This window comes from Coloeus monedula, assembly GCF_965178545.1.
Source record: "Coloeus monedula genome assembly, chromosome: Z".
Lineage (NCBI taxonomy): Eukaryota > Metazoa > Chordata > Aves > Passeriformes > Corvidae > Coloeus > Coloeus monedula.
In genome coordinates this window covers 41230829-41519186 of record NC_138822.1, presented here as the reverse complement: position 1 = coordinate 41519186, position 288358 = coordinate 41230829, and the positions used below count along the sequence as shown (strand labels likewise).

The following is a 288358-nucleotide window of genomic DNA, read 5'->3' as shown; positions in this document are numbered from 1 at the left end:
GATGAGTCATTTGTACCATCATTTCCCACTTCTACTGACATCGTGATATCCTTAGGAAGGTGCAAGTGCTTTTTTAGTGCTGAGAGTTCCCAGAGGAGCAAACATCTGACAGGGAATGTGAGGACAATCTTCCTTCTCAACCTTCACCCATCCCAGTGCCACAGCCCAGCCTGCAATCTAGAGGGAAGCTGCAGTGCTACTGTGGGGCCGCCCCCCTGCAGCCACACACTGCCAACCCCACCATGCTTCCAAACACCATTCAGACTCTTCATTAGCTGTGTCCTGAATTAATTCCTCTTCTCTCTGTATGACTTCAAAATTGAAAATCCCATCTCATGTGAACTGGTAGCTCTCTGGTTTAATTTCAGTGGAGCTGAGGAAGAAGCAATGGCAAATGATGAGCAGATGAGCACAGGGAAATTCATGTCCTGCCTCAGTTCTCTACACAAGAGGCTGCAAGGTTAGTTCACCTCCTAAGACCAATCTTGTTGAGCCCAAGTGCTCACAGTTACAATCCTAAAACCATGTTACCTTCAGCAATGAGGAATTCAATGTTCTAAGCAAATAATTTTGTCTGCTTTTGAATGTGTAAAAGCAAACACAGTTAACACTCCCTTCTGAAAAATAACTGTTAAAGCATTGAAGAGCATTTGCAAAGTCAAAATCCACAATAAGGAGATTAACTACTGAGATTTTAAATAGCATATCTGGCCCCTGCACACCAGCTACCACCACATCTACTCACTGTAACTCTCACTGTCAACTATTTCCCAAGTTTCTTATCTTGGTAGACCAGAACCTGCACAACTTCCTCTGGACTTAGCTGGAGTACTGTGTGTTACAATTCCCAAAAAGGAAATATCTTGGCAGACATATTTACATAAAACAGAAAGCTTTTCTTTGACAAAATAATAAAGCCTATTTGACTTCAACTATTTTTCAAAATGTTGCTCACTCTTTAAGCAATTAATATACTTTCTTTTCGAGTCTTTTTGGATTGAGCTATACTCTGTTCTGGTCTCCACTTTTTGGGAAAAGCTCATATTGGCCATAACAGACTTTTTCTTGTGATTATAACATTTTAATAATTAAAAATAAGTTCCTGCTGCCTGCAGTAGAACTCACAGTGTTGTCCTTGTTACAAACATTAAATCCTGTCAGAGCTACTCATATTTAAAAAGGATTTATGTTGGACATGATTACTGGTCATTAGAAGTATTTCAAGGAACTAAGCACTTAGTTTGCTTTCTCTTTTTTCTTCTTTTTTTTTCTTCCCAGCTCCCCACAGATCACTATTTCTACAAACCATTAAATTCCTATAAAATGTCATAACCTATTATCACAACTTCCGTTATGAGTGACTTGGTGAGGACTAACACTTCAAATAAAGGGAAATATCCCAGCCCATCTAGTAGTAATTCCTCTTTATTATTGTAGCAACATATTTGATGGTTTCTGGGTCTCATCCAGCAATGAAACTGAGAGCAGTGAATTGGGAGGCACAGATACTGTAGAAACATGATTAATTTCAAGACTGGGTATGTCTTTGATATTTAGTTAATCTTTTCACAGCCTCCCAAGCAAAACCTGTGAATTTCCCACTCTGCTGGAAAGAGGCTGGTTGGGAATGAGAAGGAAGGACGTGATAAAGGATAAAGGCTAGGGTTTTTTTAATGGAAATCAGAGATGCTATTTACACTGCTCCCTGAAAGAAAAATCAATTGTAAAAAATTGTTACCCTGAAAAAATAATTATATTGTCCCTGAATATGCAGATTCAAATTCCTTAAGAACAGTAAAATCAGGTTATAATAATCAGCCTAAAAAGTCATCCTTTACATCATAAAAATAAGTTGCTTCCATGTAGAAAGATTTTAATGAAAAACAGCATTAAGGTGTGCTACAGAAACACAATGGTTTGCATTTTTATCCTATGCAGAGAAGAGAAACAGTAGCTTTTTATTTTTTACCTCAGCCTGGGCATTAGGGTAATATGAAATAATATAATGAAATAATGAATAATGAAAACAATGAATCCCCCAAATCAACATATTCCCATAGAGCTGTGGGGCTGTTTGCAAGTACACAGGTCAATCTAGAGGCCATAGGACCTGCTCCCTCAGATGCTCACAGGAACTGACAAGTAAGGAGGGCAAGGCTGTTGTATCTTCTCCAAGTGACATTTTGGGAGGTCTGGACAGGAAAGGTGGCAAATACAAAAGGATACACGAAGTCTACCAGACTGGCCAGGATCCTCTTTTTTCTCCAAAAGCATTTCCAAACGTCTTTTTTCACCTGATGAAATTGTAAAGCTAACACCCCTGCCAGCTGTGTATCTATTAGGTGGACCCTTGTGGCATAATGCTTGCTCCCCTAGTACAGATCTTCTCACCCTAAAGCAGCCAGGAACTTTGGTGCGACTGTCTCTGTTAGATGATACCAGCAAGTCAGCTCTGTTGGGCAGGACCTGTTTGCAAGCCAAGGTCTCTGCTGAATTTATAAAATCTCCTGGGTGTAAGAGGTGTGAAGCTGGCACAGCTGCTGCTTCCTCTTTTTGCCAGCTTGAGAGTACAGGCAAAAGCACTGACACTTTTCCCCATTACTTGCTTGCAGTGAAGATGACTTTGCTTCCCCTGCTGCCTCCACACAGCCTTACTTTCCTCACTAGCAGTCTTGGTCACACAACATAGACATCATCCAGCACTGTGCAAATAACTCCACCTGCTAGTGAGAAGTAAGAGTGGCCAGTGCAGCACTGTATCAGCCCCATGGCCCCCAGGCAGCCCAGGATTTATGCTTTTACTTTAGCTGAGGTGAATAGCATGGGAGTGTGTGCTTACAGCTAAGCACACGTTTCAGAGCTGTGACTTACCAGTGCTTAAAATAGTATAATCTAGCCAACTCTGGCCAACACAGTAGAATTCAGACTCAACAGGCTTGAATTCCCATAGCCAAAAAATCTAATATTGGAAGAAGGGAGACATAAAGTTACCAGGAACACTGAAAATTAATTTTAAGACACATGGTTTCTTTTCTTAAAAACACACCTGCATATTGCTTTTATAGCAAGGATTTAGAAACAAAAGCTCTGCATAAAAGGAACAGATGTTTTAGCCTGGTGATGCTTCCTGTTTGAAGAGAAAGAAATTCTTTCTGTATCACATGAAACATTTCAGGATTGCCATTAACTTTCTACATAAAGCATCCCTTTGCAAAGATTCCTGACAGAAGCACCATGCCCAGATAGAATGTATATTCCCCACCTCATGATGCAGGGAAATCAAATGCAGCTAAAATGTGTTTAGATTTTGAAAAACACAGGAGACTTGATCTTAACATTATAAGCTGAACAGTCATAAAGCTTGTTTTAAGAGAGGCCAGCAGCAATATACAGTGAATTTTTTGATGCTGGATAAGTAGTTTCTAGACAGAAGTTAGTCTGCAAGAGAATAGCTAGAGTGGAGAAGAAAGTTTATTTTCCACAAATAAAAATGTAGATTTTTTCCAGGACTTACTCTCTTGTTCCCATATCCAGCTAACATGTGTTTCAACAGTACCATTTAATATTTCCTTTCCTCTGAATGTCCTTGCAGCATACAAAAGTGTTAAATATTTTAAGCATGAAAGCCTTTCTTGAACTCTGTGTGCCTAGAAGCATCCCCACCTCTTTCTAGTCTAATAAAAGCTGTTACCTGTTACTTTCTCCTGCTCATCACAGTATAAAAACACCACTGCAAATCACACAGCTAAAGGGACCTCACATGTGTTTTCAAATAAAAGTTGTATGCAGAAAAAACTCAAGAATTTAGAGAAGGATTTCTTGTACTAAGGAATAGCATCAGGTCTGATTGGCCAGATCAACTTCAATCCACTGGCTGAATTGTATTCTACATCTCCCAAAGGAGAACTTGAATATATATGCAGCGATTGATTTATGAGCCCTGTACCTTGGCTGCATTGCTACAGTGCATTGCCACTCAAATATGTACATTAATAGGAGCATTATAGTTCAGGTGAGAAGTACACCTTTGAAGTGAATTTTCTAGTCATTGCCCCTTTCCATGCCACATTCCTCATCACAGAGTAGGCATCAACATCCTTCCTTTTGGAGGACAACATCACTCCTTCCACATGCCATCACCCCAGGAGACTTTTTTTTCACCAGGGAATGAGCATCAGCTCCACAGGGCCACACTGCTGCCAAAGGAAAGCCCTCAAAATGCTTCAGTGGTGGGCAGCACCTCCCTAGCACTAGTCAGGTGCAGCTGCCTCAGCTGCCCCTGCCTCCTGCCAGGCTGTGTCAGGAGTGGCCACCATCATGGACAGGAACTGGAATCCAGCCTGGAAGCCCTTGCAGGTGCCCTTGTGTATTGGGTTTGCATGGCCTGGGTTTTTGATAGCAGTAGGGGCTATAGGGGTGGGTTCTGTGAGAAGCTGCCAGAAGCTTCCCCCACATCTGGCAGAGCCAATCTCTGGTGGCTCCAAAGATGGACCCACCGCTGACCACAGCTGGGCCAATTAGAAGTGGTGGTAATGCCTCTGTGATAACTGGTTTAAGAAGAAATAAAAAAATAAGTTGTTGTGCAGTTGTAACTGCAGCCAGAATAGAGCAGAGTGAGAACATGTGAGAGGAACAACTCTGCAGACACCAAGGTCAGAGCAGAAGGAGGGACAGGAGGTGCTCCAGCAGTTGGAGCTGAGATTCCCCTGCAGCCAATGGTGCAGACCATGGTGAAGCAGCTGTGCCCCTGCAGCCCATGGGTCCTTGGGGGATGCAGAGATCCACCCATAGCCCATGGAGGAGCCCCACGCTGGAGCAGGTGGATACCTCAGATGAGGCTGTGATCCAGTGGAAGACCCGGTGGAGAGAGGGGTGCTGCTCCCAGGCTGGAGCAGCTTGTCCTCGGAGGACTGCACCCTGTGGAAGAGTGACCCGTGCCGCAGCACTTTGGGGAGCACTGTTGCTGGTGGAATGGACTCACATTGCAGCAGGTCACACAGAGCTGTTGCTCATGAGATGGAGCCACACTGGAGAAGTTTTCAGTGATCTGTCTCCCGTGGGAGGGACCCCAGGGTGCAGCAGGGGAATGAGCCCTCTCCCTGAGCAGCGGGAGAAGCCACGAGTGATGAACTGACCAAAACCCCCATTTGCTGTCTCCTTACACCACTGGGGTAGGAGGTAGAGCTGGAAGGAGGAGGGGTTGGGGGAAGGTGGCTTTTTAAGGGCTTATTTTACTTCTCATTATCCTGCCCTGATTTTGTTAGTAGTAAGTTCACTTCATATCCCTAAGTCGAGCCTGTTTTGCCCATGATGGGATTTGCTGAGGGATCTCTCCTGGTCCTTACCACAACCCATGAACCCTTCGTTAAATGTTCTCTTCTCTGTCCAGCTGCAGAGAGGAGTGAGTGAGCAGCTTTCATGGCATTGGGACAGTGTCAACCCCCAACACTTTATCACCTATGTGAGCCAACAAGGTTTTGCACGTCACAAAGCTATGTGAGCTTTGTTTCTTTTAGGTATTTGAAAAGAGCTGTTCTTTCTGCTCCTGGATCTTGTTACAGCGGTTACAGTGGTGAGCTGCACTCCTGACAGCATTAGTCACTTCAGTTGTCCTCCCACAGGCAGGCAGTATGGAGGCTGTTTGCAAGAGCTCAGCTAAGCCTTTCAATAATGATACGTTTAATTGCCTAACTCTCTATTTAACACTGATATATTATTTCCTCCTGAGAAAGACAGAAACTCTTTAGCCTAGAAAAAGATGATTCTGAAGTAGTGAAAGTAAGCTGCCACATGGCAGGAAAGCCAGTTGTAACTGTGTGACCCTTGTGCTCAGGTCTCAGGTGGGAGATACAACCGTGGAAAACACAGTGTCCCTCTGTCCCTGTCAGGAAATCATCCACTAGCCAGGGAGGCATTTCACACCTCTCCAGGACACCACAGGGAGTAGAGATGGTCCTGGCAGGAGCTCACTACCACTTGCAATAGGGAGGAGACCCAGAAAGGGATATTTTATCCTCCAGCATTTGGTACCTACACAGGACATCCTATGCATATTATGTTCTCAGTGCATTCTTCATTTACAGTATCAAATTTCAAATCTCACTGCAGGATGGGGTGTGATTTCAACACGAATGCCTGTGGCAAAACTTACTTATTGGCAGAAGGGTGTTTATAAACAAGTCAGAGTATTCTTCATCTGATTTATGCTTAGATATCCCAGACACTTAGGGCAGAAGTAAACTAGGATGCATATTTTCACTCTGCCAGTAGTGTCCATATTTCACAGGGGCATGAAAAACCACACATTTCTATGTAAGTGGAAAATTCTTTCCTCTATCTGAAGTAATTTAAAGTTCTCCTTTTATGCTGTGGTCCCATCTTTCCTGATCATTTGATAGGGTTTATAGCATTGCTGTAGTGCTGATGATTTAAGGACAAAAGAAGCATTACAATTTTGCATTTCTTCTCTCTAGCAATCCTTTAAAACATTGCTCTGGGTTAAGGAATAAAGTTAGTGGGATTTACAGACTAGCTTACTGGTACAACAGTAAGATACCAATTTAGGTTAGGTTAGGGTAGGGTAGGTTAGATCGGGCTAGGCTGGGCTGGGCTGGATGGTTGAGGATCAGGGCAAACGCAGTGGAGATATTTGGGTTTAGAAACTTCTTTCTCGGGAAGTGCAGTGTTGTTCCTGCTTAGTGCTACATACGGTGACGTCGTGGGGTGGGGGAAGAGGAAAGAGGAGGGGTAATCTCCTAACAAACAGCTGTTGCAGCTGCAGAGAGGAAAAAGGAGAAAGCTCAGGAGCAGCAGCAGCAATCCGACCCCTGCAACAGGTAATATTTCTTGAGCGCAGGTGACATAGACTGCTCAAATGCAAAAAACCAGTGGGTGGGATGTGCCTGTGGGAGAAAAGTACAACAGCTCTACTCAGCAGCTCTCTTCTTCCTGAACTGCAGAGCTTGCAGCTTGTCATGGGTGGGAGGGGGAAGACACAGAAGTTCAGACCAACATGACTTAATGTGACTTAGAAGGAAACCATGTCAGCAGAGGGAATTTTCTAGCAGATCTTGCCTGGTGGGGAAAAAAAAAAAAAAAGGAACATTGCTCTCTGGTTTCAGCACGAGGGCTGGTTCCTCATGTGTGGTCAGCCAGCACAGGCACACGCAAAGGCGGCCGAGCACAGGAGCCCTGAGGGGCAGGGAAGTGCCCTGTGCACGCAGGCCTGGGTGGGACCCTCTGCGTGGGACACGCCCTGAGAGCAACCTGAGTGTGGCCTTCATGCTGGCACCCTGTAAGGGACACATAGATGGGTCAAGGGCTGGCCTGAGCTGGGTGCTTCGGCTGTGCTGTCACCTTAGCTCATGGAGAGCATGCTGCTGACCACCCTTCAGACACTGAGGGCACCTACCTCCACGCTTGCCTTGGATGATAGTTACCACAGAGACACACCAAAGACCTTTGTGGTAAAAATAATAGCATGCAACAGCTACACTTTGTGAAATTTCTGCCCGAGGAAATACACCAGGCTTTGCAACTAAAATGATAAAATCTTTGCTGTGGGTGCTAGTTCTGACATTGCTTACATTTTGTCTAGTTTTCTGTGTTTTGAGCCCACAGAGAAAGCAGATAAGTTTTCTGCTAAGCAAGGTTGATATTACATGAGATAAGTCCATCCCTGGCATTTCAATCTATTTGGCATAAAATCATCCACAGTAAACAAGGTGAAACTGACAATTAAAACAGCGGACAGCAAGTGCAGCCTTCTGGGTCTATCTCCTGCAAGACCCATGTTTGTTTCTTTCTCCTGACATCAATGCAGGCAAGAGTACTGAAATGTGCTGTGACATGCCAATGCCTTCAAATGAAAGAAACTTGAACACCTTAAAGCAAATCACACTCCAAGGGAGGAATGTGGCAGCAGGTGAGGCACCAGGGTGGCAAAGTGAGGTTTGGAAGACTAGCCAGCAAGTCTGGGGCAGGCTCAGGGACTGAAGCACTACCTGATGGATAGTCTGCATTTTGTCTGCAACAGTGCTGCAGAAGCAGGTTCTGTGAGTGAAATGTGGAATCATCCCTTCTGTGAACTGATGGGAGCTGGGAATCTAAATAAAGACCATCTCTTCTGCCAGTGACCTTTCACATAGAAGCAGATGACTGAATTTTGTGTTGTGACACAGTGCTGTTGAGACAGGCAAATAGGTTATTTTCAGCCTGCTTCTGTTTCTCCAGGCAAAGAGGTCAGCCTTCGGATGAGAAGGACCTTAGTGAAGAGTTACATTTCAGTTTCCTTTTATCACACTGAAATCACCTTTCAGTCTCTTCAGATTTCTTCACTTCTGTGAAAGGCTTTTGTTTGGTTTTAGGTACCTTTTGTGTAGGGATTAACAAAGTAGGGTGAAAAAAGTGTGATGCATTCTCAGATCAGGGGTGTTTCTTCACAGTGGAGAGCATCAGCAAGGGAGGGAGCTGTGCTGCTTGCAGCTCTGGGGCCGGGATCTGTCTGCCGTGTAACACCAGCACACTGCCTGCCACCACATCTCTACACTCCTTGGGGAATATGGGACTGTCCATAAATGTCAACAATCTGTACACATTTCAGCAGTCACTGGTACATTTTAAAGATGATGTGTTGTAACGTGCAACAGCTGCCACATTGCCAAAACACTAATGTGAGGCTGCATTTACAAATGTTACTCAGTGTTTAGTGAGATTAAGTACCTTAAGAACTGCAGAAACAACAGCTTTCTAGCCAGCCGGTGCAGGAAGATTTTGGAAAATACACCCAAATCACTGAAAGACAGGCTCTGAGGATGACAGACAGATGTAGCAAACTAAACTTCAGAAGAGAGAAACCATATGCTCATCTTGCATCCAGTGCAAAGCCCACACAGCAGTATCAGACCAAAGAGAGTGGTGGAGCTGCTGACTGGAAAGACTCAAGATTTTCATATCTGTTCCTGTAACTTCCATGCAGTAATTCCTATCCATCCAGCAATAAGGCTGTTTCTTAACACAGAACAATGTTCCTAATTTTTTGTCTTTTTATAGTATATAGTTTCCCATCTTTCTCTTACCACAAGATGGAACAAAGTGTCATTCAGTAATAAAACAGATGGAATTTGGATCAATATTAATTGATCTCACTGGACTTTAGTTCAATTCAGTTGTATCTTACTTTTCCTAAAAGGAGGTTATTTATGGAACAGATTCCTTTGTTTGGGTCCTTCTGTCTTATTTTCACAGTATCAAAGACAATGATGTCTCTTGGGAGATATTTTATTCCCACAAATCTTTTTGTGCTTATAGGAGTGAATGTGCTTATAGATATGAATAGCTGTCATCCTACATAACTGGAAAAGAGGAAGACAAGCACTTTTTATTTTCCCTGGGATTTACTTAGAATAAAAATTTAGAAGATCCGTTTATCTGGATCAATTTAAATAACTCTATATTGTAGCTTATGGTCCAATGCTACGAATAAAGTACAGGCATTTATCAAATTTAGATATTTTTGAACAGAGATATTTAGTCCATTTATTAATGTACAGATATAAATGAAATGAAGTTTGTTGGCAGAGACATACCACACAAACACACAGGATCAAGGCACAACTTAAAGAGAATACTGTTTACTAGGGCAAGAAATTAATAGGTCCAACACATAAATTCCAGTACAAAATTAACAAGTTGATTTCCCAAAAATTAGTCTTGCAGCTGGAGGACAGGCAAGCCTCTCATTTCAGAATAGGCCAGAAGCAAATACATTTATGGGAAATTAAGTATATCCAGAGCCTACGAAGTTTTGCAACAAGTCAGATTGTCCACGAAAATTAGGTTAGAATAGCTACAAAATGTAGTCTTCTCCAACAGGAGAAGATTTTGTTTATTAAATACAACTTGAATCCAGAAGTTAGTGGAAAATCTTTGTTTAGACATGTCTTCATCTGGAGGCACAAATTTCTCTTCAATGCATTAGACAGAGTTCTGTTCTGGGGCCTCTGAGAGACACACACAGTTTTCACTGATCTGTTTATATTTTATAGAATCAGAGACTCAAGGAATGGTTTGGTTTGGAAGGGACATTAAGAATTGTTAAGTTCCATTCAGCTTCATCTGGTTCCAACACCCCTGCCATGGGTCCACATTGCTCAGAGCCTCACCCTTCTCGTGGCCTTGAACACTGACAGGGATGGGGCATCCACAACTTCTCTGGGTAACCTGTGCCAATGCCTCACCATCCTCACAGTAGACTGTCTTCTTAATATCTAATCTAACCCTGCCCTCTTTCAGTCTAAAGCCATTCTCCCTTGTCCTGTCACTACATGCTCTTGTAAATAGTCCCCATCTTGTTGAGTTCATTTCATATATTGGAAGGCCACCATCAGGTCATCCTGAAGCCTTCTCTTCTCCAGGCTGAACAATCCCAGTTCTCCCAGCCTTTCCTCGCAGGAGAGGTGCTCCATCCCTCTGATCAACTTGGTGGCCTCCTCTGGACTCTCTCCAACAGGTCCATGTCCTTCCTGTTCTGGGGACCCCAGAGCTGGATGCAGCACTGCAGGTGGGGTCTCACCAGAGCAGAGCAGAGGGGCAGAATCCCCTCCCTGGCCCTGCTGCCCACCCTGCTTTGGATGCAGCCCAGGACACATTTGGCTTTCTGAGCTGCAAGAGCACATTGCTGGGTCATGTCCTACCTCTCCTCCACCAGCACCCCCAAGTCTTTCTGGGCAGGGTTGCTCTCAATTTCAGCTCTTTTCCTTTGATTTACTAACATGTCCAAAGAGGGTGCAAAATGTTATTGTTGGTCATATAGTTTATTATTTTGACTTTCCACAGCTTTACCATGAACATCTACCTGTTTGTGTATGACTTAATGCAATTCTGTGGACACTCATGGATATTTACAAATATGATCATCAGGTTCATGACATTTGGAAAAGGTAAGGTTCCTTCTCTATTTTCCTTAAACATTTTAAGCGGCAGTGACAGACACACAGAAATATCAAGTTAAAGTTAAGATTCTGAATATGTGTATGTCCAATACCAGGGACTGTGTAATTCAATCAGAAAGATAATTATGAACAAATTACTTGTGCCTGTCTTTTACCGTTGTCACACTGGGAACGAAGCTCTTGTTTTGCTAATGAGCCTTAAATTCAGCAGCATGCTAGTAATATTTGAATTAGACATAGACCTAAATGTGACTAGGTCCAGTCATCATGGCAAATATTAATCTTACTGAAGCCACCAGGAGAGAATATCTTTGTGGTTATTGCACATGACTCTCTATCTCCAAAAACATTACAATATATTTCTCTTGCCTGGGGTTAAGACAAAAATAGAAAGCAAGTGACTGGAAATTTAAAATAACTTAAAATGGACAGTTTTAGGCATATAAAATGCCTACCTTCTGGACTAGTTGTTTTAGGCAGTGCATATAGAGGCAGGAACTCGACATGTCCTAGTGTTTAGAAATTCCTCATGCATTTCCTCAACATTTTCTCCTATTTAGAAATACCCTAGAGCGGTATCTCTAAACCAACACATCCTGCACAGTGTTTGCCCACGCATTAAGTATAGGGAATTTAATTCTTTTTTCAGCTTCCTGCCTCTGTCAGAGACACACTCAGAGTGGATTGCCTCCTCCACTCCCTGAAGCTTTGCTTCTGCTACTCAGAAGTTTGGTACTGTGTAAACTTTATTTCTTGTCATCTCCAGTGACGGTAGGGTAAAAGCAAACCCAGTAGTTGCTCCAGACTTCTACTGTATAACCATCCTCTAATCTTCCTCTCCATTTTGTCTGTAGATTCACTGGCTGACACGTTTTACTCCATAGGACTTGTAATGCGCCTTTGCCAGCTGTTATCTGTATTGGAGATCCTGCACATCCTCATCGGCATTGACAAAAGCCGTTTCCTCCCCAGGTTTTTGCAGGTAAGTTTGTTCCTCAAGACTCTCCTTTCATGACCAACACACATCAGCTATGGCTGTCCCTAGGGACAAGCCCAGGCCGAACTATCCTGAATGTTGCACCTGCAGCCATCCTCAGGGAGCCTGGTTTGCTGATAGTTTGCCAACTTCAGGAATTGCTTCCTCAGAACTGGGCTGGTTGGGAAAGAACTGTTCTGTCAACATGTTTCTTTTTGAGTGAAAGTGAATAGTGAGTATGCTTGCTCTACAGCACAGACCCAGAAAATGTCCAGATGAGTGGCCACTAGCAGAAGTGGGTCAGTGGCCGATTGCAGTCATCAAATTAAATTCCAGGGGGGCTTGGCCCTTCTAATTTTCTCCCTACATAACCTCCTGGCATCCCAGTAGTACCCAAGTTATCTTCCCTTCCTTCCAGAGGTGATCAACTCTCTTTTTTTTCCCTGACTTCCAGTAAGTTCCCTGTTTAAATAGACTGGTCTTTTTCCCTCCTAGTGTGTCATATGTTCAACTGTAGGCAGAAAACCAGCCAAAAGATCACATGCTATAGCAGAAAATAAGATGATACTCTGATATTTTCCTTGCCACACTGTTTTTTTCCTTTTGGGTGTTAATCTCAGGTTTTGGTATTTTTTCTTAATGCATTGGAAAAAGCAAAATGATGACTTGAATTTACCTTCCAACCTTTCCAGTCCTTAGTATTTGAATAATGGTGAAACTTATATTGCTCTCAGCAGTCAGAAGGTAGAAGACCTAGAGTAGTTAGTTATGTTTTTAATTTTCTGGATAGCCCATTTTTGTCAAATGATATATTCATGGGTGAAGATGTTCTTCTTTTCAAATCTCCATTAACTAATTGTCTAAATAACTAATTAACTAATTGACTAATACAGATCTCTGTTCTTTACACTGCTCACTAAGCATGGTAGCAAATTCAGCAAAATGCAAATAACTGCTTTTCCCTGCTTAAATCCATAAGCTTTGACACTAATCTAGGGGAGAAGAAAGTCTCCTATCTACTGTGACCTGTAACAAATCTCACATGTCTTGGAAAGAAGAGCAGCCTGCTCTTAGTCATTAAAACAAGCCTTGTCCTGGCAGAGTTTACACATTCCCCAGCCCTGACATAGTGTGTTTCTTTCCTTGCCAGACTTACAGAAGGCAGAGATCAGGAAAGCCTGCACAAGCACTGTTCTCTGTCACCACAAATGACATTAGCATGAAATGGGTATTCTGAACAAGAAAACTGTGACCTTTCTTGGGCAGTGCAGTTTGTGCAGTGCTCTCCAGGGCAGCATGGAGAGGCAGCTCATGGAATGATACAGCAGTGTGACTCCCAGTGTTCATGTCACACCAAATATGGTTTTGGATCCTTACTTGGTTCTTTCCCCAGCTGCACTCTCACCACAAACAACTCTCTTGCCTTGATGTTAGCAGCAGTCTCATGCTCCAAACAAGATGTATAAGCTCTTTGGTGGAGACTCTGCTGTCACGTGGTTTACCCACTTTTGCTGAGAGAGCGTGGGTTAAGCAGTTGTGTGCCAGCACTGCTCCCACATGCCTTGTCACACTTTCTTCACTGCCTCTTAGGAAGAAAGAAACAGTGTATTTTCCACAATGAGCGAGGGAAGGACAGTTAGTTAAGAGATGTTTACCTTGCTGCAGCCTACTAGATTACTGCACAGTCAGGGCACTGATAAAGGTGCAAGAATTAGATAGTGGCTGCCTGGTTCTGTGCTCCCACCACCTATTCTGATTTTGAGCTTAAAACATATCCCTGTATGCATCCCTCATAAAAGACATATACATGCACATCCACAGTGAATCTCACCTTCAGTGATCGCTAGGATAAGAGAACAGCTGGCTCAGGCAATGTCACATGGGTGGAGGTATAAATTAACATTGAATAAAACAAGCTATGAAAGGGCCCTGTGGTGGCAGGTTTTCTGTAGGCATTATAGCAAATGAAAGATTTAAATGCATCCTTCAGTGAAAGGTTTATGCCTATCATTGCATTTGTCATGGTTTAGTAGCATTTAAGGAAAACACTTTGAGATACACAATACAGATAGTGGAAAAACAAACTCGGAGGAGTCTTCTGGAAAAACTCCTTGAGGGACAAAGTCTCAGGCCACCAAGGACCTGAGAAGAGCAAGGTAGGCCAAGGCCTTCACACCATGAAAGAAAAAATTAGTCTTGTGTGATGGATGCGCTGGAGGAAAGTGAGGCAGGGGATGGTCACAAAGCTGGTGCAAAGGGATGTTCCTCAGGGCATTTATAACTTAATAAATAACTGGAGGAGGGCAGGAGAACATGTCACATGTCACTGTTCTCACCAAAACAGAAGATAATGAAATATGATAGTCTGGCTAGGGAGTAAAGGCTGACAGGGCTGGTACCATAGCAAGGAGAGAGGAAAGGTCTAAGAAAAGACTGGTGTTTTTGTGAAACAAACAGCAGTTCTTCACCCTGTGCAAACAGGATTTGATTTACCAAAACAAAAGCAATGTACTATGACTTTGTGATAAAAACATTAATTTTTAACTTTAAATATTTAGTGTCACTTTTCTCACTTTCGTTTTTTTGGTTTTTTTTAAATATACACTACATTGAAGAGCTACGTAAGTGTTTCAGGTACCGACTACGAAACTGCATAGTCATGGTTATTAAAAAACAGAAGTGAATACGCTATTTTTTCTAGCCAAATTTGCTCTGTTTCACTTACTTGATTAAAAACTCAGACTGTCTTGCAGAAAATGATGTCACTCTACAGAACTTGCTGTATCCTGTGAGAGATCAGTGTCAGAAAAGGAAGGTAATTCCAATTTGATTTCAAAGAAGAAATGAAAACTGAAAACATTATATTTATGCTTTGTGATATATTAGCACATACTTCCTTTTTATGAATGTGAAAACATAGGACTTAGAGTTTTGTGCTTTTTTTTTTATTTTAAAGCAAGAGAGTAGCAACAGAAAATATTTTCATTCATGCAAGGACAGACGATCCACACAGGAAATTATCCACAGCTGAGCAGCAGCACGTGCATTTTATCTATGTGTCTATATGTGTATTTATATATGTACATGACTCCATGTATAAATGCATAGAGATATGTGTGTCCAGAAGCACAATATCAACATGTACTACTCTTCTCCAAGTAGCACCCTGCCTCTTCACTTGCAGAAAATGTCCCCAGCCTTTGACTAACCCCTGCATTTACCTTTGATTTTTGTGGGTTACCTAAAGCTAGGAGTGCTATGAAAGGAAGGAGAATAAAGGCAAGCAGGCAGGCAACCTCCTGATTTATGCAGAAAAAGAGGTAGGATGCCACTGTCTGTCCTCACGGGGACATCACAATTGTCCTGAGCAGCCAGCTCTGTGTCCTGCCCCACAGATGTGCTCCAGAGCAAGGCCACGTCTTTCCAGTTTCAGTGTCTGGTGGCTGCTTTGTGCAGCCCATTGCTTGCCAGATGAGACTGCAGTCTAACAGGAACAAAATACCTCACAGGGAGCAGTGCTATCTCCAGTTTCCTGCTCTTGCAGGTGCTTAACATACTTTACAGTCTGATTACTGAGTTCCATCATGTGTAACTAGTAAAGCTGAGTGCCTCCATTGCTCCCCTTTCCCAGTCTGAATCTCTGATGGAGGAAATCTGCTGAGCTCCACCTAGGTGGTTCTCACTGCCTCATGTTTCTGCTTGTACCCTGGGGAGAGAAGAAAATCCATAGCTTCTTACACTTCCAAATTATAAGGCTGAATTGTGGGTCTCTATAGTCACTCTGTCTCATTGGCCAGCATACATCTGTTTGAAACTGAAGTTTCAAACTGGAGTTTGAAATGGTAACTACCTTCCTTTCTCTCACTAAAATGGGATCAGATCCTGATCATTTATCCCATGCTGTTTTCTAGCACATTTCCACCCAGCTGCTTCTTGAAAAAGGAGCGCCATTTGGAAAATCTTCCAAATCTTCCAATCTTCTGACATCTCAAAATATGTCCATCTTTTCATTATCGTGATAAAACCCTTGGTCTCTAGGACAACTACCTGTGGCAATTCTCTGAAACAGCTCTTGTATTAACAATATTGCAGAACTCTCTCTACACCTCTCAGTCTGATTTTAGGGTCAGTAAGAAAATGCCCACACCACCAGTGCTGCATTCTTTACCACTCTTTATCTAACAATTTTAACTCAGATTCTATTTTATCTGTTCTCTCCAGCACACAATCCCACCCAGTGCTCACCGAGCTTTTACCTTTGTTTTGATTTCCTTATGATGATGGTTGCCCTGCCATGTTTCTTGTATCTCTCTTCTATCTGGTTTCAGATCTGCATCAATAATTCCAGTTCCCCCATATTTCTGCCATGTTCCTCAGCATCAGTGCACAAACACAGGACATGTTAGTTCTCACTTTCTGTTTCCTGACCCATCTGTACAAAAGTCTGCCAAAATCTGACCTTTTTAAAAATCAGTTCCTCAGTTTGGAACCTATGGGATCAGCAGCACAGATGACAGAGGAGGGTGAGAAGCAGGAAAATCATTTTTAGCTGTTGTGGCCCCTCAGTGCTTTCCAAGATGAGGAACCAGATCCCTGGGGGATACACATGCCCTATTTCTGTACAAAAAATTGCTCCCATGTATTTTGCTGAATAGTGAAGTGAGGCTGCTTTATCTGACAGGTGTGGTTTGTGAAAAAAGAGAGTCTGTGGTTAGAATTGTCCATGCAGGAACCCTTAAATATTATATTGCAAAACTACCACACAAACTTGCTGAGAGGCAAAATTCTTACTTCGTTTAAGGCAGGAATAAGGGGAAACCAATGAAGAATAACAGCACTTATAAAAACAACCTTGGTAATCCACTTTCATTTTGTAACTTTTAACTGACTTGACATCTCAACTTGTGAAATCATTACAACTAACGTACCTTACGGAAGACATGGCATTGGGTAAAAAACCCAACCCAGTGAAGCTATATCGATTCATACCAACTGCTTAGGTGCATGTTTTCTACTTCAACAGTTTCAAATAGAGTGTAAATCAGAGTGAATTGTTACTGTTCTGGGACAGCTTGACAAACAACTCTTGGCAGTACCGACACATTTACTTTATAGGACAGGGCATGGATACTGTTAGAAAAGTTGTCAGGAAAGCTGCAAAAAGACACACTTGTTTTTAATTTCTTGAGCTTTAATGTTACCAATGTATTTATTTTAAGCTGGAGACACTGCCTGTTTAATCCACTTTTATCTTTTTATTTGTGGGTTGGATAAAGTTCAACCACTAGAAAAATATTAGGACATAAATACTGTGGCAATCATTCACGTAAGTGACAAGCTTAAACCCACTTCCCCTAACCAAGAATAAGATGGAAAGAAAGATAAGGAATTCTACTTTTCCTCCTTCTTTCTGCAAATCTTACATGAAAGAGATTCCTTGCAACACAGATCTCCAAGATATGAAAAACAGATCTGGGAGTGTAAGATTAGTACTTTCTGGCATACAACTCTCCCAAGAAGGGCCTTCTCTATACCGCTGCCTCCCACACAGTGTACAAGCAAAGAAGCTTATCCCTGCCAGCCCTCCAAGTACCTAGGTGCAGCAGGAATAGTCCTTGCTTCCAGGACCTCCGTGGTTTCCTTGGGTACAAACCCAAGTCATCCCAGCTGGCAAGCAAACTTCCACACTTACCATAACGGGTCTTTGATGCTGCAGCCAGCAGTGTCCACTTCCCTTTGCTGAAGGACCTTGAACAAAAGCTATGAAGCAAAACATTCACTGCTGATTTTGTGTAAAGAAAACTGGATCCATTTGTGGCCTCCTATTTCGCCAAAATGCCACAGAAATAACTGCTACAGAAGGTGCTACCTGAATTCAAAGTTTTCTTTTCTTTTCAGATCACTGAGAGAATAATTGTTTTATTTGTCGTGATCAACAGTCAGGAAGAAGTTCAAGGGAAATATGTCGTGTGTGTTTTATTTTTCCTTTGGAATTTATTAGATGTGGTCAGGTAAGGAGTCAACATCAAAACCATGAGGGGAAAATGGGTTATTCTTGCCAGAAGAACTCCACCCCCATTGTGCAGCAAGGCTCATTTAATTGTTTCAAAATTGGCAAAGCATAATATCAATTTTTAAGTAAAAGTTTGAGCCTTATAAGTTACTTAATGACTTTTACAAAAATCCACATGGTTAAGAGGCAAAGGAACTTACAGACGTAAGATAGAGGAATGCATTAGCAGACAGTATTAATATTTGTAGTTCAAAGGCTTTGATGTTTTAAACAAAAATTTAGAGGGAAATCACAACTACCTTCTGGAGAGCAGGAATTCTTGAAACCATCCTGGTTGCCATTACCATCCTGTTGCTTTATTATTTTATTTTTTTATCCACTTTAATCCAAGATTGACAGCACAGTAAGGCAGCACCAGCAGAACTTCTTGTGAAGGCAGAAAGACTATTCTGGGTTAACTGCACCATGCTTTCCAAAAAGCCAAGAACTCCTGCTGCAGGACACTAAGAGTTTTGGTAGCAGGGCATATATCACACCACAAGAAGAACAAACATTTCTCATATGTAATGTAAGTCTCTATGCACCTCAGTTTGTAGACTTAGAGCAGGTACATATAGAATTAAGAAGCATTTTAAGAAGACACAGCTCTCACAGCAACCTATGTAATGAAGCAAAATCTTTTTTTTTCTGATAATTTAAATATATTGCTTAGCAGACTGACTGAAGAATATGGATTTTGGGATTTTGGCAGCAAAGGAAACGTTATAAAAGAGATCTGAAACAGGAAGGTGTCAGACAGAAAAGATAAAGATTTTAAGTCAGCTTCAGAGTATTTTGAACTGCATATGTTAATAGGCTACTACTTGTATTAATTATTTTGTTTATAGTTCCATCCCATTTCTTTTTGAAGTTTGTAAAGCTAAAACAGTGGAACCTAATCTGAAATGAAAGGGTTCAGTGCAGCTGGAGAAATGCCAAAAGTATAAACAATATTGGCTGTGAAGTTCTGTCAGTGCATAATAGTCCTATTGATGCATCATTATTTCCTACCCTTGCTAAAGAACAGAGTTAAGCACCACGGCAGTAACAGCAGTTGTTTAACAGGAAAGCTACTGTGGTCTACAGCAGCAAATGACCAATTCAAATAAACCATAGTACAACTCATACAATTTTAGAATTCTTACCTGATTTACTTTACAGCACCTGTGCCACGTCCTAATATCTCAAGGAAGTGTTCATGTCTAGAAGTGCATAAGGATCTATCCCATCCCTTAGCCAACTACTCTTGAAATATTACAAGTTTTTCCACATAAACTTTCAGGGATATAAATTTCCCTGAAGGACTATTTGTTATGCATCATGGCTAGTGATATACTGAGAGCAAATTCTGCAAGGTTTTCTATAACTAGTCTTTCCTTCTTATACCATCAACAGCCCATGGAATTGTATAGAGAAGGAGCAGCTGTTTCCTTTTTGTATTGGGTTGAGATTCAGCCTTAAAAGCAACAATAATAAAAAATGGAGATAATCCTGAGGTTGCAGAGGGCAACCTTGAGAGACAATGGTACATTTTCAGCCTCTCACACTCTTCTACAGTCCAGGTGTGACGCAAAACTAATCAAATTAATCAATAAGAAGGGAATACAGGAAGTTTGTTTAACACTAGTTTCATCTGTCAGAAAGTCTTGGGTAATAGCTCTAGGAAGGCCACAGTGCAAAAAGTCTTTCAGCTGACCAAAAATGCAACCAGACCTGTTTCTCCAGTGTTTGGAAAGCTGCTGTACCGCTTTTAAGATCACACCAAGATTAGGTCACCTTTGGAGAGTGAAGTCCTAGGCATTCTGGTCTCCCAGTGAGCAACAGTAAAAACCACATAAGAACAAAATGCTGCAATGCACTGGTGAGCAAACGCTTTTTTTGGACCTACTACCCCTTCTGAGGTCCAGGAGAGGGGGACATGTACTACAGAAGGTTAAGTACCTGAAATTGCCTTCTTGTTTAACCTTCTCCAGCAGTGATTCAGCTCAGTCATAAACAGCAGTGACTCAGCAGTCATAAATCAGAATTTTCTTGGTCCCAAGCAACAGTCATATTCTCCCTGCCCCTCTCAGTTGCAACACCCCCATCTGAAATCCATTTTCTGTTGGACCAGTATGAAGTCATGCTGGTCTCTGACTGAGCTGTCTGTCTGGAGGGCTTTATTGCAGTCTTCCTGCTCTAGGGTAGCACCACAGACAACCCTGCTGAAAAAAACGAACCACCTACTTTCAGGCATTGGAACCTGAATGAAAACGGTTGCTCGCACTGAAATTTACTCAGATAGCTCCAAGTTCTTCTGCAATTCCTTTGAATTTTCCAGTAGTGTAACTTTATTCTAAAGACATCATAATTTCCTCTGAGCTCATCTGCTTTCCTCTTATTGCAGGTACACTTACAACATGTTGGCAAGGATGGGCATATACTACCTACCACTAACATGGCTCAACTTCTCACTGTGCATCCCACTCTATCCCCTTTCAGTTCTGGCTAAAGGTAAGGAGGTGGGAAGGGGTATCAACCACTTGCTTCCTTAATATTCTTCAAAAAAATGTGATCACTTCAATTGCCATTTGTGTTTAACATAGTTCCTCATGCGCTGCCAAAGTTGTCAGAAATGTTCATGTACCTTCATACTAACCTGTATGCCACCTGTGTCTCTTTTCTGTTACTTTTTCTTTAATATGGACTCTCTTGGTTTTGGGGGTTGTGTGTCTGGTAGGTTTTGGTGGTTTTTTGTTGGCTTGGTTTTGTTTCAGTTTTTAAAAATATAGGAAAATGTTCTTTTTTTCTGAGTAAAGCAGAAAATATTCTCATAAATGACATAGGGATTCCTCCCTTCCAGACTCACCATATTAGACAGCAACTTACAAAGCTTCTTCCCCGCTGAGGCTGACCTTATACTGGCTCAGGGCAGTATCATAGTTACACCAAGAACTCTACCCACTGAGAACACACTGAAAACACTTGTTTCTGACAGAACTCGTTAATGAATAAGATATATTTATTAATTCTAGTATTAACAGCAATCAGCACCCCAAACTTACAAAACTGAACTCAAGGAGAAAATGTGCATATGCATACGAATGAATATGTATATGTATCAGTATATAAAATATAAAAGGTAACTGACTTGTACATTAAGCTTTTTGATGATCTTCTGCTTCTTTTAGACTAAGGATTTACCATGTTTTTACAGGATTTGCAATTTGTGTATCACTGCCTTATTTTGAATCCTTTGGCACATACTCCATCAAGCTACCATTTCCATTCACCTTCTCAATCTACTTCCCTTATGTTCTGAAAATGTACCTGCTAGTGCTCTTTACAGGTAGGTATCTCATCTTCCAGAAAACTGGATCTCAACACAACTGGGATGCCTATGGCAAGAAAAAATCAAATCAGTACCAGGCCTTTCACAAATTCTAACTCTCTCTGCCACATCTCCTGCAGACCACTGCAGGGAAGTGCATCACTACCTGTTTTGATTTCCAGTATCTTTCAAATACAAACAGTTAAATCTGCAAGATACCATGTATCGTGCATAAAAATACAAACCAATAAAAATTGTTTCAGTGATCCCAGCCTTACAGCTATTTAGTGAAACTTGCTTTTTTGTTTGCTTTTTTAAAAAAAAATCAATTCCCATTTGATCATACTCTGGTTCTGTGCAACTCTTCCTCACTCATAACTCCTAGCTGGGATGAGAAGTTTTATCGAAATTAAAACTTTTACAGCTTGATTATTCAAAGGGATGAAAAAACAAGGCCACTCCAAAACCTGCATGTAAATAGATCCCTTCTCCTTTTCACCAAAATACTTTGGAAGAATTTCTGCTGGATTTAGCTGCATCATACAGAAGTCTTTGTTCTGTCATTGGCTTTAACATGAATTTGAAGGATCTCATCCTTATGATGTAGTGTTCTGATCCTAAGTACATGGAAGGAACTGCAAGGTTGCCAGATAAATGCTCTTACTGTTCCTCCTAAACTAATTGAAGACAGTTTGAATTCTACTCCCTTGTTCTTACACCATTTTGTGTTTTGATTCAGGCATGTGCTTTGTCATCCAGAACCTCTTCCATGAGAGAATGGCACACCTAGGGACAGGCAACATCAAAAATAAAAGAAGCTAAGTTGATATTTTGTTTGGAAGGAAAAAATACATTCCTAGTGTATTGCTGCATGTCATAATTAAAAACAAAGTGGACAAAGATATCTCAATGAAAAACTCTTCTTCACATGAACATTTTCTGGCTGTGTAGAATTTTCAGAAAAGGCAGATCTCTTGAATGCACCTCAAAAATGGAGCAACTTCTGAAAGTTTTGACTTCAAGTGTCCAGAGATTTTAAAATTAATATATTTTTTCTAATATATGTTATAGAATTCTTAAAAAATTGAGCAGTGCCACAAATCACAGTCACACCCTCATTGTGGTGTTAATTCTTATCTCATTCTATATAGATATTCTGAAATGACAATATCATTTAATCTATAAGATTACTTTATACTAGGCCAACATGTATGTGCCTCACATATAAATACTAAATTGGCTAGAACTGGAATCTCTCAAGGGGTAGAAGTCAGAACCTTTGCAACCTATGAGACTGACATGCTGATTAGCCCAGGCATTCACTAAGGATCCCCCACATTCTGGCCTCATCCTTCAGTTATCAAAAGAAGAGTCCAGAAAATGCAGCTAAGTCAGAAAAGGAACTGTTAAGGGACTCATCTCCTATATATTCAAGGGGATGTTTAAAGGTCAGAAAGAAACACTTATAATCATGTGTTTGGCATGTCTCTCTCTTCCCCCACAATGATTGTCTTCCATGCTGAACAGCAGACAGATGCGTGCAAAAGAAGTGTGATGTAGTCAGGTCAAATATATGTTGTTCTCCAAAGGGAACTGAATGACTATCAAAAGCCATGTGCAAAATTCTAGCCATTTTACACAATTGTATTTGCTCCTCATACTTCTGTAGGATAATGTGTGAGAATGCAACTAGAGCACAGGCTTTTCAAAGGCTGGGAATGAGGAATATAAACAGCTATACCCAGTGGATTGTACAGGCAAAAATAGCCAAATAATTCCTTAGAGGCTGGCAGGAGCTTTTCTGATGTTTCATCCGTATTGATTTTCACCTACATTTCAATTCAAGCCTGTGGGGGAGAAAAGTGAGGGTATTTTTTTTTTTTTTTTTAGCTGACTGAAAACTGTGGGAAGGGAGGCAAGGTAATAGGAGTAGGAGAGATGATAATATTTAAAGGGAAAGTAAACACTATTACACTATGAAGAGGTTTTTGCCTGTATGACTTTTTAAACCATGTGGCCTAAGACGTTATGTAAGGAAACAGTGAAGCTAAATTAATTTGTTACGAAAGGTCACCTACTAGAATTTTTATTTATTTAATACATTTGGCAGACAATGCCTGCAGACTGTTGTGACCACCGAGCATTTGCAGACCATAAGCAACAATATCACACAATAGAATAGTTTAGCATCAGCCGGGGATTATTTCTTTTCAAAGCACTGCAAACAGAAATTTGGAACTTAGTAGGTAAATGGGAGTACTTTGGGCTTCTGTCTGACCCAAACTGATTCGAGTAGGAACATTGTGAAGAAACATATAGAGCAGCTGAATAAGATGACTGTTTTGAAGACAGCCAGAGTAAGTCCACATCAAACCTATGTAACTTGCTGAAGTTGAAACATGAACATTTTTCCTCTGGAAATTCAATCTAACATGTTTGTCACCAAGCTGCCTGGAGTTAACCCTATAGGAGAAAACATGACATATGATATTGTACTGGGTTTACATGTCAAGGCTTTGGCAATGGAGAAGGTGCAGGAACAGCTTCCACAAAAAGCCATAGGCTTCCCCTGTGTCAGAAACAGGTGGTTCCAACCAGTTCCAAAACTGAGGTGCCGCAGGACACTGCTGAGCCAAACAGCAAAGATGATGGCATGGCATCTCTCTGAAAACTTAAGAGAAGCTAAGAAATGTCACGCAGCAGCTGTGAGAAAGAAGAGTAAGAAAAATGTAAGAGAAACAGCTCTGTAGACACCAAGGTCAATGGCGAAGAAGAGCTACTTGAGGCACTACAGCAGATTCCCCTGTGGGCCGTGGTGGATCAGCTTGTCCCTCTCCAACTCATGGAGAAAAACACACCAGACAAGATATCCACATGGCAGCCTGTGGAGGATCCCAGGCTGGAGCAGGTGGCTGTGCCCTGAGGCAAGCTGCAGCCCATGGAGAGCCCACACAAGCAAAGTAGGAACTGTGGCCCATTAGGGACCCACACTGAAGCAGCTTTTTCCTAATGGACTGTACCCCATGGAAAGGATCTATGCTAGACCAGTGCTTGAAAAGCTGCAGCTTGTGAGAAGAAACCATGAAGGACTGTATCCCATGGGAGGGACCCCAGGCTGGACCAGCAACAGTATGAAGGAAAACAAGCAGCAGAGATTAAGGTTTATCAACTAAGTGCAACCCTCATGCCCTACCCACCTTGTACTACCTGGGGAAGAAGGAGGCAGAAGATGGCAGGAATGAAGGAGTAAAGTGAGCCTATGAAGAAGGGAGTGAGGGGAGGTGATTTTAGTTTTGCCTTTTTTCTTTCCATCCTATACTATTTTTAATTGGCAATAAATTTTTCTTCCACAAGTTGAATCTGTTTTTGTGACAGAGAATGGTAAATGATCACTGTGTCTTTATCTTGACCCATGAACTTTCTCATCCTATTTTCTCCCTGTCCTGTTGAGGAGGAGGGAGAATGAATGTCCTGTTGAGAAGATGGGGCTGAACAGACATCTGGAAGCCAGCTGAGGTCAAACCTATATCAGATTAAGCCATGTTTATTGTTTTATCTTAAAAAAAAAGTTACGTCTTGAGTCTTATAGCTGGCTAAAAGGCTGGAATAGGAAAAGGATTCTTTAAAATTCACTATGGAGAGGACCCCCAAACCTAAACTGCATGAAAAAGGCAGGAAGTTCATGACAGACTTACCTCCTTCTGGTAGACTGGTAACTTGGGGCAGGCAGTTGGGAGATTGAGGCAGTCAGCCTTCCATGTGTGACCATAACAGGCCACTGTAACTTCAGCTCCAATACCTCACCTAAGTTCCTGGAAAAGCTCAGAACTGGGCAGGCAAAAAAGTGTTTAAGACAATGGCTTTTATGACAATGAGTTGTACTTCAATGATTGTAGCCTGTTAGGAAGGGATGGGATCCACTTGTTTAAGAACACCAAGAGAAGCTCTGGCAGCAGACTGGCCAATTTGGTGAGATGGGCTTTAAACTGAAGGACTCAGTGGGTGGGTTCCAAAGTGGCAATGCTCATGCCATTGCTTCCTCCTGGGGAGTGGGCCATGCCAACCAGGGCAGTGTTGGCTGCCTCAAGATGAGAGTCCTAGGCCTAACCACATCAAGGGTGTGTGTGGCTATGGGGAACCCTCTTACACCCCTCCTAGGGAGCCTGGATGCTCCACTGCCTCCCTGAAGTGCCTGTACACAAATGCACAGAGCATGGGGAATAAACAGGAACTGGAAATCTCTGTGTGGTCACAGAGCCATAATCCCACTGCAATTATAGAGACATGGTGGGATAGCTCACCACTGGAATGTTGTCATGGATTCCTTTGTACTTTCAGAAAGGCCAGGTCAGCAAGGTGAGGTGGTGGAGTTGATCTTTACATGAAAGAGCATCAAGCTCTGCCCAGGGAGAGACAATGAGTTGAGAGCTAAAATGAGTGACACTGTAGTGGGTGTTTACTACAGACCACCTGATCAGGACAAGGAAGTTGATGAGGCTTTCTATGGGCAGCTGGAAGTAGCCTTGAGATCCCCTGGTTCTCCTCTGGATATTCAACAACCCTGTATTTGCTGGAGGTCCAACGTGGCTTGGCAGACACAGTCCAGGAAGTTCCTGCAGATACTGGAAGATAATTTCTTAGTGCAAGTGGTGGGGGAGCCACTGAGGAAAGGTGTGTTGCCCTCCAGAGGTCCCTTCCCACTCCAACAATTCAGTGATTCTGTGAATTTAAATCTTGGTATCTTGAGATACCAGCACCCCCAGATCTCTCTATGCAGGGCTGCTCTCCAGCCACTCATCGACCCATTTAGACTTGTATCAGGCACTACTCTGTACCAGATGCAGAATCCATGATTTTAACTTGTTAAATTTCAAGCCATTAATCATAGCCAAATACTCCAGCCTATCCACATCTTTCTGCAAGGCCTTTTGTCCCTCAACAGTCAACAGCAAGTTTCAAATTTGGTATTATCAGCAAATGTACTAATGGTGCATTCAACTCATGCCTCCTGATCATGGATAAATACACTGAATCCTGAGGAACACTGCTGGTGACTGTCAGCCCCACACACTACAACTCTGAGCTCTGTCCTTTCACCAGTTCTTTCGTTCTTTAACCAGTGCACCATGAACCCATTCATCTCACCGTTGAACAGTCTGTTCAGACAGATGTTGTAAGGGACAGTATCAAAAGCCCCACACGGTGGGTGACTGTATCACAGAAGAGTATCAGATGAGTTATGCAGGGCTTTCCCTCTGTGAGCTCGTGTTGACTGTACTTGATGGTTGTACTGTTCTTTAAATGCCTTTCAATAGTACCAGTATGATCTCTGTAAATTTTCCCCAGTAATGAGGTTAGACTAACAGGCCTGTAGTTCCATGTGTCTCACTCAGAGGCTTTCAACCACATTATCCCTAACTGCAAACAATGTACAGTGAAACCTCTGTCTTAAAATGAAGCTCCTTTGGCATGTCTGCCTTGCCTATCCCTCTCGAACAGCCTGCAGCCCTGCATGCCAGCACTCCGGTCATGGGACTCATTCTACAAAGTCTCACCAATCCAAATGATATCATAGCTCTGGGAGCTGACGAAGGCTTCCAGTTCATCCCGTTTATTTCTTGTATCGTGTGTGTTGGTGTAGAAGCATTTCAGATATTCTCCTAAATTCTCAGTGCTGTCTGCAGCTCTGTTAGCATTGCCACCCTCAAGCCATGATATGCCATCCCTTGGCTTACATTTTCTACTATACATCAGTAGGAATTCAGTTAATTCAGATGTTTATATATTGCTCTGCTATGCAAACTGAAACACAGCAAGGAGGCATCACACAGCAAGTCCCTTTAAAAAAGACAAAATTTCATCTGAATTAAAATGCTAATACACATGCAAACTGAGATGATTAAAGATGTAAGTTAGTTTGAAACAGTACATTAGAGATGGCACCATTAAAATTTGACATATTTGGCTTTGTTAGAAGTTACTTAGAAGTGCACATAAATGAAAACGTCATGAACTGAGATACTGAGTCGGTGACAAGGACTTTCAGTGAATCCTTCTGCACATTCACCTTTAGATGTTTTAGATAGTTTTCTCAGTACAGAGTTGCATATGCAACAAAAAATTACCACTAATTACCCACTATTTTGGAAAGGCAAACAAGTACTGCATTAATCGTCCACACACCCCATCAGGGAAGAAATGCCAAATTGCTGTGTGAAGCTCACTGCCTTCACAAAGTACCCTTATGGGATGAGAAAATCCTAGAAAGAGTCATGGAATCATAGACTATTCTGAGTTGCAAGGAAGCCACAAGGATCATCGAAGTCCAGCTCCTGGACCTGCACAGGACAATCCTGAGTAACACCATGTGCCCTGAGAGCAGTGTTCAAATGCTTCTTGAACTCTGTCAAGTTTTTTGCTGTGACCATTGCCCTGGGGAGCCTGTTCACCTGTCCAACCACCCTCTGGGGGAAGAACCTTTTTCTAATATCCAACCTAAACGTCCCCTGACACAGCTTCAGGCCATTCCCTCGGGTCCTGTTGCTGGTCACCACAGAGAAGAGATCAGTGCCTGCCCTTCCTCTTCCCCTCACAAGGAAATTGTAGACTGCAATGAGGTCTGTTCTCTGTCTCCTCCAGGGAAAAGTGACCGACAGGTCTGACAAGAATTTCTTTTACAGAGGAAATGTTATCAGTCCTGAAAACAAGACGATTCCTCCAATAGGGTGTGTCTTCTAGATGTATGGCAATATCATTTCCTTCAACCTGATAAAAAATCAACAATGCTCTTACCAGTACTGTTTTGAAAGACACTAGGGAACAGTGCCCAAACAATTATATTCAGTTAATTTTTGTCTACTTCAGCAAGGAGGATTGCTAAATATAAAAGCTCTTTTAAGATCTGTCTTGGCAAGATTGCAAAGTGGAAAAATTCTCTATTCTTTTAGAAAGATAAAAGTATTAAATAAGGAAAATAGCAGGGGCTAATCTAGTTAAGATGATAAATGTGGAAAAGAGTTGCTGTATTGTCCCTTTTCCCTAGAGGCAGAGAAAAACTCCCGTTATGTGCAAAGAAGTGTAAAGGAGACAAAAACAGTTAGAAGTGGAAAGAAAATTGCAGCTGTCCTGGAGCTGCAGATACAAGTCATCAGGATCATTGACTCATTTCAGCGATCTTTATAAACCCATTGCAAAATTGACATGCATGCCACCCCTTTCAGAAACCCTGCTCACACTACATAGTGATAATGTGTTGTCACTACTGCACAGGAACATTGTGTTATTGCTAAAATAATGCTCATTCTAAGTCTGTTACACTAAAACATACTTTAGTAAATATACTATATCCAAACAAATTTTACTAGTTTACTTTATTTTCAGCCATTCCTTCAAAGTTTCCACGAATTAAAGAAATATCTCACTGCAGCTTTTGAGGTTCCTAGATGTCACTGAAACAACTCAATTGAAATTGAATGTATATTTCTCATTTAGATTCAGCACATTTGCAAAACAATAACACATCAGTTAAAGATAAAATACTGTTTTACATCTTAGGAATATCTGTGATAAGGCAAAAGGGTAAAAAAAAACCCAAACCCAATTACAAACTTTGTGATAGGAAACCTCTTTGAAATACAGCTTCTTGATGCCTGAGTAATAATATTATGTTTTCAAGTATGGACAGTTTTCTTCATTGGATAAGGTACGGTGTGCGGCTACCACCCATAAGCTTTAGTCCACACAGCTTTCTTCTTGAACTCTGCAAGAGATCTCAAGGCCAGAAGTGTAACTGTGAAGACAGGGACAAATTACATTAAGTTGCGCAGTCCAAAGGAAAGGATGTGAGAGTACTCTTCCCAGTAATTTTACTAACACATATAGGTTTAGTTCTCCTTTTACTGACTCTTTTCATAACTCTTTCACTTGTGGTGATGTACCCAGCCCTTCCTCTGCTTTGTGGCATGTCTCCTACTGAAATCATATCACATCATCTTCTAATTAGTCTATCACTTAGGCATACAGATCAACCATTATTGCAGAAAGTTCAAATTCAATGAGCAATGATGCAAGCCCAGACACAGAAGGCAGTGGGAACAACAGAAGCACAAAGTCTTAATTCCTCTGCATAATTCACTGATAGGAAATGCAACTCACTGATTCCTTAACTCAGTTTGAAAGGATCATGCTTTTAGACAAAATCCCGTAACCAAACTAGTCACAGTCTAGTTATTCAGATGGAACTTTAACGTTCTAGTATGTAAAAAGAAAAAAAAATGGAAAAGCTCAAGGGGAACAGTGATTTACCTCCATCAGGGCATACTCAGAATATCCTGTGAATATCAGAACTCTCTGTTACACAGAGGAGGTTCTACAACAGCCCTTAGCATTGCTTCTGGTGGAGATTAGCAGACACTACAGGGAAATTTATCAGAGTGTGACTAAAGACTGCAGACCTCAAAACAAGGCTAATTATCCTAATAATGCAAATAACTTATAAATGGATTTCAAGAAGCGTTGTTTAGGTCCAAGAAATCAGGTGGTCCAAAGGAAGTGCACAAGTGCACTTACTTCACTTGAGAATATTTGTGGTGTCCTCTTAAAACGACTTGCACAGATCCTGCATATGTAAATAAGCAATGGGATATATGCTGGGACTACAACTCCTACCATAATTCAACATGCTGTCTACTTTCCAACTTTCTTTTCATATATATTTTCAGCAACCCTCATTTCTCTTTCCTTTTTTATCAGACCACTTTACTAGGCTGTCCTAGTCCACCTCCTATCCCTTCCACACAGTGCAGTCTTCAGTTGCACCTAAGTTATGCAATTTGTATTTTGGTACTGGAGGATTTCCCAATACTATGTTGCATTTTATTTTTAAGGCTAACTTCAAAAACAACAGAGAGATCTATCAATGAAATAAGCTTGTAGACTAGATGTATCTCTATGTCCTTTGGGCCCTAAGTGCTATATCATAAGCATCTGCAGATGAGACAACAAATAAAGGTGTTACAGACAAGAATGTCAACTTACCTGTGAAAGTGTCCTCAAAGACAAAATCTCACTCCTTACAACAACTGTATTTTACTCTGTACTGACAGTTATGGAAAAATGAGGACCCAATTAAAAATATATTACCTTTCAGTAGGTCCATGGAAGATTTTGATAATGCTTCCTTAGGACATTCCATCATATTGATCAGCCAGTCAATAAACTGAAGATTGAAATATGAAGAAAAATCTGAATTAAAAGAGCCCCTGTATCAGAACACGACAAACTCTTTTCAGTTTGACAGACAACATTTGATTTCTGCTAAATTCAGTTATCTAATCAGAGGCAATGGCCAGAGAAGCTTCTGCCCAAAGTAAACAAAACACCCTAGAGTACATGTCCCTGTCAGCACAATTCTTCCCACAGCTGGATCTGAAACTCCCTTTGTTCCTTCTCATTATCTCAGCAATAATTCTTTGCAAGAAGGCGGCACACTAAATAGCTTCCCTCCATCTTGCCTGTTCATACCTTTAACCTATTAATATAATTCTTTCTTATCAGTCTCTTGTCCAAATGTTTTACTGCAAATCCTTCAGAACTCTTATTGCCTTTGTTCCTCTTTTGACCTCCCTCATTTTTTGTTATTTTTTTCTGGCAGTGCAGGGTGCCTGGATGACAATATGGTATTTCAAACTCATAAGGATGATTTTCAGGCCAAGGCCTCACATTCTTCCTTAAAACCTAATTAGGCACTTGCGTACCAACAGCTCACCCCTACATTCCTTCCACATTCTGAATTCTGATTTCAGTGGTAACTCTGAGCACACGAGCATGCTCAGAGAAACTAGCTCTCAACAGATTCCAGTTTGCACAAAACAGCCAACTATTAATCTACAGATTAATAGCAGTACTTCCACATATAACAATTACATGCAATGCACAGTAGGTTAGTCAAATTAGGCAATTTTCCACATTTATTTTCAACTCATACTTCAAAATAAATGACACACATTACAAGCTGTACGGAAGATCTTTGATTGCTCTGAATTTACAGTGTGGTGTGTCCAACTGCAGAGGATCTTTCTTTCAGTTTTTAGAACACTGACTTGCTACTAGCAGCTCCCAACTCTTCTCCCAGTTGTACTTTCTTAAGACTTTGACTCCCAGTTTCGGAATTTGTGGTTTTTTTGCAACTTTCCAATTTTACTTGAGAAACTACTTTCATATCTGATTAAAAATAAAGTGACATCACAACTGAGATGCAGTAAAATATAGAGGAAATAACTGCTTTACCAAAGTATAGCCCCAAGTAGTCAGCTTGGGTCTTGTAGACCCAAGCTGACTACTAAAAATGGGGCACTTTCTGACTCCTGTAAAGTGCTTACCACTACATGCAAATTACCTTCTGTGTTTGTTCTTTCCATGGTTCTTTAGCCAGCAAAAGGGAAAGGCTGCTTGGAAGGAGAGTGAGAGTCTCTTGCACAGCAAATTTGTCAGTCAGGTGCTCGCCAATGTGTTCCTCAGGTAAGTCTGGTAATGCCACGTGGTGTTTCCACAGTGACCAGTCAGCACTGAGGCCAAGAAGTAATGGTGCGCCATGGTCAGCCCAGACCACCACAGAAGCTGCAAACAGCCACAGGAGGAAATCTGTGCACTAAACGAGAAAAAGGCAAAAATGCACATTAAATGAATAATGCAGAAGGAGAAAAACTCCACCAAAAAACCAAACAAAAAACTCATCCAAAAAAGAAACCTATCAAAAACCCAAGACCAAAATCCAGATGGCGACTTGCTCTTAAAAACAAACATCTAAAAATTCAGCTGAAACTCGAAATGCAAGAACTAAAAATTCTTAATATCCTTCTGTGCTTTGAAGCAGCATAAGCCTCTTTCTAAATTCAAACTGAAATGTCTACTAAGGAAAGTAAAATCACACTCTTCTAAAATAATCTTTTGGATTAAAGCTGATCCACAATTCATTTAAAATGGGAAAATAACTTTTTCACAGCAACCTGACTGTTGAGGGAAGTCAGAGATGGTCACCCTTATGGTGCTATAAATGGTTGGGAAACATTGCAGCAGTGTAATTGATGCCTTTCTGATCTAAGCAGCAGCTTATTTTATGTCCTCAAACAGAAGACCTAAACAGCTGAACAACATTATTTCTCTAAAACTGTCCAAGCCCTCTCAGAGCCAGCAGCTACACAGTTCTGACCTGCCCAGACAGTTCCATGAGTGAATTCAAAATTTCCTTCAATTGTTCTAAATACAGTAAATTTGAAGAAATTATTTCCTTTAGTTGCTTTAAGGTTCTATCATAACTTAAATATAAAGGTTATTTTAAGGTAAAGAGTTTTAAATACACATTCATTCACAAAAATTGTTAAGATTTTCTCTGTGGAGGTAAGATCACAATCTTCTAAAATATAAAAAATATTTATTACTAAGGAAAAAAGTGAAATATATCAGAACCTCCTTCTTTTCTTGCTGCAAATTATTTTCACAGCATTACCTCTTTCAGATCAACATTTTGTATGGGTGTTGACTTGTATGCTACATTTCTGATGTAGCCCATCAGATCTAACAGCCAGTCCATTCTTTTCAGAACCCCTAGAAAAAAATAAGAACAATGACTCATGTAAAACACTAGAATGTACTTCTTTTTATTAAAAAGCAAGCACAGAAGATCACTATGGCAAGAAAGTAAAAACTGCAGAAGAACAAAGATCACCAACACCACTATCACATTTGATTAATTCTGCCACTGACTGAGAACATACAGGCTCTTAAACAGAACAGAAATTTTGCTTATAATGCAGGCAACACATTGAACACACAGAAGAAATAAAAGCTGAGTGAGAATTATTTCACCTAATGGCAGCCTGCAGGACGCACTAACCAAGTCTGCACATAAGACTGCTACAGAATACTAAAGCCTCCCTCTGTGTACCGTGTGGAGTACTGTGAAAATGGTCCTACAGTATTGAGAGGGTCAAGGCATGCAAATAAACTCAGCCCTCAATTCATCTCAAGGATGGAAGACATTTCATTGATTCAGGTTCTGCTGTCCATAATCTGTTCTATCTCCTACAAACTAGTAACGATGTTCACCACCGAGACCACGTTACTTCACACATTACTGTTTTTATGTAATCTTTACAAGTGTCCTTTTTCGCGCTGTCTCCTCTTTTACCCAAAGAACTCTTACTTCACTCAATTAAAACTCACTACTCTTTGAAGTTCTTCAAGCACAGCTGGCAGCTAAGGCATCTGGCAATATAATGCTTTGAAGTTGTTCAGTGAACACAGGCAGACAAAGACCCTTCTGCCATGAAAATGAGACCTCATTCTTGCCTTTTTCTGTTCTTGTTTCTTCCTTCCTTATCTTCCCGTGTGATTCTCCTACTTCTCTTGCATCAGGCCTTATGCTCTATCAGACCCATAGCTGAGCCAGCCCAAATCATTAACCTACCAGATGACTATCTGGTCTAGTTATGAAGAGGAAAAAAGGGAAATTTATTTCCTATGTTAAATCAGTGCAAGGAGTTCAGGAAAGGAAGTTATCTTCCTAGTTCAGCCAATCTCATGGGAACATCCCCCCACCTTCTGTGTCACATACCAGTAAGTCAGATTTTAGGTCAGAAGGTTAGCAGAGTTGCACTATTAGAAGTCTCTGATGTACTATGTACATTTGTAACACTACCCTAAAAAAAGGGGGAGACAGATCTAGTTAAAACTCTGGTCTGTAAACCACCTTGATGAGACAAATAACTTATAGCTGGACCACAGAAAAATAAGTAACTGGAGAAAAACATAAAAGCAATGTGTGATACAAGTATTTGAATAATATGAGAATTCTGGAGACAGTAGTTTCTAATGTGGAAAAATTAGGAAACACTTAGATTAAACCATCTTAAAATTATTTTAAAAGAATCAGTGTAGATTCATAAATATCTGTTGATTGCATTGTTGATTTTTCTTTAAACCTTATCATACCTGTATTTTCATGTCTCACAATACGAGCATGATAGAAACTATGCAAGAGCATCCATAAAATATTTTCTTTCTGGTGATATCCAGCCACAGTATCAATCATGGCACTCAAGTTCATCAGAGACAATCTGCCTTGAGAAACTAAATACACTTTCACGAACATGGCCTTCTCTATATTGTTCTGCAAATGCAACAAAAAACATGTTAAATTGAAATGTACGTTTCTTGTGGGAACAGTAAATTTTGCATTTTTCTTTTCAAAAAAAGTAAAAAACTCTTTGAATAACTATTAGGCTCAGTTTTCCTCAAGACATACTAAACAGAAGACTGTTCACATTACTTGAACTTTACACGGTTCAAAATAGTTCAGCGAAGTGTAACTCAGTACAGCTTGTTTTCATACTGCTTTAAATTTTACATTCCCCTTTGAAATGGAATGAACCAGCTTGACAGTTCTGGAGACTGAAGTCTTCTTGCAAGACAGATACAGTGTAGTGACAAAAATAGGTTTTCTTAAATAATGTTTTCCAGTGTGAAATTAGAACTAAAAAATATAAGGAAATGACAGTTCAGCTTCCACAACCTATTTGAATGCTTAATTCTCTACTGAGTCTGATAGCAAACAGAACAGGGAGCTTTACGTCACAGATGTTTGTTTTTAAAAGCTTGATCTGAAAACATCAAGCTCTTCTACACAAGTCATTTCCTTAGCATTTCAGCTGCTAAGAATTCCACTGCTAATTGATTCCACTGGTGAGCTACAAGATGAAAGTTTTTTTATTCCATTATCATCCTCAGTCATCTTGTCCACCAGGAAACATTCTGAGTGTGAATGTAAATATAGAACACAAAGTCAAGAAAGAAAGGTTTTTCAGTCAATTATTTTACGTTTTTAACACAGCACAGATCCACCAGTTCAAGGATAGCTAGTCACCAGGATGCATTTACAGTCCAATTTCAAGCAGGTGTTTATATGAACCAGGTCTGCTGTTTGCACCATTGGTCTGGGCTTTAGAAGACATAATGCCACTCTGCTTCATGCCATTCCTGTTCTGCTAACGGAAGGAACTTCACAGAATCAGTTAGGTTGGAAAAAACCTCTGAGATCATCAAGTCCAACCTGTGATTGAACACTACTATGTCAACTAGACCATGGCACTGAGTGCCACATCCAGTCTTTACTTAAACACCTGATGGACAGTGTCTCCACCACCTCCCTGGGCACCCCCATTCCAATGTCTAATCACCCTTTCTGTGAAGAACTTCTTCCTAATGTCCAGCCTAAACCTCTCAAGGCGCAACTTAAGACTCTGCCCTCTCATCCTGTCTGGGACTGGTTGCCTGGGAGAAGAGGCCAACCACCTGACCAAGTTACTTAAGACTCTCCAGTTTAAAGCTCCCAGGTGAAACCACGAGAAATTCAGTTGCTTTGAGAAAGTTTGGGATATGGATTCTTACCACTTCTGCTTCTCTCTGCTGCCTGCAGATTAAATCCAGAACATTCTTACCTACATGTCAGATAAAACGATTAAATGCTCCCTGCTCCCAATGAGCTAAAACAGTCTGGTGACAATAAAAATGAAAAGGTTGCTTGTTTCACATGATTTGGTGATAAAAGACCAGAGCTAAAATGTAATTACCTTGGAGATCTGGACAATGCGATCGATCTCTGAATCAGCCATTTCTGAGATACATCTTGCTACATCGATATACATCTCCAGTTCAACTCTCTGGAAACAGAAAAGTAAATGCATGTCTAAATGTCTATTTCCAGCTTTCATCATCAAAATTGGTGAGTTTAGGAACTTGTTAATGATAATGATGAATAATGAATCTATCCTCTGGCCTCACTTTACTTAATCTATTTTAGAAATTCTGTATTTGCTGGGGAATTTAATGTACTTCAATCTATAAGAATAATGTTATTTGAACACTTTCAAAGAGTTTGTTTTATTTTTATCAGAAAAGTGCCCTTCCTTGGAGGTATTTTCTGTAGCTAAATAGTTTCTTTAAATCACTGTGAGAAGCTGAATCCTCTGTGGGAAAAAAAGGTGCCTTCTCACTGTTCACCTCTTCTCTTTCAATTACATTTATTTCAGTACTAATACTGTACTTTCCCACTACCAAATCATTTATGAGGGAGGAGTGTACATTAGATAGGTTTCACAATGTCATATTCTAAAATAACCAAAAGTAACTTAAATTGAAATTATGCCGCTATTTTAACCATTATCTTAAAAACTGTATATCTAATTCATGTTTTGAATCTGACGCATCAGTGCAAAAAGATGGGACTTACCATCATTAAAAATATCTAGCTACAGTGTACATACACCTCATACTTACTTCTTACCTGAACCTCATTTGGAAGAAGCTCATATATTTTCTCCACAGCCCGACACAAAAAGCTCCAGCAAAACTGGGCAGTGTTGGGAAGTTTCATTGCCTGGATGAGCCCCTGTAGAACACACTGGCAAATTTCTGGGCTTTTTGTGCGCTTCTTCACTTCAAATTGTTGTATCAGAAACACTTCTGTAAAAGACTGCAGTTTGTCTTCTGCAACATGTTGCATCCACAGGGACAGGGACATGAAGAGGTATTTCTGAGTTTTCATCTGAAAAGGAAAAATTTTTGCTGTTTCAAATTCTAGTTCTTCACTGACCTTGAACTACTGTTGGATAAAACTATAAAAGAAGTGGCTCAAACACCACTTATAAAAGCACTGAAAGTCATAAATATTTCTCAGTTCCTTTCTTTTTCCCTTTTTTGATGAATTGCTTGAATTAAAAAGAGTTAATTCAAACACGTCAATATTATGTTTTCATTAAAAATTGAAGAACTTACTTTCAGTGAACCCTAAACATCACATCTCTGTACGGACAGAGCAATTTTATTACAAGGTGCCCACTGCATTCCTACATAAAGCATACAGACTGTCTAGACAGTCAAGGACAGATGTACGGTAGCCATAGCACCTTTAATGTTGCTAGCTGTGAAGAAGAATTAATAACCTGTACGAAATGCAGAGTTACGTACTCTGTGGCTCACCTCATTTTTGTGACCTCAAATTCCCACTGCAGCTGGAAAAGTGGTAGTCAGAAATAAAATCTTTTTTTTGGTACCTTACAAATTATGTATCTTAAAATTGCCAGCAAATGTTTGCATATCTAAGACTAATGAATTAAAAACAAAACCACTCCATTCAGAGATCACAGAAACAATTAATTTTCTGAGAATTGTCAACAAATCTGCTCCTGAACTTGTACAAAATGACAGAAATGTGCAGTCGAGTGTTCTGTGGGATTCAGGGAGTTCTACATACTGTACAATGGAATCCACATTTTAATTCCAGAAGAACAGAACAGCAATGAAGGATAAGCCCAAATTTGATTATGCTGTAGGCTAGTCTGCTGGCTATCTACAAAATTAAGGCAAGATTTTCAAGACATAACTTTTTTTACTAGTTAGCTAGATCAAGAGACCTTGCTAGAAAAAGTAGGTAAGCTTTTGGACAGATTAGAGTGGACCTTTTTTTTGAGACTATCAGCTGGTATAATAAAAGATAATTTTTCTCCCTACATGTGATGCCTTATGTCTGCAGGTTATCAGAGCTATAGCATGAAATGAGAGAGAGGAAAAAGGTCTTAATCAGTAAAGTAAAATAAGTGTAGCAGGTCTTAAGTCTGCTTTGAATTTCAAGACCCCAGAATAACCTTTCTCTCACTATAAATGCTCCCTAAATGGTATTTCTGATGAATTCTGAACCCAGTAATCCTTTTCTGGTGAGACAGCCTAAACATTGTCACTGAGGAATATTATATGAAAGAGGCACTGAGCTCCCACAAGTTTTCTGACATACGTACACTGAGACTGTAGATAAGGGGAGGTGCCACCCACATCCCCAAAAGCATTGCTGCATTTTGAGATGACTGGGCCTGCGTCACAGCCAGCTGAAGGCAGAGATTTTTTACCTCATCACCTAAAACAGAAAAAAACAAACTAAATTATAAAGAAATTATTTTCCCTTTAAATTTGTCCTCAACTCATAAAATAAAGGAGAGTTAATGTTCTACTAGAGCACTACATTACAACTTATTTTTCTAAAAACACTACTTAAAGCTTTTAACATGTACATGTTAGAAGACTCCTCTTCCCATTCAGGCATTTTCAGCAAGAAATCTCAGCATTTGTTCAAGTTATTTCAATTCACTCAGGAACAAAATTGTGGGAATGCTAAGAAAAGTAAAAATTTTAAAAAAACCCTCCTTGCCAAATAAAGATAAGATTTAATCCACAGAAGGAAAAATGAGTCAATATTCCTGGACTAAGATGCTAAAACCAGCCACAAAACAAACATACTGTTTCCTCTGCAAATTCCCTGATTTACAAAAGTAAGACACCTAAGTGAAAAGCAGGAATAAAAAAATCCTCCAGACATTTAACAAGTTTCAGGTTTCACAAGAACTGCAGACCTCAGTACAGGAAATTTTTCCCATTATTTTGAAAATTATCACCCAGTGTAATTTAGTAGAAAGTGTATTTCAAACTAGTGATAGCTAGATGAACAGTCAAATAGTTCAAATATGTGAAAAAGCTGCACACAGCCTCTGATATGGGCACTGGACCAAGCATTTAGCAGGTACTGAAAACAGGATACAATTAGTTGAGTTTCATGATGGGCTCTTATGTAAATAGTTCAAATGAAATATTCAGGCCACTTTCACCAACATTTTAGGGAACTTCTCAGCTTTGATCTTTAGCTTTTCTTCAGTTAAAACAATGTCCACATGGTGATCACAACTATATACTTGCAAACACTAAAAAGTCAGTCTTGAAAGCATAATAAAACTTTAACCACTGCACTAACTTCAAGTCCTGAAGAGGGCTCCAAAGTTTGTGAAAGCTGCATTAGTAAAGAACTCTTGTGACGAATACAAAAGTCCTAATAGGAAACTATTACTCTTACCGAAGTCCAGCCTCATCAAAGGAGAAAGAATGGATGCCCAGTTTACAGGTGGATACTGATGGCTTTCTCCAACTAACGCAATGGGTGCCAGTGCTACTTTCACCAGCTCAGCAGGGACAGATTCAGGGCCTACAACAGAAGATTTAGTCAGACACACATATTTGGCTGAACAGCTCAGCAAAAAATAGCTAACACTGTACTGTAGTTCAAGCTGTCGTAAAGAACTGGGAAGTGTTATAAAATCACTGTTACTTCCTTCTGCATCTGAAAATTAGCCATCTCATTTATAATCAACAGTTACATTTTTAATCTCCTATCAAAAATGGCTTTTTGTTACTAATAAATAGAAACTTTCTGGTCCTTTGTTCTTGAGTCAATTTACAAGTTAATTACAGATATTCCGCACTTAGTAAGGTAGTATTTTTGCATTTCTTGGGAAAACAGCACAGTTTTCTGACACTGCTTTCCTTCCTCATCTTGTAGGTGCAGGCCAAAAGAACAGTCAGGCAAGTGCTAATGCTAACCTTTGCTACATACTGTGTTACGTTAACATAAGTTAACTCAGTCCTCCTGGGATCAAAACATGGCCATTTTTACCTCCATGTAAAGCAAAAATTGCTTTATAGACAGCTGTGAGCTCACTTAGCTCCACATAGGAGTAATCCTCTCTATCTTCCTTAAGACTTTACTCCAAGACACCTATCGTTTATCAGGCTTCCTCATGTAAGACCATACTTTCTTCAGGCTTCTTTGTATCTATCACAGCAGTAATCTGTTAGAATACCACTCTGTTACAGAGAATCTTAACGTAGCATCACTAAAATAAGGGGCAGCATAAAGTCAGTCTGATGATGAATATGAACTGACCATACAAGCTAACACTTAAAGTGATTTGACTTTCATTCTTACAGGGAAGAAACATTATCTCACCAAGAGAGAGGGAAGGGGAAAGGGTTTTAAAAGTCAAAAATTAGGTGGAGAAAACTGAAGTACTAACTACACAATACTACCTTATCTTTTTGAGAGTAATTAAATTTTTATTTTAAATACCTCACATTACTGAAGGCCAAATTAGTACTTAGAAAAGTCCTCCTAGCAAATAAAAGCAAGTCTTTAGGGACACCTTTTACAGCCATAACAAATTTCCCAGAGGAATACTGTAGTTTGATCTTTTCTTACCTTTCTTTCCGCTTTCAATGACAAAGTCAATGGCTGCTCTGATAAAGCTGTTTACAGGTAAGTAGCTAAAATCTGGAGGAACTGTGAAGATAAAAAGACTGCTCATATTCTAAAACATCAGCAAAAATTATAACCTTCTGCTCCAGTGTAAATTTAAAGGCCAAAGTGAGCTGTGTTTGAGCTAACTGATTCTGTAGGTGACTCAGAGTATTTAGACCACAAGATTGATAGATATATTGGCCTTTTCACCTTTAAGGCAAGCTAAACATTTCTGGTGGTGAGAAGTGCCAGACCTGAAAAAACAAATTCAGAGATCAACTGAAAAGCCAGGGATAAGAACTTCTTTAAAAATATACTGGGCACTGCAAGCTGGGCTTTGAAAGGGAGAGCTTCAAAATTTTACGAAGTTTAATACAGAAGAGACATTCCATATCTATCTAACCTTAGGCATGCATGCATGCATGCAGGCATACATAAAATCAGAAACTTTTGAGAATTTTGTTCTCAGTAACGTTCATCTACATTTTGTATTTTTGGTTCCCAGTTTTGTTCACACAAAAGTGAACAGCTTCAACTTCATTAGTTTGTGCGTATTATTGGTATTTTACTAATGATGTAATCCTGCCTTTATTTTACCAATGAAAATTGAAACAACAGTTGAAGTTAGTGGTGTATCAGCTGCCCCGAAAGGGCACAGAACACTAGTTTCTTTATTTCAGCTAAACAGAGATCTCTTCTAGAAAAATACTTCTAGAAAGCCATCTTTTTCTTGTTATGGACTAATTTTTAAGTACTTATTTTTTTATACAGTGGGAAGTGCTAAAACAAATAGTAGATCAATCAGTTCTAAAAGGCACAGAGTAGATGTCAAATACACGTGCCATATGAACTGTAAAACCTCTTTACAGTTTATCCTATAAAAAAATAAAGAAACAATATACAAGTTTGACCAGAACAATTTAGAACCTTACTTTGATACTGGAAGTAAAGGCAGATGTGGGGGATCCTATTCAGTACACTGATTCCTACTTCATGTTCCAAACTTTAGGCACACGGGACCATGAGATCTCCAATTCAAAGGCTGTCATGTCACTTCATAGGTCTTCAATGTCTAACCTGTATTATCTAATGTGTCCCTTGCTGCCTTTTTAGTGATGTGCTATTTCTACATGTTCTTTAAGCAGCAATAATAAAGCATCTTACCAGATGCCCTGTTCTGGGTAGAAGACAAACAGGACATGTGAAGACGTCCCAGAAGTCTTGTTGCATTTGTCTGAAGACCAATTTGCTCTGAGAAACTAATAATCTGTTGAGACAATAAACCACTAGTTAGACAAATTTCCCTACACTGCCTCATTCAAGCTGGATACAAACGCTACGTAGTTTCCTTCAAACAGATCTGGCTTGCTTGTGCAAGGTGTGAAGGTATGCTAGTCCATTATCCAAAGGAGGAAACAGAGGCTACCTTCTTACCTGTGTAAGGGCTCTGATCACTTCATTCAGCTTACTTTGAAAGTTTGAGGACTGAATGCTCTCAGATTTCAGCTGCCAGAGAAGAAGAAAGAAAGGTGACTTTTCTAAGAGGGAAAAAAAGAAGCAACAAACAGAGAACAAATTCTGAAAAGACAGATTACATTTTCACTGATGCCTTTCTCTGGGGAGTGGGAGAGAGAAAAGAAGAAAGCTTAAATGGCTGTTAACTTTTCCCCAGTGGCATTGCACATGGGCCATACTATGGCAAAACAGAAGAGACGCCATTTTATGGATAGCAATTCAATATTACTTGGTATGTACCCAACATGAATTATTACAAAAATGTGATGCCCTGGTTTACAGTCATTGCTGTAGCAATGGGGAGGATGCTTGCCTTCTAGCCAAATTTCTCCATGAGATTAAGGTACCATTTGCTTGCATATTCTCACCTGTATCATGCCTCCTTCAGAGCCCACCAGTGCAACCAGGCCACTGACAGCAGCCAGACGCTCCATTGTTGGAGAACCCTGGAAGCATAATTCAGGACCAGGGAGTCAATGTGATGACACAACACTACTGTAGGACAAAATGCTTGTTTCTTCCAACTTAAAAACCATGACTACTATCACCAGTACACCTCTAATCCCAACAGCCTTTTCAGGTCAGGCTCCAGCATGGTAGATAATATTAATCCCTCTCTTGGTGAATGAAAGCTTTATATGGAGCTTCCTCCTCACTCCTCTAAATATGAAAACATCATGGATTGACAAATCACTTTTTTCCCTAGCACAATCTGTATTTCACAAAATATACCAGTGCGATTCAACTCAAAACCTGACAATTACCTTCAGCTGCAATCTTTATGTCTAAGTTTAGAATTTGATTTGAAACACCTACCTTTTCTAGATAAATTGAAATGATTTTAACTAAGGCACTATAATAACTCTTCTTTTACTCTAGTTTTGACAAGCAGCACCTAATTTCACAAGACATTTTCACTTAATAATCTAGACTTTATCCTTGGACAATGTTCCAAATTAGTAAAAATGTCCAAATTAAGACCTCTTTGAGATAAGCATTTCTCATAAATTACTCAGGTAGAAGAGAAACAAGGATTCTTTTCTCTTTAGCAAACAGCCCAAAGTTATACTCTTGCTTCCAAATATCAATTAAACAGCACATTCAGATAGTCGTAACTTTTTCTAGCATCACTCCTGCAGAAGCGAGGAAAATTATGTCCCTACTGTTAATTTTAAACTGCACACCACCCCTTCCCCACCCTCCTCTACCCCCACCCATGCAAAAAAATAAAACAACAGAACAAGTAAAAAACCCAGGATATGAATTCAAACTCCTTTACCTCTGCAAGCACAATTTTTATCCAGGCTGGCATTAGTCTGTTACTCAGGTCTTCAGCTTTCCCATGACCATAAGCTGACAATCCATGTACCATTGCACCTAAAGCTAAAGCAAAACTGTAGGTCTGTAAGGCAAAAAGAATTTATTAAAAAACAGATCTTAAAAAGGATTCTATATTCTTTTACGTATTTATTATTGAAACATTACTTAGATATTTATTATTTCCCAACAATTAGAAGTTATGTCTTTGTCTAGAATACCAGCTACTTTCTTATTTAAAGTGTTTTCTCATGTCAAGTGACATGGGACTTTCTGAGAGTAAATCTTTGGAACATAGAGCCTTAGTTTCAGATTTTCGTAGATATGAAGATAAAAAGCTCTAGCACAGGTAATTAGCTCTGACTTCCTATTTTTGAGATAAACATTCTGAACAGTTGATTAGTGTAATAGCAGGCTTTGATTCAAAATGGTTGCCTTGCCGGCTCCTTCATTTCCTGGCAAACATTAACCAGAAAAGAACTTGCACTAAAATACTGAGATTATTTTTGGCAATTTGAGGGGTACCCTAGGACAACAGGGATGAAACATACACCTGGAGGAAGCTGTGGCTATGGTTTTGATGCATTGTCTGGAGGCTAAGGGGAAAGCAAAAATTCAGAAGAGAACAGTTGATGTATTTTCCCACCAAGAAAAAGAATTTATAGAAATATGCTGTAAAACAAACAAAAAATGGCAGGACACAGGGACTAAAGGCACCGAATATAACAATTTCTCTTCTAAATGCAATCAAACACATACAACTTGCTTTTATTTTGCTGTCTGGTAATCACTACACACATTAATGAATAAAGTGGGAGTCTTAGTAATTGCACAGTATGCACAATACATTCAATATTAGTTAATGATGAAAGTAGATCAATATAATTGTCTTGAATTACAGTCTGGGTAAAGCACTATCCAATATTAAATAGATAAAGAGAAAAAGAGAACTGAAGCAAAGCCCAAATACAGAATTATTACCTGCTGATTATTTTCTGCTAAGGTCCGTAGCTTGCTCATGGCCTTTTCAGCCTCAGCTGCTTCTATGATTCCAACACTGAAAGCGGAGACACAGGAACAGGCCACAGAATAGGCAAGTACCTGAAAAAAAATTTAGTTAGTGTCTAATCAAGCTCACTGTAGCAATGGTCACACTGAATAATGCACCAGCATGACAAAAAAGGCATAACATTTTCAATTAATACTTTCAGATGTTTATTCCCTCTCTGAAAGATTCTTCATTGATGCTAATAATGTTAAACAAACACAACTAAAGCTTGGAAGTACTTCTGATTTTGCAGAGGTCCAACTCCTGACCTTCTACACAAATGTAGCTATTCTCTCAAAACAGTATCTGATCATTATTTATGTAAGCATACTGAGCATGCTGTGCTCCCATCAGGACTACAAGCAGGTCCACCAGGCCAGAAAATAAGTACGTAGAACAGTGTCTCACTGTTGTGGCATAGGCCACAACACGAGCCTCCTGTCCTTCCAGAAGGATTCACCAGCAACACCGCTGTTCTGTTCTTCTGCCTTAGTCACAGAGAATAAGGAAGTGAAGTCTGAACTAGCAACAAGCCAAGTGTGCCAACTCTTTAACCTCCTTTGTACCAAAGTTAAGCAGCAGAACAATACATGACTATAAGGCAAGCAGAGAGCACCCACCTACTGTGCAGGATTGACAACAATTTGACCTGTAGCAAGTAATGTGCACATTGTACCTCTTGCTGCATCAGGCCAAAATTACTTCTCAAGTAAAGGGTTATATCCAAGTTATTTACAGCTCTGAAAGAGCCTCTTGTGCATCTCATATAGTAGCATTCATCCTAGAGTGCTGGCCAAGTTTTACTCAACTGTACAAATCCTTACAGAGATTTTAATTGAAATGGGTAGGTTTTGCTTCTCATCCCAAACTATCTCATGATGTTAAACAGCTGCTGCCTTTTATCTCAGAAGTTGCTGTACTGAACTCAGTTTAATTTTAACAATGCACTTGAAGATCTCTGGGGACAGATAAATTATTTCATAGCTGTAAGTAATTTTGATGCATGAACCATAAACTGCAAAAGGCTAATCCCCAACACATATGTACTGCCAAAAAATTAAACTCCATCGAAGAAGACATTTAATAAAGAGCTTTCAGAACACTACCAACAGGGGGAAAAGAATAATACTATCAATCTATACTAACTTCCTGAGGAAAAACAGGATTATGCAACTAACTGCTCAGCTGCTGCAGGCTTACATACATCATGTACAAACAGGGTTGCTTTTCTCGTGCAAAACATCTGCTTGTTCTGATTTTTGTTTTCTGTTGAAAACTATTCCAATTTCATCAGTTTTCATTCTCAGGTTTTACCTCAACCAAGTTACAGGCAAGTACATGGTCTAAGACAAGTGCATGGACCATGTCAAAACTTACAGGAAAAAAAGCCTGGAAAAAAACCCCACTGAAATGCATGCTCAAACTTAGCAGAGCTCAGTTTAAGTGTTCAAAACATAAAGAGAACAGTAAATGGGGCTGCAGCAGCATGCACAAATACAAAATTCACATTAGCTAGTGACACCAACTTCCAAAGAAGTATACAGGAGGCATATTGAAGGAGGAAGTATTAGCATTTAAGTTCTCTCTCAGAGTAACTTGTTGTCTGCTTTCTAGTAGATCAGACGAGCAGTAAATAATTGTATGTAAAAGACCCATACCCACAGTTACTCAAGATCCAACTTTCAACAATTTAATCTGGGGTTAAGGAATTAAAGAAGACCTTTAAAGGATCAGGTCTGTTATCTTTTCAGGCAGTTTCTTAACGTCTGTGCAGCATTACACATTATTCTATTCTTATTATTGTTGTTACTGTCACTTTTTTTTTCCAGCAGACACCAACCTATATATTGTGAAAAAAAAAAAAGAAATCAAGCCTTCCAGTACTACAGATAGAAAGCTTCAGTAAAGAGACGATAGATATTAAAGGGAGGCAACAAAGTAAAAGGAAGATTTAAAATTTGTGATAAAATAGGTCGTACCTCCTGGACTCCTCTGCTTTGGTCCTCACTGCTGTCCAGGTATTTGCAGAGTTTTCGCAATGAAGCGGAAACATGCACTCGTGATTCTGTTTGGCTACTGTGACTCATAAATGAAAGAACAAGTCCTACTCCTAAAATACATCCAGTGCTTTAAGAGAAAACAAAAGAGAAAGGATTAAGGATTAAGCAGCTTTGGCTGCTCTGAACTCCCTTTAAACCCCAACAAGGTTTGTGGGCAAGAAGACCTCTTGGCCTTGCCTGATAACTAGCCCTGTAGATAATTTATTACCACAGTCAATTTTACAAATGCTTTTTATTTCACACATCCTCTTCAGGAAACACTGGATGAAAGAAGAGCATAAGAATAAAATGTGTATTTAAATAATGAGTCCTACACATACAGCCTCATTATTCCTTCTGCCTCTGAAGAACCAATAGTCCCAATAACAAGCACCATCAACTAGTATGAAGGAAGTATGATCCAAACTTCTACGTGTGATTTGTCCTGATAGTACAAACTTGGAAATCCCAGTTAAACATACTAACTGCAGGTTCACCGGGTGTATTAGGATCTGGTGCTGTCAGGCTCCTAAAACAGTTGTTCCATTTGCAAAAGTAATGAAACTAGCGATTAAGCCAGAGAGCACCTAAGATGGCTGTAGAGAGATGAAGCTATGCACCTGCATTTCATAAGAGGAATGGTCAGGTGTGCATTCTAACCCATATGTACTAAAATTTGCACATGCAACAGTGGAGCAGTTTCATCAGGGCAGACATATCCAGCGTAACCAACTGATGCTGAGGATACTTAAAATTGCAACCAGAACATAGGTTCAAAGGACATAATTTAATGGGGCAGCTGGCACAAATATCTCCACAGTCTCCACCTCTTTTTCAGATTTTATCAGAAATTCCATTCTGGACTAAAGATCTCTTCCTAAATTCTGCATGTGTGCTCCCATAACATGTTCCAAGTAATCACTTTTGTCAGAAAACTTCCAAACAGTTCTGGCTTCCATCATGAGATACTAAAGCACAGGAGACGCTTACTGCTCTGAAGGTGATCTTTCACTGGCACACATCCACAATAGCTCGAAGAAACAGCTCTTATCTAGAGATGATTTTTTTCCCCCTTGCACATCTCCCTGACACTGCATGTAGCAAGCAGTGAGCAGTCAAATGAACATGGCTAGATTCTTAGGCATTCTCCTAAGCTTCTCCAATCCAACTTAAAAATGGGAAGAGCTGCTGTTTTTACTCAGCTAGGTAAAAAAGAAACATCTGAGAATAACTTCAGTCATATTTATAAGCAAATGTTTTACAGTAACTGGGGATTAAAGATGACTGAGCATGGCTAGAAGACTTGGAGCGGTGTCTTGGGAGGGGTATTTTTTTCCAACAAAGATCAAACAAACCATTTTAAGTAACTGGTATATCTGAATTCATGAACAGTCAATAAAACAAGGACATGGCTTATATACAAGAGTTCTAAATTCAAGTTTACACTACTGCTTTTTGAAAAAAGGACATAGAAAGAAAATGCAATTTCTCATTAGAGCTATAGTATTTTATGTTATTCGCTGTTAACAGAGACTTAAAACATAACTGGGGACTAAAGCAGGAATAAAACTTCACCTTCTCTGCTCCCCTTTTTGCAACTAACAATTGATTTCACTTGGCTACCTTATTTGTGAACTACATAAAATGAGTATTTAAGTATACGTCATCTACATGATACCTGAGATTTCCCAGCACATTTTAAGTGTTTTACTGCCAGAGCATCAGGTTGCAGAGAGCCCTGCCTTCCACCGGGGGCAGCCTGAGCCCGGATAGCACCAACTCCCACACTTACACGGCTCAGCAGACCTATACTGAAAACACTGACAGCCGCCTACTTTTAGTGAAAATCACCAGTTTGGCAGAGGTGAAACACTGGTGAAAATGCTCACTTCTCACAGCTAATCACACCTATGTCACACTGGATGAAAAGGCTGGAAAGGATCTTCCCTTGGAATAGCAGTTCACAAGTGTAGAAATACAAAATTTGCACAACTCTGCAGCATTTACAGCTGGACATTACTTCTTTTCACACAGAGAGAACTCATGTTAGACACCAACTTCCTCTTAACCTTAAAAACCATAGCCAGCACAAAAAACTACCCCCTCTTCAATCTTCCCTCTCTTGCTTGCCATTGTTTCATGTTCTTCTGGCAACCTCTTGCCGCCAGAGAAGTCTGGCTTGGCTCTTCTGTGAGGCTTTGATCTCCAGCTAACAGGCTGCACAAACCAGCAGCAACAGGCACAACAAAGGGGTGCAGCTGGTACAGCCCCTGTGTACGGTGTGTCTCACCCAGTGCCACTCACAGGGCAACAGAAATCCTCACTAAGCTGTACAAGTTCACAGCCCAATGATGCACAGCTGTGACTCCTCAGAGCTTTTCAGAAAGTGCACTGGACAAAGGAGGGCAAAGGCAAATGGTAATTACTGCTGTTGCTTTTGAACAAGGAAGAGCTGGGCAGAGTCATGCTCAAAATCAAAAAAACCTTACGCATGCACACTGAGCCACTCAAGATACTGTGGTTCCTTCCCTGATTTGAAAGAGAAACAACTTCTTCTACTGTGGGAGAAACATGCTGCCATGTTATGTTAGCTCTCATGGCAATTGACACGTGTTTTATTGTCTCCAGTCTTAGGGGTTTCAAACCTTGGCTGTAAAAACTGAAGCAATGTAGACCAGGTCCATGACTGCCTCTGTTTTAGGGAGGATGCGAGCCTCCAAAGGGCCTTTCCAGCCTGCACAAGTTGTTGATTCTATGGAAGTACTCAGAACAGGTTGTCTTCTTACCCTATTTTTATATTGTTCTGTGCAGAATTAAAGAAGAAAGTGTGAATTAGGAAGGTAGAGTTCAAAATAAAGTATCATCAGTAATACAGGAAACTCACTTGTACTCCAGACTGGTGTCAAAGCAGCAGTCCTCCAACACATCCACGGACTTCATGAGAACGAAGTTCATCTGTTGACCAGGTATATCACTACAAAACCAAACCAAAACAGAAACAAAAAAAAAAATCCAATGCTGGACAATGGGAGGAGGTGCCTGATAAAACATGATCTCAGCTAGACCTGTAAGTATTTATATGCTGAAAATTCATTACATTTTACACTATTAGCTCTGTAGATCTCTCTCCACCTCATTCCCTAATTTATGGATAAAAAAAGAAGCATTTACATCTCACTCCAAATATATCATAGGGACTCCCCTCTTATAAAACATGTACACCATTTTCATAATGTACAGGACATCTTTAATGGAAACTAACTCTATGATCTGATATTAGCTATAGCTACATCCCTATGAGTTTTGATTTGTTGCAAGACAATACTTTGAAGAATGTGTAAGATTACGCTTTCAAATTATGCAGGGCAGTGAAAGAGTAAAACTAGTCTGCAAGAAATGGTTACATTAATGTATTCACTTAACACCCTCCACCACACAAAAAACCCCCCCACAACCCCCCAAAATACAGATTCACATACTCCAAAACATTGGGTTGATGTAACTTCACTCTCTTTAAGAGACTTTTAATACTTGTGTGTAGCTCAGTTGTCCCACTGACTGAACATCCAGAAGTAGACCATTCCTAAATTACGTGGCTGAGTCAGTGGCAGCAAGGCATCAAGACACCAAAGCACGAAGATTAGAACTCAGCAGTGCTTCAGTTTTAACAAAACCAGGTGCCTTGGAAACATTAGCTTCACCAAACAACTGCCAATCAAATCTCTTTGGTACCTGTGCTTGTGTACTAATTAAACATTTATTATGGGCATATAGGAAGACAAAATCCCTAGCAGTCAAGAAACTGGAGGAGTATAAAGCCAAACCTACTTCTTAATTTCTCTGGAATCACCAGAAATTTGCAACTGTGGCCAACCTTTCTGAAAAGGAGGCATTTTCTAACAACTTCAGAACACCTCTGTGCTGCAAACATAGCTGTAACAGCATGCTTTAAAGACAGCCCATTACTCTACTTCCATTGTAGCTCCATCCTCACATGTGTAACTCACATGATGTGAGTGAACACTATCCAGTGTCCAGAGCACCACTTACAAAGCAACCAATGACGACTGTGAATTATTTTACGATTATGTCTTCTAGTGTAACTAGTCCCTTTTAGAAGAGCCACGTGTCGCTCTTCTAGCTGACTGCTTTGCTCTTTGTACCTGAGGATATTATGAAAATTAGTCATCCTGAAAGAATGACAGAATACCTAGGATAGCTCTGGAGGGGGCTAAAGTGTGGGGGAAGACTGATAATAAGAGACACCTTTTAAGAAACATTACAAAGCCTCTCAAGAATCATTTGCCTGCAATTTGTAAATACTTTAATTCCCCAGAGCTTAAGGCCACATGCAGAAAAAGGAAGTTACTTGCACAGCAACATTAAATATGGTACTTCTTACCTGACTTTTTCTTCATACAAACGTGAGATGAACATCCCCAAACCAAGACCCATGTGGATTTGAACAGCTTGAGACTCATCAGCATTTGGTTTCCCAGGTAACCTGTCAGTAAGCATACTCAGGACCTCCTCAATCTTCTCCTTACATGATACAATGAAAATTGGCACCAGGAGAGACAAAGCTGTGGCTGCACAGGATCGAGCTATAATACTAGCAGTATTTTCACCTGAATAGGATTTCTAGAAAAACAGAAAAGAGAGTATTTCATATTTCTTTTTCTCCTACTCCTTTCCAGGCAGTAACACTCAGCACTTCAGGAGTTAAAAATGAACACCTATAAGGCAAAGAGGAACACAGATGTATTGCAATCTTACATTCCTTGCATGTTGCTTTTACCATTTTGGTAATAAAGACAAAAATTTAAAGCAAACACAAATATAAAAAGAACAATAGCAAGAAAAGTTTTGATTTTCCCCTATTCCAACTACCACAGCTCAAACAGAACTAGGAAACTTCATTATTAGAACTCCAGGTATGAAATACAGGTATGAAATATGTTGCCTTGCCTGTAACACCACAGCACATACCTGATAGAACCAAGGGAAGACCTGACCTTTAGGTTGGTAACGGCTATTCACAATACTCAAGAGGGTCTCTGTGACCATGGAAATCCAGTGTTTCATAGGAATAAAATCAGGTTCAGTCTGCAAAAATCAAATCCAAATAGTCATTATTTTTTCTTAAATCAAGTTTTATCTTAACAGAAGCTCAGCTGCTGATGTTCCAGCTGTGATCCATCATGAATGAGATTATTTTGTCATTCCTATGTACTGTAAGTAGCATCATTTACTTGCCAATGCTGACTCTCCAGACACTACTTTTGATCAAGCACTGTTCAGTGGAGCCAAAAATTATGAAATTACGAAAAAACAGTTTGGCTGGCTTTCAGTGTCTATAAAGTGACCTCCATCTCATCTGTCAAAACCATCAAATAAATGAGTTAGTCATTATGCTTCTTGTGACAATGCCCATACACACACTCCCTGTTTCTGTATAGATCACAGCATCTGACAGATGGCATTCACTGAGTGTGGTGAAATTTGAACTTGAAAATGAAAGGTACTTCACATCCACTTACCAGCCCCCCAAACACCTGGTCATATTACTTCTCTGTATTCCACAAGAGAAGGGACTCTCCTAGATTCACTCACCTCAGGCACTCCTTCAGTGTCTGAGGAAAGGCTGCTTTCGTATTTGGCTACAGCAACAGCAAGGCCAGTTAAAGCAAAAATAGAGTTTCCTTTCACCACTGGGCTGTCTCTGAACACAAAAAGGCAAACAGTTAAGAAGCATAATAGAGATGCCGGAAACAAAACATGTATCTCAAAGCAGAAAAGTTATGCTACAGGTGATCCAGGAGGGAAGGCCTTTGCACCTAGCAACTTCACTGGGCTCTCTTCTAGCTCAGCAGAAACCTGTTACATTTCGTCTTCAGGAATTAAAGAACAGAGAAGAGAAGTGTTTTGGTCTTTTTTTCCTTGTCTGTCTTTTATATAAAGGCCAGCACACACAAAATTGTATAAAAGCAGAAGCTTCCTTCTACTGTAATTAGGACTGCTACCCTGTGAGCAAGGAGCACTTATAGAAATGCAGCAGTTGGTCTTAGCTAGTACCATCTCCATAGAGGACAAAACAAAAATATCTTCAAATGGAGAATGCTAGAGAGGCAGATGCCACTTCATTGCAACAGCATCACATGATTTAGCAGAGCAGCCATTATTGAAGTATCATCTTAAAAAAAGTTTTAAATTATTTCCTTGCACTAGGAAACCACTAATATCATGGAAAATGATAGGTTTCAAAGAGTGCTAACTTCTATGACAGCACAAACCTCTAAGGAAATCCAGAAAGAAGACCTGCCACTGACAAAAAAGAAGGAGAATATAGCTTTGTTCAGCTGCATATAAGGAAGTATGTTGATATTCTAGCATTCCTAGAAAAACATACTGGAATATAATCCTGATGGAACCCTCTTAAGTTGTTTTACAAAAGCAGCTGAACAATAAAACTGTATTAGACCACTTACAGACCAACAGACTGTTTGCATCAGTCTTCCATTTCTAAAAATTTCCTTGACTGCTGCTGTAAAAATATACCTACACTGCCAATCTGGCATTTATTCCAGATCCAAAGATGTCATTATCACAGTAAAAATATCTTCTGGATTTCTATTTTGCTTTTTAAAACAAGATACATGAGTCTTAGTGGAATGTCATCATTTAGAACAGTGAAACTATCTCCTTTCAGATAATTACAACAAGGTATTTAATTAAGTTCTTTGAAGTCTCTCACTATCTCTTGCCTTCAATAATTTCCTAATTTACACATGGAACCTTTGCTGATTTGATCATCAACTTCTAAAAGGCTACATTTCATGATGTACCTCAGAGAGAAACTTCTAAATCTACACACTCATGAAACCTGGATGCTTTAAATTTAATGAAGGTAAAAATCATCATCTTGACAAGACCTAGGAGGAAAAAGAGCAGTGTCCCTCTCTTTATTGAAAATACGGGAAAAAACCATCATCTGTAGTAATTTAGCAGTTCTTACTTGGAAGCACCTTTGATAACATCGGTCAACATATCTCTGACCCTGCAAGAGAATAGAAAGAATTTACCCCATGTTCATTATAGAACAGCATGAGCTCAGCTAAATTCCTCTTAAGCCTTACATGTGTCCATTCTAGGTTAACAACTGTATCAGCCTATCAGAAGACTTAGTGCAAAATAATTACAAGCATTTAATATGTAAAAATATATATGTACCACCCTAAGTTCCTTCATGCTTATGTGCACTCCCAGTGTTTTATAAAGGGCTTTTATTTGACTTAATATCACTTTTTGTAAAATGCTGGTTTTCATGCAAGAGCCATAAATTTGATTTTTGAGCATATCAAACACGTAAGCTTCATTATACTGTGGTATGTTCTAGCATAATGAAGTCTGAATGTTTTGTAATGCACAAGCATTACAATTTATTCAACACTTACTATATTTCTGGAAACCATTATGGGCAGTTATGCTATTAAGTGGTATAGTAACCTGAATCAATAAAGCCATAGGAGTGGTTACAATTTCTTCCACATTATTGTAGTTTATTTATAATAGGCTACTTGTTTTCAATTGTTTCGGTTTGCATTCATATCAGGACTGAAGCAGAGATGCAATCGATCTCCTCCATTGACAAGTGTGGATGAGGAGAGAGATCCTTTATTCTAGAACATACAATTCTATCATGGCCATCAATGTCATTCTACAGAAAAAGACAACTTTAGACTGTCTCCTAAAACAGGGCTGTATGTTATAAGACTGAGTTACACTCAAGCTTTCAAACAAAGCTCCCCAGATTTTCCTTCATAATCACACTGCTTTTTCACACAGTTTCAAACCCACCACACTAGAATCATTTACAACTTGGTAAATACCAATGCAAAATTACACAGTACTTAGACAACAATAGATTAACACAAAATTTTGTACCATGTTGTCCACAATTAGGTTGAACCCAGTGAGCAACAAAAATGCTTAATGCCTACTGAAGTTAGAGCCCTGAGGAACCAAGCAAATAATTGGGAACTGGAAAAGAAAGCTACTACTGGGCTCCAGTTCACTTACTGCTTTGATTTCTTTCCTGATAAACGGAATTCTGTTCATTTTTGACATAGCTTACATTATCACAATTTAGGAAATATAGACCAGAAATTTTTTTAGGAGAAACCTACAAAAGCAGCATTGTTATAGGCCGTTTTACACCCTATCAAGAAAGGGATTAGTCATTAATAAAGGATCTTTTCTACAACACTGTATCGTTCTGGATCTTACAATGAAAGCCTCTATTCCCGAATTAGCTGGAATAAAACAGACACAAATTTTGAGTTCCTCTACAGTGGGACTTAGTAACACACCTTTTTGACTGAAACAAACAAAAGGCACTTTGGCTTTGTACATACGTTACTTCCAATGCACTTATGAACAGGCACAGAAAGAGATATTTATACTCTCCATGGATAGGTAGGTTTTTTTCTTGTGAATCCTCCCACTTCCCACCTTCTTCTCCTGGCCATGCACATACACAACTAAATCCTGACAGATTGAGAGACACTTCTCCCCTGAATGAACAGAATTAGTGGAGGATATGGATCAGGGTGTGCATCATGTGTTTGCTTTTAAACAACATCCTCACTCTCAATAATGCAAACTTACGGTATGAAGTGGGGTGTGTCAGTCCACCGTGACATCAGATTGTGACCTGCATTTCTTTCATCTAGGCATTTTCAGTGAGACAGCTCAATAAACTCTCAAGAAGTAAATTTTTATCTTTGCATAACCCTTCTCCTTTAACATGTTACAAAACCCGCAAATACTTCTTCACTCTTCCTAGCTGCTCACCCTACACAGTTTTCAGGTTCCACAGAGGAGAACGTACCTGTGCATCCGTGCATATGGAAATCCTTACAGTTACCCAACAGTCTTTCTCTTCACTCCCCACTCCTGCCATGGTCACTATACCTGGTGGTTTCTTGTTGGTTTTTTTGGTTTTTTTTCATTAGTGCTCATACAGTCTTTAAACTTGCAAAATTAAAGGCTTTAAAACCTTGCCCTCCTCTGTCCCATCACTTGCCATTTCAAGTGATCAGGAGCACACAGGCACTTCCTTACCATAGCCAGGCTGTAAATTGTTTGTACTGCACCTCTTCAGGATCCTCTTTACCATGTTTTAACTGCATCTCCAGCTCTGCCTGCCTCCCCTGCGGAAATGCAGAATAAGTCAGGAGTCGATCTTACATCATAAGATTTCTTAAATCATAGGATTTCTTCAGAGAATACTCAGGTAACACATGTAGCCCTCAACCTAAGGCCAAGTTCATAAGTGACCTTGACTACTTCGCATATGGGATCCCACTGTAATTTATAATATATTAAGTAGAAGAATCCATAATTTTTTTATTCTGAGTAAGAAAAACAAACTGCAGATGGCATAAACAACCACAAATACTGAGGCATCTATCTAGTACATGTAGAGCCAAGTTCCCTTGGGAAGGGCTACAACTAGCAGGGAGTGAGCTTTAGAAGCCTGCTAGCCAAAATGGATTCTAACAGCAAAACATCACTGTCTTGATGCTCTACTTAAAGCAGAACTCCTCCTCCTTTTCCTTTACGTAACTCTGACCTCCCTGTGATTTCCTACACCATTCTTTCTGTACATTTAAAGAGGTGACACAGATTGTGCCCTCTATCATGTTAAAACATACGTCACACATATGTTATCTAAACATATCTAAAGCACCTTTGTTTTAACATTCCGTCTCCAATAGAACTATAACTTAACTTGTTTAGGTTGTCCATTACTGCTCCTTAGCAGATTATTATGCCTTAAGGGAAAAAAATACAGGCACATATGCTGTGTTCTTCTGGTATTGAATGCTTGTAGTTTGGATGTACATACCAATCAGAAAATACAACACAGTGCATCTTGAAAGTCCAGGTCTCACTCAAAAAGTAACCCCCCCCCAGAGATTAGAGGAGTATATACAACACACTGACTAAAAAGAAAGCAGTATAGCAGTTCAGAAATACTGAACTATGTACTACTGAACTATGAGACTACTCATCTTATACTGTAGTCTCTTTTGGCCACCTCAGATGAAATGTACTACAAAAGCATAAGGAGTAAGTAACAAGCAACAAACATAGGCTCTACTGTCCTGTAAAATGGCAAGAAATCCTACAGATCTTTCAGAAAAAGTCTGGTAAATGCTAAGCTTCTTGTGAAATCTTGGAAGGGAAGGAAAAAAGAAAAGGAATTAAATGCAAGCAACAATGTCCCCCAAGACCTAAAGCTGCAATGTGAATAGCTGATGCTTGTTTTAGAATGGGGCTAGCTCGGTTTCGGATCTTGCATTTTGTTGACAGTCAAGATAAAAGTAGTTCTGAAAATATGAGAGAAGCATGCTATTTTGCTGCACAGCAAAACAAGGCACAGTCAAAGGTTCTAGAATTTGTTCAGCAACCTGAGCTGCTTGTGCTGAAAACAGCTGAGATGGACTGGAAATACAAACAAATAAGCCGTTCTAGTAATACAAAGAGAGCATTCTGGAAGGCAGCTATTTGCGAAACCTTTTTTAGATAATTTTCCTGTTGAAAACCAGATGATACTACATCGGTCTAGATATCATGTCAGCTAACCTAGTGAAAGAGAGAACTTAAGATATTTCCTAATCATTAGACAGGGTTGAAAAAATTGTGAGGAGCCTCTTACAGTGTGGCAGGATTACATGCTGATTAAGGGCAATTCTTTTTAATGAATCATCCCTCAATAGCTTCTGTCTCCTTTGTGGTACTACTATTACGAAGTTCCTACCCAAGCAGTACATTAGAGCTCTAGCTAAAATTTAATCTTCTAAAAATTCCCAAAATTGACACATTCTGCAAGCTGATACATGAACAAACCTGCATGAATCTGAACTGCAAATAGAAGCTGCACTTCTACAAAGTACCCCAGATTGTGCTGTCACTAACTGAAGACACATTTTTATTTCTATTTCCTTTTTACAAATGTTATAATTAAGGACCTTAAGCTTTACTTCTGTTTTATTTTTTGTAACTTGCATGAGTGTTCTTGCTGGTAAAATTAAAACCCATACCTCTTGAATAGGCATTAATGTCCACGATATTATACACCTCAAAATTACCTGCAGGATTGCACTGTAGGTCCGACTCATAAATCCTAACCAGGACTGTGGCAGCAGTATGGAGTGGTGCCATTCAGAAGGCTGAATATTAACCTGTGCAACACACCAGAAAGGTTAGAAGCAATTACATTAAGTCTAACATATGCAGAATCTACGTTCCCCAGTCTATGATTTGCAGACAAACATTCACTCACTTCCACAGGCCATTACACGTTGCTGTAGGAAACTAAAATGTTAACATACTTTATTCTCCTTTCTGATTTTAGCCACACCAAGTTACTGTCAACTTCGTTACCCAGGCCAGTCAAAAGTGGTTGCTTCAGGTAGTGCAACAAATAATTGATCCCAGAGAGACAGTGGAACCATGTGTAGCAATAAGCACAACACTTAGCAGCACTGGCAAATGTTTCTTCATAGTTGGTGAAGATCTTACATGTTTCTAAAAGCAGAATTGTTAACCAAGATAAATAACTGACCTCCCCTTGTATCATTACTTTCCTGAGTCTTCCTGCTTATTCACCTCTATTTTATGCCCCTAATGATGTACACAAAGCAGTCAGTATTCTTTCTTTACTTGGATTTTATAACAAAAAAGAAAGGACTGTGCTAAAGCTTCATGCTCACTGCTTTCAGTGAACCTGAAAGACTTGTGAATAAGTACTAATACATCTATACAAACAAAAACATTCTAAAAGTCGATCAAAAAAGATGACATACTCCATCCCACAAACAATACAAATATGCCCAGTAAAAAAAGGAAATACTATCTTAACAATGACTCATTAACACTACTCCTTCCTTTTTAGTCAAAATTATATTCACACCCCCCTTTCATCTGCTCATCAATTCCTCCAGAAGTTGATGAGCAGTCAAGTTTCCAGTTAGAATTGCTTTCCTTTGGCTCCCAAGGAGCCTGCAGCAATTCCAGTCTTCCCCATAGCCTCTACTCTGAAACTGTTTCAGACATGTGCATTACACTATTTAGATTTCTGCTGGTCAACAGACAGCTAAACAAGAGCCAGTGTGTGCCCAGGTGGCCAAGAAGGCCAACAGCATCCTGGCCTGGATCAGCAATAGAGTGGCCAGCATGAACAGGGCAGTGACTGTCTTTGTGTCCTTGGCACTGCGGAGACCACACCTAGAATCCTGTCTTAATTTCTGGGCTCCTCACTTCAGGAAGGACACTGAGCTGCTGGAGTGTGTCCAGAGGACCACACTGCTGGTAAAGCATCTGGAGCACAAGTCCTATAAGAATTGGCTGATGGAGCTGAGCCTGTTTAGCCTGGAGAAAAGGAGGATCATTGCTCTCCACCTGAATGGAGGGGGCAGCTAGGTGGGGGTCAGCCTCTTCTCCCAGACAATTAGTGACAGGACAAGACTACATAGTTCAAACTGTGCCAGGGAAGGTTCAGGCTGGACGTCGGGATGAATTTCTTCGTATAAAGACCTGTTAAGCATTGGAATGGACTGTCCAGAGAGGTGGTGTATTCAGCATCCCTGGAGGTGTTCAAGAAACAACTGGACGTGGCACTTAGTGCCATGGTCTATCTGAGAAGGTAGTGACTGGTCAAAGATTGGACCCAATGTGGTCTTCTACAACCTAAATGATTCGGTATATCAGGTTTAACTAGTCTCCTAGTGAGTTGTGAAGTTCATCACATAATCCACATTTGTGCAAAACAACAAAAGCAGGCCTGCAAAATACTGCAGGTGTTCATGCAGGAATTAATTACAAAGCTTTAGGTGTCTTGTGACATTTAAAGCATCCAGACAATACGGTCTATCAGGAACACCTAAAACGTGCAGATGTGTTTGATGACAACAAAACTGCTCAGGTTCTTTTCATTAATTAACTTCCTTCATGGCAGTAAACGTTTTGCATGTATGTGGAATGTGAGAAAAGTGAGAGGGAACTGAACATCTTCACATAAAAAGAACACTCAGAATTCATCTACAACTGAAAATGATGGGACATAGTGCTGAGGATTTTCATATAAGCAGTACTGCGACCTGCTATTCCAGTACAGGAAACCAGTAGCCTTTACTTGTCATCTATCACTGGATACAAAGGGTAAAAACAACTACATGAAGTGTTTGCTAATTAATACCAGCAACCACAGGCAAAGGTGGTAAGTGAAGTTCAGATTTTCTTTTGAGTGCACAGTTTATGTGCAAGAAAATATTGGCTGGGTGGGGAGGGGCAGGGAATGAGGCTTAAGGGAACTGTGAACCAAGGGCAAGTGCTTGTGTAACATTGCCACACTGATACAGGGAGTTTCTTAGGAACATCACTTGGGCAGACCAAGCTACCAAGCAGTTTTTAAGGAAAATCTGCAACCTGGTATCTGAGGCAGTAAGAAAAGGCATAAACTTGGAGCTAGTAACCTGAGCCTGTTGACTGATGCTTAAGAAGGATATGTCTGCCTGAAAAGACACAAAATCATAGACCATGTTGGTCAAAATGCAAGACAGGTAATGCTGGCAAACCACAGGAAGTACTACTCCTGTATGTGTTTGGGACAATACCCTTATGTCAGTGAAGTGTTAGGCATATTTTTAAATACCCTGCTCACATATGGGACATATAAAGTGCCACCTCAGTGATTTCATAAATAAGGCTAGCATTACATATCTGTATCAATGAAATAGTGAAACAGAATCTCTTTTAATTTTAAATTTTGCTTAGAGGATCCTTTTAACATACTTGCATGCATATACTTCCAAATCCACCACCTAACATTCCTTTGTGAAAAAAAAATTATCTTCCTCTAAGGCACAGTAGACTGAGGAAAAGAAAAACAAAAATCTGTCAGAAACTTATTTCTGAATACTGTTTCATCACTGAAGGAAATACACTCAGTAAATTCAGTAGCAGAAACCAGTTACTAGTTCATAGTTTGTGCTGGTTTTCTGAACTACACCCATCTAGGCACAGAAGAATACACTACAATGAATTCTGCTCCAGAAAATCCAATTATCATCTTAAGATGCTTCACATACAAGGTTTGAATAAGCTCTTGAGTATCTTGGTTACATCATAAACAAACCAGGAAAGAAAAGCACAGAAGGAGCTTTTCACTTTACTTTTCAAAGATGCACATCATCACAGCACATCTAATTGAACACACTTAAAAAATACGCAGGGAATGCTTCTCCCGTGAGTATACAGAGTGTCTAACATGATTATTACTTGTAGGGAAGTATTTAATACTGTATAACTCACCTCTGCAACTCAACTTTGCAATTGTGCCTGTAAATATGACTCATGAATAGGAAAAAGTAACTTGTGCTATTTCTAACACATAGAAAGTGCTTGAATATTGAGAAACATGCAAAGGCAAGACCATTCTCCATTTAAAAAAAACCCTACAAATTGCACCAGTTCAGAGTGACAAAGCCACCATCTACCACACTGGTCTGCCAGTAGCAGTCTGCCTCTGTGCTTTTTGCATGCAGGATGAAAGGTCCTCTTCACCTCCACTAAAGAACAAAAAGACGGATAGCTAGCTGAAAGCCTAATAACTTTAACCCAAAACATACACAAACAGAACCATCAAAACATATGGTACATGATGTGAACACATGTGACTATTCATCCTCAGTCATTTTCAAAACAGATTAAGTGAATCTGGTAAGAAATTATTCCTATGAATTTCTATGAAGTATTACTTGCAAAACCTGAAAGAGTCACAGGTAATATCTGGGGACTTCTTGTAAAGTGTGATCCAGGCAGCCATAGGAAAAAACAAAACCCACGGTCTATACTAACTTCTGACCACTGTGACATCAGTAACTTACATGTCCCCTCAGAGAGAGGTTGACAAGCTCTGTTTAATAATCAAACAGCACATCCCCATTTCTGGGGGAATGATGGTCTTCCTCTTTCAACTCACCAGTGACCACTGAAGAGCAATACAGCCAGCATTTGAAACATACCACAGTTTATTGAACCTATTTTCTTTTTCCCGTGAAATAACTGTTCAAACATCAAAAAACCCCTTCGGCATCTTAGTCTGATCCTGATTACAGGTATCACATATGCATCCAATTCCTCAGCTAGAATAGCACCTAGGTGATAGAATAACTCTGGCCCATTAGGGTTGAATAGTAAATTTTCTTTTTGCTGCTGTTAGATTTGAATGGCAGCTAAACCCAGATACTTGTTATTTGTATGTTTTTAAGACTTTTCAACATACAAGAAGAAAATCTTTCCTCTGCATACAAACCTCATATAACTCTTTTTTTTTAGTAGTAGAATATCAGGCATCACCGTTTCACACATAAAGAATCTCATAAAAATGAAACAGGTATTTTCAAGCCCCTCACCTTGCCCCAGCTGCCAAAATCTAAGTGCAAGAATGGCAACTATGCATGCACAGATACAGACGGATATACAACCTGTAGGTTCGTATTTTATAGCTGTGAGCATAGGTCAAACTACTGAAGGCATAAAGATGTTATTATCCCAGTATGGTAGTGACTGCTTAGTCCTAACTAAGAATATGCCAACTGCTGGAGATTTTTCGAGGTAAAATAAATAGATGCCTGCTACCTCCAATTAATTGTATTTTCTTGATGTTTACATCAACCTCAGACTTTATTCAGAGCTGGATGCAGACCTCAATGCTCCAAAGGCAACTCTAAGACTTTTTAACAGAACACTCCTTACTTAAAAAGTCACTATAAGGATTAACCCCTACAACATCTTCCCTCTCCCAAAATAAAAAGAAGTCAAAGCAGTAGCAAGGAAGTGTCATTCTGGTAATTTAAACCCCTAAAACACCTGTTTAGTGTGCTGTGTTGAATTGTGATGCAATGACTTTACAAAAACACATTAATTCCTACAGCCACTGCAAGAATAAGATGGATCTAGGTCCTACTAACCCAATTTTCTTCAACCAATTTGGCAGTTTTATAGCTTAGGCTCCCTGTCTTTACCGTTAAACTCTGTTGCCTAGAAGAACATTGAGGACCAAACGAACATTAAGGCATGAAATTTAGTTTGATGAGCCCAGGGACTCGCTTCTCATCTAGCCAAAGGCCCAAACACCTTTTTTCTGACCACCCTAACTCCAACTGTCTCTATGAACAAAGGGAAAAAGGCAAGACAAAACTTTTGACTCTTGAAGCAGTGTGAACTGAAAACAGAAATACTGATTTTTTTATCAAAAATTCATAGTTACTGTAGATTTTCACTAAAAGGGTGCAGTTAGCATTGTCTGAAGGTATTTTGTGTTTAGGTTTAAAATATAAACATATTTGGATTTATTTTTAGTTTTACTACACCTTGAATCAATCGACTTGGTAAAGTCCTGAGATACTTGGTAAAATATTTCTGTCTCCAGTCATTCCTTTTATTCACTAACTTGATCCAGTTCACCACATTCCCCACAATAAACCCCCCCATGTTTTGTCTAGCAAACCATTTTAAGGTTGTATTTCTAGGAAGGTAGCTTGTTCACACAAGAAGAGTCCATTTTGAATGTGCTTCTGGATTTTATAATCATTGCTAGTAGATACAAGTATTTATTTTACCAGAGATTTTATTCGATGCTTTAGGGCAGCAGGCAAGTGTTTAAAACATAGTTCAGAACTGATCTTCAGCCCACTACAATTTGACTCATATAAAACTTTCACACATGCCTTTTATGAAAATGTAATTAAACATGTTTTTCTTCAGAACCTCTACCACTGAACCCAAGTCTCTCTGCTGAAGCAATTACATACAGTGCAGAGCCTTCCTTTCTGGATACTATGGAAACTTATGCCTCATTCATAACTCATTACTCTACATCTGTTCCTCTGACATATGAAATATCCCTGTGGACTTTCCCTGGTGCTCCCCACTGGAGCTTCCAAAGAGTTAGAAAACATTCATTAATTTACACTCCTGTGATAATGAGGGGTATTATCTCCCAGTTTCTGCTTTCATTCTTTAGCAGCAAAGATGTCAAGATGGAAAACATCTATTAAATTTGCATACATGGTCAGGTATTTTGAGATCAGTGTATAAGGGTGGGTTTTTAAAATTTTTCTAGTTTGAGAGAAGAATTTGACATCTGAAGTATTTCATAATTCCATAGACACTGACTTCATGATACAGAGCCAGGGATGGATTTCTATACCCCAGTCCAATTGGTGCAGACTGGCTTTCATCCTTGTACATCTGCCCTAACTTCTGCTGGCATCCATGTGGTGTGTCTGCGGCCACAAGACATGATTTTTATTTTTTCCGTCCTTTCAGTCCTGAAGAACCAAAGTGATTAAGATGTTATATGGAAAGCAGAAGTTGTATGTGTATGCTAGCACATGGAAGTGTTTGAGAGATGATATAGAGCCAGAAGACTCTACTAGCCAGAAGAAGCCAACTTCAGCATGGCACACACTTACATCATTTGACTGGAAACTTCAGGCAAACTACGCTGCAGACAGGTTTGCTAGAGAGAGAACTGGTGTGCTTGCCCCAGAAAGACTGAGGGAGTTAACCAGTACAAACACAGTGTGAACATGCTGAAGCAGGACCTGAGAGCAAAGCCCAGAGGGAGCCATGCAGATGCATCACAGGATCAGAATGTAGTCCCCATCCATGACGCACGCCTCTGTTCTAGTGTCAGACTTTCAGTTTGTACACAGAAAACGCTCCAAACCCTGCACACGCAACCTGCCCACTCAAACCTTGTGCTATAGTTATTTCATAACTGAAAGTGTTTGATATCAGTGATTTTAGTAGCATTACAGAAGAACTTCACAGCAGATATGCCTCACATCTGTTGGGTGAGGGTCACAAAACAAAATCAGGACCCAGATCACGCCCTCAGATGCATGTAAGTAGCCTCTACAGAAACACAAAATGACTGTATTAATAGAATTATTTTATGAACTTTTGAAGAGTTTAATGCACTTTCACATGTATTAAAAGCTGCTCCCACTGGCATAAAATTGGGAAAGGAACACTTATTTCCCTGGATCCAGTTGAACTACTTTTTTTTTTTTTACTGTTGTCCAAAATTTTCAAAGATGAACTTTGATACTAATCATAAAAGTACCATAATTCAAAATTCTCTGACAGACCTCATAGCAAGCACCTTATTTTCCATAATAATTACATGAGGGCTTATTTCATGTCACTTTTCCAAAACCACACCCAAGGTAATGGCATGGTTTTGGTGGTACAAGCCCAAGAGGTCAGGGAGCTGAAACATTTAAGAGACAGAATAAAATGTCAAGTCTTAGCAAGGTGTAGATATTGTTTTCCCTCATCACTGTTCAGGCCTGCTATTCACCTACAACTGGTTACACATGAGAGGTATCAGGCACATATATATAGCAGTCAACAAGGCACAAAAAGGCAGAGGTCACCTTCTGTTTGTTCTTCTGATTTTCAGAAGAGGGATTTCAGCAGTGAACTCTTAAAAAAAAAGTATTTACATGTTCAGTTTAAGTTAGTGAGGCTGGGTGACCATGGTGGTAGGCTGATGATTAGACTTGATGATTCTATGATTCCAGCTGTCCCTCACAACAACTTCAGTTAATTATGATACATTCATACATGCTATCGCTAGCTGCTACCAACACCCAATGAGCATAAACAAATGAGACAGTAAAGTAGGGAAGGAGGTGTAATACTCCTGAAAAGTGAAGAACTTACCTCATGAAGGAGGGCAACCAACATTTGCTGGAAATTGCGGCCCCTGCTGGCCAGAAATCGATTAATAGGCTTGCCATCCCTGCCCATGTGGACTGGGAGGTCGAAACACAGCAACATGCCAGCTTGAAAGAGAGAGGGAAGGGGAACAGAAAGGTCAATGCCAACACTCACTCACAGTCAAGGGAGAACCCAAAGCAAAGCAAGGCTAACTTAATAAAGCCAACAATTCAAAAGAATATGCAAGCACATTTAAGTGGCATAAAACATCATTTCTTAAGTTGATTCAACTTCAGATTCACAGATATCTTTGGGTCAAAACATATATACTTGTGTACTTGAAGAAAGTGACAGCCTACCTGCAAGGCCTGGTGTCATGCCTGGTTGCTTGTTCCTCTCATACATTTTCAGCAAGAAATTTGGAACACCTGCCACTGTCTTCCCCTGGTCCAAGCGTGTGGTCCCTCCTCTCAAGGCAGAATGATACACAGCACGGGGCATGTTGGTCATCTCCTGTTTCACAAGTGATGTTGCAAACTCTTGAAAAGCTTGACAAAGTGCAGTGCAGTGAAGGGAAAAGAAAGGGAATGTGAGAGTCTGATGACTGAGAGACAAAACTAACCCTGAAAAACCCAGAATGATACCAGTACTTCTTTCCCACTTCATAGAGGAGCAGCAGTCTAAATCTGATGTTGTAGCATGGGAAGGAAGGAAGGACATCTCTATCTGGAGATTCCCACCTGAAGTGGGAATCAGCATTACTGAAAATCATGGGAACTTGCTAAAAAAGAGAAACGTGAGGAAGTTCCAGTATAAAGCTACTTTATTCAAAACTGACATGAGTATACTTAAAGTTGGAAAGACATATAGCCTTCCTTAAGTATTCCATGAGCTGTTGATTGCCTTCTTTGACCGCTACAAAAGTAACAGTAACAGCAGCACATGCTGACAGAAGGACACATACTAGAGTACCAGTCTAAATCACATTTTTGTAGCATGTCAGGAAGGGCACCTGCATCCTGGGACTTTTTTCCTCCACCTGTAATGCCAATATCCTTCAAATTCCTTCAAATGAAACCCACAGAATGCAGTCAGCAATTTTCACTGCAGTGATATAGGCAGAAACTCTAAGTCTTTGTCTTCAACCCTCAACACTTCTGTTTTGTTGGAAGAGTAGGTATTGATGTGAAAACACTCTCCACCTACCTGCTCTACACTTTTTATAAAAGCTTTTTTGTTTAGGGTGGGTACAACAATAGGGAAGAAATTTGCTGAAGGAGGGAGCTATTTCTCTGCTGGAAACCATTCACAATGACAGAGACCCCTTATCCCTGCTGTCATATTTCTGCATTTGCTGGTTATGCCAAAAGACAGAAATATAAGCCATTCGGAAGCAATTCTTCAGGCAGGGGACAAGCCAAGGCTCTAGACTGACAAGTATAATTCAAACTACAAAATCTGGATAAATTTAGCAAAACAACTAGATGTGCAGCAAACACTACAAATACGGTATTTCAGTGCTTGAAATCAACTTGAGGGTAAACAAAGAACTAGCATCACATGAACAATATTTTTATTATTATTATCATTGTTGTTACTATTGTTATTATCATTATCATCATCTCCTTTGCAGTAAGGATACTACCACTATTACTAACAGCAGCAACAACAACAATATCAAGCTTATAGTTCTTTTTATGAATTATTTTTCACTCTCTGAATTACCAGGTCTGAGAAAAGTCTCAGGCATCCAGAATGAAACACCATTAAAATAAAAAAATAAGGCTGGCATTCCCTTTCTGATTAATACTTACAAACAATATGAAAACTGATGTGACAAATCAATTTTAAAGGAGTTTGAACAAAATACTACCTAAAGTTCCACCTTCCAACGCTTCATGTAAGTAGTTACATGTTATTAATCTCAGTAACATGTACCACCAGAATTCCAGCAAATGAGATGACACAGATTCAGCTCCTATAGAACAGAGACTCTGTGGCTTTTGGCCTGTCTTGAACATTGCCTCATTAATACAGTTTCATACTCTTTTGGTGAAGCAATTAACTCTGAACAACCACTCCAGCCAGTCACTAAAGCTTTTGCTCAAGTGTTCTGGACTCTGCGTTAACTAATAATGTCAGAAGACACCTCTGAGGGAGAAACTTCTGTGAATGCTTGGATTCAAGTATGTTTTCATACCAGTCTGTGGTTGCTGCATCTCTGAATTCAGTCTGTTCACTTTTAATTCCATTTTGGTTTCCCATCTTCCTAGAAGGTTGGCTATCTCAGCATTCATTACACAGATTGGCTTTTCTGTCAAAATACATCACTCTCTTTCATTGAACTAAGTTATGTCATTCTCCTTTACAAAGCTTCCAGGATTTAGTAGTTAAGACTCTCCAGGTTAGGCTGCACTTACTCCAGATGCCAATGCATGCAGACTTTGACAAATGGATTTTTTTAGAAGCCCCCACCGGGGGAAGATACTACAAAACACTACCTACTATCTCATGGCAATGTTTACAGGCTGCAATCACACATCAAGAACCCATGTATTCTACAAAGAATGAAATAACAATGTCTATGTCCTGGCACAATATCTCAAATCTTGTAACTGTAAGTTAAAGAGCATTTCTGCAAGTAATCAAGTGAAAGGCAAAAATCTCAAATACTGAAGGTAAATCAACTGCAGAGGTCTTAGAACAAGTGTATCAACCAGAGATTATCTGTTGAAGCATACTTCAGTATCAATATGCATCACTACAATTACACATTAAGCATAGCACTGATACCTTAATAAAGCAGACTTTGTGTACAGCATTGTTTTCATACCATTAATACTCTGTTTACGAAACAATAAATACTGAATTTATTTTACTTCAATCTGTCCTGGGCTAAAATACAGAGTTGCCTTTAGAAACATCTGTTCAGTCCTCCCTACTGAAGTCACACTGTGATGAAACAGTGAGTACTTGAAATAAATAATAACAAACTGGCTTTCCCTTTAGGACAGGCAGAGAATTTTTAATTATCAACATTTTTTCCCACCATCATGACCTATGTCCCACCATCTTCCTAGAAATGGGCTGCGGGCTTTATTTTCCTCTGAACTTTTACTTTACATTTTTTCCCATAATTTGTTAAGGAAAAAATCACAGGCTGCACTTTAACGTGACACTCCATTATAAAACAGCCACATATCTGTACAGTCTCTGTGATTACATATTTGCAAAGTAACCTCAAATACTGGATATATTATACCTCCTAAAACAGCAGCTGGTGTTAGAGACAACAGCTTGATATATGAAGAACCTGGAACAAATAGATTTGCTTCCTGATCTTCTTCATCTTCATTCATGTCTATCTCTTCCAGTGAGTCAACTTCTGGTCGTGCCTGGAAGATTTTAAAAAAATTAAATGTCAGCATAAAAATTCCAAATCCTCATTACCAGTCATGATTCCAAGTGTCAAAAATACCAACAAAATATGAAAAGTTCTCCATTTCATTATTTTCACTCCGTTTCATAAATTTGAAGCTGAATGAATAAAAGCTTTTCTTCTACCTGACTGAAAGGCAACACTGGTTGATAAAAATCACAGGGTGTGTAAATACATATCTGTAATAGTAAAATTAATCTTGACATTTACAGCTGAACTAATATTCATAAAACTTTACTTTCATCCTGATTCTTCTTCAGTTTAACAATGTCTTATACTGGCAGTTTAATATAAACAGAACATTTTTCCTACACATTACTTTTACATATTAGTTCTTGGAATTTGAAAAACTGCAACATATTTACATTGCTTTCAATTAAAACGTATTTACTCATTTTCTGTAAAGTACTGCACCAGTTACAATATGACTGTAAAGTAACTGCACCACTAATACACAACTATGTACTACTGTGAAAGATTTAGTCTTGCAGCAGAATTTATACATTTCCCTTATTCTATCTTATGGTCTTCTATGTAAAACACATTTTTCATTTGTCAGGTTTACGCTGAACTCTTTTCACTGATTCATATAAAGTATGCTTTTTAATTTTAAAGTTGCATATTCCAGCCTTTTCATAACAGCCAGTTACAACACACAAATGAAGCCTATCTTACAATAAAGAGGTAAATAAAACCTTTACTATAAAGCCATAAGATTCATTATGCCATAAAGTACCAATGGACTACTGAGTACTGCCTAGTGTCTCATACAATTTAAAAAGAAAGTCACGTAGAGGACCTTATGTTCATCTCCTTGTACTCTTCCATTTTGTTAGAGTCAACTAATCAGAAGCTTCAGCTTTTAACAGCCCTCTGCATGCTTAAAAAGCTTTTTAGTAAGTACCTCAACTCCTTTTAACTGCCTTTATTGATAAAAAAGTAAAATGTTATGCTGTAAAATTCACAACAAAAACACAGGAAAACCTTTCAGCTTAACTCCAAAAGTTGCCCCTACTTTTCAACCTGACTTGGCTGTCTTTTGGGAGCAAAAGCACTATCCATGAGTGTGACTGAAATGGAAGAAACAGCCATCACAAGAGCTGCTTAGTGTCAAGACTCAATTGCAAGCACTAACAGAAGAGCATAAAATGCAAATCAGCTGCCCAAAAAACCACTGCTAATTTAATAACAACATAAGAAAAACTACCTTTTGACTGCTTAGCCCTAAGTTTCATTTGTGCCTTTCCCTGCTCATAAGACTTAGCTATGCCAATCACACATGACATCATCTCAGGTCACCAGCAGGACCTTGTATTCCTTCAGGAGGCTCCTGGTCTTCTGGCAGACAAGGCACAAGATGGTTATATCCTTTCAAGAGGATATAACCCATGTCAGATGGAAATGTCAGATGTGCTTACTATCAAACATATAACATGGCTACCTGTCCAGGAAGATGAAGAATTGTATGTTCTTCAGAGCCAAACGATGAGAGTGATTTATAGGCTGAAATGGCTACAAGGGCATCCTACAAAATTAACAGGAAAAAAAAGAAAATCACAAACACAGCATATAGTATTGCTACCTACTGGAAACTCCACATACAAAGAGCTTACCAAGTAACTACTGAATGCTGAAAAACAGTTTAACAATATTTTCCTAAGGCACACTCTCAATTGCTTACTTTTTATACACACAATGCAAAGGAGCAAGACCAATTATCTAGGCTTGATACCAAGCACTCTGAGGGTACTTTAGGTAGAAATATCCAAGCTATGAGAATAATGTTGATAACATATTGATGTTTTAGCTGTTGCTAAGAAGTGCTTACTCTAAATCAAAGACTTTTCAGCTTCCTGTGCCAGTAAGCAGGTGCACAACATGCTCAGAGGGAGCACAGCCAAGACAGATAACCTGAACTGACCGAAGGGATATTCCACATCACAGAACTTTATGCCTAGTATATAAACTCAGGGAAGTTGGCCAGACGGTCCCCATTACTGCTCAGGGATGGACTGGGCATCCCTCAGTGGGTGGTGAGCAATTGTATTGTGCATCACTTGTTTATAATTAAGTTTTATTCCTCTTTGTCGTTTTGTTATATCCCTTTTCATTACAATTATTATTGTTATTTTTGTCTTGTTGTTATTATTACACAGTCACTTTATTTCATTTATTACCCTGTTCTTGTCTCAACCCATGGCGTTTACCTTTTTCCAGTTCTCCTCCCCATCCCACCACAAGGATGGCTGCATGGTACTTAGTTGTCACCTGGGGTTAACCATGGGGCTAAAATAGACTGACAGAAGTCTTAGTCTTAAACTAAAACACACTACTTCCACCAGCCCCATGGTGATGATAGTCCAACATTCCCACTGCATTACAATGCCCCACAAATGAATTGAGTTAGCTGTGATAGCAGCATCTTTGTCAAGAATGCTTCACCATGTCAAGGCTGAAATCTTCCAGAGGAAGTTAAACTAGTTTCACAGAATCACAGAATATGCTCAGTTGGAATACGTTGAGATCCACAAAGATCATCAAGTCCAATTCCTGGCCCTGCACAGGACAATCCCAAGAGTCACACCATGTGCCTGAGAGCATTGTCCAAATGCTTCTTGAACTCTGTCAGCTTGGTGCTGTGACCACTGCCCTGGGGAGCCTGTTCCAGTGCCCAGTCACCCTCTGGGGGAAGAACCATTTCCTAATATCCATCCTAAACCTCCCCTGACACAGCTTCAGGCCATTCCCTCAGTGGTCACCACAGAGAAGAGATCAGTGCCTGCCCCTCCTCTTTCCCTTGTGATGACGCTGCAGACTGAGATGAGGTCTGTCCTCAGTCTCCTCTTCTCCAGGCTGAACAGAACAAGTGACCTCAGCTGCCCCTCAAGGCCCTTCACCATCTTTGTGACCGTTCTTTGGATGTTCTCAAGCAGTTTAAAATCCTTCTCATATTGTGGTGCCCAAAACTGCCCCCAGGACTTGAGGTGAGGTCATACCAGTGCAGAGTTTGTTTCGTAATTCTCCTTGGAAATGGCAGAAGTTAGAACCTTCAGTTACCACCTTTCATGTGTAGTACATTGCCTCAGAAACAGTGTTAAGCAACAAGAACAAAACCCTATTAGAAAATGAGATTACTGACACTGTCTTGACAGAAAGGTACAAAACTTAATATCCCTTACTGACATCAGAAATCAACATTTTCAATTGTATCACTTACCTTGTTCTGTGTATTGCTCCAAAGAAAGCTGATAACTTGAGCTTTGAATTTCTACAAAAGCAAAGGAAATACGCATTTATGTTTTCTTTGACCAAATAAGCAGCTGAAATAGAGGCAGTTACTTGAAACAACTTATTGCCATATCAACATACATTGAGTTAGGAAAGTGGAATGGGTGCAGCTTTGAACTCCATCCACATGTCCTCGCATTCTGTGAGAGGGATACCATGGATTAGCCTCGCACTAGAATTTCCCACCTATCTCCCAGGATTCACTAATGCAAGTGAAAATTGTGAAACTGTATAAACGTGCATTTGACTAATCTGAACTAGGTAGTGGGTGCAATTTTATCAAAATCAAGCAGGCACTTGTAGAAGTTATATACAAATGTATACTAAAGAAAGACTCACCTTACTCCGTAAGTACCTACCTCAAATTCATTTGTATTCACTGTTAATGAGGGAACCAGGGAAAACAATTCATTCAGCGCTTTTAAAATGAGGGGTCTTGTATCACAACTCAGCTTTGGTGACAGAGCATTCCATGTCGAACGGATGCAAACAACCTGGAAGCAAAGTGGGAAGCATCCTTACTAACAGCTATCCCAACTTCACTTAAACAACGTTTCTTTCCAGTGCTTGTCCTTGCTCTTCCTTCTTGAGAACAGGAATTAACATATGGTTCATAAACAGTAAAAAAGAAAGCATGTTGAAAATTCACTAGTATATCAACTGACATAACACAGTAATACTGCACAGTACTTCACCAGGGAAAGCAACTACCAGTAGGAATAAATAGCACACTGTTAGCAATACACAAAGCTGTACATCTCTTCATACCACATCAGTGCTCTACTTAACTTGGTCAAATTAGCTAAAAAGCAAGCTGTCTCAGGGAATTCAACAGGATGAAAGCAGAGGAAGTCACCAAGGAATCTATTTTTGCTGGTAACCCTCCAAAACAAAATGCCTTTAATACTTAAAATCAATCAAAGCCAAAAAAATTTGCAGAACAAATGCAAAACACAAAAGTTCAGGAATCCAGAAACCGTTGGAAACTGTCAAACTACAATAAATACTGAACACTAATACCTAATACTGTACACATTTACACTGTAACTAGAGCACAACAGGATGCATAACTGGTCTTCCAGGATACATAATTTGCTTCCTGGAAACAACAGTTTCCAGGTAACCAGAGAAACAGTTCTCTTGGTAACCAGCCATGTATTTTCCTGAAAACTTAAGTAATTCCAATGCAGTATTTCATTAAACCTTAATGTTGCTACCTGTGGAGAACTTAATATTTCAGAATTTTGCCACCATATCTAAAATAATTCTGTCTATAATAATCTGTTGTTACCATTTGTCTTTCAGATTTCAGGCTCCACTTCAAAAAAAAAAAAGAGTACAAACCAGGAAAAAATACAAACCAAATAAACAACAAAAAACCCCAACAAACAAAACCAAAAACCCCAAGAAACTACAACTCTATTCACCCTACTCCACCCTCCCCACAGAACCACAACACAAAGAAAAACCCCAAACCCCAAACCATGTATGCTTAGAACCAAAGTCTAGACGAAAATTTAAAAATAGCAATGGCAAAGGAAAGTATAATTTTCAGCCTTCTAAAGGGAAAAACTGCAAATCAGGACTTTGAATAATCTGAGAAAATTCCAGGAAAAGGTCTTTCAGGCATAAAAAATTACAACAAAGAAACAGAAAATGAAGACACTGAGAAACACAAATTCATCTACGTAATGAAATCAAATAAAGGCATACTTATGAAGATATTCCCCAAAGGCATTAAGAAAGGTAGTTTTAGTATTATTCTGCACTGAAAAAACAGAATATTTGGTATCACTGAATGCAGGTAATTGCCAAATTAAGCAGTCACTTCAGTGAGTGTAAAACACATATCAGGGTGCAGTTTAAAAATCCAAAGATGTATTTCGAGTTGAATCCATTTCAGGAATAGCAAACCCATGAGTGTGTTTCTATGGTAACAACCACTGATGGCTAGAAAGACCTCATCTGATAACATTCCAAGGGAAAATGATACCTCTCTTTCCATTCTTTCAAAACAGACCGTTTGCAAGAATAAGAAAAAAGGTCTTCCAGCATTCAGAAAGGCAGACATATCTATTAGCACTGGAAGTTCCTCCTCAGCTATCTAGAAATATTAAATTTGTAATGCGCTAGTTGTCTGGAAAACACAACATGTATTAATATGTAGAGAAAAGAAGTCGTGCATTTGTGGAATTGGATACTGTAATTTACGAAGATTAACAAATCATTAGCTAGCCAAGCATGTTTAATTTCATTCTTTCCTATAGTAACACACATATTCTCCAACTTCAGCTAAGAGGTGAAAAAAGGCCTTAAAAATGGCAAGCATTCTAACAGAAGTTTCAGATTTAGCTTAGGACTATAGAATTCCTTTTCAAAAGGTATTTCCTCAACTTGCAACATAACAGCTGTCCTACAAAAAACTCCTACCAAATGACATACTGTAAACTGGAACAGGGGGATGGGAACAGTGGGAAACTGGTACTTTACACACCATAAAAACCCACAGTAAACAAAAAAAGGTTATAAAAGCAGTAATAACCTTGACATGATGTCTTCCTGGAGGAATGGGCAACTGTGATAAATATCTTATGATGAAGTTTATCTGTTAGTTATGAATCCCCAAGGAAAAGCTCTGTGATTCCATAGACACTGTTAAGCTTGACAAAGCTGTCCTCTGAAAATGCAAAATATTCTAGAAAACTAGCAAGATAAGAGAACTTTACAAAACTGGTATGCCAATTACTGTCTGAAAAAAAAGGATCGGTGCTATTCAGAAAACGTGTTTACAGATCTAGACATGCTAGTGTCATACTTTGGTAAAAGTTCTTAAGTCTGTTTTCATTTTTTGTTGTGTGGGTTTTTTTCATTCTGGTTTGTTCCAATTAATATATCATTGTCATCTGGAGACATTAACAACCACACAGCACTTTTGGTACAATGCTTTTTAGTTTACATTTATGTTTTCTTGTTATTTTTAAAATTTATTTTAAAATAGCAAGCTTGCCACCGCACAAAACACTGACTTCCAGATGGGAAAAATTAAAAGCTAAATTTTACAGATGATGAGGAGAGACAAAGCACTTCTGCTTCAGGTGACCTACTGCCCTAAAAGGGTGAGAAATCTTAGGAGGAAAACAGAGAACAACAACATTTAAATGGAGAGGGGATCTAAAAACTATACTTAGCAATTTTATTCTTGACTGTTTCTTGGCTTGCATACTCTACTTGATACATGAAATCAATTAGACGCCAGAAGAGCCTCATATGAAATACACTAGCTTCTGTTGAAATCACTGGAGAAAAAACAAATTACATGCCGAGAAACAGGAAATGTGATCTGGCAAGAACTGCGTGGGTTTTTTCCATTTTTGATGTGCAAGTCACTGTGCATTATTCATTAAAGATGTTTTGTTATACCTACCAAACAAAAAGTTGGGGCGGGGGGGAGGAGGAGGGAGCTAGCCCTTCTTGCAAGTCCTGCAAAAGCTAAGCTTATACTATTAACACCATTCACGTAGGATGCACTTTGAGCAAAGTCACTACCTTTATACAAAATAATTACTGCAGCCAGCAGAATGGATAACTATTCTTACACAAGATTGAACCAAAAAAAAGAAATCAATGTTACAGCACATTTTGTTACCACATTACTTTTACAAAGGAGCCTTTCTGAGACTCTCAGAACTGAACCCTGACAAAGCCATAGCTGTATAGGGTTCCATCATCAACTGAGTGAACACTATACGTATGAAAACATAATTTATTATTCTGGTTCAGAAGTTGACTGAAAGTTATGTGCTCTCTAAAATCTTACATCTAAGCAGCTGCACACAGAAAAGCTCGGAGACTATATCCCTTTCCCTTAAGTCACTGACAGAGACAGAAAACACCAAAACAAAACCAATCTCTATGATTATGTCCTTCCTGCACTGCAAACTAAAGTCTAAATAATAAATAAGAGACAGACTAAATAACTTAACCCAAATGGTCACCCAGCTTGCCAAACCACAAGAAAACTAGGCGGTAGATTTGGTCTCCCACAACATTACACTGTAGCTGGGGAAATAAGGCAAGTTGAATTTGGACAGGAAAAATTGGTAATGTCCACGAAGTCTGTCTGTCCATTTTCCCTTCCTCCTTCCTTATATCCTTCCTTCCTTCCATCCTGAGTAGTCTTAGCTTTCCAGTCCTCAACAGTGGTACAGTATACATCTGTTTTCAAATGAGGCTATTAGAGTAGGATGTGACATTTATCATATACCTAACGCCTGCTTCTTTGCAAGACAAAGTCTAAATATAATCCAGCCTGGGAAAAAACTGATTCAATACCAAGGCCAGCATTCAAGAATCTATATGACCTTAAGAAGAGCCAAATTCCACATCAAAGGCAAACAAAAAATTACCCTGAATAAATTGTTTCTTAGCAGCCATTGTCTGAAGATTTTTAATTATACTGAATACTGGTATCTATGAATGATTCACTGTACTGTTCGTGAACTGCTAAGTGATTTCAAATACCGTGGCAATGGGTGGCCCTACTGCAGTAAACACTGCAGTGAAAGTGTATTAGTGGAAAACATTCTCAGCAGAGAATGGGTAATCAAATATTCCTGCAGGATATAATCAGTCCAATACTCTGATGGCCTGTACAGTACAGCTTGTCAGTAGTAGATTCACAGCATGACTGTGCCTGTATCACAACTCCTGTGATGTCACTGGCTGGGATGTGGATACAAAGAGCCTTGTCTCCTAACTCAGAGATACCATAGCATTGCAGTACTATTTGGGTTCAACGCGACCTCAGGGTATTTCCAGCCCAGACTCCTGCTCAGAGCACGGTTACAATGAGATCAGATCCAGTTGCTCAGGGTTGTATCCAAAAGGAAGGAGAAAATCTCCAGGGGACGACACAGCACAGTCTCTACGGGCAGCTTGTCCCAAAGCTTACTTGTCCTCTTCATCAGTAAGCAATACATGCATTATGGTAAAAGAGAATCCTCCCAGCTGCTAGTGATTTCACTCCCTATCTGGTACACTCTATGAATGAGACCCAGCAGGGCAGGCCAGCAAGAAGACACAAAAATTAGATTAAGTGCTTTTCAGCCAATCAGAATTATGCACCAAACAGTCTTTCTTTTCAAATCTCAAGGAAAGATGCATGGAAGGACGTCTTTGCAGCAAATTGCAAAGCTGATTTAAAATTTCAGCCCACGCATTGAAGGGCTGATCTCCTGTAGCAGAAGGTCACAGTACAACTTCCCAGGAACTATTAACTTATGTTGGAAGAGAGGAATTAAATTTGTCAGAAGAAAAAGAAATTCTGCAGCAATTCAGTGTACTCTTACAAAAATCCAACTGGGAAAAAAGTTCATGAACCACAAGCAAAACTCAAAACACAAGGACGAGCCAATTTAATCTTACCTCAGCCTCACAAAGTGCCCGGAGACCCTGTAATACTATGGCAGCGGGTGAAGCTTGATCAGGTTTTGTGCATTCATTTAGTACCTGGGAAATTGCAGCCAACATGTCTGCTCCATGCTGGTATGGTCTAAAGGAAAAAACCATGAAGACAGAAGGCAATATTCACACATACACACAAGCTATAATTTATACACAAAAATTTATTAAGTACTGCTTCTGTTTAAGTGACAACTAAAACTGCCTAGAACTGGGAGTTCACACAAAAAAATACAAGGTTGATATGACAGAGAGCTCTAAGGGCTGAGTGACACAGGGAATTGAATCAGCAGGCATCAAGTTCCAAATAAGAGATCATGGAGTGGGTTAAGTTATAGATGGTTTTATCTAAGCATGTTGTGTACACCAAAAGATGATATAATTCAAGAATGGACTGAGAATGGAAGTCCAAATGTGCTATTAGAGACACTATTTTACGCTTCTTTGTTGCAGTCTCCTGCAAGTAATCACTACTGTGTATTGGTGGAGATTCTGGCACCAAAGGTTTTCTGTCCCTCTTATATCAGATAGCTACATTTTTCCATTTTTTTTTTTCTGCTGCAGTGCCCTTTGTCTTTCCCTCAGTGACTGCATGGGCTGCTTTAGCTTTCCAGTCTTTAACTACCCATTCAGTTTTATTGTGTTGTGGTGGGCAAGGTGTTCAACAGTTCCTCATACTATCTCTGTAAGACATTCTGGTAAAAGGTATCTGGTAGGTGACTTACATGCATGGTAAATTGTGACTTATCTATTTGCTCACACTTTCTTCCAAATAATTTCTAAATGCATGAAGAGTGTGCATACACCTGAACTCCAACTATACCATTTACCTGGCAAAAAGAGTATTACAGGTGCATTATGATTTCACTCTTGCTTTTCACTTTTAAAAAATTTCTCAGAAATTACTGTTTGGCATAATGGAAAAAGGTTGAAGAGGTAAAGGAAAAGGTCTTTTCTTTAGGACCTTGGTTTTTCAGTTGATGCTTAAAAGATATATGAATCTTCTCAGCAGTTAGTAACTGACCTTCAAGAAGAAAAGTGAAAACTGGACCCCAAGGTAAGTGACAAATAGAAAAGGTTATATTGTGCACATAAAACCAGGAAGTAAATACCAATGCATTTAAAATTACTCTTTACAGGAACTGTAAATTATTATCAAGTACTGATATTCATGGATTGTTAGAGCTGAAAAGATTCAATGTGTCATCCAGTTAGACTTGCACAACCACTGTATTACATCTGAATAAAGACCAAAAATGTGCATGTGACAAAACACAGTTTTCAGAAAAAACATTATATCGCTCTTTGAATAGATCAAAAGAGAGACCATTAGCTGTTTCTTCCATTCTTTCATCTCTCACTTTTTCTAATTCGGAAGTGTTATGCCTGAAGTTTCTATCCTGGATCAGTATAGAATGCATCTTTTGTTCCAGGATGAAGGCCATTTAATTTTAACAGCATTTATATGTATATTCTATTAGTCATAATAGAAAACCCCAAACTTAGTAGCTGCTCAGGTTGGCAACAGCTGAGTCAGTGTCTCAACTAGAAAAATACTACTCAGAATTAACGTATCAGAATAAGTAAAAATAATGATGCAGCTTTTCTGAAAACAACTGTTTTCCCTTACAAAGATATAAGATGGCTAACACTTAAACTTACCTCAGCCTACATATATCTCTTATACAAGCAGCTTTAGCAATCAGCTTTTCCCATTGAGCATCTTTGTCAACAGACACAGAGGGCATATCAGACATCGCCAGGAACTTCTGCAGTTCTGGGTAAATTCGATCCTAGAAGAGATTTCATTTAAAAATGAACATCACACCTTCAAAAGTGTGACAGGATTTTCAATTGCTAACACTTCTACAGGACTTCTAAATACCACTTTGATTTTTATTATTGCATACTATATTTTGCTTTTTTTCATCATTGGACTCTAATGCTACATTGAAATCTAAGCAGCTTTTGCAGACCACGTCTCTATTGCACCTTTAAAAAATGAGAAGCAAAGGATTGTCACATAACCTGCGCTGGTTTTGGCTGGGGTAGAGTTAATTCTCTTCACAGCGGCTGGTGTGGGGCTGTGTTTTGGATTTGTGCTGGACACAGGGTGGATAATACAGAGATGTTTTTGTAACTGTTGAGCAGGGCTTACACACAGCCAAGGCCTTTTCTGCTTTTCATACTTCATGCTGGGGAGGAGTTTGGGGGTGCTTGTGAAAATGGGAGGAGACACAGCCAGGACAGGTGAGCCAAACTGACCAAAGGGGCATTCTAGACCATATGACATCATGCACAGGATATAAAGTGGAGGAAAGAAGGAGGAAGGGGGAGATGTTTGGACTCATGATGTTTGTCTTCCCAAGCCACCATTACACGTGATCTTTCTCCTGGAGATGGCTGAACACCTGTCTGCGCATGGAAAGCAGTTGAATAATTCCTTGTTTTGTTTTGTTTATGTGCACAGCTTTTACTTTCCCTATTAAACAATCTATCTCAACCCACCAGTTTTCTCCCTTTTACCCTTCCAATTTTCTCCCCAGTCTCACTGGTGGTGGGGGTGTGAGTGAATGGCTGTGTGGTACTTGGTTGCTGGCTGGGGTTAAACCACAACACTAAGGTCTTGTTCTTACTGCACGTAAGGAAAAGCAGAAAGCTGTCCTTCAAACAAATGTATTTTCTAATCCCAGTTTGAGATCTCACGAAATGAAAAGTAAGTTTCATGAAAGACATACTACTGAAATTATTTCACTAGAACAAGATCAGAATAGGCACCATTAACACCATTTATGTTACAGTGCTGATAATGACATGCTAGTAGCAGCAATGCTCCAAAATTATTTTCTTCCTTCATTAGAGATAATGAAGTTTTCCAACTGGACTTATTACAGTGACACTACAAGGATATTCTAACCTGTCTTTCCCATAATGATGTCATCAGCCGTGAGGCAATTGCTCTGAGCTTTGGCGTGCTCCCCAGCATGTGTATGGCACGTAGAATCTGAGCTACACAAACCTGAAAGAAATTTTTAACCAAGTGTTGTTGTTATTTTGTATGTCCAAGGACAGAGACTAATCTACAAATCATTGTTTTACAACCAAGTACAACCAGGAAATAACTGTCCGACTGGAATATCAGAAATAAACTGAAAGTCATTTTCCAAAAAACTTTAGCAAATAGCAAGTCCAAGAGCATCCTCTCATGACATATATAATGATCATACAGTGTAGACAGTAAAGCATAATGTACATCACACTTTAAAACAAATATCATATGCCATCCAAAATACTACAAAGTAATGGAGTGTGGGAGACAGAGGAGTAGAAACTCCTGCAATTAAAGGAGGCTTTGATTTACAACCCTGGAAGAGACTAGGTCTGGCTTAATTGACAGAGATTTGTGAACTTTAAGCAAAAGGATTACAAACTTGTATTCCTATCATTATAAGTAAAATTGTACACTGGGTGTTTTGGTGAAGGGTTTTAAAATATAATAGTGTGGTTTTATATAGTTTAAGTTAAGAATGTAGATGGTATAATAGAGACATCTGTGTGTACGTGACATGAGAAGTTATTGGTCAAGACATAGCTGCATTGCAGTGAGAAGTGCCACAGGTGATAGGTCATTAATCTAAAACAAAGTGTCGTTTTAAGTATCTATTGGATTAGAAAATTATAAATTACGACGTAACCCTAAATCTTGGGACTAGTCGCCATTACTTGGAGGTGTTGTAAAATCTCACGCCTCGACTGATGCGTTTGTTATTTTAAACAATAAATTTGTGTAGTTGCATAGTCCCATCCCTTAAAGTTGTTTTCCTCTGACACATGAAAGCGCGGGAAACGGACTATGGAGAAGCTTAAAAATCAGTTAAGCATGTTATACATTGCTTAGTCTAAATAATTTTTATAAATACATGACCTTTTATTGATACAGATTTCGTTTTACTAAAAATTTTTCATTCTGACCTTATGTACACCGAGTGTAGGCAACGTATACAATATATCCCTGTAAAGTGCAGGCTCCAAAGGTCTTCCCAATTTAAATATCAGAACCGGGATCAGATTTGGGACCTGAAATAGACCAAATGTATGAAATAAATTGGAATTTGCAAAATTTCCCAACATGACACCTTACAAAACACAGTGAACTTGTCCCAACATATTAAAACTCATATCTTTTATGTATTTTTTTTGCCTGTATATATGACTAACCTGTCATATAATACAATATAATTTATTGCATTCTTTACCATATGGTACATAATTTCCAGAGGGCTGCTGCTGAAGTGACAATAAAGGAAAGGAGACTTATTTATCTCCATTCCCTTTTTAATCAGATTTTCAGTATTTTCACACCTGCAGGTGCTAGAGCTTTTTCTTGTACACCTTCTTATCACTGTGTGATTAATCCTAAATTAAATCTACTCATGACGTCCTCATTTTTCTCCCAGCTTGGTATTATGACTACTTAAAACTCAAACACACAGAGACACACAAATATATATGCTATTTATACATGATACATATATATACACACATATATACATATGTATATATATGTGTGTGCGTGAGTGGTTTATAGATAGTGGTTTAAAAAAAATGGAAAATTCTGCTATAGCATTTGTTTCAACATGCATTTTTACATGAGCAGATGATGACATTTTTCACTGTAAAATGATCTGTCTCAGTCCACAGGAAGAGTAATAATTAATAATTCAAGTACTCTTGGATTTTGTATACTTGGCCCTGTTCTGGTTCCAAATCACAGACTGAAAGAAAATACTGTTTGTTCTACAAGACATTACTGTCTTTACAGTTCAGTAATCTAAATTTGTGCTTCCACAAACTTAAACTAAGTTCTGAAATCTGCACTTACCACCTAATTAATTAACCATAAAGCATTATTTTTTTAAATTTTCCAAATAGCACTCAACATTCTCAAATAGAATAAATCCTTTATAAACCAAAAAATTTCCAAATTTTTGGAGAATTGACTAGTCTTCCTCTTTCTCTATTTCTCAAGGCTGTTGTCTACCTTCTACAGAACCAATCATCACCTTATGACCTGCCTAGAAAGAGGACAGGCTATATGTAAATATTTCAAAGCACAGTCAATAAATAGGGTAGTATCCATTTGATTAGCTTTTCACACCCAAACTGAAAGCAACTTCCCACCGGCAACCTCCCTCCCCTTTCTTTCAAACTTTTGGATTTAAGAAAAGCTGGACAGTTTTACAGCTTCTGTTGTGTCCTGATTTTGGCTAGGCTAGAACTAAGTTTCTTCACAGTACCTTGTTGGCAATGATTTGTCAACAAAACAGTGTTGAAAACACTGATGTTCCCAGCTGTCATGATATTCTTTAAAGTAGAAAAGGGCATGGGGGAAGTAAGTCATACCACTTCTCTAGCACATGGCAGAATTGATTAATGTAAATTCTGGTCCCAGTTAAAATTCAGCAACAAGATGTCTGCATTAATATTGAAACACAGAAAAGTGAAACCTGCACTTAAAACATGAGATTTAATTTGCTGCCCAACCTTTTCTTCCCACTCCCTAACTGTAATGATTTGTTTAAGCTAATCTCTGCACAAGGCAGTTGTATTTCCCCATTTTACCCATGCCAAAGGCACAACAGCATTGCCTGAGAGAAAATTACGTACATTAGTATACAGGAAGAAAACAAAAACTAATTTCCTGATTAAAGAGAACCCAAAAGAAGACTTGAGTGCCAAAGGCTCAACATGGTCAAAGCAAGACCCTGCTTTGGTTAAATCAAGCCCTAGGTAATGGGGAGATTGCGCAGAAACCAAATAATACAGGTAGACAAGAAGTCCCCTTGAATATAGGAGACTTGATAGAGGAAAGCAGTTTTATTTCTGGGTACATGTTTTACCTTGAGTGTCAAGAAAAAAAATTCATCACCTGATTACTGTCACCTAAATCTTTGAATGATACAAGGTAAACTGCAGGGTGATGAGTAAGCAGTGGGCATTCGGTATCTTTGGGGTAGCAGTAATCATTAACACTAACACAGCGACCTGCATCACCATGTTAAGTTCCAGAATTCTCGAGGAGGTCCTCCAGTGGATCCTCCAGTGATCCACTGATACGTAAGTTTTTCACACAACTGGTAACACATACGAGTAGGGAAGAAATGTCTTCTAAAAAAATTATCCAAAATGTTTTGTATGCAGCAGAATAACTGGAAGGCTCTCAGCTCAGAGGATAAGAGGACAAGAGGATTTTGTCAATTCTTTAAACCCATATCCATCCCTGATAAATGCTGTGCTGGGCAAATAAGCTACAAAGGACAGCAGTAGAGATGACAGATATATCATTATAACGATCAGCATCCTTATCTAAGTTGCTTACTTCCTATCTCTTCCCATAGTACCCATTCTGCTTCCCAGAGGCAGGTTCTTGGGCAACTCTGTTGCATCTTAAGCTAGTTCTCTAGTCAGTAGACTACTTCCTTCATTTTTCTCAGTTGTAGCTACACTGGACTACACATGAGCAGCGAGACCAATTGATATTCAAAACAAATGATATTCATAATCCTTAGTTATAAATAGCATTCAAACTCTTTAAAGTCAGTCTGCTTAAGCCCAGCCTTCATCAGCTGTGATGGGAAGCTCATTTCAAGTCCTCTGTCTACATTAATTATCTTGTTACGAAGTTTATTCTACAGTAAACATATATTAAATCAAAGTTCTACAACAACTTTTACACTAACATCTAGTAAACACATACTAAGTTTGATTTTTGAAATTCTGAGGAAACATTTAAGCACGTGCTACTGTAAAGACAGTTATAAACTTCTTTAAAAGTATTATCCTTTACAGTCTGTTTGTTTTGAACTGTATATTTCAATTGTAAGATTAGGAAAAACTCCAAAATGTTCTGGTACAGCAAAGTTGCTCCTCTCTTCATCGCCCTCATATAATGAACAAACAGTGCTGGGATTAATTTCAATACTAAATTTATGCTACATCTTCATCAAGGGTGTAACAGCTCCACAAAGCTGATACGACAATTCACTAGTTCTCAGTAGGCAGGAAACAGCTTCAGAGTGGGACGCATGCTGCCTGTCAACACCGCCTTCTGCATTCCCCATGGTACCAGAGGATGCAGAAGTTAGGTCAAGTCTGTCATTAGGAATCTGAAGGAGGGTTTCAAGATCATGTTTTTTGATTTTAAAAATAATTTGCATCACAAAAATGATGCTAAGGTTCCCCAACAATTCGCACTTTCAAAATAAAACTAAACATGTGACACGAAATGGTATTATTTAATAAATACACCTAAGAAGCATTCTCTGCCATTTGGTGGCCTGATTTCTTTTTTCTGAGCTACGGGACAGATGTTCTTCTTCAAAACCACAAGCTAAGGGAGGACAGCAAGTTCCATTTCTGGGCTGAATTTTGGCAGATCAACCACCAACCTAGTTGTCCAGTAGGCAAGACAGTGAAATGAGAAGGCTTCTGAAAGCACATAATACTCTGGCATTTCTTGTTTCAGTGAGCCATGACAAAACTACTGGACAATTCAGACAAATGAAGGAACAAATTTTTCAGATAAGTGCATAAATGTAGCTAAGTTTCTATTTATAAAACTATACAATACATTTCTCTCAAAAATCAGAAGCACTTTGTAGAAAACACAAGCTAGGTCTTCAAAAGTTTCATGTACTCTAGCGGGATCTTAATCAGTAAGTTACAACCATGAAGAGTCTGTTCACAAGCTCGGACTATGACATGATTGTTTCCCTACAGCTACTCACTAAGTTCACATAATCAATCAAACAATAAAAGCATCAGGCACCATCTGAATGAGCCAAATTCAATTCAACATATCCTTAACTTAAACACGTTTTCTACATGAATAAAAATGTATTTTACGTTTCTGGGTATTAATGCACTCCTAAACCCCAAAGAATAGAAAATAATGCATCTTCAGATGAATTTCCCAGGAGGTGTCATTTACCACTAAAATAGTTCATTTCAGCAGTTGAAAGACCATAAAAGAATACATGTCCTCTATAGACTCATAATCCTCAAATAACAGAAATAGATCTTGTGTTACATTCACCAGTGACTTCAATCAGATGATTTAATTTCTTCTCCTTGCAGCACAGCAAGGGTTTCACAGAGTGTAATAACAATTTCTGCACAAGACAATTCATCCAATTAGAAAGACTGTATTGTCTTTCTTAAGTGTCTCTGCAGCCTGTGCAGCAATTTGACTTCAGAAAACCTAACAGCCCATGTACTACTCTTCATTCCTCAGCCTTTAAAAAATTCTCCAAGACCTTCTTCCACAGTGAAAGTCCAGAACCACTACTCCAAAGTGCTTCAGCTAAAACCAGATATAATATAACCATTAATCTTGCAATATAAAAAGGCTTTTACTCAGCAGGGAAAGAGGAGATACATATAGAGAAATAGTCTGTAGCCTCTCTTCATGGAAGAAAATGGTAAGGAAAAAAAACCCAAAACAAAAATAAAGCATAACCAGAACAATGTCTGCAAGATCAACTGTGGTAATTATTTTTAAACTTAGCAATGCTTTTATGTGCTCCATCAGTTTACTTCAGAGACAACTGACTCCTTATAAAAACAACATTCAGTGTGAAAACAGGAGCTACTGTTAGTGAACTCTGTGAAGAGCTGGAATAAACATGAAAGCAATGAGGATGGCATTCTTGATGCACGTTCTCTCTTTCTGACTGTCTTGCTTTGAAACACAATTCTTCGACTCAGATTTTGCACAGCAATCACCTGTGGCTTTTCAATCCAATATCCACAGCTACAACCACTGTGTCCCTTTGTGAATGACAAAGAAACAGAATGTCACTAGCCACAGAAATCATGACCATCTGGATCACTTTAAAAAACCCCACCACACAATTATTTTTATGCTATAACCTTCACCATGACATCTCAGCATTTCTATATATTCTGCTGGAGTACAGGTAGTTCAGAGTTTGGCTCCAAAGTGGACAGTTCTTAATTTTGCCCTTTAGATATTTAACTAAACTTCTGCAACATTAAGTGCTGAAGTAGTAGCTAGTAGACTTCTAGCCCAAGTTTGATTTGGACATGGTTCACAGATTCAAAGAATTCAGAATATACCTGTTATGCCTGCCACAAATATCTGGCTTTAAACCGAGTGTTTAAGTGCTGCTAACACCAAAGGAACAGATTCAAGTTAATACAGATGTGAGTGCTAAAAAATAAGATTGGGCTCAATAGCCACTTTTTGCTTCCTTCTTTCCATACCTGTCCTCTGACTTCCTTCTTCTTCAGAACAGCCTTCTAACTACTATGCTGCACACCACCTTCCACTGCATCCTTCAGAAAGTGCCCTAAGGAACTGAAGACTCAAAAGGTCTAACACGTTTGTTGTGATGAGTTTTTCACTTTCTTAACCTACATTCCAACCACTTACTTTCACCATCTTTTATAAAGCACCATTTATTTATGTGGAACTGAATAAAACAGAGAACCAAATATAGCAATTCCCAAAGTATAACTCTACCATCAATATGTTAGCGATAGTTGCCGTTTCACTGCTGACTGAGTTTATTAAAGTAATCAGTTATTTCCTCTATCCAGGAGCTTCAATGCTTTCTCCCTCCATACTGTTACTGCAAGAGAAAGATGAGACAAGTCTAAGGTAATTCTTCCTGCCTTAGAGAGAGCATTGAACCTACAAGAAACAATGTGATAATCTTTCAGTGTAATAATCTCTGTGGAGCCATTAAGCAGACTCAGAATTAAAATAACTTGTCAGAGACAAGACAGATGCCGGCTGATGCCGAGTTCAAATGAGCCAGACAGTAAGTTCAAGTTTCAAAGCATTAAAATATTTTGGAGTAAAATACGTCATTTAAAAGATAGAAATGCATTAGATATTGCTAACTGGAGAATATGGTGTCCTTGGTTGCACTTAACTGAGGACTAGGAACAGAAACATCATCCCAACGAAGCACACTATTTTTCCCACACCAAATTTTCAAATACTGGCAGATTAGCAGAACATTTGCTATATTACCAATTACATTGATTGCTTTATGTGATGCTACTAAAAAGATGCCTGATTATGCTACATATTTTGCAGAAAAGTATTTTAAAGCCCACAGCAATTTTAGAAACTAAAAGCTCTCCATCTACAAGCCTTATTAGCTGACAAAATGTGATCCAGTAATAAAGTATCATCAAATCAGGGTTTGAGTTCTGCATTTTTGCAATGGTTTCTAATTCATGTGGGCCTCTGCTGATCGCTAGGGAAACAAAAAATACGATGAAGTCTGAACTTCATCTTCTCATTCCCTCTGGACACAAGCCATGCTTCCCAGAGTCAGGGAGGACTTTTTCATGAGCCTGCAAGGTTTCTTAATTCCAAGGTAGTCTGACCACCATAGTCAGCTCAACAGGATACGTCCATTAATCTTACTTACTGTATTGATGAACAAAAGCTTTGGCTTAAAATGAGAACAAACAAAGTAGAAAAAACCCCTCACATAATGTTAAACATGAGCAGCTTCAGGTTAAATTACTCCCCCTGTATCTGTCTAAAGCTTCTGTAATTCTGCTGACTTACTCTTTGATTTGTCTCTAAATGTGTTCATTTAAAGTCAGTGGAGCTATTTTAAGATTACTCCAGTGAAATTCACAACAGTGATTCCCTACAGTCAGGCTTCAGACCATTCTGCTCAGATACTGTATTAGTTCAGTAGTATTTTTTCAGCAAGTTACTGCTTTCCTTGTATGGCTGGCAAACTGCATTTTGAACAACTATATCAAATAGTTAATAAACAAAGCATTATTCCTTTCCCCTTCCTGTAATATGCCACTGATTCATCATCCAAATGAAAGACCCAATGCAACAAAACAAGTTAGAGAGTTCACAAAACCAGAAGCCCACTCTAAAAGACCTGGAGTTATCTTAGTCATTTTTACACAGCTAGCTAGGCACAAGAAGACAACTGCCTTACTTGCAGCAGTTTGGATCAGAAGTCAAAGAAAGGTTCCCACAACAGGGCAGATGTATGTCTTACCTACCCTTTTCCTAGAGAATAATTAATTTACAAGAACTGGGACCTGGATCCCTGGTTACAAACTATTTAATGGACGTGTCAAACTACTCATAGTTGAGGTGTACCACTCATAGTTTTGAAAGCTGACTTACAGAAACATTTTCAAGAAAAAACTAAATTAAAGAAGAGGTATCCAGGTGGCTGTGTATCAGCTCAGCTCTGCTTTTACACAGAAGTGCAATTCATTTTGCTTACTCCTGACCTTTGAACACAGGTACTTCCTACTTAAGTGAGAAAATGAAGTTTTAATAACTACTTTGCAAAAAAAAAAAAAAAAAAGTTGAAAAAGTTGGTTAACAAAACATCAATATGTTTCCTTATGCTTTGTGTCTTCCCTCAAAAACCTGTCTCAGTTACAACAGGCAATATATCTGAAAAACTTATTTCTGACTCCTGGCTTAGGATCACATTGTCACGGTCAGATCACAGTTTTCATTACCTCTAAGTTTTACATTCTGTCCCTTTTCATTCATTAGCTCTGCAACAAGAGGTCTAAATGGCTTGTAGGAGTTAAAAAGTGTTATATTCCAGCAAAACCATTCTGCTTCTAACCTGTCTGCTTATTGAAGGATTTTTTTTTTTTTGCTGGAGATAAGATTTTTATGCTATCAGCTTTCCAACACATACTTAAATAATACAGTCAAAATCGCAACTTTTTTTTAACTCTTGTGCTGTAGAGCATGCAAACTCTTAGAGAAGAAAGCAATTTTAAAAATTAATTTAAAAAATAAGGCCTGTTCTTTGGCATAAATTAAAGCTGAAACAACACTTCTCTTCTTATTATTTTATAAAGAAGTTATGGTTGTTTCTGTACAATGCCTTCTGCATTACGTTGCTTTTCCAGATAACATCCTTTATCTTTCCAGATTATGTAGGTAAGTTTAAGCATCCTCTATAATTCTAGCTTGATTCAGTACTGAAGCAGACAAAGACTATGCATGTATTTCTAAGAAGCACGAATAAAGATGTCCCAAGGGACTTGGCAGTCTTCCAGTAACCACAAAAAAACACAGAGAATAATTCCTAAGGTCACCAGAAGCTAGAAATTATTTGGTAGCCTGTCTTCAGCTTCCTCATATTGTATTTTCATACTTCTTGGATAATATCAACAAATAAGCCAGTCTCCATCTTAAGTCTAAACAACCAAAAAATACCCCAAAATGGAGACATAATACATCTTTTGCTCTAAGTGACACACAAAAAGTGAATTCCAGAGAACCAAAGGTGTATGTGTGCGCATGTCTCTGCAGGATGAAGGGCAGCCTGCATCAGCAACTGCAGCGTCCAGATGGCAGCAGCTGGTGAGACTGGGACCCAGAGGGCACGTTGTCAACACACTGATCATCTATGCACTGCTGCTGGAGGAATCCATATTGTACCTACTGGGAATGCAGATATAGCCTTGCCACTTGTTGGACCTACGGTCATGAAACTGTGGCAGCCTTGCTCCTTTCAGGCTGCAAAATCCAACTCAACTCCTGAAAAAAATCCCAAACCACTAAAAATAAGCCTTTACCTGAGAACAATCAGCCTTGGCTATTTCTGCTGTAGCTTGGAGTACATCACGAAGACTGTCTCCATTTTCTTGGATCAGTAGATAAGCCAATAAAAGAAAAACATGGGCAGGGACTTGAGTGCTAACAGGTAGCAGTGACTTGACTGAAGATAACCATTTAGTAACTGCAAGCTTCTCTTTCATGAGCTCCATGATCTTCCAGGTTGTATACAACGAACTGTAAGAGCTGGTTATGGGGAAAAGGAGTTTGCAGGACACCTGAGAACAAGTGAAACAAATAAAAGTCTCAATCAAACAAGTAAGATACCATGAAAGAACAATTGTGACACCCAAAACATTTTTTTATGGTTACAATGCAATAAATAACAAACTGAGATACATTTTTTCAAAATCCTTTATATGGATTCTTGCACTATGGATGTTTCAATGGGTTTATAATTCCCTGCTCAGGAGCTCCAATTTTATCTGACATCCATCACTCCTGTTCTTGGTGGTAACTGTAGTGCTACTTTGCCATTAAAAGGGACATAGTAATTCTGAACTATGTTAAAAACTTACGTTTCTGACAATGACAGGATAATCACCGAATTTGAACTATCATCTACATTATTTTTAAAAACTGTCTTAACTCTTAATAGTACTTAATACCACAGTTTAAGTTAATCTGACTTCACGTTTTTTGTTTAACTGCTTTGCTTCTCAGAACAAATGTTCTACAGTTGTGTCACTGAAAACAGGGAAGTAAACTCTATCCAATTTGTTAGGTTAGAAAGCTGACATTAGTTTATTAGCATCCCTGGATGCATGCAGAATTCTCCTCAAAGCATTCATGCTCAACAACCTAAAAAACTGGGTTATATTCCTGAAACTAATACATATTCATCACATTTTTGACTACAGCTATATATGTGTCCTGGGATGATATTATAGGGGTTATTTTATTCCTTAACCACCTGCTCGATGCCCAAGGACACCGTGTCTTTAAGATGGACCCGGGGGGCAGGGCCGGGGCCGCGGGACCCGGTGCGGGTCGGTTCAAGGCTGGGCCCAACGCTTGGCCTCGAAGGGTCTCAGCGGGGCTCCGGAGGGAGTGCGCGGGGAGCGCTCTGCTGCTCTTGGGGGCTTTTTGTTGCAGCTAGCTGGAAAAAGGCTGTGTTGGGTTTTTTGTTTTGTTGTTTTTTCTCTTCCCTCCCCCCTGCCTCACTGCATCCCTTCCCTCCTCTCCGGCTCGGGGAGCCTGCGGGGTGGCCCCAGCTGGTCCAAGCCCATGTGTCTGCTCCCTCTCCAGGCATTTGTTGTATTTTGAGTTTTATTTTTTCCTAGTCTATCCTGTTTTGTTTTGTGTTAATAAACAGTTTGGTTTTTTCCCACTTTCACTTGCTGTTACCAGTTTGTCTCATTGGCAGAGGAAAAGGGGAGGCCCTTTTCCCTTTGGAGGAGGTGCTCATTCCAGAGCACTTCCTCCTAAAATTTTGTCTCCAAAACCTGAGACATAAATTTCCACAGGAAAGTGGAAAAAAAAAAAACATTTTGGTTTGAATCACTTTGTATTGAGGTACAGCAGTAAGACATCACCATGCTGTTTGATTTAATAATTTTTCTGTGGAACCTAGTCTTAAGTACGTGTCCACAGCTATGGGCAGTTGGCTCCCTGGCTTACACCTTCTATAATTCAGGAATAAGAATCAGGGCTGCCATTTTAATATGCCTGGAAGTAGTGATTCATCGAAGTTTGACTGAAGTAACGGATACCATTGAGAAGGTGTATGTTATGTTTTTTCCATTCTGGCCTTGGGAGTTTCCTTTTGGAATGTATTAGCAATTACACCCAGTTTGTTAGGGGAAAAGCAGGGGATGACAATTTCCAGCCCTTCATCTCCTTCTTCCCCTTCAGATCTGGCACGCCACCTTTTGAAAGTGTTGAAAGTGTCCAGTTTCCCCTGGATGCCAAAGATACCACTTTCTTACTATGCTATCTAGCAGGACTCCTCTATGTGGTCTCCAGCTTGTCTAAAATAAGGCTGAAATTTCCAGAGGGGTTGCCCAGACACCTGCCCCAGTTGTGGAAAATCCTAAGTGGTGTGGGGTATGGGAGGACATAGGCCAGACCCTGAAGCAGTTTTCTGACCCAGCAGCCTGGAACTTCCCCCTGAATGAATTCAGAATCCAGCTGAGGTGGGGAAGTATCTGAAGGAAAACTGCAATACCAACACTGATGAAAAGGAAAAGCTCATTGCCATGTGCTGGGTCCTGGCTAACGCTTACCACACGCTGTTAAATACTGTAGGGCAGACGATACAGCCAGAGGGGCAGGAGAATAAGCCAGCATACACTCCAATCACTCCAGGTGCAGCTAAAGCAGATGGGGAGCCTAAACCAGTAACAATTGCCCCTGTCCAGACAAAGAGACACAAAGCCAAATCCATTTGCCCAATGGATGGTGATGGGCAGCCAGGACCTTCACAGCCAGCAGAGGAAGTGGAACCTGAAATCACCACTGAGTCCCTGTCCAGAGAAAGCCTTCGTACCCTGAGGAAGGATTACACCTGACGGTCTGATGAAACTGTATTAAGTTGGATGGTCTGAATCTGGGATGCTGCAGGCAATGGTACAGTTCTGGATTGCACCGAAGCGAGGCATTTGGGGTCCCTGTCACGTGATCTAAGTATCGACCAAGGGATGACAAGAGGCCCTGAAGCTCTCAGTCCCTGAACACGGCTCTTAAGAAGTGAGAAGGAAAGATATCTGTGCTGAGAAGATCTCTAGCTGCAGCTAAACCCCTGGAAAAGCATGGAACAAGGGATTCAATGCCTGAGAGAACTGGCAGTGATAGAGATCATATTCTCAGATGACCAAGCAATTAGGAGCCCTGACATGGTAAAATGCACACCAGTGATGTGGCTGAAACTTGCCCGACACACACCACCAGAATACACCTCTGCTTTAGCAATGACGACGTGGAATGACGGGGATGAGACAGTGAGTTCTATGGGGAGGAGGCAGACACTGTGCACGGCCCAACACAAGCAAGAATTGCAGCTGTGGAAAAGAGTCTGTCAGACACCATACAGAAGATAGAAGATAGGATGGAGAAGACTCATCAGAAACTCGGGAAGGAGGTGAAAGAGGGCCTTCTCCAAATTACATCAATGCAGACCAGAGGCCCTGTTACCAGAAGTAGATGGTAGCCAATGCTCTGTGGGGGTGGCTGGAAAGGTGGAAAAAGGCCAACTAGCAGCATAAGGGAAAACCAATCTGGGCTGCTGATGAGCAGAAAGGCATTGCCACTCGGGTAGAGAAGCTACCTGTGAGAGTCCACCATATAGATGCTCATGCCCCCAAGAGTTGGGCTGATGAGGAACACCGAAACAACAAGCAGGTAGATCAGGCTGCAAAGATGGAAGTGTCACAATTAGACTTGGATTGGAAACACAAGGGAGAGTTCTTTCTAGCTCAATGGGTCCATGATGCCTCAGGTCATCAAGGCAGAGATGCCACCTATAGGTGGGCACGAGATCAAGGGGTGGATCTAACCATGGACAGTATCTCCCAGGCTATCCATGATTGTGAGACATGCGCTGCAGTCAAACAGGCCAAGGGAGTGAAGCCTCTGTGGTGGGCAGTGGTCCAAATACAAGTATGGGGAGGCCTGGCAACTATTTCCATGGACTTGTTTGGATATGGTTCTGGATCTTCTGATGAATCTTTTCTCCTTGAGAGTACCTCAAATATGTCATTGAGTCATTATGTACTTCTCTTATCATTCTTTGCTCTGACACACAACCCTAGTTCTCAAAACTAAGATATCAGCTACTACACATTAATCACTAACACAAATAAATAAGGAAGTATTAGCTGGAACACAACTTACTAGTCACAGACACAGGGAGTTAACACAAGGCCACACTAACTTCTGGCATTTGTACTAAGCACTGTAGGGTACAAAACTAGGCATTAACCAGGAATAAAGGGGTCATATACTATTGTGCTAAAGTTCAAACAATTTTCCAACACCTTCCCCCACTCTTCCATAGACTTTCTTCTTACAGAAATATAACCATTTTGCTAACAGTTGCAGTCATGGAAGATAGTATTTAGCAGCAGGAAAGTTGTAAAATGCAAATGAGGAATTCTCTTAAGTTGGATTTTTATATACATACAGGTATATATTTTTTAAAGCTCCTGTAAATGAAGTTCAAAGTTTTTCATTAAAACAGGAAAGTTTTGTATTAATAGAAGACATGAAATCTCTTTCCCACTAATTCTTTGCTTCCTTAGAAAATATCTTTCCATTATCAAGACAGTAGTTAGCAGGCAGTCATCAGGTGAAGAACATTTATATAAAGATCAGGTCAAGAAAGTATTTGAGAAGAGATCTCCAAATGAACGTTAAAAATGGAATTCAGAATCCAAAAGGCTAGGGCCCACTCAGCTTTAAATAACCAAGGAAAAAGAGACTTTGAGTGGCAAAAAAGAGCTGTTCTAATTAGAACTGCAGAACTTCATTTTAATCACATTGTTTGGCTCAATGTAAATTTATTTTGGCTAACAGAAGGTAGAATGCCCCTGTATTTTAGACTACTTTTTAAAAATTACATTAAAATTAGCTTATTACATTACTTACACATTACAACTACAGTATGTGAAAAATATAGCAATCTAAAGAGCTATCTATTCTGGCTGGCAAGATCACTTGGAGCCAAAAATCTTTTCTGGATACAGCTGTGATACTGCCATTTATTGAAAAAGGTATCCAAACTTTATCCAAGAACATACAGTGAGCTAATAAGAGTTTCAGGATCCATAAGATGTACTGTTTAGTTGCCTGCCTGTGGACGATAACAGGTCTTTAAATCAAGATTAGGCTATGAAAGGATTTTTGTTGTTTGGGGTTTTCTTTGGGGAGGTGTTGTTTGTAGCAGGCTTTTTTGTGTTTGTGGTGGTGATGTTGTTGACATTTGTTTTGACTTTTATATTTTTTTAAGTGCCTGGGAAAAACTGCAAAAATTGGTAGAGCCTGAAATATTATATTGGTATTTCCCATTCCACACTACATCCCCAAAAGGTTTTACTACATAATTGCACTCATTTCTTTCTCCCTTTATTTCATTTACATGAAAACAGGCTATGATCACAATTTTATTTTATTGCTGCACTCTAATCAAGCAAGTTATGTACAAAATTTCAATTTATCAACACAAATATATATGTGTGTGCGTATACATTCACACATATATACACATATATATACATATGTAAAATCCCTCAATGGCAAAGCCTATGTGAAGGCCTAGCCTCATCCTAACTTTCAAAATCATGGCACTGAAGGTAGAACAATTCCCTACTACTATCAACGCGCAAAAAAAAAAAACCAAAAAAAAAGCCATTTAAAGACATATAAATTTTGAGTGCTGTAAAAAGCAAAATAAGAAGCATACCCTCAATGGAAAGGTGGTCAAATATCTACTGGGGACTACAAGATTATTGCAAGGGCATGTAAGGTCGTACACATGAAGGTCAAGGCTCAGCTAGCTCTGGAACTGGGCAGAGATAGCAAGAAGAAATGGCTGATCAGATACATACACAGTTAAGCAGAAGCCCAGGGAAGACACAGACCCATTACTAGACAGGGCAGGGAAAAAGTTACTGATAATGTTGGCAAGACACAGGTTCTTAATACCTCCTTCCTCCTGATCAGTGTTTTACTGAGGCTGGCAGCCTGTCACAAGTGGGGCCCCCTGGGCCCCATGTTGTAACATCTCCATGAATGATCTGGATGATGGGATCAAAAGCACCCTCCCCACGTTTGCTGTGTCACTGAACTGGGTGTTGAGGTGGACACATCGGCAGGGAGAGCCACCTTTCAGAGACACGAACAGGCTGGAAGACTGGGTCACAAGAACTGTGTAAAGTTCAACCAGGAGAAGTGCAGAGCCCTGCACCTGGAATGACATCACCGAAGAGCCCAGCCAGGCTACGATGTGAGCTGTGGAACAGCCTTGCCAAGAGGAGCCCGGGGTCCCAGTGGACAGCACACAGACACCAGGCCAGCAGTGCACTGCCGCAGCTACCGAGGCAAAGTGGATCCTGAGCTGCAGCCATGGGGGCACTGCTAACAGAGAGAGATGTGATCTTCCCACTTCACCAGCGCTTGTCAGACTGCACATGGAGTGGTGTGTCCAGCTCTGGCCCCCACAATTCCAAAACAGATATGGACAGACTGAAGAGGGGTCAAAGGAGTGCCATGAGTCAGGTTTTCTCCCCTGTAGAAGTGAAGGCTCAAGGAGGGTGTCATCATTTTCTAGTACTTGAAAGGCAGTTACTAAGAGGACAGAAGCTCTCTCTTCACAAAGAGCCACATGGAGAATACAAAGGGCAATGGATACAAGATACCTGGGAGAGGGTAAGGGATAACAAGTTTACAAGAAAGACATTTTTGATAGTGAAAACAATCATTCAGTGTAGTCCCCATCACAGGAGGTTTTCAACATGTGATTGGAGAGGACACTAGATAATCTCATCTAGGTCCCCTTTCCTATGAAAGGCTAGACCAGATGATCTTGCAGCCAGGGCTGTTCTGTGATTCTGTGAAAATACACCATAACTTAACCACGTTTGCTCTTATATACTCTTGCTCAAAGCTTGTTCACTGTGGACATAGCATCTGCTTTCTTTTTCCTACCTCTTTTCTTGCCCATTTCCAATGTGAAGGAAGTCTAAGGATAATTCAATGAAGACTTTACTCTCTTAGCATTGATCTGATCCTACAACACAAACTGACTGTAATCATGGGGCCATTAAGAAGAGTCTACATTTTTTAATCTTTTAGTTGAGAACCAGAGGTTATCAGCATACTTATTACAAACAATGATCAGGCAAAATTATTGTCTCCCCATTTGCATTGAGAACCATGAATTACCAAAGATCCACCATGCTACTTACTATGAACTCTGCAGGATCAGTGAGACACAAGTGAAGAGACTGTTAGAGAATTCTCAGCAAAGACAACTGTTTCCAGTGTTAACATGGCCAACACAAAAACTTAGTCATCAAAAATTATTTAAGCCCTCAACATAAAAGTTTTCACATGCTTTTCTGAAGCAAAGAGAATACCAGAATTAGTACAATCAAGTTCCATTAGAGGAAGCCAGTGTAACACAATGCACTGTAATCTTGTACAGTAACACAGTAGTGTTGTAAGACATACAAATAGCTTCCAAAACTCAACAGAAAACAAAACATGTGGGCGAGTGACACAGAGCATTGAGGACTGACATGCTTCAAAGATGTTTCACTGAAACAAACCTCCAGTGGCATCTGTACAGGCTGACCCAGAAAGTCCCATTAGAAGGAAGTTAGCTGTAACCACTGTCATCCCACTGTCTATTCTTTCAGAGCAGACTAAGAAGTGTAAGCCTTAGTGAACTTAAAGGAAGTTATTTTTTATTAGGAGCACAAACGGGCTTGACTTTTCAGATGCGGAGAAATAGAAGATGGAGTAGGTGGGGGATTCCAGGTCAAGGAGACATGGCAGAACTCAGAACTGGCACTGTATCTGTCTCCAGCTTGTCACATCACACCCTCTCTACACAAAACAGGGGTGCAAAGCAGAAAGGGACTTTAGCTACCCCAGTGCTAGACACATCTTGATCAAAGAGATTTGTTGTCACTTATTCTTGGAACAGTGGGGATAAATGGATAGATGGCAGAGAAGTGGGACATAAGGAAATAACTAAAACCCAAAAAACCCTAACAGAACATACAAAAAGATTCAGGTTACTGAGCCAAAATTTGCTAACTAACATTAACTTAGGTGCTCTGTAACTCTTTTCAGTCAAGGGAGAAAGAATGGTAGTTAACAGTCACATACAGCAGTAAAGAAAAAGACATGAGGAGAATAAGCAAGTCTGAAAGAAACAGAGTAAATATATATAACCTTGATTTCTACTAAGTCTTGCTAGTTACTTAACAATGGAAGTGAATTCTTCAATCTATACAGTCTCTTAAAGTAAAAAAATCTCATTTGCTAAATAAAACAATATCCAGCCAACAAACTTTCACTTTACCAGTAGTCTAGTTTTATGGACTATATTTTCAAGTGTTCCCATGGAGGTTATGGCACAAAGAAGTTCACACATGCAGAGTCCTTCCCAAGCAGATAGGCTTAATGCAGAAAAATTTTTAAATGCCTCCCCTACCTGCACCTGATAAAAGGAAAGAAACTTTATCACTTTACCAATTCCTGTTTATCCTTCACACCTTCCTCCTTTAATATTCCCAAAAGATTTACAGCCAGTTGCTGCCTGGTAGTTCCAGAAACATCCCCTGACAGGCAGTCTCCAACTGTTGTAGAAGATAAGATCTGTAGCACAGGCATCACCAAAATAAGGGCTGTGGTTGAGATGTCCTGGGTTTCTGAACATGAGAGGAGCTTGTAGGCTATTTAAGACAAATTGAGGAAAAAATAAGGTCAAGAAGGAAAGAAAGAAATGAACATTGGTACCTTTAGGCATGACACAGATATTTCTAGGAAACACTTCAACTCAGCAAAGTAAAGGTTCCCAGATTTACTGTATGTGTATATAAAAGCCAAAAGATTTTTGTGATTTTTTGTTTAGAGAGTCACACATTTCTGTGTTCATAGCAAAGTACCCGATGGCAGCAAAAAATACAAAAATGGAATGTAGCGCAGACCTTTGTTTTTACTGGAATAACTACACTAATCACAACTGCTAAGTCAAAAGCATGGCTAAACATTGCCATGATTGTCATGCCTGCTCTCAGTGCCTGTAATAGCAAGCCATTCAGGATGCATGCACATCAGCTAAGAATATTCTGTTGGCTCAAAAATGAAACCAATAAGCTCCAAGATAGCAGGGAGCTTAAAATACAGAAACATCAATGGGAAAAGTCAGAGTAGCAGGAAAATTTGTATTTAGTACCATTTTATTTTCATTCAGGAAAAATTCTGCATGTAAAGAAACCCCATTTCACTACCCAATCCAATTCCAGGGGAATGCAGTGCTTATTTCCTAAATATGAAGAAACAAACACACAGTTTTAGGAGTGGGGATTCCTCTTTCACAAGAAGAGCTTTACCGAGACTCAAGACAGACTTTTGCTGACTTTCTGGAGTTTGCAGCAGTAGAAGAGCTAGCCCAATTATATACTGGTCCACTGGAAGTACCTACAAGGAAAAAAGAAAAAGGTTCCAAGTCTCCTTTGTTTCTCAGTGACATTAAACAGAACAAATAGGAAACTACCAAAACTTTGAAAGACTATCTTTATGAACTATAGTGACTGCACATGCAGTGACAGAGCAATGAAGAATATAACCGTGTGAAAATAGTATTTTGACTAAGTAACTAGAACATTTTAATTTGTTACTTTGTTCAAACTGCTGCAACTCACTTTAAACAAATTTCCATACTAAGAGATTTATAGATATATACAGACCCAGTTAAGTTTTTACCTTTTGAAGGTATTCAACAAAGAAAAAAAATTAGAAACTTTTGACACCAACACTGGTGACCTGCAGATGAATGTCATGTAAAAGTGTCTCTACTGTCTTAAACATTACGTTCTTTAAATTTAATAAACTATTTTGTGTTTTTACCATATACTCTTACCTCTTTTAAGAGCTCAAAGTTGTCCTCTATTAGGGAGATCAAAGATGAGCATTCTCCTGTTACATTTAAACATACTTCACAGAAGCATAACAGTTGCAGACTAAGCTGGGATAACTGATCTTTCCAAAACAAAGGATAGCGTAGTAGGCTGAGGAACAGCTCTTGCAGGAAAAACAACGCTTCTGTAACTTGCACTAAGTCCTTAAGCTGCAGAGAAGTAGTTAAAAAAAAAAAACAAGCCAAAACATATGATGATTTAGTTGCCCTTCCCTATCTACATAGAATTTAGTATTAGCTCTGCTATATTTCTATTGCAAATAGTACTAAATCTTTGAAGAAACATATTTATAAACTAACACCAGGAATCCCTTATCCAACTTCTCTGAAAAAAAACAACTTATGAACTGCTTTTTGATATTTTGAAGTAAAATGAGAAACACGTGAAAGAATTAAAATGTTTCTTGGTAGCTGATGAAAAAATCCTTTTTTACTCAAAAGCAATAGCAATTAATTCAGCTCTTGGGGTTCCTTATAACAACACAAAAAAGTGTGTGGGGATTTCATCAAGCAGGTAAATATTCTTATGACAGATGCATCTGGCTCTACAATATTTCCTTTGTAATGTAACTAAGATTTTAACATACGTCTCAAAAGAGAAAGGCAGTGGTGTTACTCAATTCTAGAACACCATGGAATCTAACTACCAAAAAAACTAGATGCTGAAGTGTGACACCCAAAAGCAGTATCTCCATACCTGAAAGCCAGCTAAAAAGGTTTCAAGAAGCAGGTCACCTCAAAGTCCCCATGTGCTGGATGACAGTGTTTCTGTTCTTGAAAACTATACTTCCAGACAAATGCACTGTTCCAATCCAAACTCTGGAGCCAGCATTAAGCACAACAGCCTGATTTTTATTCCCTTTTTGTTCTATAAATAATCTGCTCTAATCAGAAATCTCCTGTCACTGAATTATTAGCAGGAAAGTCTACAGGTGAGGAGCTGTACTTTTGACAGCTTGGTTGACACTATCAGACAAAATGACTGGGAAACATTTCAGCATTTATATTACACAGTGGATTAAATTAAGCTATGCTAAAATGAGGTTCAGAGAAAGAAGACGAGGGAATTGACAGACTATACAACAGTCCATCAAACAGGCTTCTTGAAGGAAGTACCTTCCATTGTGAAAGCTGTATCTCAGGTGAGACAAAAATGTTCAAGTATTAATATGAGTTTGAAAATATGCAACTGATTTCTTGCTTAAAAAAAAGAAGTGCCAACGTGTATGAAGGAAAAAAAGGTTCATAACTAATTTCATACGTCTTATTCAGCACCTTTCTTATGGCTAAATGTTATCAGGTCTGAAGCTTGGTCATACATTCAAGACACAATGTTATACTGAAATTCAGATAAAATGGAGAAAATATCAGACAACTCTCTGTAACTAGAAAAGGTCAGCATGTACCCATCATTACAAAGAATAGACCTGAACCAAGATAAACGTGTATAACACAAGTTATATTTTTTCCAGAAGATTGTGCGAAGTAGCTATGAGTAAAAAGAATACTTTTCTAGTAAAATGTCATAGGATAAAGATGCTACCAAATATCCTTATAACAAGCCTACTTAGTTTTTCTTTATTCATATTAATGAACCCTCTCTCCATAGCAATAAGGGCAAAGCACCTCATGTTTGGCTGAATACGTCTGAAACTGAAGATGTTGTCCTAATATCAAAAGAAGAAAGAAACGGAAGATAGGTACAAAAAAAGCTTAACTGGTATCACAGTGATGGACAAGAAAAAGCAGAGCTTTCAATTTTAACCAACATCACAGGCCCCTAACCAAAAGGGGACAGAAAGATTAAGCCCCTAGCTCCTATTATGTATCACTGTGCAACTTAAAAAAAATTCAAAACCTTCAGCATATTCCAGAAGGACTAAATTTCATCTTCAGATCCATTAATCTCTCTGTTACAAAGAGTGAGAAAGGAATACCTAGAAATACTTAAATAATTCTTCTCATATAGTTTGTTTCATTTTAATATTATCCATTTTAAGTTAAAATTGTATGGTTTTGACAAATATCTTGCCATTTAACAGAATTTTCTCATTAATGTCTTTCTAAGTTTACCGTATGTTTACCGAAGCAACTAGATGCAAGTAATGACAGTAAATGTGTTTCAATTTCCATCTTAACAGGTATATCATATTTGAACAACTAAAGTTTTATCTTCTACCAGAAAGAGACAGTTTATTAGATTTATGTACTATCAACAAAACTGATCTACAGAAAATGGAAGAGAATGCTATATTTGCACACTTGAAAGACAATAATAATAATACTATCACTATTTTGATAAACATCTATTTGTAAAAGATAGGATCAGGCAACAACTGTACCTGCAGGTGTGGAACCAAATCACATAGAAGTCGAAGAATCTCACATTCCAACATGGAGAGTTCTTTGCACTTTGGCCCATGAGGCTGAAGTAAGATCTTAAGTAAACCCATTCGCAGTTCAGCATATTCCCGTAACTGGTATGGCTCACAATACAGGTATCTTAGAAATGAAGCCATTATGGCAACACATGAACTCTCTGACCTGCAGTTCAAGAAATAAGTTTGCCGTGAGTGCTTTCTACTCAAAGTGTAACAAGGAAATCCAGGTAATGTGACATTACCTGCAAAAGTTCACAAGACCCAATTAACAGAAAGGTGTTGAGAAGGGCATTACTAAATACTCGAACAAAGTACTGTCATGAGGCCCAATACAGTAACCATACTTCAAAGTGCAATTTTGAAAAGATTCAATATGGACCTGCAGGTTATAACACTCCTAATTTTACTCTTTTCCCCTCATCAATTCAAGAAAGTGACTTTCCTTGCTGAATGTCATGATAGACTGATGTCCCATTCTGAAGAATATTTGGACAAGACTACTCAGAAGTATCTTTTTAAAACACATAAAACATATTTCAATAAAAAGGAGTCATCCTTTACTTAGCAGTTTTTGCAGAATGGTCTTAAAACAATTACTCAATACAGGAACTGTTTTAACCAACGTGGCTTCCCAGTAAAATATTATCACTAAACAAATCTTTTGGCTTGATCATGTCAGGAGTACAAGCTGTCCTTTACATTATTAAAACAACCAAATAAAGCTGATGGTCAATATAGTAACAAATACAGAATCATAGAACTGTTCAGGCTCAAGTCCAAGCACCACTGCCATGCCCACTGCTAAACCATGTCCCCGAGTGCCACATCTACAGGTCTTTTGAATACTTCCAGGAATGGTGACTCCACCACTTCCCTGAGCGGACTGTTGCAATGCTTGACAAGCCCATTACAAAATTTTTCCTAACAGCCAATCTAAACCTCCCTTGATGCAACTTGAGCCTACTTACTCTCATCCTGTCACTTGTTATTTGGGAGAACAGAACCCCCCACCTGGTACAACCTCCTTTCATGAAGAAGAGCATAAAGTCACTCCTCAGTCTCCTTTTCTCTGGGCTAAACACTCCCAGCTCCTCAGCTGTTCCTCATCAGACTTGTTCTCCAGACCCTTCACCAGGTCCACTGCCCTTCCCTGGACTTGCTCCAGCACCTCGATGTCCTTCTTGTCATAAGCGGCCCAGAACTGGACACAGGGCTTGAGGTGCAGCCTCACCAGTGCCAAGCACATGGGCACTTCCCTAGTCCTGTTCCTGCAGGCCACACTATTTCTGACCCAAGCCAGGATGCCACTGGCCTTCTCGGCCACAAGGGCACATGCTGGCTCATGTTCAGCTGTCAATCAGCACCCTCAGGTCTTTTTTCTCTGTGCAGTTTTCCAGCCACTCTTCTCTCAGTCTGTAGCACTCCATGGAATTGTTGCGACCGAAGTGCAGCACCCAGCATTAGGGGTTGAACCTTGTTGAACCTCATACCACTGGCCTCAGACCACAGATCCAGCCTGCCCATATCCCTCTGCAGAGCCTTCCTACCGTCCAGCACATCAACAGGGAATCAAAACTCAATTTTAAACAAGACTCAGTCTTGATACAAAACTGTAGAAAGAATTTAGTAATAGGTCTATATCAACATACGTGGAGCTTTTCTACATCACACTTAGGGACACCGTTTAGTGGTGGACTTGATAGCATTAGGTTAATGGCTGGACTCAGTGCTCTGAAGGGCATTTCCAAACCTAAATTACTCGATGATTCTTTATTGTCAGTCTAGCGCTTTACCCACAGAAACCTTGAACAAAGAGCACCAAGAAGAGTGTCGCATATTTTCCTTTTCAGCAAGAAAAACTCCTGTTTTAATTCAAAAGAAGCCACCCGCAGAAAATCCACCATTCACTCCATTTATACATCTGAGGGGACTCCATGTGAGTCCCAGATTTGACAGCAGAGTGAAAGAGCAAACAGCGTTTGAAAAATACTCTGATCAATTAAACTGAGCAAAACACACTTTAGCTTGAAAGTCTTACTCTTGATCATGTAGTCTAAGCCCACCAGATATTTAAGAGATGAATAAACTTATTTCTTTACCAACAGCAAACAGAGAAGCCAATTTCTCTGCACTATTTCTCTGTTATTAGTCTTTCCGAAAACAGGAGAAAAGGCATACTTTTATCTGAAAAGCATACATATAGGTGTAAAATCATTGAAAGCAGTTCTCTTTGAGAATGCCAGATTTCTTATCTTACACTGAAGCGTTCTTTGACAAGTTCCTTAGTGGTTAGCATGAAGAAAGGCTGAGATTGTTGGCAGTTGGGTATTTGTTATTATCTGATTTTAATGATTCTTTATAATAAGGCTGTACCACTGATTTTTTTTCTATTTTTTTAAATCAGAAAGCATACATCGTTTTTCAAGACCTCATCTTTTCCATGAGATTTAATCATCCCTCCTTTTCCTTCATCATCCCATCATTTTGTATACATGAGTTATAGCTGCATTGTATTCATTTTTTTGACTAAACAGTCAGAATTTTGACAAAGCTAATAAGCCAAATAGCTTATTTAAAAAAAAATTCAAATGTGCCACCAGTCTTGCACCAGTTATTCTATATCCATACAAAATTTATCTACATAGTGAATTAAAAGCTATAAAATTGATTTTTGATGGATTATACCAGTATTTAATGAAGAATTTTTTATATTATTATTTTAAAACTTGAAATAGTGTAATTAAGTTTTATCTTTCACAATATCTTTCACAAAAGACAGAATTCTTACTGCTTGTTGCAGCTTCCTTCAACAAAATGGTTACAATGATACAATTCAGTTGTCAACATTTGCTAGGCTATTTTTAATTTTTCATTCATGTACCTCTCTGGACACTGATGGAAAAATACTGTTATCTGCTGTAGTAGAACTGGCCAGCAGTCAGGTCTGTTCTCAAGGACAGTGATTAATGGATGAGGAGTGTTCCTGAAAGACAAAGAAATTACACTTATATCCATAACACAGAAAGGAAGTATGCAAAAAAACTATCTGCAAAATAAACACAGCTGTAGAAGTAGGCAATTTAACCTCCTCTTTTTACCAACTCCTTTTACCAGCTTTGCTAAGATGGATCACTATCTAAAGAGGGTATTTTCTCAGAACTTCTGAAACAAGATTAAACCAAAATCTCTCTATTTGAAAAGGCTTGGTCTCACTCTTTTTTGTTTAACTTACCTGAATTTCTACGGTTCACTCCTCAAAAGTGTCATTTGAGTCACTGGCTATATCAGTGAGCTCCAAATAATACCCACTAAAAAATCTGAACTGTTTGTCACACAGTATCAGTCCAGTTTTCGAAGACCAGATCCAAGTCTTCAGCACCTGAGACTGATTGAGGTGACCATCATCCTACTACTTAATACTTTAAACCTGCTCCCAACAATTTTTTTCTCCTTTTTTTTTTTTTTTTATTTTGTCATGTGGTAAAAGAAACAGAAAAGGAAAAAGTTTGGTCATACCACCAGGCTGGAGACTTCCACTTTACTCTTTGTCAGCCCCCTGACATTATAAAGGTCACTGAGGCCTAGCAGTCACCTGTTTTCAGATTAATCTATCACCAACACCTTCTGCATCTCCAAAGTCAGTGACTGAAGGCCATCTACACCACCTAGAAGTGTGATGCTTGCATTAAACAATGACTACCCTGTCAGAGACTGAAAATAGTTCATGCCTCAAACACTGATATAAAGTTTTGCTCATTATAAAGAAGCTACAACCAAAGAAGCTTCCCTGAAGAGTGGGACTTTGAACTGACAGTCAAACTGCTGATTAGATAAAGGGAAACCAACTGTTCAATCATCCCGGGCTGAGTTTGGGGTGGGGGGGGAGAGCACAGCTCACAGAAGCCAGATTTACACAGACTCCCCCAGCCGAGGGGGGAGGAGGAGGTTTTGGGTGCATGGTGCAGCCTCTGGTGAGAGGCAGTGAGCACCCATCCTCCAGCTACACAAACCGGCCCAGCTGTGGAACCCCCAACCCCACAGGGCACATCCACGGGACATTCCCGTGAGAGGCTCGGCCCCACAGGGCTGCACATGGTGCAACAGACCCAGAGTCTGCTGTGAGAGACTGACCCCACCCCAGGGGGACATGGCCGGACACTGCTACCTGGCTCGAGGGTATAGAAACCCATTGGATTCTAAGCTTTTTGGGGGCACCTTCACCACCAAGAAGGCCAGCTGGAGAGGATCCAATGGAGCATCGCTGGGATCCACAGAATGGTGATATTTTACTTATTCTGTCCCTGTCACTCTCTTTCTGCCCCCCCCCCCCCCACCTATTTTCTACTTCTTCCTTTCTTCCTTCCTTTCTCTCTCTCTCTCTCTCTCTCGTATTTACCATCAAATAAAACCCTTACTATTGACTGGCATATGGTCTCATTTGCACCTTAATTCTGGCAGAGGCACTTCTAAGAACCTTAATAATTGGATTGTAACATACCCTTGTACAGTAGCAGATGGAAGAAAACCTGGGAAGGAGGGAAACCTTAAGTACATAACTTTTTCTGTCAGAAACAAAACCAAAGTCATTTAACTAGCGTAAATTACTGCCCAGAGCTCTGGATGCCCCATCCCTGAAAGTCAAGGACAGGATGGATGGCCTTTGAGCAACATGGTCTAGTGGAAGGTGTCTCTGTCTGGTGACTGGGGGGCTGCAACTAGGTGATCTTTAGGGACCCTTCCAACCCAAACCATTCTATGCTATAAGTGGAATAGCACACAGAGAAAGGCAGCATAAATCTGCTGCAAACCACCACCTTCAGTTTGGTTAACTATCTTTCCAGTTCACAGGTCCAACAAATCTGTTCTACACACCAGAGAGACCTTCAGGGAGTTTTACCCATTCAGCAGTAGATGATTTGAGAGCCACCCATTGAAGTGGTTTATCTCAAGACACACTGCCTCAGTTTCAGAGACTGCATGAGTGACACAGTCAGATACAACTTTTAGGAAGGACTTACAATGGTACTTCATTTACTATTGCTGTTTTAAAAACTTCTGAGGAGGAAAAAGCCAGAATTTCCAACAGTCTTTTTATTAGAGAAGACAACATTCACTGAGACACACTCACATCCAATAACACTATAATACAACATGGGCTTCATCTTAAGCAATGCTGAACCAATCCAGCTCCAGATGAAGTGAATGAGATCTGCAAGAACCCACAGAAGAATAAAAATCTAATTTTTCCCATTACATGGCAAATTTGAAATGCGTTATGTGATGGTACAGTAAGGCTTCCCTTGACTGAGCTAAAGAGGTAATAATTACCTGCTATAAGCAGGAATGTTTAGAGTTATGTTATGCCTAGCAAGACACTATTTATGAAAAATCATAATCTAGCAGACATATCCTTACACTAAAAGAGGTGCTCCTCATTATGTTTTTTTTACATTCTCAAGGTCAATATTTTTTAAATCCTGGGCAACTCACTAGTTTTGAGGATAATCAAAGAGTTACATAGCCATCAGCTAAATGAAAGGCCCACCAAACTATGAAAGCTGGTTGCAGAGTATTTACATACCTAATGACTCTCATTTCTTTGCTATGTGGTTACAACAGAGCTAAAACCACAGGATTTAATTTTTTTTTTAGACTGGTTCCTCCTCTGCTCATCAAATAATTTTTCTTCTGAAGACATGTTTTTCTTTTCAGGCAAATAAATAATTTGAAGACAAAAGTTCTTTCAGAAAGCTGACTGATGCAATGGACTAAGTGAAACATGCTCAGAAAACTGATGCCATCTACTAAGAACACAAACTATGCATACTACAGGTCTGGCCCTCATATTTGGGGCTAGAAGCCTGTCACATCTCACATTCATTTCTCAAATATTTGTCAACTTACATACATGTTCTTCATATGTCCATCTACCTAGATTTTATAAATATTTTACTAAAGTTAGAGTCTTTTACAATCTGTAAAGACCAGAAAAGTTACGTTTATTGCTTCACTGCAGCTTTCCAAAGATGATAGCATGCAAGAGGCAAAAAAACTTCTTGCTTGTCTCTGAATCTAGTCTCTGAATCCAGCAAGATTATAGACCAGATCCTTATCCGGCAGAAAGCTAGAAATACTGTCCAAATGCAATGCCAGAACATTGAAAGTACATAGTCCTTGTAAAGACATACAGGGTAATAGCAGCTTCTTATTTCAATAACTTTGTCATATTTTAAAAATTAATTACCTTTCCTAATCAAGAGAATATGCCTCCAGTCATCACTTAAATGCTTACAATGACACTGAAGCCAGGGGAACCTTCCTAAAGTCAGCATCCAATACATCAAGTCTAAAATTAAAATGGCTTATTACCTAGAAAAAAAAGCAAACCTTTTATGACAGACCTTGTGTGTTCTGAAACTAGTAAAACTGCACTGAACTGGATAGTGAAAGAAGTCACCTAAGCTCCACAGTGAACAGTGATTAATAATGAAACATCAAAAAGTGCAAACCAAAAAAGTTCCATTTGATAATGCTATTAGCAGTAAGTAAGGTGTATAGATGCAATTTATTGCCAACACCATCTTAAGAACTTAAGAACTGCCAGAACAGCAATGTAAAACACACATCTTTAAATGACATTACAGTGCCACAATCCTAAATTATTGCTAGTGGGTACAGGATAAAGCAAAACACCCATGCAAACATAGTTTTTACCCACTCATAATATGGAAATGTCCAGAGAAACAAAGATAAATCTTTGTGAGGGGTAACAATAAAACATACATTATTTTTAACTTTTAGGTCATCTGAACCTTTTTGTTACATCTCTGAACAGAACTGAGCTCCAATCTGATTTAAGGACAAATTTAGTGACAGACTTTTTTTCTGTATGAGGAAACAATGTCTGCAGTCAACAGACTTTTCTGCATATGCAGATGTGACCCTGGTCCTTTCAGAAAGCTAGTCCTTTCAGGAACAGCACTTTACTCCATCAAATATGCATTTATTAAGCATTTTTCTACCTGCTCTGAATCTTGAATTCAGAAAACTGGCAGCTCTCCAGACCTTTAAAACAGTAAAACCATGCATCATTAAGAATATCATAAAATACTAGTTCACGAAAGAAAGGCTAATAGCTTTCAGAAAAAAATTACATCAAATTTTCTGTACACTCATATCATAAACCACCTGCACTGTGAATGCTGACAGGAGCCCTTCCTGGGTCAAGATAAAGGCACTTTACTAAAGAAAAGAAAAACCTAGAAAAGAAAGCAAAGGAAAATAAAAAAATATACTCTTTACTTTCTATCAGCAGGCAACGTGCAGCTACTTCCTGTGCTGTAGGGTGTCAGTATGTGTAGCAGTTGCTTTGGAAGACATACGCCTTAATAATGAATCCACTCCCAGCTCCTTCCTCTTTGCTTTTATTCCTGAGCACAGCAACATGTGGTATGAACTATCCCTTTTGGGATAGATTTGGTATGCTATCCTGGCTATGTCCCCTCCCAAAGTCTTGACTACCCCAACCTTCCTGGCTTTTTGAGGGATGGCAATGGGCTGGAAGGATAGCACTGCTCAGCAGCAGCCAAAACACTGGTGTGTTATCAACACTGTTCTCATTGCAGATGGCTGCAATGGAGAAAGCTAACTCCATCCCAGACAAACACTACATAATAAAATGCACTATAAAATAAATCTGCAAGACATTAATTTTCTTCCATTTCTTTTCAGGAACTGATCCTGATATTACATCATCACAAGAAGTATTATGAAACTAATTCTATTGTCCAGAATTAACACTGGCCTAAACCACATTTATTTATTACCCTGTAATACTGGTGACAATAGCAAACCACTTGAGAATGTACTGTTGCATTTTGATTCTTCATTGATGATTTCCATATGGAATACTTTTGCACAGTTGACAGCATTAATATATGAGCACTGTAATGGGAGATTACTGTTGGTGTGCTACTGTATACATTCTTCTATTCCTTACAAAAAATCAGGTTTTAATGGCACTTGATGGCACAATGACAAAAATTGTTACATAACAATGAATAGATAGGTTGCTCTGTACACTAAAAAACAGAAGTCACATTTCAAAACCCCAGGGCTCTGACCGTATGTCAAACAATCATTTCTCTTCATTAAAGTTAACTGTAACCAAAAGGGAAAACAAAAACCATATTGGCTAAATAAAAGTCTGCTTCTCACTTTCAGTTCTCTATTACTTTACTTTATACCATTCTGAATTACCAAATTTCACCTTCGCTGTATGTTACCAGCAATTTTTCTTTTAATGAGTGGGAAAAACATGTAATAACATTTCTGCGTCTGATTGGACAGAGGCTGTTTCTTTATTCCAGCCACATCCCACCACCCTCTTTTTCATACGAAGCCAGAATTAAGTTCCTTTAACTTAGCTTCTTCTACCAGAAGCTTTTAAAAAAGTGTTAAAAAGAGTTCCATCTTCATTACCCGCATTTTAATTTAAAACTGCTCTATACGAGTAGGGATTTTGTAAAGAGATCTGATATAGCCACAAAAACAAATGCATGCAGAATTTCACGAATGCAAACACATCCAGCACTCCAAAGTCTGTTTCACTTTTCTTCACTATTTCATTTTGCTTAATTAAAGACATGACTCCTGTCTCTCAAATAATACATTTTATATCCTTAAGCCATTATAGCTACAGCCTCCTACAACAATACCTCTTAACTGCATAAGAAGTAACTTGAAAAGCATTCATGACATCTACCAAGCTGGGACATTCTCCAGAAAAGACACAATAGAGGCTTGTAATGTCAGTACTGACTCATGGTTTCTCAAGAGATGGATGAAGTCTCTAGGATGTCCTCTTCAAAAGTCTGGTATTGCATGAACTTGAAGTTTTAGATAAGTAGCTGTATATTCATCTTTAAGTATTTTATTTTTATACGTCGATCACCTTAACAGCAAAGACATTCAGGAACATGACTTTTAGAATAAGAATAAAGCAGGAAAAACAAGTGAGAGGGAAGTGATTCGTAGCCTTAAAATAAAATACTTATTAAAAGAAATATTAGAAATCATCCACTATTTGAATAAGTCTTAGTACTTGTTTTCTCACACTGCCTTTGTCCCTTTCGAGCCTATGGCAGGAATCTTATCCTTGTATTACAAAACTCCTTAAAACTTTCAACCAAAAAAAAAAAAAAATCACATAATCGGATAATCATTTAGGTTGAAAGGGACCTACTCAGATCACCCAGTCCAACCCATATGCTCAAGCAGTCAGCTAGCGAAGGCTACCCAGTATCCCATGCGGTCAAGTTCTGTTATCGCCAAGGACGGAGATTCCACAACCTTTGTGGGCAACCTGTGCCAGCACATGATTACCTGCACAGTGTGAACAAAGCAAAACACACAAAAAAGAGTAAGACTGAAATCCAGTATTAACTTAATTTCTCTTTTTTTTCTGGAAATCAGAGAGAAAGTTACTATTGTTTCTAAATACAAGGAATGTGAAACTAACCTGATTCCATACAGACTCCAAACAGACTCATCTCCATCTTTTCCCAGTTGAATAGCTTGAATTTGTATTAACTTGCAAATAGTTTTTACTAAACCGTGCACATTCCTGTTGACAAAAAGAACTGAGTTACTGTCAAGTCTGCAGCTACATTAATTGAGTTGTACATAAGAGAAGGAAGAAAATTGACCCTTGGGACCTGGAGTTCTACTTATAGACCTCTTAACTTATGCCCACAGAGTTCTGGGCAAGTTGTGCATTTATGCATCTTTGTTTTCCTTTTCACATAATGAAAAACAACAGCAAAGGGAATAATTAATGTATCAATCAAAACTTTTGATGGGTTGCTTCTACCATATATTACACGAATGGGAATACAAGGCAAACAGCACTTATAACTGTCAAACCTTTACCATACTTGTCACCACCTGCAGACTGACTCTTTTCAATAAGGTGCTACGGCACACCAGGGAACATCTACTGAGTCCCACAGTGGATCTCCCCACTACTAAATGCTTACTTTTACAGTTCAGATACTATAGTACTATATTCTCACTTCTGTGCTGGAAAGCACTGACCCAGATCAAAAGTGATAGAATATGCTTGTATTTTCTCTCTCTCTTTCAGAATGGACCACTTATAAAATGACTGTCTGTTGTGACACCTTGCTCTCAAAATACTGAAATCTGACAATACAAGAAGACATTGAGGCTTGACAGAACTCTGCTGCAAAGCAGCTAACAGGAAGATGTGCTGCAGAGTTCTAAATCCCAATACAGTCAACCAAAAACACAGAGGGAGATTTTTGGATGGATGTAGGGGAGGGAAAGAGAGAACAATCTTTTAGATTCTTCACTGCCAGAAAAAGTCAGTTAAACGGGAATGTGCAAGAGTATTTTCCAGCTTCAATTGGATAACTGCAGCAAGGAGGAAAAAGACAAACCATAAAACACTCGGTAAGAAAATGGTCTTTCCTGTTCTGAAACTCCTGTATTGCTGGTCCTAATTCCCAAGCCGGAAGTGGGAAGAGAAGAGATGCTTTAGGCTTTGCACTCACCTCCTGAACACAAGCAACACAAAGGCATGTCATACTGCAAGGACATCCCCCACCTCCTATAGGCATGGATGCTCAGTAATAAAAACATTCTGAAAACATGCATATACACAGAAATCCTTCTGACAGTTTCTTTAAGATTATAATAATCTTTTCACAGGTTTTTCAGTAGATTGACTTGATTTTTTATCCTTGTTCATTATTAACACAGGCAGGGTTTTCCCATTGTCGTCTACACAAAATGCTGGAAACCAATCTTAAAAACGTGAAAATACACGTCTATGTATCTCCATATGTAAATATTTCCTATATATGCATAAACACACAAACATGCACATAAATATGATGTTCCATGCAGTTTAAACTCTTAGGGCATAAAAGGAAACTCTGGGTCTTAAGAGCCAATTACAATAATACATACAATGAGCAGGTATTGTGAACCAAAGAAGTTAACTCAGGTAAACATGAAAGCTTCATCTCTACCAAAATGTCATTTCTACTGTGCATAATTTGATACATCTGACAAAATATAATCCAGCAGGTGCACTTAGCCCCTGCAAAATTCACTGCAACAGAAGGAAGAGAAGCAAGAATACAACATGTGTAGCCTTTGCCAATAAAATATACACCTAACTCCATTCAGCACTGAAAGTGCTTGGTGGTTGCAAATGCCTTTCTGCTAGCTGCCACTGGCTGCTACTTTTTATTTTAGTGACACTGTGCACAGAGCACTGCAAAGGCACACAGAAGAAAATCTGGCAGGGCACAGAACGGCGGACTGCAGACTACAATTCTAAGTCCAGGTAAAAAAAAAGTATTAGCACTGAAAAGAGGCAATCTGAAATTGTCAGTTTAATGAGCTCCTGAGGCTACAGACATTTTAAACCACAGATTTCTGTGGTTAGGCAACATAAACCCTGTCTTGCAATCCACAGTGTATGCAGTTTGAATTGTAGCAGCCTGGGGGAGGAGGGGGTGGCAGTGGGAAAGAAGCCAAAAATACATGAAAGGTTACTGTGTAACTTGCCAGCACTTAGTATAGCAATCAGTCATGTGTTGGTTTCACACATGAAAAAAAAATTTTAGAAGAATCAAAGAATAGTGTAGAAATGGGGCAGATCACAGTCCCCTCAGTATGTAACTCTGATTTTGTTCTTAAGCTTAACTTAATTTAAAATATCACATTTTACACTGTTTATTCTTTGAAGTACAAAGCTGTATTAACATTTTATAACCTTATAAACTGTTGATACTGTAATAAACCCTCAGCTGAACAGGAACTTCAAATTTCTTACTCTGCAAGCCACTGTTACTAAAACTTTCACTCCACCTTACGCCACAGGACTCAGTTTCTCATAGTCTTAGCACAGGTACTTTTACTTATTCGTTAACAATGCAGACTCCTCCCTTAACCCCAAAATGCCCCAAATTTTTGTCATTTGGAGGACAGTGGTTTGCAGAGATTACCTATATTATAAAAATGTATTTGCAAAACCTCTTCTAGGAAACCATAATCATGTATTGCAAACCCAGCATAGAAACAGCATCAGCACAGCAAGATCCTAGCGGTAAACAGGCAAGTCACAAGGTTAGAAAAAATTTTTAAGCATTTCACTAGTTTACACAAACCTAAGCTCACCTTCGGCTCAGACTGAGTATGAGAGACCTTAGTGTAAAACTGATTATGTGAAGGAGAGAAGGGGTGAAGAACATGTCTTGAATAGCATGGTTCTTGCAACCTCTGTGCTGAGTCCACCAGCACAAAGTATCACAAACATAGCTCTAAATAGCTGGTTTGGCTAAAAACAACTCTACCCGTCCCCAGCAAGAGAATATCACAGCTTGGTGCACAAATCCACTTAGCAGTCAAAAGGGACTGCTAATAAGGTTGGTAAATTTGAATGGAAATCTCCTCCCAATCATCATGTGACTTCCTATTTCTAAATGTTATGCACAGTGCTTCTTTCCCTCACAACTGCATTTTCTCAATATGTTGGATAGGCAGTCTAGGTCAAAAGACCACTGTGAGATATAAGCACTCTATTTGCAGAATTGTGTAGGAGGAAGTAGCTTCAAAGTAAAGTAATTTCTTCCTCAGCAGACAAGGAAACCAACTGCAGCATTCCTACTCCCAACACACATTCTTATGGTGACTTTATTTGAGCAACCAGTTTTTTGACAGACTGATGAAGTTATTTCCCTCCGTGCTGGTTTTGGCTGGGATAGAGTTAATTTTCTTCATGGTGGCTGGTATGGGGCTATGATTTAGATTTGTGCTGAAGACAGGGTGGATAATACAGATGTTTACAGATAATAGAGATGTTTTTGTTATTGGTAAGCAGGGCTTACACACAGCCAAGGCCTTTTTTGCTTTTTGTACTGCCACACTGGGGAGGAAGTTGGGGGTGCTTGGCAGGTTGGGAGAAGACAGAGCAGGGACAGGTGACCCAAACTGACCAGAGGGATACTCCAGACCATATAACATCATGCTCAGTATATAAAGTGGAGGGAAAGAAGAGCAGGTGTTTGGATTGATGGCATTTGTATTCCCAAGTCATAATTACATGTGATGGAGCCCTGCTCTCTTGAAGATGGCTGAAAACCTGCCTGCCCATGAGAAGCAGTGAATTAAGTTCTTGTTTTGATTTGCTTGTGTGCACAGCTTTTACTTTCCCTGTTAAACTTTCCTTATTTCAACCCACAAGTTTTCTACCTTTTACCCCCTCCCTAATCCTACTGGTAGGGGAATGAGTGAGTAGCTGCATGAGGCTTGGCTGCTGACTGAGATTAAACCACGACATAATCCCCCATAATGGAAGCTGCTGCCATTTCTTTCCCCTTTCTATGACAGGGGCAACAAAACTAAGCAGTTCATTGACTTCTGAGGTTCCACAGTTCAAAGTTGAGAGCACTAGTCTGAACTACTAACAATTTCAGCTTACATTCACAGAATACTCTAAGAGTTCTTATGTCAGACCCATATTGTCACATAGCAAAGGTGAAAGCAACACCCTTCAGCAGAGTGGCAGGGCAGTAGCAGCCCTTAATGCCACAGTGTATCTGAAGATACTGACCCAGAACTTCGCTTCCTCTGTACTTGTAAGAGAAAAGCAGTAACTGATAACTAACTGACAAAAATCAGGCAACCAAATACTACCTTGCTGAGGGAATTAGGTTGAGAGCTCCGTGAAGAACGTAGTCAAGCTCAGCATGTTTCTCCACTACAAGTGCCACCAAGCCCTCACAGCAGGCTGTTCGCAAGGCAACATTCTCACTGCAGCACTTCTCCCAAAGCAGGTTCAGAGCAGGAGTCTGAAGGCAAAAGCATGGGACACAGGTAATGAGAAGGCTCACACTGATTTATCTTCATTCATCTCAAACACACTTTTAAATAAAAACCAACTCAACAGCTTCTCCTGAAGCAAGAGGAAGCTGGGGTACAGATTCTATTCCTCAGAAAGGTCTTCGTGGGGACAGCTCCCAGTTTCTTGCCCTCTGCTGTCTAGGTGCAAGTCAGAGTACAGCACTCACTGTCTCTGACAAAAAGGTAATGCAGATGAATTTTTCAGCTGTGCCTATGCAGATGGAATCATGGAATGGTTTGTGTTGGAAGTGACCTTAAAGACCATATAGTTCCAACTCTGGGCCATGGGCAGGGATGCTACTCACTGTCAGGTTGCCCAGGTCCCCATCCAACCTGACCTTGAACACATCCAGGCACATGGGACATCCACAAGCAGGTTATCATCAATTTCCTGATTTAAAAAATACGGATGCAATTGGAGACAACTCAGAAACTGCCATGACAAGCTGTGTCTACAGCAACATGTAGCACAGAGAGGTAAAGACAGGTGTACAAAGGGCTATCCAAACGTAAGTCATCTTTACGAAACACATGAAGCTCTATTTGCTAGTAAGCATGAAAATTTGGCAGTAATCATCAAAACTGCTGCTTGTTTCCATGGTAAATTAGTACTCATAGGTTAGTTTGCTGACTTTGTGACTTACAAATGGAGAACAAGGCAGGTTTTAAAACAACCAAACATGGCAAAATGCTCTTGAATATAAAGGAAGTCTGCAATGTCTAACCAGCACAATCTTCTGCTTCCTAGCATTTTAGAAGGTGTTGCTGTATTTCAGCCTAATACCTTCATATAAGCAGCATTAAAGGGAAAATATCAGCTTGTAGCTCAAAACAGAATGTGATTCGGGAACATGATTATGATCAGGACTCTGAAAGAGCTTCTGTTAGATAAACTACACACCTCCAATACTCCCTCACATCAAAATTTAGCACTTTCCATGTCTGGGTTTGTCAGGGTGAAGTCCCCAGACTGTGTAATAAAAATCCACAGATCATCTTCTGTTCATTTCTGGGCATATCAGCTTTTGGGGAGAAAAAACAGGTGCAAATCCTAACTAACACCTTTCCCATTTGCTGCGACACTTGCAATTGCCAACGTTTCATATATCTCTTTGTTAACAAGACATGCATTTAAGCAAGCTTGACTCATTTAAAATGAGAAGTATGCCTTTACATCCTGCTCTCTCCTAAAGAAATACAAGCTCTAGTTAGATGATACGAAATATAACACCAATGCAGGTATGTGAAATGCCATACCTTTTGAAATTTTTATAGCAATGTAAACAAATTTCCAAATCAAGACACAATGTCTCATCCTGTGGTACTTCACTCTCAGTAATGTAACTAAATTGAACTCTCCTAAACTGAACATAGCTAGATGTGGGTATTCTGCAGAATTAAGACTTCTGCCATTAAGCCTTCTAATGGAAGTAAAACTACTCTTCTGATGCCAGAGTTTAACTGTTTCTACCTGCATGCTCAAATACATACTGATAACTACCTTATTTAAGTTCTAGAATTGTACTAAAATTACACAGTGGAGAATGGGAAAACATAGAAAAAGCACACAGAATTATCACATAAGGATGAAAGAGAAGACAAAAGTGGAAAAAAGACACAGACCTGGTCAGAAGCCTGTCTGATCTTCTTCGAAGAAACTTTTTCTTTCAGTATTGCAGCAATCAAATGGCCCACTGCCTAAAGAGAAAACGAAATAAAAAACATACACAGATGCATGAAAAGAAGTAAAATTAAAAGAAATCTGAAGAAATAAAAACCACATGCATGATTTTTAAATTCTCCATTAAGTCTTTATAACGCTGTTGCATATGATCATTTTGTTATGATTTGAAATACAACCTTATGGGTATTGAAGCCGAAACATGCTTCAGGGTCAAAAATTTCCATAATGTTGACATATTCACTTTTACTGTTATGCTGAGGCACAAAAGAAACAAACTTCCATAGGGCTCCACATAGGTCCAAAGGCCTCTTTGTACAGGTACACAGATATTTAGGAATTGCAGATATTTTAATGCAACAACTTCAATAAACATTATAGCTCCACTGCTGCACAGATCCCCATGTCCTTAAAAGCACTAGTAATTACTAAATCCTGTACTATATGGGGAAGCAGAAGCAAGAGAGGAAGCAGAACACAGCAAATGTAAGCAACCTGCCCAAATTTTTGCATCACAAGTTTTGCGTTAAGCACTTTGCATATCCCCTTATCACAGCTCCTGCCAGAAATGTTTCATTTACTTTAAACAGGAAATTTGACAATAACATTATCTCATTAAGCTATTCCTTGGCAGAAATCACTAACAAGTTTTAAATAGTCAAAATCTTCAAGACAAAAGGCTTCCGTTCCCCAAAACAGCCCAGGTTTATTCTTTTGAGGCAAAGACTAAGCTCCTCATTCTATTTTAGTAGAAGTTTGATTTCGTCAAACTGCCTTTCAAAATCTAAATGTGAACTGAAATACACTCAAAGGCTTCAGGTTGTTTGAACCTAGACTTTTGTTTCTGACTCATCTCTAATGACTTCCTCTGTCTTGTTTTGTAATTATTGATACTGTTACACAGAAAACCCATTCTGCGAAAGACAGAAAGACATGTTTTCATAGTAACAGCACAAAAATGTTTCAGACTATCAATGTGCCCAGAACAGCTGCTGCATCTACACTTCTCTGGTAAAGACTTGGAAAAAGTAAACTAGGCCAGCAAGGAATAAAAATTAGCATTTCATTTTTGTTAGTGTATAAAATGACAGGAACAGATTATTTTCAATGGTACCTGGTTCCTTCTGCTTTCAAGATTTATTTCCACTTCATTTAGGTACTAGTTGCTAACCTGTCATAACAAACTGAAGTAAGAACTTACATTTCTTGGAAAGATGGCACTTTAAATATTCCTAGACTACAAGGACTAAGCTTTTCACAAGTAAGGATATGTACTCTAACACATTTGACTTAAAAAGACAGGTTATTTGGAAATCTTACTCTTGAGGAAACAGAAGGAGAAAACGGGACCAAGTCAGACATTTATCTGTTTTTCTGCAGCTATTCCATTGCAAGAGCAACAGTGAACTCCACAGGCAGGTCAGATCTCTTTCAGTGAACTTACCAAGGGAAGCCTTTTGGTAAATTATCTTTTCTTTTTCCTCTTCAAAAGGACCTTCAGAAGTTAATTCACACCTACATCCTTAAGACACTTCCACTACAAAGGAAAAGGGGCCTATCAACAGAAACTTGGCTTTTGCAGTGACCTAGCTATACAGAAAAGTCAAAATGCAGATTAGGTCCCTGGGTTTCTAGAACTTGATTAAGCAGTAAAACTTTATGACCTACAAATTTATGCTCAAGTTCCTCACTTTTCTGATCGTGTGTAGATAACATGCTCTGCAGAGCAGATGTCTTGGTTGGTCCCAGAAAGAAAAGACATCTCTCATGAAGTTGAATCCTGACCTGATTATAGCTTGAAGATTACAGAATACTTTCCAGGGGTCACAGAAAACAAGTGGAAACTATGAAAACAGCCAAAGCACAGGACAAAAACAGCCAAAGCACATCAGTAGACCTTAATGATGTTCAGCTGTAGTGATAAGTCATGACACTTAAGCAATACAACAGTGTACCATGGGGACATTCTGCACTCAAGAAAAATGAACTGCTTCAAAGATGCTGCGTCCTACTCATCAAGGGTAGTAATGATATAAACCCATCTACAGTGCAAGACACTGCTAGACCTTAGACGAACTTCAGGTTTCAGGGACACGGCTTTTTCTGCCAAATGTCAAGTTGATGACAAGTAGACCTCTGCATCCCTCTTTCAAACCTACTTACTGTTAAACCAAGGTGAACTGACTGAAATGAAGAAGTGAGAGAGGCACCAGGATGCACAGACTGCATTTCCATCAACTTATTTTACCAAACAAATGGGTACATATTTATTCCTAAATTCAAAATAGGATGAGGAAGAAAACAGGGAAATCAGCAATGAACTTACAGCCAAAGAGATGAATTTTTAATACTGAAATGAGAAATGGCCAAAGCAAAGAAGGTATATTTTTTAACCAGAGACTATTATTCCTATCACTCTTTCCTGTCCATTAAACATACTATGATAAACATTTTTTGTACATGAGAATTTCAGGTGAAAATGATGAGGAGCCAATGCATGGATCAGAAAATAAAGGGGGCTGAGCTGAGCTGCACACAGTCATCCCTTGATGACAGACAAGACTGCAGCAGTTCATCAGTTCTCATCACAAAGGAAGAAACAGAGCAGTTCTATGAAGTATTGTGAAATATTTCAGCCGCACACATGGCGTCTGGTAATTTCTGGTTTCTCTTGAGATCACAAGGTCACTAAAAAACACTTGGCCACACTCCAACCATCCAGTCATGGAAAGTTTCTGATTTTCCTGAAGAGACTTTATAGTGATGAGCAATTATGTCCTATGTTTCAATACTCAGAGAGGGTAATTAGAATTTGATTGCAATTTAAGAATACCCTGTTTCTCTGGTTTTCTAACTTTGGAAAAGAAAAAACAGATAGGCAGATAAGCAGCAGCTGTTGGAACAAACATTTCCACAGACAACTTGATTTGTTTTGATGCTTTTAAAAAATTACCTGTGACTGAACAACTGCATTAGGAAATTCAAATCGCTTCTTGATGTCATCCAACATTTTGGCTCTGTCATATGACACTAAATTTCACTCTGCAAGAGAGATTGAAAAAATATACTTAGGACTAGGAAGGACAGCATGCTATTTTCTACAACCCCCTCCCCCCAAGATTTATGTTGTATTTAACAACAGATGCAAGCATTAAAGCATTTTCTTCCCCCTCTGAAATCTACCATATCACCTTGTCTTTTGGGCTTGAACCCAAGAAATGGTGAATACTCATTGGTCCAGCACAAAGCATGGGTTACAGACATTTCTTAAAGCTGCAACAAATACACCATTCCATATGGCACAGCATATGTGTACTCTGAGAGCATGTATTCTTGAGAGCATTTTAAGTATATCTCATTGACTTGAAAATGAGACAGCTCAAGAGGTGTGTTCACAGTCTCTCAAACATGATTTAAAATGCAAAATTATCCACAAATTTTCCATTATTTCATGTAAAACCAGAAGTAAAACAAACAAAAGACCAACCTGTGAGATTGCAAATGGTAATTGTAGTTAGGGGCTGGAACACTTAAAGTGAAAACCTTCTCAGTAAGTTGGAATATGCAGGTACTCACAAGCACACACGAACCTACATTAAAGAAAAATTAGAAGTCAGTTTGTTGCACACCAATGAAACTGAGGGTCGCAGCAAAAACTCATATATTTCAGTTTACTATAAATGCACCTCCAGTCATTTAGAATGGCTTCCTTAAAAAAACCAAAAAGCTAGTACTTGTTGAAAACCTAAGTGTAATCCTTTGCAATAAGCCCTGAGGAAATATACACATGCACAGTACTCCAATTCCAAGATACGCTATCAGTGCGGTGCATTCAGAATCTTGCCACTGATTTTAAAAAGGATGGAATTCAAGCCTGGATACAAGTAAATGTAGCATGTGCCATAAAAAATACCATTTGCAGCAGGAAAACTCAAAATTAATAGTTACATTAAGAGATCAGTGAATACAAATTCCTTGCAGTTAAGCAGTGAGGTACTCCCACATATTTGTGGATTACGTGCCTGAAAGTGCAGGAGAAAAAAAACAACACTGATGCCAGTATGGGTTTGTATAGTTTTAGAACAGATGTAATTGCATTTTGAGACAATAGGTGTCCATATAATAAATGAACACACATTGAACTAGAGCTGATACCTTGTTTTAGAAAAAAAAAAAAAAAAAGACTGCTACAGCAAACAAATCCAGACATATGTAGATCTGTTGACCATAGCTAATAACTCCAGTGGATCTAGATGTATCAACCTATTTATATACATAAATCCAAACCCCCTCAGTTCTACCCAACAAGCAGCAAAATGAGGTAAGGGTCCTTCCTGGGCAGTGTTGACACAAACACACTGGAATTATATTCTATCTCTCATCAGGTAATTTTTTTACTCACATTAAAAGGAAAAACTACTGCACAGCAACATTACAAGCACAGAGCATACTTTCAATGTAAGCACAAATCAGCTATTCCAGACAGACTGGAAGTCCATTGTCCTTGCATCAGACACAAATCCTAAATTTCTATCAACCTAAACTAAACATCTAGGATAGTTACAATGCAACAGGTGTATGAGTGCAATTCAATTAATTTAAATACTACCTGAACAGTTCCTCAGTCTTCAGCATTCACCCCTAGAAAAGGCAACTGTGTATGCATATGGAATGCCCATAAAATTTATAGGATACATGGATAATCAAGGATGGCAGAGACCTAAAGATGCTTTTCATCCAACCTCCAGTTCAAAGGAAGTTCAGACATGTGGTCAGAGCAGGTTGCTCAAGACTTTGGCCCAAGGAGGCTTTGAAAACCTCTCAAGATCAGGGAAGGCACCACTTTACTGAGCTGTCCTGATTGACAAAAGCTTTCTCTCCATCAGTAGTGTTTAGCTCTATTTGCCATGAACTCCTGTGAAGCACCTGGCTGTGCCTCCTTTCATCCCCCTACCACTGGTGCCAGGGCTGCTACTGGGTACCAGTGAAGCTGTCCCTCCTCCCAGCTGAGCCAGTCCTAGTAACCACAGCCTCTCTTCAAAGGGCAAGGGCCCAGCCCCATTATCTCAATGATCTCTGCTGAATTCAGTCTTTATGGTCAGTATCTCTCCCTACACAGGGATCCAAAACTGGACATGTCAATATGAGGTCCAAGGAGTGCTGAACGGAGGTGGACAAATCTCACCCTAACAGAGGTCTCTCACACATCCCAGGGCAATGCCTGCCAGGCCCCATGGCCATCCCCACAGAACTGCTCCCCAGCCCATCCTGTAAGGGGTGGGCCAAGACAGGGCATTTGTCATTGCTGAAATTCCTGAGGTTCCCATCACCCTGTTCCTCTCCTCCATGCAGAGGGCAGCCCTGCCAGCAGGCACATATGCTACCTTTGACACAGGAACAGGGTGGGGGACAGTGTTGAAAGCCTTGTTCAAGAGGAGGTAAATGACATCTACCCCTCCACTTGACTACAAATCCAATTATTATTTATTAAAGGCAATCAGGTGGGTGAGGCATAATTTTTCCTTGGTAAATCCATACCCATGTGTATTATTCCTAGTAAGAATCACTAAATCAGACAGTTTAAGAACAAAGATTTCCAGAGCTTATCTGCCCAATCCTCTCATCAAAACTGGTCTGAATAGATCATCTTCCTCTCTACTAAACCCAGTGAAGTCCTGAAAACCCACAAGGATGGAAGTGGTGGAGTAACCAAACCTGGAAGAGTTCAAGAAATGACTGGATGTGTGGCACTTCTGGCTACTGTTTAGCTGACATAGTGGTTTTCAGGGAAATGCTTGATGTGATGATCTTGAAGGTCTTTTCCAGCCTCCACAATTCTATAATTGTGGGTCCCTTCCACCTCAGGACATTCTATGATACACCATCAATCACACACATGAAAAATCATCCACCCAAAAAATCATCAAACACACACACACACACACACACACACACACAAGATAACGAAAGAGAAGACAAGGTATTGGAAAGGGACCTCGGCTTGTTCAGTCAATGTAAGTGATAAATATCTGTGTACGCTTGAGCTTGACTTACTGCAAGGTGGCCACCAAGCTGCTCTATCACTGTGTCTCAAGTGGAAAAGCAGCAAAAATATGATTAAGGGCTCATGACACAATGACAGGACGATCACTCAGCAATTATTGTTATGGGGAAAACTGACTCAAGTCAAGGAAATTTATTTTTACCAATGAAATCTGAGTAGAATAATAAGAAATACGAAAAAAATCTAGAAATAAATTCCCCCCACCTTTCCCTTTATCCTGCGGTCAGCTTGACTCACTACCAACTTCTCTACCTCTTTTCCCCGAATGGAGGAGGGGGTCAGGAAATGAGGTCACAGTCACACTTTTCCCAGCTCCAGCACAAGATCCCAACCACAGTCTGCATTCTTCATTAACAGCTCCAGCATGAGTGCCTTCTAGAGGATGCAGTTCTTCAGGAACAGACTGCTCAAGTGTGCGTTCTAAGTCTTTCCAGAAAACCTACTTCAGTATGAGCTCCTCTCTCCATGGAGCCACAGGTCCTTTCAGGAGCCTGCTCCAGCATGGGCTCCTCTCCATGGAGTCACAGCCTCCTTCGGGCATCCCACTGCTCTGGCATGGGGTTCTGCACTGACTGCAGGTGGACACCTGCTTCACCATGGACTTCCATGGGCTGCAAGGCACACAAGCTACTGTACCATGGTCTTCACCATGGGTTGCACAACAGTATTTGCTCCAGCATGCAGAGCATCTCCTCTCCTTCCTTCTGCACCTTGGTGTCTCCAGGGCTGTTTCTCTCATATTGCACTTCTCTCCTTGGACTGCTGTTGTGTAGCAGTTTTTCACCTTCTTAAACTTTTTATCTCTGAGGTGCTGCCACCATCACTGACAGGCTTGGCATCGCCCAGTGGCTGGTCCATTTGCAGCACTGGCTCTGTCAGACATGAGGAAAGGTTCTGGCAGCTTCTCACAGAGGCCACCTCTGTAACCCCTCCACTACCAAATCCTTGCCACACATCTAATAAAGCATCCTAAGGCTAAGAGGGACAAGCATTGCTAATTCAAGTGAACCAGAGAGGCGCTGTCATGGCACTACACCTTCAGATCTGGTTCAGTTCTCCAAAAGAAACTCCGTCAAGGTAAATTAAGCCAAGTAACAGAAAATTATGGCAGGCAGCACTGAGACCACACTTCTCATATGTATTGCCACCGGCTCCTTTCTAAGGACTCCCGATTCAAACCGGTGTTCCTGCCAAGCCAGGGGTGAGAACACCTGCACACCCTCACCGCTTGCGTGCGACATACACAAACGTCTCAAAGCGACCAGCTTTAAATAAAAATGTCAAACAAACAACACCCCCTCACACAGGGCAGCAGCGGCAGCAGCTTTCACTTCGCTGCCGTCCGGACGCCGCGGATCGCTCCCCCCGCCCGCCCCGCCGCCCCCCAGGGCCCCTCACCTCGGCCAGGCCGGGCTGGGCCGGGCGCGCCTCCCTCCCGCTGCGCCCGGAGCCGGCCGCGCACTGAGCGCATGCGCGGCACCCGGCGCAGGCGCGGCGGCGGCGGCGGGGCTGGAAGGGCCGCGGGAGGAGCCGAGCTGCCGGGAGCGCGGGGAAGAGTGGGGGCGCCCGGCACTGAATCCGCACAGGAAAGAACGCAAACCTTTATCGGCCTCAGCATTACCGCAGAGTGAGTGTCTTCAGCCTCCTAAACGCTTTAGCACGCAGTCGTCAGTAAGGTGCAGGGACATCAGGAAGACCCTGGACGTGAAGAATAAATGATGCTCTGGTTGCTGCATGTTACCACATAATCACAGAACCAACTAGGTTAGAAGACACTTCTAAGAACATCGACGGTGCAGCTCTCTCCCAGGCAGAAGAGTTTAAGCCCAGTTCTGATGTATTTTGGTAACTTCTGTGCTACCGACTGGTAACCACACATCTGAGACAGAGGTTATATTCTCAATTAAGATGGCTAGTTTAACATTAAACACCACTCCTGTTCCCTAACATCAAAGCCACAGTCAACTTCTACGAGGCCTGTATAACATAAGAATGGCTCTCAGTGAAAATATCTAAAGAAAAATTCACAAATAATTGAAAGGAATTTGTTAGAAAATTATTAGATTATTCTCCCTCAGGGTTATCTGCTGAGTTGGTTTCAGCTGAAAGTAATGGAATGCTGACAAATAAAAACCAAAAATATATGTAGTCAAGTCTGTCTAGTATTTTTACCAGTTTTTTCATTTAAAAAGATCAGGGATATATTGTCTTTAGTTTCACCAGCTAAAGCTGTCGGCAGTTTATGATATTCAAGGAGCGTTGCCACTGCCCGCATTAAATTGGTGGAAAAACATGCACTGCCACTTCCAAGAGCCACTAAAAGCCCAGAAGTGATTCACTGTTTTCTCTTGAGCTGCCTACATGTGTACATACAAAGGGAAGATCAGTCAGATCCCAGAGAACATGTGGACTGCTTGCTTTATCTGTGACGTTTCTGCAGCAACTCTTTTCAAACAGCACATACAAGTATTTGTGATGTGGCTTTTGGCTCAGTACACTCTGGCCAACATGGGCTCCCATGTCTGCTTGCTGCTGAAATTTCGTAAGATGAGGTAAAAGGACCTGTAGGACCTTTCACAAGGATGTATTTCAGTCCGTCTCCAGGTGACCATAGGTGATGACACGAATCCAAAGGCAGTGCTCAGTCTCCTCTGCCCATTCCGTGCTTTCTGCTTCATCTAAGGACATCTTGCTATTGACAGGCTGTTTTGTTATTGATGTTTTGTGATTAGTAGTTAGCTATGAAGGGCCATCACTCCACCCACGCAGAGCTTCCATGGACTTCAATACAAAGCCAGTGTGAGGGTAGAAATGAGAAAAAAATCCCTGATTTGTATCCTCACAGGCTATTGAGATGAATAGGAGTGGAAATTGCTTCACTCTCACCAGGGAGTACTCTGCAACTCACAAGACTAGGCTTGAAATGCCATACTGAACTTTATCCTGTAGGAGCTCATAGATAAAAACTCCCTTTGTATTAGTGCAAGCAAGGCCCACCGCGTTTTTTGACTGCCTGTACAGCACTTTTCCTTTTATAACTGCCAGGTCGCAGAGCTTGCTTGACAGGTGAAGTATATCTCAGTAACATGCTGTCCAAAGAAACTTCTCTAGCTGTGTGTTAGCTCCATGTTGTGCCCTAGACGTGGGACCCTTAGTTCTGAGTACAGTGCCAAGTCTGCTACTGCCCAAATGAGCATTAGCCAAAATGGCTTTCAATTTAATGCAAATTGCAATGAGATCTCCTGAGATTAAAGGAGCATGTAGTAGTTTATTTTGGTGCTGACCATTCTGAGTGTGTTGATACTGTGAAACATCTTGCTTTGACAAGCACCTCACCAGTGGTTTCATGCTTGGTATCAAAGTATCAGGAATATCACATCCATTCTCTGGGTCACTTGACTGTGGAGTGTAATGGCCAGCACTGTTCCTAAGCCCTGAGTTTCATACAGGTCATATAAGGACACTGAGGCATGAGAACACAGTGTATGTAACACGAACGCTCTCACAAAGGGCTTTTGGTAGCCCCAGAGACTCAGTCGTGGCTTGAGACACAAGGAACTCATCTCATCTTTGTGAAACCATTTACTGTCCTGTGGTCTCAATCTGTTTTAATAACATATTTTTCTATACTGATACCTTAGAAGCAGGAAAAAAGCAGAAGATATCTCTTAAAGAACATACTTAAATTTGCAGACAGACACTGCTTTTGATTGCCTTTTGACTTGCAAGGCTAACAGAGCCTGGCTGTCACGTGGATATGTATTTTCTGTAGTTGCCTGAAGTGGTGTCCCTAGCTTTCAAAGTCTTCCATTAAAGTAGAAGAAATACTTGGAGGTTATGCAGGTAGCATCAGTGCCAAAGTCATAACTGGGTTTGATTCAAAGCAGTTCATATCAGCTGCAGATTATGCTGAAAAATGCTTCCCCTAGCAAATTTTTGAAATAAATTTTCCCTTTTGAAAGAAACATGACACCTCTGGGAGGTGTGTCCGACACAATTTACTGTTGATCTTAATGTGGCCTTGTTACAGCGGGGATTTCTGTAACACACATATATCAAACCAGGAGTCCCGTGGAAAAGAAATATATATGGACAGACCGATTCTTGGTAGATGTTTCAGAGATGTTTATTTCTCCAGCCGCATGGCCGGGGCTCTGCCCAGGAACTGTTCCAGTCACGGGACCCGAGGGTCCTTCTGCCCGCGCAGGGAACACAAACCAACCCATGGGAACGAGGCTGAGCAGGGGCAGGGAAACCCCGTGTCTGTGCCCTCAGGGCCCCTCTCCCAGGGCTACATGGCAGGGGAGGGACCCCGACATGGCCTATTTGTTATACAGAAAATAATAAAAATAGAATTCAGCTAGCTTGTATTGGGCTGCCAAATAGGCTTACCACCCTCCAGTTCGTGTGACAGGAGTTCTTGAAAAGGTCAGCAAATCTGTGAAAACTGCCCTGTTCTCAGGCTTGTGAATTTTCCTTCAGGAGAAAAACTAGGCAGGAGTCCTTGTCTCCAGTTACACTTTTTCTAGGTTGTTTTATTATGGGACAGTCTAATCCCATGAGGGGTGATGCATGGCAATGGCCTCCAAGAAATGCCAGAAGGTTCTCTTGGCAGCATTTGTAATACGCTGTGAGGTCTCCCAGTGAAGGTTACTATGCAAATGAAAATCATATAGTAATAGCCCTGATAATGGCCTAATCTGCATATCTCATTTCTTACATGGAATTTTATCCAAACCAGAAAGCAATTCTAGCTTTAATCATGAAGCAGAGGAATAAGGAAAGTTCCAGTTTAGAATATATTGCAGAAATCAATAGCAGCAAAGCCTACCGCTATTGAAATACATTTATTTTAAATCTCTTAAGCCTAGTAATGAAATACAGTTTTAGCAAATGGACCTGCCTAGTCAGCTATGTCTTTAGCCACTGTAACTAAGAAGGCTCATTTAAAATGCATTCAGCTTTCAAATGCAGCTGCTTTTTCTGCAAACAGTAGTCAGCTATGAAGGGCCATCACTCCACCCATGCAAAGCTTCCACGGACTTCAATGTAAAGCCAGTGTGAGGGTAGAAATGAGAAAAAAATCCCTGATTTGTATCCTCACAGGCTATTGAGATGAATAAGAGTGGAAATTGCTTCACTCTCACCAGGGAGTACTCTGCAACTCACAAGACTAGGCTTGAAATGCCATACTGAACTTTATCCTGTAGGAGCTCATAGATAAAAACTCCCTTTGTGTTAGTGCAAGCAAGGCCCACAGCGTTTTTTGACTGCCTGTACAGCACTTGCTCTGCTGAAGGGTAATGTAGAAAGTTTGAGGCATATTTCTGACAAAGACTAATTGCTAGCACTGTTGGCCATTTCAGTTTCCTATTGATTGTATCGCATGGCAGAGTTTTTAGAGAGATAGAAAAATCTTTGACATCAACTCTCACTCTCAGGCTCATAGATCCTACAAAGCCTTTCAATTTATATGTGCATGAATGAAAATGAATAGCTAGTGGAGTGATAACATTAAAATTAGGACCTCACCAGAGACCAGTTGCATCCTACTCTGTACAACTAGATCTGATTTTATTAAATCAGTGGCAGCAGCAGCTACAGTATTAGAAAGAAGTCACCTCCTTGTTCCGGAATACGCTGTAACGAACTCGTGTCCCAAACAAGGCGGAAATATTTTTGAAACAGTACACAGCTCAAGCCTCATTGCCACAATGGGCACACAGGTACAAATGGATCGTTTTAGTGCTGGATAATATAACTTTGAAAAGATGCAGTATCTTGAATCCAGTAACCCTAATGTTTTTGTCTGATGGTGGGGCCAAACATCACCAATGTGAGCAGGTGATGAACATTTCAAGTAAACTGCAGGCAGAGGTAACTGATGCTCCTTTGCACAATCCAGATCTAACTTTGTCTTTAGGGGGTTCATCTTACTACTTGCACAGGCAACAATGAACAAGATAAACTGTGAACAGCCAAGGGCAAGTAATAGAACCTGAACCTCACTAGACTCCAAAACAACAAACTGCATTCTGCTTTCGCTTACATGATGCAGCACAGCAAAACCTAAGGAGGATTCAAGGAATGCAGTCAAAGATGTGATTTAGATTGTTTTATGCCTCCACTTTTCTTCTTTAAATGAACATTAGCTGATGTCACAAAACTACAAGAAGACTGCTCAGGAGTAATTAAAAATAGATGAGTATTCCAGTTGTTGTCATTGAGATTAACAAGACTATTCATTTGTTTAGATTTACTTAGTGTGTGTTTTCAAGTTGTGATGTGACTTTGGCAGGACCAGGGAAGGGATCATCCCCTTACTTGGCACTGGTGAGGCTGCACCTTGAACCCTGTGTTCAGTTTTGGACCTCTCCTTCACTACAGAATAGACATTGTGCTGGAGCTTGTGTCCAGAGAAGGGGAACAAAGCTGCTTGAGAATCTGGAGGACAAAACATACAAGGAGCACGTGAGGGAGCTGGGGCTGTTTAGCCTGGAGAAAATGAGACTGAGGGGAGAATGTATCGCTTTCTAGAACTCCCCCCAAAGACTTGCAAGGCTCCTAGCATCCATTTTCATAAGAATCATTGCCCCTTTTTAACCTAGTCTCTCAAAGATTTCCTTGAGGTGGGGATGCAAGGGCAGAATATTGATGAATGATGTGTTGGGAAACTATTGCTCTTGCTCTATGTTTCTGTATGTATGTATAGTATATATTTTCTACACACACACATGTATTTGTATGTATTTGCGGTCTGAAGCAGATAAAATGTATAGTTTTGGTCAGTTTAAAATACACTGTCTGAGGAACAGGTAAATGGAGAATGGATGAGGCAGCAGAGCATTGAAAGGTGGAAATTGCAGTAAATTAGGATAGCATGCTTTTTGCATTTGTATCTTTTGGAGAGCTGGGAAGTTTTTATTGGAAATTGTAAATATATGTAAAAGTGTCTGGAATTTATGTCACATGGTGATGAAAAGTATTCTGATAGGAAGTTCATTGTTCATTGAGGGGTGCCTACCATTGGGAAGAGTATAAATGAAGTCCAGCTGCTTACTACTAAAATCTATTGAATTCAGTGGACCACACAGAGCTTGTATGGAAGGGCATCTGCAGCCTGTATGGCAAGTCAGAATATACAGGCTGCAGATTCACTGATCCCCTTCCAGCAGCTGGCAAAACATGTCCGCCCATCTTAATTCTGTTTTGCTCCCCTCTATGACTTCATAAATATTACTTCTAGCTTACTCACTATACTGTGATTACTGACCGACTCCCATATGGTGAGCAGTCATGCTTTACAACTTTCTTATATGTGAAAGTTGCTATTTCTGATTCATATGTTTTCTGTTTAGAGTTCTGAAATGTGCTTATCAAGCTCCTAGGGCCAGACTTCTGAAAATATGTGTGTAATGTATTCCTTAAACTTTGCAATGTTCTTTCAAATGCCACATCTGCCAAATAATTTCTTCTTGATTGTTGAACTAGCTGTGTATTTCAACATCTCTGTTCTCCAATACTAACTTTGCTTACATGCCTTTTCCTGTTTCTTAATTTTTTCCATTTTTTTTTTCAGGGCTAAACTTTCTTCTCACTGTGTTTGACTGCTTTTAACCTTCATGCTTTATCTGGTTGCTCCTGGTTAAATAATTAGTTAGTCTCTTTTTTCAATTCACCATCCGTAGAGTTGGGATAAAACTACTTTCTGAATCAGTGAGGGCATAATCATGAATTCATTAAAGATGAGGACAGTTAAGACCCAGTGGCTACATGAGTACTTATCACTGATTAAAATAATCTGGTTTTCACCAGCAGTTTTTCACTAAGGTAATGTTAAGCCATTTCAGATTCTCATTCATTTTCTAGTGATACTGGGAATAAAGAAGATTTGGCTGGTTTATGGCTCTCACAATAAAAGTGTGAGGATAGTGTAGTCCTGTACCTTTCTCATACTCTTGTAATGAAACTATAGCATAACATACGTATTCTATGACCAAGACATGGTGGTCTTCTTATGCATAAATTCCTGAATTGGATTATGGTCAATTTACATAACTAATACAGTGGTGTATTGGGTTTGCATGGCCAGGTTTTTGCTAGTGGGGGGCTGCAGGGCTGGCTCTCATGAGAAGCTGCTGGAAGCTTCCTCCATGTTCAGCAGAGCCAAATCCAGCCAGCTCCAAGATGGACATGCCACTGGCCAAGGCTGGGCCAATTAGAGATGGTGGTAACATCTCTGTGATATTTAAGAAGGAAAACAGAAATTGTTGTGCAGAGGTAATTGTGGCCAGAGAAGAGCAGGGTGAGAATATGTGAGAGGAACAACTCTGCAGACACCAAGGTCAGAGCAGAAGGAGGGACAGGAGGTGCTCCAGGTGCTGGAGCTGGGATTCCCCTGCAGCCAATGGTGCAGACCATGGTGAAGCAGCTGTGCCCCTGCAGCCCATGGATGGAGGATCCATGAATGCAAAGATCCACCTGCAGCCCACAGAGGAACCCCACACTGGAGCAGGTGGATGCCTGAGAGGAGGCTGTGACCCCATGGGAGGTCTGTGCTGCAGCAGGCTCCTGGCAGGGACCTGCAGACCTGTGGAGAGAGGAGCCCATGCTGGAGCAGGTTTCCTGGAAGGACTTGTGACCCCATGGGGGACCTACACTGGAGCAGCCTGTCCTTGAAGGACTGCACCTCATGGAAGAGTGACCCACGTTGGAGCAGTCTGGGGAGGACTGATGCCCACGGCATGGGCTCACACTGGAGATGTTCATGGAGAACTGTCTCCCATGGGAGGGACCCCACACTGGAGAAGGGGAAGGACTCCCCTTCCTGAGCAGTGGGAGAAACAACATGTGATGAACGGACCATAACCCCCATTCCCTGTCTCCACGCACTGCTGGGGGGAGAAGGTTGAGCAGGGAAGGAGGGAGGGGTGGGAATAAGGTGTTTTTAAGGTCTTATTTTATTTCTCATTATCCTGCTCTGATTTTGTTAGTAATAAATTCGGTTAATATCTCTAATTCAAGCCTGTTTTGCCCATGATGGTATTTCATGAGTAGTCTCTCTCTAGCCCTATCTCAACCCATGAATCCTTTGTTGTATTTTCTCTCCCTTGTCCAGCTGCAGAGAAGACTGGGAGAGAGAGTCTTTGGTGGGTGCCTGGCATCCAGACAGGGTCAATCCATGACAGTGTTTTTGGTGCCATGACTTGGATTCAAACTGAGGTTGCTGCCACCACAAGAACCTGATGCAGAGTGAAGATGGTCACATAATTGCTTTTTGCTCTGCCTGATTGCTAATGGGGAGATTTCCTGTCAGGCCAGGAACTGAAAACACTGATTTCAGTGAAGCTACTCCCTAATACCGCCTTTGCGCATGTGATCAGACTGTCCTGGCTATGGCTGGGGAAATCCAAAAGAAGTTCTCTGAACTTAGTCATTACACAGGTCTAAACAGAGTACAGAATTTGACTTTATTTCTTTGACTAACAGGAGCATTTACTCTAGGGGCACCAGCATTGTGAGGAAATAAACCCCTAAATACTTCCTTGTAGGTCTTTCAACAAGACTTTTCCACTCTCAATGAATTTCCTTTTGTGTCCCTGGAGGCCAATAAAAAAATTTTTTTTAACCTTTTATACTGTAATATTGTGCATAGCCAAGACCCCTTTTTGCATTTATCTTTAGTTGTTATTACTACGTCCCTCTGAGGTGACCAGTGGTGAGTTATAAACTGTTTTATATTGTTTTCTAAATCATGCAGCTCTTCGTCTTGCAGATCTTTTCTATTGATAAGGGGGTTTATATGTTTCCAGCTAAAGTTCTTACTTTCTATTTGATTTGCGATTAGAAATTGACAAGCCAATAAAACCTCAAAACAGGCACACATTTGGCTCAAGCTGCTTGGCATTTGTTCATCCTGTGTAGCTAACCAAAGAAAGCCAATCCAGACATTCTGCCATTAGTTCCTGGTAACTAGAATGGTATTACAAAGAAACTTAGACATTCCTTGTTGTATGTGTAAGATCAGATGTAGGATTATTTTAACTTTTTGCTCTGGTTCAGACCATTGTAATCAATATCTGGCTTGGAGCAAGATTGGCTATGATTTTTTTATATTGTCTTCATAAGGAAATTAAAATATCTCAAATACAGAGAAATTCAGACTGATGATATATTTAAAAGGCACGGTGGTTTCATTTATAGCCAGTAATATTAGCTTTTTCAGTTCATTGCTTTTTTTTAAATATTTGAAAACAAGGCCTATTTAAGAGTCAGTCAATATACTTGAGTCACAAAATTTGAACTTCAAATAGAAATTTAAAACAACTGTGTTTGAAATATTGAAGACAATTCAGTGTATCCAAATGAGCTGGGAAACAGTCTTCCTTTTTTGTGGCATAAGATACATCTGCCTTGTGTAAGAAAATGATAAAGAAAGGCAGCAATTCCTTTCCACTGTGTGTGGAATCACCAACAGTATAGCTGTGAAATACAGCTCCTGTTAGGTCAGGTGTAATGCTGCGCTAACACATCTACGCTCTGTACACAGTTAGCTATATATGGAGCAGAAAGGTTGACCCATGTTCCACCTAAGTCAGGGATCTGGCATCTATGCATCACATGTCACAGCTTGATGCAGGTATGTCTGAAGAGGTCTGAACACAGGGACTGGTGCCTTCCAGGAAGCCTACAGCTGTATCAGTTATTTCAGCACACATAAAAAGTACAAGCATTTTCAGCATTGCAGGAGTTGATTAAATGAACACTTAGGTTGTTAAATACCTCTAAGAACATAACTTAAACGTCTCTTATTTTCCAGCAGCTGTGTAATTATTCCCTGGTAAACCTTGTTTAAGCAGTACTGGATAGCACTTGTAGAAAATTGCCTTCACCTTTATAATTCTGTAGTTCTTTGAGCCAGTGTCTTTGCACATTCATATGCACATAATTACATCCATCTGCTATAATGATATCAAAGAATGTTTATTTTAACTGTTAATCCAAAATGAAGTAAATGTTGCACCAGTTTGTCACTCAACAGCTCGATACCATTCTTTGATTATACTCCTGTCAGCCAAAGATTATATTTGGAATTAATGAAATTTTTAGATTTTTAGATCGTGGCTGTAACTGCATCTCAGCCTCTTCAGCTTGAATACAAATGCTGTGTTTGGGTTTTTTTGTTGTTTAAAAATCAACATTGCTTCACAACTGACAAAAATCAAACAACTTCTTTTTCTTTTCCAGATTTGAGCCTGAATCAGCAGATGTTTCTGAGTAGTGATTACTCAGCTGAATGGTCTCAGTTAAGTAGCTAAAAAGACACTTAGAATGAATGAGGTTAGAAGCATTTCCATCCTGACACTGATATGTATTATAGGGAAACAGCTTGTAATGATTCAGTCCCATTTTAAGTCAAGAGGAAAAATAATTTTGTCCAAATACATAAGAAATAAGTCAGTGTCGAAGGACACCAGATCCAGCTCCATTCCTTCCAGTAGAATTCCAAGTTAAGAAGATGATGCTCTGTTCAGATGAGTCCTGAGAGCTGGAAGCCCACTACATTATGCTCGGTAGTGGTCCAGCCTCTCTGTCCTTGCTTACATGCATAATCCTTTCTCAAGAACAAAGTTTTTAAATTTACCAGAATCAGCTTTGGTGTGTTTATGGACTCAGCAGGAGTTCTTATATTGGCAGGCTTGCCTAATGCAAGATTATTAGAAGATATGTGAAGTTTCAGGAATGCACGTGGGAATTTTAAAACATGGATATTCATATACATGGATATGCACATACATTTCAAATCACGTTGTAACTTGTGGAATTTTTACAAATTGTATTCATCCTTCTCAGTTCTTAGTATTGATTTTATCAATTAGGGATTACAACATCTGTAAGAAAAGGAAGATGCATCTCAGCAGTTTCGAAGGAATTATTAAATCATGCTAAACTTTCGACAATGTGCGCTTATTCCCGAAATGAAAAGAGAGAAGATAGAAATCGTGGTCTACTGGAGAGGTCAAATGAGGACGTTAGCTCGAGGACTCGGCGCGCCATCTCTTGGTGACACCTGGAAGGCCCAGGAAGGGTGTTCTACTTGTGTGTGGCATGCTGCGCTCGGAAAGGATTGCCGCGCTGTGTGTCCAGTCACTGGGTTATCACTGCCTTCGCCAAGATTGTCAAAAATATAATCACCGAACAGACTAAATGAGTTTTCAACGTGCCAAAAGTTACTACCGGCAATTTTTGACAATTTTATGGCTGTTGAAAAACAGTAATCTCACGAACGTCAGCACCGTGACTTAGACATTCACAGTAAATCACTTCAGCTCCTCAGTGGCGTATTGCCGTGGCAGGAATCCCCACGTTATCTCCTATAGTAGGGAGGAGATACAGAGACGTTTGAGGGAGTAACCGTGTTTTAAGAGACTCTCAACCTCTTACAGGTAAAAATAGCAGCTGGTGCTACCAACATGAGTTAAAGAATCCCGTTTGTTATTTCCTGCCTGCGGTGTGCCCATCGCCACCTGCCATCCCTGTGCAGGTCGGGCATTCCCGTCCTGTCCTCCTCTCTTTGTTTTCGCAAGGGGGTTGATCGGGGGCCTTTCGGAGGCGTTTGTTGGTGCCGCTGCGCGAGTGGCGGCGGTGCGCGGTGCGGGCAGCGCAGTCAGCGGGGCCGGCCCGGGGCTGGCGCGTGGCGCCGCCGCGGGCGCCGGCCGGGGCCGCAACCTGTTACTTTAAGGGCGGGCGGGGCGGGGCGGGGCGGGGCGGGGCCAGCGGAGGAGCTCGCACGCCATTGGCTATCGCGTCGCGCCGGTGCCGCCCCCGGCACTTACTACTGTGCCCCTGGCTCGGTGTCAGTCAGGCGTACGGAGCGCATGCGCGGTGGGCGCTGCGCTGGCCGGCGGGGCTGGGGCGAGCGCTGGGGCTGCTGCGGGCGAGGAGCGGGAGCGCGGGCAGCGGGAGCGCGGGGAGCCGGAGCCGCGAGCCAGAGCCGGCAGCCGCCGCCGCAGCCGGCCCGAGCAGCGAAACAGAGGATGCCTGCCGCCCGCTCGCCGCTTCTCTGCGCGCCCGCCATCTCCTCCACGTCCTCATGAATTAGGGCTGCGCGGTGGGGGTGGGGGACGGCAGCGAGCGCCCCGGCAGAACCGGCGCCCCAGGCATGGCCGGCTCGGTGAGTGAGTACCGCGGGTCTCCTCCGGCCCGCGCTGCCCGTAGCCACCGGGAAAGGGTTGGCGTGACCGGGAATTTCTCTTTGCGTGCGGCTTTCCCTGCCTCCGCTGCTCCCGGCGGCGTCGCGCGGGCAGCGAGCGCGGAGGCGCCGAGGGCAGGACGGAGCGTTCCTGACAGCGAACCCTGGGTCGCCTCCCCGCGCTCTCCCGGTGGCACCGAGAGCTGTTCTGCGCCCTCGCCCGTGGGGTCGTTTTTTTTGTTGTTGCAGCGGTGCCTTGCTGGTTTTGCCAGCTCTCCCCCTACCAAATCCTTTTTGCCGTGTTTATGGTATCGCTGTGTCCGTGCGTCTCCGTACCGCCCGCGATGGGGCCGGTTCCCCCCGGCCGCCCGCCCCATCTTCGCTTGTTGGGGCGCTCACCGGCCGCTCCCCGCCTCTTCCCCCGCAGTGTGCCGTCCAGGTGAAGCTGGAGCTGGGACACCGAGCCCAGGTCAGGAAGAAGCCCACCGTAGAGGGCTTCACCCACGACTGGATGGTGTTTGTCAGAGGGCCTGAGCACAGCAACATTCAGCACTTTGTGGAGAAAGTCATCTTTCACCTGCACGAGAGCTTCCCCAGGCCGAAAAGAGGTAATGGGGTCTCCCGTGGGATGAGCGCTTGGAGGCGGCCCGGAGCGGGCGCAGGCGATGGGTCTGTGCCCGTCTCGGTGGAGAACAAAAGCGGCCTCCAGCGCCGTGGTGGGCTGCCGGGGCTCTTCTCCCGCCGCTTGTAGGGCTGAAAGGGGTCGGGAGGGGCTCCTCTCTGCCCCGTCACGCACTTGCTGCTGCGGGATGTCCACTCGCGGTTGCCCGTGGTCGCAGAGCTTGGTCCAGCCGTGGGTGTGGGTCCCGACTTCTTCTGGTCTCTTGGTTGTGGGTGGCACGGAGATAGCTTCTGTCGCAGCGTAGGTCCTCACTGGCGATCTTTGCCCACGTGTTACTTTCTTCTGGCTAGTGTTGTTTTCTCCTAATGTCCTGTATGAATGGAATAGGGATGCCTGTACATGTATTCCTGTTCCGATTTTGGTACTTGTGTTTGGACTCCCTCAACACCCTGCTTGTTCATCTCCTGGGCTTCATCTTTTCATCAGTACATAAAAGGGTCTCAAAAGGTGTGTATGCGTGGTGCATATGTACCCAGACAAGTTTGGTTGGGAGACATGTAAGAAGCCTTTTGTTTTCAGATTTATTTCCCGAGCTTTGCTTGTCTTAATTATTTTAGTGGGATTGGTTGAGGTAACAGTACAAATAAAAGAAGTGAGCAGGTTTATTTATCTATAAAGACACAATGCTTAGGAGTTGTCTTTCATTTGATCTGTAATCTTTACTGGCATCTAGTACTTCTCCGGTTCCTTAGAACAGCATCATCATAAATACTGTCTGCTTGGAACTAGGTGGGGATAAAATGAATGTTCACGGAGCAAAAGACAAAAATTTTCAATGTTGAGATAAAAAAGCTTTGTTTTGTGGTAGGGTAAAAACATACAGTTTGAGTTAATATTTCTCAGTTGGAAATACCAAGCTGTGACTTTTTTTATGTCAGTGGCTGTGTTTTTTCTAGAATACTTTCTTACACTCAGAGCGTAAGAATTAGAGTATTTCATGCTCCAGAGTTTATCTTCTGAAGTACATGCTATTAATTCCTCTTTATTTTCATAGAGTCAGTATATTTTTTAGATCTGTTGTAAATCAGTGCAGTACTACACAAACAGTTTTCAGTGAATTGTATGAAATACTGCAGTATTACTGTTGAATTAAATTGCCCAGCTTGCCCTGGCAGGTCTTCCTCCTGCTTTCTTCTATTTCTTGCGCAAAAAACCATGACTTTAAATCAATCTAAACAGTTTGGCAGAAAAACTCCTGAGAGCAGGTCTAAGTAGCCTAAATAGCTGTGATAGTATTATCCATATTCAATGAATTAGATGATGTATTGTATGAAATCAGTGGTAGAAAATATGCTTAATCCTAGAAGCCTGGTCTGCATAGGGGTTGGTGGTGGTCCTCTCTGCTTTTATTATCTGCTATATTTATTTAATTTCTGTCTGGCCTCCAGGAACATTAGTCTGCTGCCCAAATTTGTTGCTAGGTGTGATGTGGAGCTTGCTGATAAGAGTATAGTCCAGGACTTCTACAAGTGAGGGATACATCATTTGCTACTTGCTTTGTTTCTCCAGCTGCTGAGTTCAGTTATACAGTCATTTAAGTCATTGTTTTAAAGTGTTTATTTTGGGGTTTTGTTTGTATGCATCATTTTCATGATGTGGCAGCTGCTGGGAAGGATGCCTTTTTATATATGCTGGGAGAGGACTTGTACAGTTCTAGCATATGCCTTGGATTGTAGGAGAACTCTGCAGCCAGTCTCATTCAACAGATTATAACTTGGATATGGTAGGCATTCCATTCACTTCTGGGCTTTGCTTAGCCTCCTAAAACTACTGATGCTGAAGAAATTTCAGGTCCTTGAAATCACATTGGGGGAATGATCCACATACGAATTACCTAGAATGTTTTGTGCTGTTCAAAAGTGTTTAAAAGGGTAGTGGAAGCGTGTGCCTTGTAAATGGGAGCAGTTTGTCTTTCGAATTTAAAAATATTGTTAAAATTTTTGGCAGAAGTATTCTAAGGTGTTTTTTTGGTCTCTGTAAATCAGTGCTGCTAGTTTGGTTTGATACCTCAAGTGTTGCATATTTAGTAGGAACTATATGCATGTTTGAAGTGTTAGTCAAACTACCTGTTTTCCATCACTTTGTCTGCAGTTACATTCTTTATTATTTTAGCATAGAAAAATTTACCACTTGGAGATACTTGGTAATTTTGCAAATTTCTCCTGAGCCATGGGTTTAGCATGCTGAAATTAGGTGTAGAATATTAATCAAAAGCAAGTACTGGTAAACTGCTAGCCATAATAACACCTAGGTGTCTGATAAGTGTTCTTTTTATCTCTGCATTCATGATAAGAGTGGCTGCTCTAAGATGTATGCTTGTTAGGAAAAATTTTAGTTCATTAGGTCTATCTGTACAGCTCATGGATCAGCTTGAAAATAATAAATCAACAAGCTAACACAGGTGTTATTAGCTCATAAAGTATTTCTGTTGCTAGATCCCTTTTTATTAGGGGTGCAGTAATTCCAGCTACCAAGGGAGGCAAGGGAGATAAATTATTGCCAGGTCATTTGCTTAGCAAATTTATGAGAATAGCTGGATAAACTGTCAGTTTGCCAGCTACAACTGTGGCTTTGCTTATCTGTTTATGCTAGAAATTTTGGAAATACTAGATGTTGGCAGTGAGTTTGCAAAGGTGTGTCCAAGTGTTTGTTCTGCTAATAGTTGCTACAGAGCAAGCAGGGTCCTATATCCCAAAGCTGCATTAGTTTTAAGGTGGCAACGTAGCTAGGAGTGGTGGTCAGTCACTGGAGTGCAGAGCAGGTTGATTTGTGTGTATTGGTACGATGGAAGGGTGATGGTGACTAACAGGGGACAAAGTGTAGATAAGCTTGAGTGATCTAATAAAATAGTATTCTTCATCTTTCAGTCTGTCTCACCTTAAAATCCTGAGCTTGGCAGTGGTTTTATTGCTTTCTGTTTGCCTTACGATGACTGAGTGCCTAAGTTTATCCTTGCATGGTGGAGCATACAGGAGTGTGCAGTGATTGGTTCTTTTTACTTCATCCCATTTAATGGCCTGCTCCTGCTGTCTGATTTCCATGAGTAGTTTCATGGGGGGGGGGTAGAAAGCAGACTGCTTGTCACATTAAAGAGAGTAGAGTCATGCCCAGACTCAATTTTGAGTAGCATTTGCTAGACAAAAGCTCGCTAGGATCATCATGCAGTCACAAATGCTGCTGTTTGCAGATCTTGTCTGTGATGCTGATGTAAATTGATTAAGAGAAGGTACAGAGAATTTTTAAGATTCTACCTTTATTTCAAAGCATGTGCTACTTACCTTCCATTATTCATGTGAAGAAAACAGTCCTGTGTGTAGAAGTGAAGTATTTTAAAGCATGTCTGTGAAACAAGGTGTGTCACCAGATTGTGGTTAGTTTTGATCCACTGCTACACTGCCTCCATAAGAGGAGCTGTTGTTCTTGCATCATAATGTCTTGTTAATTGTATGGATACTAGGCAATGTAGAAATATTTTCTTCTTGCCTAACAAATGCTGATGCTCTTCAACAGTTGCCTGACTTACTCTTTCTCTTACAGGTTTTCAGTTGGATAAGGAAACGTATCTTTTGATGACCCATAAGCACACCTCAAAAACAGTATTGGAACTAGTGTGTTCCAAGTAGTTAAATTTGTTAATCAGCAGTACATTTTGACAAACTAAACTTGTCCTATTAAAGAAAAAAAAAAAAGGGTGGGCAGTACTTCTGTGCTAATGGCTTAGTAAATGTGAAAATGTTGGTTTGGTGACTGGAATGTTGTAACTTCAAAAGTGGGAGATGTTACTTTTCTCTGTGGAGCTGAGAGCAATGCTGCTTAGTGCATCACTTAATTCAGTAAGTTTTACAGTGATATGGCAAAGTGGTGGAAGTAAAGCTTCTACAGGAAGGACCAACTGTAATAGTCTTCTAGAAAGTTCACATTTCCAGCATTGGTTGTTTTCATTAAGGTTGTCTGTTAGTGCAGAATGAGATTTTAATGAATCATAACAGTTTGAAATATATTTAGCTACTGTAAAAGATGCCTTTTGCTGTTCTTGCTTAATAGTTTTTCCTTTCCATGATTTTTAACTGTTAAAAAAAATCTTTTTGTGCTCCATTTAAAGTCAACGAGAGTCTTACCTCAATTAATTTTAGTGAACTGAGTGGTGTGAGGATAGGGACTCACAAGCAGATTATTCCCAGATGACTGAAGTTTTCCTTTCATACCAGTTAGTCCTGGCAGACCATCAAGATCACTAAACAGGCAACCAGTTTTGTGCTATGTATTTCAGTAGAATATTTAGCTATACTTGTAAGAACTTATATTAGTTTTAGGTCCGTTTTCTTTGCTTTTTTCCTCTCCTAAATTTGCCTGAGCCTAACTATCTAAGTATGATAGGCACACAGGAATTTCTTCTTCATCCATCTAACAGATACGGGTTTGATACTGCATCTTTTAGGGCAGTTGTTGCTCTTAGTTGCAAAATGGTCACATGAAATGACTGATATCTAGTGAAGAACTTCATTTGTTTAACAGGAAACTTGAGATTTAATTTTGCTACTACTGAATAGAAAGGTGAATGGCTTCAAGAATACATGTGGTTTTAGGTGAACTTTCTAATTCAGCCAGATGCAAATCAAAAGGGCATTTCACAGACTTAAAAGAAAGTGAAAAGAATTTGAATATAAGGAAGCTATCACGTTTTATATTGACACGAGTGACATCAGTAAATACTTGGTGGCTTTGATTTTAAGATACTATGTGTACAGGAAACCAGATTTGCAATAAATAATTTCCCCTCGCTGATATGGCTCAAAAAATAATCACATTCAAAGCCAGTATTTCAGCTTTATTCAGAAGTAAACTGTGTGGAAAAAAAAGGGAAATAATAGCTCTGCTACATCTTCCAGTGTCAGAAACCTTTTCAAGTCTATTTGCACAGTTTATGTGGTTTAATTTTGTGATTTATGTGTTCAGTGTGTGCTTTTTTCATTTCCCTGCATGGGAAGGGTGCTACTTCTATTTACATTTCTTCTCCCTGCAAGTTTCTGCAGGTTTCTTCTCCCATGTTTCTGCAAGGGCAAATGCTGATTTCTGTCAGAAACTGCCAATCAATTCTGACTCTCCTAAGTTTTAAAGGATTAACCTTGGTTATTTATTTCACATTAGGGTAAATTTGTATAGCGTTTAGTTGCTGAAACAGTATTTTTAGTTTTAAGAAACTCTAGTTACTTCTTACTAAAGCTACAGTATTAATATTCGCTGATTGTAACTCCTCTAGATTTTAGATGGCAGGAAGTGTAGTTTCAGGGCTGTCATACAAAAGATTTTTGGATAGCTGTGGAATAATATTTGCTTGAATTAGAGAAAACCAGATTACTCTGTATAAGATCAAATTTATCACATTTTTTTTTAGTAAGATGAGGGAGAAGATACCTCAGTATTAAAACTGGAGATAGTTAAATTTGTTAGCATATATTTGAGAAAATGAAAACAACTGTGTTGTTCAGTATTTACTGTTGTGACTCTATTTGCATCTGTGGAGTTTTTATCCTTAGAAAAATAAATGTGTCAGAAATGTTTAAACCATGTATTTTTTGCAATTACAGGTTAGGCAATGTGAACTGCAGGCATAATTATGTCAGTTAAGATTTAGTAAGTTGTAAAATGTTGGACATAGATTTGTTACTATATTTTTGTGGTACTGTTTAAGTATGAAGGCTATTCTTGTAACAACGTTGTGCAGTATGGTTAGGATTGGGTTTTTTTTGTGTTTGGTTTGAGATTGGTTTTAGGGTTTTTTGTAATTTTTCATTCAAGTTTTGGGGAGAAATGTTGAAGGGGATTCATCTGTCCTTTGTTCTGGTAGAATCTATAAAAAAGACAATTTGATAGGGGCAACCTGAATGTAAAGCCTTTTGATGATGCTTGCAATAGCTGGGGAAAACACAGTTAATTTATAAATGTTTAATCCAGAATTAGGTCCATAGGCTGCTGAATTTTGACTACATGAATTTTTGTGAGATTATTGTGACGAATATCTGCAATTTTAAACAGCAGAATTTAGTTGATAGGTGATCATCCTGTTTCTTCCCTTCCTGGAAGTGATTGATAGGCATATATGAAGGCAAAGGAAGAGTCAAATTCTATCACTTGTATATGTTTGTATGAAAATTATGATTTCTCATCTTGTCATAAAACAGTTTGCTTGTAATTCAATATGTTGTTTGCTTTTTGTGGGATTTTTGCATTTTTGATGTGCCTTTTAGTATATAAGGGGCTGGAAGAATAGACTAGTATATAAAATATTGTATGCTTACTTAAATATCCGTGTGGGAATTGATTTTAAAATTTAATCTATATATGTATGTCATCAGAGAGTTTCCTATCAGTATCTTTGGCTTAACTCTCTCCCTTGCTTGCCAAATATGGGCTGTATCACACAGTTCATCCTGTGCCAAACTACTGCACTGACTCTGGCTTTCTAGAGGAGTACAGGTTTGTTTCTCTGAGCTCCCTGGATGAGCCCAGTGGTGCCGTATGAGTTTGAGTTTAAAATTTGTGCACACTCTAGTAACAGAGGTCTTGACAGCTGTAACGTCATCTAAAAGATCAAATGTAATTTCTTTTAAATGCAATTCAGACATATTCTGAGCAGCCGATGCATACAAATTGCAATTGTATGACTTCAGTGACTTGTCCATAATTCTATGTAAAACAATGTATGACTATACACAGTAGGATGAATGTATTTTTCATAGGGCATCTTGTTCGTAAAGGTAAATACCAGCATAGGTGTTTCTATTTTCAAATGGTTACAATGACAAAGTGAATTATACATAACAAAGCAAAACAAGAGCAGAACTGAATGAGCAGTGTGATGTGGATTGATTTTGCTGATGATTCCTGTGATATACTGTGGTTTGCAATAAGTCTAAATTTACTATTTGTACGTGGTGTTCTAAAGCTTGTACAGAAGAATTCCACCCAATTCAGTGAGACACTAGTTGTTTTGCTCATTCTACATAGTAGTAATGTGAACATAACATACATCTTGAAATAGGGGTTGACAGATAGGTGTAGGCTTGTAGGGGACATTGAGGACTATGTGTATTTAGAGGGAGACAATATTTTACCTTTCATCTGCAAATTTTAAAGGGCAAGTAATCCAGGAAGGAATAATGTGGAGATTCAGTGGGAACAGAACTACTTGACATTGTGGGCTAGAGGCCAGCAATCAAGTTGTTTTCCATCATCTGTGTGGAAAAATGGCAGGTTCAAAAATGTTTGCTATTACTCAAAGCAGCCTTTCTCGTAATGAATTTTTCTTGGAGAATTTTGATTGATAGGTATTAAATGGTTAAGTGGAATTTTAATTCCTCTTGTTATCCAGTACAAGGCTCTATAATAACAAAAAATATGCACATTTCATTTTACATAATGAAAATTCCAAGGGAGTATTTTATTGAAGAACTTGGTAAAAACAATTTACACAGTGGGAGTTTGTGTCGTCACAGCACTAGCACCATGCTTTACTGAAAAGCAGGAGAGAGAGGTGGATTAAACTTGAAATCTTGCATGCTCTCTGAACATGGAGCTGCACAAATCAGTCGTAATATCCAAGGGTAGGTATTTTTAGCTAGGATACTGCCAGATGATTTTTATTTTTGTGCTTTTTAAATTTTTTTTTTTTGTTGACTTGTTGGTTTTTTTTTTTTGTTTTGTTTTGTGTGGTTTTTTTTTTTTTTTTTTTTTTTTTTTGTTGTTGTTGTTTAAGTTTTGTTAGTTCTTTTCTTCTTGGTCAGCCTGGGGGCACACTGTAATTCTGGACACTCTTCAAGTTGTAAAATGACTTAATATGGCTACAAGGAAAAGCAAAACTATGTTAAAGAGTAATGTATATTGAAATGTGTACAGTCTCCAGCCTGTTTCTGTGAAAAGTTCTTAATGAATATTGCTTTGAAATAGTTCTAAAAAAGTGTTTTTTTAAATATCCCTAAACATAAAAAGCTGAAAACCTTTAACTTTTAAAAGAATAGTGCACCATTGCATGTTTGTTTGAGGTGGTGTTGTGTTTTGTCTCTGTGACATAAGCTTTTGCTAGGGGAAAGAAATGGATGCTAATAAGCAGAATAGTAAGATTAGTTCTTTTTAGCCAGATCCAATGCCTAGCCCTTTGCACCCAATATCCACTTTTTGCCTTTCACTAGAGGAATGCTTAGTAAGAGGAGGTGCTGTGTAGGGTCCGTGTCCTGTGTGCAGTGTGCGCTTGCTTGCCCTGTCCATGTCTTGCAGGGCTTGGGGGTTTTGTTTTGCTGAGTGCTGGCCCAGCAGGCGCTGTATTCCAGAGCCTGGCTCCTGTGCAGCACAGGCAGCACGCGAGCGAGTGGCCCAATGGACAGGCATACAAGGAGACAGAGGTGAACATATACTGCCAGTGGATAACTCTGCATAGGATCTGGAATTTTTAAGAAATGGGGAGGAAGGCTGTGGATGGGTTTTGTTGTGTTGGAAGAGTGAATGTGGAAAGTATTTGTGTAAATTGTTCCCTAAACTTAGTAGCTGACAAGAGGATGGAAGTGCAGTTGAACTAGTTTTGGGCAAGGTCAGTTAACTATACAAAAAAGTCCTCAAAAGGTAAATTTCAGATATCTAAAAAATAATGAGCTGGCATTGGCAAGAGCAATAGCAAGGAATATGATAAGAAAAATACTTAGAAAGCATAATATATTTTTTGAAAGTTAAAAAACCCCCAAAAGGTATGTTTTGTAAACGTATTGCTTTGTTTAGTCTTTCCTTGAGAGATTTCCAAAGAAATCTATGTTTGCAATACAGAAATCAGAAGATAATGTTCTTGAGAATTCCTCTGTAATATGTGAAGGTTCCTAATCTGTTTTGTTGTTGCTACTATTAAGGTTATGTCTCTTAGAGCTGCAAAGGTCTGCTCCTGTCTGCAATAAAATTCCTGCACTGTTAAGACTAAATCTTTTTGGTACTCAAGTTGTTATTTCCTTGCCTGGCTGTCACTAATGTGTCTGAAGTGTTTTTTAATTAAGTGTGTGGCTTCTGTGAGTATTGTAAATGCTTCCACTTGTACCTAGTAAATATTCTAAAACAAAAGGTCCCAACTTAAATTTGGTGAGGCTTTTTTTGGCCCCTTTCAGTTGTGCCAGGTTTTAACCTGTTTCTGCAGAATATTGCTGTGATGTCTTTTCAACAAAAAATATTCTACCTTTAACTTGTAGTCTACTCATTAATTCATTACAGTTAGGTTAATAGGAGTGGCCATATAGCAATACATTTGCATTATCCTTACTATTTGAAGAATAGGGATACTTCGGGAAGACTTCTCAGGCTGTAGTTTTGTTTTTTTTGGGGTTGGTCTTAGTGTGAGACTCTTTCTTAAGGCAACTAGAGCACAAATGTATTCCCTATCTTGTGGTCTTAAACTCTTCTCTATGCAAATATGGGGAGGTAATAACTCTCCAACCAGTCTCTGTAATTACCTAGTATCCTTTCTTCTAGCAATGTTGGCTTTTATTATTCTCTGTATAAATCTTCCCTGGGTAATTTTTTTTAATAAAAGTTGTTACAGCTGACTGAAAAATGCTGTAAGTTATTTGTATATCAATTACTGTGAAGCAACTCCATCCAAGCTCTTTAAGTGTCTTTGCTAGTTGTGTGCAAATACACCAAGACCAGCCCTTGAACGTAAATCAAGTAAGGCAGCCACCGTCAGTAAAATACATGTCTGCTTCTGCAGGCACTGCCATCCCATCCTAGTGCTGCTCCTCTAGTGGGTGTTGCCTGGAAACTAAATAGAAACAAATTGGTTTCTATGAAGCAGATCTACATTAGGTTACTTCCTTGAATTTTGATTTAATAGAGGCGAAGTTAAACAATTGCTGCAGACCTTGCAGGTATTGAAACAAAAGTTTATTTGTATTAGATTACTGATCTTGGACTGCAGAGATATTTCCTTATATTTTTGTCTTAATGCCTGAACTGAAATTTACTTTAGTTGAAATGCTAATACACTGCTTGTAGATTGACATTTTAAGCATACAGTTAAAAGTAGCTATTGTGTTTCAATATGGAATATTTAAATTGTGGCTTGGGTGTTTGGTTTTTGTTTTTTTTTTTTTTTTTTTTTGGTTGTGGGGTTTTTTTTGTTTGTTTGGGGGTTTTTGTTTGTTTGTTTTTGTGGTTTTTTTTCAATTTGTGTTTAGGCGTAGCTTAGATCTGGGAGGTTGTCAATATGTGTATTCTAGACAATGAAAATTTTTACTTTTTGGTTTAAGTTCCTTCCTTTGTAGTCTGTCCTTAGATCTAGACAACAATATTTTCTTGATTAAAATCTTAATTAACCTCTGGTTTTTGAAATCAGTTTAATGAGCATTTGATATGTATGTACTATTTTAAGATATAGAGCTAGCACACAATCTGTAAATGTGTCTACATATATTGTAATTTTATAGGCTTTGTTGTAGCTTATAACAATAAGTGATTTTGGAACCTAATGCAGTGATTAGATCCATTTGTTTGCCTTGAAACTTCAATCACTTATTCTAAACTCAGAAAAATTTCTGGAACATTCTTTTACTGAACAGTTTTATTCTAAAATAAAGAAAACTGGCATCTGTGTCTTTGTATAAAAAACACTGAAGGAAATTAATGGTGTATTAGACTGGCATGCAATCAGGCAGTGAAGATAAGGCTTCTTCCTGCTCTCCGGAGAGAGTTATTTTCTTTCATACATTTTTATGCAGCCTGTTTTACTGTACATTAATGTTACATAGCTGGTGTCTAAACCACTTCTATAACAGTTTTCACAAAACCAGTGTGGCAGCCCATTGGGGACCCAGTGATTTAACTGCAGATTAGGGATACACTACCTGTGTGCAAAATGCCTCCAGCAACGGCCAGGTATGGGATTGAAAGGGTTTTTGCCATTTTCCTTCCTAAAGTTAAGAAGAGTGGACTTCATAAAAATTAGGGAAAATTCTAAATGATCATGAGAAGCATGTTTTTTCAAAAGTGCCACAAAAGGATGGAAGGTGGGTTCTAATCAGGAAAGGCCAAATTTTAAAGGTTACTCTCCCTTTTTTGATATTCACTTTATTGACCGATCCATTTGTCAGAGATCACCAGATTGGTACTTATTCTTAAGAGGATGGATTTAGAATGACATTGTCATTGTTGGTTTTTTGTTTTGTTTTGTTTTTGTGATTTGGTGGTTTTGGAAGTTGCTAATTTTCCGTAGCACCTCTAGAACCTGCAAATTCATTCTGTGAGGAGAAAAAATGTCACATGGGTGCATGTGCCTCATTTATACAAATTATGCATGTACTCATTTATACAAGTCTAGAGTAGAGAGTCCATAATTCTGATTTAATATTGACTCTGTGTATTTACGTTCATGTGTGCCTGTGCACAGTAGGAATTACTGGCAAAAATTTTTTAGCTTTCGACCAAAAAGCAGCAGGCACTTAAATAGCATGGAATTTTAAGATGTTATGCATTTTTTGTGTGTCTACACCAATGTGAATTATATTACTCAAATAGTGTTTTCTTTGGCCAATATGGAAGTTTCTCTCATGTGAAGAAATATAGTAATGAGACTTCAATTTGTTCGGTTGAATCTCTTTGAAATTCCAGGTTAAGAGGCAAAAGTTTCCTGGAGTTGTTTAAAGGGGTTATGGTGTTGTCCCCTTGCCTTTCTCAGATTTTTTCATGCTTATCAGAAATCATGTCAGTACAGAAAGAACCAGCATCCCCAGCTTAAATGAGGGGGAGACCCTTCCCTATTAAAAATAATATTGATAGAAATGTAAAGCACACTTATATAAATTCTCAGGTTCCTGTCATTGTTGAATGTCTATGTATTTGTAGTTTGCTACTGGCAGTATCAGTACCATAGGGGGAAGGATCATATCTTTGCTTCCTCTGCAGATTTAGGCAGTTTCTGCATTTCCCTTTACGGGTTATGATTATTTGTCACCCCTTTCTTTGCTTTCACACAAGAAGGGGTAAGAGCTGAATGCTCAAGCAGGAAAATGTGCTTCCCAACTTGCAGAAAGTGCTGGGGAATCAGGTGTAGTGCGCCTTATGCCCTCTTTCTCAAGGTGTCTGTATCTTTACCTTCTGTGAAGCAGTGTTGATTTGAACCATTGCTGTATCTTATCTGTTTGTTATAAGTCACTTTCAAACACAATCATCCCAGTGCTAAGGTTTTGGTGTGCTCATGTTTGAACATGTGAGAATTGATATGCCTTATTTTCCTTCTGTGCCTTCTGGAAATTAGATTTTTAGCATTGCCCTAAGATGGCTTTGAAGCCCTATAGGCAAGCTGGAATATCAAAGGGCTACAGGAATTCAGTCATAATTGTTTTATGGCTTGCCAGAGATCAGCCCTATTTGTATAGGTAGCATAGAAAATAGCTGTGATTTGACAATTTGGTGCGATTTATATCCACCATAAAAATAATAAAAAAAGTTAAAGGGGTATTTTGGAAGCAGGAACTAAGCTGTAAATGCTAATTGCTTCTCCATTTTCTCAAAGGAACAAAAAGGAAATAGGGTTTAGAAAACTTTCAATTGAAGAAAAGTTGAAAAGGACCTTGTCTACTTTAAGGATATTTAATACTGTACTTGCACTGTGAAATTGCACTTCTAAAAAAATTTAGTACATTTAGATCATGCCATCCAAAATGTACATATTAATATGAACTTAATTACTAGTAAGTCAGAAGGAGAATTCATGCAAACTTATGCAGCAGTGTGAGTAAGTAGTCCAAGTGACCTCAGTTCTGGAAAATTTGGATCAGTTATTTTTCTTTTGTGAGTGTAAGCTTGATGCTCTTGCTGTCTTCTGGAAGTCTTGCTCCAAATTACTTGTCTGGGTACCATTTGTGACTGAAAAGTTACGTGTGCCAAACAGAAGCTGTACTTTGATACCTTCTTGGTTGCCTGGGGAAGCCCTCTTGGAAATGTTGGTAATCTTACTTGGAAACCAGGGGTTAGGAACCACTGGATCCCCACAAAGGAGTTTTTCTTTCTTCTATGCTGATGAGCAGCTGGTGGCACTAACTTACTTGTATTTGTCTTGTTTTTCACTTGGCTGTACAGAATACTCTAAACATGTGACTATATATGTAAGGTTATTCCAGAGCCCAGTGTAGGGGAGTGATGTGGGGAAAGAGTGTTCTCTGGGTTACCATTCAGTGGCCTTTGGTAATAGCAAGTGCAGGAAGGTAATTTCTTACAAAAACATAGCATTTAAAGGGATGTGACTTGGCATTAGAACCTAATTGCCATGAATAGGAGACCTGTTGCCATGTCTGTGTGCATGTCTGAAGAGATGTGGAACTGCAGGTCACTTGGTAAAGTGACAAAACCAGTTGGTAGCAGATGAAAATTCCAGTATTTAACAACTACAGGGGCATCAAGGCCATATTGTTGCAACCAGTGTTGAACATTTAGTTGGCAATAGTCTATACTCTGTAAATACGTAGAGCATGAAAGGAAAAAATTATCCAACTTAAAAATGAAAATTTGAGACCCAGAAAAATCAATGACCCAGTACAGCATGCTGAGCATAGCAGAGGCTAACAATTCTGTTCCAGTAATCATCTTTTTGCTGGTCTGTGTAGGCCTGCAGATACCCAAGCTATTTTTAATAGATTAGGGACATCTGATTTCTTTGTCTCTGATCTCTTTCTGGTTCTAGAAAGCTGTTGATTTCTTTTGGAATGTTAGTATTGTTCAAGAAGCAATGAAACTTCTGTTTGCTATTGAACTTAGCTTGATGCATGAGTAAGGCTGGACACTTCTAGTACTGGCCTGCCCTACCAAATCTTGGTGTTCCTGTTAGCTCTTACTCTGCAAATCTCTGAAGGAGATTTTTATCTCAAGAATTAATGCCATTCATCTTGCTACCAGGAGGAGCACTCCTGTCAGTAAAAAGACTGATTTCTTTATTTTTGCCCTTGTCTTGTGTTATCTGGAGGTGACTGAACATTTTAATAAGCTGAGGGATTTGTCTTAAATTCATTCCTTCTAGATCTCTTGATTTAAACCTGTTTTTTCTCAATGGGTTTTAGCCTCTCTGGTTATACCCGTAGTAGGTTTCCAGCTTTCACACTCATCTGTTAAAGATCAAAGAAACAGTTGAAGATTTGTATGTGTGCTTGTCATATAGACTGTGGGTCTTTTTCAGTAACTAAAACTTGTTTTTAAGACATAGGTATTTCTTCTCGGTTTATGATATTTGAATGTGGTCTCATGATTTCTCTTGCTAGTATCTGTAATTTGGCCTGACAAGTATTGTCCCTCTTATAAAGCAGTGCTAAAGGTTCAGTTCTTGGGCTTCTCAGTGAGCTAACAATATCCTTGCTGGGATGGAATTGTTTAAAAGTAGCTGGTAAGGGTTTGGATTCTGTGAATTTTGTATTGCAATTCTGTTCCCTTTCTTGAAAAGTATTGCCAGAAATGGAAACCATACAGTTGATCCAAGATGAAGGACAAATACTTGGTGCAAATACTTCTATGCAATGAGGTGTGAGAAATTGCATAACTTAATATTTGGCCTGAATTGAATTGCCATTCAAACTATGTTGTTAGAGGATTTATCACTTCAGGTAACTTGGGTGCAACTTGACTGTGCAGTTGATAGTTTAAGCATTGTATAGCTTAAGTTGTTTCTCATGTAATTTACATTCCAAATGGTTAGAAAGTCATTCAGTTGTGGAGCAGTAACCGGGTGGAGACTTTGGATGTATCTCAAGTAGCTTTCAGACTTGTGGCACGCTTAACTGGCATGTGAATGGGGACTCTCCAATCGTCTGCTTTAACATCATGGCTATAATGATTTCACTTTCCACAAGTTCCTAGTAGTAAATAAGTTTGAGATCTTATTTGTGTTGTGAAACAGAATTAAATTAAAAGTTGAAGTAGTTTGTTGTGATTTGTGGGCATCTCTGACCTGTGAGCTAGTCCACAGGAGAGGAGGAGGTGCATTTGCTGTGTATCTTCTACTTTATGTGCTTGTGTGGTCTCATTTGGTTGCAGTTTTCCCCTTGACTGTCTTTGTGCAAAGGAACTGTGTGCAGTCTGTGGTAGGTGAAGTGCCTCTATGAGTTTTTCATTCCATACTGTCCTCATTCTCAGCTTCTAAACTAGCAATCATGTGGCATTTCTGATTATCTTGGTCTCTGTTCACTAGGCGAGGCACCCAGAAGAGTTTATTTTCCATTTGCTAATATGCGTATCCTGCACTTGTGCATGCATTGTAGTTCTTGGGTAAGAATCTGAAGTGCATCCATTCTTTCTGTGAGCACTAAGAGTGCCTGAGAGACTTTAAAAGGTAATGGGTCCTTACAAGAGGTCTTGTTTATACCACTTCTTTGTACTTGCTGCTGCTATGTCATTATTTCCTGTGTAAAGTTTATAGCAAAAAAACCCTGAACGTGATCCCTTTTAAACATCTATAAAATAAGGTCTCTAGCTGCAGAAAGTGATTTGCAGCTTGTGAGCTCATCTACCAAGCTGAAGTGCATTATGACTAATCTTACTGTGCCTTAGTTATGGATGAAAATAAGCTCTTCTGGAGTTGCTCAACACCCTGCTTAAATACTTCGTTCTCATCTTCCACTTTCTCAAGGATTGCTGTCCTGGCTTTTAGACAACTAATTTTATTCTCAGAGCTCTTGTAAATACAATTGGATTCATGCACACAGCAAACAACTTAGTAGAGTGCATGTGTGACTTGATAGGTGTGGGTGCAGCCTGCTGTCAAAATGGATGGCTCATCTTGTTCAGTGGAAGCTTGTCACACAAGATGAGATACTGTGTTAAAACAAAAGACATCCTTAAATTCCTTGAATGCTTAAGTATTGCTTTGATGTTGCTGCTGATGTATTGTGGTCTTGGCTCTGACACTTTTGTACAAGAAGGTTTAACTTACTGTAGAACTGTACTTTTAGTGAATTTCACTACTGAGACCTGCAGACTTTGGAGCATGGGAGCATGCAGCATGCACAGGAGACTGCAATATTAATTTTTAAGATCCAAAGGAAGTTGCAACTCTTAGGCAAAATTTTCCACTCTAGCTGACAAATGGTTATCTGCCAACTAGGAACCGTACAGATCTGTATTAAGAAAAGGGTAATAGAAAGCTTTTCTTTTCACTTAAAAAGAAAATAATGTAATATTTAAAAAAGCTTTTTTCTTCACTTTTTCCAGTGATACATTTTGGTTTTTTTGAAGTGGCCTGTGATACTCTGTTTACTCAGTGGATAAGGAAGGCCAGGAAAGGGAGCTGTCTTCGTATTTTTAGAGTTTGTACGTTTCTGAAGAGCAGTGAATTCCCTCTTTATTTCAATGCTTGCAAAGTTACCAGTATGAAAGTCATGTGGTACTCCAGGAAACTTCACTGCCCAACTAAGCAAGGGGTTTAAAAACTTCTAGTGTGGTCATGCCGAAATTGGGCTTCCACCTTCAGGTATCTGTGGTATCCATGCAAGTTGTGTGTATGATTTTTATGTACTATGTACATCCTTGAGTTTTTTACTCTTTATGTTGGTTTGGTTTTGTGTGAGAGCATTTAAACTAATTGGTTTCTTGACTGGTAATCTTAAATCCCGAAATAAATAATAAGACTACTTCTTGGGTTTGATATTTGCAGGGAAAAAGGGAAATGACCTCATAACATCTTTTCTTCTATGGTATTTGACCAAAATGAGCAATCTTTTTTTTCTTTTATCTCCAGATCTGATGGGAGTGATGAAGGTTATTACAGTGACACTTAAAGATATGCCACTTTGTTCAGTGTGCTGTTTTAAGAGCCTCCACTTGGCACACTGGCAGTGATAGCAGTGTTCCTCAACTGAATGGTATACTAGTGATGGAGAGTAAGCTGCGGTCTGTCAGTGGTGTGGGAGCTGAGCTGTGCCTGCCCAGTGCTAAGAATTCTCTCTACTACAGGCTCATAACTCAGTAGGCTTTTATAGCATTACGGTTGCAGGTGGACATGTAACTAAAATGTGACAGCATTATTGATTTGGTATGTCTGTGACAGATTTAACTGGATGCAAAGTGTTACATTTCTCTAAGGATAAACAAAAGAGGTGAGCACTGACTCAGGCTACTTCTTATGGTTTTGACAGTTGTATACCAAGACCACGACTTTAACACTCTACAGAGGTGCTGATCCATACTGAAGCTGAACCACCTGTTCATTTTCCCTAAGAAATTCGTAACTTGGCAACAGTCCTGACTTCATAAAAACGGGGCAAGCTTTTATTTCTCATAGTGAGTATTTTTTATTTATAACTCATCACTTCCTGATTCATGCCATCAGCCTGAGTTTGGTGGAAATTTGAAGTTGAGCAGTTGTCTGCAGATATCAAGTCTTTCTTCTACAGCAGAAGGTTATCTTCCTGATCCTAGAAAGTAAAATAAATTTTTGATTCTGAATGGGCAGGGCTTAAACGTGCGGTGCTTCTGGCACTTGGTACAGCATGTCAGACTTCTAAAGCACCGTTCCACAGCATCTAGCCAAGGAACAGCATTGTTAGGATCATGGGGTGTTTTTTGCATTCCTGACAATGGTAGAACATGGTTGGGCTAGAATGCTGCAAACACTGTTTCTTCATATAAGCCTGAAGGCTGGTGCCAATTGCTTGGCAAAAATGAAATACTCTTGCCAAATTGTAGAGTATCAACTGGTTACTACATCTGTCTAGAGTCCTCTTCCATGTTTCTGCTGGCTTCAGGATGCATGACTTTATGCTCATGTAAAATAATTTAAAAAAAAGAAGTTGTAGCCATTGTTACTTGTGATCTTTTAGATTACAGATTTTGTTGCCTCACTAACAACAAAGAAAAAAATTCTTGGCTTGTGTTGCTGAGAGTAAGCACAAGTACCAGGACTGTTTTCTGTCCACTAAGGACAGCTCTTGTCTTCACTGAGCGTCTGAAAAGGTAGAATAGTCTGCTGCCTTCTCCTTTTGCTTGCTCCCAGGTGCCAGCAGTGTTCAAAAGACAGGATGTGACATCAGGACAAATTTTAGCAATGGAGAGAGATTTCTGGTGTCATCAAGATAGGGTTAATAAATATGAAATACAGAGGTGTTTCATTTACACAAGGTGAGGGGAGAAGAAGGTTTTAAATCACATGTCCAAAAATTTGTCTCTCATAGTGGTCAATTTGTTTATCTTGCATCTAAAGTCAAATGAATGGGGCCAGATGCAAAATTTTTCTGACAAGTTTTTTAAAAAGGCCTATTTGAAGTGGTTTTATTAAGGCACCAATTGAAGTCAATGGTATTGTGCTGCATGCTATGCCTCTCAGGTTGCAGCAAAGTAATTTGAAGTTTCAATCTTTTGTCATACGAGTCCTTAGAATCTACCTGTCCATAAGGCATTTGATTAAAAATCTTAAAACTGTATATGACTTTCTATAATGAAATTGTAGTTATTCCTTTCAGCATAATATATAGTTGGAAACGAATTGATTGGATTTTTCAGAAGTTAAATACATGGAGTGTCAGTGCAACTGAACTCCCTTCTAAGCTTTTGAATGGGTTAACTTGAGAAGGCATGGCCTTGAAATCAGCAAGAGTACAAACAAAAAAAAGGTAGAGAGGGTCTTTTTCATACAAAATATGGATAGTCTACAGTGGTTAGCTCAAGTTGGTCTTCTACCTTTCAGATTTTAAATGCTTTTTGCAGGCATTTCCTGGCTTGTAGAATTGCCTTAGGTCAGGTGAGGGAAGTGGTAGGAGTTTTTTATGAAAGTGTGTATGGTAAATGCTTGGACTTTCTCTGTCTTCTTCATTCTATGGAGGGAAGATGTACTGTGCGTATTTGTCAAGAATCAAATTTCAGGGGAAGTGTGTGGGATAAGTGGTGAGCACATACTCACCAGGTGTTTTAGGTTTAGTATTTTTGCAGTGTTAAGCAAAGCAGTCTTACCCACAAGTCCTTAACCAATTAATTGAGTATGCTTTGACTTATATGACTGCAGATGCAGTTCTGTATTAACATTCTTGTGAGACACAGAAACTGTCGTGGCTGTCTACAAACATTGGTGACCCTGGTTCTCCTGTAGCATTACAGCTTGGAGGAGAGAGGGAAATTCCTCCATGTCGTTAGAAATTTGAAACCTCAAAGAATATGAGATTGTAAAGGACAATGAGTGGAAAACTAGAGTGAAGATTTCTTTGATTAGATCCAACAGGTTTTACTTACCGGTTGTAAAATACCTGATGTAACAACAAGATAAGTTGTTCCTAGAACCAAGGGGAGAAAACTATTCCACAAAAAAATTAGAAGGTGCGAATTCACTCTTCTTAATAAGTTTTGAGATAAGTCTCATGATGAAATCCTCCTGCAAAAAAAAAATTGAGTAAGATTTTGTTAGTCATTTAATACATTGTGATTCAACTAGATTTTTCTTTCACTTGCTTTGTTCTAGATAGGTGTTGTTGTTTCATCTTTTTGTTTGGGTTTTGTGGGTGTCTTTTTTCTTTTTTTCTTTTCCTCACCCTGTTATTATGTTATTTTGGGGGTTTTTATCTGCTTAAGAAAAGGTCAAAACTGTTAACATCTCTGTGTGATGTCAGTGACAACACTGTCTCCTACATGAAATTGGCAAGCAGGTTGCTCATGCTGTGTATGCAACTAATCCTGCCTTGTGATGCTTAAGCTTTTATAAAAGGAGAGTCTGAATTGCCTTTACTGCAGTTATGAGCAGTTGTGGACTGTAGTTTGAGTTCAATGAGAACTGTGCTTTAACACCTGGATGTTGTTTTGAAAAAATTGCAGCCCCCTCCTCCCCTCTGGCACCCTCAGGTATCTTAAAAGTCTAATACATGCACTTGTATTTTTTATATGTTTTGAAAAAATTTTCGAAGTTTGTTAATTTATTTTTTAAAGATTATTAGCTTAATGAAACCTTTTGTATCTTTATTAACATAGTTTGCTTTGAAACAGGAGGTTTCTTTTAAAAACAGCCAAAAATTCCAACACCTCAGGCCCAAAAATACAAATTCTTGAACATAGTGGTAAACCATCTGAGGCCCGTGAATGAAGCTGCATACTTGCCTAAGTGTTTGCAGGCCTAAAGCCTTTGGTCTTTTTTAAGGTTCTGTCATTCTGTTTTCCCACTGCCTTGGAAAAAAAGGGATTCTACCAATAATGGCACCTTTTTTCCTCGCAATACTATTTGGGAATTGACTGTGTTGTTTGATTTCTGTAAAATATGTTAAATGGTGCTGATTACTGTAATTCGAAGCAGTTTGTTCTTAATGTCATACTTAGAATAGTCCAACTTTTTTTTTCTGAGCCATTTTCCCGTACCCAAAAACCTTCTTTTAACATCTTTCTGAAATCTGTTTTTTGGGGGTAGTTCTTTTTCTTCCTTTTCCTCCCCTGCCAATACTCCACTGTTAGTAGGAGAAAAGTAATAGATTATTGCTAACATTTCATAGAGAGAAATTGTACTTAAGAGGTAACTCATTTTGTACTTAACAGGCAACTTTGGATTTCCTGACTTCGTGGAAGTTGTTTGGGGATGGCTATGATGTAAATAAATTTTTTATTGGTAAAATATTTAGAGTTTACATTGCTGATTTAGTTCATGGCATGGCTCATTTATTCCAGACAGCTTTTCCTAAAACAGATAGCCAGGTAGCTATCAAATGCTTATGATGTTAATTTAAGTTTTGCCATTATAATATTGTAACAAAGAAATATCCAGGATTATTATGTTATGGGTATGGTTTTATAAATCTTAAAAAATAACTGACTTAATGGGAGGTTACTCTCTCTGGAAAAGCTGAAATAGGTGTGTGTTAAACTTTAGTTCGTGGTCTTGATGTTGGAAGGTGTTTGCATTAGATTAACATACTTAAACATAGTAGTTGACATACCAATATATGTATTGTAACTTAACATCCAGCACTAAGTGCATTTTAAATGTAACTGTAGAAAATGTGAGAAAGTTACACATGGTTAACAAAGAAATACTTAGGAACAGTTTGTTCTTTTGGTGGTAAGCTCAACACTGAGTTACCTTAAGTAAGAAAGAGATGTAAGGAAGAGGAAACCAGGCTTTTTTCGGTAGTGTCCACTGATGGGACAAGGGGTAATGGGCACATGAGGAAGTATTGGAAGTCCCAACTGAACTGACCAAACCTCTTTTTTCCTTTCAAAACTGTGCAGATGGTCAAATGGTGGGTGATACTACTCAGAGTCTCCATCCTTTTAAGATGCTCAAACTCAACTGCCCAAGTGCTTGAGAAACCCTTTCTGCTTCAGGTGTGAAGTGGTGAGAGGGAGGGACACTGAAGCTGGCTAGAATTCAGGACAGAAAGGGGAATTTCATGGTGCCCTTCAACCTCAACTGCTCTGTTATGTAGCAGAGGATGTAGCTAGAGGCCTGATATTAGCAAAGAAGTTACGCATGCAGCCCAAAACTGTCTTCCTGATCTTTACTCTGTCAGAAACTGTACTGTGAAACTGACAGATGCAGTGTGCTGTGGGTATCACAAGCTTGTGCATTTTCAGGAAGTGATGAGAGAAGTTTGCACTAGGAAAGGTGGCCAAGGAGTTAGAATGTAGCAGTTACTGCTTATCACAGAATGGTTTGTGCTGGAAGGGACCTTAAAATCATGTCGTTTCAACCCCTGCCATGGGGGTTTGAAACGAACACCTTCCACTAGACCAGCTTGCTCGAAGTCCCATCCAGCTTGGTCTTGGAACACTGCCAGGGATGGGGCATCCACAGCCCTGGGTAAATGCTCAAATTTTGCTTGTTTAAAATCGTTCATAATTTTCAGTGATGCATGATTTCAAATGGAGAAAATGTATGTGTGAAGCCTGAATGTATTCTTCCCTGTTATTATTGTTTTCTCTTGACATCCATTCTTGGCTATGGTCAGAGAAGTAGTAATGAGCTGAGAGGACATTTGGTTTCATCAGCTTTTGGATTTTTGTATGGGGTGTTCCATTGCATGAACAGAAATCACTAGAGAAATACAATTTTTAGTCCTTTGTGATTTTGAAGATTTGCTTAGAATGTTTCGACTTACCATGCTTATGGCTCTGAATCTGAAGTGTTGGCATGCTACAACTGACAAAAGAGACTCTCCCATTTTGCATAGGAAAATTGGGGTCCGCAAGAGGAAAAGAGGATAAATCTGTTGCTAGAGACCTAAAGGCTTTTTGGAAGGCTTTATAAAGAAAAAGATAAGAAAATTTAAATACAAACATGGAGAAACTTGAACTAGCTGAGACTTCACATCTCTAAGATGAATTAAGATGCACTGCTGTTTCAGGAAACGCTTGGGAAGTAGATTCAAATGTGACAGCATCTTAATGATACTTGAGACAAAGTTCTGTTTTTCTCTCTTCATCTTTATCCTTCCTTATAAGTCAGTTGAATTCATCCCTGGATTGTTTCTTTGCTGTACTTGATGCTGAAATTCACTTTCTAAGGAATGAAAGTATTTCCTGTTTGAAAAGGAGTTTTCCAACTATTACAAATCCAAACCCTTCTCATTCTCTTTTATTAGTAATTCTAGTTCATGGTTTTTTTTCTTCCTGCCTGCCATGTTTAAGTGATTAACTGTATAGTAAAAGCTACCCTTGAGATTTGCAGAGATTTGAAAGATTGATCCTTGAAAGAGGCAAATGATTTTTAGTCACTTTACATTAAAGAAAGATCTAGGAATCTGAAGGAAAAACATAGTATGTAGGATTACGGCTCTGTGCTTGTAAGGTACAGTTTATTATATTGGGAGTGAAGATAAATCAAAAATTAGGGGCAGATTTTGTTTTTCTGTGTTAGGTAACATCAGAATACCTGCAATAAGTTGAGCGTTGTCTGTTGGAGAGTCTTTTGTGCCTTGTTCCTGCTCACCTGGCTCATTCAGTTTATTGTTAAAATGAGCTTTTGACTGAATTTGGGGAGAAAAGGGAGGAAGAGAGAGCAAGTGAATTTTAAAGGAGTGCTTCAATGCCCTGCATGTAAATATAGAAAATTTAAATTGATGCTTAAATGGTTAGAAAGGCTGAATCATGCCTTAGCCACTTGGTGGGGAAAAAGGGAGAAATAATATATATATATATATATATAGGGAACGAGATTGGATTTATGCAGGACAGGCTAAGAAAAACAAAACAAAATGTGTAGAATTTGGATGAATATAGCATTGGAACATATGATGTAACGTGCAAGGCAAAAATTGTTGAATGATTTTACGTGCAGAAGAAATGGAATGTTTATTCTCAGAGTTTGTCAGTAAAATGGTGTGTGGCACCCTCTATGGAGGAGTATACTCTGAAAAATCTTAGGCTGTATTGGATAATTGGGTTTTTTTGCTAGACAGCTGGGAGCTACAGCAGTTTTTGTTGCAAATCTTCCAGGTGTTTTTTAATGGTGACGGTGTACAGTGAAATACAGTGCTGATGTTGGCATCTTTCAGACAGATAGGGCTTTTAGGTTTAGTGTTAGATAGTTTAAACTTAACTTTTTGTGAAAGATTTACGAATTCATCAGTTTATTCATCAGTTCATTGATCATAAGTGTGATTGTTTTCAGTGTAAATCTCCTTTTTTCCTTTTGATATGACTATGGCTGACAGTCCAAATAATGTAAAAAAAGTCTAGTAAATATGTGTGCTTAAAACATACAGGCATGTGTTGAAACTTGGCTTTGTTTCAGGCAGACATACTAAAGGGCTGGTATTTTTGCTGGGTATTCTTTTTAGCTGCTTCTGAAATACGAGATGTTCCTTGGCTTCCCATGTGAACATTATTGCAGGATACTTTAACTAAAGTGCACACAAGAGTAAGAGAATGTGCAAAAAGACTGTCTTTTCCTCACCCAAATATATTGTGGTAGAGCTGGTTTGAAAATGTAAGAAGATAGCCTTCCTAAAGACATGCTGTGAATTGATAGCATAAATATATAAGAACTTACAGACACTTAAAGATGTCCAGTCTTTCCAGTTGTAACCATCCATGACTTTGGAAATTGACACAAGAAAAGTGGGTATGTGTACAGTGTTTACGTTGGTGTGTTCAAACTTCTTAATCAAAAGAAGCAATGGTTTTTTCCAGCCTTAGCCTCTGTTGTGGGAAAATGTTGAAACTTTTCCTGGTAGTCAGGGAGCTGTTATGGATATGGTTTGTCTTCAGGCAGTACCATTACCCAGGACTGACAAATGGAAGAAAGCATGGGCAACCTCGGTCTCCGAGCTGTGTCTTGATTTGTTAGTTGAGGTGAGAAGAGCAAGTAAAATTTGCGTGTAAACAGGAGATAACGTGAGGATCCTGCCAAGCAGTGTTGTCTTCTCTCTTTATGATTGGTTTTGTGCTCTACGGAGGTAGGCTCAGGTCTGCTGCCAGTATGTGTACTGGTGTGATCGGTTTTTTCAGATTTGTCTTAATGTTCAGGGTATGTGTACACACACACACGCGAACACACTTCGGCATTATATGTGTAAAGGGAGGAAAATGGCAGTAGTCCAGTTTGCTCTCAGTGATAAGTAGTACATTTACTAGCATAAACATAGCTCAAGAGTTGAAAAAGTTCCCATGATCTTCCCTTTTCTCATTTGGTTTATATCCTAAAACAAACCTAGTCTTTTTACATTTGATAGAGAAAATATATTTGAGGCATTTAGAGAAATTACAGGGTTTCTGAGTACCAGATTTTTGTGTTAACTTTTGGATACTATTGCTGAGGTTGAGCCAAATGGGAGGAATTTGGAATGCCGAAAGTTTTGTCTGGAAGGCTAGAAGAGTAAACCATCAGAAGCTGGGGACAGGTTGTCTACAAAGGGGTACAGTGTCTTCTACAGAGCATGTCCTACTTGGTACTGATGTTACAGATGGCATCTTCAGTATGTAATGACAGGTAAGTACAGAAAATCTGTGATCCTGGTTGGTAGCAATTCCTTACCTCTGCAGATTGTAGGTGTAAACAAGGCTCTATATGGAGGGGAGGTAAAATCACCAGCAGACTTTTTGCCCTGGCAGGAGCTTGGAGGCAGCAGGAAATGTTCAAGACAGGGAAATACAGGCTTAGGGAATCAGACCAGAGGAAACCTGAGTTCAGGTGTTAACAGAACTGCTGTGTGCAGGCATGCTTTGTGGTCTGTACAGGTCCTTCTGAAGTGTTGAAAATGTAGTAGCAGTATTTTAATGTTGTTTTCCTAGACTGCATTAAATAAGTATCAAAAAAATATGGAATTTTACTGAAACAGATGTAAGAAAGATGGGAACAGACTTTTTAACAGGGCCTGTTGTGATAGGACAAGGAGTAATGGTTTTAAGCTGAAAGATGGTAGATTTAGATTAGGTGTAAGGACTTCTTTGTAAAGAGAATGGTCAAACGTGAGCAGAGATTGCTCAGAGAACTGTTGGATGCCCCATCCCTGGGAAAATTGAAGGTCAGATTGGACAGGGCTCTGGGCAACCTGCTCTAGTTGAAGATGTACCTGCTCATTGCAGGGGGCTTAACTAGGTGACCTTTTAAAGATCTCTTCCAGCCTAAACTAGTCTGTGATCTTTTTGTCTATCTAAAAACTTCAGTTTGTAATGTTTTTCTTTGGTGATCTGAAAAGCTTCATTTCAAGTTTTGGGTGAAAACAAGGTGATGAATAACCTTAAAGGATAAAAGAAGAGAGTTTATACTCTCTCCAGGTTGAATGGGAAGGTCAGTGACCACCACTGTTACAAACAACCTTTACAGACATAAATTTGAAAATGAAACTCTTGAGTACCTTTTGTGGTTTTTTTGGCGGTAAATTACCAGTCTCAGTGTAGGCAGTGTGTATAAAGCAGGCTCTCTCCCCTCTGTCCCCCATCCCACCAAAAAAAGCCACTAGAACTGTTCCCCCCAAGCCAACAACAGCCTAGGAGGAGGGCTGGAAATGGAAACTTATTTTGATGCTTCTTACTGTTTTAAACAAAGGCATGAGCTTTTTTTATTACACTCTGAGTGCAAGTTCTGTCACTTGTGTCTCTGAATAGTTGTATCTATTGATGCATTGCTTTCCAACACTAGAGGGGTGTTATCACTTTCAGTTTTGAATTGATTTTCTCTAATATTTTCTGAGTTAACTATATGGCTATTCTTACAAATTACAAAACAATGACTGTAACTTCCTGACTGATTTCATCCAGCAGCTTTGCCTGTCATGTAGTAATCACATATTGTAGTACTGTAAATTTATTTTAGATTTGACCTGTCCATGAATGCACACATGCAGGAATCCATAGGCAGTAGCACTAAATCTAATGCATGAATAAGCTCTGCCATGCATAACCACTTTATGTCCTTATAAATACAGAAGTTTGTTAGCTTGTCAGACAAATATGTGGCATTTCAGAAAAGTGTCCATGTCCCAAAATCACTCACAAGACTATTTATGTCAGCTCCTTCCCGTACCTAACAAAGCAGTCTCTCTTTTTGTTTATTGTGTTCTCCTTCTCCAGTCAGGTGTCTGGAGTCAGCTGCATGTGAGCTGGTCTGGGTTCAAGTTTACTCTGTCTTCACAACTTCTCACTCATAGTAGGGAGGGCCTGTGTGCTTGTGCTGTGTGGTTGACCAGACACCAGAATGGTGCTCCCCAGATTTATGTGGCATTGCTTGCACAGCTCTTTTCTAAACCAGAACAAGGAGGGCTCCTTTGGCACACTTAAAGCTTTACCAGGCAGCTCTCATCTAGCCTTTTGTGTTCAGTATGTTTAGCATGGGGAACCCAGCTCCTCTGCTGGCAGATGATTATTGCTGGCTTTTGCTGGCCCTTGGGAAGGAAAGAAGGGGAGGGGAGGAGTAGTGAGGTCTTGGCAGATACCTTTCCTTTTTCATTCCTGTTCTTCATGATTATGAATGTTTCTGATTGTGGTATTTTGGAGAGAAGGTCTCAGTGAAATTTGCTTGTAGGTTTTAGGAACAAGGTGGATTTTTTTGACTCATTTGTTTATCTGAGCACAATATGGGGTAAAAGCATTGGTAGCTACTTCAGTTTTCAGCTAAGATTTGGTGAGGTTCACCCATGATAGTATTTGGCTCATTAATTTTAACTGTGGAAATCAGTTTCATAGAAGAGAGATATGTATCTCTCTTTACAGATCTGGAGAGGTGGCAAATTGTCCTGAAGGCCTGGTGGCAGAACCAGGAAGAGAGTCCAGCTCTGCCGGATTTGAGTCCAGAGCTCCCACTGTGAGACCAGACTGAATATAAGGTCTCTAGCTCATTCCCTGGAGTAATACTCCAGCAACAGTAATACGTGGTTATACTTTGATATTGAAATTGTTCAAGGGAAAGGGTGGAAGAGCAAACATGAGAACTTTAACCACAAGAGCTGCCAATCTTACATGTTTCCTGGAGAGAATTGCTCCCTTTATGCATGAAACTAAGCCCCAACACCTTCGTGGACTGTCCACAGGTAATCCCGTAGATTCCTTTTTTGCACTTTTCAGCTTGGCCTCTTTGCACAATTAATGACTTGTATTCGAAAAAGCTCTGCCTACTGTGTACCCCCAGTTCTCCTAAGCATTGTAGTGTTCTTCTGCATAGGAGTGTTTGTGTGTGTGTTTGCACACCCAAATGAAAGAGGGAGTACGGAACTGGCATGTGATGAATTTCTCTCCCATCATCTCCTCTCAGAAATTTTCCTCCCACTGTTATTGTCCCCTCTCTGTATTTTGATTCCTCTTCTTTCAATAGAAAATTATTTAACTTATCTTTTCAACAGCCCAGCAGGTAAAATGTATTTCTCTTGGAACACCAGCAGGCTGAGTGGACTGCTTTATTAGCTGAGGTCAGCGTGTGGTGTGCTTGTGCAGTGAGACTGGCATGTTCTGCCTCACATACCAAAGCTTAAAAGCATGCACACAGTCCTTATTTGGGCCTTAGCTGATTTATATGATACCCAGGTCATATGTTTCTAGTCCCTCAGGTGACATTCATTCCTCTTCTTTTTTGTTTCTCTCACTTCCAGCAGTGCTCATCACAGTTGGACCTCAGCAAAATTTACACAGTTTTCTCAGCATATTGAAGACAACAGTGTCTTATTGTAGGTCTGTTTCAGTGACTACAGTATTTTTCTTTGAGCTACAGTTCCATAAAAGCCTCTTCTACTAACTGACTGTCATGAGAATTTACATACAGTGCAAGCTCTACTTGGTCTACAGCACCTTTTTTTCAGACCCAAAGAGACAGGAGGTGCTGAGGTCACTTAGTGATCTGAGGTTAGTAAAGGTATGCTAATAGTTTGCTTTCTACACGCAGTTAAGTCTGTAAAGAGCAACAGGGTTGCATTTTCTGATCACCGTGGTGATGATCACTGGTCACCTGGTGGTGACCAGTTTAGATCGCTTTTCACACTGAGCAAGGAGAAGTAGGCAGGGAGATTTTTCATGTGCTCTTGTTCTTTGAACAGTGACTGCTTATCAACCTTGGCTACACAAGATCTGGTGCTTTCCTTAGCACTGGTCTATTAATTCTCAACTGCTGCAGGAAGTTACTCCTCTAACATCGATTTCTTTCCTGTTTTTATAGAAGCATAGCAACTTGCTTAGTTACTGACAACCTGACTAAAGCTCTTCTATAATAAATCTTAACTATGCAGAAGGTACTTGTGACTTAACTATTAAACGTTTAGGAGTTAATTGTAGACTTTCAAGCAAAGGAATCTCTTGATTTCTGTGGGTACTAAGAATGTATTAAAACTGTAGGACTTAAGTAATAGTTACTTACCATCAGGCAATTTCATTTACATTTTAGAACCACTGAAATGCAAATTCTAAAGATACATTCTTCCCATTATATATTCCTTTCCTAAAGCCTCATTAGAAGCCTGTACTATGTTTCTAGTCCTGAGAAGAGATGCTTGTTAACTTCCTGTATGGTGAATAGTCTTTGCTGTTTCAGTGGTGTTACACACAGTTCAAGACCTCCTCTTGAAAAATTTAAAAGCATGACCACTAGTTTCATTATCCTATTGCAACTTGTGACTGAAGTGGAGAAACAGCCTTAATCAGTATTAGTTAACAAGCCTTGCACACTATGGGATGGAGAGGCAGACTTTGCAGTTAGTGCTTCCTGGGAGCCTCTCTTGATGTCCATGTACACGTAGAGGAGTTAGGCACAGTATCTTTGTGGCAACCTTAGACTAACTGAAAGAAATGAGATGAGATAAACCCTTTCAGTGTACAGATGGTTAGCTGCTCACTGGCTGCCCAATCCATGAGATTTTGTCAGCTGTGATGTTAATGTACAGCGTTAATGTTAATGTACAAGTGAACCTGGTGATGGGACGCGTTCCTTACGGTAGGGAAAGGTGGGAGCTTGACTCAAGCAATCTTACATCACTAAAAAGGCGCCTGTTGTAAAAATTCTTTTGCAGTCATGCTCAAGAAGCCACAGGGCCATCCAGAAAGCCAAATGCAACCTAATTGCACCAAATAACATTTCTTGTCACGCCTTCTCCTTTGTTTATTGAAATCACAAAAATTTTGTCTTAAATATTTGTAGCTAAGGTATTTCTGGGAGCTGTGACATCTTAAGATGGAATACCTCTTCAGACACTGATATAGAGCTGAAGTTTGAGGTAAACCATGGAAGATTAAAAGTAGAATCACGTTCAGTTAATACACTAAATGTGAAAAATCTTTATTCTCTCACTTATTTCCTTTTGTATGTGACATATATGCCAGGATTGTCTATCTTGTTCATGAGCAGTGACAAAAATTAGTGTTTTCTGTAGGTTATGCGTCTGTATATTTGGAGTTTACTGTTTAGGTTTTTTTTCTGTGTTCCAGCTCTGGCAGAAGTTTAGCTGGTCAGAACCAACAGAGTTTTTCTATCAGATTTTGGTTTTCAGCATATTTGTGGCAGCTCTTTCCAAAGCAGGGATTTTGTTTGAGATGCTTTAATTTTAGTTTCTTCTGTGAGTGTTTCCCTTCAAAATTCTTAGTTCAGTGCTGGGATGATCGATGCAAACTTGAACACAGCTGACTTGAGCATTTCTACAGCTCTGTTTCAGCAGGGATCTTCAGGGAGACAGTGAGTGGCAGAACTGGCAGGCTGGCTGTGCACCAGCCACGAGAAGCTCTCTGTTGTTACACAGAGCAGAGGCTTTCTGAGGTGAGCTGAAAACTGTACTGTGCAGGATACTGAGCAGGGAAGCTGGACTGGGCTGACTGCTGATCCTAATGTCCCTATAATGAGGGGCCTGTAAGGAATGTTACTCAGCAGCTGTGATATCCATGGTGTAGTGCCAGTTGTGACATTTCAAGCAGCCAGCAGTTGGACTTAAGCAGAGGGGATGGGAGGTTTCATACACGGCAGCAATTAATTGTATCATCTGAGGGAATGTGGACTGGCTGAAGTACTCCCTGGTATAAATGAGTTGAATAAAGTTGCCTTTAATACAAACCTGGAGAATCTGGTGTTTATTAAATAATTTGACTGGGGAACCGAGTTCTAGTGACAGACATTGTTGGGCCAGATAATTGTCTTGCCACTCAGTTTCACTGTCCCCTGGAATTACTGTACCCCTCTTTGCTGTTGCTTTGGAATTAGTAAGTACTTCTTTCTGTAATGTATTACTAGTGTCTTTCTTTAATTCCAAAATGAGAGATCAAAATAAGGACTTTATACATACCAAATTTCAGATTGCAGGGGTGTGTGTCTGAATTTCTTTGTTTTGCTTTATTTCCTGCAGTACTTACTCATGTGTCCACAAATGCTAGTGATTATTAAATCACTGTGATCGTGAAAATAAAATTTTTTTGGTGGACGTAATTCAAGCATGATAATTTCAGAAAGCAAATAGTACTGATTTTCATTCCCCCGCAACACTTCTCATGCCTAAGTTTCTGAACTAAACATTTTAAGTCATTACAGTGGTTAGTTCTCATAAACAAGCCTCTAGAAGCATTAAATTGTTAGATTAATAAAGACAACTTGAAGTAATCCTCATGTGACCTTAAACTGTTTACAAACCAATTGAAATTCCTAGTTAAACTCCCTCTTCTTGCTTTTGATTTGGACTTAAAATAGTGACATGCAAATAAGACCTGTTAACATTCTGAACAAAACCTTAGCCATTTTTTTTTACCTAATTCACATTTCTGAAGGTTACTTTGCTAATAGTGTGGGGCTTTTTCTTACTGGAACGTAATAGGAGTGCTGCAGACAGTGGAGTTAGTAGGCAGAAGTGCTGTCAACAGTGTCACGAAATACTGCTGTTTCAATTAGTGTAGTTGATTTTTTTGTTGTTGTTATTGTTGTCTCCACTGTACCGTTCTTGGTAGAGAGGGTGGAATTTGGTATTTGTGATGTATGTGATGTATTTAAGGAGCAGCCTTCAGTGTCAAACAAACCTCTGGGTTCCCTTCTGGCAGCAGTGTTTGTGAAGGAATGCAGTGTCTCCCTGCTGCCTGGCAGGACCCATTTCCTTTCCCACACCAGTCTGCTTTGCCCCTGAGTGCAGGGGTGGAAAGGGGAATCACACGTGGACTTGCCACCTAATGAAAAGAGGAATGAAGTGGTAAGAGCATCTTTCTCAGGCTTTTTAGCTCTTAAAGAAATTGATTCTCATTTTGGAGTCTGTTTATAAGAATGTGGATTTTGTACCTAAACTGCTGATTTGCTTCTAGAATCTGCTTACTAAAATTGGAGTGTATGTGTATCACATCATGGTGATTTGCTTGGATATGAACTTGTACTATAGCTTAAAACACCCTTTCTGCCTGAGAAATTCAGTGTGCAGGTGTGTTTTGGGGAAGGGCTGTTTCTGGTTTTGCTTACCTCTTTTAGTCCATGGAAGGTTGGTTGAGGTAGATGCTCTTCTGTTACACAAAAGTCTTTGATAGAGAGGTTGAAGGTACTGTGAAATCAACAGAGTTGGGTGAAACTTTGAGAACCTTTTCTGTTTTTTAAAAGAAACGTTTTTAAAAAGCTGTGGGATGATTTGTGGATTTCTTTTTCCATCATTAGTCTTGTGAAAGCATTGAGTATAATCGAATATGAAGTCTATATTAAGTGGTTTTCAGAATTGTAATTTTCTTTTTTCCTGTCTTTGTTCCTTAGTGCATCAGAATTACTGTATTTTTGAGAAAAATGAAAACCCTTCTATTTCAGGCCTTGGTCTCTAAAAGACAGAACAATTGAAAGGGGGAGAGGAGTGAACTGATTAAGTCTTAAGGGCGTAGAGGAGTGGGAACAGAAATGTCACCCAAAGACATCAAAATACACTCTAGAAGTGATTTCTACACTTACACTTTCCAATTAATGCTTTCTTATGTTTGAACGGTTCAAATACTGTTTCTATATAAAAACTATTACAAAAATGATAGATTGTCTCTCCAAGCATATGCAAAGATTATAGCACTGATCACACAAGTCTCCCACAAGAGGTAACTATGGATACCCTGGAGACAAACTGATGTCTAACAGGAGGAAAAAGACGATGTCTTGTGTTAGTAACCTTCGGTTCATGTGGAACCCGTGTCTTGTAAATGGATGCTGCTTCTCTTAAATGTGTTGCCTGTAGTCCTTTAAGAGATTTGCTAGAATGTGCTGGTGGCCTTAATGTCTGTGGCATTCTAGTGTTCATCTTCCACTAGCCTTTTTCCTTCAAACTGAGTTTGATGCAAGGTACTAATTTAATGAAGTACAGAGATGTCAGGCCTGTAAGGAGGCCAAGGATCATGGCATCAGTGCTCTGAATTGTTAGGTGTATATTGTACTTGTGGAATCTGAACAAGAAATGCTAATACCTCTTATAGTTATTCCATTTAAACTGTGAAATTGGGAGTAGGGTGTGCTAAGCAGTAGACTAACCACTTTTTCTTGTGGTCCCTTTCTTGTTTAGTTTTATGCTTGGGATATGTTTTCAAATATTACTTGAAAAATAACAAAATCATTTCACAGCTAGGTCACAGTCATGAAGTGGAGTTTGAACTTTGGAAGCTGTAGATGACAGGTCTTGCTCAGAGGTAGATGTTTTTTGTCGTTACCTTGGAGAAGGTGCTAGGCTGGACTTTGTACCAGACAGTACATAAGCTATATTAAGCAGATATGGCATCAAATACCTAACACTTACTATATGCACTCTTACTATAATAATTCTTTATTTGTATAAGCTGCATTCTGAACTCTTCTAGCTGCTACATCTCCTTCAGAAGCTGTGTTTGGATCTGCAAAAAACCAAGCTGTGTCTAATTCTTGTCAGATCAGCTTCCAAATACACACTTCAAGGATCACAAAACATCCTTATAGACAGTCGTCTCCCTAGATCCTGCCTTTTTTCTGTCAGAATTCTTGCGGATCATCTTTCCTGCTATTGCTAGCTATCTTTCAGCTACGTACTGTACTGTAGAGATGGGTGGAGCTTGTGGGGTGAGTAGCAAATGCATGCAATGCACACATAGACCTCGGCAGATATATAGGTGCTTTCCCTCACCGAGGAGTGAAAGAGCTGCTGAATCCTCTTTTTTTGAGAGTCAGCAGGACAGGACTGGAAGCATAGGCATGCTCACAAGCATGTGACGGGGAAAGCAGAGAATGGTGTTTGAATGCGTTGTATTTCTGCCATTTGATCCAGTTAACTTGAATTTTCTGTCTGTAAAATAATAATAAAAAACTTATTCTAATAAAAACTGTTGTAAAGTCCTTCCTAATTGGGGAGCAGATAATTCTCAATGGAGATCATCATATGGGGGTTTCTCACACATTAAAATCATACAGAAATAGGAGATACTGCTTTTCAGACTTCCGAGAATGAATTATCTTGACATATAAATCATGGGGTTTTTTTAAAAAAAAATTGGTTTAATTCTAGTAAGTTTACCTTTATACTTGCTATACATTACAGAGTTAGGAAAGTGATACTACTTAAGTGTCTCTGGTCCTTAGATTTTTAGAATTTCATGGCTGTAAAATGAATAGGTTTATTAGTGATGGAAAACAGTTATGTACAGTACAATCTGGAAAGAAGATCGGTTATGGTAGCACTACAGATCTTCATTAGTATGGAGATGCGAAACATTTAAGTGGTAAGCTCTTTTTGCCTGTGACTAACATATATAGACAGAGTTTGGAAGGTTCTTCTTTCCAGATGTGTCTTCTGCTTGATTCAATCAGCTTGTTACTAGATATTTGTATAATAAATACAAATTAATGGATTGAGAATGTAAAACAAAAAGCTGCCAGGATGTGTCTGCCTAAAAAGTAATAGCTGAAACATAACAGCTGATTGGCTATATTACTGAGCTTTATGAGCTCTAGAGGTCTCTCTATTGGGTCAAAAATGTTATGAGTAATAAATATTATCTTTCAGAAACAGAAAAATTGGTAAGTATAGAGTAGTGCAAGCTTAAGCCAAATTGGTTTAACCCCAATAAAGTGAAATTAAATTAAAATGCTTAGAAAGCACAGTGAATTCCAGAGAGAGCAGGTTCTTGAATCCCAGCATTTCTTTGTTAGATCATTCCAGGAAAGTAAACAAGACCTGAGAGTGTATGAATTGAAAGTTCAAGAGCACTATTGATAAAAAGAAGAGAATTCACAATTTCACTAGGAGGTAAGGGACTTCTCACAGCAGATAGATATTCCTGCAGTCTTTCTTTTCTGTGTGTTTATGTAAGAAGTTTGTTTACTAACTGGTTTTAACAGCAATAGAATAGAGGCTTTTCTCGCCAGTTGTATTTATTGTAATTTTTTTGAATTTACGCATTAAATGTAGCTTCTGTTTTCTTTCTCTTTGTGTGGGCAACATGAGTTTTGTGACAGGTACCATGAAAGTGCTACAGAAGGAAAAGCTGGGGAAGCACCTTGAGTTACCAGAGTAAAATCCTTATTAAATAGGAGAAGGAAGTAATAAAACCAGGAGTGGATACAAGATTCATTGAGAAGCAGAGGTAATCTGAAATCAAAGAAAGGAACTACTAACCCTGTAAAGCATCCTGACAAGGCTGATTTTGGATTAGGAGGATAGATGGTGGAGGGGCTTGTAAGTAGTGAAATCAAAGGCCAAATGGCTTGTCATGTGAAATCTGGTGCATGGGAAAAGGGGAGTGAGGACATGGATTTCTGTAGCGATTTGTCTGTATGCTTTGTTTTTTCTCCTGTGAGTCAGAGGTCGCATCAGAGTTGTCAGAGCATAATTAGCTGCCCATATCTTGTAGAGTCTGGTTAGAGGTATGTTCTCATGCTTTGTGCCATTCAAAACACAATGCTAGCACTTTTTCCTGCTTAGTTTTTCTAAGTGGCTGTGAATAAGCTTTTTCAAATAGTAGTTTTGGAAGATAGCAGTTAGCCTGCAATAACAAAGGCCTACAAGGCTGAAATAAAGGCCAGTAAGAGATTTGAAATAACAATTTGACATGGTGAAAAGCCTTATTGTGGTTTTAAGAAAACTGAAAATCCTCCACAAATGTACCAAAACTGATTTACAGACAGAGAAGTATGTTTGTAGTGACCTTGGGTCTGAATACCTGCTTTGAGGATTTGACCAAAATGGTTTGCAGATCTGAGAAATAAAAAGCATGTGTAGTAAGTATACAATTACACTTGATGTCTGGAATGAAAAACAGAACTTCAGCTCTTATTTTAAGGTTGTCTGCGCTTTTTTTTACTACAGAATTTGTGATTGTAATTTGTTTGCTAAAGTTATTCAGTGACAAATGTGCTTTTATGCATCTGAAAATATCTATTGAAATCAGAAAGCAGCAGGACATATATCATGTTCTGATCCTCCTTTGGTATCCTTACAGAGGTTTTTCCTTTTTGTTAGTTTGTTTTAAGCCAAAAAAACTTATATTGTGCTAGTAAGCTTTTCATAATGAACTGTATACCCCATAAATAAGAGAGGCTAAATAAGAGTGTGTATGTAGTGAGTAGGAAGTAGGGGTATTTTTTATTGGATTTGTTTACCAGTTTATGTAGACATCAGTAGTATTAAAACCTGAAAGAAACCAGCACTGTGGAAGCACAACTGTTCTTATACATTTCAGCATCCAGTGTGCAGTATACCTGCTCAGCTAAACAGGGAATAGGGTTCTTCAGGTTTCATAACTGTTCCTCATTTAGCACATGACTTTGAATTTGGTTCATTTTTGTATTCTTTCTGCCTTCTATACATGCATATGTCTTAAGTTCTGTGATGTAATGTTAGGAAAACTGATTACAAAACTCTTCCAGTTTTTTCCACTTTTCCGTTTGGAGTTTTGAATAAACACAACGGGGAATGGAGCTTTTGCAGAGACAGAGGTCTCGGTCTTGGTTATGAATCTCTTTTTAGTTTCGGTTCACTGGTGTTTGAAGGCTTGGGTAAGGTCTCCCAGCTTCTCAGCCAAAGAGAGCTGAAGGACCCTCTACTTGCTTACCATCCCAAGAACTGTTGGTAGCTCGTGTTCCTCATTTCTAGAAGTAGCTGGCCCTGGATCGTTAGCAGAAAATACTTCATCATTAAAGGAGTGAGGAGGATCTGTATTCTGATATGGAAAGTGAGGAGAAAAAACCCAGCCTATTCAAAAATTAAATCTCTGAGGGTTGGTTGTGTTATGTGTTTCCCTCTGCTCAATAGGGTAAACTGTCTCTTGTGTTTCTAAATTCAAGTTTTACGTCATCTTTTGACATAATCACATTGATGATTTGGAGAAAACCATTGGAAAATTTGCCTTTTAGTCAGAACTGAGGATCAGATGGAAGTGTATAATCACCTTTTGCTAGATGCTATAGATTAAGCAGTGTTTGCATTAGGATATGAAAATGGTTTCTATTTGTTTTATATTCAAGACTGAGGTGGACTGTAGAAGGCACAGTGTTCTTGGTTTACCCTTTTATCTTGAACTGAGAGGTTCAAGAAAGGTGCCAGAAAATCTGTATCATTAGGACATTTTGTTTACTACATGTGAAGTTAGCTACAATTGTAAAAGCAGATAAAAATAGCCAGTTGCAAAATAGATGAGTTCCACCTTGTTTAGTTAACTTCTGATTTCTGCTTAATAAATTTATATAGGATATGGCTCAGGATGCTGCGAACTAGAGTGTATTGTGAAGTCACTTCAAAAATCTTGTCAATAAGGAGAATTTGGGGATAAAGCATCATGCCAGAAAGATGTAGAAACAATAGAGCTTTGAATTAATTTGAGTTGCAAAAGTGTAGGGGAGACCAATTAAGTCACTGTCACCAATTACTATGATGCTCTGAGTGCATGCAACCATACAGTTTTCTGCTGTGACTGCCTGCCAGGTATCTTCCCTTGAAAAGGAAAATGGACTACTTTGGCTGCATCTAAAGATAGTTGTTATTAGCACCTTTCTAAGGGAGGCAAGGATTACATTGCATGTCAAGCATGCCATTTAAAGGCAAAAGAAAAATCTGAAACCTGTGGCTCAATGCTTTTGGGTGGGTTAGTGAATTTTTTTCTTCCCCTTGCCTTTAGATATAAAGGTTAGACTAGCACAGTCATGAAACAATATCAAACTTTGTATCCACTTAACCACTCATGTGGTATGCTGTTCACGTGCCTGGCCTTTAAGATGTATGGCAGAGAGAACCTGCACTTCCACAGATATGAGGATGCAAACACCTTCCTTCTCTGTGCAGACATTAGTGCATGCAGGTATGACTGCAAAAAATGAGAAAGCATTTACAACCACATTTGAACATCAATTTGATTTTGAGGCTTGAAATGAGATAGTGGAAGTTGGAGGTATTTATGAAAGTAAATGAAGGAAAGAAGAATTGGGGATACTTTAACAGAATCATGTTTTCACAAGTGAGCCAGCAGTGAATTCACAGCAATAATATTTATGGCACATGAAGACTAGCCAGTTTCCAACAGTAAAACTAAAGAACTGGAATTATGTAAGTGCATCTGTAGGATGGACAGTGAGGAGAAAATGGCTTCCTTCTTTTACCGACCTTTACTGCAGGCTGAAGCTGTGGGGACATTGGCCTTACTGTGTTTTACTGTAGTTTGCATGATCCCCCTAGCAATGCTGGTGTGTTAATTGAAAAGCAGATAATTTCTCAAAGCATGTTAAAATTACCTAAATGATGAATGCTGCAGTAAGGCTAGCTGATAAGATAGTGAGTGGTCCTTTCCCCAAAGGAGATGCTTTTCACTCCGTGACTGTTTTTTGCTTGTAGTATCACAGCTCAGTAGTCGTATTTTCAGCACTTTGTAATACGGGCTATTACAAGCAATTATCCTGACCTGCTTACTGTCTTTCATGTTGGCTGCAAAACATGGATATTGATGGCCAAATGTAAAAATTCTCACTAGTCTGATCTGCCCTTGTGGTGGAGCATTCTTTTGTTCACATGCATTAACTCCCTTAAAATAAAAACCACTGAAAATAACACTTCCGCAAATTGCACAGAATAACTGCTTTGGAGAAAAAGAAAAGGGCTTCTTGAATGTGACTTCATGAAGCAAGGGAATGAATAGAAGACTATTAACTGATATTTCAGCTTTCATTTAGTCATATTAGTTTTCTTCTTGTGCATCCTGATTAAAGTCTGCTTCCCAATATGTTTTTCCATTGACATGTCTGCACCACCTGTTGGTAAGAACCAATGTAAAGTGGAGTCAGTATGACTTTATCCTGTGCAAATACAATTCACCCCAGCAAGAAGAACTATGAAAAATCCAGTTTCGCCCTTGAAAATCTTGATCTCCCATCAATGGCAGCCAAGAAGTACTGCAGCTTCTTTGGTTTTAGTGAAGTTGAAACAATTGCAGTAGGCTTTTGCTTCTGTAATGAGCTGAATTTCATTTTTTTAGTGGAGGGTTTCATAGGAAAGGGTGTAACTGAAACATGTAGTCACCGTTGCTTAGGATTCTGGTTTCCCCTTCAAGAGTTTTATCAAGAGCTAGAAAGTTTCTCTACTTTAAGAAAAACATATTTTACCCTAAGAATATTTGAGCAAATAGGTTTCTAGGATAACATTGTACTAGTGTAAGACTTGTAAAGAAGTCTTACTTAGAAACAAAATTGTCTCTATTTGATACATTGCTCAAGCAAACCAGGAAATCTATTAGTAATCTCTAATGCTGTCACACTTTGGAGAAAGAGAAGTGGTCCCTGCCATATAACTTGTGTAATAAACATACCATTGTGTATAAACATACCTAGTTCTCTGTTGTGGATGACCTCGTTTTGTTGCTGCTAATTGACTGGTAGTAACTGCGAGTCTTGTGCTGCAGTTCATGCACGTTTTGTATTTGCTGTGGTCCACCTCTTGAAGTCAATGCTTCATTGTCTTTCATTTGTTGTTTTAGAAGCAAGGCAAATTGTTGCTGTTCAGAGAACCAGTACTCTAAACATTTTGTTATTATTTTTAGAGGGCTCCCCCTTAGGGTGTTTTTTTTTTTTTTTTTTAAAAAGCAACCCTAATCTTAGTGGGAGAAAAGGTTTGTTGTCCTTTAGTTGGGTAAATTCTCATTGATAGTCCAGAATTATTATGGTTTGTCACTGACGCTCAGCAGTACTAAGACTGACAAAATGTTTGCATATGGTTGTGTGATATATCCCCAAGTGTTAGCTCAGAATTTTAAAGTCACTTTGAAAGAAGTGGTAGGAAATGTCAGGTAATTGCTGCCTAGAGGGCATGTTATTTTCAGAGCAGCTTAGGGGCAGATGTGTGTGAAAGATCCGTTTGGTTTTGTTGATTTATTTTGTGCCTTTTGTGAATATTGAATATGAGGCCAGGTTCAGGTTCAGCTTTGTCAAGTCTAGCAAAATGGAAGGTTTTTATGGGTAAAGCCATGTCTTGTTAGTCAGCAGTCCCTGGTGTCTGTATGTTCATGACTCTGCCACTGATTTTGTAGGTGATGTTAAATGAGGTGTTCCCAATCCCCCCCACCCCACCCAAATCCTCTGAAAGTTGGTGCCAATAATACTAGTTTCCTTGGTCAAACACTTATATGTAAACTAAGTTACTACTCTGTTTGTCTTGAAGCGGTTGACTATTCTTAAGTGTCTGTGGTACTGTAGAGTTAACAGATTCTGTTAAGGAAAACAAAACACACTGAAAATACTAAAAAGTTCAGTAAAGCAGCATATTTTCACCAGGGAAGGAGATAGTTTCATGTTTAGAGTTGCCCTAAAAAAGATTTTTAATTTTTTTAAAGTCATAACTTTGTATTTCAAGCTTCTATTAGCTTGACTTGGAATGTTAATCATGTTACTGATCACAAAACTGAATGAACTTCTTAAAAAATCAGAGGTAGTAGGAACTGCTGTGGCCTAAGTTCAAGTTCCAAGGGGTTAAATATATTCTTAATACTTAATTTACTGCAACAGCTGACTTAACCATGGAAAAATGTGTAGGTGCCAAGGAGACTCTCACAAGTTGAATAAGCTACTAGCCTCTGGGAATTTCATCCTGATACACATGGTACATATTAGGGGCTCTTGTGGGAAAACTGTATTTTATAGAACGTGAGGGGGAAAAAACAGTATGATTCACAAGATGATCAGAATACAAATGCTTTGTTGAAGGAATTTTTACTGTAAGCAAAAAGCAGACAGGCAATCAAATTCAGTGGGAACAGATGAATTAAAACCTATACTATAAACAATGTATAAGTGAATCTCAACCAGCATGGCTGGCAATAAGAAACATGTAAGCTATACTGCTTTCCTTAAGGAACCAGGGCTTTTTCCTCACTTTTACATATCCCTCTGAAAACCATGAGAGTCTTGAGGATGTTAACTTTTTCCATAACTTATAAAAATTACTGCCTTGTGTAAAGGAGGACAGTCCCAAATTAGTGCCACCAGTGTAGGACATGCAACAAAGGCATTGCTGTTGGCCTTTTCCACTGTCCCTCTTCCTGATTCATCAGCCTAGATACACATCAACTCTTGCTGACTCCTCAGAAATGTGGGAAGTTTATCCTTCCCCCAGAAACTAAAAGACACCCTGGAGAGAAGCCTTGGGAACAGGTGAAGATGCCCAAGGCACACAGGCCACATCCCATACAAAATCTGGATGAAGTAAGGGCTGTTCTGAGAACTGCTTGTTTGTCTTAGTCAAACCCTCATTCTTCTTGTGAGGCATTTAAGCTTTAATGGTGTGTTCTTTTGTTTTTTTGTTTTCCCGATTTTGTAGCCACAGTCTGACAAGGTGATGAAGGAAACAGTATTACAGGTCTGTTATCTTGTGTGAAACTTTCAATACTAAGACTGTAGCTTTTCTGTTTTTCTGTAACTTCTGAAAAATCATGTTGCTTTCTTTTAATGTTACATTTCTCAGCATGGGCCCTAGCAGATCTAGGGAAGGATGAACAAACTGCTTTCTCTGTAGTCCTTTTACTGACCCCCTCTGAGGCAGAACAGTAAATGTTGTATCCCATTCTTCTGAGTACCTGCTCTTGGGATGATAAGAAGGAATGGGGAACAAAAGCGTGCGCACAGTTTGTCCATGTGCCTTTGCTTTCTGATGAAGACTGGTAATGTTTGCTAGGAGTAAGAGGATAAATGAACCCTTTTTGTAGAGAATGTCAGCTTGAACACTGCATGTTCAAAATGTGTCAATATTAACAACATCTAGAGGGAAGTGAACAAAGCAAGAACTTCACAAGGTAAGAACGATCACAGTCGAAGAGAATGAGAATTGGGTGTTAGAAAGAATTGTTGGTAACTCCATATCCACATGTTTCTCCCAAGTGAGTAACTAATTAGAAGCATTATATTCAAGGTCAATTTGGTAACTGATTCCCAGTCATAACCCTTAATCTGAAGTATTTCCCAATTGTTTGACGGGTGTCAAACAATAACAGGCTCCACCAATTTTTAAAAATCATGTTCTGATTTAAAAGTGTGGTGAAAAAGGTCCTTCTTTGTGCCTCCTGGAAACAGACAGTAGGAAATGAATGAGCTCTCCTAGTTCAAAGCATTAAAGTAAAAAAACCCGAAAGGTTTGTTTAGAAATATGTAATAAGCAACTCCTGTCTCCTTTAGTTACTAAATGAAATTCTTTCCAGGGGAGGAAGTGGGATATTATTGAAGCTTTTATGCTATGCTCCCAAAGAACAGTGGTTTTAGTCACTATCTTTGTTCTCAGACAGACAATCAGCATGAAGTTTATTCCATGCCCCCTAAACTCGCAGCCCGAAGCTGAGGGACCAAGAGTGTTGAAAACAATGTGTATTTTTAAGACAGTTACTTCAGGCATTTTGGAGGAGCTGTGGAAGAAGATATGAGAGACAAACCAAAAGTTTTTTTTAATCTCTAATTGAGGATTTTAATGCAGATTTAGTCTCCTTCGGGAAGTTGGATGGATTGACTTGCAGTCCAGGCATCACATCACCTACGCAATTATGTATGCTTTCAAAGGCTAAAATACATGGGCAGCTGTCAAATGTTCAGTGTAGAATTATGATTATCTGAACACCTAGGACAGTCATAGCTGTATTTTTTTGGTTGTTCATACAGGAAACAGCAGTGGCAGAGGCAGATGTATGGATTCTTGTACATACCTACCTACTTTTCCAGGAGGTCAGTTGGGGGATGACAAAAGAGAAAAGCAGAAATAAACCAAAGAAAGTGCTTGGTACAAGTCAATATACTAGTGTGAGGCCAGGGTTTTTTCCTTTCTTAGTTCCATGAAACTTACTCAATTAATGGTATTGAAGCCATACTCCAAAGTCTCTGCCGAATGCTTAGGTCACTGGCAGGCAAACCTTGGGGGTTTCCTGGCAAATTCTCTGCTGTAAAAGCAGCCAGTAAAGGTACAAAGGTGAAAATTGCATTGTTCAATAGTTATGATATTTACATTAAAATAACAATGGAGATTGATCACTTTAACTTAGCAAACATATTTCTTATTTGTAGAAAATATATAGACTTGAGCTTAAACACTTTCACAAGCTGTAGTTTGTAGGTTCACAGGCAATACGGTGTGTTGGCTTCCAGCATGGTAACTGAGGGTAGGTAACAAGGATCTGCTTATGGTAGCCCCATTTAAGACACTGAAAAAATGTAATTCTATCCCAGCCAGAACAAGTACAGAAGTGCTGTACCTCTCTTGCCTAGAAGCTTCACAGTTATCCTGTGAAGAAGAACACTTGCACTGCCACTCTATGTTCAAATCTGTGAGTCCATTCTGGTATGTTGTAAGTCTCAAGTGCAGTGTGTTTAGTGCCACAGTCTGCTGCTTTTGCAGGACTGCTGCTGTGAAGCATCTTTTTTAAAGATGAGACTGAAATTAGATGCTTATGCTCATAACAGGCCACTTTCAGAAAGCGACAGTTCCACTGGCATTTTCTTTACAATATTGTTGCATTTTCTTATGTTTCCTATAGCTAATGTATGTATTTGCATGCGCTTTACTGTGTCTCTTAAAGTAATTACAGTTTTGAAACACTCAAGTGCTGTGTGTTCATTTACAGATATGATGGCAAATAGAGATTAAGTGGATTAGGTGGTTTAATGGATGGGCAGTTCCAAGGGAATATTAGCACATATTGTTCAGTGACCTCTTTAGGTAATTGATGTCTTTCGAAGTCACAGTAATTTGTCCTTATTATTGGGAAGTGTCGTGAGAATCTTTTGATGAGAGTTGAGACTAAAAATTGAGATAAATGATTCTCATCCCTTTGTGAAAGGGCGTGCATGTTTGGGGCTGTCTTAGCTGTCTTAAGTAGTTAGTTTTCCTGTGTATTTTGGGGCCGTGTCAGTGGCATTTGTGAACACGATTGTTACCTGAGAAAAGTGTGTCACATATTTAGTTTAGCTCTTCTCAGTGGAGTTGCAATTTATGCTTTTTAATATACTTCCTTTGAGGTTTCTGAGCTTTTCCTGATTTTTAGTTCTAATCTTTTAAGGCATGAGGGCAAGTTACCATCTCATCAGTATTACAGCAATTCTGTTACCTCGAGTAATTATATTACGCTGCAAAAGAGCAGATACATATTTAACTGAAATAGCCAGTCATTCAGTTATGGAGATAACCTACTTATGAACATAAAGAAGAGTAAGTATTAAGTGACTATTACTTAAAATGGAATTACAGTTTAAATGCAGGTCTTTTAAAATTCTTATTACATGTTTCTCTCTACATTGATTACCATTTGTTATTATCTTGTTAAATGTAAGAAGTTGTGTTAAATCAGCTGGTTGCCTTTGTTATGCTCAGATGGAACATAACATAATTCTCTTTTATCAAAATGTTTTTTTCCCAGTAGGCTACCTGTCTTACATTCAGTCATTAATAAGTGTTGTGAATAGCGCTCACATTGAAAAATACCTCCTTAAGAATGATGAAAGTCAAAACAATCTGCCTGTTTAATAAACAGAATTAAGATTGCTAGTGTGAATGTTCTGAATTCATTCTGTTTCATTAAGATTTTTTTCCTGCAGTACATTATGTCTATGTGCTACTTCTCCAGCCCACCCTGATATTTTTATTGGTTCTGAAATCTTCAGGTAGGAGCTGGTTATACCATCTTGACCCTGCATTCAACTTCTAGCCTTGTTTTAAGACTGATTTTGCTGTGGGTTTTTTATGACTGGGCAGTTCTCTCCTGGTGTGTACCACTACCTGTAAAGTGGCCATCCCTACTATTGCTCACTCTTGTCTTGGGTGTCTCAAGTATTTAAGCTTGCTCTGTCTGTGGGAAAGCTTAAGAATGTCTGTTTGTGATTGCTTGTGAAGGAAAAATTCAGAATGGCTCAATGTTAATTTCAGTCTGTCTGTCTTTACTTTTGCTCTTAACTAAATCAAAGTGCAAGGAAAAGATGTGGTTAATTTATCTTTTCCCCAAAATCTACCCTGAAGCAGAAGGTGATTTGATCCTTTGTGCTGTCTGCAGAGGGATGTAAACAGTTGAGGGAAGGGAAGAATGTTCATTGCTACTGCTATGTGGACCATTATACAGCTTAATTGTTTTTTGTCATGCTGTCTTTTGTGTACATAAGCAAATATTCTTCATAAAGTAACTTCAGGACATTTTGGAAGATAGCAGTAAATTCTGAAAGTAGTTCATTTGCTATGTGTGTTTTCAGTGTCTGTCCTTTGATTGCTTCTCTTAGTTTAGTCCTACTTTTACTTGTCTTAACAAGGTTTGGCTTGGAGGACTCTTAAAAACAAATAATTATTAAATAGCAGAGATCTGCATGTCTCTCATCTTAAGACCTGCGGAAAGCTTGTTTAGGCATTTCTACAGGGGACAACTGTGTGGCTGATTTATTCCATCTCCTTCAGCATTTCCTGTAATCTCAGTTTGAAACAGCATGGCAAACAGCCATGGAAGCATTTTTAGTTCCTGAAGTGCATGGCTGAAGTTCTGCTCACAGCAGTTCAGTTCCTGCTCACAGCATTTTCAGTTCCTGAAGATGGATGTGGAAGTTGTGTTCTAAAACAAAATTCGTCTCACTCCACTCCACCTCAAGGTTCTCTGCACCTTCAGCTGTGGGGTTCCTACTGGCATGGTACTGGCTTTGCTTCAGGTTTTTGTACTGAAGTGCACCAGAGAGTCTTCAGCCTCAGTTTTATTAGTGTTTTCTTTGTGGTATATTGGATTCTGCTTGTGGCAAGGTTCTTCAGTGCTCTCTCAGCATGAGGCTGTGGGTGGGCATTTTTCTGATCTGTGAGCTTCTTACTTAAGGAGAAGGGGTTTTTTGCTGTTCTGTTCAATTTGTCAGATAATAGGCTATTCAGAAGTAGCCCTTACTATGACTGGTGGCAGGGAAGCAAATGGGGAACGCAAGTGCACCTGGGTGGTATGGAGTAAGGAGGTGATCCTGAGTGTTGTGTCCAGGCTGCATGGGGGCTGCTGATTGCTGCTGTTGCAAGGGAGATGTGTGATGGCAGAGGCTCAGCCTCACTTGCTATGAGGTCTGTGTTAGGGGAGAAGTATTGGGATTTATGTGGGTTTATAGAAGATTCGAAGTGCTCCCTTAAATGGATGGGTGGGCAAAGCAGCACCTGCACAGAGGAACCCTTTCCAGTGCCTACACAAGTGCCCAACCCAGAGCTTGTGGTGCTACTTGTCCAGCTTCTGCACCAAGTGAGATTTTTCTGCTGCTGTCTGTTGCATCTTCCTCTTCCACTTGCTTTGAATAAGGACATGTGCTTTTTAGCCACAAGCTGTACTTTCTTTGCCATTCATATGAATATTAGTAACTGCACTTATGGGTTGCTGTCCTTAGGTCTAGGTGTTCCCTGTCTGCCATCCCTTACAAGTCTCCAAAAGTGTCCAAAGGCTCCAGTGTTACCTACCTGCAGGGGAAACTATGGTAAATGGCAGCAGAATATCATGTCACAAGAATAAAAAAAGGGAGAATGATGGTGTTTTAGGAGACAATTTTTCTGTTATGCCTTGGTTTGGAGTTCTAGCTTGGGTTGAAAAGCAATTTTAAAGAAAGACAAAGACAAACAGAGGCTCTAAAAATGTGGCAGTCAAAGTTGTGCCTGATTGTTACAGTGCAGATACTGTAACACGCATATCAGAGGAGGCCCGTGGAAAAGAAATATCTATGGACCGATTCTTGATAGATGTTTCAGAGATGTTTATTTCTCCAGCCGCATGGCCGGAGCTCTGCCCAGGAACTCCTCAATCACGGGACCCGAGGGTCCCTGCCCGTGCAGGGAAACACAAAACAACCAATGGGAACAAGGCTGAGCAGGAGCAGGGAAACCCCGTGTCTGTGCCCTCAGGGCCCCTCTGCCAGGGCTACATGGTAGGGGAGGGACCCTGACACCTGATGTCTGTTGAGTTTACCTTTTTGGAATTAAATTACTAGGAGCATAATGAATTTAAAAGCGAACATCACCTGTCTTTGATATATCATGATATTTTTAAAACACTTGGCTGGTGGAAAGACTTAATCTTCTGAAAACATACGGAAAAATGAGTGGGGAAGCCTGCTTAGAGTTTTGCTCTGATTAGGGGAACAGGCATGTAGCCTTTCTTTTAGTTTCTTAACTGAACAACGAATTGCATGCAGACTGTGCTTAGGGGTGTTCTTTTCTCAAATCTGTGAAGGTCATACTGGGAACAAAATCTAGGATGTATATATTGACACAATTTCCTAGGGCAATTGCTAGTGAAAAAAAAAACGAAAAGAACCACCAAAACCAAATTCCCAAACAAACAAAAAACCAAAAGAAACTAACAAATAAAAAATAAGAAAGGTAAGGAACCTCCAGAATTAAATATATCACATTTTGAAAACCCTACTTGTACAGTTAATTATTGTCAGTCAAATCTACTGTGGGAAATAATGCTTTGGATAAATTGTCTCCAAGCAAGGAAATCTGCTTTTATATAAAAAAGTTGAGAGCGTGACTCCTTTGAAAGCACTTGATATGGTAGCTTAAAATGCTGATTTCCATTTTGACTAATTTAATGTCCTCTAGACAATATGTACTCTAATTCCTGAAAGAATTATAAATGAGTGTTAAATGGAGGATATTTTTTAGACTTAAGGAAATTGTCACATGTATATCATTTTGCAGATTTGAATTGCCTTTCTTCACCCAAAGTGAATCATGATATTCCCCTTTTCAGAACTGAAGAAAAGTGTAAAGTTTTCTGTTCCTCTGAAGTCTTTTTGAGCCATGACCGCTAATGAAACAATGGTGGTTTAAGATTACTTGTTTCCTGTATGTCTGGCTGGTGGTATGCACTCTAATTTTTGTTCAAGATGTTTACACTGAATTATTTCTACTCTCCGTTTTTCAAGCTGTTATTTAATCAAATACAATACATGGAGAAACTATGTGCCAGAGGCATACCAAGACAAGAGAAATACATTGCGAGGAGCAAAAAATCTAGTGTTTACATTGGAGTATTCACAACCCCAAAACTTAGTTTTGCCAGTGATTCTAAAAGAATTTTTGGTGTGGTAATGCTGTCTGAACAAAGATTGGGGTATTTGGTCAAAAAAATTAATGTTAGCAGTTTTCCTATGTAAGTGTTATTAGGAAGCACTTCTCTTTTATTTTCAGTATCTGCGTAACTAAAATAGTTACAACCCCCTAAAGTGTTCCTCCAGAATTATCAACAAAACTATTTCCTTATTACTGAATGCCTGCAACTCAACAGTGAAATTTGAAAGATGTTACTGACTGGAAAACTAGAAACAATGCTGTGTTGCTTCTCTCAGAAACAAGTACAGGCTAGGGATTACGGAAGAAATTATTTACTCTGTAGTATATAAATGAGTAAAACCTTGGTGATGTTTCTGTCAGTAGCTTTCCAATTAATTTTGTGGCATTTTTTAAAACAAAAAAAGACCAATTTGCAAATGCCATTTTGTCCACTTTTTTCTTGATATTTTCAAAAGAGCAGAATTGAAGTACTGCATGATGAATGGCTTTCATGCATAAGAAAACACTTAGCTTTCTTAGGCAAAACTGTAGCTATGATCTATTAAACGTCTGTTTAAACAGCTTGGTCACTTTATTGTTTTACAGATTTCCGTCAGATTATTAGTGCAAATACAATTTCATTAAGATAGCATTTTTTAAGGTAAGGATTTTTAAAAACTGATTGTTTGCTTCTTTCTGGAATTGGCCTACAACAAAACCAATTATTCAGGGTTAGACCATGTGCCACTTTAAAGATTTTCTGCCTTTATGGCCCAATTTCTATTTCTTTCCCTTCCATTTCCATTTTATGTGCAAAGGGGAGTTTGTCAGCTGTACAGAATGTAGAGCTCAGAGCTTGAGAAGAATTGTATCAGTGGCTAGCATTTTGGGAATTAATATATTGTACCTTTCGGTGTGTGCATATGTATCTTTCCATGTATCTGAAATGCTTGTACACATGGAGAGTGAGAAACAAACAGGATGAACTGGAAGCCTTGGTTAGCTCCCAGCAGCAGCTCAGTGTGAGTCAGCAGTGTGTGCTTGGGCAGCCAGGAGGGCAAACCCCATCCCGGCTGCATCAGACACGGCAGCACCAGCTGGGATCGGGATCATCCTGCTGGATGCAGCCGTGGTGTAGCCTCACCCTGAGTCCTGTGTGTAGTGCTGGGCCCCACAATTTAAAAAGGATGTGAAGGCCCCTGAATGTGTCCAGAGGATGGGAGAAAAACTGGTGAAACAGCTGGAAGGAGTGTCCTATGAGGAGCAGCTGAGGACTCTGGGTTTGTCTAGTTTGGAGAAGAGAAGGCTGAGGGATAGCCTTGTTGCCCTGTACAGCTTCCTGAGGAGGGGATGTGGATAAGGAGGTGCTGATCTCTTCTTCCTGGGACCTGGTGATGGGATTTGTGTGAGTGGTTCAAAGTTGTGCCAGGGCAGGTTCAGACTGGACATTTGGAAGCATTTTTTTTAATATGAAGGCAGTCAAATACTGGGGCAGGCTTACTAGAGAGGTGGTCAATGCTCCAAGCTGTCAGCATTTAAGAGGCATTTGGACAATGTCCTTAACAACATACTTGAGCTATGTCCTGAAGTGTTCAGGCAGTTGGACTAGATGATTATTGTAGGTCTCTTCCAATTAAAATAGTTTGTTCTATTCTGCCTCTCTTAAGCAGAAGAATAAAGCTATAGGCATGCTACAGTGGTCAGAAACAGCATTGCAGGTTTAATTATTTCTGGTTGAAGAAAGTTGTAGTTTTCTATGCTGCTTCCTTATAAATCACTCATTATCCTCACATGGCTGTTTTCTTTCCTCAAAATTCCTAACAGTATAATAGTATAGTTGTTGTTCCCTCACCTGTATGCAAACACAGGTCTTAAACTAGTTTATGCCTGAAGCGAACATTTACATCGTATTAATTGTAAACAATTAACATGATTAACAACAGAAACTGCAAGTCTCTCCCTTTCAGGATGTATTTGATTGTAGAGCTTTATATTGTTCTGTTACACAAGTAATGCTCGGTGGCAGGCAGAAAAACCAGGCAGATTCATGTAAACACAATATTTAAAATAATAATTGTTCTAGCCTTAGCAATACGCTTTGATAGTTTAAGCTCATATCATATTAGTACATCTATGTTTTGCTTAAGTTAACACAGTTCATTGTATTTTTCCATTTGTTAGTGAATGGTATGAATAAAATGTGTTTGGGGAGATATATTTCTTTTCCTGCTCTTAGTACCACTCTCTAAATAATTATGAGAGGTAGACTAGCATCCACGATCATATGTACACCTACTCTGAATGGCTTCAGGAGGGTAATCAGGTAGACAATACAAACAAAATTTATATTTTTCAGTATATTACATCTGAAGAGCAAAGAACTCTCTGAAATTCAGCAAAAGAAATTGCAGGGTCCTGCACTTGGGGAGGAATAACCCCAGGCACCAGCACAGGCTGGGGTCTGATCTGCTGGGAAGCAACTCTGTGGAGAAGGACCTGGGGGTCCTGGTGGACAAGAAGCTGTCCCTGAGCCAGCAGGGTGCCCTGGTGGCCAAGAAGGCCAGTGGTGTCCTGGGGTGCATTAGGAAGAGCGCTGTCAGCAGGTGGAGGGAGGTGATGCTGCCCCTGTACTCAGCCCTGGTGAGGCACATCTGCAGTGCTGTGTCCAGTTCTGGGCTCCTCAGCACAAGAGAGACATGGAGTCAAGTGTTTATAGGTATCTAAGGAGGGGTTGGCAAAAGGACGGAGCCAGGCTCTGCTCAGTGGTGCTGAGCAATAGTACAAGAGTCCATGGGCAGAAAGTGGTGCACAGGAAGCTCACCTGAACGTGAGGAAGAACTTCTTCACTGGGTGGGTGACAGAGCACTGGCACAGGTTGCCCAGAGAGGTTTTGGTGTCTCCCTCACTGGCAATATTAAAGAGCTGTCTAGACACAATTCTGTGCCATGTGCTCTGGGATGACCCTACTTGAGCAGGGAGGCTGGACCAGATGTTCCCTTGTGGTCCCTTCCAACCTGACCCATTCTGCAATGAATGAAGTACAATAACCATGAAGGATGGAGATGTGATGGAAAAAATTAGTCTTGGGTTGCTTGTAAAACCTTTTTAACCCCAAGTTTTTGACACAGTTATGTCATCACTGGTATAGAGTCTGACTCTGAAATGCTTATTCCCATTTTGATGCTTGCACAGCATAATGAAGTTAAAATAGAGAATATGATTTATTGTTTTAGGTATCTGTCTGGAAGTTAAGAAAAAATATTCTCTATGCTAAGTCTTCAATGGGAAGAAAGGGTATATAATTAATAACCAAGAAAGAAATTATTTCAAATCCTGCAATTGTTGCACCTGTTTTTCTCAGTAAAAGAGAAAGTCCCAAGAGCTGTACCTTCTATACAAATATGAGAATGTACCTAGTGCACAATTACTGGAAATTTTTATTACTCATAAAATACTAATGGTATCTACAGGGCAAATTGACATTTATTGTCAGAGTTTTTAATGTTATACCTAATGTGTTTTCCATCAAAGATAATTGTTTGGTTTATTATGTTATTATCCAGGCAGCCTTAGCTGCAGTTCAGTTGTTCAAGGGCTTTTCTTTTGCTTTAGTGTCATGCTTGTCTAAGAAAGACTTCTAGATCAGGTGCTTTCTGGAAGTCCCTTACTCCACTGATACCTGAGACATGTATATTTTTTAACAGCAATTTTTGAGAAATGCTTTGTATTGAAAAAAATAATATCTAGAATTAAAGCAGGAAATGTAGGAGTTACTTCAGTTTAAAAATACTTGGTTTTTTTCTTTTCCCATCTCTCTCTCATTCCCATCTTGTTTGGAGGAAACCTGAGGGAGCAGACAGAAGGGATGGAAGGCATAAACTATAAGTGGTTCTGGACATCTCCAGTAAATTCTGAATGTCTCACTAAGGACTGTTGCTTGTGTGTGCAGAATATAGCTGACAGCTATCTGTGTCCTTCAGGCAAGAGGAGGGGCTTCTGCACCATCTGCAATCTGTACTTAAGTTTGAAAGTGTGCAGCTGCCTGAGGAGCTTTCTATATCAGGAAAATGGTCCTTCTGCTGGAAGTCCTGGAGCGTTAATGTTGTGGTTTATCCCCAGCTGGCATCTAAGCACCACCCAACAGCTTATTCATTTCCCCACAGTGGGATGAGGGAGAGAATTGGAAGGATAAAAGTGAGAAACTTTTGGGTCGAGATTAAGACAGTTTAATAGGTAAAGCAAAAGCTGTGTGTGCAAGCAAAGCAACACAAGGAATTCATTCACTACTTCCTTCGTGGGCAGGCAGGCATTCAGCCATCCTCAGGAAAACAGAGCTCCATCACAGGTAACAGTGACTTGGAGATGAGTGGTTTAGGTCACTTAGAAAATCACTGTCAAAGGTATTAGCAAAAGCAGGTTTAATACAAATTTGTGACTAAAAAAGTTCAATGGCAAGGTTCACTCTATTACTTATTACATGGATGAAATACACAAAGCAAAATTGGATATAGATTTACACGGAGACCAGAGGTGGAACAGAGTAAGCATGTAAAAGGGTAAGCGAGACCCTCCTGCTGAGTCACAAGGTTTAGAGAGGACCCCCTTGCTTTCTAAATTCCTGATGGAGCCTAGGTGTGGCTGAGTCCAAGCTCAGCCACAGACTTGGAGACTTCCATGCTCTCCTATCTTGTGTATTAGATTGTTCTCAATTGTATTAGATTGATGAAGAAGCTATTCAATGGTCAGGCAGTGGGCAGTGAGGATAGAAAATGTCACTCCAAAATTTAGTTAGGGTTCACTTTATTTAAGGGGTTGTAAGCTGCATCTTGCTATCCTATCCAGTTGGTGGAAGTGGTGGGAATCGGGTCACTCTGTATGTGAGGCAGGGAATGTAGTATATCTGTAAATGCAGTGCTGAGAGCCTAGTCTTAGAACTTCTAGTGCCTTCTGTGCTTTCACTTTCACGGGGTTTTATCTTTCTCATGAAGTACGTGTCAGCATAAGGTATAAAGCAAATGGGCACTCCTTATTCCTAGCATTTAATGTACCATTTAACCCATGCTCAACTTAGTAATTCTTGCTAGTTTTTGTCTGAACCTGCCTAGAATTTTTTTTGTATTAATGGCTGAGGTGTGCCTGAAGTTAGAAAATAAGAGCCATTCTCTTCCAGGCTCTTTTGTTTTGGTTTGTTTTTTTCTTTTAATAAAGAATCCAAGTACTGGACCCCTCCAGCTGGCAAGGTGAGCTGCAGGATAGCAGAGTCAAAGAGCTTTTCTAGAAATCACAGCTGAATATATAAAGCTGACTTATTGATGCAGGAGGGATTTTGTTCCACAATCTGCCTTCCCCTGAAAATGAATGCCGCTTCTTGGTTTTGAGACTTCTTTTAATGAAGGTGCTGTTGAATAGAGGGAAAAAATTGGTCAAATATGAGCAAGTAATAGGCAAATATCTATAAAATACTAGTACAAAAAAACTTGTGGTTAAACCAGTTCTCTTTAAGAAGGCATCACTTCTTACAAGCACCCACCTTGAATATCCTGCAGGATGCATAAAATGTGTAAATTCTTGCAGACATTATTCTGCATCATCCTGATGTTGTGTTGAAGTCTGTTTAAAGGGAACTTTTGCCTTTATTTGTTCATTCTAACTGTATATTTAACAAAGCAAAAAAAATCTGTTCATAATGAAGTGTTCAACAGTGTTAGACTGGCAAATGAATCTCATATTAAAGCTTTTAAGAAAGATAGCTTTAACTAAAATTTTATTATTATTATTATGTCCAAAGGCTTCAGTGTAGTCACTGTTAGTAAAATGTGTCATTGTGGCTTGATTGCATCTGTTCCTTCGGTGTCAGTTAATGTCTGATGCAACCCATGGGAATGCATTTGTGAAAGAAAAGTAGTGCTTCATTTGTGGAATAAAGAAATAAGTCATTTGAGATAAGTGATTTAAGCTGTTCATGTGAGCTGTAGAAAAGGTGTATTCCCCTGATAGACCAGGGGACAGATAATAATCAGTGCTTGTTCTGGCTTTGTCATCTTGGGTAACTCATTCTGCAGGCATTATCAAAAGAATTCAGTTGTAGGATGCACTGGATGAGAACTGAACACTCTCCTCTCTTTCTTACATATAGAATGAGGGTTACAAATTCATGGAATATCCTGATTTGGGAAGGTCCCTTTCTGCAGCACTCCTCTTCAGTGTCTCATTCCCCAGTCTCACCCTACATCCAGGGTTGCTCCATCCCAGGTACAGAGTCTGGCACTTGTCTTTGTTAAACTTGATAAAGTTGGTGATTACCCAGCCCTCTGATTTGTCAAGGTCTCTCTGCAGGGCCTCTTGATAGTACGATTAGGCAATGTAATTTAAACAGATACCGAACCATTCTTGAGAAACAATCTTTATTTGTAAAATCAAGTAGTAGTAATGATGATGTTTTACTGATGCCCACTGATAACTTGCAATTGCTTGCTGGAAGGCAGAATCGCAGAATAACAAGGTTGGAAGAGACCTCCATCTCTTCCAACATGGATTGAGTCCAACCCATGTCCTAACACTAGGTGGGTCACCTGGTCATAAAAGGAGATCAGTGTTTTGTTTGAGGAGCATTTCAATAACTTTTCATCATCTGTGAGTAACTGGAACCTGTTGGTATGTGAAAGCAGCTCAAAATGAATGGATCATCATAACCAGTATGCTTCTGACTATTCCTGTTCGTGAATTGTTTGTAATACAGCTAGCATTGCAGCTGAGTGTCTGAATAGTCCTCTGTCACTGGAGGTTAAGTGACCGTATACTCTAGGTGAGCACCTGAGGCGTGCACAGTACTGGAATTCATCACCGGAGCAGTTGTACACGTCTGCGCATGTGTATGGCTCTTCAGCATTAAGGAAAACTGTCATTCCACCTTCTTGTCCTAGGACCTGAGCCTTCTTGCTCTAGCTTTTATGCCTTCCACTCTTCGCTCTATCTTTTTACAACTTGACTAGTCATTTGGTTTCACCTGTATTCAAGCTCCTATGCAGCATTTGACAATAGCTTTAGCTATTTGATCTAATTTCTTTTCTGTGGCCTTAAGCATACCAAGTTACTGCTTGTTACAGCAATGTTCATCCCACAGTACAATGGAACATGATGAACATAAGGGACAGAATTCAGCTGTATGATTGTGTTGCATGAGCTCCTATTTTTATTTCAAAATTGCACCTAAAATTGTTTTAGTTGATCTATCTGTTTAGCAGATGTATTTGCAAATATGTTAAGACTAAAACTTTCATTTATGAGAGAAGACAAATTATTATTCTGGCAAAGACACAATAACAGGTCAGTGCCATGAACTCACAGAATATTCTGAGTTGGAAGGGACCCGCAAGGATCATCGAGTCCAGCATTTTAAGTGGCCCGTACAGGGATTGAATGGACAACCTTGGTGTTACTAGCACTGTGCTCTATCAACTGAGCTAAACGCCTTATTTCGCCTTACAAAGGCAACAGCCCCTCCCCCCGCCCCCCCTTTATAATCTGGCCAGTGCATCTAAAGAAATATGTATAATTTTGCTTATGTTTTTTGACTTCTCCTGGACCTACAGTTCTTGTGACAGGAGACACTCTTATAATTGTTTTGTTATTCTGTATGCTGTTACCTGCTTCTTCCTGCATCTCAGTGAAGATGTTCTCTGGAACTGCCTTCTCAGACACCAGTTTTTTGTGGTAGAGACTGCCTTGAATTTGGACCACCTAGTCAAAAGATACAGTAGAGAGGGAGAAAATCATGATCATACAAGCTTTTTCCTTAGGAGAAAAAAACCTGCCTATAGTAATTAAGTCTTAGTGATAATGATGTTCAAGACATTTGGTCTGGCACTTGAAATGCATTTTAGGTGCGACTTTAAAGGAAAGGAGCAGTCAGAGGTGAAATGCCTCTCTCCCTCTGGATCTGGGGGAAGTTGTTTGTAACAGGATAGTGTTTTCTGCTTATGTACCTAGTCTAGCATAGCCTTTTTTTTTCTAGCAAGCTTTGGGAAATTTGTTAGGGTTTCCAGATGCTTCCTTTTTCAAAATCACTCCTTCCTAGTTTCTGTTGTTGGTTGTGTTCTGTTGGTATATATTTGCAATTTGCTTTTGTTTCTCTTTACCTCTGGCATGATAGGTTTAGGATTTTTCCCCTCTTCTCCTCTCCTGTCTGGTTTTGGGTTTTTTGTATGTTTTCTTACTTTCTTTTCTGCGGTTTACATAACTCTTGCCACTTCTCTTTTCTCTGCTCAGCATACCTTGCTAGGATGATTTCCTGTTGGCTTGCCTAAACCATACATGTCACTGCAGCCCTGGTTACTCCTTATGACAGTCTAATAAAACAAAAAGAAGTTAGGCCAGGGAGTGCTGTTTCAGAGTGCCCATTTCTGTCATTTCTGCCAGTGGTGGCTTCCGCAAAAAAAGTGAGAAAAATGTAATAGCTGCAGTCTACACATGCACAATAGCACTGAGCTTTGTTCAGTCACTTCTGTTTCTTTTCAGGAAGGTTTTGTTCACAAGACTAGAATTTTCCTTGTGTTAAAAGCCTGTCTTTCAGTTTGGGAAGACACCCAGAGTGGTTTCCTGATGATTGTTCTGTAGACCATTTTCCAGGCTTTGTCAAAACTGGCAGCTGTTACAGACTCTCTAAAGGACTGTGAGACTTTGATAAGGTACTATTCAGCATGGCAAACAGCTGTGTAAATCTGCAAGAAGAGCTAAATGAGGGAAGCAATGAAAAATATTTATGCTAATGAGGTTTTCTGCACCAATTAAGTGCTTGGGAAGTGGTTGATGTGATATTTGTGACTCGTCACAAATATGCAGCCTGAAATCACTTTTTCAAAAGCCTCTACATTTCCATCTGATTAAGTATCTGCTGGACAATCTTTCCCCATTTTTGTTTAAGTGGATTTCAGTCTTCTGTACATGAACATTCAAAAAATATTGTGAAGGCTTTCTCCTCGAGTTGTCTTCTGAAGGCACAGAAGGAGCAGGAAGACTCCTTTATCGTTGACTGAAAAATTGCCAATGTGTATTACTGTAACCTCTGTGCTTAACTAGGACTATTATATTTACATTTTTCTAATGCTGGCAAGTGTTTTTACGAGAAGATGTACCAATATAAGGTGAAATACTACTTCTGGGATGTTCTTCCAGTTTCCAACTGAAGACCTTAGTCTGAAACCATTTTCTTAGATTTGACCGATCATCATAATGCTTTTTTTCCAAACCTTTTAAATCCTGCTTTGCAAACTGTAACTCCTTGGTTTTTTTCTGCCAGACGAAACAAAGTAACTTCTGTAGCTTCAAGAAGACAGTGTTGCAGAAGTGTGTAAAGGCGATTATTCTTGCTCTTTTTGTTAGCTGAATGGAGTGAACTAGGTAGTGATAGTCAACTGCAGCATGTGAGCAAGGACTTGTAATCCCCGTCGCTTTTGAGGGGCTTGGTGCTAGCAAACCAGGAGGAAAATGGCACGGTAGTAATAGAAAATTCTGCTGTGTTTGTTTACTTGGGGATTAATCAAGCTTGCATGTCCTTGGAAAGCCGAAGTACTGATTGCACTATTGGGAACGTATATTTATATTCCTGGATGTATCTGAAGGGCCTTGTCATGTTTTCAGGATGATAAAGGATTTTAAGTGCCCATCTGCAGTGCTTTGCTAAAAAGAATAATTTTGGTAATCAGGCCCTGTGCAGTTGATTGGAATACATTCTTTTTGTAAACTACAAGGCAATTCTGAAAGGAGTATACATCTGAGCAAATTGTGATTCATCTGAGAGCTTGAATTTTTTTTCTGGTCAGCTAGGTTGAGAGAGCTAGAGGAAATGTTTCTTGAAGAAGTCAACCCTTTCTGTTATTAATTGCATCATTCTACCAATCTACAGTAGAGAAACCTTCACTGCGATGGTAGTGCAGTAGACATGATTTGTCATACATAGCGATGCAGCATTTGGAAGCATCTCAGTTGATGCTGCAGTTAGATGCATGGTTTCTCAAGCTTAGCTGCCCTTTGTGCTAATGTGTTACATGAACTTTAAATTCTGTAATGAGATTGCCATGCAGTCAAACAGGGGAAGGCAGAGATGGCTTCTTTTCCAAGTTCTGTAACAACCTGCTTTTTGTCACTGTCTGGAGTCGGCAGCTAGTGCCACTTTCTTCAGAGATCTCCTGTTCAGTACTGTGGGGACTTGAAGTAATTAAAAGCCCTTGCATTAAACTGGGAACTTGAAGGAAAAAATTGTATTATAACTAGTAATATTCACTGTATTGTTACAGAAGCTGAATCTTGTAAGAAAACCTGGATATTATTTTATCATAATACCATAGTTAACCTTCCTCATGTTCTTCACTGTGTGATGGAATGCTGTGTTGTGTTTCCCCTTCCCCAATAATAAAGTTTTCAAATTCGAAATAAAGATTTCCTATCCATAAAGTGGAGGTTTTATGCAGGCAAGAAAAATTTGCTTGCAAAATTCAGGTTGAGTTGTGCTGCAGATACATCCTACCATGTGTGTGCAGTTTTGTATCAATGCCACTTAGAACTATTGTCTCAGATTTACTCATGTGGTTTGCTTACGAATTTCAAACATGGGGTTTTTTGTGTTAATACTGTTTTTTCTGTTTCAGTGTGCAAGGACCCACCCTACAAAGTTGAAGAATCTGGATATGCTGGTTTCATTTTACCAATTGAGGTTTACTTCAAAAACAAGGTATGGAATCTCATGTTTTTCATTAGAAAAAAAAAAAAAAAACATGGGTAAGTTAGGGGTTTTTTTAAGTTTTGAAGTTTAGTTTGTATACTTGGTTAAGAATTAGATTTAAAGCTATCTTTATCAATGTTGTTCCTCAACCCAAGATTACTGTAATATTTGGAAATGCGTAATTGTATTTCACAGAATCACAGAGTGAGTCAGGTTGGAAGGGATCACAGGGAGTCATCTGGTCCAACCTCCTTGCATAGGCAGGGTCATCCCAGAGCACATTGCACAGGATTGTGTCCAGACAGTTCTTGAGTATCCCCAATGAGGGAGACTCTACAACCTCTCTGGACAACCTGTTCTAGTGCTTGGTCACTGCACAGTAAAGAAGTTCTTCCTCATAGTCAGATGAAGCTTCCTGGGCATCAGTGTCTCCTCAGTGACTCTTGTACTATTGCTCAGCACCACTGAGCAGTGTCTGGATCCATCCACTGATGCCCCCATTCAGACACTTGTAAACAGTAAGGTCCCTCACAGTTGTCTCTTCTCAAGGCTGAATAGGCCCAGTTCTCTCAGCCTTTCATCCTAAAAGAGATTCCCTCAATTTTTGTCACTCTCTGCTGGGCCTGCTCCAGCAGGTCTGTGTCTCTCTTGTGCTGAGGAGCCCAGAACTGGACACAGCACTGCAGATGTGCCTCACCAGGGCTGAGTACAGGGGCAGCATCACCTCCCCTGACCTGCTGTCAATGCTCTTCCTAATGCACCCCAGGACACCACTGGCCTTCTTGGCCACCAGGACACACTGCTGGCTCATGGACAGCTTCTTGTCCACCAGGACCCCCAGGTCCTTCTCCACAGAGTTGCTTCCCAGCAGATCAGACCCCAGCCTGTGCTGGTGCCTGGGGCTGTTCCTTCCCCAGTGCAGGACCCTGCATTTGCCTTTGTTGGAGTTCAGACAGTTCTTCTCTGCCCATCTCTCTACCCTGTTGAGGCCCTTCTGAAGGGCTGCATGGCCCTCTGGGGTATTGGCCCCTGCTCCCAGCTCTGTGTCATCAATGAACTTGCTGAGGAGGCATCTGCCCCTTCGTCCAAGTCACTGATGGAGAAGTTCAACAATATTGCACCCAATATTGACTCTTGGTGGACAGTATTTAGTAGATAACTCTGTGAAATTAAAATTGCCTTACTAAAAAAAGAGATGCGTAATATAACTATTCTGAAGAATTACTAGCCCTGCTAAAAAGTGGACAGACTTTAAACAATGCTTAAAGAAGTTTAAGAGCCACTTATACTTGAGGAAAGGACACCAGTCTTGATTATGTTGATTACTTAATGAACTCATTGTTCTATTTTAATATTACAAATCTTTATAATTGGTTCTGGTTTTGATCTTTCAAAACAATCTTTTTTTAAATCTTGCATCCTTGGTCTGTTAAAAAGCATTCTTTTAGACTGTGTGGGAGTACTCATTATGTTCAACATTACCAGGCTCAAACCAAACTCAGTGCCATTCTACAAAACTTAGGTTGTTGTGATACCTCACATTCTAAGTAATTGCTGCACTTACTGTGAGTCTCTCAAATAGCAAATACAGAGGTTTTCTTTAATTGTGCATAACATGGTCTGCATTACTAATAACTAGTTCAGATAAAAAGAACTGGATTTGTATGAAATTAAAGAGCAAAATCATGCAAAGTTTAATGTGCACTACCTTAATATCCAGAGTTATTTAGATTCCCTTTATATGTCATGTACCTTGGTGGAGCTGTTATGATACCTAACATGATTCAAAGATATCTGTGTGCTTATTTTGTATTAGCGAGGTGTCGTTTGAAATTATTATTTTAATGAAGTCAACATTATATCTTTAATGTGTTGAATGCTTAGTGAAAGACTAAAACAGAAAGAAAATAGAAATACATAGTAAAAGACTTTTTCTGGAACCCTGATCACTTAAAATTTCTTTTGAGATCAGCTGTGTGTGCCTTCAAGTATGTATTCCAGTATTCTTTTATCTTTCACAGAAAGCCCTGTTAAGGTGTGAGGTGTGGATAATTCTGCTCAGGCACTTTGGAAGTTGTAGGTTTTGAGCAGGTAATTCTGACATGTTCCCTGTATCAATCTGTGAAGAGCAGATCTTCAGATTTACCCTGTTTGATGTTGGAAATGAAACAGAACTGCCTCAGTGAGTTGATTGGATTTTTGGTATGCTTTTTAGCTCTGTTTCTATTAGGGAAGCTGTTTTGATTCATTCAGGAAATCTAATGAAAAGCAGCCCAGTCTCTTCAACTCATCTATTAAATGCTCATCCCACGGACAAAGCAGAAGACAGTGAGTCAATCATTGAGCATCTCTACAGAAAGCTTCCTGCCCAGCATTTCTTTTAGCTTTCCACTCAGACTTGTGGCTTCTTTTTCTCACTGTGGAGACTGCAAGTCTCAGGTGTTCCCCAGCTAAGTTGTGGCTTAGACTGAGATCAAGAGGGCAGCAGTGATTACGGCTCTCCTTACCCTCAAGCAACACGTGGGATTAAGAAGTTTGCAAACATCCCTCACCCCTTTTTGGTGTCATGGAATACAACAAGCAGCAGTTGGACTGTGAGTCAGTCCCTCACACAGCTGCAGCAGCATGCCCTTCCCTGGGGTGGGTGCAATACAAAGGAGGAGTGGGACAAAAATTGAGCTCGCAAATTACTACTTTCTTCTGGCTCAACTGCTCTTTCCCCCCGACAAGGCAGTTCACAGGTATTCCAATACAGAAAAAGAGGAGATAGACAGAAGGAGGAAGAGGAGACATACCATTAAAATTTATTAAAGTAGAGTACTGTTCAGTTTCTGATTCAGAAAATACCCTCATGGATAGAAAAAGGAGGTAGGGTACAGGAAACTGCCTGGAGCACAGAGGATTAAAGGACTTATGTTCCCAGAACTAAACTGAAATTGGTAGAAAATTTAATACGTATTTCACCATGATAGAAAAATATTCCAAGCTTTAAAGAGTTACAGAAATTGCAATCAACCCCTGCCCCCAAATTCAGCAACAGCAGGCTATAGTTTGTCTTTGAGATGAAGTCCTTAAAAATGCTTTTAGGTCAAAGACTTCTACTCTGGAAAAATGCAGTCTGTATAGAATAAGGCTCATAAACTGCAGCCCATTCTGTCTTCCCTGTTCTGAAATAATGGCAGTGCAGTGGTACTGGCAGTCTTTTGTGTAGTAAGTCTGCTTTTTAGTTGCTGGTTGTGTTCATCTGACTTTCCACAAAATTGTTTGAAGACTACCATTTATGAATTATTGCAACTTGGCTTTTATGGCAAAGCTGCTGGTACCAACTTGCTGCCTATAGCAACTTGCAGTTTTCTAAGCAGACCAGGGAATAAATGACTTCAAGTTTTTTTTGTATGAAATCATGTTAATATTTCTAGCAACAAGAAATGTCATCCATGCTTGCCTTTGAAAATTTTCTGTAATTTCTATGGACTATGACAGAACTATGAAAATAGTCCATGTAGGGGAACTGCTTTCTTTTGTCTTCAGAAACAGACAATGGCAAGACTTTTAGTTCAGGTCTCCTTTTGTTGTTTCTGCTCCATGTCTAGAGATGGGACAGATCAGGATGTCCCTTGACTGTGTTTGAAGCCTCTGATTTAACTTTTAGAATAACTGAGATTTGTATGCTTTCTGTTCTTCCCATACTTGGAATCCTGAATCAAAATTCAACGTGCTTAGTGTGAATTTTTTAAGCATCTGTCACTGAACAGAGCATGTATTCTGATTATATGCAGTGTTGAATATGTGCTAGGGTTCTGCTGCATCTCTTCCTACTCTTCCCTCATGGTTCCCTTTTTCCTGAAACTTTTTTTCAAGTTGCCATTTTATTTTTGTTCTTTTCTAAGGCTTGATTTTGTGACTTCCATTGCACATCAGGACCTTTGGAGGAAGGGCCACTTAATAGCATCTTAAAAAAGCACTTAATGCACGTACAGCTTCTAGAAGGATTGTGTAAATGTGTAACACAAAATGTACACAGTTTGTAATACCAGATAGAAGATACTGAAGTCTGTCTGATGCCGCCAGTGTCCTTCTCCAGCTGAGGCTTTCTCAGAGCACTAGAGCACTGGTGATTTCTCCCAAGATAAATTTGCCTTTTCTGTTTTTTCTCTTTCCATGTTGGTACAGGGAACATTCAATTTCATTTTTTCACTGCAGTGGCAGAGAATTTGAATTGCTTGAAAGTTCTGGTGGAACACTTGAAATCTATCTGACCACACTTGTTCAAGGCCATGAAGTTTCTTTAAGAAATGAGCAGACCCCATAAGTAAGAGATCAAATATTGGCTGCAGTAGATTCATACTTCCCCCTTTCTATAACTTGTGAAGAAAACAATAGTTTAGCTTCAGTGGAGACATTTGTGTTCAAAACTTACTACACTGTCTTCAGTACTCTTCTAGGGCTCAGAAATGTGATTGTGTTTTTGATTTAGTTACCTTGTCTCAGCTGAATCATGATACTTGCCTATATGCCTGTCTATAGCCTGGGCCAAACATGACTTAACAGTGTCAATTAAGCCTTGTCAGGATTTCATGAAATTCATGCATTTTACCTTGTGTTATCAAGGGCTGATAGGAGCTTCTGTGATTCTCTAAATTACTGTAGCTCAACTGACGCTTGATTAATTCCATATGTGTCTGAGAACACAGAGAATGGTTAAAAATTATGTCATTTTAATTGACAGTGTTTATGTAGCCTTTTTTTTCAGCTCAGTTAGTTTTGGTGCTAGATGTTTCTATCTGGTTATTTTCAACCCTCAGGAAGAACCTAAGAAAGTTCGGTTTGACTATGACTTATTCCTGCACCTTGAAGGCCACCCACCAGTAAATCACCTCCGCTGTGAAAAGCTCACATTCAACAACCCAACAGAGGAATTCAGAAGAAAGCTGCTGAAGGCAGGAGGGGTGAGTCTTGCACCCATGTCAAAAGCCATAACAATAAAGATGTTGCTGCTTGTTGCTGGTGCATGATTACTATATGAGAAAGATTGACCTAACTGTGAAACTACTTAAGTAAAGTGTTTTTGTGATTAACTTCATAGAGGAGCTTGGTGTGTGTCTTTAAGTGGAATGGGTGAACAAATTATCATGTGCCTTCCTTAAATACATGATCCTGTGATGGAAGTAATGAGAAAATAGTGTCTTTCATTGAAAGAGAAATGGTTCTATATTAAGCAGAATAAATTCAATAGTTACAAGGTAGAACAAGTCAAAACTTTTAACTATAAACAAACCTGCCTAAATTTATGTAATATGTTACACAGTCTGAATCAGAAAAATGTACCAACTTCTTTATGTGTTGCCAGAATTAAGTGATGTGAAAAAGCCAAAGGGAAGTTTTCCCATTTGGAGGGATGAGGGGGCCCAAAAGGCCAAACCTTTAGGTTTACGCTTTGTCTGTTAGTGGAAATTGTTCTGCTGTGTTTCACACAATGACAGCATAATTCATTCTGCCAGGGACTGTCAGAGGCTCAGCTATGGGGTCTGCTCAGGACTTCACCCCTCCTCGCCAGGGTGTGAAACTCTCCCTGGATTTGGCTCCACTGCTGGGCCGTCTTCATGGGCCTGAGCCTCTCCTGTGTCAGGTTGGGCTGCTGCCTCTTGCCCTCCTTCCACACACCACTTTGAAGAGCCTATGCCTTCTGCATTCCCTCTGATCAGTGCCATGCTGATGGGAGGGAATGGAGGAGCTGTTGGATGCCCCTGAAGCCATCCCTCCTTTGACCTGAGCCAACCCTAGTCCTGTAGCCACTTCTTGCAGCATGAAGTCTCCCTCCCCACAGTCTCAGTAACCTCCTCTCACCTCCCACCATTTTGTTGTTGGTGTTTGTGTTAGAGATCCAAACTGTAGGCAGTATGTAGATAGAGTCTGACAAAAACCAAGCAGAGGGTACAGTTCCGACCCTCCCCTGGCTCCCAGGGCTGTGACCACCTCACAAGAATAGCCATCGATAGCCATTGTAGCTGCCTGGGCCCTGGCTCAGCTCACAGCCCTCCCATGCCCAAGGCATGCTCCAGAGCTGTTTTCCAGCCCTAGCATGGCTGCAGGGCTCTGCCTTGCTGGGGCAGTACTTGGTATTTGGCATTTGTCCTCATTGTATTTCATGAGGCTGCTGCTAATCCATTCATCCAGATGTCTGGGTCCCTCATGCAAGCCCTGCTTGCTCTGAAGTGTCAGGTGCTTCGCTCCCCAGTTGATTGTTTACTGCAGACCTCATGAGTGTGTTTTGCCTGCTTTACCAAGTTCCTGATAGAGATGCTAAGAAAGCCTTCATGCTGTGAAATTATAAGTGTTAGTGCCAGTGCCTATCTTTATTTTGAAACAGTCATCATAAAAGTGGGTAACCCTTTTTGGTATCTTTAGACAATAGTAGGTTCTGGGCTGAAGATAAGAGGGAGCTAGTGTGAGAATCTTCAGTCTGCTGAAGCGAATCTTTGAAAACAAAGCAAAACTAAGTAGCATGCATAGTCTGAAAGACCCCGTTGCCTGTCTATAGAAGAGAACTGTTAAAAAAAAATCAAAATAGAAGCATCAGCAGTGTTTCGTGTTTGCATTTATTAGGAGCGAGAGGGTATCTGTGTCTCAACAATATATTGACTTTTTAGTGTGTTTGCAAGTAAAACATCAAGATTGTATTCTGGAAAACTTCGTGAGCCACTGCTTTAATATTTGTTAACAAGAGACTGGATAAGATTAGTAAGCTTTAACCACAAGTGTAATAAATCTAAATAATGCCAGCAGGGACTTTGGGGTTGGGGAATAAAGGTTTAAGAGGTTAGAATAGGAAGCTTCCTTTTTATTGCTACTTTTCTGTTCCTTTTAATTTTAGTTTTCTTGAGTTTACGAAAACAAAAATGTTGCCTAAGTGGGAACAATAAAATGTGGCATGTTTTGATCAAATTCTTTCCCTGAATATATCAGTGTGGTCATTCTTAAAATGCATTGCATCATTGCTTTTTGTCTTCTGAATGCTTCAGCCTGCACGGCTTTTACTTTTTCTCCGTTTCTCTGATTTCTGTCCAAGAAATTATTACCTTCTCCTGAAGTTATCAGTGCTTTCTGCATCCCTCTGTGGACTTTGTGACCTGGGAGTTTATCTGATCAGCTTGACAGAAATAATGTAATAGCATTCTATCTGTCTTGCCCCTAAAAGTTTCTGTGAAGGGCTTACATCTCCTGGTGCTGAGAAGCCCATTACACTTTATGAAATGCTGGAAACAGGCTTTTCTTTGACTCCTGTAGAAACCCTGAAAAGCTGACTTTCCCTTCCAAGTGTGTGAATTCAGTCTGTTGTCTGTTCTATACAGAGCATTAACTTATTTGTAACTTCTATGCTTTAGGCCAAGAAAAGCATTTACAGGATAATAAAGTATGAGATGGTGTTTGCACTTAAAAATAAGTCAAAACAATTAATACTTCTAGCTTATGGCTATCTTCAAGAAAAAATAACAGTAACAAGTTGCTGAATTTTGATAGGCAAGGAATCTGGCAAAATGAAGCTCATGTCCTTCAAAATGAATGAGATACTGTATTAATGTAAAGCACTGAGTGGTAGCATTGAGTGGTGGGCTTTAATGTGATGGGCTTTTGCTTAGAAACTTTTAAATAATGGTCTAAATTGCATGATTTCTGTGCACCTCAAAACCCAGATCTGATTGGTTTTTCTCCACTTATCTCATGAACTGACTGGCGTGAACTACAAAACATGCTTATTTCTCATTTGCATAAGCATATGCATATTACAAATAGTATGTCCTTCTGGAGGGAGAAGTGCAGGCTCACCTGGTACCTGCATGCTGCCATATTCAGTATAGGCTTGCCTCTGTGTTTGTCTTTTGCTGCAGATTCCTTGAATTATCTCTTGGATGCTCTCAATGCCCCTTTCCCCCCACACATATATCTTGTGGCATCCCAAACATTAACTAGTTCTCCTGTCTTTCAGGATAAGAAAGTTTTGTTACCCTTCTCCGTCCTTTGTGTCCAGTAAGGGATACTGGCTATGCTGTAGCTCACTAAGAGTGTAACACTGGGACATCACAAGTAATTAGAAGGTCAGAACTCAGGTGTAGTATGCCCTTGCAGTGCCATTGTGGCCACTTTAGTTAAGGCAAACAGGACATTTAGGGTGGTACCAATCATGTAGATTAGCTCTGTGGAATATTTGTATTGTAGCATTTTATTTGATATCACCAGAATTGAAGCATAAATGTGCAGTCAGTCTTCATTATTAGGAGGTCACCAACTTGCTGATTTCTTTTCCAAGAGACTTTTACATTTTCAGCCCTTAGAAGAAGGATTTGATTTGGCTTCAGAGATTCTCTAATCAGGAAGGTAAATAGAAACTTTGTGTTCAGTCTTAAACTTTGCCAGTTGGATATGGCCTTCCACTTTCAGAAGTATATTTTCTGCACTGAACTTCCCGCAGCGCCTTGAAAAGGTTTAGTTATGCTCAAATCCATCTCTACCATTCACCTGTTTTCAGTTAGCCTGTTCTTGTAATTAAAAAAGGAGATGTTTACAGAAGAAATAAAACATTTTCAAGAGTACACTAGACAAATTCAACCAAACCATGCATTGTTTATGTTCTATATCTTTGTGTATATATATATATACACACACACATATTCTGAATGACATTCCTTTTACAAAGGTTTGCTGTGGAAATGCTGCCCCTGAGAGTTTTTTGCACTATTTACTCAGTGTAGTATCTCATCATCTGTATATATACTCATGTGAATTAGCAATCTGTTGCTTGAAATCCCCGAGGATACCCTGGATACAGATGGTGACTTTTAGTTGATCTGTGTCTTACCAAAGCAAGTCATCAAGCTACTGGTAGTGACAGAACTGTATACATGCAGTCTCCTACACAGCTCATTGTCTAGGCACAGCATGAAATTATGCTTGAGTAAGTACAGTAGGAATGAAGTTTTGATCACGCAAACACCAGTAAGCATTGACCCTTATGTGGTCATTCCTACCTAGATTTTTCAGTTACGTTTTGTGATCAATTTCAGCCTTAAAACATGAGAGAGACCCTGAGGAAAAAGAGACGGCACTCTGATTGCTGAATATGGATTTCAGAAGAGAGAGATGACACTGGGAAATTATAGTCATTAAGAGAAACCTTCAAATTTGAAGAAGTAGATTTTGAATGTTGAATCCCACAGAAAACACTTACAAACAGGGTCTGATTCCATTTATGTATTTTATATTGTCAGTAGCACTGGTTCTATTGCTTTTTTGGCTTGCATGTTTTTCAATTGCAAGAAAAAATTGAAAATTACACCTACTCTGTTTAATGAGCTAGTAGAAATAAATTAATTTTGAAGATGCTGAATGACAGCTGCCTAATATCTTAGAATTAAATTTTGCCACTGGAAAAAAAGATCTGCTCAGGCATCACTTATTTGAATATGATATCACAAATAACCTAATTTCAATTCTTGCAGGAAAAAGTAGTGAAAATATTTTCAGTCTACATTAAGATAGCATGTTGATACTCTCATAGCTGCAAATACTTAAATAAAAATGTTTGTGTTGTTTTGGAAATTTAATTGGAAATTAAACATTTCCACCTTTTTGGCACAAGGCTCAAAATTGGTTGTTTAATCCAGGAGTATATAGACAACATTTAATAGCTGAATTTTCTTTCCTAAAAGGAAAAACCTTTTCTCTACCTCTTAGAGAGCAGTTACCACTGTGGGCAAAAATAGTAACATTCACTGCTTTATCACAAATGCAAATAGCTGTTAATGGTTTGAGGTTTCATGTTTAGAGGATGCAAGAAATAGGTCACTTTTGGAGTAGTAATGATTCTATTTCATGACAGTTGTGTCCTTTACTATTGCTTTCTGTAAAATTCAGTAGGAAATACAAGAGCACTGCTTCTGTAACGAGAGCTCATTCCTTAAAGACAGTTAATCTGTTAATGAGTCAGAGAGACAAAGAATTATTCTGAGAGGAGTGCAATTTTAGAGAAAATTATCAAGGTAAAAATATAGGTTTTGTCAAAACCCACTGCATTCTGCTGTTTGAGGGTTTTTTCTTATCTTTGTGGTTTTATTGCTTAATGGTTTGAGAAATGTCTTTTCAGTCAGTTGAGATGTCTGCATAGTGCCAGTTCTAAAACCAATGCTCATAATCCATGTAATGAAGATGAAATCACGGGGATTTCCCTCTTTTCTCCATCCTCCCTCTTTCCTGGCAAATTCCTCTGTGTCAGTTGGAATAGTTGGCTTCTTCCCAGAACCCACCTTAGGTATAATGCTGCTCTAGGGAAGAGATTATCTTTAATGTTATGCTTTTCATATTTAAGTAATTGAATTTTCTTAAAGTACATATTACTTTACTTTCAAGCAAATAACTTGAAATTTTTTTATATTGGTTTAAATATAAATAATAGTTGTTCGGGATGACTGTTTTTTAGGTAATGATTTATATTTTGGAACTTCAGCCTTAATGGAACTTGTATTACTGCTAGGTTTTTCTTAGCAGTGTGTTACCCACTGGAATTTTGAAACAAGGTCCACATACCCACGTTCAATAGCTCGTGCTGGGGTCCATGCTGATTTTTTATCATCATGGCTTAAGCTATTAGTGTTGCTGTGGTCATTTAAAATCATTACTACTTTCCCCCCATATTTCAAATACACTCTTTAATGTTGAAAGAAGTGATGTGTAGGAACCTGTTCTTCACTGTAAAATGACACAGGGTGCAGCAGCCCTGAGCTACACAAAGAGGTCCAGTTGTCTGCTACTGGTGCACGATGAGTACCATTTGTGATGAGTGCTGCCGAAATGTCGTAGTAATGGTTCATTTTTCCCAGAATTTTAATATGTATCTTGTAGCTCTTACTGAAAGTGCTGTTGGAATTTTTCTGCAGCACACTGTGGTAAAGCTCACTGCCTGTTCTGAATATGCTGTATGAGGGTGTTCTTTGATGAGCAGCTCAGTAAATGAAACTGCAACAGGTAGCTTGCTGTGGATCTGATTATTGCAGCTTATTGATGGCCTCCTTTCATTCAGGAAAATTAAAAACTGGGAGACAGGCAACAGATTTTTGATAGTGGCTCATTCACCTGCAGGAGCTCTAATTTGCATTAATAAGGCAATTGTGTTGGTCTGGACCTGTGACAGCTCACACAGTTCGTGACTGTGTAAATACGTGTGTGGGGTGGTAGATCTGTGACTCCTGTGCATCAGGCTTGGCATGATCCCAGAGCAGTTTGGGTTGGAAGGAACCGTTACAGGTTATCTAGTCCAACTCCCCTGCTGTGGCAGGGACATCTCCAACTAGATCATGCTGCTCAGAGCCCCACACACCTGACCTTTGGTGTTCCCAAGGGTGGGGCATCCGCCACCTTTCTGCACAATGTGTTCCAGTGGTTCACCATTGTAAAAAAATTCATTGCTATAGATAGTCTAAATTTACCATATTTAAGTTAAAATGATTATCCCTTGTCCTATTGCAACAGTCCCTGCTAAAAAGTCATCCTCCAGTTCTCATGTAGCCCTCCATTAGGTACTGAAAGGCTGCTATAAACTGTCCCCAAAGCTTCTCTTCTCCAGGCTAAACAGTCCCAACTCTTTCAGCCTGTACTTGTAGGAAAGGTGCTCTATTCCTCTAATCATGTTGGCGGCCCTCCTCCATACTCTCTCCAACAGGTCCATGTCCTTCCTATGCTGGGACCCCAGAGCTGGATGCAGCACTGCAGGTGGGGTCTCACCAGAGCAGAGCAGAGGGGCAGAATCCCCTCCCTGGCCCTGCTGCCCACCCTGCTTTGGATGCAGCCCAGGACACATTTGGCTTTCTGAGCTGTGAGTGCTCATTGCTGGATTGTGTCCAGCCTCTCCTCCACCAGCGCCTCCAAGTCCTTCTCAGCAGGTCTGCTCTCCATCTGTTCATCCCACAGCCTAGATTGGTACCAGAGGTTGCCCTGGCCCCGGTGCAGCACCCTGCAGTTGTGTGCATTTGTAGAAACAGGCAATTAAAGAAGACCAGCTTTCATGGAACATTTTAAGATTGTTCCTCATTCTTCATGTTATAAGGTCATGAAAAGCAAGATCTTGTTTTGAAAGTGAGTTGTTCTTGTTGGGTACATGGGTACTCCAAGTTGTCAAGCATATATTGGTAGATAAATGTTGTCTTCAAAATGTCTATTTTTTTTTTTCTTTAAGGAGACTTCGGAATCAATTGTTAGTAGGTTTAGTATAAGCTACTACAATTCACAAGGTATTACAGTTTCATAATTTTCTCCAAATTGCTGGAATAGGAATAATGGAAGAGAGTTCCTTATTACATTATGGTTATTGGTAGTGCATAGTTGTTCTCTGATCCATTCAGAAGTGATGGAACTACATAAATTAAATGCATGGCAGTTTTTCTTCCCATAGCACTCACTTGTCTTGCAATTGGAATGCCCTTAGAAATACCCTGAGAGAAACTTATTACAAGGGCAGGTGTTGTTAGGATAAGGGAAAATGGCTTCAAACTGAGGGAGAGTAAGTTTAGATATCAGGAAGAAATTATTTACTGTGGTGGTGGGGAAGCACTGGAACAAGTTGCCCAGAGAAGTTGTGGATGCCCCATTGCTGGGAGTTTGGATGGCAGTTTGAGCAACCTGATGTAGTGAAATGCGTCCCTGCCCCACAGCTGGGGGATTGGAACAAGATGATCTTTAATGTCCCTTCCAACCCAAACCATTCTATGGTTCTAAGATGCCAGCAGCTCAAATGTTGTGGAGACTGGTCACTTCAGGTTGATTATTCCTAGCCAATAACGTGAATATCAGTGGCTCTCCTCTGTGCACTGTTTTGGGGGGAAAAGTAGGTTTTCCTTTGCCCTTGCCCTGGAAGTTGTCTTTCATTTAAAGCAACTGGTAGACAAAGGTTTTAAATACAAGCTCAACAGCTGAAGATTGGTGAAGTGAGTTTTTGGTGAGCTAGAGGGAAGGTACACTACCAGCAGAGCAGTTTAATTATGTAAGAGAGATCAGCAGCTCCCCCTCGAGGAAGTTGTAGGCTGCAGTGGAGTCATCCCTCAGCCTTATGTTCTGAACAAGTCAAGTGGTGTCAGCTGCCTTTCCACCACGCTGGTTGCCCTCCTCTGGACACATTCTAGTAGTCTGATGATGCCCTTCTTGTACTGAGGTGCCACAGCTGCACATAGGACTCAAGGTGAGGCTATGCCAGTGCAGAGTAGAGTGTGATAATCACCTCCCTTGATATGGTTCTCCATACAGCCTGTTCTGCAGTTCCTGTATTATATGTACCCTGGTATTAAACTCTGAAACTAACTGTTCTCTCTTGGCCATCTTTCTAGTGCTTATCCAGTACCAGGTATCCTAATCCACACTTTATAAAAACACTTAAAATATTTGTGAACAAGCCCAACTAATGCCCTACTTTTACACATTCTCTTACAGTCATTGTTTGCCCCATGAAAGACAAGCTTTGCAGTTAGCTAGATCTCTGCTCTGCTAAATATAGTGAAGCAAAATCTTTGAGGGAACAGCAAAACTGTAACTAGAACTTCATTATTTTGTGTGTTGGTGAATTCAGAGTGTGGTTATATGGCTGTCTAAACTGACTTGTTTAAAGACTACTGTTGTCTCACCTTGCTTCATTGACACCAGTACTTAATGTCTTATTCCACTAGTCTGGCTGATCCCACTGACCTGTTGATTTCAGAAGGGACTGAGAAGAAGAATTAGTCATGTTCCTAAGGATTTGTCACTGAAGTGATTCATTGTGGGTGCAGACAAGTACCAGCTGCAGGTGCCCCTGGCTGCCTGGCTCAAGTATGGGCTGCAGCCATGTCCCCCTTCTCTTGAGGTGTATCTCTAGGCAGCTGTAAGATAGCAGGAAACTTGCAATGCAGGAAGGAGGAAACAAGTAAAAAAAGTGCATGTAGGTTGTGCTGGAGAGTTATTGCTATGAGATCAGTGAGCTTTTTTTCTTGCTGCAGTAGTAGTGTCTTGCTGTGATATGCTCATTCCCACTTTTCCATCTTTGGTGTAGTCTTGGCTTAATAGAGGCATGTACACAGACAGGCCCACAGTGAAGCAGCATGTGTTTCCAGTGTGGTAGAAGCAATGTGAAAGTAGGGACTTGCTCTGAAAGCTGGTGGAAGTACATCTGCCAGCCTGTGATTCTGTGTTTGACTAATGGGGGAACAAAGGGCAGTTACCCACTGCAGAAATTGCTGTAATTCTGTCAGCAGATGTCTTCCCATAACCTTAAACTGGATATGTAGTTGTCACTTTCCTAAATTTAGCCGAAATGGAAATACATCTTAATTCAAAAAAGTGTTGGTAATATAGGAGCTTTTTACATAGATGATCTTGACAAAGAAAACAAACATATTGGATGTTAGTTAGTGTTAATATTAACTTCTTTCTTTGAGAGGTCAAAGTAATTTTTTTGTTGTTGTTATATAGGGGACTTTGATGAGGAGCATATAATTTTTCCTGTCAGAGATCTGTTTGAAAGAGAAGTGTGTGTTTTTTATCTAGGCACCAAAGAGTTAATTTTACATGAGACTTTTTGGTCTCCTGTCATCTTTTTGTCAGCTTTAAAGGTGGTATAGTCTGTAGTCTGAACTGAAGTCCATTCTTAACTGCATGCATTGTTAATCACATAAAAATTTGGAATTTACAGTAGGATTTTTTTATAGGGTTTGTGAAATTTGTAGGGTTTGTGGTTTGGTATGCCCAGATTTTGTTTCCTAAAACCAGTGAAGGATTCATTTTCTCTTGTGTGTAACTGGACTTAACAAATCAGACCTCACATGGTACTAACACTGTTCATTCCATCCCTCTAAATCTTTCTGTAGACTGTGATCCTGTTTTGAAACAGTCTGTAATATGGAGACTATTAATGGTCCAAATACTTGCCAGAAACTCAGATATCTTAGAAGTCCATGCACTTTAAAAAATAGTCAGCTTTCTAAGAATGCCTGTGTACAATCATGAATATGTGAATATTTCTAAACTACAATGCTTCTGAATTTCAAAAAGAAAATTTATGCAGTGGTTAAACCTCAGTGAGTTTATTTCAGTGAGTCAGACTTTTATGCTTCAGGGAGAAAATGGCAGCTTCCAACATTAGGAGAAAGAATTTTGGCAAAGTTTTTGTTTCTTTGGTTTTAATTTCAGGGTAGGGCAAACCCTGATTCTCCTGACTAAATTTGTCTTCCATATGGATATGCATCTTTGTTGTCATATGAATGTATGAACAAAACTACTTTGGGCAATAAAATTTCTGCCTAAACTCTGTAACTAATGGGTAACTTTGCTTTCTCTGAATGACTGTTTGGTATTATGCAAATAATATGTTCCTAAAAATTTGTGGCTTTAAAAAATACTGCAGAGTTTCACTTAAAGAACAATATTATTTAACACCCATTTGACGTGCTCTATGAGAGAAAATAATGATGGGGACATGCATTTTCTTTACCTGTTGTGCAGGTTTATGGTGTGCACATGTGGCTATAGATTTTCCTTCTGGGTGATTGTTCTTTGTGAGCTTGTGCCTTCTCTTTTATACAGCTGAGTTTAATGCAACCAAAGGCCTTGGCAAGTTGAGATTAAAAAGTATTTTTCCAGCAAAAGGATCACTTATTGTGATTCACAATACCTAATTGCAATCAACATTGCCATGATTACAAGAAGAACGTCGTTGCTCTTGGACAGGTGATTTTTCAGACTTTGGCTTTTGGCAGGCTCTGGTTTAGAACAGCTTAATTGTTTCTTCTTCCGCCTTTGGAATCTAGCTACAGTGTTGAAAACAGGCTGATAAAAAGTAATTTTTGTTACCTAGATATGTCTCTTAATATCCCCCAGGTTACCATGTATCTTTTGATCAAAGTGGTCTGCAACAAGATTCATTTGGGGTGGAGTTTAAATAATTTTTTAAGATTTTTTTTAAAATTGAAATCCTGTTTTCAGGAAGCTGCAGGCAATAAAATATCATCCTGACTTGGAGAGGTAGCATTGGAATATACATATCTACATCCTTGATTTCCCAGTATTTTTAATGTAGTGTGTTTGAGGCATGCGATGGGTCAGCTCATTCCTGTCCCCTGAGTCAGAGGATGTTTTGGTCCTCTGAAGAGGCAAGGGTAACCACATATGGCATCCACAAAACCAGCACCACTTTGTGCATGCGAGCTTGTGGGAAGAGAGGGATGTTTCCTTGCAGGTGCAGAGCTCTGCGTTTTCTTTCCAGCTTTGCAGGGCTTGTCAGACAGCAGGTAAAGCTGTCTGGCATTTAGAGCTTTGAAACAATAGATAAATGAATGGCTGTGGTAGGAATCATAAAATCCAGGCACAGCAACATTGGAGCAGAAGACAAGATGGTAGCTGGGTTTCCCACAGATGGAAGGATTAATCTTTACATGTCAGGTAACTGCTCAGTAATGGCTGATTTACGTGTGCTTTCTGGAAATGATCTGTTTGTACTTAAGTCTTTAAAATCAAGAAAGGGAGCTGGACCCTCTTAGTAGCAAACTGTCTGCTTGCTTACAAGCCACCCAGTTTATTGTACTCTAGATAGCACAGAAGCTTGAAGTTAAAAGCTGGAATTAGAGACATACTGCTTTTACTTTAAAACCTCAGTCTGTTTTTACAGTGTGTCTTTGTGGTGGGTTAACCTTGGCTAACCTTCGTAACTCACTCTGCCTCCTCAACAGGGCAGGGGGAAAGGATAGGGTGGGAAGGTTCATGGGTCAGGACACAGGCAGGGAGGTTGCTTACTGGTTAATATCATGGGCAAAACAGACTCTTGGGGAAAATTAATTAATTACCAGTGTGATTCCATTAAACTATCCCCTCTTGAGATGTGTTTGACATGGATATGTTGGACTTTTATTCTCCTACCAGTGTGATTTGCTAGGCAGTTGAGACTCTGTTGTTGGTGGTAATGTTTTACTGACATGCTTTCCCTCTTATGACAGATGATGGTAATGTCAGATGGCACATCATTTTCTTCAGGGCAGAGCCTTCATCTCCCCAGCCTTCCCAGTAACTCACTGTCTTTTTCTGAAGTGAAGAAGAAATCATCTCATGGGCCAAAGGTGAGACTTATTTTACTAGATGATAGTTGAACCCGTGGTGATTTTCCTGATAATTAAGTTAATTTTAAAAATTCTAGGGTTTTTTGCAATCTTTTAGTGTAGACCATTGATAGCAGGTCTTGATATTTCTTCGCTGTGTACGTACTGTTTGCCATGTGAAAATACTGCAGTACAAGGATGGCTATGAGAACAGGTGCTGGTGAAGGTTCTCTGGTTTTCATGCCTGTAAAATTGTTTTCCTCCTTTTCCAGAAGAAATTGTGATAGTCTCTTGTAGTATTAGAGGATTACAGTGATGGAAGTGTGATCCATGGAAATGTAAAGACTCTAGATAATACTATAATAATCATTTCATTTATTAAGCCTTTTTAAGGATAACTGTGTAGAGTGAAACTTGAAGTTGTGTTCTTTAGGATTTTTTATTTTGTTTAAATTCCAGAAGTTAATTCTTTTCTAGATGTTTCAAAGACAGCAATGTGTCATTGGTCTTTAGGACATCAAATTGAATCCCCAACTTAAAATACGGTAAAAAGTTATAGTCCAAGGAACCTCTGGAGTAATACAGATGAATTTTCTGAAACAGCAGGTAATTTCTTGACATGAAATGAACCAATGCTATGGGAAAATAGCATTGTTGTTGTTTATTCAACAGCATGTTGTTTATTCAGATAAGAAGTGCAACGCAAGCCTTTTCTTTGTTCTGTTAAATTGTTTGGGTTTTTATTTTCTTTTGTAGTGTCTTGTCGATTTGAGTTATGGTACTTAATCTTGCAGTGCATGTACTGCAAGGAGCAATACCAGTTCTTATTAATAACTTTCATGTTCATTATCTATGCCAAATCTCATATCTTGCATGAATTGTCAGGTAATGAATTAAGGGTATGCCTATGAAAAGATAGTAAGGATACATAATAAGCAAGGACAGGCAAAAAATGTTCTTTGACATGTTTCTGCCTGGTGTGTATTGTACATCAGTGCCTCACGATCTCTAATGCAGGTGGTCTTGCAACATTTAAAGAATATATGGAAGTGTGGTTATTTTCCTAATGAGAAGCAGAGGTATAATCTGAGGATTAAACTGAAGGTGCTTACTTTGGCCTGCTAAAATGAGTGTTTAATGCCTCAGAGGAAAGCAGCTGGCTACACCAGATGCTGCAGCAAGGTGCTGCTGGTTAGACTAGGATGTACCTCCATCTACTTGGATACCAAACAAGAGTTGGTCTCACACTTTTCCATCTCTGATAGGGGTTCTTGCGATGTTGGTAGGTAGCTCTCTAGAGTTCATTTTCCAATCACTTCTAAAGAGTTGGCTGTAATGTTGTTTCACCCATGTCTTGCTTTGCATGCCAAAGGAGGTGTGCTGAGGCTTGGGTTAATAAGCAACCCAAACACCTCTAGAAGGACTTCAAAGAGGTACTGACATGATACTGAGTCCTGTACTAATGCTCTGCCTAGTAACCATACACCATGGTAAGTCCTGAATCTCTCAACGTTTTGTAAGCAAGTGTTAACCTGGGATGTTATTTTCCAAACCACATTTAGACAGTGAACTTCTGTCTGATGTGGAAAACTGGCAAGTGTGGAGTGTGATGGAGTGAAGCAGTGTGAAGCATGTATTTGCTGCACTAGGCCACATAAACTAATGCTTGAAATCTGTCATTTCTTGCTGAAGCAACTCAAACATCTGCAGAGTTTGGCCCATAGCATGCAGTTAGGTGAGTCAAACCTGAGGAGGTTAGACATGCATGATATCTCAGGATTCCATCCCTAGAATTTTTAATAGTGGGGAGAAGTGTTTTTTCAGACACTAGCTTTGTCAGTCCAATATGTGGATATCCAATATGTGGCTATTTGATTTTTCCTGTTCAGCCTGTCCAACTTGGAACACACACTTAAGAGCAGTTGTTCTTTTATCTCATAAAGAAAGACTTGTAAATATCTGCCTTGCTGAGAATCATACGCTGTTCTTGAGAAATGGAAACACAAGATAACCTTGGGTTTAGTGTAACAGTAAAGTTTGGGGTTTTTTAATAAGTTCTTGGAGCTGAAAAGCCTTGAATTTTGGGGTTTAGTATTTTTGTTCTGGTTGGAGTGTAGGAAAGTTCCAGCAAATGTACAAGTAGATTTTTGGTTTTGTCTTTTGGAGTAACCCCAGTGATGGAAAAACTTCAGTGTCCAAATTTCATTTAAATATACCTCTAGAATAAGAGTTGCAGGAAAGTCTTGATAATTCTTGGGAAAGTCTTGATAGTTCTTGGGCATAAGTTGCTTGTACCAAAAGTGTACTCCAGATGTCTGCACTGGGTGAGTTTGGGATTTTTCTGCTACAGCAATAGCCCTTTGATGTGTTTGGCCTAGTTTTGGTTTGTTTTGTCTGTGAATACCCCAGTTAACTTTGAGGTCAGTTTTAAACTTAAAGTATGGAAAAAACAGAACCTTATGCTTATCTGTTTGCCACTGCAAAGTACCACATAAACTTTATGGTTAGATAAGAATTTAAGTAACAACAGTAAAACCACTGTAACAAAGTGGTATTCTTGGTTTAGCATTCACTTATGAAGAATACAATATGGTATGAAGTAAGAGACAACTGTCAGTTTCTGTCACATTCTCTTCTGAAATATATATTAAGTAGAGTTGGTTGTATTTCTGAAGTGATTTTTTTCATCTAATTTAATGGGGATGGTATTAGTGAGCCCCAGTATTTTGATTCTAAACCAAGAGCTTTAATCTTGGAAGTACAGATATCTGGCAGACATGTATGAAAACTTTTACTTAATGCATTTTTTCAGAATATAAGAATAGCTGCAGGCTGACTGCAGATACTTGTGTTGCTTTAAATCAGTGCTATTACTATGCCTGTTTGTATTATATAAATATTACATGCACAGAATAGAGAAGCAGCTTCGTTAGGTTTTTGGAGGGGATGATTATGCCTTTTGCAATGAATTGTAGTATCAGCTGTAATGAAATGAGATTTATTTTATAAACAAAGAAAACAAAAGCTCTTATTCCTGTGTGTGGCCAGATAAAACGTAAGTTGTTTCATGCTCCCCCAGTTGGCCTTCACTGTTAAACCAGTGAGCTTTGCAATTCTCCATCTGCTTCTGATTCTTCTGATGTCTGATCATAACAGTTTGGTGGGCTGGGCTAAGTTGAAGTGTGGAAAGTTTTGCAAATTTTTGTGGGAAGCAGGTAAATTCACCTCCTACCCTACAGTATTTTTGGAGGTTCTCAAAATATTGTAGTTCACTTTCTTGGTTTTTTTGCCTCACCTCCTCCCCCCTCCCCCCAATCAGCTAATGTTGTTATTCAATAATAAACAAGTTTGTATTCAACAGAAATTTGAATTTGCTTTCACTTTTAGGAAAGGAATTACTTTTAGATATCTTTCTTCTCTTTTCCTCTTGAGAGCAATAGGCATATTTGAGACAAATTCAAGTCCACTGGCTTAATGTGGACACATAATTTCAATAGGCATAAAATTTTTTAATTAAAAATGAAAACAATGCACTTTTTTATGATCACTAGTACTAAATTTGTAATCTAAACTCAGAGTACAGTACACTGACAAGGCCATGCCAATGTGCTCAATTTAATGACTTCATAAAATATAATGAACTGCTCCTGCCCCTCTGCTTCCTCCGCCCCTCCCAAATGCTCCATTTCTTAATTAGGTTCCTAATGCCTGTCAGCAATTGAGGTTTGCAATGGTTTCCAGAAATTACTGCTTATTCAAACTCACATTAAAACAAATTGGGAGTTACATGTTGTGGTGTGAAGTCAGAACCCAACTCTGTAATGTGTACAGTTCAGCACCATTTTTTGCCCTGTAGTTACAGAATTGTTTTAATCTGCAAATGTGTTACCTATTGAGCAGCTATCACAGTCCATTTGTGTCTCTCAAATTTACAGGACAATGTGCTCTGTGATTTAAACTTAATTTCATGAGCTCATTAAGAAATACGAAAACACAACAAACAGTGTTGGGTCCCTTTGCCCAGATTAGTCTATAAAGTGAATTCACCTCCCAAGTCACAAAGTTTCTTAGTTTATGACATGTAACTCTTAATCCATGCACTTGGCATCCATAAAAAGTAGCTGAGTGTGAGGGTGCTTATCCTTCCTCCTCTGTCACAATGTTGGCACACTGTTTCACAGTGGGAAATGTGAAAGCCTGAGCAGTCCAGCTAGTAGTCAAAGTTGGGCTTTTTCTGATAAGCTGATGCTTTATGCCTTTCAGATTGGAGGTATGGTTTATGTAATTCCTGTAAGTTAGAACATGGTGATGAAACTGCCAAAGATGATGGCTGCAGGAGACAGCAATTTCCAGGTGAACATGGCAGCGTAATAGCCCTTTACCTTTTTTGGCCACCTGTCCTGCCTACAATATGCTCTGTGTGCTCCCAGAATCCATCTCAGGCCTTAGCATGAGCTGTGTTGGCCAAAATCTGAGCAGGAATTGAGTACACCAGTCACAGTAGCACAGTGACTTCCTTTGCTGATAAAATCTTAGATTTTTATTGTGCTTTCTAAAATACATATTTTTAAAGATATGTTAGCCCCTTTCATATAGTAGTACTATAAATCTTGAGATACTGTATGTACATGATGTTACTTGGCTTAAGATGATATCTGCAGGTATTTTGACATGCCTGTGTTCCTGTATTATTCTTTTGCATGCTGTTTGTTATGCAGCATACCAAAGGCTAGCGTTGACTTGGGTTGCTTGCGTATTTGATGAATACACAAATGTAAGCTATGGTGTGCAGATATATTACCTGTCAAAACCTCATGATCCCAGTTTTTTGCATGAACTTGAGAAAAGACTGTTTTGTTTTACTTAATTTACTCGTATTTCTTGCAACACTTAAGGTGGAAAAGAAAGAAAGATTTCAACACACTGTCAGATTCTGATAAATAATAAAATGGTTTGAAAGTGCATTCTGATTTTCATTAAAATCTATGCTGTACATGATATGAATATTCAGCCACTTTTCATCCCCACCAGCATCCTGTGTTCATCATTAGGTTTGATATAACTTACTGGTGAATATAATTTGACTTTTTTCTGTCATACAGATTTTATGTTCCTCTTGCTGTCTCCTCTGTGTCGTTGTTGGCTTCTTTTTGGGTCATTGCAGAAATTAAGGAAATAAGAAAAGATACTCTTTTTACTTAGAAAATGAATGCAGATATAAAAGCAGTGGGTTGGCTGCCTTTAAGAAAGGGTGATTCTAAGAGAGCATGTAAGAGGGGTGTATCTCATAAGTATGCCACTTATTTGTACTATGATTTCTATGAAAATATCAGCTTCCATGTTGTAGGAAGAGGAAAAAAGTCTGCTTTTAAAATTGAAAAGATGACAGATCTCAAGTTTCTTTTGGTTTTAATAGTACTGCGCCCCAGAACCATTTTCACAGATCTCATCTGTTGGAAAACCTCTAAAATGAGACTCTCTCCTTCTGAAATGTAAAATACGTGTGCTATATGTAAAATAATGTGCTATAAGGAGAGCAGTAAGAGAGATATTTTTTCTATCTAGTTTAGTAATGACACATGTTTTATTCCTCCCCAGGGCAACACAGCTCTGGCATGATAGAACGTGATGTGACACTAGAAGCATTAATGATTAGTTCATAAGTCAACTTCTGGTGCTGGTCTTGCATCAAAGGAAATAGTCAACTTTTTTTTTTTTTTTGATCTTAAAGAAGAGCACCAGGAAAGGTCTTATGACTCAAGTAAAACATCTCAAGGAGTGCTAAGTGCTTTTTTTTGTTGTTTTTTAATTGCTGGTGTGGGAAATGAGGAAGTGCTTTATGTTTAGACATTCAAATGTCATTATAGTATTGTTCATTGTTGATGCTTCTGGCCAATGTTAATGTTGATATATGTGTTATATAAACATATAGTTAGTTTACCAAATCTGACACAAAAATACATTTGCAGTACATATGCAAGAAGCATCTCATAAAAACATGGAATTGAATAATTTATGCAGCACTGTGTGGAAACTCAGTGTATCACTAAATAAGATAATGAGAAAGGAAGAGCATTTCTAAGTAATTTTTTTTACTTAATTATTTCTACCTATTGCTACAGAGGAGAAGGAAGATACGGCAGATTCTAGACATGTTTCATGTAGACCTTTCAGGTCCTAGAGTATTAAACACTGACTTAACACATCCTGATTGGACAAGTTATAAGTAGCTATATACGAACAAGGAAGCACATCAGTGGATGTAGTCTCAGTCTTCTTTTCTCCTCTAATTGACATGACTTCCATTAGCATGTTAATTCTGCTTCATTTTCTTGGATAGTTTTTTTTCAGAGCAGTTGTACTGTGTGCATTATTTTAAAATTAGTCATCCCCTGTGGAGGATGAGGCTGGCCGTGTCCTGCTTTGGTCCTTTACTTTCTACTGCAGTTCTGCAGCTCTGTCTGTGTTGTGGGTAAAAGGGTGGTTAAGTAAGGTGGAAGACAAGCTGAATGTTTTCCTCTCTACAGTTCTGTAAATCTGTGGTAGTTTTAGACAGCCAGATACACCACATCTACATACACATCCATTCTAGGTAAAGGAAAAGGGTGTATGCAATACACATTAATGTGTTTCTTTCTAAAAGTTTCTCACTTTCTGGGTAACATACAGATAGAAATGCTTATAATCGGCCTGGAAGAAAGTAAGCAGTGTAAACTTCTCGACCATGGGTTCCTGTAAATTGAAATGTCACTTTGCAGATTTGAAGTAGTATAAAAATGGACCTTGTCTCGTATAGAGTGGGACACGTATTTAGTGTTTTATAACAGTGCAGTTAGTCTACTGGGTGTCTTTGAGATACTGAGAGCCCACTGCTGGCAGTTTCAGTGAAAGCGGGCAGTGCTGGAAATGTTCTTGTCTTTTAAAGATTGCCAGGTGTTAATTCTCAGAAGAAAGGATCCTGTATGACCCTTTCTGGATGATTCCTTCTCGTTCTAGCTGCAGATGACCACTTTCCTTGCCACTTCAACTTTTCAAATTCAGCTGAGTGAGGAATGATACTGCTCTGCTGCTTCTGATTTTATCTCTCTTATAGGTCCTCTGAGTCATCACATTCTGAGAAACACTTCTCACTTAAAACAGTTCTATTAAAAAAAAAATACAATTAAAGGCTCAGTAGAGACACCAGTATTTACAAAGAAGGAAGTTTTTTCAGCTTTAGGAGGTTTTCCATAAAAAGGCAGTGACTATTGCCTGTCCAATCAAATCTTCCATAACTGGGCTGGACCCAGAGTTGTTATTGTTTATGAGGAAAAAGATCTGGCAAAACCTGGAAGATCACAGTAGAGAAGTCAAACTTTGCCTGAAATGTCATTGTGTTTTCCTCTGATCCTGTAGTAATTCTGTTGACATCTTATGTTCATATCTTAATTTTTCTTTGTGTTTTTATTTTACTCACAGGTAATGGTGATGATAAACATTTCCTAAACTGCCTTTATGTTAATCTTACAAGGTTTTTTTAGAAAGACTGGTATAATGCCTAGGATAAAAACTAACTTGTGTTGCAGATATTGACAAGCAGTGACAACTGCTCATGTTCCACCAGTTTGTAACAGATATTTTGACCAAATGTAAGGGTTTCTATCTGTTCTTATATAGTTATTGCTATTCCTGGTTACTCACCTGCAGTTGCAAGTTTTTAATATGAATACTACGTCTGTATTGTGTCTACCTTTTGAGGATTTAAAGGTTCTTCCTTTTTTTTTTTTTTTCTTTTTTTAAAGTAAAATTTTGCATCTTCTTTTTGCAGGACCCAGCTAGGATCCTGAACATAAATAGCAGCAGCAGCAGTAACAGTTTTTCAAAGATCCAGAAGTTAACAAAGGAGCACAAAGAAAAAACTTCTAAAGACTCAAAAGAACAAAAAAGTGCCTTCAAAGAACCTTCCAGGGAACATAACAAATTTTCCAAAGAATCCTCTAAGAAACCCAAAGAAAACAAACCACTAAAAGATGAAAAAATGGTTCCTAAGATGGCCTTCAAGGAACCCAAACCGATATCCAAGGAGCCAAAATCTGAAAATACCCCCATCCTTACCATAACATGTGGGCAGCAGCAAGAAAAGAAGACTCTCACAAAAAGGCCCTCTATGCTGGATGCTGATGAATCTTCTGCAAGAAAAAGAAAAAAACCCAGCTCGGATTCATTATTTAAAAGTTTTCCTACTGCCCCACCACTGATTCTTACTTGTTCAGCTGACAAAAAACAGACAAAGGATAAGTCTCAGCTCAAGGTGGGGAGAGTCAAAATTGAAAATGATGCACTGGAAAGGAAGACGCCTTCTCTGCCACCATTTGATGATATTGTAGATCCCAGTGATTCTGACATGGAAGAAAATGTGTCCTCCAAATCTGACGTAGGTGGTTGTTTGGATTTGCTTAATACTTTACTCAGTACTTATTGAATATTCCCAGACTGCAGGACTGTGCACCAAATTTGTGTTCATCCCTTTCTTTTTCCTGTCTACTGGCAGGTTGTCCAAACTGAGGGATGTTGATGGCCGTGTTCAAACTTGTGCTTGTTCTAGTTGAATTGTATTGCCTATTCAAATCTACTCAATTACTAAATGTCAACATTACAACAATGAGCATATAGGAGATATCTATAGACAATATTGCTCTTTTGATGTTCTTTATAAATTAGCATTTCTTTTGAGAGAAAAGGAAATGGATTTCAATGCTTGTATTTCACATTCTAAATCTTTGTTTTCAGGTGTTAGAGAGTTCAGTAAATCCAGGACATGGTTGCAGTTATATAAGAGAGTTACTTATTTTTTTGCTAAAAGAGGCAGTTCTATCAATTATGCCAGTTTTGTGGAGGAGGAGGAGTTCCTAGAATCTCACTCTGATCAGGAGAATCTATCCCAAGTAGTAGGCTTACCGAGAAGAAAGGCATTTTAATGGAAATTTGCTTTCTTGAAAATATTTGTCTACTGTGCCTGCTCATCTGTTTCAAGTGTGATTTGCTGTTTAATTTTGTGATTAAGACTAGGATTTTAATCATTCGCCTAGCAAACTTTGGTTTTCAGAAGCATCTTTTATAGAGACATCTAGAGAAGGAAGGGCATGGTAGGAGAAGCCTTGTTTGGTGCCATTATTTGTGCTTATGGATAGAGGTGAAGTGTGCATGGTAGAGAGGAATTCTTCCCAGCCTTTCCTGTTAAATTCTCTCGTTTCTCTGTTTCCTGATTTGTGCCTCTGTTATTGCCATCAGATTCATAACCCTGCTTGCCCTCTCTGGAGCAGACAATAAATGCCCTGCTGCATGGGAGGTGTCAGCATTAGGTTTTTACTTTGTAGAAACTTCCCAAGAGGGAGAAGGTAATTTACTTCTGAAGTGACCTTTTAATGACTGGTCCCTCAGGGCATGCAAAGGCTGTAAAATTTAGAAGGTATACAATAGGACAGGCCCTGCTTTACAGCGTGACACTGGGGATACTCTGTGGTTGGAGTGGCATTCTCATTATAGCTTGGAACTTAACCAGTTTGTCTTTAAACCTGAAAATGTACACACTTGTCACTCTTGGTGTGAATTATTCTTCATGTTCTCAAAAAGCTCAATGTTCTATTTTAATTTGTCACTAGCCTTGAGACACGCTATTTATCCTCAGTATAGCTGGCTAGTTAAAATAGATTTTTGGATTTCCTGTTCATTCAAATAAATGCCATGTAGGGGCACATACACTTTTTTTTTTCTCTATTTTTTTCAAAGACAGAGGAATTGAGACAAGAAAATCCAGTGTAACTGGAATTTTAGAAAAGGTTCTGCAGAGGTGTATGCTTTGTAGCAACTTGCAAATAACTGATATGTGAAAGATATCTGGACAGTGGTTGAAACTGATCCTTTCTAGTTGCTGATAGGTGTTTCCCTCTTTGTTGTCTTGCAATCTCTTGCCCACTACCGATGGTATAATGGGAGCACTTCTGTATTTTTCATAGGCTTACACAAGTACACTTCCAAAAGTGCATCATCTGTCTGCCGTTGACCTGTAGGACCTAAGGAGTTCCTTAATTCTGTACTAAAGCTAAAAAGCAGATTCAAGGTTTTCTAGGTCTGTAAGCCATTGTTACTGAGAGGGCAAACTGCTGAAGTCCACGCCAAGAGAAGCAAATCCTGCTAGTTTGGGCTCTCATGTATTTTAACGCTGACATACTGGATCATGGTCTTCCATGACCCAGGTCTTCCATAAGGGGGCCAGTGTGCTCCCCATCTGAATGAGTGAAAAGAATGTCTGCCCCTTTTGGACTGTGGTCCTTAATAAATCAGGTTGAGTATGGCTCCAGTCAGTGATGGGATATTATTTAGAAAGTCAGTAATATCCTTAGTTAAAGAAAAACTATCCATGAAACACGGAATAATCCCTTGAGGTGCCTGAGTCACACACTTGGCAAGTGCTGTGGGAGAAAGAGCTGGGCAGCCTGGTTAGTGAATGTCTGCAGAATTTCACAAGGAGTTGTTCCTTCTACATTTTACCACTTTTAACCAGGGAATCTAATGAAAGGTGACCAAGCAGTGTAATAGAGATAATTTTCTGTATGTTGGAAGAAATAGTTTGGATTTTTTTGTATGTATTGGTAAGTTTCCAAGTGTTTCAGGAAATTTTACAGCTAAATCCATAAAGGGTATATCCTATAAACATAATCATATTAAAGGAAAGAAAAAGGTGAGAAGTTGCAATGTTACACAGAGAGCAATGGGAGTGAAAATACGACAATGCTTTTTCTATACAATACCAGTAATTTCAGATCTGTCAAGGCTTCATGATACTAACAAACATAGTTGCCTGAAGCTGGGAAGATGCTATTTTAGTGTCATATCCTGGCATAATAATATGCTGTGAAATTAAGCGAAATGTTATTTCTTACTCTGATACAGTTACAATGGTGGATATCATAGCCCTGATGAACAAAGAATCTGTTATTATTTGGGAGTATATTTGGTAGTATCCAGATTTATTCCTAAGAGTCTTCAAGAAAGCAAAACCACTATACCCAATTCAGCAAATTTAGGTTAGGTATAACAAATTACATTACAAATCAGTACATAAAAGAAAATTGTTAGAATGCTGCAAAAATACTAACTTTGAGTCAGGTGCATTTTTTCTGTTCAAGTTTTATTTATGACATCGTGCAAACATAATAATACTGTATGAATGGAATGTTCATACATCGGATGTAATGAAATTGTGAATAACTTTGCTAAGAATTCTGAAGTTTCTTCACTACACGGAGTAAGAGATAGTCTCATTCTCAAACACGTGTTTCAAAATGGTGACTGTTCTCTTTACTGGTATTGCATATGCATATATTCATATGCATAACTTTACCTATAAAATATGATAAATTTGTAATAAAAGGTGCAATATAGAGTGTAGACCTTCCTGCAGAAATAAGTTTCTTACTGTTGCTGGTCACATACAGGATGGTTTTCAGAATTAGAGGTAGTCCATTATCGTTCTCAATTGTGAAGTCTGGATTTGGGATTTTAAAATAAGGATGACATTCTGAAAAGTCCGTGTGGTAAAGGAATCTTACAAGCATCATTGAACAGAGGTGGTGTTTCACTGGGAAGGTGCTACAGGGTGGCAGTGCTGCTGTTCCCCTGACTTCTTTGGATACAGCCTGAGTTCAGTGAATTGGAGTGGAGTGTATCATATCAATCAATGGGTTTGAATTTCAGACAAAAAAGAAGAGCGTGCTCAACGCTTCAAAGTACAGGCGTCATACTCTACTTAGTTCTGGGCATGCAGACTTGAAACATGGCCTTTGCCTTCATGAGGTAGAGGATGTAGAGTTACACCACCCCCTGAGAGAGGTGCATTCTTTTTCAGGTCGTTAAGTGTGTCTGCCAATGGTTGATCTTCCCTTGGAGCTGTCCCTTGAAAGTTGCCTTTCAGACTCAAGACAGGTTAGCATGCTGTTGCCTCGGGGGTATTTCAGAAAGCCGGATACTGTCCTTTGGTGTCCTGTAGTCAGTCAGTCTTCTTTGAGCTTCAGATAGCTCTGTAAAATTCACGGGAAATACAGGGAATCACCCTTGCTTAGTGATAAACTCTCTGCCCTTGCTTAATAGTCTTTCTGTGTGTGACTTAGACCAAAACCATATATGATCATTCCTCTGTGGTCTGTTTGGCATACATTGTAGTGTGCTATTTATATATATTATATAGCATTGTAGTGCTATATTTATTTTAATTTTGTTTTTCTGTTGACTTTGAGCTGTTTGCAAGTGAAACAAATGTCTGTGTTTCTCTTCATGTTGCTTTTTTAAGTGTCACTTTTCAAATACATCCATGAATTAAAGTTTTGGGCTTCAGTGTTAGTGATCAACTAGGTATTCAAAGAGCGTGGGGTCTTTTTTGAGTTTGTTTAGAAGTCACACATAAAGGCTGAAAAACTATTTTACTGGCTTTGGTATGAAACATACAAAATAAGGTACAGAGTAAAAGCGTGCAGTTTATGGTTTTATTGAGGCATAGGCATGTTAACACAGTCCACTTCAAAACTCTGAAGATTTTGCTATTAAATTCAATTACAGGATGTTTTAGTTAATAAAAACTCCACCTGTTTGCTTCCTGTGTGGGACAGTGCAGCAACATGATAAAAAAAAAAGGATTTGACCTTGATTTTGCTGCCAGTCTGAAATATGATGGTGTTCTTGTAATATTTGTGTGAGCTGCAAGCTGGTGTATGAGATATATGAGAAATACAGAATTTTGGATGTGAGTGAGGCATTTTCCATGGTTGAAGCTGCCTCTTTTAAGCCGTGGAGCTATTTCAGAAGGGATGCTCAGATACTTCTTGTTTGGTTAGTGCTGGTTTTGCTTGGATGGGTAAGAAGGAAAAAATGTTACCTGGTTGTTGGTGAAGTTGCTGCACCAGGAAGGCACAAAGGAGATAGGGCAGATCATACATACCTGCTCAGGTATTAAATATTCTCCATGTATCTCCAGTTGTAGAGAACTGAATAACAACTCTTTGAGTCTGCCATGCATGACAGTGGTTTGGTGGATTCTTTAGACAGTCCATGTGTCTCTGTTGGATGAATTTATTCTGGTGTGATTATTTTGCCTGTACATGTCACTGCATTAGTAATGGTAGCAGCCTTTTGCCTTGTCAAAACCTATGGAAATACAATCTGAGCAGAAACGCATGCTAGGAAAATGTGACAGCTCAGGGGTAAGGAGTTTCAATAATTAAGAGCGGAGCGCATTAGTGGATCTTTTGCCTTTAGGAAAAAATCCCATCTCCTTCTCAGGAAGGCCTTTACAGAATAATGAAAATACAGTAGAGATCACACAGACTATGCCTTTGTACTTAATTAACTGCTTGCATGTCCTAAAGCAGCCTTAGAGTATGAGTACATTTTTAAAGGAATCCATAAAATGCTGCTTTCAATCTGGCACATGGTGAAATAATTTGACTGTTGCAAAAGTGGAAGAACATTTTGAAAACCCCCATGGTCTTGTAAAACCTCCAGACCCTTGTTAGCTGAAAAAGCCTACTTTCTGCCAGGGCTTAGAGCCAAAGTCAAAGCTTTTTCAGGTAGTGTTTAAAGTCAGAAGGAACAGTAGTGAGATAGAGCTCCATGTGCCGTTTTCATGTAGTTACCAAAGGTTAAAAAAAAAAAAAAGGAGAAGATAGGTTTTATTTTATTTGTAAAACTGTGACTCTCAAGATGTTTAATGATGCAGAACAGGCTTAATACTGATCATGTCCTTCACTGCAGACCAGGCCCTGTGGGTTTGCAACTGTCATCTCCTTACATTCTTTACTTTTTGCATGATAATTAAATGCCTTTTTTGTTTGTTTGTTTCTAGTCCAGGAATTAGTGCTGCTCTTAAAACCATGCCAGCCACTCATGTGGTATTGTTGGACATAGTACTCCTGTGTCGAGGAGGTAATTCAGTTGTCACAAATAGGTAAATATTGTACAATGTGAGGTGTTTCCATCCAGACACATCCTCAGAGAGAAATAGTGGCCAGAGATAATCAGACCTCTTTAGAGATGTGGCAGTAGGCACAATTATGTTCTGTGGCCATTAGCATCTACTGTAGTATGGCCCCATTCAGTTGGTATACTTAGCCTGTGTTAATTAGGTGTTACTATGAAGTGAAAAATGCTTTGCCTTCACCCACAAAAGCCTAGGTGCATATTAGGCTGTTCTGTATATGGTGAGATGAACTATTGCTGGATGAGGAAGCAGCATTAGGGACAAGTAGAGATCCTCTGGGCAGCAAGCTCCAACATTAAAGCAAGATAGTTTTGTTAGCAGTGTGTTTGGAAATCACTGGCTTGCAGAAATGTTAAGAATTTAGAAATAAAGCAGTGGAGACAAACTCTTGCAGATACGATTATATATTCAGGTTGCAAAAATAATCTTATGAGAGCCATGAAATTTTGTATTCTTGAGGCAAAGTCTGTTTGGGCTTTTTTTAGTTTTAGGCAATGTCGCGTTTTGAGCACAGAATTAACATTAATCATTATCAAGCTACTAGTACAGGCTTCAGTATTTTAGTTCTTTTGCAAGTGTTGACTACATCTGCTTCATTGTGACTACTCACATGAAACTCAAATATTTGCATCAATGCAGTTTTGAATTGGGGCCATATTTTCTATGTTTTAGCACTGGAAATCCTGTTCACCTGCTATGCTGCAGAAAGTAAGGGTTTTAATTGGTTATGTGCAGTGCCAATACTTTAATTGTTTGGGGGGGGGGGGGGGGTTGTGGCATAAAAAGACTTTGTCTCATGTCCATTAAAGTAATGACAATTTCAAGAGGCCAAGGTGGATTGCAGTCAAAATAATAAAATAAAGACAGGATATTTTATTTTAATCATAATGAAGTGAGATCTTCTTGGTAGGGATTTTATTGCTTCGAAGTTGCTTTATCTATCTACTTATATAAATTGTGTTGTGATCAGGAAGAATGGCTTCACATAGTTAAAATAAAATCCAACATCTGTTAGTTACCAGCTGGTATTTTACCTACAATAGCTAGATCTATTCAAGGCTTTTATGCCCTTTTATGTTTTATGTGGAACCAGTAAGTTTACAGTTCTTTTTTGGGGGGCAAAAATGGCATGGTTTACTCATGTATTTTTGAAAGTTTGCTGCCAAACTCTCCATGAAATTCATTCGGTAATTTTGTTAACTCTTCCCATTCAGAGGCTTGTACTCTGGTGATGACTGACATGAACTCTCCAGGAGACACCATAATTACACGATTTAATTTTTATATTTTAAGGACTCAATAATCTCCTGAAGTTTAAATGTTACTAACACAGGATAAAGGCTGCTTGAGCTTACTATTGCAGTGAGTGTATACCCTGTCTCATGCCTGTGCAGAAGGAATGACAGTCTGTTGCCTACTGATGAGGGAGGGACTTCTGTTCACTTCCCTGTGCTGTGGAGCCCTGGGGTTGTGCTGGGTGTTTGGCACTGCAGAGGGATGCTGGGGGGCCCTCTTGGAATGGGCAAGGGGTGCTTCTGATAGACAACATTTTCCTGGCCCAGACTCCGGGATGATGTTGCCTGTGTGTCAGTGTTCTTCCAGTATCGAAGTGTGCATGTGAGCCTGGTACAGGAAATAAATAAAAGCAGATGTAATCAAGCATTTTTCATTCTTGCCCTCTGTGTGGCAGCTGCCTTTCCCTCTTGACAACATTATCCACTCCTCTGCCAGGCAGCTATTGTTGTTTAAGGGAAGTGTCATACCTACAACCAGTTTTATTAATATTTTGAGCGTTCACTGAAGGTGGTTCTAGATCACCACATCGGCAATAGAAAACTTGTTTAAGAATGTTGGTGTGAATTTGTGTTAACTCACTGAGTCATTATTCATTAGAACTGTTTTGACTTAGTCAATTCCTCAGTACAGCTTACATTTTTTGTTAGAAAAAGATGACACTTTTTCCTACCAAAACCAAAAACCAACCAAACCAAATCAAAAAAACCCAAAACCCAAAAAAGCTTTGAGTGAAACATCCAGCTCTGTTAGTATTTAAACCTAACATTTTCTGTTGAAGGCCTCTAAGCAGGCTGTCATCTTCCCTTGAAAATAAAAATCTTTAGAAAATAAAAATGTGTGCTTTGTGCTTCCTCTGGGATTGTGTATGTTAGTGGGGTCTCTAGTGCCCCTCTCTGAGCAGCAATATCTTGTGCCATTCATTTCCACTGGGGCTGAAAACAAGTAGATGCATGTAGCTTTGGTGATCAGATTCCTTTGTTGTAACACTGCAGTTGTGAAGGGACCAAGAAGTTTGGTAATTAATGTCTTTGTCATAATGAAAATGGCAGTCATTGCACATCTGTAGCACAATAAGATAGGACTGCCTGAGTCCAGAACATGTATGTCGGGTTTTTCAAACCTACATGTTACATGTTCTTGCTGTGGGTAACTTTCATGAAGGAATTGCTTACTGTGTACTTAATGTGTTGCAAGCCATCTGGCAAATGTAAGGAAGTGATGCTCTGGGTTGTAAGAATTAATGTTTCATACAGCAGAGTTAGAAGATAAGGATAAATGGAGCTATTTACACTTCACAGAACTTGTTTACATATCTTCAGAACTGGTATCATCATCTCAGGGCAACATGAAAGGAGACTTTAAAGGCGACTGATAATAAGTACCCCATCAGCAGCAGAGCTGTGTTTTGTTGCTGACGTTAACAGGCAGGCAACTCCACCGGTGCCTGAGCTCCCCAAGGAAAGATGACTCGCACATCATGGGATGACAGGAACTGGGGCCAGCAGTAGCTGGATCAGTGCCTCAATATTGATTACCCCAACCAGAAAACCATTGCAAAATTTATGCTGTTTAATATCATACTTGGTGAACAGTTTTGATTAGGACAGAAGTAAACCAAGTGATTTTGCTGCTCTGGGTGAGGTCATGTTAGGTATTACCTAAATAGTGGGAGGAGGTTACATACAGTAACCTGTTTGTGTTTCATTATACGAATTATCAGCTGCAAAAGTAATGTCTAAACTGTGGCAGGAAAAGAAGTACATACAGTCTGTGACAATTTTAGTTTCTTTCAGTATATGAATGATATTTTTCCATTGCCCATGCTGCTTTAGTGGATTTTAGTTATTACAATGCAGCTTTATTCTGTTGATGAAAAGGACGCAGTTTCAAGATAGTGCTTATTGCATTGTGTCTTCTACAGGAAGAGTAAAATATCTTCAAGTAAAATGCCATGGTCTGAGTATTCTGGACAATAACAATTCAGTTGCAAAGTTGCTTGGGTTCAATGCAGGAAAAGGGCAGAAGAGGAAGCCATTTTTGTTGGTCTTGGTGGCTTAAATTTGCTTTGGGAGAGGACTAGTAAGAGTAAATAAAATTTTGCATGTTAAATGTTACAATTTTAGCTAAAGGAAGCAGTTGGTAGATGAGACGGTTCAACTTGATTTGTTTGTGCCATATACAATGGTTTTGATCCTTTGAACACTGTAAAACTCAAGATTGATCTGGGTTGTCCTACATGAGATTTTATTTTAGCCAGTATTTCCAGTTATAGCCCAATATTTTTTCTAGTTTTAGCCCAATATTTTTAGTAACTTCATTCAGTGGTTAAAGTACCTATTCAGATAACTGTCAATTACATTACAAATACATTACACTACATTAATTATAATTTGAGATTTGAGTTAAATGTTATTTAAATATAAACAAATACCAGATTTTCTTATTTTTGAAAGAGATTTTCTTTGTTGTGTGTTGCAATCTTCTGTCTTATGAAACAGAAGCAAAACTGTTAATATAAAGCTCAGATCGCACTATCAAAAATTTATTTTAAATCAGAGAAGCAGAGATAAGGAGTTTTAAATAAGAATCACTTTTTGTAGTATTCTTTTTGTAAAAGTACTTGTGTAGGCAAAGTTACAGCAAGCAGATGTGTCAGCTGTAAATGGTAGAGAACCGATAAGACAACAGAAATCTGCTCTGTGGGTTTTTTCTCAGAGAATCAGCGTTGCATGATCTGTGTGTTTATAATATGGGTGATCTTTTGTGAAAACACTAGACAAACACATGACATTATCGCAGAGTGAGTGCTTAGGAAACATCTTATCAGATGTCTCAGATCTTCTATAGAAAAAAAAGTCTATAGAGCATTTTGTTGCCAAACATGACATCTAAAAACCATTGTTCAGTTTACAGTATCACAAGATTGACTAAAAGTTACAACATTTTGAAAAATAGTTTGAGGAGCTGAGTTTTGTTTTGTTTTAGAGACTTGAGAATTTTTTAGGGTACAACATACATTTTTGTATTTTTCTCTTTACTGCTTTTCACTGGAACTGGAATGCACAATAAATAAAAGCTGAGGTTTTCAGATAATCATTTAAATCCCACAAGTTAAGTTTGATGGAAAAGTAAATACAGTGAAGCTTACTGTAAAACTGACAGGGCCAGCAAAGATTTACACTTGATCTCTCTGTAGTTTACAGTTAAATTTTGAACAATTCGGTTTTCTGGGACATGAGTTCAAAAGCCTGTGAGCCTGTGCAGCATGACTTCAGGAAAAAAAAGCTGTTCTTTTTCAAATGTTTAGGTCTGTATTTACTTGATTTTTATGACTTTGACAAGCTTTCCACATAGTAAAGTTTTAGTATAGGGTCATGCTGGGAGTGTTCGACAGAGCTACATAAGAATAGAGGGGAATTGTGGTGAATTTGTAAAGTCTCTGAGTACCTGCTGAGAAGACTAAATTTCTGATGTGGAGAAGTGTACCATAGTACGTAATTATACCCATAAAAGCAGTTTTACATGTAGATGGTTCTTCAGTTGCTTCTTTTGTTATAGGAGTATGTGAATTCCTGACATTAAAACCTCATATCTCGGAGAATTTAGGTGAACCACCTTCCTGCTGCCCCAAAAGTGACAGCAAACCGTCTGTTTAATTTCCCCAAACAGTGAACTGGGTATGCATCAGCATCTGTTCTTCTCAGTGCTGATACGTGACACAGGGCACAGTAGATAAAATAGAGCAAGAGAAGGGAATCAGGAAGTCTTGGCTTCCAACACAGCAGCTGTAGGGGCTGGCCAGAACAACTACCACCTATCTTCTAACATTATTAATCCCATTAGAGCAGAAGATGTAGATTAGTTGAATGAAACTCTCACCTTGGCTTTAATACCTAGACTGAATTTTTCTGGTTTGTATTTAGTACTAATTTGGCCTTTCCACAGTTAAAGAAGTACAGAGGGACAGTTGCCATCCTCTCATCACAGGGCTGTCATGCCACTGAGCTTATAAAATGAGAATGTTCTTCAAACAAGTGATTTATTTAGCATATCTTCATCTTATATCATTTGGCCTCATTTTTTTTTCCATATAATTCAGACTGTATGGAATACAAAACTGTTAAATTCCCCATGTTGTGCTGCTCATACTTTATCAATTCTTCACAAATATTGGTGTCTTTTCAGACATTTTTGGGAAAATGTGGTCTAAATAACACAGTGGTTAGTGCCAGTTTTCAAAAGCCTTCATATAACCCTGTCTTTGCCATCGTTACCTACATATTCAGGACAGTCTTTATCCTTCTTGGTTAGGCTTATCTGATGAAAACTTCCATCAGTTTGCCTCTCATGTTTAAGGACCGTGTTCATACTCATGTGACCATACGCATTCTTAGTTTATTTTATCCTTAGTTCACTCATTATCTTGTAGTCATGAAATCCATGGAAACTGTAGTATTCAGCTGTTCTACAAGACAAACCTTGATCTTCCCTCCTGTACTTTTTTGTTTGCTTTACTACGTGTCTGCCACTCTTTCCAGTAAGATATTTTCAGCAAGAATACCCTACAGGTTACAGAACAATCTTCGCTAGTGCTTCATCTTTCAGTTTTATTGTACAGTGTTCTGCAAAAGAATTTTTTTATCTGCATTTTTTTAGCTCAGTCTCCTGTGCATGAATCTTCTCTAAGTGTTGAGTATTTGTGAGTTTTTATGTTAGCATTGTCTCAATTCTTTTTTTTTATTTATAAAGGTAAAATAAAATAGGTTCATAAAAATAGAAGGAAAAGGATTTTATTTCAAAATTAGATACATGTTTCAGTAGGACAGTCTCTAAGGAAATGCAAATCCCACTTCATCCACTGCAATTGTTCAGAGGAAATTGGTTGATGTTGGAAGGTACCTCTGACTGCCATCTGGTCTACCTGCCCTCTTCAACCAGGGCCACTTTGAGCTGGGTGACCAGGACCCTCTCTAGATGGGTTTTTTTAATATCTCTTATGGAGGGAGATGCCAAAATCACCCTGTTCCCATGATTGGTTACCCTCACAGTGAAAAGCTGTTTTATGATGTTCAGTGGGAACCTCTTGTGTGAGCTACAGATAGGTTGAATTATTCTAATAAAAGCTGAGGTCACTGATAGGGCACTTAAGAGGCAGTAGAAGCTGTAAGTACAGGAGTCCTGTTAGGGAAGAGAAGTAGTATTGTCCTGCTGGGAGCATGTTCCTCCTCCCAGAAATTCTAAATTTGCACAAAGTGGAAGCAATGCTCAGCTATATAAGTAGTTTCAAGTGTATAGACTTCTCAGTGTGTATAGCACTGGGAAACTTATGTCTTTAGACTACCATGCATAAAAAATAAGAAATATGTAGACTGATGTGAAATGAGATGAGATATTGCTACACCACTTAATGTTTACTTCAAGAAACAATTTGTAAGCTTCCTTCAAGAATGGTTCAGGGAAAGGCAAGAAAAACCATTGTCAACAACGTACATATAGATGTCTTCTATTTCTTGATGTAAGAATTAATAAGGGGCTTGAAATGATGGGGGTTATTTTTAGAGTCACAGAACCATAGAATATCCTTAGTTGGAGGAGACGCACAAGGATCATCTAAGTCCAGCTTCTGGCCCTGCACCAGACAGCCCCAAGAAGTTGTACACATTGGAACAAACATGAAATATTACAGAAACAGATCTATTATATCCTTTATCATAAACAAGTGGGTTTGCCTGAAAGTTTTTTGCAGTTCCAAGAGTGAGTTGTTGAATTACTTGTAAAAACAGACAAGAATTTGGAAATGGCAGAGAAGTTAAGTGATTTAGAAAAATCACTGGTAAAAAGGATACCTTTTCAGGGAAAACTTGGGCTAAAGAAAATTGCCTTCTTTTGCTGAACAGTTTCAAAGCACAGGATCCCTCAATCAAGCCTAATAAAGAAGTCACTGTCTCCTGTGCATCATTGTGACAGCACTAAAATGAAGTAGACTGTCAAAGAATGTTGAAGATAAATCATATCAGGTCATTGCACTAATGAACAGTTTGGGCCCAAACTCTCGTTAGCTTGTCTGTAGAAAGAGAAAACTGGTAAAACAGGAAAAGGCCATAGGAGAGAAGCTTTTCCCTGATACTGTCTTAAACTTTTATTGTTGAAAGACATACTTTAGCTAATTTCAGACCCATTGAAAAATTAAGTATTTGGTGATTGGGAACCAGGGGATAAGAGTAGAAAGCCCAAATGTGTAAAGCAATAAATACCGAAGTCCTTGGGATAAGAACCTGTAAAAACTGTCAAAAAGCATTGCTTAAGTGACAAAAGACACCCTCTGTTAACTAGAAGCATGGGTGCTATTGGCACTAATCCACATTCATATATGGAAGACATATTTTTAGTTCCTTCTGAAAAGGCAAGTCTTTTCTGTTAATAACATTCATTCTTAGGTTAAAAGCAACTGTTTCCTCTGGGTGCGCTCTCACCCAGATTTCTCAGTCAAAAAATGAAGGTTTCATTTCCAATACTGAATAGTTTTAATATTTATGTTAATCCGTATTTCTTGAAATAAATTTTCAGATAGGGTTGTTTAAGGAAATAATGTAAATAGTTTTAAAAGTTATTAGGAACCCTTTTAAAATATGTATGGATGATGATATGTGTTTCATAAGGACTTTCTGTGGTTTAACTTCTCAAAGTGATCTTGCTAAAGCAGAGCAAAATTTTTACCAGGAAAACATATAACTTTATGTGTATTAATATTAATTTGTTCTTGTGAAACTGACCAAGTTAGTTAATACTGGGAGAAAATTTTGACATGGAGCAATTTCACTCATATTTTCAGCCCTTGTAATGAGACTAGGCCTTCTCCCCTTTTTTCATTTCAAGTAAACTGGTTAAAAAAGAAAGTAGTGAAGTTTTACTAGTGAAATAGTCTCTGCATCTATGTGATTTTTTGATTTTTAGAATGTTAGCATTTGAAAGCTGAATATTATAGTCTTTTAGTGTTTTCTATTTTTTAAGGGAATGGATTTTCAGTAAGTTGACATTCATGTTGAAGTTAATAAAGGAAAAATACAGTTAATGGAAATCTGCAGAAACCAGTTCTCAGCTTGTAATTTTGTTGCAAGAAGCAGAAATTGACAGACAAACCAGATGTATAAGAGTAGCCTGAAGCTAGAAGACTGAACTTAGTTTAGTTTGCTTAGTTTGCTGACGTCTTTAAAGTTTGCATTGACTCTTCTTCATCACTGTGTCATCTGCTTTATATCACCCATGATTATTTTACAGCTAAAAATCTTGTAAGGTTTTACAGAAACTCAGGAAGGAAAAAACCATTTTTTTGAAAAGTACATGATTTTTGGAGCAGTGTCAAGTGATGCTGCAGTGTGTTTCAAAAAGGTCTGATGCTGTGGACCATGTGAGAATCTCTCTCAGTACACTGAAGTGGGTTGTGTTGCTGGTTGGGTTTGGTTTTGTTGCACAGGGCTGGTTCAGTTGCATACACCCATACAGTCAGGTATGGAGTTTGTATTTTGACTCTGTCTCTGTGAGAACTGGAGCTGGTGTTAATTTAAGGAGAGCAGATGTTAATGGTTTTTTTCTCAAGCATTCTGTTGCCCAAATAGGCACCTCTCATCCTGAGAAAAGGCAACAAAAGGCAGTAAATCTGCCCCCTCTGTTATAAAGGGCAACAATAGATTGATTTATGGAGAAAAAGCAGCTGTTAGTCTTAGGTAGCCTGTGTGTGTGAAAACTTGAGTTTTACAGACTGGATATTTCTGCTGTCATTTTTGAGAACAATTTAGTTCTGTCTGAATTATAAGGCAAGGAGAGTCAGAAAATGTTTGTTAGCCTGGATAACACATCACGGTAATGCAGTTGTATAAAATTTAAAGTGTAAGCTGGTTTTCTTTTCAATAGTAGATGTTTAGACCATTATTTCCTAATCTGATTTTCACTGTTCCTTCTGTATGGCCACTATGTTTTGTGTTCTCAGTTAGCATCCCCTCTGCCCACGAACCAGATTCATACTTTGTCTCACGTACACAGATGAGTGTGCAAGTGTGTACCGCTGAGTCTGGGAGTCAGCCAAAAAGTATACGGAAACATGCAACCTGGCAGCAGGAATGAAGACTCTTCAGTACTGCCCTCACAAGCCATAAACACTGAGCAAAATACACAGAATTTTTCCATGAAGTAATACGACTTCCTCATGAATTTTAAAGAGAACTTTACACATTTTAAACAAAAGTAGGAAAAAAAATGTGTAGAACTGTTTGTTAAATAATATACACTGATTTTAGTAACCCTGTTTAAAAATTTGGTTCTCTTTTTAGTTGGTAAAATCTAGATCATTTCTCTTTGTTACTAGGCATACCTTCTGGTCAATCACATTTACAATCTGCAGAGTTTTGATACATATGGAAACTGTTAGGATTAGCAGAAATTCAGTAACAGCATAAAAGTTTAATTTGAATCCCTATATTAAGACTTACTTTCTAATGGACATGAAAGAAAACTGTCTGAGGGCATTTAGTGTGGTCTGCTCAGGTCTTCTGTTTTTCAATTCCACAATGTCATTGCTAATTTGAAAAATGTTGTGTCTACCGTATGACAATGAGAGAGATGCCTTAGGTTCATTATAAACTCATTTCAGCTCTCATGTTGTATAATCTTTCAAACAAGGCATTGGAAACTTCTTGTTAGGCTTTAGCAGTTAGACATGATGTAGTAGTGTGTATGTATGGTGAGTGCAATAGTAATTTCAACAATGTTTGCCTCACTGACACCTGAAATAAAGGTCTTTGAGTATTATTTGGCCCCACAGTTCTTTTTTCTTGACAGAACACTTTAGGCAGTAACTAACGTAAGAGGGGGTTTTTTTGGCAAAAAAATGTCTCTTAAAATGTTATTTATTTTCTTTTTTTTTTTTCTTTTAAGTCTGAACAGCCCAGTCCTGCCAGTTCCAGCTCCAGTTCCAGTTCCAGTTTTACACCATCTCAAAACAACAGACAACAAGGTACCAATAAAGGAAAAGAAATTGAACGGAATGTGTGAAATGAAGGGGCCAATAGAAACAGAATCATGGCATCTCATTACCTCTTTTCTCCTGTGTTTCACTGCCTGAACTGGCCACAGTTTTGATTTAGAGACTTTTCTGCAGTTGTTTTCAGATTTGGCTGTAAGGGCAAAATAAAAGGAGAGAGAGAAACTATGAATCTGAGAAAAGGGTGTGAATATTGGTTGTTTTGAAGGGCTAAATACTTGCCAGTCACTTAACAGATGCTAAAACCGAAAGAGCAGCTCTTTCGGAATTGTCCTTCTGCAGGGTTAGCTGGCATGGCACCTGGCTCTATCTGAAGCCCTGGAAGAGTGTGGTTTCCCATGGGCAGCCAAGAGAATCCCACAGATGTGTTTATGTAGACCCTTTCAAAGGCTGTGATTGTCCCATACTACTGGGAAGAGCATACAGTATTTACTTCAGATACATGTCAGGGAAGGATGATGGTTAGACTTAAAGTTTGCATTTCAGTTTTCTGGCTGATGATTTCAGTTTACTTGAAACTCAGTAAAGAATGCATTTTTTTTCCTGGGGGCTTTGCCAAGGCATGTTTTCTATAAAGAAGTTGATATTCGTTCTCCATGATCTATTAAACTACTTAGTTCCTGGTTGGCTTCTTTCCCTGGTTTAGAAGATTGTACAACTGATACATTCTTAATGAGCTTTTGTTTTGTTCTTTGGATAGGGAGCATTAAAAAAGCAGCCTTTGACTAAAAAAATTTGTTTGGTTTAGCCATTTATATTCTTCAGTGGTAGACTCGATTTAGGGTTATGGCAATACATTAGTACCTCAGACACACTGATTTTAAACAGATTGTCACATGATGCATATCTGTCCTTCTGCCTTTCTGCAGGTGGCTGGTACTGATTTTCTAATGTTTTCTGGCAGTGTTACTCCATGCAAAAGAAAGCAAGAGCTGAAGTGAAGTGTGGTAATGACTGGTTTCAGGCAGTTGATTTTTACCTAAGAGTAAACAGATACACTTCCGGCTGAACCCCCATTTTTGTTCTCATGAAAACCTCCTTAGTGGCGTCACCTGTCCATTATAAGCCAAATGACTTGGATACCCACTTCTGCATCTGTTATCTTTTGCTGGGGAAAAACTTCTTGACTTAGTGGTTTCTTCTGAGCAGATGGTCCCATCCATCTCTTCAGGATCATATGTGACATATCACAGATTGTCTTTCAGTTCTTTATACCTTCTCTAGAATAGATGGGACATTTGTTCTCTGATGTGACCAGCTCTGAAGTTCAAATGGTATATATGTCTTCTCTTTTTTGCCACAGTAAATAGTGGTTCCTGCTTCTTTCTGGGAGTTCCAGAAACCCCAATTAACTAAGCGCGTTCATTGCCCAGGCCATGAATTTGTATATCAAAGGTATAGAGCACCAGACGTAGCATGGCATGTTCACCTTGTATGTTGTGCTCTGGTCAGAAGCCATGCTTTTTCCCTTAACCGGAAGTTACTTGCCAGGTCTGTTGGCTCTTTTTCAGTTGCATTTAGATTCCAGTGCTTACTCAGGTGTCAAAAAACCACAGCATGAACTTCCTTCACCTCTTTTTGCATAAGCAGCAGGCTAACCTCAGATTCCTCAAGTTCTTCTGTCCTTGGGGGGCTTTGATATTTCTCTGTTTCCTTACAAAGAAAACTTGCTTATGGGCAACTCCTAATTTTCAGTTTCGCCTTAACTATTCTGATCTCTTAGGAGGTAGCAACTTCTCAATCCTTTAAAAAGATTGTTATGGAATTTTAAAGTAAGTGTTAGCAAGGAGCAGAAAATTGCTATCCATGCTAGAAAAAAAAAGACCTAAAAATTAATGCTTTGCTGATTGCTAGAAAAGTCTGCTGAAAAGTTAGCTAGCAACGTGCTTTTCAGGCTCCCAGACATGCTCCTCCACTAAGGGAAAACTTGTTTGAATGACAGGTTGTTCAAGGCTTATGGGGCTGTCAGTGATGGATGTCTCTCAGGAGTCCAAGTTTCTTTTTATTACTGCTCCTATAAAAGCCCTTTCCCTCCTTCAAGGGTCAGATGATAACTTATTCAGCCAGACTACAAGTTGTCATATGCAAATAGCTGAGTTTTGTCTGCCTGAGATCCAAACAGGGGCAGAAAATGGAGCACAGCTCAGCTGCTTCTACGTATCAGCAGTGGGTGCATGGACAAGAAGCACTTCCGTGTTGTCACCTGTACAGATGTCTGGTAAACCAGGAATTTGCCCATCAGCACCATTTGGTTGGGTGTGAAACCAGAGAAAAGGTTCAGTGCTCTGAACCTGTCCAAACTGTGCTAATTTACAAAAGTTCTAGTGCAGCATTAGTGATAAATCATTCTAAACATCAGCTTTGAAGTCACTTGCACAAAACTAGTCAAAATGCCTATGGCCTGAACGTTTTTTACGTCTGGAATAGTCCGTAAAACTGTTCCTCCCATGAAGGGAACAATGTCCCTGTTATGAGTATGGCACTGACTGACAGATGTCTGCCTTCTCTGCTGGCAGTCACCAGGGAGGACACCCCTTGACTCAGTTTCCCCATTAGTAAATAGAGAGTTGAAAGTTTCATCTCAGGCTCACTTTGTTCATGTTTCTTACTTAATTCTTCGTACTTTGTTTCTTGGACTGAAGGAATTACACAACCATAATATTAATTGCTGTTCCTACAGCCATCACTGGTGCTTTCAATTACTGCTTCATGTCTCAGATGGTCTGTACTTCATAGTTAAATGTCCTGTGGCAGCAGGACATTTTACTTTCCTCCCTCTTCTAATCTGCTTTTGCCCATTCTTATTTCAAGTAGCTGTAGTGTTACACTTTCCAGATCTATTAAACATACTCCTCTTGCTCTGTCTCTTAGAGCAAAAAGAGTAAAAATCAAAACCCAAACTGAGTTTAATGCAGTTTTGTGAGCAAGTCAAGCTTTGTAAATGCAGAAAAAGTGATAATACAGTGTTGGGTGGGATTGATTGTACTTAATCAACATTGGCAAAGTGCTTACTCAACTTGAAATTGACCCTGAAATAATGGGAACAGCTGAAGATAAATATATAAAAACCAAGAAAACAAAATGACTGCCTTGTACAGTATAATTTAGTCAGAATGATTTGTTAGAACCAACTTCTCAGTACATGGCTTAACCTAACAAATATACTAGTACTGATCAATATGTCCCTGTAGATCTTTACTCACATATAATCCCCTTTGAGAAAGCAAAAAATACTAAACCCGAGCAATGCAAAAGAAGCATGCTTCTAGGAAGCATACATTTCATGTCAATTTCTCCTGTCATGGCAGTATTTTACTTACTTCAGCTATGATCTAGGTTGCAAATTGTTCTAACACTTGAACATGTGAGCCACTTCATTGTCATGAGTAAGTCTGTTGAAGCTGACTGAGTTGCTCCTGTGAGTAAAGATTCACAAATAAGTGGACAGGTCCCTGCAGTATAAGCCCCCAGTGCCTCACTTAATTCGTTTAAGACTTTCCTCTCTCCACACTGTGTGGGGAAGGTAGTTTTCAAAGCTGGGTGAATTGCCCAAAACACGGGGAAGTAAACTTCATTGTATTTTATTGTCTCTGTTGTTTCAGGTCCATTGAGGACTATAATGAAAGATCTGCATTCAGATGATAATGAAGATGAATCAGATGAAGCAGATGAGAAGGACAATGATTCTGAGTTGGAGCAACCTGTAAATACGCGAGGAGGAAGCAGGAGTCGCAGGTGAGTGTCTTGTGATTGCAAGTAGCCTGCTGACCAAGACGTGTAGTGCTTGTTAGTAACAAGGTGAGGTCTGATGTTTTCAGAGTGCTGCATAGCAAATGGGCAGAAAATTCACTCTTTCTAGAGGAAAAGAGCCCCTTTAAAAAACTAACAGAACTAGCCATTCCTGATACAAACTCATCCTGTACTAATCAATACGGTTATGATGATCCTCATTTGTTTGACTTCACTTGATTTCATGCCTTTGTGACTTGAGAGGAGTTATAATTGCTCTCTGGCCCGAATTAGAGGAAATTGTCCTTCAGCTGTTGAATGAGCTATTTTATACATAGTCACAAGACCGCTCTGCTTACCAGTTTTAGATTAAGCTGTTAAATTGAATCTAAATCAATGAAATTTGAATTTCAAGTAAATTTTGTGCTGCATGCAGTAAATAATGAGTAAAAGTGCATCAGAAGGTAAAGCAAGCATCTGTCACAGGAATTTTTTAAATTTTCTGCATCCTTGCTGCAACCTTCAGAGGGCATTCCAAAATTCATCTGCTGTTCAGGCAGCTTGAAGCTCCATCTAAATGGTGTTCAAAGTTACGGAAAACCTGAAACTGTCTCTCTCAAACACATTTCATATTAGATTCTTTATGTAATTCAGAGCGTTTACGTTAGTGCACAGCACCTGAGTGCCAGTGCCAGCTACTGCTTGAATGGGAAGGTAATAGGAGAACTTTAATGAATGTCAGCTTCTTCCCTGATGTACTTTAGCAGCTGGAATCAAGGAGAAAAAGACCAAGATGACTAGCAGTTTGAGAACTTGTTGGTGTCAGTGATTGTGTAAAGGATTGTTCCAAACTCAACTTGTCTCCAAGTGTGGAGATTTTGTTTCAGTTTTTTAATAGAACTGTAAGGCTGTTATTTCTCTGTGTCTTTTTATCCCAAATAACTAATGGGGTTTTTCCCAACAAAAAATATTCCCTGTTGTTTGTAAGTAAATGAAGGGTGAAACTGATTAGGAACTGGGCTTTTTCATGTGGCCTCTCCTGAGGTGCTAAGTTCTTGAATTTTAATCAGGAAAAAGTGTGTTACAATAAACAAGGAACTTTTCAGTAAAACACTTGTTCAGGTGGGAAGTACAGCTGTTTGGAAAGCTTTTAGAAGAGCAGAAAAGTATCCCTAAGGACCACTTTCTTTCTTTGACATAGCTGTGAACCGAGATAGGGAGCAGCAGTTCAATTTTGTAGGTGTTTACCATTTCTGTAACATTAGCTGCTGTTAGCTGGACACTTCATCCCAGCCAGGCAGACAGCCTCCTTCTTTGTGCTATGAAGAGTTTTTTCTGGAGTGCAGCCCTGCTCAGATGCCTCTCTTCCATGTGACCTTGATTAACAGTAGCTTGCTTAGCAAGGGATTGGTCATTGTAAGTCTCCACCTCAAAGTCCGAGGCTGGCTCACCAGCTTTGACAGCCCTTTGTCTGCAGGTGTAATGCTGTGGCTCTTTTTTTCTGCAGGGTTAGTCTGAGTGATGGCAGCGATAGTGACAGCAGCTCAGCTTCCTCACCGCTGCATCATGAGCCAGCACCACCTGTACTGAAAACCAGCAACAGCCAGGTAAAAAAAAATGCAGTTTGGCTTTGTATTCGCAGTAGATACAGTTAGCAACAAACTCAAGAGTTTATTGATTCATCTCTTCCCCTCCCCCCCACCAATGTTTATCTAGAAAGTTACAGTATTTTTTTACTGCAGTAGAAGGCACAATAGTTTTTACTTTGCATCAGAGTACTTGTCCCACATTTGTAAGAGCTAACATGGCTGTTATTTCTGAGGTAGCAACATAGAGGAGTTTGGTTTTTCAAAGAAAAGGAAGTAAATTACCTGGAGTTGCAAAATACTCCAGGGATAAATGAGTTAGCTTTTGGGAGGTACCTCACCCCCAGTTATTAAGACTCTTTAAATATAAAATAAAGTATAAGAACTTATATTCTTTACAAAATAAAATACCCCATTTGTCAGTTATTTTAAGGAGTCATGATTCATTCCCAGTGTCAATTGTCATACAGAAAGCTGTCAGGACACTTACTGGCAGTAAATGGCTACTTACGCTTATGATATAGTTAGAATAGTGTCTACGTGTACTAACACAAGTTCATGGTTTAGAGGGTGAGTTTCATGGGTGGGTGTTTTCTGTATATCTTCTCTATAATTGCTTCAATTATCTGGCAGATATTATATACTTGCTCTTGTTTTTCTATTAACATTTCCAATGCAAGCTATAGTACAAACCTCAAATATTATTATACATGTTAGCTAAGTTCAAGTACACTTGGGGGAAAAAAGCCTCACTAACTAGGAAGTGCTTTGTGCACAGAGAGAAGGTGATTCCCTGTCCAGAAAATACTCTTATTTTCTGCTGCTGTAGGCTCTTCTAAGTTGTCCATACAAAAGTTACAAGTTTTTAAGATATAGTCTTGAGGTATAAAAGCTGGCTAATAAGGATAAAGAATATTGCATTTACTAGACACATAAGCACAAGAAAAATAAAAAATCTATCTATGGCTTCTAAAGGACTTCTAAAGAGCCCAAGTAATTTTTAAGTAAGTCTCAATATCAGCAGCCCACTCAGATACACCTTTTGTGTTCCTTTGCCTGTTGGTGATGTAGTAGAAGGTCTGCCTCCACATTTAGACACTCCAAACAATAGCTGTGTGCCAGCTAAAATTGAATGTCACAAACCTTCTTCTTTTTCTTTAATTGAGCTAAATTTTGTTAATCGAGCTGCAAATTGAAAATTTCGGGAAGCATTGAGAGAATTCAAATTGTGTGAACTACAGCCACATTTGAAATCTCTTCTTGGTAGTGTAGTGCTGCTTTGCTTTGTAGGATGATATCTTTTACTGATTGAAATCAGGTTTGTGTTGACTAAGTTCCTTTATAGAACTGAAGAGCTAAGACAGAGTTAGTACTTGTATAAGCTTCCTCAGATGTGATTAGTGCTGTATCTCATCTAAACAAGAGTGCTTAAGATCTTAAATTTTAACTACACATCAAGAGCACTGTAAGGAAGCAGCTTTTTCAAATAATATTGTGTTCTTGGTAAGGTTCTATTTGAAACCAAGAATTTTCTTCCTATGAAAACAATAAAAGCATCTAAGAGGTACTGAATCCATGACTAAAGGTCTGGTTTTTTGTAGGGTTGGGTGGGGGTTTTTTTCAACACAAAACTTTCCTTCTCCTGGCCTACACAGCAGTAACCCCAGAAGGTGTTGAACAAAAGGACTAGAATAATTCCTCAAAAATGTATGTTTTGATTCTGAACATGCACCACTCTTGGCTAAGTAAATCAAGTAAGGTTAACTCATATCTGCAGTCATTCTCTCTAGATAGGGAAATAGCTGTCTGCCAGGTGTATTCTTAAGATGCTGGTCAGCCTGGGGAGCATATATGCAGTTTAGTCATTTAAACCAAGGGAAGTAGAAATGAGAGAGGACTTGGGGAAAAATGTCAGCAAGGCTTCTAGAAGACTTGTTCTTACAGGCTTTATTTCCTTGTTTTAATTGCTGAGTTTTATCCTGTGTTGTGGCTGTTCAGTATGGTTTTGGAGTTAATCATGCTAGTGATGTTAGTCTCACTTACAGTGAAGGGTGAAACATAATCTCCCATTATCTGTGATTACTTAGTTTTCTTTGATGTTTTTCAGAAGAACTGGTTATATTCTAGGTTGGGAATGATATGGTGATTTTTCTTTTAACTTCAAAAAAGTGTTCTCTGTGGAAAAAACTGAAAGAACAATCAACAGTTCTTTTTCCCCCAAATATTTCTGCCTTCAGTCCTAAAAGTTTCAAATCAAGCATGGTGTCCTGCTGCTTGCTAATGTGCTCTTCTTGGATCTGTTTCAGTATCAGATGAAGCCATCTTGGTTTGTATGTGTGATAGTAAATAGATGTGAGTGGCCTTGAAGGAAGGGTACCATATAAGTGCAAAAGAAATTACTTTCAATCGCTTTGTTTTTCAGTTGCAACTCATGCAGTCATTTCAAGGACTGTTTCAAAACCTCTGTTGTCAAAGAAAAGAGATAGCATTGGGGGGGAAAAAAGAACAGGAAAAGTACAGTGATAATGTGACATTTCAAAGGCACTGGAGAGACCCTCAGCATCATCTTCTATCTGCCGAATCACTTCCTGTCCAACCAGCACGTGAAAGACAGGGGGAAAAAAAGTGGTGGGAAGGCTTTAAATGACATGAAATTTCTTCTTTTAAGGATTGGTAATATCACTATCACCTCATTCCTGTACCTCAGCATTTTCTGCTGTAAGTTACTTTTTGTTCTAAAAAATATGAGTAGGTTACACAGATTAAAGAATGAAAAGCTCAGTTTTGAGTTTGTGTTATTAACAGCAGAATTTTCCATATATAATTGTATCCAGTGACACATTTAATTTTTACAGTATTTTCTTTCTTTTCCAGATATTAGAAGTGAAAAGTCCAATAAAGCAAAACAAAGCAGATAAACAAATGAAGAATGGGGATTGTGATAAGGTAAATAATGATGAGGTAGCAATAAAATACTCCAGAATATGATACTAATGTGCTTACCAAATGCCAATCTTTGTTACAGAATGAAAATCTTAGTACATCTTTGATTTGGATTCATTTAGGTGCAGATCTTTCTCTGTTTTCTTTCTGTAATTCTTTTAACTTCTCTCCTATTTTGAATTTTTTTTTCCCTCTTTTCAATCAGGTGATTTGGCAAATTTCACCAGCTGGGAATCTGCCATCTGTTTATTTTATCTGCTCTCCACCACGAGTTTGTATTGTGCTTCACAGAGGAATGAGATGTAGATGAGAATTCACAGATGCATTCCTAGCCAGGAAATCAATCAGTTAGGGAAAAAAAAACCACATCTATTTTCCAGAATCCTTTCTGAAGGCTGTGCTTCGGGAAGTGGCAGTGTGGTTTAGCGTGTTAACTAAAATGACATGAAGCAACTGTTACCATTTAACACTGGGATAGCTTTATTTGTCTACTGGTTGTGGGCAAGAGCTCTCAATCCTTCCGTGAGTGAACATAGCACAGTTGCCCACTATGGACAAGTTTCTCTGAAGGCTCTTGCTGGGATTAGTATAGATTTTGTAATAACATGAGGCAAGAGATGCAAGTTGCAGTATCTAGATTTTTATCTGCGTACTCTGATCTTTTGGTTTGCTTTTTGGTTGCTTAGGCTGAGTGCCATATCTCTCTCTGCTTACAAGCAAAAAAAAAAAAAGAGTTTTTGATGGCTCAGGCTGAAGGAGAAAGTTGATAACAGGGGGGAGAGGTGGGGCATGTTTGTCATCCCAGGGAAGAAGCACTGGAATTTACCTTTGGATTAATTTTGCTTAGTCTTTCTCTCTTTATATCTCCCTGTTGACACAAAAGAAATAACTACATACCTCTAGAGAAAAAGCTTGATTCGATTGTGAGTCTTTGGGTTTGGTTCTTATGTGGAAAGGTGGGATATGTTTTCTAAAGAGGGTGTTTTGGCATCCCCAGTCTTTTGATGCTTTTTTATCACAGTTGAGATACAGAGATTATCTTCGACAGCAAATGACCACCTAAGAAGATTTTTGTCAGTGTCAAGTATCTTAAAAAGCCACAAAAATTTATATTTGGGTTGTATTGAGCTAGGGAATGCCGACTATTAATAAAAAAATACACCTCAGAGAAGAGTTTGGTCTTACCTCAAGTCCTGTGTGCAGTTTTGGGTGACATACTCTTAAGAAGGATTTAAAACTCTTAGCATCCAAAGAAGGGCTGCAAAGATGGGGGAAGGATCTAGAGAGGAGGTTTACAAAGAACAGCTGAGCTCACTTGGTCTGTTCAGCCTGGAGAAGAGAGACTGTGCGGGGAGACCTCGTTGACTGAGAGGAGGAGGAGGGGTGGGCACTGGTCTCTTCTCCATGATGGCCAGTGACAGGACCCGAGGAAATGGCATGAAGCTGAGTCAGGGGAGGTTGCATATTATAAGAAGGTTTTTCACATAGAGAGTGGTCAAGCCCTGGAATGGGCTACCCAGGGAAGTGGTCACAGCACCAGCCTGATAGAGTTCAAGAAACTCAGACAATGGACAATGGTCTCGGACACATGCTGTCACCCTTGGTGCCCTGTGCAGAGCCAGGAGTTGGACTCAATGATCCCTGTGTGTCTCTTCCAACTCAGGATATTATATGATTCCAAGTTTTAAAATGAGATTTCTATTTGTACTGGTTTTGAAGTCATCTGAAGTTTATGAATTACATTGCTATGACTTAATTAACAAGTTGTTTGGGGGGGGGGGATTTGTTTCTAGGCATATCTTGATGAACTAGTAGAGCTCCACAGAAGATTAATGACATTGAGAGAGAGACATGTACTGCAGCAGGTGAGGAGCACTCTTATGCACTATCACAGTGTGCTTATTGAAATTGTGAAGTCACATCTCTTTTTTTGCCTTTATTTAAAACTCTGTAATCAGGTTTAATAAGCCTGTATAGTCCACAGAAGTCAATTACTTCTTACACTGCAGCTTGGGGAATTTTTTGCACTTACTTTAAACTGTGTTGTCTCTCTAAATGACAGATTTAAAAAAAAAAAAAAATTAAATTTAAGTTTGTTGTTAACGTTTCTTAACATGCTGTATCAATAATTATGAAAACAGGATGAGACAATGGATATAGCTGTGCACTGTCACTTGATAAAAAATCTTGTTGCCTCTTTCCTGAAAATGACCAGCCTTGTCTCAGAATCAATCAAAGTGGTTTTTTTTCTATGGCAAGCAGAAAACATGGAATTCAAAGCAAAGTCCACTTTGAAGAAAAATATAATATATTCATTGAGTCTTCTGAAGTCGTAGAATGAGCAAAATATGGACGTGTACAACCAAAAAGGCTTCAAATTTATTGAAATGTTAAGCAACAGTAAGAGCAAAGAAAGTATTCTTGGTTTTCAGTGGGATTGTCAGGTACTATTGGGATGCAAATTGTGAAGATTAAACAATAAGCACTGTCAACAAAGCGGGTGCAATTGTAGCACAGATGGTTTTATCATGTTTAGCACAATTATGTCCCAGTTTCAGAGATGTTGTAAAGAGGAAAATTTTTACCACTTCTAAATGATTGCAATCACTTGTCAAATTTCTCGACTAAGTGTATTAACAATATTTTGCAAGCTCCAGCATTAACCACTTTGTTAGTTCAGGCTCAATATTGTGAATAAAGATGAGGAAACTATTGAGAGGTCACTGAAAAGAAAAATCTTGGCTAAGGATATTCTTAATTAAAGATGAATTCTGATAGCTTTGTCAGATTTCATCTTATAACACACAATGATGCATATTGGTTACCCTTCATATTTAATGTATTTTTGCCTTCCAAGTTTCCTTTTACTACAAAGGCTTTAGTTCAAAGCATGCTTTCGGAGTGGTGGCAAAGCCAAATTTTTATCTACATTGGGAAATTATTTTGCAGGAAGCTAAAAGACAGGAATTGCAATGCCTTGTCCACTTCACATTACTCATTAATTCTCAAAGAGTTCACATGAAAACTGAATCCAGAAAAGCCTCTGTGTTGTAAATTCACACCCTATCTTTGCTTCCTGAGCACTTACTTCCCCAGTTATCCAAGGCATAGCTTCCAAATGGTATCGCTTCTGATACACATCTGTGGCCAGTACTGCTGTTATCAGCTGTCAGTGCAGAACTGGGCCACTGACCCAGCCTGGGCAGTCAGGCCATGAAACCAGCTTTCACTGGGCCTGTATAGACAGCCTGCAGACCAGACCGTAGGGCTTAGGTGGCTTCATGTGGAATTTTGAAAAAGAAAATCAACTTCAAAACATTTTATGCAAAGCAGATATAGCAACAAGCAAGAAACCTTCTTTTTTTCCCATTATGGTGGTCTAGAGCTTTTGAAATCCTGACAGGATAAGCCTGGAGTAGCCAGATCTGACTCCACAACTGAGCCTGCTCTGAGCAGGGGCTGGGACTAGCAAAATCCTTTCCAATTGGAATTATTCAGCCATCCTAAGAAATATTTTCAAAGTAAGTAAAGTGCTTCGAGTTGAACCCCTCATTCTCTTTCTCACTAGCAGCATTTATTTGGTGATGAAGAAGTGTTTGTCTTTGTTAGAAAAATAATGGATTTGTCTTCTAAATTGTCTTCGTTCTAATATTGGAGCACTGTTATAGTAAGCTTTGTGGGATGTTACTAATACAAGGAAAAATCATATTAAAAGAAACATAACGGAGCTGGAAAGTTAGAGTATCCTATTCTGAGTAAATGAAAAAGAAGAGTATATTCTTATGCATTTTAAGCTAGACGGTTTTTTTCCTCTGGAGACTATTTATTAAACCAGAGAAAGCATTCATTCACAAACTTTGCCTCACAACTTGCATTCACAGTGAGGTATTTTAATGCTGTAATCCATGATTACTTATACATTATTACTTGTATTATGAAGGTTTGGTTGATGTAGAACTGGTGTTGCCTTCCTGGGGGAAATTGTTCGTGCAGATTTTTTCCCGTGGTTCAGAGAATTTGCAGGCTGTTGGTACAACCCCAGTGAAAGCTGGATTTATGGCCAGACTGTGCAGGCTGGGACATTGCTTCAGTTCTGCTGGTAACAGCATAATACTGGCTACAGAGGTCTACCAGGAGTCAGTGGAAGAGCCAAGTTACTTACCAGTAGTCTGTTAGCATGTCTTCACTAGTGAATGGTCTATGCTGCTATAAAATGAAACACAGCTTAGTTCTAAAACCTTTAATCCCTTAATATTCTGCAATTCATTAATTCATATGATTTTAACCATTTACAGAAATATCTTCCCAATACTGAATGGATAACTTGCAGAGAATCAGTGCTTCTCTATGTTAAAAATAATCTGCCGTTCCATCTTAATGTCCTTATTGCTTTGCAGCTATGTAGTTAATGTAAAATACTTCCAGTATGCACAGAAATTGAAAAGATACAGAGCTGAGAAAGTTTCTAGGAATTGCTATGAAACTTCTAGACTAAGAAATACAAGGATATAGAGATTGTAGGAAGTACAGAGGTGAGAACAGCAAGGTGCAAAACTGCATAACGGGATTATGGTTACTGCGTGAGAAGAGGGATCAAATGCAAAAATATGCAACAGAAAATTGTAGACAGCTGCAAGAGTTTTAGAGGTAGTGTTGGTGTGAAGTGGGATGGTGATGGAGTTGTGTGTTCCTGGATGGCAGTTGTCATCTTGTTAGTTTATGTTAGGGCAGGTAAGTCTCTTGCACACAGACTTTGAGAGAATTTTCAGAGAAGGGACTTGCGAAAGAATGGTGAAGCCATTGATATGATGTAAAAGCACCAGCTTCTCAAACTTACACTGAGGGACATGAAAAGGATTTTTTTTTTTTTTTCAATCCCAGTTGTTACCAAGTCCATAGGCATGACAGGAAACAGGAATGCAGCCAAATAGGAAATGAGAAAAATGTATCTGTTTGTGAATGTAGCTCTTTACCAAGAGAGGCATTTCTCTTTGAGACACTTTGTTAAAGGAAGCTGAGAAAGGGAGAAGACAGGAGAGATGTGATACTGCACTGCAAGTGCCTAGATACATAGTGAAGTAATTCTGATGTTAAATGCTACTTACAGACATACAAGAATTTCCTGAGAGGGAGAAGACATGTGAAAAAGAACATTTGACCACGAAATTAGTCCTTTGAGAATCACCTGAGCAGTTCTTATATGAATATTGGACCTTGTCAAGACAGAAACTGGTCTGAAATTACATTTACAAACAAATTTCTCTACCACATCTTCCAGTGTAAAGAAAAAGGTTGGAATTTACAGTGCTGAGGCTTTTTTTTTTTTTTAACTGAGTCTGCAATCAGATGTTAATGCTGCATGTCCAATATATTCAAATTTGGCTAGCTAAAGCAGTGTTTCTAACTCTGCATTTTCAGTGCAGAAAATGTTAGCGTGACCCCACAAAAGGCAGCAACATTTCTGGTAAGACTTTGTATCTTATTTTGAGACATCAGAAGTCATATCTTCAGCGGGTAAAAAATCTGAAAGCCAGTGCACTAGGCAGCACAGGCATAAGGAAAAAATGAGTATGCAGCATGGCGGAAAATTACATTGCTCATGTCCACAAGGTGCTTAACTTTGGTTTGCAACTATCTTCTTAGAATTTTCTGCCAGGGGCAGCTTGGAGGTCTGGAAACTATCACATGGCCTAAAACCCTCCATAAATTGAAAAATGACTGTCATTAGTTGCACTTTGGCTTCCTTATACAAACACACTCATTTGCTTGTTTAAAGGCTGATAAATAGTTATACTATGATGGATAATGATGAAACTGAGCTGGAGAGACATTATGTAAACAGAGACGTAATTTACAGCAGAAAAGCAAAGCTTATACAGCAGGAACAAATGGGGTATTTTTGTTCTTAACAGCCTGAGCTCTCAGAATAAAACATTTTAATGCTGTATTTATAATGTTAGAACTGTCAGACATCCTAGCAACTAATCTTAACCTTTTATTCTGTTTGAAGAATTTCTGAATAGCACAAGGATGCATATGCTAATACTAGTAGTAAGTCATGAATTCCTCATTGACTGGCACACAGGCAGGTGTTTTTCATTGAGCTGTCTGGGTTTATCTTGATACATTTTTGTACATCCATTAAAGCCTTTGGGGTTCATTTCAGTCATTTGCCAGGTGCCCAGACATAGCGACTGTATCTCTCTTGGGGGCTGGATGAGGGATATGTTTAAAATGTTTATGTTTCCCTTGACCTAGAGCTTAAAAGCCCAAAGTGGAACTTGATCAATAGAAGTCCTTATCCATTTCTTAAAATATGCAGTGCTGTTTAAAAATACATGTGTTAACACTTTTGTATAATCTTTGTTTCTAAAATCAAGTATATTGCAGTGGGGGTTACTGGGGGGTGGTAGTCTTCCACAGTAACACAAGCAAGCATTAGACAGAGTTGTTCAACATAGCTACATTTTCTTGGCCTCTGCTTCTGTAAACTTCTCGTGCAGCCGTTTATTTGTCTCACCGTGGATATTCAGAGAGCATTCCGAAGATTAGATTCTGAACTTTTACAAAAGGAGGCTGGATTGACTGCTTACCTTTCCTTCTCTCTTCGATGAGGCTCAAGAGAGTGCCAAAAATGAGAATAACAATACATATCAAAGTTTGCTTCTGGTATCAATCAGTTTTTCCCACTGGATTTCTTTTTCTCATGTCAATTGCAGAACAGTAGGGGATGGAAAAGTGTTACAAGAATCTGTGAATCAACAAGTGGACAAATTAAGTTAGTCATTTTAGATTAAAAATTCCCATACGGAAAAGAAACTGAAACCAAGAGGTACAGATTTAAATGACGTGTTAATAAAAGCAGGATTTTTTTCCAGTACTTTAAGAATTTTGGACAGCTGCAAACTAAATTAAATGGATTTTATTTTTATTTTTTCCCACCTTTGAAAATAAAAGGTGATTGAAAAGGGAGATTTTCATTGTAACAAGTATTTTCCTTTTATTATTTCATCTTGTTTCCAGTCTGTTTAATCTGTCCTGGGCTGTGTCATTCCATGCCTGACAATACACATTTCATATTTCATTTATCATCAACATAGTCTTTACTTCTGTGGTCTGAGAATAAAAAATATCTGTTTATATAACGACATGGAGAGCAGAAAACTACAAAATGTTTAGTTTAAATTCATTGTTCTTTGTGAAGCTGGTTATTCCTACCATATTTGTCTTTTTAAGGTACATTCTATAACCCACGTGTGCATACATCTGTATTTGCTCCAGCTGTGGAAAAGGAATTGCAGTCAGAGTAATAAAGCTCAAAACAATCAAGGAATATCTCGCAGTAGTGTTTCAGTGGAGGTGCCTGTGGAAGCCCCAAAACTAAATGGATTTCAAATTGGATGTTGCAGACAGGACTTGGAGTGCAGCCTGAGTGCTGCACAAGGGGTGGCTGGAAGGACTGAGAAGAGCAGTGTTGCTCTGTCGGTCCATGAGCTACCCAGAGGCTGCTTCAGGGTGGGGTACCTTTCTGTGTGCTCTTGGCATGTCTGTCTCAAAACAGCACGTAAGAGATTTATATCAACAGTGTGTTGGCACTGTGTTAGCCCTCCATGACAAATAATGCTTTGGCTTTTCAAGATGCTCAGTGTTTTTTCCAAGGTAGGTGTGCATCCTGGAACTTAACATATCTGGAATTATTTTTACAGCAATTCCGTGTTGAGTATGAGCACTCTTTAAAATTATAGGCTACAGTTCAGAGACTAAAAATGTCACAACTGCACAAAGGCACAAGTTAGGTATCTACTGTTGATTTCACAGAATTGGAGGATGTTTGAGGTTGGAAGCAATCTCTGAAGGTCACAGGGTCATGTGGAGCCAGTTGCCTGGTACTATGCCACGTGACTTTGGAATATCTCTGAGGATGAAGACCCCACAACCTAAGTGATGTTATGACCTTGCTAGGAGTCCTTCCATGGTTGATATGTCTAAAAAAAAAAGTAGATTTAACTCTGTCACTCAAAAAGTGACTGCTAGTGTGTGAATTAACAGTTCATGTAAGAGCTCTTGAATGTATTTTTTGTTTGATTATGGACTAGACTCTCTAAGGATTTATTTCTTTCTCTTGCTTGCGGAAAGGCTTATGCCAATTATTTCCTACTGTAACCTGCTTAGCAGCTATGAACATAATAAATATTTCAGAGATCTACCTGGGATTTTTAAAATTACTTGTTTGAGCTTAAGGGTATAATGTTGCCCCCCCACCCCCCTTGTTTTTTTAAACTGAATTAGAAAATAAGATTTTCTTTGAACATTTGAAAAATATGTTGTCAATGCTAATGTTTGCTGGAACAGCAGATAGGTATCCTGACATTATGGTTGATGATGATCTAAAAAGAAAACCCAAGGTACTGTAGTCTGGACAATAATGCATGTCCAGAAAGGAAGCAAATGATAAGGATAATGGTTAAACTTGCAAATATTGGGGCAGTTTGACTCATTTTAGGCCTTTCACATGGTACTTATTAATAATTTCACTGGGCATGTAAAACTACTGGAATTTCCAACTGCATCTTTTCTTTTCTTTCAGATAGTAAATCTTATAGAAGAAACTGGACACTTTCATATCACAAATACAACCTTTGACTTTGATCTTTGTTCACTGGACAAAACCACAGTCCGTAAACTACAGAGTTATCTGGAAACATCTGGAACCTCCTGAGGATTCAGCATATGGCTGCATCAAAACTGTTCTTTAAATGACATTTGCAGAATGATGCGACCAAAATGGAGGGGGAAAAAAACAAAAACCTCTTCAGCTTTTATTTTTCTTTAAAGCCAGTCTCTTGATAAGGGAGAGAAAAAGTGACGAGACTCAGAGGACCACTCTTCTCAAGAAGAAAAAGCTCTGGAAGAGTTTGCCTGGATAGCCTTGAAAAACAAACACAGGAAAACAAACAAAAATACTTGTTCCTAATGAATGTGTATGATATCATGTATCTCTCTCTGTGGTGTTCAAGTCCACAAGATGAATGCATGTTCAACACACTGCCTTACTACATAACTGATCTATTTATTATTGCATACATGTATCCTAAAGTCAGTGAGTCACTGAGTGACACTACCAGATATTGCAAGTAGTGGGGTCCCTTGTGTGCTCTTTTGATGCAGTACTTTCACAAGCCTAGTAACATTATTCATATTAAAATGCCACTTCTTGCTGTCTTTCTTTAGTCAATTAAAACACTACAGTCTTGATTCCACCTCTGCAGTTCCAGGAAACAAGATAAAAGCTTGGTGACCAAGCAGTGGTCCTGTATTTCGTTTCCTGTCTACCACAGTGGGTTGGACCACAGCAAGCTGGACTACAGGTCCTTGATTTTATCCGCCTACTGATATTGACCATGGTTAAAAAGTGCACCAAATAGGTTCATATGACTTGCTGTCTAGCCTCAGTGAATAAACCAGTAAGACTTTTAACAAAAAATGTTATGTATACTGTCCTGAATCTGGCAACTCTTGCAGTCTACATTCTTGTGTCCATTTAAATGTTGCAAAATAAAATATATATTAGAGTGAAGGTGTTCTGCAGGAGCTCATCATAGAAGAAAAAGTACTGGTCCTGTCTTTAAAGAAAATGTTGTAGAAAATTCTAAATTTGGGGCTATTTATTACTTTGAGTTTCAACACTCTTCTGCTGCCAGTGTGTGATTCACTTCTACCATAAAACTTTTTGCATAACATTTTTGTTTGTTCATATAGTATATGATCTGCATAGTTTGTTTTGGGGATTTTTTTCTTATTTCATTTGTTTTTTTACAACTGCTAAATTAAAACCTTTTATTTGAAATGAAAAAAATGTGTTGTTATACAGTTAAATGTTGGAATAAATACATGTCTGATATCATCTAGATGTGTGTGTTTATATATATATGTATACCACACCTGTGTGTATATATATGTATACACACACACATGCATATATGCTTTTTAAACTTTCCAGATTTTGGTATCTGTTCAATAACCTGATTATGTTTCCAGAAGAATTTCTTATCTATAAAAATGAGTATTCTTTCACACCATCCATCGTTTCTTAAAATCAGGATCCTCATTTATGCATCAAATGAGAGTATGTGTACTCAGTTTCACATCAATGCTTCATGCTCTCACATTGCTGATGGTTTCTTGATGAAATCATCATCCTTATATTAAAAATCCAAATTCCTAAATGAAAAGAGAAAATAATAATTTTTAAAATACTTCTGGATGCAAAGGTTTATTCAGGTTTACCAGGCTAAACGATGTATCTTGTTACTAGACAGGCCAGTATGTCATGTGTATGCTTATATGCCACATGTAGTCTCTATGTGTAGAGCTGAACAGTAGTATCTTTATGACTTACTGTTTCATGTGCACAGTTTGTGCAGCACTGAAAAACTATTGGGGTTATTTCTTATTCAGATGGTGAATCTCAATACTGTTTCTTTAAGTCCAAAGAAAATTTTACACTTTACTCTTTTTGAAAGGGCACGATACATATTGGGTTTGGGGGCTTTTTTCTTATTTAAAATGTTGTTTGATCATACTCCACAGGAAGTCCTCCTTAGGCTTCCGAAGAATAAGTGTACTTTTTCAGTAATGTTATGACTCTTATTGATGATTGGCATGAAGCATACTTGAAGCGTTATGTTGTTCTTTTAAGTCCATGTCTTAATGTGCAATTGGGGAGGGGATGGAGGAGTGGGAGTGTAATGTTAACTTTACTATTGACAGAAGGCAGGTGACGATGGGGAAGGGAAAAGGGGTGCATGTAAAGGGGATAAACTTCAATTTTTATTGATTGTTTTATATAAAAATGTTTGGTAATCTAAAAGCAACCTTAAAAACCTTTGGTCTACAAATGTGTGTTCAACTTTCCTGTCTTTTAGTTATACCAGATGTATATGGAACTTTGTCCATTTAGACTTTTCTAACTAAGTCTTGTGGTAAAGACTCATTGAGTTTCAGAAGGGGATACTTCTAGTACGACTATTGCACTGTTTTTTTAGAAATGGTGAAATGAATCATTTTACCCTTAAAATACCAGATAAGCTTTATTATACACTGAGAACAGGGGGAGAGGAAAAGAGAAACGAGGTGAATAGGCATAAAAGGGAGATGACAGCAATTACGGTAGCAAATCAGTGCTGAATTTCATGCAAGCTGTGGATCATCCTTAAACTCTTAAATTTTCTAATACAATGAGAGAGAGAAGAAAATAGACTGTTGTTGTCAATGTGTGTGTTGACTTTTTCACGACACTCTGATAGAAATAGAGTGACTAAGTTTTGATCTAAATTTTAAAGTTAGCTATTTTCATCTAATTTTGTATATGGAAACAAAGTAAATATGTTCACCTAATTTCAGACATTCATATTTCTCTTAAAGGAAAAACAAGAAGATACCCTTTAGAAGGGGTAGACCCGTTAAGAAATCTGTAACGTCTATGAGCATTGATTTTTGGGATGGGTTAGAGTGTTTTGGCAACAAATGTTTTGGAGTTTACTTAACATAAAGCTGTTTAAAACAGTTATATGAGAGAATTTGGACCAGACAGGCAGAGATTAGAAGTAAATTCCAATATCTAACATAATCCTCAGTGTGAGTCACTGTTACTAGAGCAGTAGTTGTATCCAGTAGCAAAGACAGTTTTCTCACTAGTAACTTTCCTCCTCAGAAAGTGGATGTCCAATTGGGTAGACAAGTTTTGGTTTTTTGGTTTTTTTTTTTTACAAAATCTAATCAGCTGAGAGGCTTTACAAAAATTTCAGTATCATCTAAATTTGAAGGCCATCTTAGTCCATGCTAAAGAAAAAGAGCTAGAAATGAGGAAGGGGCCTCCTTTCCTCCTCTCGTACACTGAAGTGAAGAGAGTCTTCCAAGGTAAAACTAAACCCGTGCTCAGTCTTCAGCTTTGGACTGTAAGAAATGGTTGGTCATTTCTCTCTCTCTTCATTGGTTTGGTATTTTTAGGAAAAGTCTGTGCTTTCAATTTCAGAAACAAAATGCACACAGTACAGTGCATTTGGAGAGCCCAGTGTATTTCTATTAAAGTTACTTTTAGTCTCTGGGAAGGAAATTACAAGTTCTTGGGTTTTGCCTGACCCATTGTTCTTCTTTCCCATTCTCACAGTGAAATAAAGTACTTTCACAATCTAGTTTGAGTCCCTGGTCCTTACTTGGTACAATCTTCCTTTCCTAGAAGCTATACCAGTGTTTTGGGGTGTCTTGAATGACCCATTGATTTCAAGACCTGTTACTTAATTTGCAAAATTGATGGGAAAGCTGTAGAACTGTCTGAAGTGAAAGCTGCCTCATTCATTTGGGTTTTTTGTATGCATTATCTTACTCTGATGATAGGATGTTTGATTTGTTCATATACACCATATCCCTTATTTTACCACTTGCAGTTTAATGACAAACTATCTTTTAGTAAACTCTTATTTCAGTCTACAGAGTCTGTTTTGTGTTTGCTCATTGGTCCGTGGTTTGCAGAAACTAAGCATCATGATGAAAATTTTGTTGGGTTTTCAGCCACAGCAGGAGCTAGCAGGAACTACAAAAATAAGCAGTGAAATAAGACATGTTCCAAAGTTCAGCAAGTGTGAAGCATGTGTTTTAATGAGTCTTGATGGTTTTCTTAATTGTCAAGCAGTGTACAGCAGAATGTAGTGTACACCAGGAAGCTGTTCTGTACACTGTACGAAGTTTTACTGCTGCACATAAAAGCCTTACTAACAGATAACGGCGACTAAAACACATATATCCTAAAACATGTATATCTGCAGTGTTTTAGTGCATGCTTGGGAGTTAATCAGTGCACTAATGCTGGTAAACCAATGACATTTACAAGGCTGGCTCTGTGTCTGGACAGATAAATTAACATCAAAGCATACTCACTGTAAGGGCCTTGCATTTGATTGAGCTGCAAGAAATGCCACTGTGACTAGACAGGAAAGAGAAGTATTACCACAGTGAGAACAAGGCCCTGGGGTGTGGGGTGGAGTGGGGGGAAAGAAAAAAAGGTGTAAAGAAGAGATGCAGTAATACAACTGCCTTGGTTTGCTACTGTAAAATCTGCTGCAGTTGGTGAGTAGAGCAGAGGGAGATTGAGATTGCAGCAACATAAAAACATTTAGGCTGTTTTATTGTTTGGGATGCTAATGTCTGTTTCACATTTGTTTCACTATTGCATCTGACTTACAGTCTTATGTTTTACCTCAGCCAGACTGATTGTACTGCAAAGTGATAATCTTGCATTTTTCATTTACTTTTAATTTTTCCAGTCTGGAAATTTGAGTGAAGTCAAATGTAGGCCTGTGAATGCAGCAGATGTATTTTTATTATCATTCAGTATAATTCTGACTGGAAGTAACCATTTCCTGAATCTTCCCATCAAATGGGTTATGCATTTTTCTATGTTCCTTCAGAGAACAGATGCTATAAAGCTGGGATTTCTGTTAGTAAGCTTCACCCTTCTCATCACAGCAAGGAATAAATTACTACCTTTTATCATTGCTCACAGAGAGACAGAATGCAAGGTCTGAGTCCTGGTTAGGAAAGAGTGGGTTTGTGAAGATGTCAGATACAGCTTTTTAGTAAGACCTAGAAATAAAGCCTATCTCTTTCGGGGAGGAAAAGGACAGGAAATATTTGCTAAAAATATTTCTACTGTGATAATTCTGGGGTTTTCCTACAATTACATTCCTCTTTCAAATCGTTAAGCATCTAATAGCCAGTGACTACATACAAATCATTAAAGAATCAAAGGAATTGAAAATACAAGCAAGTTTGTATTAAAACTCTGGCTGTGTGAGGAATAAGGTCATAATGCTGATATTGCTTTCAGTGCAGGGCAGACATTCCTAGCACATGTGGTTTGTGTATCCTCATCTGAGTGGGTGGTCTAGAAAATGGTGCAAAATGCCGCAGGAGGGCTTAGTTTTTGAGTGGTGCAGAGGAAACATTCATGATATGCTTAGCCAGTACCACCCAGGCTATCCAAGATGAAGCAGTTTTCTTTCAACTTTTATGAGCAGCTACGTTTTCACTTTGCCTATTCAGCTAAACATTTTAATTCTTTTTTTTGCAACTCTGTTAGTCCCCGACTGTAAGTTCCACGCTTGCTAGGCACCTGGTTAGGGTTGGGGTGGGGTTGTTCTGATGTGGCTGTTTCTTTGGGAAGGGCATAAAACAAAAGTGCAATGTGGTAGTGACTCCTTTACTATTTGGTTTTTGTCCTACTTCTGTCCAACAAGTATGAGCCTCTGAAATGTTTTCTCTTAAAAATTGTCTTGCGCATAAGAAGTTAAAACTGTTTTCATCAGTGTCAGGTTTTGTTAGCACAGTGTATAGTAATTAACTGGATGAATTAAGAATAAGCTTCTGTTAAAGTGGACATGTCTAAGATCGAGATGTGACTTGATGGTCTCTTGGACCACTGCAAGCAGGGCAGCCTAGAAATGTTATTTTTATTGCTGTTGGAGAAATGCATGAATCTCAGCCTGTGTATGAAGTGAAGTAAGTGATTAAGGTACTCAATTAGTTTTGGCTATCTCTTGCTTAAGCTCCCTTGGACATCTGCTCACCACCTATGTAAAAACTTAAGTGTCGGCTTTTTCTGTGCTAAACACCCCTTTCTCTTTGCATTGTCACAGGTATGAGGATAGGTTGCTGCAATAGGCACTTGCTACTGTCTTGCAACTATGGAATAGAACTCTGCAGTGCCTTAGTTTAAGTTGAATTATGTTTACAATTAACCATGGTGCTGGTTGCTCAGATGAATTTTCTTATTCTTTACTCTTTTGTGGTTACAGATTTATATTTGCAGGGAGGCAGGTGGGGGAGGAAGGGGCAAGAGAGACTTGTTCTCCCTCCATCAATGCAATGTCTTCTTTAATTCCTGATTTACATTCTAAAGATAGTGACTTTAACAATGAAACATGAAGGCTCAAGCTCTTCCCATGACCATGTGATGCATTAAACATCTGCCGAACCTCTGGTGGCCTAAATCAACACTGGATTTACAGTTTCTTCTTCAAATGGAATTAAAGCAAGGAAAGCAAGATTGACTCTGCTTCACAAAATTTTTGAGGTTAGGAGGGACCTTGAGAGAACGTCTGGTCCAACTCCATGGTTTCTCCTTGGAAATCCCATTGGGCTTTTGTCAGATTCTTTGGGAAGCTCTTTGTGTTGGCCCTTTCTCAGGAACTGAGTGTTCAAGTAAACTAAATGTACGTTTTTGCATCCAGGCACACTCTTACAAGCCTTATGTAACTGTTCTTTTAAGAACAGGCTTTTCTTCTTCCTGGATAAGTAGTTTCTAGCCAAGGACCAAAGCTGGGTCAGATCTCCCTCTATTCACAGGAAATGGAAGTCATTTTAAAGGAGCCTTTTCAACAATTTTGGTATACTGCCTTATAGTCCAAATGCAGTTGGTTGGCTCTGGTTTTTATACTAACGATAATTTTTCTTATTATATGTTTAATAATGCACTTACTGTATCATAGAATTATAGACTGGTTTCTGTTGGAAGAGACTACTAGATATTACCTAGTTCCAACTTCCCTGCCATGACCAGGGACACCTTCCACTACACCAGGTTTCTCAGAGCTCCATCCAACCTGGCCTTGAATGTTTCCAGGAATGGGGCATCCACATTTTCTCTAGGCAACCTCTTCCACTGCCTCACACCCTTACAGTCAAGAATTTCTTCCTAAAATCTAATCCTACCCTTTTTCAGTTCAAAATCATTGCCCCTTGTCCTGTCACCATAGGTCCTGGTAAGGTATCTTTGTCTTTCAAATAAGCCCCCTTTAGTTATGGGAAAGCTGCAATGAGGTCTTCCCAAAGCCTTCTCTTCTCCAGACTGAACAACCTCAACTCTCTCAGCCTGTCTTCATAGATGTGCTTCAAACCATTTTCATGGCCCTCTCTGGACCTGTCATATGCTGGAGACCCCAGAGCTGGATGCAGCACTGCAGGTGGGGTCTCACCAGAGCAGAGCAGAGCAGAGGGGCAGAATCCCCTCCCTCACCCTGCTGCCCACCCTGCTTTGGATGCAGCCCAGGATGTGGATGGGTTTCTGGCTGCAACCGCACATTGCCAGGTCACATCCAGCTCTTTGTCTTCCAGTATCTCCAAGCCTTTCTCCTCAGGGCTCCTCTCACTCCATTCTCTGCCCAGCCTGTACTTATACTTGGCATTGCCCTGACCCGGCTGCATAACCTTGTACTTGACCTTGTTGAACTTCATGAGGTTTGCCCAGGCCTACCTCTCAAGCCTCTCACAGTCCCTCTGTATGTCCCCAATGCATCTACTGCACTGTTCATATTGCTGTCACTGGAAACTGCTGAGGGTGCACTACTTGATGGAGATATACTATTTTTCATGGTCCAGACCCTTGAGGTTTATGGCAGTAGCAATTTGTTACTGGTGCATAGACGACTATAACTCTTTAGATGTGGCCCTCCAGCCAATTCTTTGGCCACTAGCAGTCCATTCATCAAACCCACATCTTCTCAAATTAGTAGAAAGAATGCCATGGAGGGCTTCTTCTCAAAGGCCTTGCAGTAGTGTAAGTAAGTGGCATCTTTAGCTCTTCCCTTCTCCACTGTAGGAGGCCATTAACTTACTCATGATCTGCCCTTCCTAAAATCCTGTTGGCTGTCTTTAATCACCTCCTGACCTTCCATATGTATTGATGTGTCTTCTTCACAAGATCATCCTTGGGTGTTCACTTCTCTAGGCTAAACAGTCCCATCTCAGCAGCATGCTTCACTGGATTCATGTGCCTCTGTCATTGTGGTATGGTGATTGATTTTGAAATTTCTATTAAAAGAGTTGATCATGCTATGTTTTCTCCCAGACTTGTGACAACAAATACATGTGGTTTACAGTCTTCTTTGTAAGACTTACCTGGCTGTCAGAGAGGTGTTTGTTTGCAGGATCAAGATCTTAATGGTGGAATCACAAGGCGGCCTTCAGACTTCCTACTAAACTTATAGTGTGTGTAGAATAGGAAAACCCATAATGCTGCCATGTCACCATGGCTGACTGGGCAGTGAGTCTCTCCAACACCATGGTAAACTTCCAATTGTTTCTTCTTAGAAGGAGAGCAGATATAAAACCTGACTATCCAACCACAATGGTTACTGTGATGTCTTGAACTAGTAATGGTTTTGATATTTGTGTTATGGTAGCTTTGGTTAAAGAATGAATCTGTGATTGCTGTGAGGGAAATTCAGGAAATAGAATGAACTGATTGCACATTCTAGAATTTAGTAAGAACCTATTTTAGTTAATAGGATTGAAGTAGTGATAAAGATTTCCTAACTTTCCTGGAAAGCTCCTGAATGCTTTTTGTTTTGCCACAGCCTGATGGTTTTCTAATCCAAGGCTCTCGTGGAGAAAAAGAGGGTAGGTGCATGAGGTAGAGTGTGTAGGTTAGCAGAAAAGCAAAATAATATAATATTTTAAACAGGAAGGACCTGGAAAGCTCTCCAGTTCCAGTTTCTGCCCAGAGCAAGCTCAGCTGGAGGGTCTGGACCAGGAGGCAACCCAGCCTCCCTGTGCCTTGGCTCCACTGCAGGGCTGTCCTCATAGGAAAAAGCTTCACCTCATCTTCAGCGTGAGCCTCTCATGCGTCACCTTGGGCTGCTGCCTCTTACCCTCCCATCATGCACTGCTGAAGAGCCTGACTGTGTCTCCTCCATCCCCTCCTGTCAGTGCCCTCAAAGTCATCCCTCCCCTCAGCTGAACCAGCCCTGGTCCTACAAGCTCTCTTTGCAGAGAGAACTCCAGCCCCACCATCTTGGGGGCCTTCCCTCTACTCTCACCAGTCTGACAATGTTTTTCCTGTATTTAAAGTATTATTTCTTATGTGGTCTGAGCAGAGAGAAGAGGGGATGATCCATGGCTCTCACATACTACACAGCTGGCACCTGTTCAGGTTCCTACCTGGCTGTTCCTTCAGAGCTGCTCCCCAGACCCAGTCTGCAGTGCTGCAGCACTCTGCCTTCCATAGCAAAGCTCAACATTTGCCCTTGTTAAATTTCACAGGGTCATCATCATCCCCTTCCTCCCACTTGTCTAGGTCATGCAGCCCTGCCATCAAGTGCTTGACTACAGGCACCCCAGCTTGGTGTCACATAAAAAGCTGAGGCAGGTGCACGACATCTTCTCCCTCCAGACACTGATAAAGGTGTAAAACAGGAGAGATCCCAACAGACTCTTGGGGAATGCCACCCCTAACCAGTTTCCAGGTTGAGCACAAACCACTAATCACCAGCCTTTACACCTAAGCAGTCAACCACTGTTTTTACCCATGCAGCTGTCTCCCCACCCAGACGTTCGCACCTGAACCTGAATATGGAAATACCACGGCAGAATTTGTTGGTTACTAAGGTTGTGGTAAATGACATCCACTGCTCTCACCTTTTACTCTTGGTAAATGCATGATGTTGCTAGTTGCCACAACCACCACCTTCGTATGCCTGGAAGAAATTTCCAAGGGGATTGCCTACATGAATTTCCCAGAAGCTGAGATGATAACTGGCTTGTAGTTCACTAGATAACCCTTCTTTTCTGTTTGTAAGGCATAGGTACTATGTTTGCCTTTCTGTAGTCATGACCTGTCAAGCTGCTGTGGTATGGCTGTGCTGGGATGTCAGCCAGCTTGCTTAGCACCTGTTGATGTGTTCTTTCAGGTCCTATGCACATATGGGGGACAGGATTGCTCCAGAGATATTAGAACTCCTCGTTGACACCTAGTACCTCCTTTCTTCCTTGAGCCTTGTCCCTAGACATGAAGGCTTGGTAGACCCTTTCAGCAAAATCCAAGGTTAAGAAGACACTGGGCATCCCACAAGCTTATCCATGGTGACTAAATAAAATCTGGACAATTATGACTGGGACAGTTATCAGACCATAAAGTTCGATCATATGTAGTCTCAACCATGGCTGCTGTGCAGTTTAGAGTAGGAAAAGCAATTGTCATCCAGTCTGGGGCATTTATTCTCATGAATGGGGTTACAAGGGTTTTCTGTCTCTTCCTATTGTCAGAGCAGCACAAAGGGTCTGGAGGAGAACTGGGGATGCATTCTTTATCTGAAGATATATAAACAGAGAAATCATTTGCTGAGTTTTAGTGGGTTTTTTCCCCCCATTCTCTCTCAAGACAGATGCCAGAAAACTAGGCAACAAATATCCTTTTTTTAGTGAAACAACACCTAGTTACACATTGATATGCAAACTTAAACTGATGAATCAAATGTAAGGTTTGTTTAGCAACAAATTCTGTGTAACATAAAGGATTAAGAGGACTGTGGTCTTCTTTGAACTTTCCCTGAAAGGTCAAGGACTTATGACACATAAAAACTTCTGGACAATATTTTTTTTATGCTAGAAGTTTTCCCAACAGAGAGAATTTTTGCTTTAGTGACTTCTTTTACCATAAAAGGTGAAATGTAAAATGGGAGTGAAGCTATAGAAAGACTTGAAGAAATCCAGGCTGATTATATGATAAGTAGGATTCGTAAAACCCACCAGAAATATCTGTTTGGCTCCAGGAGATCTGGTGAATGAGTTTTCATGTCCAACATGTCACTAGTGATCATTTCTATCAAGCATCTCCATAACACATGCTGAATTTCTCCGTGTGGTTGCTCCCAACTGTGTGTTGCTGAGTTACAACTCATGTCTGAATGACATTTGGTTTTAATCTGAGAATGCTACATGACAGACAATTGTCCCTGGTTCCCTGTCCCTAAAATCAGTGATCTTCCCTTCATTCTAAGTGTCCAGTTTGCGCTATTTAAGGTATATACTTTTGGTTACTTTCATACCAAACTGAATCATCCCCCCCTTTTCTTTCAGTACCTGCAGGGCATGGTTTTCTTTTTCTTTTAACTGCAACTTAAGTTTCTAATTTAACTGTATTCTCTGCTTAATACAGATGCATAAAGTACAAAGTATGGATATGCTCTCTTCTTTTTTCCCAATGTGACATTTGTTCCTCCTACCAAAGTACTTTGTGATGAATCACAGAATATATCTTGAGTTGGAAGAGACCCATAAGGACCCATCAAATGCAACTCCCTGCTCCTCGCAGGATCACCTAACACTGAATTAGATGATTAAGTTGTTTTCCAGATGCTCCTTGAACTCTGTCAGGCTGCTACTACAACCACTTCCACAGGGAACTAGTTTCCAGTGCCCAACCACCCTCTCGGCGAAGAACTGTTTTCTATCGTTCAGTCTGGACTTCCTCTGATGCAGCTTCAAGTCTATTTCCATGTATACTATAGGTGGTCTTCAGAAGAAGATGGTCAGTGTGATCCAGAAGGACCACAGAATGTCTGAAAAGATTTGTCCAAATTTGTCCTCTAAAATTCAGTGGAAGCCAGAAAAAATAGAAACCATTTAGAAGGCATGAAGTTGCCACTGTATCTCAAAACAGGCCAAGGACTGTTTGATACTGAAATCTCAAGTGAAATACGTTCTAAATTAAGGAGTTATAATTGTCTAATTTCCTCTAAGTTGGAAGGAGAATTTAAGAAAAGGGAGCATTAGAAAACTGGTGAAACATTTGACTCATGCTGTTCAAATATGAGGCTGATCAGAGAGAATAGATAAATGGTAAAGTACCCATTTGCAGTGTTGGTACAGTGTAAAGGGTACATACAAGAAAAAGAGGTGGAAGACTCTTTCTTTGAAGGTAGGAACAGTTATAGCACCAAAATTGAAAGACAATTAATAATGCAGTCTTGAAGTTACTGGCTTTGTCTCCTGGAGGGAAAGGAGGCACGTGGAGTGCCCTTGCCAAGGACCTGTGACAAGAACGGAGAACACTTGTCTTCGCAACTGTCCTGCCTGCAGGCAAACAGGCCAAGAGGAAAGGTACTGTGTCTGCTAACAGGAAGGAGGGAATGAGCTTTGGTGCTGCTAATTGCTTTCAATGGGAATACCATAAGAAATTTTTAGGGGTGGAGGCTGGACTAGAGAGAGGCAGGAATGCAGGGTGTTGACATATATACAACTTGAGGTGAGAGAGCATGAGACATTAACAATAGTGTTAGAATTTACTTAGAAAAAAAATTTCAAAGGACTGATGTGGATGAAGGTATGTTAATTTGCTAGAGGGAAGGAGTAAGAGCAATGCAAACCAATAGAATAATGTCTTGTGGGGCTAATCTTCAGAGAGTATTTCTTAAGTGGAGGAATATCAGACATGGTTTTATGGAGTCTTTCAAAATCCCGGTACAGTGGCTCTGAATGTGAAACTGCCAAAAGTTTTTCTGGTGCTCAAAAGCTGAAACACAAAAGCAGCCTGTACCATAGGAAATTGAGTCAATATAGAAAAATGACAGGTTTTCCTCACTTGGAGAATGAAGGCTGTATGGAATACATTTCTGAGAAAAGTTAAACAGTCATTTAATGAGATCAGGATATCTTGATTTGTTTCAGGGGAGGTGAAGATGCAGGGTGAAAAAGTTCAAAAGTGAGCTTTTGATATTTTCAGAAGGTTTAATATCTTTTCCTGTCCCCAAATTTTAGTATGCTCTTGCCTCTGATTAACCTTTCACCCGTTTTGTGGCAGAACAATGATGCCTTTGTTAAACTCTCAGCAGAGCTACCGATTCATTATGTCCTACTTAATGTCTGTTGGTAATCCTCCAGTTTATCTCTGGTAGTTTTGTTTTTTTTTTTCTTTTTGTCTTTACCTTATCAAGGCAACAGAAACAAAAAATAGCACTCAGACTGTTCTGCCTTGTATTACAACCTCAAATGCTGAAACATGATAGAGAAGCCATTTCTTTTAAACTGGTTTAACATACCTTGCATTGAGTACTGGCTTTAAAAGCATCAAAAGCATTTAAAAGTCTGAGCTTGCACTCTCTGTTCTGAGATGAAAGAATAACGCTGTGGATTTTATGCCTCACAGTTCTGTCATTTCTGGAAGAGAACAGGAATGACAACCATTTGAAAATTTTTGCCAAAACAACATGGTAAAGTTTTCCACAGTATATGTGACATTAACATTACTCTTCAAAAGGGTCCCCCAGTCACTGAGGCTTTTACCCCATTTTGTTCTCTGCCTGCCTAAGTATTTTATATATGTGTCATGTTGTCATGAATATCAATTGCCCAAATCACGCAGTATTGGGACTATAGAAAAACATCCAAGTGCCTCCTACTGGGTGTAAATTGCCTGAGTCGATAACAATATTGGATCACAATATCTGACCTCAAGAAATTAAGATACAGCAGTAGGTCTTTATGCTTTCAATATATAACTCCACAGCAGTCCCCAGAGAGTTTTGAGAAACCTTTAAAATCAAGAGTAAAGAATTCAGCCAGAGTATGTCAATATTTATTCTTTCTGTATCACAGGAGTATACAGAGAACTCATTCAATTTGCTACACTTTCTGTACAGCCTGCATCTGAGATTTGCAAAACTAGTCTGAAAGGTAATGCACCTGAAAATACTTAGTGTTTTGTCTGCTGGTTTTGCATAAAGGTTTGGGGTGTTTGGCTTCTTTATAAACTTTTCTTTCACTATCCTTTGTTAGTGAACATTTGAGGTTTTGGAGTTTTATTTTCTTATCATTGCCGAAAACATTAAAAGTTGATTGCATATACGTAAATATTTTAATAAAAAATTAATGGTTATTAATGCTTAAATGAATTGTTAATGACGTGGTCTCTTTACAGCATCTGAAACTCTGAGGTGAATTTGCTGTCTCCAAATTTCGGTAGCTAAAAACATGAATTTTTACAGATCTGCAGAGAGCCACAGTAGCTGAAACAGGTTTTGCAGGCAAGAGGTTTACTATGTACCCTACAGCCTTAACTGAAACACTTATTGAATCACTTATTGTCCCTCACTGTAAATCACTTTTACAATACTTTGGAGATTGAATTATTACTTACACAGCACTGTGAGTAGGCACAGCACTCCATCAGTCTCTGAACATCATGGAGAAATTTACCATCTAAATAATATAGATAAACAAAACCAAAACAAAATAAGAAAAATTGAGATTCCCAGGAGCAATTGCACTGAATTTGTTGAAAGCTATGCACCAATTTCAAAAGGACTATTGTAACAGGGAAAGTTAGCAACACCAACCTCTTAAATCTGTGTGCTGTGCTTTTGAAAACAAATAGATCAAATGATTGAAACAGAATCAAACACGCTTTCAATGAGTCTCCATTAGCCCATTGTTCATTGGCTAGACAGCCCAGGTCTGATTCCAGACAGTGCCATACCATCACAGACCTTGGGCTAGAAGTGTGAATGCAAAAGTGCATTCATTGAACCAGTCTGCAAGGTAAACGTTTTCATGCCTGAGATTGAAAGCTGAGGGTAGTTAGCCATCTTATCATGGAGAAAATCAGTTCATCTTTCCTAACATCTTCTCTTGTTACCCATCTGGGAAGGCATATCTCACATGTGATCAGAATAATCCCCTTTCTTTGTACACGGGCCATACACTGTTCTCATACCTCATAGCAAGTCCTCATCAAAGTAGGAGATCTGACTGGATTTCGAAGTGTGCAGGGTCCATGCTCAGTGATCTCATCTTCCAGTTACTACAAACAGGGTGCTCAAGCCTGTGCTACAGCAAGAAGCAGCTGTCATGGGAAGGTTAGTGGATTTTTTGACCCTGTCCATCATGGTGCCATATGGAACCTAAGTCATGGACCATTTATGTAGTCAATTTAGGTTACATTTTTTTAATGTAACCTAGGACTGCAACTACTCTATCCTTGTTAACTGCTGTGCACCAAGTTACCAGTTCTGCTAAGCTGACGATACTTCCTCAGCTACTACAAGTTTTGATGGAGACACAGATTTATGCACAGCAGCACCACGAGGGAATGATTGTTGGAACCTAATCCTGCTTCTACAGTCAGCTTCCCTCTGACTGTCATCAGACTCTTGGTTTTTCAGTTCTAGATTTAGTATGGTAACACAAGAGTGTTCCTTTAGCTCACAGGGGACTTCTGAAGCTCTTTTTATTATTAATAAATTTAAATAAGAAAAAAAATATTTACAGTCAGTTTTTTTCTTTCATTGCTTCTCAGTTAAATACAGTTCAGAGGTATTAGGTGTGCTCAAAAGAGCTGTATAACTTCTCCATTTTGCCACGAGCTCTGCAACAGCTGTTGGGCTAGTTGTTTCAACCATGATACCCAGTCACTTACTGCAATACCCAAATCTTTAGAGAATTTGCAACGGTCTACTGTGACTGTTGCATAGGATGCAGAGTTCAAACTTTTAAGGAGAAATATAGGAATTTAAAAGACATGTGATGCTTAAAATGTTGGGTAACTTTAAAGACTATATGGTGCCAATCCCAAAAAGAAATTCCTACTGATCTTCCTATGATATGGAAAGGGGAGGACAAAAGAAAGAAAGGATTTTAAAAGTAGAGAACTTTTTCAAAAGTAGAGTAGAAAAGTTAGAACCTGTGTGTAAGCCTAAGCATTTATCTCTTTGTGGCACAGTTGAAATGTAAATATAAATAATCTGCTAATTACTTGAGGGGTTATTTTGTGACCTTCTCTTCTGCCCTCCCTTCTTCAGAGGCATGCACAGCATGTTTTCTGAATTGTTTTGTGACTGAAAATGGGAAGTAATAAATATTTTTTGAGTCTGTATTTTTCAGTCTGGAAGGTATTTTGTGGACCCACATTGTGACAGGATGTGTACATCCCATTCCTCTTCTGTGAAAATCAAGAGTAGCAGGATACATAGACATAATCCTTAAAGCAAACAAAGCTTTGCAAACAGAGTTTTAAAACTAGTAAACGTTAGGGGTTTTTTTTTCCGTCTGTGTATTATCCAAAAGCACACAGTACCTCTGGTGCCAATTAATCTAATTGGTTTGCTTATTTGGTCAATGTTTTCAAGTGCCACTAAACACTCTCAGGCTTTGGCATGCAATTAAAGAAGATGATTTCAGTAGTTAAAAAGAAAAAAAAAGGAGAAAGAAAGGGACAATTAAACCATATTTAAATGTCTTTGTGAGAGCTCATGACTAAATGTGTATACTGTTTGTTCAGATGCATGTGAAAATATGAGCCTGTAACTGATTTGGAACATTAATTAGCTTCAAGGTTTTTGTCTTCCACTAAAAATTCTTTATTAAAATTTCTAATTTTAATTTTTTATTAAAATTTCTAATTTACTAATATTTCTTTCACTAAAAATTCTGTTTAGTTCTGAAACAATAATTTACTGGCTTTTAAAAAAGATAGTTCTTTTTTCTAGCATTCTTTTGTTACAGCGGGGATTACTGTAACACGCATATATCAAACCAGGAGTCCCGTGGAAAAGAAGTATATATGGACAGATTCGTGGTAGATGTTTCGAGGTCTTTATTTCTCCAGCCGCATGGCCGGGGCTCTGCCCAGGAACTCCGCAGTCATGGGACCCGAGGGTCCTTGGCCACACCGGGGAACACAAACCAACCAATGGGAACAAGGCTGACCAGGAGCAGGGAAACCCCGTGTCTCCTCCCCAGGGCCCCTCTCCCAGGGCTCCATGGCAGGGGAGGAGACCCCAGCATTTCACCCATTTTATTTTAATAAAAGGAGAATGAAAACAACTGGATAAACATAACAAGAACAGTTTCAAGACAAAACAAGCCACCCTCCTGAGTCTTTAAATGTCCAAACAGATTCTCTGGAACATCTTAAGGCTGACAGAAGGGAGACAGAACTCTCTGGGCATGTTTTGTGGGGAAACTGAGGCAGGAGAGGGTTTAATTTCTTCTCTCCCTCTTTTCATCCCCCCCCTCGGCATCGGAGAGGAATTGTAGGGAAATGGAATGGTATAGGGAAGCCATGGGGTGAAAAACGGATTAGGAATAAACTGGGGATAGGGTAAACTTAGGAAGGGGTTTATATTGGGTATAGGGTAAAAGGGGAAAGTAGGCTGTGGGTAGGGAAATTGCTGGGATGGACATTGTTTATAGTTTTGTGCATAACGGCTGCCTTTGACTGGAATACCTCCAGGCCCAGTAACATTTGCTGCTTGTAACCCCTTCTTTCCTTGCACTATATCAAATTGTACAACTTCCCCATCTCCTGCACTTTGCAGGTAATTTTTAGGGTTATTCCTTTTAATGGCAGTTCTATGGATGAATAAATCTTCCCCTGTATCATCTCGTGTTATAAATCCATAGTTGTTTTCTACATTGTACCATTTCACAGTTCCTGTGATTTTTGTTGCTATAACTCCTCCTATCACGTGCTTGCGTGTTTGTCGTGGCTGCTGGTCCCACGTGGCCGCCGCCTCGCTGACTCCGACGTCTCGGCCGGGCCCCCGCGTTGCAGCTGCTCTGTGCCCTCCGAGCGGCGCTGCTCCGGCGTGTCTGGGCTCTGCGCGGCCCCGCGTTGCCATCGCCGCTGGCTCCGTGCCCTGTGAGCGGTTCCACTCCACCAACTCCACGCTGCTTTGAGTGCGGCCCCGTTCCGGCTCGGCGCTGCGCTGCGCGGCTTCTCGTGTCGCTGTGGGAACCGCCGCTTCTCCCTCCGCAGGGCTCTCCGAGCCGTGTGCTCAGAGCGGGCTGCCACGCCGATGCCGGTTCCTGGCTGCTCGTGGCCCACGGCACCCGCGGCGCCTGCGGCATCGCTCCCTCACTCGCGGCCGCGTGGCCGGGGACCCCGAGACAGGGATGGGGTCTGCTATAAGGCGCACGCTCCTGAGGGGGCCGGGCGCATCCAGCACAGGCACCTCCGCCGGCACGGCTGCAGTCATGTGCCACAGGGATGGCGGCCACGCAGTATTGGCCACGGGATAAGTATGATCCTCTGCTTTAGGGGTAATGGGACCATATAAATGCTCCTCAAGAGCTTCCCTGATTATAAGGTATGCATGGCAAGCTTCTCTTTGATCCCTTACTTTATCCCATATCTCGTCCCAGAAACACCCCTCACAAGATTCAGGAGGTTCGATACCAAAAAGTAAGTCTCGAGAAATATAGGAGAACCTTTAGAAAAGCCAGATGAAAAAATGTTCTAGATCTCCGGGTTCCATTACTTTTTTGTTTTGTTGTTCAAGGATTCCTTTAACTTCTAGATACATTTTTTTCTGTGGCTCAGAGAGCCCCATTTCCCACGATTCTTCCATAGTCCAGAGAGAATATCCAAACCAAGATGAGAAGAGAGAGGTCTAGAGTGGTTATTTTACTCACGAATCTTCCTCAGGGATCGGTGTCTTGCCCGCATTCCTCCACCACTTGTTACAGTGGGGATAACTGTGACACGCATATTTCAAACCAGGAGTCCCGTGGAAACCGAAGTATATATGGACAGATTCGTGGTAGATGTTTCAGAGATGTTTATTTCTCCAGCCACATGGCCGGGGCTCTGCCCAGGAACTCCCCGGTCACGGGACCCGAGGGTCCTTGGCCACACCGGGGAACACAAAACAACCAATGGGGAATGAGACTGACATGGGGCAGGGAAACCCTGTGCCTCCCCCCTAGGGCCCATCTCCCAGGGCTCCATGGCAGGGGAGGAGACCCCAGCATTCTTTGTTTTCCAGTTTTGATTCCATTCTCTTCCCTTTTCCTTTGTTTCTTGTCTTTACTATTATGTCTTGCTCGTGGTTCAAACACCATGAGGGAGGCTGACAAGGAGCAGAGTAATAGTGAGGTGGAACAGGATGTGTGACTCTCTAGGTCATCCTGGCATTTGTGGTGTTCCTTCAGCAGCAATGGGCTGTGGACATAAAATGAATAAGGCTTTTATTTTCAACACACTGTTTCTTCAAAACACTGTTTAAGGAAGTGCTTGCCTACAGAAAACTGAAAATACTGTGTTTTTCAGTGTCCCAGAGAGTGAGCTTGTGTGAAAAAAATGCCACCACCCTCTCTTGACACTGCTAATGGTACTTGAGTGTGTTGTCCTGAACGCAGGCTTGTTATCTGGTGCATAACACCAATTAACACACTGAGGAGAGGTATTTCAATTTTTATTCTAGTTTGCACAAAGTAGGGAGCTAGATGGTAACCCATAAAAAGACTGGCTCACCAATCATCAGAACTTTACACTTTTTATATACATTTTCTTAAACAAAGGCATCAGCATTCATTGATTACAAATTACATAACTTTTGTATTAGTTACTATTCAAACCCCTATTTGCTAGTTATATTTCTCAGTTCTCATGCTAATTATTCCACGTGTGCAAGTCATGTCTCTGTTTGAGCCTGGGGTTCATTTTGAGTAGGTGGTCAATCAGTCAATGGTCGTAATCACCCACTGTCAGAATTACCTTAACCTCAGCTACTGATCAGCTGCTGATTTCACTCCTGGTGGCTCTTGCCCAGACAGCCCATTCATCTTGGGATTGTCTTCACTTTTCCCTAAATCAGAAGATTGTCCAAGCACACAATGTTCACGATGCAATTGCTAATCATAACTCTATAGCTATAGCTACAGATTAGAACAACAACAACAAAAAATTGTGAAGTTTGATTAAAATCTTGAGGGTTTCAAATCTTAAGGGGCTCAGTTTCGAGTGCAGAGCTGTCTGTATTTTCAGACTTTGAAGGCTCTGACATTGAATATTGAGACCTCCAGCTTGCTCTCTCGTCTGTGCAGAGGTGCTTTGCCAGAGAAACCCCAGCTGTCCACAACCGTTCCCTGGCAGCAGACATCTAAAGAGCTGTTTGGAGAACAAGTGTCACCTTCCTGTCCCATGCCCTGGTGTTCTCAGGTCTGTAGCTCCAGACACCCATGAGCTTGCTTTACTGTGTCTGACATTGCAATCTGAGGAGCGCTCCCATGCTTCTCCCAGTCTCCCACCCTCACTCCTTGCTGGCTCTGTGTTTTCTCCATGTCATACCACACATACAAACGAAGCTAAAGCCTGGGTAAAATATGAAGAAAGATACAGACACAAGGTTTTAAACTGGATGAGATGCAATAACTTCATAGCAGAAGAAAAGTCTCTCCTACTCTGTCAATGGCTTTGTTGAGGATGTAGAAATTTACTAATGGCTGATAATTAACTCCCCACCCTTTCAAAGAGAAATAAAATATAATTGCAGTAGAAAACTGCAAGGGTGGGTGATGGGTTGACTGAAATTTCATTTTAAGCAAATGATGCATAAATATGCAGAGCAGAAGAGAAAGTTATCTCAGCTGATTACTTATCTTTTTTTACTCTAGTTTTCTTTTACTGAGCAATCTTTTCATGAATATTGCACTAATACTGTAAGATAGATATGGAGAATCAGCATATTTGAAGTTAATAGCACTAAATACAGTAATCTATAAACAAGCTATAGGTAGTTTGAATAATGTGAGTAATTCTATGCCAGCAAGTGTCTTATGTCTTTGTGTTAGTCCCTTTAGAGCAAATGAGACTTCGCCGTCTTAGGTTTCCTAAAATGGAATCATATATCTAGAAGCCTGCAGTTTGTTTATGTTTCTCTCCAAACCAATGGCACTTTGTGGTTGTATTTAATTAAGCCTTTTTTCCAGCCTTTTCAATCTTCAAAACATCTTCATGGGTTTTGATCTTCACATAGTTGCATTTATGCTAATTAGATTCAGCCCTGCACTGAGATTCTGGTGTATAAATGCTAAAATAAGAAAAACAACTACTTGAATGTTGCCTCCCCAGCAATATTAAAGGCAAGATAGCACCACAGGGTTTTTTTGTGTGTATATATATAAACATATATATATACACATATATGTATGTTTAAAAATCCACTGTATTTTGCTTGGTTACTAGTTTTCACTGCAACCTCTTAAAAATAAAGTGAGGTGAAAGGGTCTCCCTTTTCTTGCTTAAGGGGAACTAGGAAGTTATAGTATGTGAGATCATGGGGAGTCCATAATTATTATACTACTACCCATTTTAACTGTATTTGATACAGAAATCCTTGTCAGGCCAAGGTGTTTATAGTCCAAAGCCTTGTTTCTCACAGTAGCCACTGAAAATCCTGGAGAGGAAGGTAAAGAGAACAGATGACAAACAAGAATTAACTAGTTCTTACCAAAAAAAATGTTGTCTTATGAACTTCAGACTTCAGGACACAGCTTAATTTAGACAAGATAGTTGTTCTCCTCAACCACTAACTACACACAGGAATGTCTTGTTGGCAAATTTGGGGACAGGGAATAAGACTAAAAGGAGGAAATGAAGAGAAAGTGAGTATATTTATTTTCCTGTTGTATTTAGTGAACAAGATGGACTGAGTAAAATGAACAGGAAAAACTTCCCATCTGCTTTTCTGCTTTTCTTTGTTGAAAATACTCTGTAAAGAGCAATGAAATACACAAAGCATGCTAATGCAAAGTGTCTGCCACAGGCTAGTGTCATGTCTGAGAGCCAGTGGACCCCCATCTCTGATGAAGGGATCACCATCATGATCAGTTTGCATGGGTTAGGCACTCACTCCTCTAAAACCAAATGTCAAAGTTCTAAAGATCTTGGCAATATTCCCCATTAGATGCACCTGCACTGGTTTTAGTTGTCTTCATCATCTAGCTTCACATCTTACTTTTTTTCTGCTTTTAAAGGCAAAGGAATCTCTTTTACTATGGATCATAGTGAAAAAAATTGGATGAAATAGACATCTGTAAAGTTAAAAAGAGAACTCAGATCTTAAATTCCCCTTGACTCATTCTCAGCCACCTCATATTTTATGAAAATGGAGGAGAAGATTTGGAGACATCTGCACAGTTTGGTTTTGTTTTTTTCCCAAAGGAATGTACATTTGATTTGCCTTTTCAGATGTCACTTTTTTTGGTACTAAAACAGTCAAGGAATCATTGAGACAAATATATGTGAATTGTGTGTCTTAAATTTTAAATCCCACATATTCAGAAGCAGTTCTTGTTTCAGAGTCGAAAACAAATGTTTCTAGTGTTAATGGCTGTGATCTAAATCTGTTATGCCTTGTAAAGTCAGTGCACACTGAGAAGCATGCAAGATAGTTAGACAATTGCTGGGCAATTACCACCCCCAGCCCACAAAAAAAAAAATCAAAACCCTGTGAAAAACCCACCTAGAATCACCATAGAAAACGATCACCAAAGCAGCATAGAATTATGTGATGAATAAAGCCCCTGTGAATATTTTTGGTAATTCTGTTATAAATAATGGGCTCAAAGCATTTGACCATAAGCTCAGTAAAACTAGTTACAGCATTTTCATGGCCTTCCATCAGTTTTGGGTGGGGTACAAAGTACTGTCCCACTCAAAGGTTAGGTTTCATTACCTCAGTTTTAATAGGTAGAAGCCACTATATAAGGTGTAATACAGTGTTACAGCAATATCTTTCAATATTATTCATTAATTTAGATAACACTTGATTTTTGTTGATGTAGTAAATTTTCAGCCTTTCTGAAAATCAAGCTTTACATAGCCAATGGATCTGTAAAAATAGCACACCGAAGATTATGTAGACAGGCAGCATTGACAACAAGGAGCAAAGTCATGGACTTGGGCCTCGTGGAGTATCTCCAACAGATCAGAATGTGAAGACTATATGCTATAAGCAGTTCCTTCAAAACTTGGCTCATGAACTGACAGACTTCTTCTATTTGCAAGTAAGGAAACCCATAAATGTTAATTGAAATGTGGGAACAGTCTGAATGGTTTATAATTTCATTCTAGGGAATAGAATGCCATAAATTATTATTAGGTTAGTATTCCGTAGCCTGTTAGTGTAAATGCTTTAAAAATAGTCTTGAAAGAATGTTTACCTTTTCACTTAGGACAGTTATTCACTGAGGTGCTACCTTGTGGTAAGCCTGAAGTAGGGATTCAGCAGGCCAAGCAGATGTTATAATCAAGCAGTAATCAAAAGGTACATCAAAGTTTGGAATGGAGAAGAAGTATTCTTTCAGCCTTTTTGTTTTGGGATTTTTTTTCCCTGCTATCATAAGACCCATTTTTTAAAGTTTCATTGATTTTCTAAAGGAATAAATAGAAACTAAAACTGTTTCTGTTGTGATGTTATCCTAAGTACCTGCAGGCATTGTACCCAAACTCTGGTTTAAAAAAATGTATCTGAAACCACATTTTTTCAGTCTTTGATCTGCAATGCAAAGATGATAATGATACCCTGACCTTAAAGCATCTAAAAGCCTGTTTAACAAATAATTTTCTTTTATTCAAAGGTAAGAATTACAGGTCTTTGGATGGAAACTTTTCATCATTATTAAAGATTTCCATTTTTTTATGTTCTCTATTTAGTAAGCTACTTTGCACATGGCTTTCTAAATAATTATTTGTGGCCGTGGTACAGATAGACACATTGCAGAAGTTTAAAGTAATTCTTGTTTTAGATTTATTTAGGACAAGAGGATACAGTCTTAAGTTGCAGTAGGCCAAGTTTAGGTTGGATATTAGGAAAAATTTCTTCACAGCAAGAGTGTTGGGTGTTGGAATGGGCTGCCCAGGGAGGTGGTGGAATCACCATCCCTGGAGGTTTAAGGAAAGACTGGATGTGGCATTTAGTGCCATGGTCTGGTTGACAAGGTGGTGTTGGGTTGTAGGTTGGACTTGATGATCTCAGAGGTTTTTTCAAGATAATTGGTTCCGTGATTCTGTGTAATTCTCTTATTTCTTCAATATGGCAACAACATGTGATATTTAGGAATTACTCTCTGTGTTTTAGTTAGTGCCCTATCTTCAGCAGATGTCTTGGATGCTAGCTTAATGGTTTGTCAACCATTTTTTAGAACCAGGAGGAGCTATTAAAACAGAGGTCTGATCCCTTGGTGAATGGAGATGAAAATTTTATCCTTTTAATCCTGAACTGAATCTAGCAGAGAACACCAAACTTTGTCTGCCTGGCAAAGCACTGACCTATCTTCCTACTTCTTGTTTTGTGCCGATCTGCTTTAGAAGATGAAAATCAGAAGAAATAGTAAGCAATAAGCTTTACAAATTACAGATATGGCACGGTGTAATGATATGACCTTATGAATGCTTTCCTGGCTTATAAAAATATAACCAGTTTTAAACACTAGCACAAGCTTATTGGTTAAACAAAGAGAAGTGCTAAACTCGGTCATTTTCAGAAATGCCTTTGACTATTTCTAAATCCTTATGAATTTAGTTCTTGGAGGTTTTTTTCTGAAACCTTACCTCTTTTGAAAGTAACTTGTGAACTTACATCATTGACACTTGTGCCCTGCTAAGGTGCAGGGTCTGTTGGCTCAAAATATACAGACATATTAACACATGAATGAGTGCACTCCACGTTATTTTCTTAAATGCCCATGCAGTACTTTCTTTAGCACAGTTACAAGACAGCAGTAACCTACAAAATACACTGTACTGTGCGAATTTCTGTCCATACACCTTTAGTAGGACTGGTAGTACATGGTGCTGCTGCCGTGGAAAGAATGTGTCAGATACCATCCTACGACATGTTGAAATGGACCGGCTAGATGAGAAACCATACCTTCAGTTATCTCTGAAAGTATTTTCCTACAAAAATCATCTGAAACCTATGCTTTACGACATGGCAATTCAGAATTATTATCTCTAGACATATTCTAAAGGTGTCTGTTTAAGTCCAGCATGCACTGCCTCTACTCTGCAACATTTTTGACCCTTACTGATGTCGGATAACATCTCTTCCTGGCAGGAGGTTCTGCAATCTTCCTTGGTCATGTTCTGCTGCCCACCTAGCCCTCATGCATCCTCCAAATCAAAACCTTTACCTCTAACACCTTGACAGTACAAACCAGCAGTATATTTGACATGCTCCCTTGCATCTGGAAAGCATAATTATCATGCAGCAATAATCCTTAGAATGGACTATACCAAATACCTTAGTTCAGCTACAGACCAAAATTAAATGCCACTTTATTTACCTCTTGGTTTCTCATCATACACAGTCTGTGTAACCATACTTTGGCCGTTAATGAGATATGCAGTGAATCCTAGTTGTGGACATCTGGCGTAACTGAAGGCTGCATTTGGATCTCTCTGTCAAGCACCACTTTCAGATAATCTATGTTCTGCCTATACAGTTTCCCGTCATACTTTAAAGGGAAATGATATGCTGTGCTTTTCTGTGGAGCTATGCACAGCTCAGCTGCTGAAATCCAGTATCTCAGACTTTGTGGCATACAAATGCTGCATATAATGACCTCAGAGTCAAAGCCCACTAATGTGGCAGACAATAGCAAAAGAGTGCAACTCTTACTGGCATTTATTCAGACATCTCCTGTGCCGTGGGAAAGGGGAGACATTGGTAAGGCATTTTGAAACTAGCAGACCAGACCAGTTAAAATGCCTAACAACTGGTGATAGTACACATCCAGGGAAGACATGGGTAGGATTAGTACAACTTGCTCATGAGCTGCATCCAGCCTTGTGAGACTTCCTGCTACCACTCTGTCTGTAAGCTGCCAGAGTTCTGGTTTGGGATATCTCCTTCTCATACTGGATATGCCAGTTATGATTTTCCTACAGCTTCCACGGGACAACTTCTGGGATTTCAATGGAACTTCAGTGAAGAAAATATTACATTATTACCGAACAACTATGTTGGTGTACGGTGTTCAAATTGGGATTTAATAAGTAGCAAATGTTTTGTAATATCTTTTGATATAATTGCTGTTTTTAGAAGCTCGTATTTTTCATGAAAAATTTCAGCCTAGGGGTAGTCTGTTAAAAGTAAGGATGTTACAGTTCAAAAGATATCAATATTATTCTTATTTAAAAAAAAAAAGAAATATGACTTTTGTTTTCTTTGTTGCTTTATGAAAAGCTAATGACTATTGGTGTTTGCTTCTTAAAAAAAGAAGAAAAATCAGAGAGGTCAGACTTAAACTCACGATGCCTGAAACACTCCTCAGGACTCATGTTGAAGGTCCAGACAGTTTATTTACATTTGATATGCTTTTTCCTATACTACAAGTCTTCCTTGAAAAGTAGGCATATGGTTAAAGATAACATTATTTTTCCATTATTTACCTCCTGTAATTACTGTGCTAACAGTAGATGCAGAAATTCAGCAGTTTATTAAAGACATCACATTAACTTCAGCTACCTAGCTATAAACATTACACTCAGTAACGCTCAGTAACACTCACGACCTTATGCATAATAAGCATGATGAACTGAATGACAATTTCGAAGAGCAGACACTGAAAACACTGGGGACACTGGGAACACTATTTGCTTTACAGAAACAAAATTACAAAAATGTAATAATTTCTGACTTCAGCAACAGTTTTGCTCTCCATGCTGTGCCCTGATTGTATTTCAAGTGAATGAAGCATACTTGCCCATCAGCTCTCTGGGTCCATAAAAGTGAGAGGGGCTGTAAACTTAGCTCAGCTGTACAAGCAAACCTGCTGTCTGGCATCAATTCCACTTGGTGTAAGTAGGAAATTTGAAACAACTGCAGCCCTCATGGTAGAATATTCATGTGGAGCGGACAGTGAAATGCCCAGATTCCTTATTTAAATACTAAACATTTTGATACTTTTAGCCAGCAGAGTTCCACTTTTGAAAAAGGAATCCTGATAACATGCTCATCTTCACATCGTAGGCTAATAAATGTAAAGGACTTTATGCATCACATCTGTTAATTTAGCTGATGAATTTTCTTTTGTTTTGTTGCCAGTGTTTTTGCAGTCCAACCTCCTCACGTAGGGGGAAGATGTCTTGGCCTTTATATTATGTACTATCTCCTTAACTGATGGAAAAGCCATGGTAAATCTCAGTAGAAAATGTTATGACAGCCTTGAGAACCTGGGTTTTCATTTTGTCTTGGGAATGGTAAGTTGCTCTTTCTTGTTCTCTCCTCTGGAGCAGTGTTAAAGCATATGCAAATATGTGCAACCTGTTGTAAAAATTCAGGTGCCTTTTGAGTTAAACCTTTGCTATGATCAGAGTAAACTGAAGCATAAAATATATTCTAAGCCCTCTCTTCAAAATAACTGACAAGAATCATTACTTAAGTAAAAGAAACGGCCTTGTGCCTCAGCAGCAGATGGATATGCTTGGATGTTACATAGATGAAATTGCATCTATTGTGCTTGTTTTAAAAGTGGAACCATCAAAGGGTTGATACCAGTTTTAAGTGCTTAAATTTTGCATGTTAGGGATTAGTCTTATCCTGTGTCACTGTCAAAAGTGCCAAAGAAAGAAATTTATTTCTGCCTTTTATTTCTGTATGGAAATTTGTAGCTCAGGAGCTACCCTAAGCTACAAATGCAACAGGTCTGGAAAGCCTAAGCTGGTTGTCGTGGCCAAGTTTCTGGTCTATGAGATGATGAAAGAGAATGCATTATATTATCTTTTTCTTCACTGCATGAAGCAGGGAAAAATAGACATATGTTCCTTGAAAAGATGGCAATTGTAATGTGGAATGTGTTATTTTTTGTGGTTATGCCAAACACAATACCATGTATGTAATACCAATAAAAAAATCCATGTAGAAACAGGGTACCATTTCCTCTCTCAGGGTGAATTTAGAGCTTCTCACACAGGCACGATTCAAATACTTTCATTAACCATAGCTCAGCACAGCATTGCTATCTCTAAATTTTGACTGATTAAGCCAGAGAACACAAAGAAAGAAAGAAAGAAAGAACTATCTCAACTCACGACAACTTCTTAATCTCTTCTATGACATCCTATTGACATAGTGTAGTTCAAGAAGAAAGTCACAGCTGGAAATCCTTTGCTTCACTATCTGTATTTCTAGGTATCTTTCCAACTGGAAAAGGAAGATGACTGTTTGTAATCCATATGGGATACTTCTCTTCAGCCGTAACCTGTTAGGAATGGGCATGCTGAGACAGATTTGTCTTGAGGAGCCATTAAACAAGCTACTGTTTTTTGAAATCATGCTGAAAGGTATACTGGAAGAGATTATAGTGCTGCTGGTGTACCTGAACCCATAGTAACAATCCTTTCAGCATAATCTTTCTTAGTTGTCTCAAAAGCAGAGTTATATTGTGCAAGGTCTGTGTAGCAGAGAAAACACACAGACATTTTCCTGACCAAGGGGAAGAATCATCCCATGTCCCTGGAGGCTGAAGGTGGCAGGGCCATGGTCAGGCAGATGAGTCAGGCTCAGGAAGCAACAGCTGGTGAACAGAGACCCAGGCATGATATGAGCAGATCTGTGATAGAAAGAATGTAATTGAATTGAAGTGTAGCAATTTCTTTTTGTTACATCATCGATGAAAAAGCTTTTTTGTCCATTTTAAATCACCTGGTGAAAAATGCCAACCACCACACCACAGACCAGAGTAGCTATTCCAACAAAAACAGCATCAAAGATTTTTACTTCTGTAAGTTTTCTGTTAGAAATTTTGCAAAATATTATTGCCAACTAACCACCGGCAGATATCTCTGCCACTAGCTTGCAAGGCTAATATCAACACAAGCAGAATCACAGAACAGCTGAAGATGGAAGGGGTCTCTGAAGATCATTTAGACCATCACACATTGCTCAGAGTAGGCTTAACCACAGCAGATTAGTTGGGTCATAGTCCAGTCAGGACTTGAGAATTTCCAAGGGTGGACTTCACAAAGTCACTGGGCAGCCTGGTCCAGTGCATGACCACCACAACAAAGGGTTTTCTGGTATATGGGTGGTATTTCCTGAAATTCAGTTTGCATCCCTTGTCTGGTGGTCTTTAACTGGGCATCACCAAGGAGTCTGGCTCTGTCTTCTTTACACCTTTCTTTCAGATATTTACACACATGCCTCTCAGCTTGCCCTTCCCCAGACTTTATAACCACAGCTCTCTCTCAGCTTCTCCTTGTACAATAGATGCTCTGGTTCCTTAACCATTTTCCTGGCCTTTACTGTGTTTTCTCCATTATGTCCACGTGACCCTTTTAATGTGGAGAGCAGAACTTGTCCAGCACAAAGGTGTGTCTCAGCAGTGCTGAGCAGAGGGTAAGGATCACTTCCCTCCACCTCCTGGCACCTTCCTAATGGAGCACAGGGGGCTGTTGGCCTTCCTTGTTGTCAGAGCACATTGCTGCATCAGTCAGATGCTGTCCACAATGACTCTTCAGGACCTTCTGAAAAGCTGCTTTCCAGACAGTCAACATCTGGGCATGTGCTGGTGCATGGGTTAACTTCTCTCCAGGTTCAGGACTTGGCATTTTCTTATGTCAGTCTTCATGAGATTTCAGTCCATTTCTCCAGTTTGTCCAGATACCTCTGGATGGCTGATACCCATCCAGAGCTGGTACCCAGCTGCTCTAGCAACCACCCCTCCCAGTTTTGTGTCACCTGCAAACTCTGTCTAGTCTTTCTGGACATTCATGAAGGAATGAAATAGTACTGGCCCTAGGATCCACCTGTGGGGCACACTGCTTCTGACTGACCTGCAGCTGGACTTTATGCTACTGAACACAACTCTTTAAGCCTGGCAGCTAAGCCAGTTGTCATAACATCTCACAGTCCATTTATCTGACTTCAACTTCAGTAGTTACAAGAGACTGTGTCAAAAGTGTTGCTAAAGTCAACAGTAAACAAGATGTACTGATGCCCCTCATCCACTGAGATAGCCACCTCATAGAAGGCTAGGTGTGACTTCATAATGCTGGTCTTTACTGCATTACAGAGGAACATCTTCAAACTTTTGGAGAACTCCCTAAAGTTAGTTATTACCTGTGAAAATAGACTGGCAACCAGCTATCTAGGGTCCAGAAAAAAAGCAGATTTAGAATTATTTGCTTCAGGTCATGTGAAAGGTCAGCAGCAGAAAAGGAACCAGAATACAGATTTCATGAACAAGACTTTTTCAGTGCCACCTTTACCACTTCCCAAAACCAAAGAAATGAAGGAGAGTCACCATATAAAAGAAAAAAACCAATAAAAAACATAAGGCAAAACAAAAATCCCAAACCTACAGACCCTGGAAACATTGACCTCAAGTGTTTTGCGTTTAAAATAGTTACAGAGGCTTGTTATTTCCCTCTTTCATTGCCTTGAACAGAGAAACTCATTGTTCCAGCAAACATTCCTTTTCTCTGTCTCTGTCTTTTTATGTATCACAAAGTATCATCCTGAAGTATCAATTTTGTATTCGGTCGCTGAATGCTTGAAAGATTATGATTTTGAATTTTTGACAATATATGGGTTCCTTTCTGTTCATCTGCAGCCACAAGGGTTCTACCTCACAGCAGACTTGCTGCAGTTGCATGTGGCAAAGGCAGAGCACCCACACTGTGCCAGTCTCACACACAGTACAAACATGAGGAATTAGTTAAATGTAACCTGTATATTAAAGAATAAAATGGAAACATATTGTGAAGCATGTTGGAATAATGCTTTAAAAAGGCACTTTCTAAGATTTGTCAAACATCATGTCTGAGATATTGTTGCTGGGAAATCAGAGCCATGTTTTAGATAAAAACAAACAAAAAACCCCTCAAACAACAAACCAACCCCCCTAAAAAAACCCTCCCAAACAACAAAAAAAACCAAATTAAAAAATGGAAAAAAAATAATAGACTCAACATTTCAGTTGTAGATGATTGGGATATTACCAGCTGGGATGGGTTTACCCCAGATGTACAGACAGACTGGGGAACAAGATGCTGTCAAGCTGTGCCATGGAAAGGGACCTGGGGGTCCTGGCAAGCTGAACATGAGTCAGCAGTGCCCTGGCAGCCAGGAGGGCCAGCTGTGTCTTGGGGGGCATCAGGCACAGCATCGCCAGCCTGGCAAGGGAGGGGATTGTCCCATTCTGCTCTGCACTGGGGCAGCCTCACCTCGAGTGCTGGGGGCAGTTTTGCGTGCCATGATATAAAAAAGGTATTAAACCATTGGACAGTGTCCAAAGGAGAGCCATGAGGACAGTGAAGAACTGTGAGAGGAAGGCATGAGGATTGGCTTATGTCACTTGGTCTGTTCAGCCTGGAAGAGACTGAGGGAAGACCTCATTGCAGTTACAGCTTCCTCATGAGGCAAAGCAGAGGGGCAGGCACTGATCACTTCTCTGTGGTGCACAGTGACAGAACCTGAGGGAATGGCCTGAAGTTGTGTCAGGGGAGGTTTAGGTTAGATATTAGGAAAAGTTTCCTCACCTGGAGGGTGGCTGGGCACTGGAACAGGCTCCTCAGGGCAGTGGTCACAGCACCAGCCCAACAGAGTTCCAGAAGTGTTTGAACAATGCTCTCAGGTGCATGGTCTGATTCTTGGGGATGTTCTTTGAAGGACCAGGAGCTGGACTTTGATGATACTAGCGAGTCCTGTCCAACTCAGCATATTCTATTCTTCTATGATTTTATGGACTAAGAAAGGGAACAGAAATGTTAACAATAGAAGAGGATGTTTTATAGAAGAAGAAAGATGTTACAATCACTGTGAACTGCTGAATATTTGAGTGCTTGCATATTTTTCACTGCTTTTTATCTAGAAAATAAAAGATAATTTGATTGTGACTTCTCTACACCTTTAGCAGACCAATACTCTGCATTGGATCTTCAGTGATATTAAATATTCAAAGCAGCATTTGTGTTTCCAACACTGTTTTACAGCACAGCACAGTGACTGCTTGGTGGAAGATATGCTGTGGTTGCCTACGGAACAGGTAGCCAGGAGTTCTGCTCCATCACTGGAAAATGTTAGGAGCTCTGAGTATGAAACAAAAAGAAAAAAGAAAGCAAACATGACAACCACCCCACATGAGTAGGCCTTGTCACCCTCAGTGTCCAGTTATCTTTGATTCTAGGGAGCCTGGGGGAAGAATAGCTGCTTCAGACGCTGTGGACTCTGCTCTCTGGTGGGGGAACAGTAAGTGAGAATGTAAAATTGATTGTTCCAACCTTTGGAAAACCACACAGAGGAGCAGTCCTTCCACCCTGTGATGTGAGAGTACTTCTTTCAACACAGTTCTGTGCAAAGATGTCTTTGCAAGCTGAATGTTGCCTATCTGATCTTTCTGGTCCTGAAAGAAAAAAGATAACACTTCACATTTTGTTTTCACTTTTTCCCTTCCTCTCATCACACACACAGAATGTGTGTTGCCTATAACGTCTACTACAAAGCCATGAAAAACTAGCAGTGGCATGCAGGCTGTGCTGGCTGCAATGTGTTATTGCTGCAGCTGTCTGACATTATCAAGAAGTGGGGGCAGGGACCAGTAGGCCAGGACACTGTGACAGGACCTGAGATGGGAACCAACCCCCACTACTTTCACTGTATGCAAGTTCTGCAGCATCTGCAGAATCAGCTGTAATTCTAAAACTGAGCTTGGAGCTCTGAATGCTTACTGTAGTTTGGTTCTGCTGTCTCAGTGGAGCATGGGCTTAAAAAAAAGTATGGGCTAGCTGAAAAAGGAGCTTGTCAGAGGCTTTCTCAAATTCAAGAGAGAAAGGAGTCCCAAGAGTTGGGGAGATCTTTACAAATTACTTTCCGGTATGGCTGGGTTTCATCAGAGATTAAATCAGAGATCAGTAATAATGTCTTCTGTAGGTTTGTAAATCTTGCTCTAGACAGCAAATATGTACATTAAGTTATCTTCAGGCATACACAAATATATATATATACAATTTATGGTAAAAAATTCTGACATGTCAGAATCACAGTGACTTAAAAAAAATAAGGCTGGATCATAACATAACTAAACAATCTGCTTTTGAGCCCAATTAGTCCCACAAAATTTTCTTTAGTAACTTAAAGTGCACAGTAATTTTTATTCCCTTTTTAGTACCCAGAACAGTCTTCTGTGTACCTATAGATCATAATTTGTTCTGGTGTGTATAATCACAAAATAACGCCAAAGAAATTCTGTTATACAGTAGAGTTCTCTGTTGTTAGCTGTTGGGATCTAGGAATTGAAATAATTCTTTAACCAAGTTGATCATAAGGAAAGGAATAATCTGTGCTGCATTCATTCAGTGTGAATTGTCAGTGTGCTCTCACTCAGGTACTTTGTGCGTGCAGTTTCACACAGCCATTAAAATTCATGCTCATATAAGCACCTGTGCTCATATGATCGTATGTGTTACTCTTGAACTGGAAAAGTAGTCTCTAAAGAAGGGAAGGAGTGATAATGACCTTTTGCAATGCTGGTAGGACTACTAGTGGTTAAAATGGTGCAGCCTCAGAGGGATATAGGGAACAATGCTGAACGGGGACCTATGGACATACAAGTTTCCTTTTCAGCTCTGAGTGTAGCCACAGCTCTGTGGAGTGGTTATCACCATATTTATATGGCTATAAAAGCAAAAAATGTCTATCTGTTATATTGTTTGATTTCTGGAAATAAATAGCAGATGTATTGCATGGCAATGAAGGTGAAAGATGCAATGCTCGGCTGTGTGTCTGTCTCTTGGGAAATTTTGACAACTTTCATTCTTCCTTCCTCAGGAACGGTTTCATGCTCAGCAAGCAAAATGTGAGCATATGCTTGTGCATACATCATATTTCACCCTGACTGTGAAATGAAAGTGGCTGTCTTCTGTGCT

General features: G+C 39.4%; 3 protein-coding genes across 3 annotated transcripts; 2 read left to right on the top strand and 1 right to left on the bottom strand.

The window, feature by feature from the left end:
* Positions 1–10843: 10843 nt before the first annotated feature.
* Positions 10844–22112, top strand: HACD4 (3-hydroxyacyl-CoA dehydratase 4; the record flags this gene model as incomplete). The annotated part of the gene is made up of 6 exons (XM_082301302.1): positions 10844–10940; positions 11807–11934; positions 17827–17939; positions 20367–20473; positions 21177–21308; positions 22030–22112. The coding sequence occupies 6 exons, from the start codon at positions 10844–10846 to the stop codon at positions 22110–22112; spliced, it is 660 nt and encodes a 219-aa protein (XP_082157428.1).
* Positions 22113–28654: 6542 nt separating this feature from the next.
* Positions 28655–125179, bottom strand: FOCAD (focadhesin). Its single transcript, XM_082300998.1, has 45 exons — positions 125135–125179; positions 121160–121262; positions 120626–120714; positions 117615–117689; positions 115785–115939; positions 111577–111681; positions 104938–105039; positions 102018–102219; positions 99619–99825; positions 99089–99176; positions 98226–98428; positions 89990–90247; positions 81341–81445; positions 80286–80387; positions 79031–79161; positions 77333–77459; positions 72268–72402; positions 71838–71888; positions 70062–70145; positions 68444–68576; positions 65541–65729; positions 65185–65306; positions 57537–57629; positions 55504–55592; positions 53396–53437; positions 51994–52102; positions 51370–51486; positions 50783–51021; positions 49265–49354; positions 46321–46468; positions 44275–44394; positions 43256–43378; positions 42345–42422; positions 41896–41967; positions 41626–41728; positions 40423–40503; positions 39244–39372; positions 38141–38256; positions 36631–36891; positions 35918–36007; positions 34281–34458; positions 32797–32894; positions 31687–31938; positions 30432–30507; positions 28655–29079 (listed from the first exon to the last, which is right to left on the bottom strand). Exons 3-45 carry the CDS (start codon positions 120680–120682, stop codon positions 29006–29008), a joined length of 5409 nt encoding a protein of 1802 aa, XP_082157124.1. The 5' UTR covers positions 120683–120714; positions 121160–121262; positions 125135–125179; the 3' UTR covers positions 28655–29005.
* Positions 125180–136682: 11503 nt separating this feature from the next.
* Positions 136683–255691, top strand: MLLT3 (MLLT3 super elongation complex subunit). Its single transcript, XM_082300862.1, has 12 exons — positions 136683–136910; positions 137356–137536; positions 196097–196179; positions 200976–201119; positions 213174–213293; positions 221080–221685; positions 237511–237589; positions 241219–241351; positions 242853–242952; positions 245806–245877; positions 247668–247739; positions 254462–255691. The coding sequence occupies exons 1-12, from the start codon at positions 136899–136901 to the stop codon at positions 254591–254593; spliced, it is 1734 nt and encodes a 577-aa protein (XP_082156988.1). The 5' UTR covers positions 136683–136898; the 3' UTR covers positions 254594–255691.
* Positions 255692–288358: the final 32667 nt, after the last annotated feature.

What these genes read in the sequence shown, in the direction of transcription:
- FOCAD (XM_082300998.1), bottom strand. Translation starts at nt 120,682, where the DNA reads ATGTTGGATGACATCAAGAAGCGATTTGAATTTCCTAATGCAGTTGTT. An exon ending in TTCCATCAGTGTCCAGAGAG is followed by an intron (nt 102,220 to 104,937) that starts GTACATGAATGA and finishes CTTGAACTGCAG; the next exon opens with GTCAGAGAGTTCATGTGTTG. An exon ending in TGAAGGATAAACAGGAATTG is followed by an intron (nt 90,248 to 98,225) that starts GTAAAGTGATAA and finishes ACTTGTTCTCAG; the next exon opens with GTGTCCTGCAAACTCCTTTT.
- MLLT3 (XM_082300862.1), top strand. An exon ending in ATGTGTCCTCCAAATCTGAC is followed by an intron (nt 221,686 to 237,510) that starts GTAGGTGGTTGT and finishes TTTTCTTTTAAG; the next exon opens with TCTGAACAGCCCAGTCCTGC. An exon ending in GGAGGAAGCAGGAGTCGCAG is followed by an intron (nt 241,352 to 242,852) that starts GTGAGTGTCTTG and finishes TTTTTTCTGCAG; the next exon opens with GGTTAGTCTGAGTGATGGCA.